The 261,766-nt window shown below is 48.4% G+C and overlaps 2 protein-coding genes across 3 annotated transcripts; both read left to right on the top strand.

Moving 5' to 3' along the window:
• Positions 1 to 11,123: 11,123 nt before the first annotated feature.
• On the top strand, positions 11,124 to 12,679 carry LOC119954456 (Ig-like V-type domain-containing protein FAM187A). The gene has a single exon (XM_038779676.1). The coding sequence runs from the start codon at positions 11,168 to 11,170 to the stop codon at positions 12,413 to 12,415; it is 1,248 nt and encodes a 415-aa protein (XP_038635604.1). The 5' UTR covers positions 11,124 to 11,167; the 3' UTR covers positions 12,416 to 12,679.
• Positions 12,680 to 48,914: 36,235 nt separating this feature from the next.
• Positions 48,915 to 250,864, top strand: LOC119954225 (solute carrier family 15 member 2-like). 2 transcript variants are annotated; one of them, XM_038779284.1, is made up of 22 exons: positions 48,915 to 49,252; positions 109,411 to 109,498; positions 143,837 to 143,889; positions 146,185 to 146,266; positions 148,634 to 148,775; positions 153,335 to 153,421; positions 155,671 to 155,770; positions 164,662 to 164,752; positions 168,133 to 168,210; positions 171,746 to 171,828; positions 176,475 to 176,567; positions 176,991 to 177,158; positions 179,347 to 179,435; positions 186,935 to 187,016; positions 188,988 to 189,104; positions 199,471 to 199,641; positions 204,707 to 204,753; positions 210,143 to 210,277; positions 212,729 to 212,846; positions 233,333 to 233,464; positions 247,246 to 247,353; positions 250,037 to 250,864. In XM_038779284.1, exons 1-22 carry the CDS (start codon positions 49,181 to 49,183, stop codon positions 250,241 to 250,243), a joined length of 2,343 nt encoding a protein of 780 aa, XP_038635212.1. In that variant the 5' UTR covers positions 48,915 to 49,180; the 3' UTR covers positions 250,244 to 250,864. The 2 variants fall into 2 exon arrangements, with proteins under 2 accessions (XP_038635212.1, XP_038635213.1); XM_038779285.1 differs by lacking the exon at positions 48,915 to 49,252 and adding an exon at positions 89,155 to 89,365.
• Positions 250,865 to 261,766: the final 10,902 nt, after the last annotated feature.

Genomic DNA, 261,766 nt, shown 5'->3' with positions numbered 1-261,766 from the left:
GAAGGAAACTCTCTCCACAGGAAATACTATCTTGGTTGGCATGTCTGGTAAAGGAAGACGACTCAATGCGTCTGCGTTTGTGTTATACTTGCCTCCTTTGTACGTGATGTTGCACTGGTAGGCTGACAGTGTGAATGCCCAGTGCTGTAATCTCGCTGAGGCCGTGGGAAAAATACATCTGGCGCCACCAAAAAGGCTCATCAATGACTTGTGTCTGTACATACGGTGAACGTACGCCCAGAAAGATGCTGATGAAACTATTTCACAGTGAAAATGTTGGCTAGACCTTCCTTGTAGAGCTGAGAATATCCCTTCTCAGCTGTTAGCGTGCATGATGCAGATCCAATGGGTTTTTCTGACCCGTCCTCCATCAGATGAGAGAGAACTGCCCTGACACCAGAAGGTGAGGCATCACATGACAGAATGAACTCTCTTTCCTGATCAATGTAAACTAGCAGATTAGCTGATTGTAGCAGTGCTTTCACATCTTTGAAAGTTTCTCCTTGTGCTGGCGCCACTTGCATTTGGTCCCTTTGTGGAGCAACAGACACAGTGGTGCCAACACTGCTGAAAGGTCTAGCAGAAACTTCTAGTAGTCATTCATTAAATCCAGCTCAGATAGATTCTTGGAATTTGGAGCTCCCTTCATTGCTCCAACATTTTCCTCCATGAGACAGACTGTGGTTGTATGACACAGATATTCTGCCCTCTGTACCTGGAAGATGCATTTGGTGCACTTGTTTAGACTGTACAATAAGAATCCCAGCAATTTTCAATTTATAAGACTGTGAGGGAAGACTACTAAACTACAGGAGTGATAACACTGACCAGTAGGCATCTTTTATGTTCAAACGAACTTTAATTTAAACACAGAATCAATCGAATTAGCAAAACCGTAATAACTTTCCAATTCACAGTTAAAACAGTTCTTAAACAAAATTTTTTTAAAAACTCTATATCTATACTCTATATCATTGTATATTCCAATTAAGCAACCAAAAGAGTTCAAATGCCACTTATAAATAAAGTTAACAACCAGGGTTATTTGCGTCTCTGTGCAGACGTTTGGAGAGAGACCTGAAAATTATTCTGTCTTGTCAGACTAAAATCCAATGGCAAACTTCAAAACTCCAGACAGACCTGGCTCCTCCTACTAATTAGATCACTTGTATTCCAAGCTCTCCAGTCTGGTACTGAGATGTCTCACAATAACAATAATAAGTGCTTATTGTCACAAGTAAGCTTCAATGAAGTTACTTGGAAAAGCCCCTAGTTGCCACATTCCCGCGTCTGACCTGCTCAGCTTGGACTAAACACAATCCCTCATAAATTACCTACTCCCCAGCGAACCTACACATAAACAATATTCCATTAACCACCTGTATGTAAACAAATGGTTAAAATCAATGATTAGCTCACCTTTATGATCCCTAACCACAGTTTTAGCAGGCATACTGCCCGTCCAGGGTTTTTAAAACATTACTAGAACAAAATATAATATATAACAATTTCCTACATTTGTCACATGCTTCAGACACAGACTTGCATCTGTAAATTTATTTAACACTTAATGTTGCTGATGCGCTCCTCCTCTTTTCACTGTGTCAGGATATCTTCAAATAAACTTCCACATGTCGTTTGAAAAATCGTCGGACTGGAAAACATCACAAAAAACAGGCAGTTGTATTTGAACAAATCCTTGTGGGTGTTGATAATGACATACTGTTTGAGTTCTCCTCCAAGGAGAGCTGTTGGTAGGCTTGACTCGTGTCAATTTTGGAGAACGTCTTGCCTCCTGCTGAAAACGGATCATCAATAGGTAAGCGCCCAGCTTGGAAACTTGATTCATGATAAGTTTGTAATTTCCACATATACACACAGTTTAAGACCTGGTATAATTGGAGCTGCCCAACGTGAGAACTGAATGGACTCGATAATTCCTAGCCTCTGTAGCCGCTCCAACTCCTCCTCCACTTTGCCTTTCATGACGTACGGCTCTGGGCTTGAAAAAGCAAGGCGTAGCCTGAGGATCCACAAACAAATGCCATGCAATGTACCAAGTTGAACTTTGAAACCATCAAGATTTTTCTGAATAACTGTTTGCTTTACCTCACCCCAGTTCAACTGAATTTTCCTGTGTTAATGTAGGAATCTCTGCGGAATTCTCTTTCAGCGGGATCTTCCACTCCACCAGCAGCACATCCACGATCGCGGGTTTCCTGATTGTGTGGGATGGCCACAATGGGAAACCCCATTGGTCAGCTGCCGGAACGGAGGATTCCAGTGCCAGCGGGGGCTCGCCGTGCCGGAAAATGGGGCTCGCAGGATGCAGAATCCTGCCCCACACATATATATGGTATGATATGTAATTGGTGCCGTAAGGGTTAAAAGCCTGGGTTTGTATGTGACTGTTTTAAAATGTCCCGGTTTAAAAGCCGATACTTTGGCTACAGAGGTGCAATTAAAGCATCATAAAAAATGGGCTAACAAATTTTGTTGATATAAAGGAGGTTCCCTGGGGAGAAGATGATTAGAAATGCTTGTGTTTAAATTTAGTGAGATGATACAGTAAATGGGAGGAGCCAAGGGCTGAAGCAGTCAGGTGTTGAGTTTTTACTTTTGAAATTCAGTTTTAGATTGGGACGTGGACAGACAAACAGCTTCTCTAAAAACAGTGAGTGTTGATCTGTCTGTGAACAGGAGCAGTTTCTCGCAAAATAGTGAGTTAAAGATTTGCCTGTTAATAGAACAGTAACAGTTTCTCAAAGGCTGGCAGGTTAAACAGTAGTAAAGCCTGTTTCCTGACCAGATTTCTCTCCCTCTCCAATAAGTGTTTTAAAGGGAACTTTATTCAAGTGTCCAGCAAGTATTCCTGGGTCTGCTAACTATTTAAATGTAGATTTTGACCTGAGTTGGGTTTTGCTTAAGTGCAGATAAAAGATAGCAGTTAGCAGTGTTTCATTTCATTGTTTTTTTAAATAAATTTAGATTACCCAATTATTTTTTCCAATTAAGGGGCAATATAGCATGGCCAATCCACCTACTCTGCACATTTTTGGGTTGTGGGGGTGAAACCCACGCAGACACGGGGAGAATGTGCAAACTCCACACGGACAGTGACCCAGAGCCGGGATTGAACCTGGGACCTCAGCGCTGTGAGGCGGTTGTGCTAACCACTAGGCCACCGTGCTGCCCGTTCATTTCATTGTTAACCATTGTTTAACTGGTAATTGTAAGCTATTTTCTTTATGATGTTAAAAGTTAGTAATATTATGTTTGTAATAAAGTTTGTTTCAATATACCATATCCCTATTTGTGCGTAGAATCACTCTTGGAGCAAAGTATCCTTTCTTCACAGTTTTACAAATAAAATAAAATATTGGGGTTTCTGTCTAGAGTCACAGCTAAAGTTGGGCTCTAGTCCAGCATTGTAATACTGAGCCAGTCATGCCAGAATAGACTAGGCCCATGCATTATTACTACGAGGAGCCGTGGTCTTGTTTCTTGGCTGTGATGCATAATGTCCACCTCAAACGGCAAGTCATGGCATAATCATGCCACTGTATGTTCGAAGTTTTATCCCTGCCTGCATAGGGCCCCACGTCCTCCTGAAGATCTCCTCACCGATGACAGATGTAGAGGCTCCTGTGTCCATCTCCATCTTAAGTTTCTGTCCCTCAACCTCCACTGCAGCATAAATAGGCTTCGCTTGCACCTCACTCACATTGAGCATGTTGTTCCTGTTCTGTGCTATCCAGGTGATGTGTAGCAGACTGAGGTTTCTTTGAATTTGAAATTCCCTGCCCAGCCTTTAGTACTCTTGCACTTTCTAGCCAAATGCCCCATTTTGTTGCAATTGTGGCACACAGCACCCCTGAACTTTCAATCATTGGCATAGTGTGTGCATCCACACCACTGTATTTGCTTTTTTTTTTTTGCTGGCTCTTTTCTTACTTGATGCACAGCATCTGCCTGCGCCCCACTATGTGGCTTTTGATTATCCTTTGCATTGTTGGCAGCCATCACCAGGCCCTGATAAACTTCTAGAACCTTCTTAAAAGTTTTTAAAAATAAAATTAGTGTACCCAATTATTTTTTCCAATTAAGGGGCAATTTAGCATGGCCAATCCACCTACCCTGCACATCTTTGGGTTGTGGGGCGAAACCCACGAAAACATAGGGAGAATGTGCAAACTCCACACGGACAGTGACCCAGAGCCGGGATCGAACCTGGGACCTCGGTGCCGTGAGGCAGCAGGGCTAGCTCACTGCGCCACCATGCTGCCCTTCTTGAAAGTTAGTGTGGATTCCCCCAACAAACAATGTGTATGCTGTCTTCATTAATGCCACAGACACTCTGTCCCGCAGCATATCCTCTAACATTGCTCCAAACACTCAGTGCTCAGAGAGTTGATGTAGTTCAGCAACAAGAGCAGCTACAGACCGCCCTGCCTTTCGAAAATGACTATGGAACTTAAATGTTGGACAATCACTGAGGGATTAGGATGGTGATGATTCTGAATGAGTGCAACTAACTCTGCAAATGGAATGCCCACACTGTTCTATGGTGTTACTAAATTCCTCATTAGCTCGTATGTCTTTGCCCCACATCCCCTCAGGAGAATTGAAGGCTTTTTAGCCTCGTCTGTAATTTCATTTGTCAGGAAAAAGTGTCCCAGCCTTGTAACATACTCAGTCCAGTTCTTATGAGCTTCCACAAACTCACTGATAGTCTTGAACATAGCCATTGCCGCTGACGACGTTGCAAAGTAGCTACTCACTTTGCAAAACTTTGTCTCACCGTGCTACACCTCAAATCCTTTTGGGCCTTTTAAAATCCTCGTCGCCTGAAAGATGTAACTTTAAAAAAATATATTTTCAGTAAGATTTTTGTGTTTTTTTTTACAGTGTTTACAAAAAGACTATATATTTATAAAGGAATAACTCCCCTCCCTTCCTCCTCAATGTTGAATAATCCTCCTCTCCTCCCCCTCTACAATTTGGATGTGTGATTGGCGTCATATTATGTCTTACATATTTACAGGGTTTTACATATTTACTTGTGTCGACCACAACAAAAGGAATAGCAAAGGTGGGAGAGGGGTGTGATACTTGTGGGGTACCTCGCCTCCGTCTCTGCCCCCCGGTCGTACAAATGGCTGTTCATTTGCCGGTTATATTTGCACTTTTCCATCTTGGGGGCGGGTGGTGGATATAGGGTTAATTCGGCCTTTGCTGGCCCCCTTTCTGTTTGTAGTTTGTAAATGAGTTGGTGTGGGAAGTTATAAGGAACATCTGAATGTCAAAGTCCCAGAAAACAAGTACTGGGAAGGTTGGAAGGGGAAAATCCACCGTCGAGTGAGTTGGTGATTCCTGCAGGAAGAAAGATGGTGGGGGCTGGTCACTGGGTGGGCCCATCTTAAACGGTTCACATTCTTCTAAATGGGTGGGTAGCACAGTAGTTAGCTCTGTTACTTCACAGCGCCTGGGTCCCAGGTTCGATTTCCAGCTTGGGTCACAGTCTGTGCGGAGTCTGTACGTTCTCCCAAATTTGTTGTATTATATTGGGCGGCAAATGCAGAGAAAGTGCGGAGTTGGAACAGGGACGGGGGGAGCTCTGTGTGTAAGGGTGGAGGTGGGCTCTTGTAGGGGGTTGGGGTTGCAGACGCTGGCAACGGCACCGCTCCTGATGGTCCCAGGGAAGTATTAGGTGAGTCCGGTAGTGGTGGCTACATTGAAGCTATGGAGACAGTTGACAGCATTTTAGGCTGGGGGCTGGGTGGGACGCCGATTAGAATCATGGGTTTGAGTCGGGGAGGATGGATGAAAGGTTTCAGGGATGGGAGGGGAGGGGGATAAAGGAAATTAAAGATCTGCTCCTGGGAGGGTGATTTGCAAGCTTGGAGGAGTTGGGTGAGAATTCTGGGCTGGTGCGGGGGGAAAGTTTTTGGTATATGCAGGTCAACCATAGGGCAGCCAAAGCTGCCAGGGATGAGGTGGTGGCGACTGTGAGCGGCAAACGTGCGACCAGGAGAACTGGCCTCCAGTGCAGGAAAAAGGTCAATGACCTACACCGGGCAGTACAAGTGAGTAAAGTGAGTAGACATCCCCCCCCCCCCCCCCCACCCCCGGAGACATTTCCACCCAATGTGAGCATCCACCCCCAACTCTCCATGCGACCCAAACTCTCCCTCCAGTACCTCCCCCTTCAACCCCTCCAATTCTTTCATTACAACCCCCCCACCACCACCACCACTGTGAACCACGCGTATGGCTAACGATGCCCTCTCCATGTCTCCACTGGAAAAGCTTTCCCATAATCACCTTGAGGACCTAGACTGTGGAGGCATGTCAGACATAAGAATCCTCACCTCGCCCTGCTGCTGTGTGAGGTTGTGGAGGGCACAGCAGACCACCACAAAGGGGGTGACCCTCTGGGAGGTGTACTGCAGTGCACCACCAGAACGGTTGAGGCACCGGAACCGCATCTTGAGTCCGATGAACCGCTCAATCACAGCCCAGATGGCCACATGCGCCTCGTTGTACCGGTCTCTGCTTCGGTCTCCAGACTCCGTACTGGCGCCATTCGCCAGGTCCTCACTTATTCCCCAATTGCCAACCAGCCATCCTGGGGTGGTTCTCGAAGAGGCCGAGGATGACAGACTGTTCCAGGATGTAGATGTTTTGGACACACATGCATTATCGTCATCTGGTGGTCGCACACAAGCTGTATGTTGAGGGAGTGGAACCCCTTTCTGTAAACATAGGGCACCCCCAGATGGCCCAGTTAGCGCAGGGCAACAAGTCGCATCTATTAGCCCCTGAACATGGGGCATCCTGGTGATGGTGGAGAAACCTGCTGCCCAGGCATGGTGAGGACATGGCACAGGTGCTGCACTGCCTCCTTGTTGAGGCAGATTCTCCTGCGACAAACACTGTCCGTCATCTGTTCAACAGACCAGTGACGCCTGTACACCCTGGGCTGTCGCGGGACTCTCCCTCTGGGTCCCTCCCTGGCCTGTTGGTCAGTTGGGTCCTCGGGGTGTGGGGCGGGGTCCGTCACATGGGCTGCCGCCTCAAGTGTCTGCAGGCGCTGCTGCTGCCACCATCTCTGGTCTCTTGCCACCCGGACTACTATCAGCACCACTAGGGAACATTCTGGGTCCAAAATCCCTGCCATAACGTTCAGTATCTCAAAGGCATTGGGAGAAGGTGTTAGACTGACAAACACCAGGTGCTCCCACCCCAGGACCCTCTTCACCAGTCCCCCCCCCCCCTCCCCACAACCCAGAACTCCCTGCCCACGCACACCCATCCTCAGCGAACCCCCGTCACTGGATCCCAGACCCTGTATCCCAGACATCAGCTCATAACATCACCTGGACCAGGCGTTGGTCCCATTCAATGGGTGTTTGGATCTCGGCTGCTGCGTGTGTGGTGTTGCCTCCTGCAGTGTTCAGGCACAGTGTCCAGGCATCACGATTTGATTGTGATACAATGCAATGACTCCCACATGGTTCATGGCCCGTCCACCCATGAGAATCCACTTGGGTTTTGTGAAGTGCTCACTTTACCACAATTGGCAATTCCCTATTAGCGGTAGCCTTCAGCTGCACGGCCAGAGGCCTCGGCCATCGGTGGGTGGTGGGTGGGGCGGACAGGCAGGGACAAGTGTTCCCATGGAATGGGTACACATGATCCAGGAGTGGGCATAGTGGTGCCGTGAGCGGTTGCCCCTCTCAGTGCCTCCTCTCCACGTTCCCATGGTGGCCCACCTCTGCGGATGGTCTCCATCCCCAGTCGAGGGTCCCCCACCCCCCCCGCCGAGCACTCGTGTGGCAAGCCCAGCAACTCCCAGCTCTTTGCCTTAAGCAAAGATGGCTACTCACCTCCTCGACTCCCCATAGAAGCCCTTCCACCGGGTTCACGTTTTTAAAAAGGAGTACTAATCGGCGCCAGCGTGATGACTTGCTGGGATGAATGACAGGAGGCTGTTGAATAAGGGGTGGCTCCCGTTAATTGTATGGAAATAGGGCTTAAGTAGTGATAATTGATTTCTCGCCATGCTATGGCGAGATCCCGATTTCGCTTACGGGAATAGCCGGTTGCATTGCAAACTGTTTGGTGCCTGGCGCAGTTCTCGTTTTCTGCCTTTCCCGCTATTCACCTGCCTTCTTTCGCTTGAGGAAGAGCGCAACGAGGCTGGAGAATCATGCCCTTTGTCACTTTTTTGTATCCTGGGATGGCCCGGAAGATCCCCTTGGGTGCCGTTCCGCAGAGTGCACGTTTGTGTGGACCAGTGCTGAATGGCGCCCGGCTGCAGTCTCCCTGGGGAGGCTGGTAGATCCTGGGAGGCCGGTAGTTCCCGGGTAAGCGCATAAGTAGGTTAAAAACCTACTGGCGCGTGCCATTTAGGCATGCCCCTTTTGGGTGGGATTCCAATTCCGACATCTCGCCGGACTTGGGTAGATCCTGCAAGGCGTGAAGACCGCCGGGAAGCCCACGAGAGGCCTCTCCCGCAATCTACCAACCGCGTTTGTGCTCTTTCTTTATTCAATCTATAATTCCATCTTTTCTATTCTTATCCTTTCTTTCTATCTATGTATATATGTATGTCAGCCGTGGCTCAATTGATAGCCTTTTGTGTCTCTGAGTCATAACGTTCTGGATTCATGTCCCACTCTAAGCTTCAGTACAAAAATGGAGGCTTACACTCCAGTGCAGTATGAAGGGAGTGTTGCACTGTTAGAGGTGCCATCTCTCAGAAGAGGCACTAAACTGAGGTTCCCGTCTGCCTGCCAATATTTATCCCTTGGACAACATAGAAAATGTTTTTTCTGGCCATTATAACATTAATTGTTTGTGAATGTTTGCTATGGGCAAATTGCCTATCGTGTTCCCTACATTACAACAATGACTACACTTCAGTAGTATTTTATTCACTGTCCAGTGCTTCGAGATGACCAGCGATGGTAGAAATGCAAGACTTTGTTTTTTCCTTCATGTGTGTATCAATGGATTTATCTGTCTGATTGAATATAAGCTATCCAACTCTTGTTATTCCCAAGTATGTATTCCATCCTACCCCACGGCTCGAATTTCATCTCTGGTCCAGGAAATATGAGTCGGGACAATTTACAACTTTGTCAACCCAAGCCCGTCACTTCTTCCCATATCTGTCATATTTTCAGTGAGTTCAGGCAAGGATTTGGTCTGCCACTTCCCTAGGCAGGCCCCAGGAAGCGGAAGAGGCCGAGTGCCAAGGCAGGCTGGTTAGAAGGCCTACGTCAGAACTCCGGGACATCATCCTTGCTCTCCACATTATTCTCACGCCCCTCACCCACTTCTAAACTGCTCAACCCCTTCATCCCAGGAATCAACCTGCTGAACCTTCTCCGATCCATTTCCAATGCAAGAATACGCTAGATGGAATTTCACCGATGCCCTGTACTCCACCTCCCTTGTAATAAAGCCTATTGAAACTGAAATAACTATGTTTCATAAATGCTAGGTTTTTTAAACTACACGGGCAGCATGGTAGTTAAGTGGATAATACTGTGGCTTCACAGTGCCAGGGTCCCAGGTTCGATTCCCCGCTGGGTCACTGTCTGTGCGGAGTCTGCACGTTCTCCCCGTGTCTGCGTGGGTTTCCTCCGGGTGCTCTGGTTTCCTCCCACAGTTCAAAGGATGTTCAGGTTAGGTGGATTGGCCATGCTAAATTGCCCTTTGTGTCCAAAAAGGTTTGGACGGGTTATTGGGTACGCAGATAGGGTGGAAGTGAGGGCTTAAGTGGGTCGGTGCAGACTCGATGGGCCGAATGGCCTCCTTCTGCACTGTATGTTCTATGTACACCAGATGGCCTGTCAGTCACAGTAGACCAGGAACAGGTGGCTGCTTTTTTCTCCAAGTTAAAGCATCAGGACAATTTATTTCAAAGTTAAAGCATTGTGGACATGCAAGTCACTTCACATCGTGACACGAGAGTTCCCATGCAGTGTTTTATACAGTTTTGAAGTGGAGATGCCGGGGTTGGACTGGGGTGAGCACAGTAAGAAGTCTTACAACACCAGGTTAAAGTCCAACATGTTTGTTTCAAACACTAGTACAGTTTTGAATGCAGAGTAGCACGTTTCCCAACAGAAAAAGTACTCTAATGTATTTCAATACTTACACAGTGTTGGTCAGTGTAATGGTCAGCGTCCTATGATCAATCACTGCAGTAAGGACACATCTAACTTATAAGACAGCATTTAATAGTGATGTGTGTAGTTATAAAAACATTTAACACTTTCCTGACTCCTCAGTAGCCTTTCCCAATATTCATAAACTCTCTAACCTGGTGGGTTTCCCAAAGCCTCCCAAGCCTGCCGAGCCTGGCAGTGTACCATGGAGCATGAAATATACGTTCCCCCTGGGTATATCAATGGCAAACCTGAAGTCACAGGACATGCATGCAGGGTTATGATCCTAACCGAACCTGAACTTTCCACCTAAAGGAAGGTTCCCTTGTGTGGGAGTCTTTGTGAGGGGCAAATTTAAATTTCTGGTTGCACTGCCTGAGTTTTGCTAATTCCTGCACAAATTCCTGACTTTTTTGGGATACAAAAATCCAACTCCATGCCTCATCTACAATTCCATCCACATTCCCTGTGTATATTCTTCCAAACCACAGGTCCTTCTGGTATATCATCTACCCTGCCCATGTAACCTCATCCTATATGTTCCTATGAGAGAAAGTGACCATTTATGTGAGCAGGCAGCCTCTTCCTCTGGAACCTAGGCCTTACCTTGATGACAGTCAAGCAGAAAGAAAACTGGTTGGGAAGTAAGGTGCAACCCATTACAGTACTGGGAACTAATCTGGCATGTTTCTGTTACAAACCTGCACTTTGCCCTGCTTTGGATTGGAGTCATTGCTGGTACAATGGCAGTAGCAGTGCACACTTACACCTGGACCCTGGACCAACTCCAAAAGTCCTCCTGGTTGAGATGTTCTGGAATGTTCCATGTGCATTACAAGTTACATTCACAATGATGGTGTTCTAGAACAGAATGCTTTTTTAAAATCTCTCTAGAACTTAACAATTATCTGTTGAGCTCCACAGGCTGCAGGGAGGCTTGGCAGGTGCCTGCTCTTCCAGGTGCTTGTATTCTCTCACCCACTTAAATGTTGCTCACAGATGTTGTCCTCTCATTTGGGCCATTTCTGTGGCCTGCCCTCATTCATGCTAGCGAGTTTGTGATAGAAGAGAAAGAAGACATCTTCAAGATACAATCCTGCCCCGCTTTCCTAATGTTCCAGAATGCTGCCTACCTGGCTGATATGACCTTTGAACTGCCGTGCCTGTGCAAGCCCGAGGATGTGACCTCGGTTGTTTGGTACTATCAGAAAGATCTGGGCAAAGGCCACACAAAGGTGCTAAGTGATTTCCATGGGACGAAGATTTTGGATGCTTCCCAGTTGCGCGCTGGCTCGGACATTCAGTCCAGGTTCAGAATCCTGATGTTTAGCCTGCTGGTTTTAAATGCACAGCCCCAAGATTCAGGACATTACATGTGTGGCTCTGTGAAGGGAGATTATTTCTATGGTTATGACATTGACGTGCAAAGTTACAAAAATGCACACATAACCTTCAAGGAGAAGGAGGAGAAGCCCATGCCTGATCTGGAGACCAAGACCTACAAGGTCTTCACTTCTTACTGGAATTGGACGATGTGCGATCGGTGTGGGGTGAGGGGGGAGCAGAGACGTATTGGCTTGTGTTACATTCGTAGCCCTTACCTGTACTTCAGGTACAAGAAGATTCTAACCAACGTAGTCTCCTGTGGCTCAGGGGCGGTTCCCCGCAGGTACCAGCACATCTTGAAGAAAAGGAAAACTGAGATCATGGTACGGAGCTGTTTCGTGCCATGCGCGACCCGGTACCCCTCGATAGAAGGCGAGAAGTTCATCTTTGATGTCTTTGGTTTTACGAATGACAAGAATAAGAAAACCCCCCAAGTTCCAGTGCAGACCCATATCCATGCCATAGGGTACCCCTTGATAATTGCCTGTCCAGAAGCCAGGGCGGAACATGCTGTGGCTTGGGACAAGGGACGCCGTCCATTGTACAGGGAGGAGTACATGGTGGGCATGAACCGCAGCATGAGATTGTACATCGATCAAGGCAATCACCTGGTTTTCCGTGCTATTCAGCTCAATGACATCGGGACCTATTACTGCTGGAGGGAAGGCCAGCTGATGGCCGGGATCAGGTTGAGGATCGGCCTTCCGCCCAGGATCCACAGGAATTTCACTGATGAAGAGTCCATCTTTGCGATGCAAACTATTCTCAGCACTTACTTCATATTAACGCTCATATTTATCTTCCTGAAGTGTATGAAATGTTGCAATTATTATTTTGATTGTTTTTAAAATAGGAAGAGGAGGAGGCCGCTCAGCCTCTTGAGCCTGTTCAAGGAAACTGTTCAATGTCACTCTGTTGAATTGTTTGTAATGTATTTATTTTTTAAAAATCCAACATGTGCTTGTCTGGAAACCGAGGTCATTGGACAATGGGCCTTGGGCATTTCAGTTATTTAATGGGAAGGGTTATCTCAGAAACCTGTCTATGTGTTTGGTGTCCTGTCAGGTAAGTGGATGTTATCTAACCTAAGGTGTGTAAGCTTCTGTTAATAGGAAATATATGTCTACGTATTAAAGATTGGCTGTGCAGTGGTTGTCATGGCTATAGAAGTTCGGCTTGGGCTGGAGTGTGCCCTGTTTGCAGCCCATGAAGCACTTTGGAAGTACAGATTTGTTGCAATTTAGGAAACATTGCAGCTTATTCATAATAAACTCCCACATGCAACAATACGAAACTGATCAGATTATCTATTTTTTTTGTGATGTTATTTGAGGGATAAATATTGGCCAGATAGTCCAACTAGGGAAGGGGCTGTACTGGACCTGGTATTGGGGAATGAGCCCGGCCAGTTGGTAGAAGTTTCAGTAGGGGAGCATTCCAGTTGTGGAACAGTGACCACAATTCAGTAAGTTTTAAAGTGCTGGTGGACAAGGATAAGAGCGGTCCGAGGGTGAATGTGCTAAATTGGGGGAAGTCTAATTATAACAATATTAGGCGGGAACTGAAGAACATAGATTGGGGGCGGATGTTTGAGGGTAAATCAATATCTGACACGTGGGAGGCTTTCAAATGTCAGTTGAAAGGAATTCAGGACCGGCATGTTCCCGTGAAGAAGAAGGATAAATATGGCAAATTTCACGATTCTTGGATAACGAGGGATATTGTGGGCCTCGTCAAAAAGAAAAAGGAGGCATTTATCAGGGCTAAAAGGGAACAGACGAACCCTGTGTGGAGTATAAGGAAAGTTGGAAGGAACTTAAGCAAGGAGTCAGGAAGGCTAAAAGGGGTCACGAAACGTCATCGGCAAATAGGGTTAAGGAAAATCCCAAAGCTTTTTACACGTACATAAAAAGCAAGAGGGTAGTCAGGGAAAGGGTTGGCCCACTCTAGGACAGGGAATCTCCTCTGTGTGGAGCCAGAGGAAATGGGCGAGGTACTAAATGAATACTTTGCATCAGTATTCACCAAAGAGAAGGAATTGGTGGATGTTGAGTCAGGAGAAGGGTGTGTAGATAGCCTGGGTCACATTGAGATCCAAAAAGACGAGTTATTGAGCGTCGTGAAAAATATTAAGGGAGATACGTCCCCAGGGCCTGATGGGATCTACCCCAGAATACTGAAGGAGGCAAGAGAGAAATTGCTGAGGCCTTGACAGAAATCTTTGGATCCTCACTGTCTTCAGATGATGTCCCGGAGGACTGGAGAATAGCCAGTGCTGTTCCTTTGTTTAAGAAGGGTAACAAGGATAATCCAGGGAACTACAGGCCGGTGAGCCTTACGTCAGTGGTAGGGAAATTATTGAAGAGAATTCTTCGAGACAGGATCTACTCCCATTTGGAAGCAAGGGGTCATATTAGAGAGAGGCAGCACAGTTTTGTGAAGGGGAGGTCGTGTCTCACTAACTTGATAGAGTTTTTCGAGGAGGTCATAAAGATGATTGATGCAGGTAGGGCAGTGGATGTTGTCTATATGTACTTCAGTCAGGCGTTTGGCAAGGTCCCTCATGGCAGACTGGTACAAAAGGTGAAGTCACACGGGATCAGAGGTGATGGCAAGGTGGATACTGAACTGGCTAGGTCATAGAAGGCAGAGGGTAGCAATGGAAAGGTGCTTTTCTGATTGGAGGGCTGTGACTAATGGTGTTCCGCAGGGATCGGTGCTGGGACCTTTGCTGTTCATAGTATATATAAATGATTTGGAGGAAAATGTAACTGGTCTGATTAGTAAGTTTGCGGATGACACAAAGTGTGGTGGAATTGCAGATACCAATGAGGACTGTTGGTCATTCTGGGTGAGTGTGCTTAACACTCAATTTGGCTCTGTTTCTTTACTTAGCTCTGGAGTCGCCAGGTATCGTTACGACACCGCCACAAGCTTCAAGGTGAAGTTCAAAGCAATAAAACCATACACCAATTAGTAAGTCCAAACAACTGAGTTTATTATAATACAATTATAATAACTACCCATGCAAAAAGGATTAAACTTATTCCTACTGCTAAATAAACTAATACTTATCTCGAAGGAACTGCCGGGTCAGGGAACAAGGCCTCTTACTCTGCTCTGGTCTGCAGACTTCAGGTTGGTATAAGTTAAAAGGGGTCAGGAGTGTCTATCTCTGGTAGCGATCGTTGTGAGGCACTCACTTGCTGGCGGCTGCTGTCCGAACCCTCTCCTCGCTCTCGTTCAAGGTCTTGGCAAAAGCTGGTCGAGGTGCTGGTCCACGGAGGAGTGCTAGTCAAAGAGAGAGGAGGGCTAGAGGGCTGGATCAGAAGACTGAACCATGTGTGGGACCTGTCTTTTATAGGTCCCAGGGGATCCGCGCCCCTTTGGGCGGACTCCCTTACCTGCTTGGAATCGATTGGATCTCTTCCCAATCGATATGTTTGAATCCCCCAATACTGAGGCTGTTCCTTAGCTACTGGGCGGGCCTTCAGGCTCTTTGTTTTCGAACCTTGCTGGTGCCTGAGTGTCTGGTATCCCTTACAATGTTGCAGTTGCTTCCCCAATTGTGTCCATTGTCTCTGGAATCGTTCCATTAACATGCTAATTATCTCGGTGATTGCCTCGTTAGTATGCGGAATGTTCGTTTCGGTGCTGTCTGCTTTCTTAGCAGACAGAATCCACACCTGCTAATGGTAGCCTGCTGGGGCTGCAAACATTGTCCATTTTATCCTGTATGCTTTGCGTTCCTCCATTTTGTATTCAGGGAATGGCCAACTTCGGTGGCTACAGGACTGTCAGAGGATACAGCAGGATTTAGATCGTTTACAGACTTGGGCGGCGAGATGACAGATGGAGTTTAATCCGGACAAATGTGAGGTAACGCATTTTGGAAGGTCTAATACAGGTAGGGAATATACAGTGAATGGTAGAACCCTCAAGAGTATTGACAGTCAGAGAGATCTTGGTGTGCAAGTCCACAGGTCACTGAAAGGGGCAACACAGGTGGAGAAGGTAGTCAAGAAGGCATACGGCATGCTTGCCTTCATTGGCTGGGGCATTGAGTATAAAAATTGGCAAGTCATGTTGTAGCTGTATAGAACCATATGCCATACTTTGAGTATAGTGTTCAATTCTGGTTGCCACACTACCAGAAGGATGTGGAGGCTTTAGAGAGGATGCAGAAATGATTTACCAGGATGTTGCCTGGTATGGAGGGCATTAGCTATGAGGAGAGGTTGAATAAACTCGGTTTGTTCTCACTGGAACGAAGGAGGTTGTGGGGCAACCTGATAGAGATCTACAAAATTATGAGGAGCGTAGACAGAGTGGATAGTCAGAGATTTTTTCCCAGTGTAGAGGGGTCAATTACTCGGGAGCATAGGTTTAAGGTGCGAGAGGCAAGGTTTTGAGGAGATGTACGAGGCAAGTTTTTTACACAGAGGGTAGTGGGAGCCTGGAACCCGCTGCCGGAGGAGGTGGTGGAAGCAGGGACGAGAGTGACGTTTAGGGGCATCTTGACAAATACATGAATAGGATGGGAATAGAGGGATATGGACCCCAGAAGTGTAGAAGATTTTAGTTTAGATGGGCAGCATGGTCGGCGCAGGCTTGGAGGGCCGAAGGGCCTGTTCCTGTGCTGTATGTTTCTTTGTTCTTCTTTGGCCAGGACACCAGGCATAAATCCACCGCTCTATTTCAGAAATATCACCAAGGGATCTTTAATGTCAACCTGCAGTGAGAAGAGATAGGGCTTTGGTTTTCTGCTCCATCCAAAAGATGGCCTCTTTTGATGGTGCAGTACTCCCTCAATAATCCACTGGAGTGGCAGCCTAGATCTTGTGCTCACATCCCTGGATTGGGACTTGAACCCACAAGCTTTTGATTCAGAACAGGTATGTAGTAATTCACTTAATGAGCGAAGATCAGAATATGAATGTACTGGAAAGAAATAAACACTCCAATATTGTGGAGAAATAATGAGCTCTCTATTGTGGATCTTCGAGTGTTCAATAAAGAACTGAGGAACATAAAAAGCCCAGACAGAAAACTTGTAACCGCTATCCTCAGCAGTAAATGAATATGCATGTCAATGGTTTGCAGACTGAATGTGAAGACACATAGAACACAGATGTGTTTTACTTATTCATACATTGCAGCTCCTGGGCACTCTAACCCCGAAGGACTCCTAACTATTTGAGAATAATTGGGGGCGGCACGATAGCATAGTGAATCATAGAATTTACAGTGCAGAAGGAGGCCATTTGGCCCATCGAGCCCTTGGAAAGAGCACCCCATTTAAGCCCATACCTCCAACCGATCCCCGTAACCCAGTAACCCCACCTAACCTTTTTAGTCACTAAGGGCAATTTATCATGGCCAATCCACCTAACCTGCACATCTTTGGACTGTGGGAGGAAACCGGAGCACCTGGAGGAAACCCACGCAGACACGGGGAGAACGTGTAGTCCGCACAGACAGTGACCCAAGCCGGGAATCGAACCTGGCACCCTGGGGCTGTGACACAATTGTGCTAACCACTGTATCACCCTGCTACCATGGTGGTTAGCGCTGTTGCTTCACAGCGTCAGGGACCTAGGTTTGATTCTTGGCTTGGGTCACTGTCTGTGCAGAGTCTGCATGTTCTCTCTGTGTCTGTGTGGGTTTTTTCCAGATGCTCTGGTTTACTTCCACAAGTCCCAAAAGACGTGCTGTTAGGTAATTTAGTAATTTAGACATTCTGAATTATCACTCAGTGTACCCGAACAAGCGCCGGAGTATGGTGACTAGGCGATTTTCACAGTAACTTCATTGCAGTGTTAATGTAAGCCGACTTGTGACACGAATAAAGATTATTAAATGTACAACTTATGTACTGCATGGAAGGGGTTGTGTTTAATTAGCTAATTGACTTGATTTAATACAAAATGCCAAACAAATGTTTTCAATGATTTATATTTCTTGAACTTCTATTGAACTATGTCAGACAATAGCCTGTCGTAGCTCCACCTAAGTGACAATATCCTACAACAACCAACAGTGAAGGTGCCCCGAATGCAGTGAAATCAGCGGAATTCTCCATTCCTGAGGCCAAATGTTGACACTGGGGCAGGATTCGTGAACTTCTATGACTGCAGCCCCTCACTGTGGCAGAGCAGAAAGCACTGGACGTGGTCGGCGGGCTCAAAGAGAGGGCAGCTGAGCTGCGGTTCCCCATGACACCCCCCACCATCTCCACCACAACACCCTCACACCACCCTCACACCATGCACACCACCCCACACCCCCACTCCACCATCACTAACACCACCCCTACTCCCTCCTCCTAAACGCGCCCCCCCCCCATCCAAAATCTCCCCCCCACCCCTCGGCCCGTGGTCTAATCATGCGACTTGGGTGACAGGGGTTATCCCGAGAGGGTGGACAGTCAGAGGGCGGGCTGACCCCAAGGATTAGCTGCTGTCCAGACAGGTTTTAGGCGTCTGCTACGGATGATCCCATCGATTATGAAGATGCAGTCACAAAGCCAGGGACTGCATGAGGGGTTGTCGGTGAGCATCCAGCACCTGCAAGTGCAGTTGGAGGAGTCCAACCGAGTGCAGGAGCAAATGATCGGCCATGGATCAGCATGTCTAAGGTCTGGAACACTTTGTGCAGGCGGTGGCCAAGGCCCAGGACAGGGCAGCCATGTGCCAGAGCCACCTGGATATTGCAGTGAGCATGGCCAGTACACAATGTTACAGGAGTCAGACATCGTCAAACGACGTGGTGCACTAGAGTGCATCGCAGAGCGAGTTGTCATCATTCTTCATCCAATGGACCATACCACTGATACTGCTAACCCGGGCCCACACCCCGTTGTGTGACAGTTAAGTATCGCAGAGGGGGTTGAAGGCAGGGGTGTGACCGGGGTGGGGGGTGGGATGCGATATCTGTACCTGTGGCTTGTCCCCCCCCAGTCGGTGAACCTGGAGGCAATCAGAGAGCCTTGTGCACGTCGACCCTGGCGCTCATGTTAAGCAGCCTCCTGCTCCTGCCTGGGTCCCACGTCCTGGACAACCTCACACCCCCCCATCATCCTCGTCGGACGAGGCCTGGCGCTAATCCTCCTCCTCCAGCATGTTGGCCCTCTGCTGCGCAATGTTGTAGAGGATGCAGCAGGCCACCACAATGCGAGCGACCCACCCAGCGCTATACTGGAGGGCCCTCCAGAGCGGTCCAGGCATCGGAAGCGCATCTTCAGGAGGCCAAAGCACCGCACGAGCATACCCCTGGTCGCTGCAAGGGCGTCGTTGTCGAGGGTCTCAGCTCGGTTTGTGGGCTCCGGATAGGTGTCATGACCGCAGTGGATAACCCCTGTCGCCTAGGAGCCAACCTCCCAGCCGAGATGCTCCTCGAAGAGGCCAGGAACCGTTGAGTGTGCCAAGATGAAGGCGTCGTGCACACTGCCCGGGTATCGGATGTAGACGTGCATGATGCAGATCTCATGGTCACACACCAGCTGCACTTTCACCGAGTGGAATCCCTTTTGTTTTGTGAAGAGTGGCCTGTCATCTGCAAGTGCTCATAGCGCGACATGCATCCTCCCATCACCCACTAGACCCAGGGCATGTTGCCGATGGCGGCGAACATCACAGCTCGGGCATCCTGGTGGGCTCGGTCCACATTGAAATGGATGTATTGTGCCAACTGGGCAGATACATCTGTGTACCGAGCTCTGTGAGATCCTGGACACGTCCGCACTCGGCGCCTGGAATGACCCCGTGGCATAAAGGTCCAGGGCAACTGTCACATGTGTCCTCCCCCATTCCTCCGCCATTCCTCCGCTTTGCCAGGTGCGGCATGATCCAGCAGATATGTCACACAGTCTCCATGCTCAGCCGGAGTATTCGACAGCATGCTCTGTCCAGCAGAACTTTGTATCCGGCACAGGCTGGGCGTCCCTTGCGATCACCTTGTCATTCCTGCCAAACCACCCACGTAGCGCTGCACAGGCTCCCTCACTGAGTTTGCAATTTCTCCCGCGAAACAGCTTCACTAGCGATTCATATTCGTCCAGCTCCGGCTCATCATCCAAACCTTTACTTACTTCATTGCCTTCAGAGTGTTCATAGGATTCATCAATGTACTCATCTTCAGAGTTAGTGTCATCAGCTTCTCCTGTAAAGTATGACATTGCACATGGAAACATGTTCACACAGGAGGTGAACAATTTCAAAGTCCGCAGCGAGTCTTGCTGCAGAACTTTTATTTAACATTCCATGCTGCTGAGCTTCTGGAAAACTGAAGAAATTAAAGAATGAGTCATTTGGTACAGTTTTCGTAACCGTTTCGCAAGTGCTCCGACTGTTATGCTTCGGCTTCATTTTAATGGTCTTAAATGTGACATTTTTTCATTTCCTCCAGTCGTTCTGGCACTTGGTGCATTCGTGATTTCTGGTTCGTCACAGAATGAGAATTCCCGCTCATCAGGACGCGATTCCAGCTGGTGTGCTTTTGTGATGACCTCATTTGTAAAATACTCATTTGACTCAAACATAAACTCCAGAGTGAAGCTCCTCGGCTATGTGCACTTTGAACATTTAACGTTCATATCTTGTAGATGCTTTAATATGGGCTCATCATGCCACTGAGTATATATGCTTTCTTGAAGACTTTTCACCAGAACCCTAGAATTCCCTTTGGCTCTTCCAGCGCCTCATTGGATTTGTCGTCTTTCAATGGGATGGTCTCTTGCTTCTCATTGAGTGAGTTCACCAGCATATCTCGTTGTGCGTAGTAATAATCGTTTGGCCATTTGCTGTCTGGACCATACAGCCGCTCATGACTATTCAGAAGGATTTCTTTACTCGTTTCAGTTGGACGGCTCTGACCCTTTTCTGAAATTGGATCAATAAAGAACTACTCTTATTCTTTTTTTTTAAATTTAGAGTATCCAATTAATATTTTCCAATTAAGGGGCAATTTAGCATGGTCAATCCACCGACCCTGCACATCTTTGGGTTGTGGGGGCAAAATCTACGCAAACACGGGGAGAATGTGAAAACTCCACACGGACAATGACCCAAGGCCGGGATCGAACTTGGGACCTCACCACCGTGCTACCCCAAGAACCGCTCTTATAAAGACATCTTCTTCAGTGCATTAATTGCTCTGATTTGGTCCATTGAAGGACCCAAAAAACATTGTTTTGCAAAGTGATTAGTTCGGCCGCACCTCGAGCATACTTTTCCATATATTGGACACTGCCATTGACTATGTCGGCTGCCACATTTCTAGCATAAGATGGTGGACCCAGTCAGCCACTTAAAATGGCCACCCACACTGAGACCACGTTTCTTATTGACTGTCGTTATAGTGCTGATGGCGCTGGCATCTTCTTCCATCTTGGCGTCAACATGTTTTGAGCTGAGTGTGCTGATCTGCTGTGCAGCCAACTTACTCGCATGACAAATCTTAATTACTTTTTCTAATATCAAATCTTCTTCCCGCAGCAATCTCTCATTGAGCTTGTCATTTGATGTACCATTGTTTATTGCGTTGAGTTGCCACAGACAATAGTTTACCACGCCAGTTGAAGAATCTTCCTTTTTCTGTTTCGTTCCTCGGCTGGTTTTCCTTCGTCTTTTCTGCTGTTTCCTTAAATGTTCAACACACCTGGTATCATGTTGTGTCCTGTTGTCTTGATATTGCAATGATGCTCACAGAACTGCTGATGACTTTATTAATTGATTAATTTATTGTCACATTTACCGAAGAACAGTGAAAAGTATTTTTCTTTGGCCAAGGTGACGTACACAGTACATACACAGAAGACAAAAAGAATAAGCGATAAAGTACATTGACAAATAAGTAATTGGTTACAGTGCGGAACAAAGCCCAAAAAAAACAAATACATAGCAGGAGCAGCATAAGGCGTTGTGAATAGTGTCTTACGGGGAACAGATCAGTCCGAGGGAAACTCGTTGAAGAGTTTAGTAGCTGTGGGGAAGAAGCCTTTCATATGTCTGGATGTACAGGTATCCAGACTTCTGTATCTTCTGGCTGATGGAAGGGTCTGGAAGAGGGAAAAGCCTGGCTGTAAGGGGTCTCTGATAATGCTGTCTGCTTTCCGGACACATAATCAATGGGAGGGTGGCAAGCTTGTGTGATGTGTTAGGCTGAATTCACTACACTCTGCAGTTTCTTGCAATCTTGGGCCATGCGGTTGCCATACCAAGCTGTAATGCAACCGGGTAGGATGCTCTGTATGGCACATCTGTAGAAGTTTGTGAGAATCGATGCAGATATGCCAGATTTCTTTAGCTTCCGTAGGAAGCAGAGATGTTGTTGGGCTTATTTGACTGTTACATCAACATGAGTGGACCAGGACAGACTGTTGGTGATGGTGACCCCCAGACTTAGAATGGTGATTTATTGATTAACACGTGGAAGGATAACATGCAGATAAAATCCCAGTTAGGGGCGTATATATTCGCAAGCACCACCAGTGCCCCTTCCAGAACATCGCTGGCCATTTCATACCTTTTTCCTGGGTCCATCACTGTGTTTGTCACTGTAAAGGTCATACTTTTACTAAACAGTATGGCCATCCCCCTAGCCCTTGCCCCGTAGCACACTTGGTAGGTCTGTCCTATCCAACTCTTTCCTCCCCTCGGTCGGTTCTTCTCCCACAAGTATGTGGCTTGGAGGAAGACTACGTCAGCCGTCAGGCTTTTCAGGTGGGAGAAGACTCTGGATCTCTTCACCAGGCAGTTAATGCCCCTCATGTATCCAGGTGACTGTGGTGATATTCATGTGAATATCATAGATTGATGGTGTGCAACTTCCAACCAGCAGGTGGCAGTGCAGACACACCATGCTGTCTCAAGACCAATGTAATGTTACCAGGGACTCCCATATAAGGGGAGACACACCTGCCATCTTCAGAAGAAGATTGAGAGGGTAATGATACATAGAAGTGAATGGTCGGTGCTACCAAATTTTGGTAGTGTGGTTGCTCCACTGACGGACTTGCTAAAGAAATGTAGCAAATTTAAGTGGCCAGCGGAGTGTCAACAGGCAGCCAAATTATACCAAATCATTCAAAGTGGCTGTTGATGCAAGTGATGTGGGCGTAGGTGCGGTGCTTCTACAGGGCGATGATGAAGGACTAGAGCGGCCTATTGGTTATTTTTCAAGGAAATTGAATTCTCACCAGAAAAAGTATTCAATGATTGAGAAGGAGACTTTGAGTTTGGTGCTGACTTTGCAACATTTTCACATTTATGTGACCAGCAATCCATCTGACACATACTGATCATAATACATTGACGTTTTTGGAGCGATTTTGGAATAACAATGCAAGACTGTTTTGAAGGAGTTTATTGCTAAAGCCATTTCATTTAAAAATAGTACATGTGGCAGGATGAGAAAATATGATAGCCGATGCTTTGTCACGAATGTGATGAACAGAAGCAGGTTCAGTGGAGGAAGGAGAACTAAAATGGACTATAGAACATAGAACATAGAACGATACAGCGCAGTACAGGCCCTTCGGCCCACGATTTTGCACCGACATGGGAAGTCAAAAACTAAAGGCCATCTAACCTAGACTATGCCATTATCATCCATATGCTTATCCAATAAACTTTTAAATGCCCTCAATGTTGGCGAGTTCACTACTGTTGCAGGAAGGGCATTCCACGGCCTCACCACTCTTTGCGTAAAAAACCTACCTCTGACCTCTGTCCTATATCTATTACCCCTCAATTTAAGGCTATGTCCCCTCGTGCTAGCCACCTCCATCCGCGGGAGAAGGCTCTCACTGTCCACCCTATCTAACCCTCTGATCATTTTGTATGCCTCTATTAAGTCACCTCTTAACCTTCTTCTCTCTAACGAAAACAACCTCAAGTCCATCAGCCTTTCCTCATAAGATTTTCCCTCCATACCAGGCAACATCCTGGTAAATCTCCTCTGCACCCGTTCCAAAGCTTCCACGTCCTTCCTATAATGAGGCGACCAGAACTGTACGCAATACTCCAAATGCGGCCGTACCAGAGTTTTGTACAGCTGCAACATGACCTCATGGCTCCGGAACTCAATCCCTCTACCAATAAAGGCCAACACACCATAGGCCTTCTTCACAAACCTATCAACCTGTGTGGCAACTTTCAGGGATCTATGTACATGGACACCGAGATCCCTCTGCTCATCCACACTACCAAGAATTTTACCATTAGCCAAATATTCCGCATTCCTGTTATTCTTTCCAAAGTGAATCACCTCACACTTCTCTACATTAAACTCCATTTGCCACCTCTCAGCCCAGCTCTGCAGCTTATCTATGTCCCTCTGTAACCTGCAACATCCTCCACACTGTCTACAACTCCACCGACTTTAGTGTCGTCTGCAAATTTACTCACCCAACCTTCTGTGCCCTCCTCTAGGTCATTTATACAAATGACAAACAGCAACGGCCCCAGAACAGATCCTTGTGGTACGCCACTTGTAACTGAACTCCATTCTGAATATTTGCCATCAACCACCACCCTCTCTTCTTTCAACTAGCCAATTTCTGATCCACATCTCTAAATCACCCTCAATCCCCAGCCTCCGTATTTTCTGCAATAGCCGACCGTGGGGAACCTTATCAAACGCTTTACTGAAATCCATATACACCACATCAACTGCTCTACCCTCGTCTACCTGTTCAGTCACCTTCTCAAAGAACTCGATAAGGTTTGTGAGGCATGGCCTACCCTTCACAAAACCATGCTGACTATCCCTAATCATATTATTCCTATCTAGATGATTATAAATCGTATCTCTTATAATCCTCTCCAAGACTTTACCCACAACAGACGTGAGGCTCACCGGCCTATAGTTACCGGGGTTATCTCTACTCCCCTTCTTGAACAAAGGGACCACATTTGCTATCCTCCAGTCCTCTGGCACTATTCCTGTAGCCAATGATGACATAAAAATCAAAGCCAAAGGCTCAGCAATCTCTTCCCTGGCTTCCCAGAGAATCCTAGGATAAATCCCATCAGGCCCCGGGGACTTATCTATTTTCACCTTGTCCAGAATTGCCAACACTTCTTCCCTACGCACCTCAATGCCATCTATTCTAATAGCCTGGGTCTCAGCATTCTCCTCCACAACATTATCTTTTTCCTGAGTGAATACTGACGAAAAGTATTCATTTAGTATCTCGCTTATCTCCTCAGCCTCCACATACAACTTCCCACCACTGTCCTTGACTGGCCCTACTCTTACCCTAGTCATTCTTTTATTCCTGACATACCTATAGAACACTTTTGGGTTTTCCTTGATCCTACCTGCCAAAGACTTCTCATGTCCCCTACTTGCTCGTCTTAGCTCTCTCTTTAGATCCTTCCTCGCTTCCTTGTAACTATCAAGCGCCCCAACTGAAACTTCTCGCCTCATCTTCACATAGGCCTCCTTCTTCCTCTTTTTTTTTTTTTTAAATAATTTTTATTGAAAGAGTTTTTCCATACAGATATTTACCCCTACTAATTTTTAAATTATTTACAACACAATCCCTCTAGGCAAATATCCCTCCCTCGCCCGCCCTCTCGCGCGCACCATTCCTCCCCCCCCACCCCCCCCCCCAAGCAACAACTTAACAAACACGGCAGCCTACAGTTTCAGACATGAGCAGCGAGCAGACTTGCCCGCGTTACAGTCGTGCATGTCCCCCCACGACCATTGCTGCCCCCTCCCCCCTCCCCCCCTCCCCTCCAAGCCCCCATCCTGGTTTGACCCTGGACCCCACCACCTTCGACACCGTCCTTGCCACCCCCTACCAGAACCCTTCCAGCACCGGACATGCCCAGAACATATGCACATGGTTCGCTGGGCTTCCCAGACATCTGACACACCTGTCCTCACCCCCAAAGAACCGGCTCATCCTTGTCCCCGTCATGTGAGCTCTATGCAGCACCTTAAATTGAATGAAGCTCAGCCTCCCACACGAGGAGGAAGAATTAACCTTCTCCAGTGCATCCGCCCACGTCCCGTCTTCTATCTGCTCTCCCAGCTCCCCTTCCCACTTGGCTTTCAGCTCCTCCCCTGATGCTTCTTCCGCCTCCTGCATTATCTTGTAGATGTCCGATATCCTCCCCCCTCCGACCCAGACCCCCGAGAGCACCCTATCTCTCGCCCCCTTACTGGGGAGCAGGGGGAACCCCTCCACCTGCCGCCTAGCAAATGCCTTCACTTGTAAATATCTGAACATGTTTCCCGGGGGGAGCTCAAACTTCTCCTCCAGCCCTCCCAGGCTCGCAAACCTCCCCTCTATAAACAGGTCCTTCAGCTGCCGTATACCCACCCTGTACCAGCTCTGAAATCCCCCGTCGATGTTCCCCGGGATGAATCTATGGTTTCCTCTTATTGGCGCCGCCAACAGACCTCCCATTTCCCTCCTGTGTCGCCTCCACTGCCCCCATATCTTGAGGGTGGCCGCCACCACCGGACTCGTGGTGTACCTCGTGGGGGGGAGCGGCCATGGTGCCGTTACTAGGGCCCCCAGGCTTGTGTTGCCACAGGACGCCCTCTCCATTCGTTTCCAAGCTGCCCCCTCCCCTTCCATCATCCACTTGCGCACCATCGACACATTTGCCGCCCAGTAATACCCCGAGAGATTGGGTAGTGCCAGCCCTCCACTGTCCCTACTCCACTCCAAAAAGACCCTCCTCACCCTTGGGGTGCCGTGCGCCCACACGTAGCTCATGATGCTACTCGTCACCTTTTTGAAGAAGGCCCTAGGGAGGAAGATGGGCAAGCACTGAAATAAAAACAAGAACCTTGGGAGGACCGTCATTTTGATTGACTGCACCCTCCCCGCCAGCGACAGCGGTACCATGTCCCACCTCTTAAATTCCTCCTCCATCTGTTCCACCAGCCTGGAAAAGTTCAACTTGTGGAGGGTTCCCCAGTTCCTTGCCACCTGCACCCCTAAGTACCTAAAGCTCTTTCCTGCTCGCTTGAAGGGGAGTCTCCCAATTCCCTCTCCCTGGTCCCCCGGGTGTATCACAAAAACCTCGCTTGTGCCCAAATTTAGTTTGTACCCCGAAAAGTCCCCAAACTCTGCTAATAGTTCCATTATCTCCGGCATTCCCCCTTCTGGGTCTGCACGTACAGCAGTAGATCATCCGCATACAGCGATACCCGATGTTCCTCCCCTCCCCTAGTCAGTCCTCTCCACCCCCCTGAACCCCTCAGTGCCATCGCCAACGGTTCAATCGCCAGTGCGAAAAGTAAGGGGGATAGGGGACATCCCTGCCTGGTCCCTCGGTGGAGCCCGAAATACTCCGACCTCCTCCCGTTTGTCACTACACTCGCCGTCGGGGCCGAGTAGAGCAACTTCACCCACTTAATAAACCCTTCCCCAAACCCAAACCGTTCCAACGTCTCCCACAGGTACTTCCACTCCACCCTATCGAATGCCTTCTCCGCGTCCAGCGCTACCACTATCTCAGCCTCCCCCTCCACTGCCGGCATCATAATTACATTCAGCAATCTCCGCACGTTCGTGTTGAGCTGCCGCCCCTTCACGAACCCCGTCTGGTCCTCATGGATTACCCCTGGCACACAATCCTCTATTCTAGCTGCCAGGATCTTTGCCAGCAACTTGGCATCCACGTTCAGAAGCGAGATAGGCCTGTAGGACCCACACTGCACGGGGTCTTTATCCCGCTTCAATATCAGGGAGATCAGAGCCTGCGACATTGTCGGGGGCAGAACCCCCCCCTCTCGCGCCTCATTAAAGGCTCGTACCAGTACCGGTCCCACCAAGTCCACATTTTTCTTATAGAATTCCACCGGGAACCCATCTGGCCCCGGCGCCTTCCCCGCCTGCATCTGACCTATTCCCTTGACTAGCTCCTCTAGCCCTATTGGCACCCCCAGCCCTTCTACCAGCCCCTCCTGGACCCTTGGGAACCTCAATTTGTTTAGGAAGTCCTCCATTCCCCCTCTCCTCGTCGGCGGCTCAGACCGATACAACTCCTTGTAAAAATCCCTGAAGACCCCGTTCACTTCTTGCCCCTTCTGCACTACCTTCCCGCCCCTCTCCTTCACTCCCCCAATCTCCCTAGCCGCATCTCGTTTGCGAAGCTGGTGTGCCAGCATCCTGCTCGCCTTTTCCCCATACTCATAGACCGCGCCCTGCGCCCTTCGCCACTGCGTCTCTGCCTTCCTGGTGGTCAGCAGGTCGAACTTGGCCTGCAGGCTGCGCCGTTCTCCCAGCAGCCCCTCCTCTGGTGCCTCCGCATATCTCCTATCCACTTCCAATAGCTCCCCCACCAGCCTCTCCCTCTCCTGCCTCTCCTTTCTTTCTCTGTGTGCCCTTATGGAGATCAGCTCTCCCCTGATCACTGCCTTCAGGGCCTCCCAGACCATCCCCACCTGCACCTCACCCGTGTCATTCAAGTCCAGATAGCTCTCAATGCTCTTCCGGACCCTTTTACACACCTCGTCGTCGCTAACAGCCCCACATCCAGCCGCCACAGCGGGCGCTGGTCCCGCGCCTCCCCCATTTCCACATCCACCCAATGTGGTGCATGGTCAGAGATCGCAATGGCCGAGTACTCAGCTTCCCGTACACTCGGGATCAGCCCCCTGCTCAACACGAAGAAACAGAGTACACTCTATGGACGTGGGAGAAAAAGGAATCCTCCCTCGCCCTCGGCCTACCAAACCTCCATGGGTCTACTCCTCCCATCTGCTCCATGTACCCCCTCAGCACGTCTGCCGCTGCCGGCCTCCTATTGGTCCTTGAGCTCGATCTGTCTAGCCCGGGGTCCAGCACTGTGTTAAAGTCCCCCCCCATGATCAAGCCCCCTGCCTCCAGTCCCGGAATGAGGCCCAATAGGCGCCTCATAAAACCCGCGTCATCCCAGTTCGGGGCATATGCGTTGACCATCACCACTTTCTCCCCCTGCAGCTTACCCTTCACCATCACATACCTACCCTCCTTATCCGCCACCACCTCCTCCGCCACGAACGACACCCTCTTTCCCACCAGAATCGCCACCCCCCGGTTCTTTGCGTCCAATCCAGAGTGGAACACCTGTCCCACCCACCCCTTTCTCAGGCGAACCTGGTCCGCTACCTTCAAATGGGTCTCCTGTAACATTGCTACATCAGCCTTCAGTCCCTTCAGGTGTGAGAATACCCTTGATCTCTTGACCGGCCCATTCAGCCCCCTCACGTTCCAAGTAATCAGCCGGGTCGCGGGACGACCCGCCCCCTTCCCCTGCCGATTAGCCATGTCCTGTTCCCTGCTCGCCCCGGGTCGACGCTCCCCTTCTGACCCGCTCCCCATGGCGATGGCCCCCTCCCCCCACCCCTCCAGTCCTCCACTTCCCGTTCCTGGTCTTTCCAGCAGCAACCCGGTGTCCCTCCCTAACCCCCCTCCCCCCCCCCCCCCCCCCCCCCCCCAGGCTAGGACCCCTCCTAGCCGCGATGTACCCTCCATCGTACTCCCGTAAGTCAGCTGGTTTACGCTGACCCGGCTGCTCCTGCCACACTCCGACTCCTCCCGGCTCGGGGGGGGGGGGGGCCTCCCCCCCCTTGCCACTCCTCCCTGGCCCCGCTCCAACGCGGGAAAGGTCGCCATTGCTAGCCACGCCCCGCGCTCCTCCCCTCCCCCCTCCTCTGCCCCGCGCGCGGGAAAACAGAGGAAAGCCCGCGCTTTCGCCCTGCCACACCCCACCCCGCCATCTTCAGTTCCACCCCCGTCCCCATCCATGCCTGTAAAGAACCCCCCCTAGTAGCCCATATCCCCGATCTGCTCTCCCCCCCGTCCCGCCTCCCCAACTTAACATTATAAATAACAGATAAATAACAAATAACAATGTACTTAACAGTCGCCCTCTACCAAACAATATAAATAACCATAAATAACCATGAATAACCACAATAACAATAACTAAGGGAAGTTGGCAAAGGGGGAAAAAAACATCAGAAGAAAAACCAAAGCAAGAGTTCAAGATCCAAACAAAGAAAGAGAAAAAAAAAGGGAAACCGTTCCAATAAGAGTTGCCCAGTTCCGACCCAGCCGAAAAAGAACCGCTTGTTCAACTGAAAGTACCCGAGCGGCTACGGCCGCCAAGTATCCCCTGGGTCTAATTCGAGTCCAGTTTCTCTTCCTGTACAAAGGCCCACGCCTCCTCTGGGGACTCAAAATAGTGGTGTTGGTCCTTGTAGGTGACCCACAAGCGCGCTGGCTGCAGCATTCCGAACCTGATCCGTTTTGCATGTAGCACCGCCTTCGTCCGGTTGTACCGGGCCCGCCGCTTTGCCACCTCCGCACTCCAGTCCTGGTACACCCTCACCGTCGAGTTCTCCCACTTGCTGCTCCTTTCCCTCTTGGCCCACTCCAGCACTCTCTCACGATCGCTGAGTCGCTGGAACCGCACCAGCACCGCCCTCGGGGGCTCATTTGCTCTTGGCTTCCTAGCCATGACCCTGTAGGCCTCTTCCAGCTCCAGGGGCGAAGGGACGGCCCCTGCCCCCATCAGGGTGCTCAGCATTTCTGCTACGTATCCCGGGAGGTCTGACCCCTCCAGGCCTTCTGCCAGGCCCAAGATCCTCAGGTTCTTCCGCCTCATTCGGGTATCCAGCTCCTCAAAACGGCTCTGCCATTTCAGGTGGAGTGCCTCGTGCACCTCTACCTTTCCCACGAGGACCGTGGCCTCCTCCTCCCTCGCAGTCATCTCCTGCTGCAGCTCCCGAATCGACGCCTCTTGGGTCGCCTGGGCTCCCATCAGCCTGGTGGTCGTCGCATTCATTGACTCCAGGAGCTCCACTTTCAGCTCCGTAAAGAAGCGCAGGAGAGCGGCCTGCTGCTCCTCCGCCCATTTCCTCCAGTCCTCGGGTGCGCCACCGGCCGCCATTTTGGTCTTCTTCCCCCGCTTTTTTTGGGGAGCTGCTGTTGCTTTCTTTGCCACCCCACTCCGGGTACCGACCATAAAGTTGGTCTGGTTCTCCTCAGGGAGCCTTCCCCCACCGGGATTTGTCCTTCCAGCGCCGTTGGGGCCCTCCAATCGGCCCGAAAACACCTTTGTAGCAGGAGCAGCCAAACGTGCGACTTAGCTGGTCATAGCCGCAACCGGAAGTCCCCGGCCTCCTTCTTCCTCTTAACAAGAGATTCCACTTCTTTGGTAAACCACGGTTCCCTTGCTCTACCCCTTCCTCCCTGCCTGACTGGTACGTACTTATCAAGAACACGCAATAGCTGTTCCTTGAACAAGCTCCACATATCCAGTGTGCCCAACCCTTGCAGCCTACTTCTCCAACCTACACATCCTAAGTCATGTCTAATGGCATCATAATTGCCCTTCCCCCAGCTATAACTTTTGCCCTGCGGGGTATACTTATCCCTTTCCATCACTAACGTAAAGGTCACCGAATTGTGGTCACTGTCTCCAAAGTGTTCACCTACCTCCAGATCTAACACCTGGCCTGGTTCATTACCCAAAACCAAATCCAAATCCTCGCCTCTTGTTGGCCTGTCAACATATTGTGTCAGGAAACCCTCCTGCACACATTGTACAAAGAACGACCCATCTAATGTACTCGAACTATATCTTTTCCAGTCAATATTTGGAAAGTTAAAGTCTCCCATAACAACTACCCTGTTACTTTCGCTCTTTTCCAGAATCACCTTCGCCATCCTTTCCTCTACATCCCTCGAACTATTAGGTGGCCTATAGAAAACTCCCAACAGGGTGACCTCTCCTTTTCTGTTTCTAACCTCAGCCCATACTACTTCGGAAGAAGAGTCCCCATCTAGCATCCTTTCCGCCACCGTAATACTGTCCTTGACTAGCAGCGCCACACCTCCCCCTCTTTTGCCCCCTTCTCTGAGCTTACTAAAACACCTAAACCCCGGAATCTGCAACAACCATTCCTGTCCCTGCTCTATCCATGTCTCTGAAATGGCAACAACATCGAAGTCCCAGGTACCAACCCATGCTGCCAGTTCCCCTACCTTATTCCGTATACTCCTGGCATTGAAGTAGACACACTTCAAACCACCTACCTGAACACTGGCACCCTCCTGCGAAGTCAAATCTGTGCTCCTGACCTCTATACTCTCAATCTCCCGTACCCCAAAACTACAATCTATGTTATTATAAATTTTTGCATTTTTTTGTTTTGTTAAAAACAAAATATATATTTACTGTCCATATTTCTTAAAGGAAAGTGAAAAGGTAAAAAATGAAATCTTGAAGTTGATGTTTTTTTTCTTGTGGGGAGGTGTCATGTGAGAGTACCTCGAATAAATGGGTGTTTATAAAATAGCTGTAGTGGATGTACTTTTAAGAAATGAATGTTTTACAGTGATGTCAGAGTGTGGATGGAGCTGGGCTGTCTGCTTTTACTTTCACTTTGGGCTGTGTGCTCCATTGTGTTTTTAGTTTTGTTTTGGATTTGTAGAAGCTGCAGCCACAGCAAGATGTGTATGAATCTCTGCAAGCTAAAGAATGCTCATTTGGTCATTTCAAAGTGGTAACTGTTCTCAGTAGAGAAGTTAAACCTGATGTATTTCTGAAAAAGAGTTATTTTTGTCTAACAGATGTTGCAAGGAAAGATTAAGAGTTACTTATAGAGTATTGTATTCTTTGGGGGATTAATTGGTGTTGATAGTTGTTAAGATGTTTACTGTGGGTTTATAAAGTGTTAACTGGTTTCATAAATAAACATTGTTTTAATTTAAAAGTACTTTAACACTCTGTTGCACTACACCTGTAAGGTAGGCCCGTGTGCTCCCCATAACCACAATCTATTAAAAGTTGTGGGTCTGGTGAACACCATGAAACACTTTGAGGTTCTCTAAACCCTGGCCCATAACAATATGGAGAAAAGGCGAGTTATGATGGCAGGCCACATCTAGGGAGATGGAAGTGGGAGGTAGGGAAGTTTAATGAGGCATTTAGGGAATTTTATAAGAAGCTGTACAGGGCCGAGCCGGGAGCCGTGAGGAAGGAGATATGGGGCAAACTTTGGATGAGCTGGAGTTCCCAAGGGAAGAGAGGAGATGGAGGAACCGTGAGGGCTGAGGAAGGTGATGGACAGCATAAGGGGGGGGGGGGCGGCACATGGCGCAGTGGTTAACACTGGGACAGCGGGGCTGAGGACCCATGTTCGAATCCCGGCCTTGGGTTACTGTCTATGTGGAGTTTGCACATTCCCCCCCCGTGTCTGTGTAGGTTTCACCCCCACAACCCAAAGATGTGCACATAGGTGAATTGGCCACGCTAAATTGCCCCTTAATTGGAAAAAAAAAATTGAGTACTCAAAAAAAAAGAAAATGAACAGCAGAAGGGGGATGAAGTCGGGGAAGACCCCGGGCCAGATGGCTACCTGGCAGAGTTCTATAAAGAGTTTGCGATGGAGTTGGCATTGTATTTGCTGAAGATGTTTAGCGAGGCGCTGGAGGAGAGGCAATTCAGGAGACACTGACACAAGTGTCAATCACACTACTTCCAAAGATGGGGAAGGACCTGTTGGAGTGTGGGTTATGTAACTCCATTTCACTGCTAAACATGGATGTGAAAGTATTCGCCAAGTTAATGGCATGGATAATGGAGGGATGCGTTCCGAGGTTGGATGCTGAGGACCAAACGGGTTTCGTAAAGGGCAGGCAGCTCTCCAGTAACATCAGGAGGCTATTAAACGGGAAGTATGTTTCCCAGGGTGTTTATTTGTTGTCACCTGTTTTGATAAATGTTTGTCATAAAATACATTTTTTAAAAAAGGAGGTTATTAAATGAGATTATGACCCCGTCGAAGGAGCGGGTACTGGGTTGGTTGTCTCAATGGATGCGGAGAAGACTTTCGACCGGGTGGAGTGGAGATCCTGGGAAGGTTTGGATTTGGCCTGATGTTTGTGATGTGAGTGGCCCCGCTGACTTGTGTATGGAAACTAATAATCTTTTTTATTTATTGTCACAAGTAGGCTTACATTAACACTGGAATGAAGTTACTGTGAAAAGCCCCTGGTCCCCACTGTCCGGCGCCTGTTCTGGTAGACAGAGGAGAATGCAGTATCTCCAAATTACCTATCAGCACGTCTTTAGGGACTTGTGGGAGGAAACCGGAGCACCCGGAGGAAACTAACACATACACCGGGACAACGTGCAGTCTCCGCATAGATAGTGACCCAAGCCAGGAATCGAACCTGGGACTCTGGAGCTGTGAACCAACAGTGCTAACCACTGTGCTACCATTCTGGCACCAAATGAGATGAGTTCACGGAGTTTTGGGTTGCACAGGGGTAAGAGGCAGGGGTGTCTGCTGTCACCGCTGTTGTTCATGCTGGTGATAAAGCCCTTGGCGATGGCCCTTCGAGGTCAGTAGAATGGCACGGGATCGTGAGGGGGAGTAGGGGACACTGGGTATCGCTGTACGCAGACAACCTGTTGTTGTTCGCGTCGGACCCGCTGGAGAATATGGGGAGAATTATAGACGTTTTGGAGAGGTTTGGGGCCTTCTCTGGAATAAGTTGAATGCCGGAAAGAGTGACATGTTTCCAGCGAATGCGGTGGGGCAGGAGGCCAATCTGGGGGTGCTGCCATTTAGGGTACGCAGAGACAGGTTCAGGTAACTGGGGAACCTGGTGACAGGGGAGTGGTCGACGATGCACAAGTGGAATCTGACAACGTTGGTGAAGGAGCTAAGGGAGGATTTTAAAAGATGGGATACTTTACACCTGACATTGTGAGGAGGTGGTTAAGATGAACATTCTGCCAAGGTTCCTGTTTGTATTCCAGACCCTCCCGATCTTCATCCCAAAGGCCTTTTTTCCGGAAACTGGATGCAGTGAACTCAGAGTTTATATGAGCAGAGAAGGTACCAAAGGTAAAGACGGCTCTGTTACAGAGGCAGAGGCAGAATGGGGGATTAGCGTTACCAAACCTGCTGCATTACTACTGGGTGGTGAACATGGAGAAGGTGAGACGGTGCTGGATTAGAGTGAGTTAGGATAGAGCTGTGTTTTTCAAACTTTTTTCTAAGCGACCCATGTTTACAGAATGGCTGATTATTATGACCCAGGTCACATACACAAAAGATTCTCCATAATTACTGTTAAAAAGTCACACTTTGTTGGCACTTCTGTATTATTGAATGTAAGTTTGTAAATAGAGCTGCTGTTTCACCTTAAACAACAGCTCCACCCTGAAGCATTGCTAAAGGGTGTCAATCAGGATTATTTGATTATTTTAATTCTTCACACCCATTGTTAGTATTTGGAAAATTGCACTGGAACGATTAACAGGCTCAATATTGCACCATTTTAAAAACGCCATGTTTACGCATTTATTATGGGCCAGGGTTTAGAAAACTCCAAAGTATATCATACAGTTCACCTGACCTACAACTGTTCATCAATTTTGGTTACAATGAGCACAAGCTCATGAGAGTTTCTTTTATTTTATTCAACAGAGGCCTTAAGTACTTTTAATCAAAAACAAGCTTTATTCTACGAATTTAGTTAACATTTTTATAAACACACACAGTAAGCATTTTATCAACTACAAACATAAATACCCCAGACAGCTACAGTAATATATGTATCACCCTTAATAAATTCCCCCCTTTAACTGTTCCAATTTAATAATAAGTACCCATAAACCTGTACCCATTTTCAAAGGTCTGACCCAGCAGACAGCACTCAAGACCTGGTATGGATAATCTTGTTTCCTTTCCAAAACAGCAGGTTTGAATTCCTTCCAGAAAGCAATTATCTCTTTTAAGTTATCAAGTAGTCTGGAAACAGCTTTTAAAATGAAGATAGAGAGACCCCCTCTTTTACTGAGTACAGCAGCCAAATGTGAAAACGAAAGCAAAAAAACTCAGAGCCACAAACAAGCCCAAAACCCGAAGCGAAAGTAAAACCAACTCCCAGAGCCACAGCCCAGCCCCACCCACACAGTGACATCACTGAAGCCATGTGATAAGACAAAAACATTTCTTAAAGGGACACTCCCATGACATGTTCAAAACCTAACACGACTTGGATAGGAAATTAAACTCAAAACTTCAACTTCAGAAATAGGAGCCCTAACAGTTGAACAGAAACGGTCAGACAGAATGTCACTGGATGCCTCTCAGTACTGTTTCCGAGGTAATTATGTAACAGACTGAAAGCATGCTAAGAAAAACAAATGCTAGGCACAGCTCAGCCGGCCAATATGCAAAACGTGCAGACACATTCCATTCCATACACCTGCAACGTTTTACCAGCTCCTGTATATACGAGTGTAGTTTAGTTGCCAGCTAATGCCATCTTTTGCGAACAATGCAAGCCCCGATAAAGATAGATGGAAAAGTCCTTGCTGTAGAGGAACCAATTCAGCTGATGGAGTCCATGTAGCCACATGGCAGAGACGGGTGCTTCGGGATGAATACCAATGAAGAGGGGGTGGATACCGACAGGGGACATGATGAAAGAAAGAATCATCCTTGAAGGACAAGAGCACCGGTGTGGAGAGACAATTTGGAAGTGGGAGAAGTTGACTTGGGGCATGTAGGGCTGGAGGAGGCTGAGATAGATAGGTTCTTGATTAATAAGGGGATCAGGGATTATGGGGAGAAGGCAAGAGAATGGGGATGAGAAAAAAATCAACATGATTAAATGGCGGAGCAGACCAGATGGACCAAGTGGCCTATTTCTGTTCCTGTGTCTTATGGTCTATGGTCTTATGCCCAGCTTAACTGAAAGAATGATTAAAGACGCACAGTTTGTTAGTGGCACACTGAACTCAAAAATAATACAGATCCTGATGCTGAACACAGTAGCTGGAAATGCCACCCAAAGATAATTTTACAGGTCTCTGACTGCAAACTGCCCACCTATCCTCTGGCCCAGAGAGGCAAGGAAGTCCAAGACACCGGCTTCTTCATCAGCCTCACATGGTCATACACTGTAACACAGTGAGAATTAATATAAATTTAGAGTACCCAATTGCTTTTTTTTCCAATTAAGGGGCAATTTAGCATGGTCAATCCACCTAACCTGCACATCTTTGGGTTGTGGGGGTGAAACCCACGCAGACACGGGAGAATGTGCAAACTCCACACTGGCAGTGACCCAGGGCCGGGATTCGAACCTGGGTCCGCAGCGTAGTCCCAGTGCTGACCACTGCACCACCTGCCGCCCATTTGGGGATCATTTTGTTGACCTTTTGGCGACTCATGCTACACTATCCGGCGACTCATTGCAACCCAAAAAAATCACTGCTACAGAGAGTCCAGCCTCAGGAACATGGGGAGACACACAGTGAGCCCGGTGGTGCAGTCCACGATTAGGGTGTGGAACCAGTTGACACACTTTAGTATGGTGGGGAGGTCGGTGCTGCTGACACCATTGGGTGGAAATCACGGGTTTAAGTCGGGGAAGCCGGATGGCTAATAGGAAGTGAAGGGAGGTGGGGCTGGTGAGGGTGAGGGATTTGTACCTGGAGGAGAGGTTTGCAGGTCTGGAAGAGCTGCGGGAAAGGGTGGAGCTGCTGAAGGGAAGTGAATTCAGGTATATGCAGATGAGGAACTTTGCACGGAAGGAATGGAGAGGGTTTCCCAAACTGCCGGAGTCCTCTGCTGGAGCGGTTGCTGATCCCAGATGTGGAAGGGGAGGGCAGGATTGGTGATATAGATCAGTGGTGGGGAAGCAAGGCGAGCACACCTACTAAGGATTAAGAATAAATGGGAGAAGGAGCTGGGGAGGAAGATAGGATGGGGAGAGTGGAGTGAGGTGATGTGTAGGGTAAAATCGGCCTCCTCGTTTGTGAGGATGAGTTTGATTCAATTTAAGGTGGTGCACAGTGTGCATATGACTCAGGCGAGGATGAGTGGGTTCTTCCAGGGGGTGGCAGGCGATTGTGAGAAGTGTGGGCGAGGACCAGAAAATCACGCTCATTTGTTCTGGGGCTGTAAGAAGTTGGAGAGATACTGGGAGGCGGTATTCGGACACTATCAAAGATTGTTGGCGGAGAGGTCGGGCCTGATTCAATGGTGGTAATTTTGGGGGTATTTGAAATGCCAGAGCTGATGGAGGGGAGGAGGGCTGATGTCATGGCCATGGCCTCTCTAATTGTCCGGGAAGGATATTGTTGGATTGGCGTTTGGTAACCTGGCTGAGGGATCTCAATGATTTTCTGTGGCTGGAAAAGATGAAGTTCGAGTTAAGGGGATCATCAGAGGGCTTTGAGACATGGTGGGGACTGTTCATATATCACAGATCTATGATCTATGAACAGTCCCTACTGTGTCTCACAGCCCTCCTTCATGACAATGTTTGAGGAACTGTCTATCGGGGGAGCCGTATGCTGGCCTGCCAGCTATGATGGCAGGCCACACCCAGGGAGATTTTGAGGGTACGGACATGTAAGGGGGAGGTAGTGTCAGAGCCACGGAAGATTAATGAGGTGTTTAGGGAATTTTACGAGAAGCTGTACATAGTCCAGTCCCCAAAACATTGCACAACCTGTGAACTGTTGGGGTGTTGACAGTGTTTCTGATTTATGCTTTAGTACCTTTGAATATGTTTGGAATAAAATAATTTAAAAAAAATATGACAGCACATGGCACTAAGTGTGGATCTCAGGATGAGGCAAGAGCAGCAGTGTATACTATCTGCAAGCTGTACTGCAGTAACTCCCTAAGGCTCCTTCAACAGCACCTTCCAAACTCGCGACAACTGCCATTTAAAAGGAGAAGGGCAACAGGTGTATGGAAACACCACCAGCTGCAAGTTCCCCTCCAAGTCACGCCCCATCTTGACTTGGAAGCATATTGCTGTTCCTTCACTTTCGTTGGGTCAAAATCCTGAATCTCCCTCCCTAACAGCATCATGGGTGTATCTACACGACATATCACAGAATCACAAATGATCATGTTGCAGAAGGAGGCCACTTGGCCCATTGTGTCTGCATCAGCTCTCCAAATGAGCATTATGACTTTGTGCCAGTCTCCTGCCTTTTCTCCATATTCTTGCACAATCTTTCAATTCAAATAATCATCTAATGCCCCCTTGAATGCTTTGATTGAACCTGTCTCCACCACCCTTCCAGGCAGTGCATTCCAAACCTGAAATACTGGGAAAAGGATTTTTTTCTCACATCACATATGCTTCCTTTGCAAATCACTTTAAATCTGTGCCTTGTTCTTGATCCTTTTCCAAACAGTAACAAGTCTCCCTATCAGATCTGTTCAATCCCTTCATGATTTTGAACATCCCTATCAAATGTCCTCTCAGCCTTCTCCTCCCGAAGGAGAACAATCCCAACCTCTCCAATCTATCCTCATAACTGAAACTTCTCATCCCAGGAACCATTCTTGTAAATCTCTTTTGCACTCTCTCCAATGCATGACACCCAGAACTCTACACACTATTCCAGCTTAACTGGTGTCTTTTTAAATTCAGCATAACCTCCTTGTTCTCGTACCCCGTGCACCATTAATACAGGCCAATATACCATATTCTTTATTAACTGTTCTCTCCACCTGTCCTGCCACCTTCAATGATTTATGTACATATACACAAAGGTCCCTCTACTCTTGCATCCTTCAGAATCTTACCCGTTATTCTATATTGTATCTCTATGTTCTTCCTATCAATAGGAGGTATTCGGGGAGTTCTGTGGTAGCTGCCACGCTAAAAATATGGAGGCAATTTTGGCAGCACTTTAAGTTAGGGGCAGGGTCAAGGTTGATGCTGAAAGGAGGGAATCATGGGCTGGATTCTCCGCAAGGCAACTCCAAAATCGCGTCCGGCGCCTGGGAGGAGAATCCACATTCACGCATGGAATTGGGATGGGGCCTCTGGCTATGAATATGTGGCCTTTTCACACCAGTTTTTCTGGAGTGAAAGGCCACAGTTTGTACGACGGTATGGGGATATAGTCCCTGAAACGGAGAATCCATCCCCTCGTGTTCGAGCCTGGGAGGATGGAATCAAGGTTTCAGGGATGGGAGGACAGAGGGATGATTGAGATGAAGGACTTGTTTTCGGAAGGGCGGTTCGCAAGTTTGGGAGAAGTGGGGGCGAAGTTTAGGTTCCCATGTGGAGAGGGTTTTAGATATATGCAGGTGAGGGACTTTGTGAAAAAGGTATTTTCGAACTTTCCTGTTGCACCTTCCTCTTCGTTGCTGAAGGAAGCACTGTCGGTATGGGGTTGGAGGGAGGGGTCATCTCGCTTATTAATGGGGAGATTTTGGAAGACGAATAATGTGTCTCTGGAGGGGGACAAGTGGGAGGAGGAGTTGAGGATGGTGTTAGAGGAGGGATTGTGGTGTGAGGTACTGCGGAGGGTGAAATGCATCAGCCTCATGTGCGACGCTGGGATTGATAAAACTAAAGGTTGGACACAGGGTGCATCTGACAAAGTCGAGGATGAACAGGCTGTTTGAGGGGGTAGAGAATATTTGTGAGCGGTGTGGGAAGGGCCCAAGTAATCACGTACATATGTTCTGGTCCTACCCGAAGTTGGAGATATTTTAGAGATTGTACTTCACCACGATGTCGGCAATCATGCATGTGGTATTGGACCCCAGTCTCCTAGGGACCATATTCAGGGTGTCAGACCTGCTGGGTTTGCAGGCGGAAGCAGGGTCAGATATTTTAACCTTCGCCTCACTGATCACTCGCAGTGGGTTTCTGTTGGGGTGGAGGTCAGCTTCTCAACCCTGTGCCTCGATGTGGAGGGATCTTTTTTTAATATAAATTAATGGATGGAGGATTAGCTGGGTCTGGAAACGTTGAGGATATGTGGCTAGGAGGTGATGGCCATACAGGCGGCTGGGCCCGAAGCATATTCCTGGATACCAAATACTGGCCCAAGCCTGGTGTAGGCCTGAACCAAGATATGTGCAACTAATTCTGCTGCGCATGAGGGTTGGGAACCAAAGGATAAAGAGTTAAGTTAATGGATAATCAAGCCACAGACGACCTGAGGAGACTTTTGCTCACCTGACGAGTTGTTATGATCTGGAGTGTGTTGCCTGGAACGGTGGTGGAAGCAGATTCGATTGTAATTTGCAAAAGGTAAATGGGCAGAGAAAGAATTGTTGGATTACAAGGAAAGAGCAGAGGAATGGGATTGGTTAGAACATAGAACATAGAACAGTACAGCACAGAACAGGCCCTTCGGCCCTCAATGTTGTGCCGAGCCATGATCACCCTACTCAAACCCACGTATCCACCCTATACACGTAACCCAACAACCCCCCCTTAACCTTACTTTTATTAGGACACTACGGGCAATTTACCATGGCCAATCCACCTAACCCGCACATCTTTGGACTGTGGGAGGAAACCGGAGCACCCGGAGGAAACCCACGCACACAGGGGGAGGACGTGCAGACTCCACACAGACAGTGACCCAGCCGGGAATCGAACCTGGGACCCTGGAGCTGTGAAGCATTGATGCTAACCACCATGCTACCCTGCTGTCCTTTGAGAATCTCCATGGCCGCATCATAATCACTTTTGTCCTCAATCATTGAGTATACCGCCGTGCCCACGCATGAGTGGAGGATGTGGAGTTTCTGCTCCTTGGTGGGCTTGCCGGCTGCAGTCGTCAGGTAGCTATTAAAACACGCCTGCCAGTGTTTAAAGGTTGCAGACGCATTTGCAGCATGCGGGCTGGTGCGGAGGCAGTCAGGCTTGATGCGAAGCTCCATTTCAAAATTCTAGCTGATTAAATTGATGTACCATCAATTCGACTCAAGACACATTTAGGATCCGAACTGTGGCTTTAATCAGCTAGTTGTTAGCCCGGTGGTCGACTACAGAGAATGGCTGACCGCCGGGAACTCTGGGTACTTATATCCCGCCTCAGAGGCGGGGCCTACTTGCCTCTCGACCATTTGGAGAGCAGTCACATGACTAGTCCCAACCAATCGGACGAGAGGCACATGACCAGCCAGAGCCAATGGGAAGCCAGTGCACTGCACCAATGGCAGTGCTCATATCCATACCACCACAATACTCCACTCCCCTCCCCTGCCTCAGCTGCCGAACCACCTTTCCCGTGGACAGAAGATCACACCTCGGCTGTAGCTCCTTCCTCCTCCCTCCTTGCCAGACCCGCCGTGAAGTCCCCCCCCAAACCTTCCATTTACCTCCAAACTCTCCTCTATCAATCGCTGCTGCTCGTCCCTTGCCTCCCTGTCCATATGTGCCTTAAATTAGATGACCTCGCCCCATCACTACTGCTTTCAATGCTTCCCAAACACTGACAGCAAAACCTCCCCATTCCTATTAAACTCTACATAATCTTCAATCACCTCCCCGGTTTTGATACAAAAATTTGGGTCTGCCAACAGTCCCATATCGAACCTCTACTCCGGCCTCCGAGCTGACCCCTTCTCCATGACGATGTCCACCCAGTGTGGAGCATGGTCCAAAATAACGATTGCAGAATACTGTGCCTTCCTCACCCCAGCTAACAGCGCCTTCCCCATCACAAACAAGTCAATCCTTGAATACACATTGTGTTCTGGCGAAAACAAGGAAGTCAGAAAACACCTCTTAGGCCTGTCCACTTTCTGATTTCAAGTTCCCTCTCAGTATTAACTGGTGCGTATCCAAATTCGGAATGGCAGCCAACATCTTTTTCATAAATCTTACATAGTCCCAATGTGGAATGTATATGTTAACCAGCCTCCCTTCCAATGCATCTGTTACTATTATGTACGTGCCCCCCTGATCAGCTACCACCTTCTCCATTTGAAACCTCATGCTCTTACCCACCAAAATCTTGTAAAAGCATCACATCAGCTTTCAAGCTCTTCAAGTGCCAGAAAACTCTCCCTCCCTTCACCTGTCTCTCCAACCCTCGCATGTTCCACGGTCACCACCCTGACAGAACAAAGAACAAATAAAATTACAGCACAGGAACAGGCCCTTCAGCCCTCCCAGCCTGCGCCGATCCAGATCCTTTATCTAAACCTGTTGCCTATTTTCCAAGGATCTACTTCCCTCTGTTCCCCGCCCGTTCATATATCTGTCCAGATGCATCTTAAATGATACTATCGTGCCCGCCTCCACCACCTCCGCTGGCAAAGCATTCCAGGCACCCACCACCCTCTGCGTAAAAAACTTTCCACGCACCTCTCCCACGACAGGGGGTTGTTCATCCCCCCACGCCCAAGAACTGCATAATCTTTCCCTCAACAAGTTGGGGAGTTTTTTGGAAGGGGGGTAGGGGGCTGACTGTGACTAGGGGTAGGGCTGGGTCCCACTTGCTGGGCAGGTGGAGTAGAGGTAATGGCAGATAGGATAATAGTAAGTACTTGTGACACTAATAACCATTATTATCCTATCTGCCATAACCTCTACTTCATGTGATAACTGTGGGAGGATACTATCACAACCCTTGGTGGCTCATTCATCTTTGACTTTGGCTGGAGCGACCAGTGGGCTCTGTCCGACTCAGAGAGGGAGGGGTCCTCCTCTTCCCCCACCAACTTAGCAAACATCTCCGCAAAGTATTCCATCGGTCTCTGGCTCTCCACCCCCTCAGGCACTCCCACAATGTTTAGATTCCGCCTTCATACCCCATTCTCCACTTTCACCACTTTGGTTCTCAGCCCTTTATTGCTCTCCACCACCCTCCGCAGCTCCTCACCCATCAAGGTGAACTGGTCACTGTGCTGCGACAGTGTCTCCTCAACCCCCTTCAACACATCTCCTTGCTCCCGCACCTCCGTCGATGACTTTGTAAAAGCCTCCTTCATTGGGGCAAGAGTCTTATTCAACCACTCCTTGAGCGAGGTCATCGTCTCTTTTTGATGCTTATCAAAATACTTGGAGAACAGCCACTCAAACTCCCCACCGTCACTTTGGCGAGCTTATCTACCGTAATGGGCGCCGCCCCACCCGACAGACTTTCGTCGCCTCCTTCTTCCCCTGATTCTTCTTCTCGAACTTCGACATCCTACCACTTCTTCACACCTTCCAACACCTAATTGTGTTGTTGTGTGAGTAACAGAAGCCGCTTGGTGTAGGCACTGCTGAAGGATACTCCAGACCTTGAGGTAAGTTTAAAGTATTTATTGAGCGATTAACAAAGTTCCTAAATGAGTTTTACACTCTACTAATCTGACACTAGTAACACAGTATACTCTACTAACTATATGAGCTTGCTCTAGAGCACGTGCTATGGTGTGACGGTGCTGTTAACCACACACGTCTTGCTCTCCAGGTTTCTGCCGGTGGAAGAGGCAGGGCCTGTGTGCCTTGTCCTTTTTATAGCGGTCATGTGGTGCCCTCTTGTGGTGATGCCATCTCTGGGTGTCCTCATTATCCATTGGTTGGTCCTGTTCTGATGACCCATTGGTTACGTGCCTGCATATCATTACATCTCCCCCCTTTTTTTCATATGCCTATCTCATGTGGTAATGGTAGCTATGGTTGACAGTATTAAAGAAAACAACCTGATATGCATGACTTGTATATACGGTGGACATAAGATGGCAAATGTTCATAAGTCCAGTCTCGGGGGTCTCTGTCTTATCCTTGATGACCTCCGGAGAGTTGGCGGAGGGGATGTCGGTGTCTTGATAGGCGTGTGGGAGTCACGACTGGTGGAATCGTGGTTTGTGGTGTCTTGAGGTGGCGCTTCAACAGACGGAAGTGGAGGGGAATTGGTTGTGGGCGTATGATTTTCCGAAGTGCCCTTCGATTTCGTCGAATGATGGTGCCATCAGCCGTTTTTATCACTTAGGATCTGGGCGCGGCCTGCCGAATGATGACAGCTGGGGCAGACCACCCACCATCAGGTGTTTTGATCCTGACAGTGTCTGCTGGGGCTAGTGCGTCCAGATCGGTGGCATGTGCGTCGTAGTCTGTTTATGACTGTCACTAAGCTGTTGCATCTTTTGTAGTACCGGTAGGTGATCTGGGTTGGGCAGGCGTAGGGCTGGAAGTGTTGTCCTCAGGTCCCTGTTCATCAGCAGTTGAGCGGGTGAAATGCCAGTTGATAAGGGAGTGGCCCGGTACACTAGTAGTGCAAGGTGTATGTCGGAGGCGGAGTCCGAGGCTTTGTGGATAAGTTGCTTGACGATGTGCACTTCCTTTTCACTTTGCCATTGGACAGCGGGTAGTGCGGACTGGTGATAACGTGCTCGAAGTTGTAGCTTTTAGCAAACGTGGTCCATTCTTGACTGTGGAAACACGGGCCACTGTCGCTCATGAGAGTATTCAGGATGCCATTCCGTGAGAACGTCTCTTTGCACGCTTTGATGACGGTCTTTGAGGTGAGGTCGGACAGCTTCAGCACCTCAGGATAGTTTGAGAAGTAATCAATGAGTAGGCTATAGTTGTGACCATTCGCGTGGAACAGGTCAATGCCGACCTTGGACCATGGAGAGGTTTCCAGGTCGTGCTGTTGGAGCATCTCCTTGCCCTGTGCTGGTTGGTACCTCTGACAGATTTCGCAGTCCAGGACCATGTCTGTGATGTCCTGGTTGATGCCGGGCCAGTAGACGGCTTGTCGGGTCCGGCGTCTACATTTACCTATGCCCAGGTGTACCTCGTGAATCTGCCTCAGTACCAAGTGCTGGAGAAACAGCGGGATCACTATTCTGTCCATCTTTAGCAGGATTCCGTTGATCAGCGTTAGGTCGTCTTTGACGTTGTAGAATTGAGGGCATTGCCCTTTCGGCCACCCATTGTTGAGTTTGTGGATGACTTGCTGCAACAGGGGGTCTTTGGCCGTCTCTTCTCTGATGAGAACGATTTTTTCGTCTGTTGCAGGGAGGTTGATTGCGCACATTTGTACCTGCGATTCAATGTGCTGGATGATCTCCAATGGCTCACTTGTTGAGGTGACGGAGCTGGACAATGCATCTGCAATGTTAAGCTCTCTGCCAGGCGTGTAGACCAGATTGAAATCGTACCTCCGGAGTTTGAAGACCAGATTATGACATTGTCAACGTAGACACGAACCCCGTCTATTCCTTCCATCGTCTGTTCCATGATGCGGTGGAATATTTCTGATGCCGAGATGATGCCAACCGGCATTCGGTTGTAGCAGAATCTGCAAAAAGGCGTGTTGAAGGTGCAGAGCTTTCTGCTGGATTCTTCGAGTTGAATTTGCCAGAATCCTTGGGATGCGTCCAGTTTTGTGAAGAAGCGCGTGTGTGCCATTTCGCTCGTGATTTCTTCCCTTTTTGGGATTGGGTAATGTTCCCGCATAATGTTTTTGATCAGATCCTTGGGGTTGATAGAGATTCGTAAGCCCCCCGAAGGCTTCTTGACGCACACCATTGAGCTGACCCAGTCGGTTGGTTCAGTGACCTTAGAGATGATGCCTTTCTTTCGTAGGCTTGTGAGTTCTGCTTTCAGTCGATCCCTCAGTGGAGCAAGGACCCTCCAACGTGGGTGGACCACTGGTTTTACGTCAGGCCGCAGTAGAATCTTGTACTCATATGGAAGTGTGCCCATTCCACTGAAAACATCTGGGTATTGGGTCAGTATGTCGTCGATGCTGGCCTGAAGATCCTGATGAGACGGCGTCATGGTGTAGACCCTTTGGATGAAGTTCAGTTGCTTGCAGGCTTGCACACCTAGCAGGGAGGCCCTGTCTGGTTGGACAATCTCGAATCTCAGGCTTGTCTCTATGTGTCGGTTGGACACTGTCTGATGGCATGACCCCAGTGCCGTAATTGCGTTGCCATTGTAGTCCTGGAGTTGGCAAGCAGCTGGAAGGATTTTGGGAGCCTTCTTGACTTTCGTGAAGTCCAACTTCGAGATCAGGTTGGCAGAGACACCTGTGTCCAGTTTGAACTGGATGGGGCATAGGTTGACATCCATCACTGCGTTCCATTCATCCTTGCAGTCAAGGGCAAGAATTGATTGGACTTGTGATGTGTCCAGGGGCATATTCGCACTTCGTGATGATGCCTACTCGGTATGTTTTATCCAGGTAGTCATCGTCTGGATCTGTTGCACTAACTTGATCAGAGTCATGCGTTTGGCGTTGCACACTTCTGATGCGGTTCTGTTTGAACTGTGGTCGCTGACTCCTTAATTGTGGTACAGATCTGCACAGGACTGCATAGTGGTTGAGTTTCCCACATTGGAGACATTGTTTGCCTTTTGCAGGGTATTTTTTTCTAAAGTAGGCGGTTCCACAGTTTGCACACGTCATGACGTCGGCATCATGACGTTCTGTGCGTCGTCGTGCATGCGCGGTGTGGTTCTCGGCCGTTTGCACATGCGCAGTGCGGTTCTCGGCCGATGCGTATTCCCGGTCGTACTGCGTATGCACCGGGCCCCAGGAGGAGCGCGTGAAATGGCTGCCATCAGAGATGTGGAGGCGCTGCATCTGGGAGATGGCCTGAACACTCTCCACCTCGTGGGAGGTTTGTTTTTCACTCTCAGCATTTTTGTATTGTGAGTAGCGATTTTTTGAAATTTCATTTACAGTGCACGTTTCAATAGGAATCTTTAAGGTCATGTGCTTGATTTTTAGCAATTGCTCTCGCAGTGGAGTGGATTCCAAAAACGATTTGGTCTCTGATCATGGAGTTAGTTATGTCACCGAAGTTGCAGGATTATGCTAGCAGTCTAAGGTTAGTGAGATAACTATTGAAGGATTCATCTTTACCTTGCATCCTTTGTTTAAAGATGCAGCGCTCAAATATTTTGTTTGTGTCAACCTCGCAGTGGCTGTCGAATTTTTCCAGCATAATTTGGTATTTCGTTTGTCCTGCTCATCTGTACATTGAAACAAGTTGAAGATCTCAATCGCGTGGTCAGCCGCAGTGGTCAGTAGGAGAGCTATCTTCTGAGTATCAGTCGCGTCATTCAAATCGGATGCTTCTACATATAGTTCGAATTTTTGTTTAAACTAACGCCAGTTAGCACTAAGATTACCAGTGGTCCTGAGTTGACGAGGAGCCTGTACTTTGTCCATTGTGCCTGGATTCGGTAGCTGTTTGTCTGAGTTTGTCTCTGACCTTACTGAGTTGAACTAGGTAGTTTGCGAAGCCACTCCTGTACCATGTGTTGTTAAGTAACATAAGCCGCTACTTGGTGTAGGTATTGCTGAAGGATACTCCAGACCTTGAGGTAAGTTGAACGTATTTATTGAGCAATTAACAAAGCTCCTAAATGATTTCTACACTCTACTAATCTGACTCTAGTAACACAGTATACTCTACTAACTATATGAGCTTGCTGCAGACCACGTGCGGTGGTGTGACGGTGTTGTTAACCACTCACGTCTTGCTCTCTAGGTTTCTGCCAGTGGAAGAGGCAGGGCCTGTGTGCCTTGTCCGTTTTGTCGTGGTCGTGTGGTGCCCTCTTGTGGTGATGCCACCTCTGGCTGCCCTGATTACCATTGGTTGTGTCCTGTTCTGATGACCCATTGGTTAGGTGTCTGCATATCATTACACTAATCATCCAAAATTGGCTGTAAAAAACTGGGTGTATAAGACCAAAAACCAGGAGCTGTAGCAGGAGACACCCAATGTGCGAACTTCACCTACATGTCATCACTGGAAGTCTCTAAAACCTGCATTTCAGTAACGCTTTTCACAGCCGTTAGATGTGGGCAGCACGGTAGCATGGTGGTTAGCATAAATGCTTCACAGCTCCAGGGTCCCAGGTTCAGTTCCCGGCTGGGTCACTGTCTGTGTGGAGTCTGCACGTCCTCCCCGTGTGTGCGTGGGTTTCCTCCGGGTGCTCCGGTTTCCTCCCACAGTCCAAAGATGTGCGGGTTAGGTGGATTGGCCATGCTAAATTGCCCGTAGTGTCCTAAAAAGTAAGGTTAAGGGGGGGTTGTTGGGTTACGGGTATAGGGTGGATACGTGGGTTTGAGTAGGGTGATCATTGCTCGGCACAACATCGGGGGCCGAAGGGCCTGTTCTGTGCTATACTGTTCTATGTTCTATGTCTCAATATGTTTTACAGCCAATGAAGTACTTTTGAGAGTCTAGCCACTGTTAGACTGTAAAATATGCAGCAGCCAATTTGCACATAGTCTCAATATCACAAACAGGCAGTGTGATAATGACCACATAATATGCTTTTGTGATGTCGGTTGAGAGGTAAATATTGGCAGGACAGTGGGGATAGCTACCATGCTCTTTTTCAGAATAGTGCATTGGAATCTTTTAGATTCATCTGCGCATGCAGATAGGGCCTCGGCTTAATGTCCCATCCTGCAGAGGGAATGCAGAGGGTGTTGTGTTGGCCATGGTTTTTGTGCTCAAGACCTGGAGTGGGACTTGACCCAGACCTCTATGACTCAGAGGCACTATAAAGATGAGCTTCAATAGGAGGGCTTGAGTTTGGGGAGAAGATTAAGTTACTGGGAGGATGTGCTCGGATACTGGACGGATGAGCCTCCCTGGGAAGGTTGAAATCTTGGATGCATGAGCTCTGTGAGGAGATTGGGGTACTGGATGGATGGATGGACTTTCTTCTTGTTTTTAAGTGTTTACGCTTCAAATCATTTCAGAGTTATGAAGATACGAAGATATCAGTTATGAAGATAGATTGGAGAAGTTGGGACTCTTTGAGAAAAGAAAGCTGAGAGGAGATTTGATGCAAGTATTCAAAATCATGAAGGGCGTGGACAGAGGAGATGAGGGGAAACACTTCCCATTGGCGGACAGACCATTTCCAGGATTGGTCCTCAGAGGGCCCCAAGTTTAAGGTAATTGATAAAAGAAGCAAAAGTGACACAAGGAAAAACATTTTCAGGCAGCAAGTGGTTAGGGACTGGAATGCTTTGACTGAGAGTGTGGTGGAGGCAGATTCAATCAAAGCATTCGATTTTCAAATAATATTTTTATTGGGATTTTGACATTTAGTAGAAAGATTCTTAGATATAATAAACAAAACAGTGTCATTGGCAAATGCATAAACAAAGAAACTAGGCAACAATTGTTGCAAATACATCTGTACAAATGGTTGTCACTTTGCCTGTGACCAAGGTTCCCGTACTCGCAAACTGTTATTTACATTTGTATTTACAGTCCCTGTCAGAACTCTTGGCTTTCTTTACATGTGATCTCGTTCTTATGGGGGGACTCCTGATAGAACATACAGTCAGAAGGAGGCCATTCAGCCCATCAAGTCTGCAACGACCCACTTAAGCCCTCACTTCCACCCTATCCCCGTAACCCAATAACCCCTCCTAAATTTTTTGGAAACTTACGGCAATTTAGCATGGCCAATCCACCGAACCTGCACATCTTTGGACTGTGGGAGGAACCCGGAGGAAATCCACGTAGACACGGGGAGAATGTGCAGACTCCGCACAGACTGTGACCCAGCAGGGAATCGAACCGGGGACCTTGGCGCTGTGAAGCCACACTGCTATCCATTGTGCTACCGTGCTGCCTTGATCCCCTATCATGTTCTTGAGGGAGGTTAGGACAATCCACCTCCCTGGTTTTCCATGTGTGCGGGAGGAGATCTAATGGCCTGTTTTCCCATCAGTCATCTGCTGTACCTGAGCTCCGTTCTGACCGGGCGGTGCTTCTGCCCCCCCCCCCCCCCCACCCTCCCCGGCACCCAACACCTCATGCCCTTGCTACCCCTCCTTCCTTTATGCTCACCCCTTCCTATTTGCACATCCCTCCCCTCGTTTGTTGCTGGTTGTGAACAGGAGCTTCACCCGTGCGATGAACCCTGTTCCAAACCAAACTGTTCAAATACCTCCATGAAGTACCTCCATTCTACTCAATCAAAGTCTTTCTCAACATCTAGGGAGATGATCACCTCTGGTGTCCTCCTCCAGGATGGGGTCATTATTACACTCAGCAGGCATCTGATGTTCACTGTTAGCTGTCTGCTCTTGACAAACTCGGTCTGATCTTCCGCGATGACTTCTGGCAGGCAGCTCTCCAGGCACCTCACCAGAGCATTTGCCAGAATTTTTGCATTGGTGTTTAAGAGAGAGATAGGCCTATACGATCCATTCTCTGTGATGTCATAGTCCTTTTTGAGGATCAGTGAGATTGAGGCCTGGGCCAGCGTGGGCTACAGGGCCCATTCGACAATGAGTCATTGAACAGCCTCCGTAAGTGCGGAGCCAGTGCTGCTGCAAATTTTTTGTAAAAGTCTACTGGGAACCCATTCGATCCTGCCATTTTTTCTGCATGTATGGAATTAATACGGTCCATGATTTAGCCCAGCCCTAGCGGTGCTTCCAGCCCTTGTTTCCTGTTCTCTCCCCGTTCACCACCTACAGTGCCTCCTAAAACATAGAGGGTGAGACCTCTCCGTTTTGGTTGCAGGTTACATAACTATTGATGGCTTGGGATATCTTCGTGCAGAATTCCCTATCAGTGAGGGTGGCAGTATCCAGCCTCCATGGGGTCCGGCCCTTCCCCAACCTCACGTCCATGTAATGTGGCGGGTGGTCGGAGATTACAGTCGCGGAGTATTCCATCTTTGTTACCCCTGGAAGCACCATTTTTCCCAAGATAAAAAAGTCTATTTGCGAGTAGGCCTTGTGAAAGTGGGAGAAAGAGAAACCTTTATCTCTCGGATGGTTAAATCTCCACGGCTCCACCCCCCTCCATCTGCTCCATGTTTAGCTCTCTAGCTATTCCTGTTGTAGCTCTCGCCCTGGGGTTGGATCTGTCCATTCTCGGTCCAGTATGCAGTTAAAGTCGCCTCCACATGATTAGCTTTTTTGATGAACTCTGCGTTGTTCCAGTTCAGGGCGTGTAAATTTACCAAGACTACTGGGGCCCCTCCCAGGGTCCCGTGGACCATAACGAATCACCACCCTGAGTCCGTCACCGCTCGTCGCTGTGAATGAAACTGTCCTGTTTACAAATATGGCCACCCCCTTATCCTAATATTGAAGCATGCATGAAACGCTTGTCCCACCCAGCCCTTCCTTACGTGCAGTTTGGTCCCTCTCCCTTAGGTGTAGGAAGGCTACGTCTATCCTCGGATTCTTGAGATGGGCGAGGACTCGGGATTTTTTCACTGGCCAGTTGAGGCCTCTCCCCCATATCCTTTGAACCCCTTTGCCCTAAGTGCTGTATCTAACTGCTTCTTAGATTTCATAGAATTTACAGTGCAGAAGGAGGTCATTCAACCCATCGAATCTGCACAGGCCCACTGCAAGAACATCCTACTAAAGCCCACGCTTCCATCCTATCCTCGTTACCCAGTAACCCCATCTAACCTTTTGGACAGTAGGGGGCAAGTTAACATAGCCAATTCACCTAACCTGCACATCCACTGTGCCACTGTGCCGCACTTTCTTGAAAGCATACAACAATGTTTTGGCCCAAACTGCTTTCTGTGGTAACGAATTCCACAGGCCGACCACTCTCTGGATGAAGGAATTCTGTCCATTGCCTCCCTCATGGAGGCTGTTGAGACCTCCACTGTTGCCTTGATGGTTGCTAAGACATCTATTTTCATCTCCTCTCTGTGTCTCTGGCGCTTGGAGGTGATAAAGCACTTCATTTGTTCCATCAGCACCCCGGTCTACACTGGAAAATCAGCAGGGATGTCCCTCGCTGGTCCTGTGCCTCCACATGTGCTTCCCGGTTCCGAGGCAGAGGTGACCTTCCCCTCGTCTCTGCTGGCTTTTTGGCTGGTTTGCTGATTCTTTCTCATCTTAGATGGCTGTGCGGTTGATGGGGATTAATTTGGGGAAGTTTCTATGCCTGTTTATTGCGGTTAAAAGGCCTCAGTCAACGTTCTTAGATGAGAGCCACCTTTCGCGTGACTGCTGTCATGAGAATGTCGCTTTAAGAAATGTTTGGCTGCTCATATTACTGCAGTGGTGTGGATGAAGCTGGGCTGTGTCAGCTTTTTATTTTTGTTTTAGGCTGTTTGCTGCAGGGTGTATTTTAGTTTTGTTTTCATTGTTGGAACTGAAGCCAGACAGAGCAGGTGTACTGTTGATCTCTCTGCCATGAAAAGACTATCTCTTGATCATTTGGTGAATTCAGAATTATAAACGTTCTCAGTAGTGAATGTAAACCTAATGTGCTTCTGTTAAAAGGTGTTTCTTTTGTCTTCTGGATGGTGTTTGGGAAGTTATTAAGGATTACTTAGTGTTGTATTCTTTGGGGGTTGTATTTGAATTGATGGTTGCTAAGATGTTCACTGTATGTTTTAAAAAGGTTAACTTGAGTTCATAGAATAAACATTTTTTTGCTTTAAAAAATACTTTTCAATTTCTGCTGTACCACACCTGTAGAGTGGGCCGTGTGCTCCAATGTCAAATTCGACAATCTATTAAAAGTTGTGGGTCAGGTGAACTCCATGATACACTTTGGGATTTTCTAAACCCTGGCCCATAACACTGCTTAGCTCATGGCCGCCACCGGAAGTCACATCGATGTGAGAAGTTAAACATCAATCAAGGTATTCAAGAGGGAATTAGATCAGTGTTCTTCAAAGTCAGGGGCGCGACACGCGGGTGGGTCGCGGGCGGGTGTCGGGAGGGTCATGGAGCCGTTGTCCGCGGCGCTCCCGAACGTGCAAATCCCCGCGCAGCAGCCGGCTTTTCATAACGCCGGCTGCAAGCGGCCGCGAACATGTTAAAAAAAAATTTGCCTGCATTGCGCATGCACGCTCGACGATCGGCACGCATGCGCATTCCGCGAACATGTTAAAAAAAATTTGGCCGCATTGCACATGCGCGCACGATGATCGGTGCACATGTACAGTGCGGCCGCTATTTTTTAAAGCGGTTGCAGCTTTTTGTTTTACAAGTTCTGTAGTGGTTTTTATTCATTTATCCATTTATTTTATTCATTTAATTTTTTTTTTTTCATTTTTTTTTACAAGTTTGGGGGGGGGTTCATTAATTTGTTTCATTTATTTTACTCATTTTATTTTATTTTTACAAGTTCGGGGGGGGGGGAGGTTTATTTGATAAAATTTGACAGGAAAAAACTTTGGACAGATGGAGACTCCATACTTTCCGACACTGGAAGGCTTCACCTTCATCCAACAGGTTCCATTGAAGGAGCGTGTACGAGGGCCAAAGGGACCCAAAACCATTTCCTCCATTTTTGTCAGCAGCAAACAAGGTAAGAGAAAATGGTGGGTTGCGCAGGTCGGCCAGCGTGGGTCGTGAAGGTCGGCCGGGTTGGGTCCCGAAGGTTGGCCGGTTGGTAAAAATGGGTCCCCGGAAAAAAAGTTTGAAGAACACTGAATTAGATGAAAGGAAACAATGCAGCACGGTAGCATGGTGGTTAGCATAAATGCTTCACAGCTCCAGGGTCCCAGGTTCAGTTCCCGGCTGGGTCACTGTCTGTGCGGAGTCTGCACGTCCTCCCCGTGTGTGCGTGGGTTTCCTCCGGGTGCTCCGGTTTCCTCCTACAGTCCAAAGATGTGCGGGTTATACATAGAACATAGAACATAGAACACTACAGCGCAGTACGGGCCCTTCGGCTCTCGATGTTGCGCCGACCTGTGAAACCATCTGAAGCCTATCTGACCTAAACTATTCCATATTCATCCATATGTCTATCCAGTGACCACTTAAATACCCTTAAAGTTGGCGAGTCTACTACTATTGCAGGCAGGGCGTTCCACACCCCTACTACTCTCTGAGTAAAGAAACTGCCTCTGACATCTGTCCTATATCTCTCACCCCTCAATTTAAAGCTATGTCCCCTCGTGTTGGTCATCACCATCCGAGGAAAAAGACTCTCACTGTCCACCCTATCTAACCCTCTGACTATCTTATATGTCTCTATTAAGTCACCTCTCAGCCTTCTCCTCTCTAACGAAAACAACCTCAATTCCCTGAGCCTTTCCTCGTAAGACCTTCCCTCCATACCAGGCAACATCCTAGTAAATCTCCTCTGAACCCTTTCCAAAGCTTCCACATCCTTCCTAGGTTAGGTGGATTGGCCATGCTAAATTGCCCGTAGTGTCCTAAAAAGTAAGGTTAAGGGGGGGGGTTGTTGGGTTACGGGTATAGGGTGGATACGTGGGTTTGAGTAGGGTGATCATTGCTCGGCACAACATCGAGGGCCGAAGGGCCTGTTCTGTGCTGTACTGTTCTATGTTCTATGTTCTAATGCGAGGGTTAAGGGAGAGAGCTGGTGCAGGTACGATGGGCCGAATGGTCTCCTTCTGCACTGTAACAATTCTATGACCTCCCATATTCCAAAGATGTGCAGGTTAGGTGGATTGACGATGCTAAATTGCCCCATAGTGTCCAAACGTTAGGTGGGGTTACAGGGATGGAGTAAGGGATTGGGCCTAGGTAGAGTGCTCTTTCGGAGGTCGGCGCAGACTCGATAGGCCGAGTGGCCTCCTTCTCTACTGTGGGGATTCTATGATTCTATGTCAGCCAATGCCAAGTGGATTGGCCAATTAACACCCTTATTTTAGCTCTTCCAGCTATCTTGGGAACTTTCCAAATCTTTGCAAAACTCTCTCACATTTAATAAACTTTACATTATTCGTTCATGGTATGGGAGTGACTCTAGAACCACAGAATTATACGCACAAGAAGCAGAAGTAGGCCATTCAGCCCCTTGAGCCTATTTCACCATTGAATAAAATAATGGTTGATCTGATAGTAACCTCAAGTCTACTTTCATGCTCCCCGATAACCTTTCACTCCCTTGCACACCAAGAATCTGCCCACCTCTGCCTTAAAAATGTCTGAAGACTGCTGTCTTTTCAGAAAGAGAGCTCCAAAGACTCACCACCTTCTGAGAGAAAACACTTTGCCTCATCTCATAGTTGCAGCACAGAAGGAGCCCATTCAGCTTGTCATATCCTTGCCAGCTGCCTGCTCACCTCATCCCACTCCCTCTCCTTTTCCCATTGACCCTTGTTGCTCTGCCAATTGACTTCTATCTGTATTTTATCTGTATTACTATTAATAACCACCATATGGGAGTGTGTTCCGTGTATGAGACAAATAACCACACAACCAGTATTTAGTATGATCACAGCTTGTTATTGAACATAGGATTAGTTCTATACTTAATAAATTACACGCTACTACATCTTCGACTATATCTAGTAGTTTAAATAACCTTTACTTAACTTACAAGTGACCGGCTCTTTGCAGGTTAAAGGCCTTTATCTTGTTCCTCACGTATAGTGGCTGCAGGTTGCCTGGTTTGTTTAGGCTGAGTGTCGTCCTTCAGGTGGAGATCGTGGGACCCTGAACTTGGCTGGTCGATGTGCTGCAGATGGATGACAGAAGCCAGACCCCAAAAGAGACAGAAGGTTGGTTGCGTAGTTCCTCTTATCCGCCGATCTTTTTCGCGCTCTTTTGGGCGGTCCCAGGTAGGGATCCAATGAATCGATAGGATTTCAATTACCCTAATCGATTCTGGCCAATTAAGGGCAGGTACCTTGATGGCTGGGCGGGTACTAATCGGTGATGGCCGTTAGTGTCCAAGGCACATAGGCACTCCCAAATAAGGCAAATAGGCACCCCCGAGTCTGCTACCAGTGGTAAGTTTCAATCTGACGTCCATTGTCCTGGGGAGACCTGTGAGTGGCCTCTAGAAGGTGAGAGATTCTGTATAGGTCTGAGTTGTTGTTTGCAATATGCACAAGTTGTGTCCTGTCTGTGTCCCAACCTGACCACAATTCCCATCGTCTTTTGTGGTCTGCCATTTTAGATGGCCACACCCTGCAATTATTTTTTCTCTTCAGACAATTATCATATTCGCTTTTGAAAGCCACAATTAAATCTGCCTCCACTACCCCTCAGGTACCACATTCCAGAGACTAACGACTCACTGCACGGAAAGATTTTTCACTCTTGCTTAATTTTCTAATCACCTTAAATTGACATCTTCAGATTCTGGATCCTGCCATCTGTAATGATTTGTATATTGACTGGGGTGCAAAGAGTTAACAAATTGATGACAATGCTTCTTACCACTAGAGGGAACCACAGAACCGTCATATATATATCATGTGACTTCGGGGATTCTGAAAGTCCCGGGTTTGGAGAGAGCTGGATAAGATAGTGAGGCAAGAGTGAGCAGTTGTACTCGAGAAAGTCTGCTAGTTAGAGATACCATAGTTTAATAGAAAAACCATCTAGTTTAGGAGTGTGATTGAATCTTAGTAGTGTAATAAATTTATAGTTTTGTTTGTTAACAAAGCTTAGTGTTCTGTATTCAACATTACACATCCGAGCCATCCAGGTAAAGCAAAATAGAGAACACAACACCATCTGCAGGGACTGTTTCTCTCAACCTATCCTGTCCAACCCCCGACATGATTTTCAACACCTCAGTCAAATCTCTTTTTAATTTCCTCTTCTCAAAGGAGCACAGATCCAGCTTCTCCAACCTGCCCACCAAATTGTACCCCCTCATCCCTGAAACCATCCTTGTGATTTTTGAGTGCAATCTCATGTCTTCACATCCTACCTAAAGTGTGGTGCTCAGAACTAGACACAATACTGCAGCTGAGGCTGAACGAGTGTTCTGTACTGTTTATCGAAGCGCCTTTGCTTTTCCTGTATGCCCTTATTTATAAAACCCCAAATCCTGTATGCTTTTCGAATTCCTCTCTCAGCTTCTCACCTTCAATGATTTATGCCCCAGGTCCCTCTGCTCCTGCATCACCTTTTGGAATTGTATAATTAGATTGACTCTTTGTTATTCCTACCAAAATGAATCACATCTCTCTTTTCTACATTAAATTTAATTTCTGATTTGTCCACCCTCTTGCCTTCCATACTATCTTCCACACTGTTCATTATATTTCCAAATTTTGTACCATCCACAAATGTTTAAAATTGTGCCCTGTACAGCGAAGTCGAAGGGTGCAATCTAATCTAATGAAAACAGAGTCCATTCTGGGTGGGATTAGCCGGGTCATTCCCAGCTTTACAAACGGCAGGAATGACCCTGGTATCGAACAGCACTCTGTCTTTTTTTAGTGCCCCTCCCCGATGGAACACTGAGTCGCATTGTTAAATGGTGCCTATCTTTCAGTCCTCGGCTCAACCCCCAGACACTCTCACTCACCTATAAGGGAGTCTTTGGCCCCTGCTCCCCCTCACCCAACCTGACAGGGGCAGGACTCCCCCGGGCCTTATGCATAGTGTATGCCAAATGCCAGGCTGGCACCCAGGTGCCTTGAATGTATTCAAAGATTCTGCTTCCACTGCCTTTTGAGGAAGAGAGTTCCAGAGACCCATGACCCTCTCAGAGATAAATTTATCCTCATCTCCGTCTTAAATGAGCGACCCCTTATTTTGAAACAGTGACCCTATTTTAGATTCCCCGACAAGAGGTAACATCCTCTCCACATACACCATGTCAATACTCAGGATTTTTAAAAAGTAAAAATGAATTTACGGAATATGAGCATCGCTGGTCAGGCCAACATTCCAAGTTGCCCTTCAGAAGGTGGTGGTGAGCTTCCTTCTTGAACCCAGTACACCCAGAGTGCTGTTAGGGAGGGAGTTCCAGGAATTTGACCCAGCGACAGTGAAGTAATGCTGATATATTTCCAGGTCAGAATGGTCAGTGACTTGGAGGAGAACCTTCAGGCAGTGGGGTTCCGAGGTACCTGCTACTCTTTTCCTTCTAGATGGTAGTGGTCGGAGCTTGGAAAGTGCTGTCTAAGGAACATTGGTGAGTTACAGCAGTACATCTTAGATGATACACACGGCTGTCCCTGTTCGTCGGTGGTGGAGGGACTGAATGTTTGTGGAAGAGGAAGCAATCATGCAGGCTGATTTGTCCTGGATAGTGTCGAGCTTCTTGAGTGTTGTTGGAACTGAACTCATTCAGGCAGTGGAGAGTATTCCATTACACTTCTGACTTGCGTCTTGTAAATAGTGGGCAGGTTTTGGGGGGTCAGGAGCTGAGTTACTCACTGTAGAATTACTTTTTTTTAACAAACAATTTTTAAAGAGGTATTTTTGGCATAACAAACAACCACAGTACAAAAAACAATAGAGTACAAAGAACAGTAATCAAAAAACAGCCCTGACATCCGTCCCTCCAAGGCCCACCTATTTATTAACCCCCTACTCTATACTACCCTAGCCCCCCCCCCCGGCCTCCTGCTGACGATTAATTTCCCGCGAAGAAGTCAATGAATGGTTGCCACCTCCGGGCGAACCCTGACACCGACCCTCTCAAGGCGAACTTGATCTTTTCCAGGCCGAGAAAGTTCACCATGTCAGTTAACCAGGCCTCCGACTTCAGAGGCCTAGACTCCCTCCAAGCCAGCAATATCTGTCGCCGGGCTACCAAGGAGGCAAAGGCCAGAACATCTCCCTCTCTCTCCTTCTGAACACCCGGGTCCTCCAACATCCCAAAGATCGCTACCCCTGAACTAATTTCCACCCTTGTCTTCAATACCCTGGCCATGACATCCGTGAACCCCTGCCAGTAACCCCTAGGTTTTGGGCATGCCCAGAACATGTGGACATGGTTCGCTGGTCCACCCGCACATCTGACACATTTGTCTTCCACCCTAAAGAATCTACTCATCTGGGTTGCTGTCATGTATGCCTGGTGCACCACTTTAAATTGGATCAAGCTGAGCCTTGTGCATGTAGCGGTCACGTTGACCCTACTCAGCGCCTCCCCCCGTAGACCATCCTCCACCTCACCCCCCAGCTCCTCCTCCCACTTGCATTTCAACTTCTCTATATGCGTCTCCTCCACCCCCATTAATTCTTTGTAGATGTCCGAGACACTCCCTCCCCTCCCCCGCACTATCCCTATCTTGAATCCCTCTTCGTGGCAGGAGTGGGAAGGATGGTACCTGTCTGCGCAGAAAGTCCCACACCTGTAGATATCTGAAATAATTCCCTGCTATCAGCCCGAACTTCTCCTCCAGCGCCCTCAAGCTAGGGAAGCTCCCTTCCAGAAACAGGTCCCCCATCTTCTCAATCCCCAGCCTTTGCATTACCCGATATCCACCATCTAAGCTCCCCGGAGTGAACCGATGATTGTTACATATTGGGGACCAAACCGACACCCTCACTGCACCAACAGATCTCCTCCACTGACCCCAGATCCTCAGGGCCGCCACCACCATGGGGCTGGTGGAATATCTCGCCAGCGGGAATGGCAATGGTGCCGTTATCAGTGCCCCTAAGCTGGTGCCCCTGCATGAGGCTGGTGCCCCTGCATGAGGCCGCTTCCATCCACTCCCAAACCACCCCCATCCCACCACCCCTTTCCTTATCATCGCAATATTGGCCGCCCAGTAATAATTACTAAAATTTGGCAGGGCAAGCCCCCCCCTCCCCCGATTCCTCGCGAGCATCACCTTTTTCACCCGTGGGGACTTAACCGCCCAAACAAAGCCCAAAATGATTTTGTTGATCCTCTTAAAATCAGGAGGCATTGGAACACAAATAAAAATCTCAGCAATATCGTCATCTTAACCGTCTGCATCTTCCCCGCAAGTGACAGCGGAAGCGCATCCCATCTCCGAAACTTGCCCCTCATCTGCTCAACCAGCCGGGACAAGTTCAACTTGTGCAACCGGCCCCAGTCGTGCGCCACTTGTATCCCCAGATATCTAAAATTGTCCCCCACTAACCTAAATGGTAGGTCCTCAGCCGACCCTTCTGGCCTCTTGCCTGGATTACATACATCTCACTCTTCGTCATATTCAGTTTGTATCCCGAAAACTGGCCAAATTCCCCCAGAATTGTCATAATCTCCCTCATCCCTGCCCCTGGATTCTGATAGCGGCAACTGTCCTGGACTGACACACTGCTGCAAAGTGGCCTTTCTTGCCACAAGCTTTGCAGGTCGCGGTGTGGGCCGGGCAGCGTTGGCAGGGGTGCTTCTGCTGACCGCAGAAGTAACAGCGGGGACTCCCAGGGAGCGCGGTGCGGCGAGCAGCGCAGGTGTAATGCGTGGGGCGGCTGCTGGGGGAGCCGGTTGCGGGGTCCACGAGGGGTAGGTCGGGTGGGCCTGGGGGGCCGTTTGCGGGGTCCACGAGGGGTAGGATGGGTGGGCCGAGTGGCTAGCAGAGTAAGATCGCGCACTACGGAAGGCGGCCGTCATGAAAACGCCAGAGTCTTTGTGGCCGCGAGGTCGAGGGCGGCCCCTTCCAGCAGTCGTTGCCGGATGGGGTCCGATGCAATGCCTGTAACAAAGGCATTGCACATGAGTAAATCAGAGTGTTCCTTGGCTGTGAGGGCCCGGCAGTCGCAGTCTCGTACCAGAGGTATAAGGGCCCTCCAGAATTCCTCAATCGACTCACCCGGCTGCTGGACGCGAGTAGAGAGTAGATGTCTCGCAAACAGGGTGTTCGTCGACTCTGCATAGTTCTCCTTGAGCAGTTCCATAGCTCTGGTGTAGTCAGGCGCATCTCGAATTAGCGGAAAGACACTGGAGCTAAGTCTTGAGTACAGAAGTTGTTTTTTTTGAGCCTCCGTCGGGGGAGGGTCCGCTGAAGAGATGTAGGCCTCGAAGAATGCAAGCCAGTGAACGAAGTCTTTCCTGGCGTGATGCGACTGTAGATCCAGCTTCAGACGGTCAGGCTTGATTCTGATGTCCTTGGTGTACGGAAAATCACACAGCAATAAATTGTGGCGCTAACAATTGCCCACAAAGACGAGAGACATGTACAATCGAGACTTTATTGCTGTGTGATGCTATTCCTCTGGCTGCAACTGTAGAATAGGATCTCAGTGACTCACACGCATATTTATACACAAGCTCCCTGTGGGCGGAGCTGGCCGGCAGGGGCTTACCGGAGGAACCTGTATTACAGGTACAGCCATACATCCCCCTACTGCAAGTACACATATCTACAGTGGTTATCACCACACAAGTGCTTTCAGTCCCGACCCCCTGTACAAACACTCCTCCATTCTGACCCACTGGGAATCAACCCCTCTGACCCAGCTCCGCACCTTCTCCACATTCGCCGCCCAGTAATAGTATATCAGGTTCGGAAGGCCCAAACCCCCTGCCTGCCTTTCCCTCTGGAGCAGCACCTTTCTCACTCTGGCCACCTTTCCTCCCCATATGAACAAGGTAATCCTTCCCTCAATCTCCCTGAAAAAAGCCTTTGGGAGGAAAATTAGTAGGCATTGAATAATAAACAGAAATCACTGCAACACATTCATTTTAACCGCCTGTACCCGACCCACCAGTGACAGAGGGAGACCATCCCACCTTGCCAGATCAGCTTTCACTCACTCCACCAAACTAGAGATGTTGTACCTGCGAAGCCCACCCCCCCCCCCCACTCCCAGGCAACCTGCACCCCCAGATACCTAAAGTGAGTCCCTGCCCTACGAAATGGCAGCCCCTCCACCCCTGCCGAGACACCACAAAATACTCCCTCTTGTCTAGATTTAGCTTGGACCCCGAGAAAGACCCAAATACTCGCAGTAGCTCCAATATTCCCCCTATCGACACACTTGGTTCCGACACGTATAACAGCAAGTCGTCGGCATATAAGGACACCCAGTGCTCTATCCCCCCCCACCCCCGCGCTATTCCTTTCCATGCTCTCGAACTTCTTAATGCGATGGCCAATGGCTCAATTTCAAGTGCAAACAGCAGGGGGGACATAGGACATCGCTGCCTAGTCCCACGATGGAGAGAAAAATATCTCGAGCTGATGTTGTTTGTGTGGACACTAGGCCTCGGCTCCTTATATAGTAGCTTTACCCAGTTCACAAATCTTGGTCCTATCCCAAACCGCTCCAGAACTGCCATCAAGTACCCCCATTCTACCTGGTCAAACGCCTTCTCGGTGTCCAATGCCACAACCACCTCTGTTTCCTTCCCCTCCGCCGGTGCCATAACGATGTTCAATACCCTCCGAATGTTCGAAAAGAGCTGCCTCCCTCTCACGAACCCCGTCTGATCCTCACCTATCACCTTTGGGAGGCACTCCTCCAGCCTATCCGCCAGTACCTTCGCCAATACTTTTGCGTCCACATTCAGAAGTGATATGGGCCTATACGACCCACACTCCGTCGGATCCTTATCTTTTTCTAGCAACAGTGAAATCGATGCCTGCCCCAAAGTTTGTGGTAACACCCCTTTCCTATCGCCTCTTCAAACATCCCCACCATCAGGGATGCCAACTTGTCCTTAAATATTTTATAATATTCCACCGGAAACCCATCCGGCCCTCCCACCTTCCCCGACTGCATCCTCCCAGTCGCATCCTTTATCTCCTGCTCCACTATTGCTCCTTCTAATGTAGCCCTGTCCCCCTCCCCTAACCTCGGGTACTCCAACCCATCTAGAAATTCCTGCATCTCACGGTCTCCCCCAGGTGGCTCTGACCTGTCCAACCTCTCATAAAACTCCTCAAAAACCTTGTTTGTCAGACCCGGAGCCACCACCAACTTCCCTGCCCTATCTCTCACCTGAAGAATTTCCCTTGCTGCTGCTTCCCTCCAGAGCTGACCTGTCTTATCTCCATGTTCGTAAACTGCACCCCTTGCTCGTCTCAGTTGGCGCACCGCCTTCCTGGTAGACAGTCGGTTGAAGCTCGCCTGTAGTTCCTTCTTCTTTTCCAGCTTCGCTGGGTCCCCATCTTCTGCATAACTCCTATCTACCTCCAACATCTTGTCTATTACCCTCTGCTGCTCCAACCTCTCCTCTTTGTCCACCCTGGCCTTAAACAAAATGACCTCACCCCTCACCACCGCCTTTAGAGCCTCCCAGACAGCTGCCTTCGACACCTCACCCATACAGTTGAAATCTACATATTCCTTAATCACCTTTTCAAATTTCACACAGCACACTTGGTTCCCCAAAAGCCCCACATCCAATTCCCCCCCCCCCCCATCCATGAGAGGCCATCCAGCACAGACCATGGAGTGGAGGACCGTCCATCGCGAGCCATGGATCAGGGGAGCGTCCAAAGTGAGTCTTGGAGTTGGGGTGGTCCAGAGCGGTCGTCAGAGCAGGGGACCATCCAGCGCGGGCCTTGGAGAATGTCCTGGGAGGGAGGTTTTCTAGTATTCTTCGGGAGGGTTAAAACTAATTTGGCAGGGGAATGGGAACCGGATTTGTAGTCCAGAAAATAAGGTAGCCAATGTTCAGGACGTTAAAGCATGTAGTGAGGCAGTGGGGAAGGTAACACTGACAAAGGAGAGTACTTGCAGGCATGAGTTGGGCACATAGGCTGTCAGGGAAGGACACAAGTGAAATGTGGAACTTGTTCAAGGAACAGGTACTACATGTCCTTGATATGTATGTCCCTGTCAGGCAGGGAAGAGATGGTCGAGTGAGGGAACCATGGTTGACAAGATAGGTTGAATGCCTTGTTAACAGGAAGAAGAATACTTACGTAAGGCTGAGGAAACAAGATTCAGGCAGGGCGCTGGAGGGATACAAGATAGCCAGGAGGGAACTGAAGAAAGGGATTAGGAGACCTAAGAGAGGGCATGAAAAATCTTTGGCACGTAGGATCAAGGAAAACCCCAAGACCTTTTATACATATGTGAGAAATATGAGAATGACTGGAGCGAGGGTAGGTCCGATCAAGGACAGTAGCGGGAGATTGTGTATTGAGTCTGAAGAGATAGGAGAGGTCTTGAACGAGTACTTTTCTTCAGTATTTAAGAATGAGGGGGCCATATTGTTGGAGAGGACAGTGTGAAACAGACTGGTAAGCTCGAGGAGATACTTGTTAGGAAGGAAGATGTGTTGGGCATTTTGAAAACTTAAGGATAGACAAGTCCCCCGGGCCTGACGGGATATATCCAAGGATTCTATGGGAAGCAAGAGATGAAATTGGCAATGATCTTTTCGTCCTCACTGTCAACAGGGGTGGTACCAGGGAATTGGAGAGTGGTGAATGTTGTGCCCCTGTTCAAAAAAGGGAATAGGGATAACCCTGGGAATTGCAGGCCAGTTAGTCTTACTTCGGTGGTAGGCAAAGTAATGGAAAGGGTACTGAGGGATAGGATTTCTGAGCATCTGGAAAGACACTGCTTGATTAGGGATAGTCAGCACGGATTTGTGAGGGGTAGGTCTTGCCTTACAAGTCTTATTGAATTCATTGAGGTGGTGACCAATCACATGGATGACGGTAAAGCAGTGGATGTAGTGCACATGGATTTTAGTAAGGCATTTGATAAGGTTCCCTATGGTAAGCTTGTGCAGAAAGTAAGGAGGCATGGGATAGTGGGAAATTTGGCCAGTTGGATAATGAACCGGCTAACCGATAGAAGTCAGAGAGTGGTGGTGGATGGCAAATATTCAGCCTGGAGCCCAGTTACCAGTGGCGTATCGCAGGGATCAGTTCTGGGTCCTCTGCTGTTTGCGATTTTCATTAATGACTTGGATGAGGGAGTTGAAGGGTGGGTCAGTAAATTTGCAGACGATACGAAGATTGGTGGAGTTGTGGATAGTGAGGAGGGCTGTTGTCGGCTGCAAAGAGACATGGATAGGATGCAGAGCTAGGCTGAGAAGTGGCAGATGGAGTTTAACCCTGACAAGTGTGAGGTTGTCCATTTTGGAAGGACAAATATGAATGCGGAATACAGGGTTAACGGTAGGGTTCTTGTCAATGTGGAGGAGCAGAGAGATCTTGGGGTCTATGTTCATAGATCTTTGAAAGTTGCCATTCAAGTGGATAGAGCTGTGAAGAAAGCCTATGGTGTGCTGGCGTTCGTGAGCAGAGGGATTGAATTTAAGAGCCGTGAGGTGATGATGCAGCTGTACAAAACCTTGGTAAGGCCACATTTGGAGTACTGTGCAGTTCTGGTTTCCTCATTTTAGGATGGATGTGGAAGCTTTGGCAAAGGTGCAAAGGGGATTTACCAGGATGTTGTCTGGAATGGAGAGTAGGTTTTACCAGGAAAGGTTGAGGGTGCTTGGCCTTTTCTCATTAGAACGGAGAAGAACGAGGGCCGGCTTGATAGAGGTTTATAAGATGATTAGGGGAATAGATAGAGTAGACAGACAGAGACTTTTTCCCCGGGTGGAACAAGCCATTACAAGGGGACATAAATTTAAGGTGATTGGTGAAAGATATAGGGGGGATGTCAGAGGTAGGTTCCTTGCCCAGAGAGTAGTAGGGGCATGGAATGAATGGGGCATGGAAGTCGTTGAGTCGGAAACATTAGGGACCTTCTAGCGGCTATTGGATAGGTACATGGATTATGGTAGCTGTGCTCCGAAAGCTAGTGATTCGAAACAAACATTTAAAAAAAAACATTTTATGAAGGCATTTGTGATTTTTTAAACAATTTTGAAAGCAAATATAAAACAGTAAATAACACCCCCCCACCCAACAACCATAATCAGCCAGCATGTCTTACACACACAGTTCTTCAGCCCTCCCTCCTCCTGTCGCTGATCATGCCTCAACTATCGCCGCCCCCACCCCCTCTCCCTCACCCCCCATCGTATCAGTGAACAGCTTAAATTTCCCCGAAGAAGTCAATAACGGCTGCCACCTCCGGATGAACCCTAACATTGATCCTCTGAGGGCAAACTTTATCTTCTCAAGCCTGAGAAACCCAGCCATATCACAAACCCATACTCCTGATTTTGTGGGTTCAAGTCCCTCCACGCCAGTAAGATCCATCTCTGGGCTACCAGGGAGGCAAAGGCCAAAGCGTCAGCCTCTCTCACCCCCTGGAGTCTCGGGTCTTCCGACACTCCAAAAATCGCCACCTCTGGACTCGGCGCCGCCCTTGTCTTTAGTACCGTGGACATGACATCGGCAAATCATTGCCAGAGTCCCCTAAGCTTTGGACATGCCAGAACATGTGGACATGATTCGCAGGCCCTCCCACAGACCACCCACACTTGCCCTCCACCCCTTCAAAAAAACTGCTCATCCGGGCCACTGTCACTTTAACTCTATCAGGTTGAACCTGGCACATGATGAGGACGTGTTGACTCAGAGCATCCTCCCACAGACCTGTCTCTCGTTCCTTGCCCAACTCATCCTTCATCCGGTATTTGCAGGTGAGGGATTTTGCACGGAGGCAGGTCTCGACCTTTTTGCTTCTGCCACCTCTGGGATACAGGACAAGGTAATTTCGAAAGTGGGAGTGGGGGAGGGGAATGTCTCAAAAATTTATAAAGAACTCATGGAGTGGCAGGGAAACCAGTCGTTGGCGCACATAATTAGACCTGAGGCCCGCTACAAAAACATCGCGTACAGCAAGTTCTCTGTGTTCAGCCGCGGTAACCGCTTGATAATTACAGTCATTTGACAAATTATTGTGTTCCCTTAAAAATTCGGCGAGTGTTTCTGTAGGCCGCTGGCGGCGAGTCGTGAACACATGGCGTGCGTAAACTTTGTTAATGGGCCTTACATATACCTTATCGAGTACCGCTATCGCTGCAGTATATGAACCGGCCGAGTTTAGTTGCTTAGAGATTCTGTGGCTCACCCTCGCGTGCAGTAGACTTAACTTCTGTTCCTCTGTCGTTTCGGCTGTGCTCGCTTCTGCCAGGTAGGCCTTAAAGCACCGCAGCCAGTGGGAGAAGATTTATTTTGCCTCTGCATCCTGCGGGTCGAGTTCCAGGCGTCCAGGCTTGAGGGCCGATTCCATGATCGATCTTGACTGTTCTTAAGTAGATTAAATTGATGGAACCATCAATACACCAGACACGTGTTTTCCGATATGAATGTAGGCTTTAATCTACTTACTACAGAGCCAGCCTGTTACCCGTTGATGAACTCTCGGTGAACTGCAGGCTGACTCTGGACAAGGGTATTTATACAGCAGCACAAGGGGGAGGAACATAGAACATAGAACATAGAACAGTACAGCACAGAACAGGCCATTCGGCCCTCAATGTTGTGCCGAGCCATGATCACCCTACTCAAACCCACGTATCCACCCTATACCCATAACCCAACAACCCCCCCCCCCCCCCCCCTTAACCTTAAGTCATGGGCGGGGCCAAGGGTGGAGCCATGTACAAGCTCCTGAGCATTCCCAGAGCTACTCCCCCTAGTGGTCGGATAACGCTACTGCGCTTACAAAGATACAGTGTGAATTACCATGTTACATTCACCACACTCCCCCCTTGGCCCCTTTCCAACAGCACCTTCTTTACTCTTCGAGTTTAACCGCCGATACGAACCCTGAGATCATCATATTGACCCTCTTAAAAAAGGCTTTTGGAATAAAAATAGTGAGACACTGGATTATGAACAAAAATCTCAGGAGAACCGTCATCTTTACGGTCTGTACCCTCCCCGTCAGTGACAATGGGAGCATGTCCCACCTGCAAAGGTCCTCCATCATCTGCTCCGCTAACTGGGCCAAATTTAATTTATGTGGCTGCTCCCACCCCCGTGCCACCTGGACACCCAAGTATCGAAAACTCCCTCCCACCACTTTGAACGGCAGCCCCCCACCTCCCTCACCCCCCCTTGCCTGAACTACAAAGGCCTCACTCTTACCCATATTCAATTTATACCCCGAAAATCATCCAAATTCCCCTCGGATCCGCATAATCTCCCCATCCCTCCCAACGGGTCAGAAAGATACAGGAGTAGGTCGTCCGCATAAAATGAAACCCTATGCTCCACCCCTTGCCAGTCCTTTGACGCTCTCAACGCCACCGCCAGTGGCTCTATAGCCAAGGCAAACAATAATGGAGAGAGTGAACTTCACTGCCTTGTTCCCAGTGTAGCCTAAAATATTCTGAGCTCGCTCGGTTCGTCTGCACGCTTGCCACCAGTACCTGGTACAGCAACCGGACCCAGTCTACAAAACTTTGCCCAAACCCGAACCGCTCCACGACCTCCCACAGGTATTCCCACTCCACCCAGTCAAAGGCCTTCTCCGCATCCATAGTGACCACAATCTCCACCTCCCTACCCTCGGAGGGCATCATAATCACATTTCAGAGCCTCCTGATTGTTAACTACCAACCGTTTACAAACCTGTCTGGTCCTCCTCTATCATTCCTGGCACACAATCCTCTATTTTCGAGGCCAAAACCTTGGCCAGCAATTTGGCGTCCACATTCAAAAGGGAGATTGGTCTGTTTGACCCGCATTGTTCCGGGTTCTTCTCCCGCCTCCGAATCAGGAAAATCGAAGCCTGTGACATCATTGGGGGAAGAACACCTCGCTCTCTATCCTCATTAAATGCCCTTTTCAGCAAGGGCCCCAGCACCCGGAAAACAACTTGTAAAATTCCACTGGGTACCTGTCTTGCCCGACTGCATAGTCTCCAATCCTACCACTACTTCAAACAGCCTGATCAGGGCTCTGGGGTCCTCCACCAGTTCTTCCTCCACCTTTGGAAACTCCATACCTTCCAAAAACCGCCTCATCCCTTCCACCCAGCTGGGGGTTCCGACTCATAAAGCCTACTATAAAACTCCCTGAACACTCTCTGTTCACCCCCGCTGGGTCCAAGATTGTGTTCCCTCACTATCCTTCACTCTCCCTATCTCCCTAGTCACCTCCTGTTTCCTGAGCTGGTGTTCTAACATCCTGCTGGCCTTCTCCCCATATTCATACACCACCCGTCTCACACTTCTCAACTGCTCTACTGCCTTCCTTGTCGATATCAGACCAAACTCCATCTGCAGCTTCTGCCGCTCCTTCAACAGCCCCTCCTCTGGGGCCTCCGAGTACCTCCCGTCTACCTAACCAGCCTATCCATCTCTGCCCGCTCCACCTTCTCCCTATGTGCTCGTATCAAAATAAACTCGCCCCTAACAGTCAATGCCTCCCAAACCGTTGCTGCCAAAACTTCCCCTGTGCCGATTATCTCAACATAATTCTGGATGGCCTCCCTCACCTGTCCACATACCTCCTCCTCTGCTAACAGTCCTACATCTAATCTCCAGTGCGGGTGCTGGCCCCCCTCCTTGCTCACCCGTAAATTCACCCAGTGTAGGATATGGTTCGACATTACGATTGCCAAGTACTCGGTGTCTACCACCCCCGTCAGCAAAGCCCTATCCAAAATGAAAAAAATCTGCGAGTGCACTTTGTGTACATGGGAGAAAAAAGAAAACTCCTTCGATCTCGGCCGTCCAAACCTCCATGGATCCACCCCTCCCATCTGCTCCATAAACCCCTTTAGTTCCGTCGCAGCCGCTGACACCCTCCCTTGCCCTCGAGCTCGACCGATCCAGCCTAGGATAAAAAACAGTGTTAAAGACCCCCACCATGATCAACCGTGCGAGTCCAGATCAGGAATCTTCCCCAACACCCGTCTCATGAACTCCACATCATCCCAGTTTGGTGCATAAATGTTCACTAATACCACCGGCATCCCCTCCAGCTTCCAACTCACCATTACATACCTACCCCCCTCCCCCTGCCCCCAAGTCCGCCACTATGCTTCCCAGTTCAAATGACACCCGCTTATTAATCAGAATCACTACCCCGCTAGTTTTAGAGTCGAGCCCCAAATGAAATGCCTGCCCAACCCACCCATTCCGCAGCCTAATCTGATCCACCACGCTCAGGTATGTCTCTTGTAGCATTGCCACGTCCGACTTTAAACTGTTCAGATGCTGAACACGCGAGCCCTTTTGACCAGCCCATTCACAGCCTTCTCACATTCCATGTGATCAGCCCTCCCGCCCCACCGATCAACTGTAACCCTTCCTAGGCCAACCTCCCGCACTTCTTCAGGCCCACACTCGGGCGGCCACCGTCATCGACCACCGCCCTATCGCCATTCATCAATCCCTCCCCTGTCAGTGGATCTATACCCCCTCCGTCGTAACAAAATAACAATTCCAACCCCCATCAACAAACTTATCACCTGCTCGCCCCCCATTGCGCTTCTGTGAGCTAGCCTGCCCAGCTAGCCTGGCAGCCTCCGCCCATGGCGCCAAGCATCCCACCCCCACTGATTCCCCTCCCCCCCCGCTCCACCAACTTACACATACAAAAATTACAACCCACAACAAACACAAAGAAGAAAAATCAACCCACCATCCCCCATTGAGAACAAAGCAAACCTACAAACAAAACTAAGCAACGGCCCCAAACTTAGTGCAAAAATACTTTGTACAAACCAGAAGAAAAGAAGTTTAACAAAAGTTCTAAAATGTAACCACTCGCTCTAAAGTTCAATGTCCTCCATCTCCTGCCAGTCCCTTGTCTTTGATAAAGTTCATCGCCTCCTCTGGCAATCAAAAATAAAGTTCCTGGTCCTCGTATGTGATCCACAAACGCTCTGGGTGCAACATGCCAAACTTCATCCCTTCTAAAAGAGGGCCAATTTTGCCTTATTGAAGCTGACCCTTCTTTTGGCTAGCTCCGCTCCCAGGTCCTGGTAGACACGCAGCTCACTGCCTTCCCATGTGCAGTGCCTCGTCTGCCTGGCCCACCTCAAAATCTGTTCCTTATCCAGGAACTGGTGCATTCATACTACCATTGCCCTCGGCGGTTCATTTCTCTGCAGCTTGCTCATAAGCATCCTGTGCGCCCTGCCCACTTCCAAGGGCTGAGCAAACGCTCCTTCACCCAGCAACTTCTCAAACATTCGGGTCACATATGCACCGGCATCTGCTCCCTCACTGCCCTCGAGCAGGCCGCCAATCCTCAGATTCTGTCTGCGCGATCTGTTCTCTAGCTTCTCCACTTGTCCTGCAGCCTCCTCTGATGGCCTCTCATCAGCCCCATCTCTGCTGCTATCGCAGCTAGCTGCTCATCATGCTCGCCACTGCCTCCTCCACCTTCTGGATCGCCTGACCCTGGGTTTCTACCCTCAGCTCCATGCGGTCGATCCCCGCCTTCATCGGATCCACCAGGTCCTGGCCAGATATTCCTTCCTCTGCTGAGCAAATTTCTCATGCAGAAAGGCCACAAGTTGATCCGTCGACCACTGGGCCGGCAGACTTTGACCCTGACCCTCCGCCATCTTCCCCTGTGCCGTAGGCTCCTAACCAGTTTTCTACGAACGCATCCTTCTTTTTAGACCACTCCTGGTCCACAAACCCATAAACCGGTAGGATACTCTCTTCTTTCACCTCACCAGAACCTTGTCCTCTCACTCAGTTCCACCGTAAATTGGGGGAAAAGGTCCAAAAAGTCCACCATGAGCAGGAGCCACCAAAAGTCGATTCTGAACAAACCCGTTTTAATGTGGTGTTCTAAGACTTCTTACTGTCCAACATGTCTTGCTGTCTTTCAAACCAGGATATTTAAAAACAAGAAAGGCTTTTTACCCTTACTGTACTAGCTTCATATAATACAATATATCTGAAATTCATATATTCGTGACAGGTGTTATACATCCCTGCCTCATTCATTGGACCCCATGAACTGGCACAGACAAAGTAGCAATAAGAGGTTCATCCCTTTGGTTCCTTCTCATTACTATCCAGTGAACTCTAGTGGGGAATGCATGTCCAGCAAGGAAATGATTGGGATGTCACAGCACAGCACCCTTCACAGCAAACCAATATCTGGACCCACACCTGAAGGGATTTAGGAGAGGTAGCAGAGGATGGGAACTTCAGAGGGACAGTATTTAGTTCCTTCAGGAGAGGTTGGGTGAAATGAATATGGGCGAAATGGAAAGAAAAACATTGAATAAAGCGACATAGGTTGAGTGACAGGAGCTGCTGGTGTGTATGGGGTATACTCTGCAGTCCACAGGATGCAGTCTGTGGGAAGTGTAGTTTCCAGCGGACTTTGTATTTCCTGTGATTGCTTGGAATTTTAAGGAGAGGAACTGGGCAGATACCTTATTGCGCACTGCTTTTCCTAGCCCAGTTGTTAGTGCTAAATCTGATTGGAGGTGGGTATACTGGGCTGGCTGTAACATGATACTGGAAGCAGAACACCAACTGGGTTAAAGCAAAGTAGTTCACCGAGGAGACACGAGAAGGTATTCCAATACTTACCAAGTTCTAAGTAAACGTAAGTGTTTTAAGATATTTACCAAGGTTTATTTTTTCAGTATTGCCAGTTTATGTATGTATATTCAGTGTACCTTACTGTGTGGCTGTTAGCCCTGACAACGTGTCACCTCTCAGTTTAGAAATGAAATATCTTTGACTAAACTCTCATCTATTATTCCAGTATCATAGAATCATATTATCTTGCATTCACTTTGTCAACTTATTATTAGCAATTTCACTTCCTCCTTCTCACTGGAGTCCAGGTTCCCAGGACACTGCCTCTCAGTGGGTTTGAGGTTCCCAGGACACTGCCTTTGACTGGGGTACAGGTTCCCAGCACGCTGCCTCTGACTGGGGTACAGGTTCCCAGGACACTGCCTTTGACTGGGGTACAGGTTCCCAAGGCACTGCCTCTCACAAGGGTCCAGGTTCCCAGGACACTGCCTCTCACTGGGTACAGGTTCCCAGGACACTGCCTCTCACAAGGGTCCAGGTTCCCAGGACACTGCCTCTCAGTGGGGTACAGGTTCCCAGGACACTGCCTCACACAGAAGTCTAGGTTCCCAGTGCACTGCCTCTCACTGGAGTCCAGGTTCCCAGGGCACTGCCACTCATTGGGGTACAGGTTCCCAGGGCACTGCCTGTCATTGGGTTCGAGGTTCCCAGCACGCTGCCTCTGACTGGGGTACAGGTTCCCAGGACACTGCCTCTGACTGAGGTACAGGTTCCCAGGACACTGCCTCTCAGTGGGTACAGGTTCCCAGGACACTGCCTCTCACTGAGGTACAGGTTCCCAAGACAATGCCTCTCAGTGGGTTTGAGGTTCCCAATCCCAGGACACTGCCTCTCATTGGGGTACAGGTTCCCAGGGCACTGCCTCGCACAGGAGTCTAGGTTCCCAGTGCACTGCCTCTCACTGGAGTCCAGGTTCCCAGGGCACTGCCACTCATTGGGGTACAGGTTCCCAGGGCACTGCCTGTCATTGGGTTCGAGGTTCCCAGCACGCTGCCTCTGACTGGGGTACAGGTTCCCAGGGCACTGCCTGTCATTGGGTTCGAGGTTCCCAGCATACTGCCTCTGACTGGGGTACAGGTTCCCAGGACACTGCCTCTGACTGGGGTACAGGTTCCCAGGGCACTGCCTCTCACTGGGTACAGGTTCCCAGGACACTGCCTCTGACTGGGGTACAGGTTCCCAGGGCACTGCCTCTCACTGGGTACAGGTTCCCAGGACACTGCCTCTCACTGGGTACAGGTTCCCAGGGCACTGCCTCTCACTGGGGTACAGGTTCCCAGGACACTGCCTCTCACTGAGGTACAGGTTCCCAGGACACTGCCTCTCACTGGGTACAGGTTCCCAGGACACTGCCTCTCACTGGGTACAGGTTCCCAGGACACTGCCTCTCACTGGGGTACAGGTTCCCAGGACAATGCCTCTCATTGGGGTACAGGTTCCCAGGACACTGCCTCTGACTGGGGTACAGGTTCCCAGGACACTGCCTCTCACTAGGGTACAGGTTCCCAGGGCACTGCCACTCATTGGGGTACAGGTTATCATAGATATCATAGAATTTACAGTGCAGAAGGAGGCCATTCGGCCCATCGAGTCTGCACCGGCTCTTGGAAAGAGCACCCTACCCAAGGTCAACACCTCCACCCTATCCCCATAACCCGGCAACCCCACGCAACACTAAGGGCAGTTTTGGACACAAAGGGCAATTTATCATGGCCAATCCACCTAACTTGCACATCTTTGGACTGTGGGAGGAAACCGGAGCACCCGGAGGAACCCCACGCACACACGGGGAGGATGTGCAGACTCCGCACAGACAGTGACCCAAGCCAGAATCGAACCTGGGACCCTGGAGCTGTGAAGCAATTGTGCTATCCACAAGGCTACCGTGCTGCCCGTAAACGATATATCATCGTTCTGTCTCATAAATAAGAATTTGTAACTCAGATTGAAACATTTTGATGGACATTCTGTCATGAAGATACACTTCAAATACGTTGCCCCAATTAGATTGAGACTGCGCATGCGCATCGACTCGTGATCCACAACGGGGTGGAAATAGAGCATGCTCACTGCTGCCAGTGCCAAATAAAGTTGGCGGCTGCATAGTCCCGTGTGTGAGAAAGCTGCAGCCCCCGCTCATGTCCTCGGCTACCGGTAGGCTATTTTTCATGATTTTCGATTTAGATAACATGTTTACGAAGCGTGTCTAACGACCTGAATGATCCAGCTCTCCCTCGGTCCCTCATTCCCAACTTCTCAGGTTCCCAGGACAATGCCTCTCACTGGTGTCCAGGTTCCCAGGACATTGCCTCTGACTGGGGTACAGGTTCCCAGGACAATGCCTCTCACTGGGGTACAGGTTCCCAGGACACTGCCTCTGACTGGGGTACAGGTTCCCAGGACACTGTCTCTCACTGGGGTACAGGTTCCCAGGACACTGCCTCTGACTGGGGTACAGGTTCCCAGGACACTGCCTCTCACTGGGGTACAGGTTCCCAGGACAATGCCTCTCACTGGGGTACAGGTTCCCAGGACACTGCCTCTCACATGGGTCCAGGTTCCCAGGACACTGCCTCTCACTGGAGTCCAGGTTCCCAGGACACTGCCTCTCACTGGGGTACAGGCTCCCAGGACACTTCCTCTCACTGGGGTACAGGTTCCCAGGACACTGCCTCTCACTGGGGTACAGGTTCCCAGGACACTGCCTCTCACTGGGGTACAGGCTCCCAGGACACTTCCTCTCACTGGGGTACAGGTTCCCAGGACACTGCCTCTCACTGGGGTACAGGTTCCCAGGACACTGCCTCTCAGTGGGTTTGAGGTTCCCAGGACACTGCCTCTCACTGGGGTACAGGTTCCCAGGACACTGCCTCTCACTGGGGTACATGTTCCCAGTGCACTGCCTCTCACTGGGGTACAGGTTCCCAGGACACTGCCTCTCACTGGGGTAGTTTCCCTGGGCACTGCCTCTCACTAGGGTGTGATTAGGTGGATTTACTGGGTTACAGGGTAATGTACCATCAATTGGATGCGAGACACGATGAAGGTCCAAACTTAGGCTTTAATCAGCTAGATGTTAGCCCAGTGATCGACTACAGTGAAAGGTCGACCGCCGGGAACTCTGGGTACTTATACCCCGCCTCGGAGGCGAGGTCTACTTGCCTCTCGACCGACTGGTGAGCAGTCACATGCCTAGTCCCAGCCAATCAGCCGAGAGGCACATGACCAGCCAGAGCCAATGGGAAACCAGTGCTCTGCACCAATGGCAGTGCTCCTATTCATAACATCGCATTCACCCTTTGTGGAGAAAGAAGCCCGGGGGGGGGGGGGGGTGTTGTAAGGGGAAGAGAGAGGGGGGGTGGCGAGGACTGGTGGTATGAGTAGAGACAATCGAGAAGATGGGGGCTGCCCACCGGCTCGTGGCAAAAGTGAACAAAACCGAATACAGTTAGAACATAGAACATAGAACAGTACAGCACAGAACAGACCCTTCGGCCCTCGATGTTGTGCCGAGCGATGATCACCCTACTCAAACCCACGTATCCACCCTATACCCGTAACCCAACCCTTAACCTTACTTTTTTAGGACACTACGGGCAATTTGTGCAAAAAAAATACAATAGAGTCCAATAAAGTCCCATGGTTGCATCAGGTGGACACGATCAGCCTGTCGGGTGCCCATGGTGTTCTGGTTGACCGTCGCAGTGGAGCCGGTGACGTTGGGCCGGTGGTCATCCTTGACTCCTGGAAGCGAGACCGTATCCTGCCGACCGTCGGGATACTCCATGTATGCATACTGCGGGTTGGCGTGGAGTAACTGGACTCGCTCAAACAACGGGTCGGACTTGTGCACCCGCACATGCTTCCGGAGCAAGATGGGCTTGGGGGTGGCCAGCAAGGTCGTGAGAGGGGATCCTGAGGACGACTTCCTGGGGAAAAGAAGAAGACGTTCATGAGGTGTTTGATTAGTGGTAGTACAGAGGAGAGACCGGATTGAATGCAGGGCGTCGGGAATGACTTCTTGCCAACGAGGGATAGGGAGATCTCTGGACCACAGGGCCAGCAGGATGGTCCTCCAGATGGTGCCATTCTCCCGCTCGACCTGACCGTTACCCCGAGGATTATAACTGGTCGTCCTGCTAGAGGCTATGCCCCTGCTGAGCAGGAATTGACGCAGTTCGTCACTCATAAAGGAGGACCCCCGGTCGCTGTGGATGTACGCGGGGTAACCGAACAGGGAGAAAATGGACAGGAGGGCCTTTATGACGGTTGTTGTGGTCATGTCGAGGCAGGGGATGGCGAAAGGGAAGCGGGAGTACTCATAACACTCAGGAAATATGTGTTACGGTTGTTGGAGGGAGGGGACCCTTGAAGTCTATACTGAGACGCTCGACGGGGCAGGACGCCTTGATCAGATGCGCTTGCTCGGGGCGGTAGAAGTGCGGTTTGCACTCTGCGCAGATGTTGCAGTCCCTGGTGACGGCCCTGACTTCCTCAACGGAGTATGGCAGGTTGCAGGTCTTGATAAAGTGGTAAAAACGGGTTACCCCTGGATGGCAGAGGTCCGTGTGGAGGGAGCGGAGGCGGTCAATCTGCACGCTGGCACAGGTACCGCGGGATAGGGCATCGGGAGGCTCGTTGAGCTTCCCAGGACGATACAAGATATCGTAGTTGTACGTGGACAACTCGATCCGCCACCGCAAGATCGTGTGGCCTTTGCGATATCCGCTTTGATGCGGTTAAAGGCCTGACGGGCCTCCATCGACAGGGGAAAAGAGGTGGACTGGATGAGGGGGCGGGCTTTGTTGGCATAGTTGGGGACCCACTGGGCGTAATAGGAGAAGAATCCCAGGCAGCGTTTGGGGTATTTGAGGGTGTTGGGGAGAGGGAGTTCCATCAGGGGGCGCATGTGTTCGGGATCGGGGCCTATCACTCTGTTACGCACTACGTAGCCAAGGATGGCTAGACGGTCGGTATAAACACGCACTTATCCTTATTGTAGGTTAAATTAAGGAGTTTTGCGGTTCGGAGGAATTTTTGAAGGTTGATGTCACGGTCCTGCTGGTCGTGGCCGCAGATGGTGACGTTATCGAGATACGGGAAGGTAGCCCGTAAACCGTACTTGTCGACCATTCGGTCCATTTCCCGTTGGAAGACCGAGACCCCATTTGTGACACCGAATGGAACCCTGAGGAAGTGGTAGAGGCGCCCATCTGCCTCAAACGCGGTGTACTTGCGGTCACTCACCCGGATGGGGAGCTGGTGGTAGGCAGACTTAAGGTCTACCGTGGAAAAAACTTTGTATTTCGCGATCCTGTTAACCAGGTCGGAAATACGGGGGAGAGGATACGCGTCCAGCTGTGTAAACCTGTTGATGGTCTGACTGTAGTCAATGACCATCCGGTTTTTCTCCCCAGTCCGAACTACCAGCACTTGGACTCGCCAGGGACTGTTGCTGGCCTCGATGACTCCTTCCTTAATGAGCCTCTGGACCTCGGACCCAATGAAGGTCCGGTCCTGGGCACTGTATCGTCTGCTCCGAGTGGCGGCAGGTTTACAATCTGGGGTGAGATTAACAGACAAGGAAGGTGGGTCCACTTTGAGGGACACGAGGCTGCAGACAGTAAGGGGGGGAATAGGGCCGCCGAATTGGAAAGTCAAGCTCTGCAGGTTGCACTGGAACTCCAGGCCCAAGAGTGTCAGAGCGCATAGACGGGCGAGGATGAGGAGTTTGTAGTTTTTGAAAACTCTCCCCTGGACCGTGAGGTCCGCTATGCAGCACCCGGTGATTTGGACGGAATGCGAACCCGAGGCTAACTCGATCTTATGTTTGACTGGGTGGATGGGGAACGCGCAGCGTCTTAGCGTGTCGGGGTGGGAGAAACTTTCCGTGCTCCAGTAGGCATTTCGTCTCATGCCCATTGAGCTGGATCGACGTCGTTGTCTTGGCGAGCGTGCGTGGTCCCGACTGGTCGAGCGTGATGGAAGCAAGTTGTGGCGAGAGTTCCAGATCATCCTCGGTGGCAGAGTAATCGCTGGCAGGGCCTTCCGTGTTGGCCCAAGATGGCGCTCCCAGGACCCGTACGTGGAGCCGGGGCCCCAAGATGGCGGCGCCCAGGACCCGCACGTGGAGCTGGGGCCCCAAGATGGCGGCGCCCAGGACCCGCACGTGGCGTCCGGGGCCCAATATGGCGGTGCCCGTGGGACCCTCGTGGCGACTGGGGGCAGGGTCAGCGGCGTCTGCGGGCCAGTCAGGGCAGCCAGGACTGGTTTAGCTGGTTTAGCTCACAAGGCTAAATCGCTGGCTTATAAAGCAGACCAAGCAGGCCAGCAGCACGGTTCGATTCCCGTACCAGCCTCCCCGGACAGGCGCCGGAATGTGGCGACTAGGGGCTTTTCACAGTAACTTCATTGAAGCCTACTCGTGACAATAAGCGATTTTCATTTCATTTCATTTCATTTCATTCAGGAGCAGGCGTAGGGAGGACCGTGGGCCTGTTGCGGGGGCCGGGAGGAGGTCCGGAGATATCGGTGAGGGCCCGGGGGTGGGGGAGGGGGGTGATCCGCGGTCGCTATGCGGAACAGCAGCGACCGACTTGGTCTGGCAGACCACAGCGTAATTGCCCTTCTTCCCGCAGCTCTTACAAAGAGCGGAGCGGGCCGGGCAGCGCGGGTGGGGGTGTTTTGAGAGGCCGCAAAAATAGCAGCGGGGCCCCGCTACCTTGTCGGAACATTCCGCAGCGAAGGCCTGGGGGGCTCGGGGTCAGCGGAGGACGGAGGTGGCGCGTGCCATGAAGTCCAAGGGGTTGCTGCGCGGCCGGGGGCGTATGCGCGGGCGTTCTGGTCAGCGACCTCCAGGGCGGTTGCTAGGGTCTGTGCCTCAGCTACTCTGAGGGCGTCCTTTTCCAGTAATTGCTGGCGGATAGAGGAGGATTGCATGCCGGCAACGTAAGCGTCTCTGACTAAAAGTTCCATGTTCCATGTGCTCTGTCGCAGAAACTTGGGGACAGGCGCAATTTCGCCCCAGAGCCGCGAGGGCCCGGTAAAACACGTCGAGGAACTCACCAGGGAACTGTTGTCTAGTAGCCAGGAGATGCCGTGCATATACTTTGTTGACCGGCTGGAAAAAGTGTCCTCTCAGGAGATCCATAGCTGCGTCATAATCGTGTTCGTCCTCAATCATTGAGTATACCGCCGTGCCCACGCACGAGTGGAGGATGTGGAGTTTCTGCTCCTTGGTGGGCTTGCTGGCCGCAGTCGTCAGGTAACTGTTGAAACACGCCAGCCAATGTTTAAAGGTTGCAGGCACATTCGAAGCATGGGGGCTGATGCGAAGACAGTTAGGCTTGATGCGTAGCTCCAGTTCAAAATTCTAGCTGATTAAATTGATGTACCATAAATTGGACGCGAGACACGATGAAGGTCCAAACTCAGGCTTTAATCAGCTAGATGTTAGCCCGGTGGTCGACTACAGTGAAAGGCCGACCGCCGGGAACTCTGGGTACTTATACCCCGCCTCAGAGGTACTTGCCTTTCGACCAATTGGTGAGCAGTCACATGACTAGTCCCAGCCAATCAGCCGAGAGGCACATGACCAGCCAGAGCCAATGGGAAACCAGTGCTCTGCATCAATGGCAGTGCTCCTATTCATACCACCACACAGGGTTAGGGTGAAGGTGTGGGCACTGCATCTTACTGGAATCCAGGTTCCCTGGGCACTGATTTCAATTGAGGTATAGTCTCGCTGGGCTTTGCCTGTCACTGGGATACAGGTTCCCAGGGCACTACCACTCATCGGGATATAGGTTCCCAAGGCACTGCTTCTCCATAGAATCCAGGTTCTGGCAGGGTACTGGCTCCCACTGGAATCTTGGTTCCCAGAGCACTGCCTCTCACTGGGGTATAGGTTCCCAGGGCAATGCCACTGACTGGAGTCTGGGTTCCCAGGACACTGCCTCTCACTGGAATCCAGGTTCCCAGAGCACCGTCTCCCACTGGGATACAGGTTCGCTGGGCACTGCTTCTCACTGGGATCCAGGTTCACCAGTCCGGGCACTGTTTCTCACTGGCGTCCAGAGCTTTCCTGGGCACTGTCAATCACTGGACTCCATGGTTTTAAGGGCGACTGGCTCCAGACATCAGCATGGTTGCTGCAAATATCAGTATCGATTTGATTGTGTGGAAGGCAGCTACATGGATGAGGTTCTCTTTCCGACAGATTCCTTCATGACACGCATAGCTTCACAGTCTGGGAAGAACAGGATAAAGTTCAGAACAGGGAACTTAGACTAACCTTTCTCTACTGGATAGGCTAAGGCCAGTGGCCAGCTGCTCTTTGCTGAGACCAGCCAACTCGGTGCAGACCAATGATGAAAACCTAGACCATACTGCCCATTTTAACTCTGTACCTGACAGAAGCTAGTATGGTCGTTGAACTCATCTTAACACTTTCCACCAGTAGTTGTAAATGGTGTTACTGATATTCTCAGTGAGGAGGCTGGTTTTGAATAATCATTTAATTTTATGATTTGTTTCCTGTTGTTCCAGTGTGTGTACAAATTCCATTGACTCACCTTTGATCCGGATCCCATGCTTTTCACACAGACGTCTGGTGATCTCAGTCTTAAATACTCCAGCTGACCCTCTGCATAGACAGCCTTTGGTGGAAAAAGTTACAGAGTTCCAGTACCCTTAGTCTGAAACAGTGCTCCCTCATTTCATTCACATGTGGCCTGGTTCTTATTTTGAAATTATGGCTCCTTGTATTGGGCTCACCCACCGGAGCAAATATTTTCCTGTACCTATGTGGGCTGCAAATAACTGGATTGCATTCTCTTGAAGTCAGAAGGTTAAATGATGATTTAACCGAGGAGTTAAAAAAAATAAAGGCATTGGTAATGGTAAATACGGAGGAACAGCCTTTCGGGTGGAGGTAAAGATCTAAGCCGGAATTCTCCGGCTGTTCACTGGCGGTGGGATCCTCTGGTCCCGCTGGCAGCTCACTCCCGCCCGCAGGTTTCCCGGCGGAGTGGGGTGGCTGTGGTGATATGCATCACTGTAAATACACAAGGGGTTAATGTGAATACACTATGACTAAGTAAACACTAGAGGGAGCACCAGAGACATCATGACATGCAGACATACAGCTAATGAACACATAGAATAGGACACGACCAATGGGCAGTCAAGACATCCAGTAGTGATACTACCACAAGGGGGCATTACACAACCCACATATAAGGACAGGGCACGCATGCTCTGTCTCTTTCCACAGGCGACACTTAGAGATTAGGACAGGGGTAGATCACAAGCATCACACCCACCATGTGGCTTAGAGCAGACTGGTTAGTTGGACTGAGTTACTATAACAAGATTAGCAGGAGAGTCAAACTCATAGAGAACTGTGCTAATGGTTCAATAAATCACATTGAACTTACTTCAAAGTCTGGAGTATCTTTTGGTCAAAGCTGTATCGAGTTGCACCCTGTGTTATCCTAGAGTACATAACACATCATGGTACCAGTAGTGCCTGTTGAATCTATATAGTTCAACTCAGCAATATCCGTGACTACCAGCAACAGCACCCAGGCAAGATGATCGAGATTCCGGTTCCTCAGCAGCTCAGGGCAATCTCAGTGCCAACTGGCGTGCATTCAAGCAGAGATTTGAGATTTACATGGTAGCATCCGACCTTGATGGCGTGGCTGATGCTGAGAAGATAGATCTTCTACTCACCATTGCGGGTGAAAGTGCAACATAAATCTTCAACTCCTTCAAGTACACCAAAGGGCAGGACAAGAGAGACTTCCAGACAGTCCTGGACAAGTTTGAAAACTACTGTGAAGTGAACACAACAGAAATCGGTAAAACTGGCGCCTATACTCACCACGAGGCAAAGTTAGGCTTGCAACAGAAGCAAACGGCAATTTTGATTGGCAGCCATCTTGCGCAAGGAGCCGCACATGCGCAGTTCCCGAGAAGATGCGAACCGGCGAAACAGTGTTTTGCGCATGCGCGAGAAGCGAGAAGCGAGAAGCACATGAGGGTGGACAGGAGATACGCGGAGGCTCCGGAGGAGGGTCTATTGAGGGAGCGACGTAACCTTCAGGCCAGGTTCGACTTGCTGACCACCGGAAAGGAGGAAGCTCAGTGGGGGAAGGCACAGGGAGCGGTGTACGAATATGGGGAGAAGGCGAGTAGGATGCTGGCGCATCAGCTTCGTAAGCGTGACGCGGCCAGGGAGATTGGTGGAGTGACGGATAGGGGAGGCAATATGGTGCGAAGGGGGGTGGACATTAATGGGGTCTTCAGGGACTTTTATGGGGAATTGTACCGGTCCGAGCCCCCGGTGGAGACGGGGAGAATGGGGCGCTTTTTGGACAGGCTGTGATTTCCGAAGGTAGAGGAGGGACAGGTGGAGGGGCTGGGGGCGCCGATTGAGCTGGAGGAGCTGGTCAAAGGGATAGGTAGCATGCAGTCGGGGAAGGCGCCGGGGCCGGATGGGTTTCCGGTCGAATTTTACAAAATGTATGCAGACCTGCTGGGCCCCCTGTTGGTTAGGACCTTTAACGAGGCAAGGGAGGGGGGGGGGGGGGGGCTTTGCCCCCGACTATGTCACGGGCGCTGATTTCCTTGATCCTTAGATGGGACAAGGACCCCCTGCAGTGTGGATCATATAGGCCGATCTCATTGTTAAATGTGGATGCCAAGCTGTTGGCGAAGATCTTGGCCACAAGGATAGAGGACTGTGTTCCGGGGGTCATTCATGAGGACCAGACGGGGTTTGGGAAGGGAAGGCAGCTGAACACCAATATACGTAGGCTTCTGAATGTTATCATGATGCCGGCGGTAGAAGGGGAGGCGGAGTTAGTGGTAGCATTAGACGCGGAGAAGGCCTTTGATAGGGTTGAGTGGGGGTACTTGTGGGAGGTGCTGGAAATGTTTGGGTTCGGGGAGGGGTTTGTCAGTTGGGTGAGGCTGTTATATGAGGCCCCAATGGCGAGCGTAGCCACAAATAGGAGGAGATCGGAGTACTTTTGGTTGTACCGGGGGACGAGGCAGGGGTGTCCCCTGTCCCCCGTGCTCTTTGCTTTGGCAATTGAGCCCCTGGCCATGGCGTTGAGGGAGTCAAGGAATTGGAGGGGTCTGGTGCGGGGTGGGGAGGAGCACCGAGTGTCATTATACGCAGATGACTTGTTGCTATATGTGGCGGACCCAGTGGAGGGAATGCCGGAGGTGATGACGATCCTTAGGGAATTTGGGGGCTTTTCTGGGTACAAGCTCAACCTGGGTAAGAGTGAGCTGTTCGTCGTGCACCCGGGGGATCAAGAGGAGGGGATTGGTAGGCTCCCACTGAAAAGGGCAGGGAGGAGCTTTTGGTACCTGGGAGTCCAGGTGGCTAGGAGCTGGGGGGCCCTTCACAAACTTAACCTCACTAGGCTGGTGGAGCAAATGGAGGAGGAGTTTAAAAGATGGGACATGTTGCCGCTGTCGCTGGCGGGCAGGGTGCAGTCCGTCAAGATGACGGTGCACCCAAGGTTTTTGTTCCTGTTCCAGTGCCTCCCCATCCTTATCCCGAAGGCCTTTTTTAGGAGGGTCAATAGGAGTATTATGTGATTTGTATGGGCGCATGGGACTCCGAGGGTAAGAAGGGTGTTTTTGGAGCGGGGCAGGGATGGGTGGGGTGGGGGGGGGGCTGGCGTTGCCCAACCTCTGTGGGTACTATTGGGCTGCCAACGCAGTGATGGTGCGTAAGTGGGTAATTGACGGGGCAGGGACAGCATGGAAGAGGATGGAGATGGTGTCCTGCGTGGACACGAGCCTGGAGGCGCTGGTAACGGTGCCGTTCCCGCTCCCTCCAACGAGGTATACCACAAGCCCGGTGGTGGCGGCTACCCTCAAAATTTGGGGGCAATGGAGACGGCATAGGGGGGAGGTAGGGGGCTCAATTAAGTCCCCGATATGGGGGAACCACCGGTTTGTTCCAGGGAGCATCGATGGTGGGCTTCTTGGCTGGCATAGGGTAGGTATTAGGAGGTTGAGGGACCTGTTTGTGGATGGGAGGTTTGCGAGCCTGGGTGAGTTAGAGGGGAAGTTTGGGCTCCCCCCGGGGAACATGTTTAGGTACATGCAGGTTAGGGCGTTTGCCAGGTGGCAGGTGGAGGGGTTCCCTCTGTTGCCCCCACGTGGGGTGCGGGACAGGGTGCTCTCGGGGGTGTGGGTTGGAAGAGGGAGGATTTTGGACGTGTACCACGTCATGGAGGAGGTGGATGAGGCTTCGGTGGGGGAGCTGAAGGGTAAATGGGAAGAGGAGCTGGGTGAGGAGATTGAGGAGGAGACGTGGGCGGATGCCCTGGAGAGAGTGAATTCCTCCTCTTCCTGTGCGAGGCTTAGCCTCATACAGTTCAAGGCGCTGCACAGGGCCCACATGACCGGGACGAGGATAAGTAGGGTTTTCGGGGGCGAAGACAGGTGTGCTAGGTGCTCGGTGAGCCCAGCGAACCATGCCCATATGTTCTGGGCATGCCCAGCGCTGGGGGAATTTTGGAAGGGGGTAGCAAGGACGGTGTTGAGGGTGGTAGGATCCAGGGTCAAGCCAGGCTGGGGACTCGCAATTTTTGGGGTTGCAGTGGAGCCAGGAGTGCAGGAGGCGAAAGAGGCCGGTGTTCTGGCCTTTGTGTCCCTTGAAGCCCGGTGGAGGATATTGCTTCAATGGAAGGATGCGAGGCTCCCAAGCGTGGAGGCCTGGTTCATTGATATGGCAGGGTTCATCAAATTGGAGAAGGTGAAATTTGCCCTGAGGGGATCAGTACAGGGTTTTTTTGGTGGTGGCAGCCTTTCCTTGACTTCCTGGCAGAACGGTAGGAAAATAGGCCGGCAGCAGCAGCAACCCGGGGGGGCGGGGGTGGGGGCGGAGGGGGTTTAGGGAGAGGAGGAGGAGGGGGGGGGGGGTTTGTTGCGGGGGAAGGGAGAAATGTGTACATGTGTTTATTGAATATGCCGGGTGCTTATCTATTTCTTCTTTTTGTAGGTGCTGGGTAGGGGGGTGGGGGGGGGGGTGGTTTTGGGGGTTATTGTGATATTTCTTTTTGTTGTTGTTAATACGGTTTTGCTGTTGTTATTTTATGTTTTTGATATGTTTGTGAAAATCTTAATAAAAAGTATTTAAAAAAAGAGAAGCCGCGCATGTGCAATTGGGAAAAGAGCGCACAGTGAAGGAAAAGCGATCTGCGCATGCGCAATCCATTCCTACGCTCTACATCACAAGCGCCATGACATCACCCATTTGAAGGGGAAATGTCCGAAAATAGTGAAAAAATATTTTAAAGCCAGAAAACACAATTCTTTTAGCTGGAACGACAGCACAATGCCTGAACTTTGACCAGTAGCTGAAAGTAACCTCCGCAGGACCCTGCAACATGCAGATAGCACCACCCTAAGAGATGATTTAGTCCTTGCAGACTACGACTCAGAAGATGATTTCACCATTGGACGAGGCGACCTCAGTACCAAATCCGAACCGCAACGAGATGTGTTGTACATTACATAGATTACATAGAACAGTACAGCACAGAACAGGCCCTTCGGCCCTCAATGTTGTGCCGAGCCATGATCACCCTACTCAAACCCACGTATCCACCCTATACCCGTAACCCAACAACCCCCCCCCTTAACCTTACTTTTATTAGGACACTACGGGCAATTTAGCATGGCCAATCCACCTAACCCGCACATCTTTGGACTGTGGGAGGAAACCGGAGCACCCGGAGGAAACCCACGCACACAGGGGGAGGACGTGCAGACTCCACACAGACAGTGACCCAGTCTGGAATCGAACCTGGGACCCTGGAGCTGTGAAGCATTTATGCTAACCACCATGCTACCCTGCTGCCCCACATTGAAGCATCCGACACAGTCATGGACGAGCTCTTCGGATTTGAGGATCCTCAGCCCAGCATAGACGACATCCCGACCCATGAGTACAGGATTCTGCTGCAGTCTGACACCAAGAGACAGAGATCGGTACAAGCCCACAGAGAGCAGCGGGACGCCAAGAGAGTGGTCCACGCACCACAAAGAGTCCCCGCCTCCGCATAGAAAGTGATGACAGACCACAGCGAGACCACTGCACTTCTCCACACAAAGAACACAGAAAGACTCCACAGCGAGACCACTGCACGACTCCGTTGAGAGCGCACAGATCGACTCCACAGCAAGACCACTGCATGTCTCCACACAGGGAACGATGCCAGACTCCACAGAGAGAGCGATACAAGCCTCCACAGCGAGCTCATTGACAGACTCCACGATGGAAGCAATGCAAGACTCCAGATCGCAGTCCTTGCATGAACAAGACCATGAAGGTCTAGTAACCTTATTTGAGCAACCAGCAGCAGACGATGCAAGTCTGCCATGCTCAAGTGCACAGCAAGATGACTATGACAGTCTACCATGCTCACATGAACAACAAAAAGACTATGACAGTCCACCCAGATTATTTGTGCCACCAGAAGAAGACTCTGACAGTCTACCCAGCTCATCTAACCGAAAAGAAGACACTGAAGGTCTACCCACTGTATGTGTGACAAGTGACAAAGGCTTCGCAATTCCCATAGAAGATGTGCGACATCTCAGCGAGACTGACAGATCTCAACTAGTATGTACAGAGACACTCGACAATCAAAGTGAGGCTACTAGTGACTCCAGTGACACCACGTTTATTCAAACCTCATCTACTCGAGCCTCTCCACAAGAACCTGAAATGACTCCAGACGAGGAGCATCAATAAACCAAAGGTGATTCAGGTGACCCAGAAAGGGCTCCAGGTCGGAAGGATTGACAAGCCAAAGATGATTCAAGCGAACAGGACATGACTCCAGATAGAGATAGAGACCTATAGAGATTCCAATCAATATTTGGAAAGTTAAAGTCACCCATGACAACTATCCTGAGACCTCCACACCTATCCATAATCTGTTTTGCAATTTCTTCCTCCACATCTCTATTACTATTTGGGGGCCTATAGAAAACTCCTAACAATGTGACCGCTCCTTTCCTATTTCTAACTTCGGCCCGTATTACCTCAGTAGGCAGATCCCCTTCGAACTGCCTTTCTGCAGCCGTTAAACTATCCTTGATTAACAATGCTACTCCTCCACCTCTTTTACCACTTTCTCTACTCTTACTGAAACATCTATACCCTGGAACTTCCAACAACCATTCCTGGCCCTGTTCTAACCATGTCTCCGTAATGGCCACAACATCGTAGACCCAAGTACCAATCCACGCTCCAAGTTCACCTACCTTATTCCGGATGCTCCTTGCATTGAAGTAGACACACTTCAACCCACCTTTCTGTCTGCCGGTACACTCCAGCGACCTTGATACCCTCCTCAGTACCTCACTACTCTCAACACTGGCTTCTGGACTACAGCTCGTTTTCCCATTCCCCTGACAAATTAGTTTAAACCCCGCCTGAAGAGCCGTAGCAAATTTCCCAGGATATTGGTGCCCCTCTGGTTCAGGTGCAAACCGTCCTGTCAGTACAGGTCCCACCTTCCCCAGAATGTGCTCTAATTATCCTCGTAACTGAAACCCTCCCTCCTACACCATCCCTGCAGCCACATGTTTATCTGCACTCTCTCCCTGTTCCTCACCTCACTAGCACGTGGCACCGGCAACAAACCAAAGATGACAACATGGCTTGTCCTGGCTCTCAGCTTCCACCCTAGCTCCCCAAATTCCTGTTTTAAATCCCCGTCCCTTCTCTTACCTATGTCGTTGGTACCGATGTGTACCACGACTTGTGACTGTTCTCCCCTTAAGGATTCTGAAAACACGGTCTGTGACGTCACGGACCCTGGCACCCGGGAGGCAACATACCATCCGTGAGTCTCTTTCGTTGCCACAGAACCGTCTATCTGTCCCTCTAACTATCGAGACCCCGATAACTATTGCTCTCCTGCTCTCCCTCCTGAGCCACAGAGACGGACTCAGTGCTGGAAATCCGTTCACCGTGGCTTACCCCTGGTAGATCATCCCCCTCAACAGTATCCAAAGCGGTATACTTGTTACTGAGGGGAACGACCATAGAGGATCCCTGCACTGACTGCGTCCTCCCAGCCCCTCTCACCATCATCCATCTATCTTGATTCTTCGGAGTAACTACCTCCCTGAAGCTACTATTTATGCCCACCTCTGCCTCCCGAATGATCCGAAGTTCATCCAGCTTGAACTCCAATTCCCTAACACAGTTTCTGAGGAGCTGGAGATGGGTGCACTTCCCACAGGTTTAATCAGCAGGGACACTGACGGTGTCCCTCACCTCAAACATTCTGCAGGAGGAACATTGCACTGCCTTCCCTGCCATCCCCTCTAGATAAAACAAGAAAAAGAAGGAAAGAGCTTACCTGTTATTCACTCAACCCCTTAGGTTAGAGGAGGTGGAAGGGTGGGGGACACTACAAGTGAAATGAAATGAAATGAAAATCGCTTATTGTCACAAGTAGGCTTCAAATGAAGTTACTGTGAAATGCCCCTAGTCGCTACATTCCGGCGCCTGTTCGGGAAGGCTGTTACGTGTAGTGCCTCAGGTTTAGGAATCGCCCAACTTAAATACGGAAGTACTCAATTAGCTGTGAAGTACTTAAGTACTGAGGATGTGAAAGGTGCTAGATAAATACAAAGGGTTGTGCAGCAGTTGGGACAATGAGTTTCCAGTTTTTGTTTGCATGCCGTCTAAGGAAGAAGTGGATTGGATGGTGGATCATTACAGACTGCCCAAACTGCCCAACCCCACTCACTAAGAATGTGTCTATCACTCTTCCTGTCAGATTTCCCCACCAGGTACGGTAGATGGTGGCGGTGGATTCTTGCTGCTTGGCTGCTCCCAGAATGAACCCTGAACAGATGTCTGCACCCGTGCTCGATGGAAGTTTTTAATCGTAGGTTTGGGAAGGATTGACTGTGGTGAGCTGGGATCACCTGGAGAATTGTTTTCTTGAGGAAAGCTTTCTAAGCAGTGGGTGAGTTTGCAGTTTATGCATAGCTGAAATGAGGTTGAACCTGCTTACCGACTGTGGCTCTTATCAACACCCTGATTATTCTTTATTAGAATTTTACAATTCTGTGATTTTAAAACCCCTTAGATTTTGACCCATTCTTAGCACTGGCTCTGCAATCAGGCAAAAAAATCTATTGTCAGTTGTCTCCTTGTCCTGAATCTGTGGAATTTCTTAGCGCTGTAAAGGTAGCCTGTAGAGGCTGTAGAGGTTGGGTCGTTCAGTATATTCAAGGCTGAGATAGACAGATTTTTAATCAGTAAGGGAATCGAGGGTTATGGGGATAAGGCAGGAAAGTTCAGGATTATCACATTAGATCAGTTAAAATCTCATTGAATGGCGGAGTAGACTCGATATGCTGAATGGCCTACTTCAGCTCCTATGCTTTTGGGCTTATGGTCTTGTGGTATTTCACACAGCTGGCCATTCTACATATATATGCCATATTCGAGTGTCGACAAGCTATTTGACTGTAGGTTGCACCACACTGGACTGTTCAAGCCGTCACCCTGGTCTGCTAATGTACATTTTCCAGTCAGTGGCCACTGGGCATTAGTCAGGAGCAGACCCTGGGTAATTCCTCTTTGCTAATTTTACCTGCTGAATTCCTACTCCAAGGGCATATGACGAGCTGTGAGTGAAACTTAGGGGCATCCTTAAGTGTGTAGTTCAGTGCCACAAGAATGAATACATTTACCCATTACTCCCTGGAGTGAGCTCACAAGGTGCTTGTTAAAGGACCGTGGCTTTTCCAGAATTAAAAGTGGCAAACCTTTCCCCTTTTGCCTAACAGACATATTCAGCCCTGACAGATATCCTACTGAAAGAACAGGAACTCCGTTGGAACTTCACCGGAGCACTGTAAAGGTATAGCAGGACACAGATAATTTGGGCTTGATTTGACTGCGTCAAAGTATCTTCAGGCAAGAGCAAGCAATACAGCAGGGTGGTCCACTGGTGTAACATCTTCACTCTGTTGTTTGCCATTTAAGCACTGTTTACTGCACAGTTTGATTGAACAAATTGTTGTAGATTGTTGGTGAGTGCGGTTATTGTACGTTATCTGTAAATGTTGCAGCCTGAGGGGTGGCTATCTATCAGCTTAGATAGATCAACCACAGCATGGCCACTGATATCAGTTGAACTCATTGTAAGTGTGGATGGCAGGTTCAGGGTTCTATTATTACAGCCCCATATGTGATAGAGTTCCAGCTCGCGAGGCCCCATGCTGGGTGCCGTTAGAACTGTATGCTCAATTGCTCGGAATTTGGGTAAAATTCAGTAAAGGCCATTAAATTGGGCAATCTGAATGTGTGCAAGAGTCAAACGGGATGTAGTTGTACCAAGCAAGACGGTAGGGGAACAAGGTGGAGAAATTGGAGCGATGTGAGTGATCTATGGAAAATAGACAACATTGTTGGATATACAAGTTCCGAAAGAAAGACTTGCATTCATGCAGCGCCCCTCTCTACCTCAGAGCATCCAAAAGCACCTTACAGCCAATGGAGTGCTTTAAAAAAATATAACTACATGGTTGTAATATAGGAAATGTGGCGGCCAATTTGTGCACGCCAAGATCCCACAAAAAGCAGTATGATAATGACCAGATCATCTGTCTTAGTGGCATATATTGAAGGCTAGATATTGGACTGAAAACTGGGGAACTCTCCCTTGCTCTTATTCAAAATAGTGCCAGAGGTTTCTGCACACACACACACGTAAAGCAGACTGAGAGCCACTACTGAGTCGCGCCTGACAGCTTGAAGATTCTCTCATTCTATAGAGCTGATCCTGAAATGCCGATGACGTTGTTTCAGTTCAAAGACAGCGGTGAATGTGTTGGTGAATGTGTTTCACCGTGACGGGAGCAGTTCTTGTTGGGAGGTGTGTTAACTTTGGCTTGGTAGATTGTTTGTTTTCCTGTTAGTGAAACCAGTTTCAGAGTAACTGGATGACTGCAGTGTTGTGTCTGGGTGTGTCTAGCACAATAGCAAGGCGCAGTAACTTTCTTAATGTACTGTTCAATCTTTTAAATCACATTACCATTCTTTGTGTCAATAACTTGGATTGGTAAGTTTGAGAGTCCAGCATTGTTATATTATTAGGCTGCTTATCCGGCATCGATTACTGTTTATTACATCTGTTACTTAAGTGAGGGCTTAAGTGGGTCGGTGCAGACTTGATGGGCCGAATGGCCTCCCTCTGCAATGTATGTTCTATGTTCTACTGGATGAGTAGACATTTCCTCCAATTAAATAAATGAGCAAGACTAAAATCATTGTTTTTGGTGCTCATTTCAAACTCCATTCCTCAGATACCCACTCAAATCTCAACCTGACAATAGTCTGTGATTAAGCCGGTCTGTTCAAAACCTTGGTGTCACATTCAATCCCAAAACGAGCCTCCGACCTCAGAATTGTGCCGTCACTAGGACCACTTATTTTGATCAGATCATTTGACATCGGCCCTATCTCAGCCAATCTGCAAGTGAAACCCACATTCGTGCCTTCATTACCCCGAGACTTCACTATTCCTGCCACACTGTGACATTTATTTGTGACTTGAGAGAACATTGGTGTGATTTAATGAACGGGGACTGCTGCGAGCTTCCCGACTCTCGAGCCGGCGAGGCCGTCACCGCTATCAAATGTTTAATTGGTACGCTTAACGAGGGCCCAGGGTTTCACCCCACAAACGATTTTCCAGGGAGGGGAGTAATCAGAAAGCAAGCCATAATTCACGTAGTACAGCATGATCATTTATGGTAGAGGAAATCGTATATGTGAGAGACTTCGTTAGTGGATCCCCAGAATTATTGCCCCTTTCATACAAGGTGGGGTTGCGGGGATGCGGAGGAGGTGTGGGCTTGAGTGGGGTGCTCTTTCCGGGGACCGGTGCAAACTTGATGGGCCAAATACGTCTCCTGCACTGTAAATTCTATGATTCTAGTCATGGAAGGACAGATGGTTCGTAAACAAGTGAACTACTTGAGGAGTGCAGAGACACTCCAGTGGTCAGTGTTGCCATCAAGAAATGTTTCCGAAGGGCAGCACAGTGGCACAGTGGTTAGCATTGCTGCCTCACGCCGCTGAGGTCCCAGGTCCAATCCCAGGTCTGGGTCACTGTCCGTGTGGAGTTTGCACATTCTCCCAGTGTTTGCGTGGGTTTCACCCCCACAACCCAAAGATGTGCAGGGTAGGTGGATTGGCCACACTAAATTGCCCTTTAATTGGAAAAAATGAATTGGGTACTCTAATTTTATTTTTTTTTAAAGAAATGTTTCTGAACCCGTAAACACTGAAGTACCTAATTGACCTGTTATGGACACAGCTGATCTTACCTTGGCAACAGTGATGACCTGCCGGCACCAGAAGATATACCAGTTTATGCAGTCATGTCGATCCTGGGGTAGCAGCCCAGACAACAGAATTGCGCCACTCAACAAGGGTCAGGAAACTCCCACAAAGACTCGATTCATAATTGTCCAACTCCTGTATCAAATGCTTAGCTAGAATTCAGGACTGAGTAAATCAATTATTGGAAGTTGTATACAGGAATTAAAGGGGGAGGGTATGCCGATTGTCTCTTTAAGGGCAACACAGCGGAGTAAGGGTCACCTGGCCAATCGGGAGTGATGAATCACCCCAGGGGAAGGAGTTCTCCTCGGCAGAGGTATTTTAGATCTAGCTGCAAACGTGATGCTGCTACTGAAGATCACTCAATAAATCCCTTTTTGTTAACTAATAAAGTCTCTGAAAGTGAATCATTACAGAAACTCAAACAATTAAAATTGGGAATGCACAAGAGGTCAGAATTGGAGGAGCACATAAATCTCAGAGGGTGGTGGAGGGTTAATGCCAAACAGGGATTTAAAAACTAGGATGACAGTTTTGAAATCAAGATGTTGCTTGACCAGGAGCTAATGTGGGTCAGTAGGCACAGGTGTTATAGGGGAACAGAAATTGCTGTGAGTTAGAACACGGGTGTCAGAATTTTGGATGTCATTAAGTTTACAGAGGGTAGAATGTGGGAAACCAGCCAGGAGTGCATTGAAATAGTTGCAGCGAGAGGCAATAAAAGTACGAATGAAGGTTCCAGCAGCAGGTGAGCTGAGTGAAGTCAGACGATGCTTTACAGATGGAAATAGGCAATGTTAGTGATGATACAAGTAAGAGGTTGGGAGCTCATCTCAGGATCAAAGTTGACAGCAAGGTTGTGAACAGACTGGCTTAATCACGGGCCGTCGCAGTGGGAGGGATGGAGTCAATAGCTAAAGATCGGAATTTGGAGTCCGTAACGCTTCAGTCTTCTCAGTATTTAATTGGAGGATACTTCTGTTCATCCACTACTTGATTTAGGATCAGCAGTCTGATAGTTTGGCAACAGAAAAGGAGTTGGGAGCGGTGTAATGAGGCAGAGCTGGCGATTGACAATTTAAATGTGAAAACTAACACTGCTTTTGGATGATGTCGCTGATGGGCTGCAGGTGGATGAGAAACAGGAGAGGCCAAAGATTGATCCACAGAATTCCAACAGTGCAGAAGGAGGCTATTTGGCCCATCGAGTCTACATTGGCCCTCTGAAAGAGCACCCTACCTAGGCCCACTGCACTGCCCTATCCCTGTAACCCTGTAACCTCACCTAACCTGCACATTTGTAGACATAAAGGGGAAATATTAGCATGGCCAATCCACCTAACCTGCACATCTTTGGATCTTTGGAGGACACCAGAGGTAATGGTGTAAGGAGTGAGAAGCTATAGCAAAAAACATTCATAGGGGTGGTATCAGACCACCCAACTGTAGTGGTAATGTTGGGAATAGCATTGGACAGGAAATCAGAGATGCATGCGGTAAAGGAATATTTGTGATCATGGGTGACTTTAATCTGCACATAGATTGGGTGACTCAAGTTAGTCACAGTACAATATAGGAGGAATTTCTGGAGTGGATACAGGATGGTTTTCTGCTCCAGTATTTTGAGGAACCAACAAGAGAACAGACCATCTTGGTCAGGGTGTTGTGCAATGAGAAAGGATTAGTTGGCAATCTAGTTGTGAGAAAACCCTTAGGGATGAGTGACCATAACATGGTAGAATTCTTTATCAAGGTGAATAGTGAAGTAGTTGATTCTGAGACCAGGGTCCTGAATCTCAATAAAGGTAACTATAAGGTCTGAGGCATGAGCTGGCTATGAAGGACTGGGAAACATTACTGAAAGGAAAGACAATGGACAAACATTCAAGGAACAAATGGGTGAACTCCAAAAATTGTTTATTCCTATTTGGCGCAAGAGTAGAAAGGGAACTATGGCCAAACAATTGCTTTCAAAGGGAATTAGAGATAGTATTAGATTCAAAGTAGAGGCATACAAATTTGCTAGAAAAAGCAATAGACCTGAAGATTGGGAACAGTTTAAAATTAGCAAAAGCAGATCAAGAGATTGATTAAGAAGGGAGAAAACAATTTGAAAGTAAACTAACGGGAAACATAAAAACTGACTGTAAACGTTTCTATAGTTATGTAAAGAGCAAAAGATTGATAAAATCTAATATAGGCCGCTTACAGTCAGAAAAGGGGGATATTCATATCAGGGAACAAAGAAATGGCTGAGGAACTAAGTTCGTACTTTGCTTCTGTCTTCACAAAGGAAGACATGAATAATGTACTGGAAGTTCTGAGAAACACAAGCTTCAGTGAGGAGCTAAAGGAAATTAATATTAGTGAAGAATTAGTTTTGGGGGATTAATGGGATTGAAGATGGACAGATCTCCAGGGCCTGATAATCTTCATCCCAGAGTATCGAGGAAATGGCCCTTAAAATAGTGGATCCATTGGTGGTCATTTTCCAAAATTCTTTGGACTCTGGAATGGTTCCTACAGATTGGAGGGTGGCGAATGTAAACCCGCTATTCAAAAAGGGAGGTAGCGAGAAAACAGGAGACTATAGACCAGTGAGCCTAACATTGGTAGAAAGAGGTTGCTGGAGTCCATGGTCAAGAATTCCATACCACAACATTTGGAAAACAGTGGTGAAACCAGACTAAGTCAGCATGGATTTCCGAAAGGAAAATCATGCATGACAATCAGGGAGGAGGTGGCTTAATGGTATTGTCACTGGAATAGGACACTAGAGACCCAGAGTAATGCTCTGGGGACCCAGATTCAAATCCTGCCACTGCAGATGGTCAAATTTGGATTCAATAGAAATCTGGCATTAAATGTCTACTGACGACCATGAAACCATTGTCCACCCCCCCCCCCCCCCCTCCACCCCCGCCCCAAATCTGGTTCACTAATGTCCTGTTGGGAAGGAAAACTGCAGTCCTTACCTGGTCTGACCTACATGTAACTCCAGACCCACAGCAATGTAGTTGACTCATAACTGCCCCCTCAAGGGGAAGTAGGGAAGCACAATAAATGCTGGCACAACATGCAATGCCCATGTCCCATGAACAAATTAAAATAAAATCTACTAAAATTCTTTGAGGATGTAACTAGTAGAGTTGACCAGGGAGAACCGAAAGATATGGTTTATTTAGACTTTCAGAAGGCTTTCGGCAAGGTCTCACATAGCAGATTACTATGTAAAGTTAAAGCACATGGGATTACGAATAGTGACTTGAGATGAACAGAAAGATGGTTAGCCAACAGGAAGCAAAAATTTTGAATAAATGGGTCTTTTTCTGATTGGCAGGCAGTGACTAGTGAGGTACCGCAGGGATCTGTCCTAAAACCCCAACTATTCACACTACTAAATGTATTATCTCCAAATTTGCAGATGATACAAAGTTGAGTGGGAGGGTGAGCTGTGAGGAGGATACAGAGATGCTCCAATGGGATTTGGGCAGTCTGAGTGAGCGCCTGCGTGGCTGATTTAGTATAATATGGATAAACGTGAGATTATCTGCCTCAGTAGCAAAATTAGGAAGGCAGTTTATTATTTGAATGGGTATAAATTGAGAGAAGTGGATACTCTGAGTCTTTGGTGTCCTCATGCATCAGTCGCTGAAAGTAAGCGTGTAGGTACAGTCAGTTGTAAAGAAGGCAAATGGTATGTTGGTCTTTATGGCAAGAGCATTTGTGTATAGGAATAGAGATGTTTTGCTACATGTTTTGTAGGGCATTGGTGAGGTTACACCTGGAGTATTGTGTGCAGTTTTGGTGTCCTTATCTGAGGAAGGATGTTCTTGCTGTGGAGGGAGTGCGGCGAAGGTTTACCAGACTGATTTCTGGGATGGCGGGTGTAATAATCCACAGGAGGCAGGAGTCCCATCACCACACCAATATTTATTGCCAATAACTAGATACAAGAGCAGCTCCAAACAGTGCTGCTAGCATTCCAGTCAATTTAAGACTGCTCACAAAGCCTACACAGGCGCTTATATGGGCCCCCTCAATGAGCTATCATTGAGGGAGCTCATACTCTAATTGGCCAACCAATAATGCCAATTGGAGGTCATTACAGCGGGACTGTCATATGAGGAGGGACTGTCGGTTAGGATTATATTCATTGGAGTTCAAAAATTCTAAAATTCTACAATTCTTACAAAATTCTAACAGGATTAGACAGGGTAGATTCAGAAAGAATGTTCCCAGTGGCGGGGGAGTCCAGATCTAGGGATCATAGTTTGAGGATAAGGGGTAAACATTTTAGGACTGAGGTGTGGAGAAATTTCTTCACCCAGAGAGTGGTGAACCTGTGGAATTTGCTACCACAGAAAGTAATTGAGGCCAAAACTTTGTGTAATTTCAAGAAGGAATTAGATATAGCTCTTGGGGCTAAAGGGATAAAGAGATATGGGGGGAAGGTGGAGCAGGGTATTGAACTTGATGATCAGCCATGATCATAATAACAGGCTCAGACAGCCGAATGGCCTCCTCCTGTTTCTATGTTCTATATTTCTCTGACAAGGAATATATAGATAAGAATGGAACCAGGTGAGAGCAGTCCCACCCAGCTGAATAACAGTGGAGAGGAGGATGTGTTGTGATATGCAGAAGCAATTGTATATGTAAACATGTTTGACCTCCGACCACTAGATGGCAGGCAAGTTATACCATGTCACACTGTAACCTAGAAGAAGGTCTGTAGGAGATGTCGTCGTGGTTAGTTGTGTTTCATGATTGTTCCAGTTTGTTAGTATTAGTTTCCAACCCACAGTTTGTTATACAATAATACATTTGACTAGATGTTCTTTGGTACACCGACTCAATCACTGTCACAGTACTAGAACATAACAGGTGTGATCAATGAGTCAAAGGTTGCAGGCAGGTTGAGAGTTTACCTTTGTCACAGGTCATTTGTGACTTTAATAAGAGCTGTTTCTGTACTGTGTCAGGAGGCTTAAGGCAGGGAAAGGGAGATTTAACAGAGATGTTAACAGAGATTAGGGGCTGTTTAGCTCACAGGGCTAATCGCTGGCTTTGAAAGCAGACCAAAGCAAGCCAGCAGCGTGGTTCGATTCCCGTAACAGCCTCCTCGAACAGGCGCCGGAATGTGGCGACTAGGGGCTTTTCACAGTAACTTCATTTGAAGCCTACTCGTGACAATAAGCGATTTTCATTTTTCATTTTCATTCAGATGTTCAAGTTGATGAGTTGTTTTGATAGAATTGAATGGGAGAATGTTTCCACTGTCAAGTGGGTCAGATTTAAGGTACTTGGCAAAAGCACTAAAGGAATTTTTTTACATGGCAAGTTGTTGGGATCTGAAATGTGCTGCCTGAAAAGGGGGAGGAAGTAGATTCAATAATAACTTTCAAAACAGAATCGGGCAAATAGCTTAAAGCAAATAATTTCCATGTTATGGAGAATGCAGAGAGGGGTGGGCCAATTTGGATAGCTATATCAAGCAGCTGGGACAGGCACGATAGAGCAACTGACCTCCTATTCTGTATGATGCTATGAGTGAATTTAAAAACATTAAATAAATTTAGAGTACCCAATTATTTTTTTCCAATTAAGGGGCAATTCAGCATGGCCATTTCATCAATCCTTTGGGTTGTGGGAGGTGAGACCCACGCAGGCATGGGGAGAATATGCAAACTCCACACAGACAGTGACCTGGGGCAGGGATCAAACCCAGGTCACCGCCGCTGTGTGGCAGCGTTGCTAACCACGTCTCCAGCATGCCGCCCTACTATCAGTGAAATATAATTTATGCCAGATCTCTAGGCCTTTCTGCTGCAGAGCAGGTTGCACTGCCTTACAGCTGACCTCAACCCTTCCTGTGCCTGAGGTTCCCTGCAGTATAAAACCTGTGGTTGTTTGGAAACACGTGAACTTGCACAATCGTAGATTGGCCCTCCGGAGAGAGAGCAGCTTAACGCAACCCCACCCTGAGCAACATTGTATCTATCTATTGACAATTGACAATCTGGTGGGCAGGGTTAAACAGAAACTATTCTCTCTGTAATTACTCATAGATACAAAATATCATTTCAGTGTTACTCATGTGCATTTTACCCCAGAGGCAGAAAGGGTGGAGCCTGATGAGGTAGAAAGACATGAAAATGCCGCATAAGAATGTCACAATGTCTTTCATAACCTTAAGATGTCGCAAAGCACTTCAAAGCCAATGAAATCTGTTTGAATTACAGTCACTGTTATAGTGTCCGGATCTCAGCAGCTGAGTAAGATCCCACAAGCAGCAATTAAATAAATATGAAGATCATTTGCTTTATGTATTGGATGAGGGATAAATATTGTTGTAAGACATTACTCTGTCCTCCTTTGAAATAGTGCCAGGGATCTATTATTCCCACGTGAGAGGAAAGAGAACACCTCTGTGTGATGTCTCATTTGAAAGATGCCTCTTCTGACAAGTGTCAGCCGAGATTTTGGGCCCGATCTACCGGCCGCGTTATGCTCGAAAGGCTGCGCGGTATGGCACAATGCGGCCGGTAGAGGGAGGAACCTATTCTGGCATGGGCACACCAGGGTGCTAGGCTTGCATTTTCCCGCACTGCAGATCGGGCCCGGGAGTACCCAGCTGTATCTCTTCAGTGTGTACTTAGTGAGAGGTCTTTATCGAACTTCCCCGAGAGGCAGCCACACTGCAGTCACATGACTATGGAAGCCGGAGGCTTTCAAATTCCACATATTTCCCCTTTCATGTTGAACAAATACCCCATCCCCTTTTTCATTGTAAACAAATACACATTTGCATGTACAATCCGCATTGCACATCCCCTATTCTCACGCATTGACAACTGTTTGTTGTACCAGTCACTGCAAATACATTGGACACACAAGGTGGAATATTCTTGTTTCTTTGCAGAGTGGTGCAGTGGGAGGGACAAATGCATGGAAGCCGCAGGCCCCAAGGGTGGCTTCCTTCACTATAGTGTCAAGGGCCTAGTTAAAAATAAAGGGGGCGGGTTTCACCACTCCACACTGGCATGGCAGGCTCTGATTCATTCTCACCACCAGCAACTTAGAGCCCCTTCCCCCAGAATATACCCCCCACCACAGAACCCCCATGCCCCACTGACCCTTTCCCCACATGGAACCCACCCTGCCTCTCCCCTCCTGGAACCCCTCTGTACAGAACACTCCACCTCTCCCCCAAAAGAATAGGCAGCACGGTAGCATTGTGGATAGCACAATCGCTTCACAGCTCCAGGGTCCCAGGTTCGATTCCGGCTTGGGTCACTGTCTGTGCGGAGTTTGCACATCCTCCCCGTGTGTGCGTGGGTTTCCTCCGGGTGCTCCGGTTTCCTCCCACAGTCCAAAGATGTGCGGGTTAGGTGGATTGGCCATGATAAATTGCCCTTAGTGTACAAAATTGCCCTTAGTGTTGGGTGGGGTTACTGAGTTATGGGGATAGGGTGGAGGTGTTGACCTTGGGTAGGGGGTCGGGTGCTCTTGAGCCGGTGCAGACTCGATGGGCCAAATGGCCTCCTTCTGCACTGTAAATGTATGTAAATCTATGTAAATATCCCCACCCACGGAACATCCATTTATGCAACAACCCCCCTGACAGAACATTCCTCGGCACTGCCCCTGCGACTGCACTCAGTACCAGGAGGCATTGCCCTGGCTGTGCCAGGAAGTTGTGCCGGGGGTAGTGCGAGGAATAGTGTCAGGGCAGAGCCAGGGTAGTGACAGGTGGCACGGTAGCACATTGGTTAGCATGTTGCTTCACAGCGCCAGGGTCCCAGGTTCCATTCCTGCTTGGGTCGCTGTCTGTGTGGTGTCTGCATGTTCTCTCCGTGTCTACGTGGATTTCCTCCGGGTGCTGCGGTTTTCTCACACAATTCCCGAACGATGTGCAGTTAGGTGAATTGGACATTCTGAATCCTCCCTTTGTGTACCCGAACAGGCACTAGAATGTGGCGACTAAAGAATTTTCACAGTGACTTTCATTGCAGTGATAATGTAAGCCTACTTGTGACAATAAAGATTATTATTATTAGTACCCGCACATGACCCTCTCCCTTTTGGGGGATGACTCACCTGCACATTTCTGTTGGATTCTGCCCACCCAGTGCATATTGTGGGGCACCTCTCATGATTTACTTTGGTGTGAGTGGACAATATAATGATGTGGGGGACGAACAGGCATAGGGGCCTGATAATGACATTTAAATGTATCCGAATGGGGATCTTGACATCCAACATCAGGATTCCCGTTATCTCATTGGCAGGGGCAGGAAAAATCGGAACTTGGTATCCTGCCGGTGTAAACCATGCTTTGGAACTCCTGTGGGATATTCCTTTCCTACCTCTGATCCCTCTCCCCGAAAATGGGATTGGAAAATACTCCCATAGTCATTAAACTGTGCAGGTCTTTTAATGGAATGTGCGCACGTTGGCATTGTCCGTTTGTCTGGGTGATGTTCTTTGGCAGGAAAGTGTTGTTCCCATGGCCCTTGTTGCCGAGGTAACTGTTATCGTTCCATCGCGGATTTTAGGAGCATGTGGACCTCTGGGATTGATGATAGCTCTGTACCCAATAGAGCTGGTCAGATCCCATCTCTGTGCCCATGCCTGATTGCTGTGAAGGAGCAGCTTTGCTAGTTGAGTGTGTATGCCTCCGGTTATGCCTGTCTATCTGGTTGAGTTCTTAAACTCCTATTTTGATTGGCAATTGTGGAATTTTGGATCATTTGTTCCTCCTGGTACTTTGTGCTGTCCCTGAAATTTGTTTGGTCAGATCTCACACAGCTTGGTTCACAGAGGGCTTCGGTTTATTGTGCGGTGTCATAATATACACACAAGTATATGATGGTGCACAGACAGACTTGATTGACACACAGGATGACCAATTAACACACAGAAAACAGCAGCCAATCACCAGACAGGATGCGGCCACTATAAAGCCAGAGGGCACTAGTTTTCCCACTCTCTTGGGATGCAGCCTCTGAGACAGTCAGAGCCCATGTAGCAACAACACGAACATCCACCATGTGATAGTAAGATAGTCTGGTCAGGTTAGCCTCAGGTCTCCAGTCAACTCAGCATATTGTCAACCCACAGTTCAAGTATGTTTAACAGTTGATAGTTCAATAAAATAGAGTTGCATTTCTCCAAGTGTTGGAAGCCTGTCTCTCTCACTGCTATAAACGCAGTCCTCGCAGACCCAGCATACCCAACACATCATGGTACCAGTGCGTGATGTTAGAGTTTGACGGACCTACCTTGAGATAGTCTGCCTTTGACCAGCGATAAGCCATCCGGTAACATGGACAGCGTCCGCCCTCCCCCGCCGCTCTGCGCGCCGGCACCCTCGGTGCCAACTGGAAGAATTTTAAGCAGAAGTTCCAGCTGTATCTCAAAGCCACCGACCTCGAAGCCGCATCGGATGCCAGAAATATTGCTCTCTTCCTCTCTACGGCCGGGGACCACGCTATCCACATTTTTAACTCCCTCACATTTGCTGAAGGTGAGGACAAGTCCAAGTTCAAAACAGTCCTGCTGAAGTTCGACAGCCACTGTAACATCGAAACCCCACCTAATTAATGGGCACTAAGGGACAATTGATTACGGCCAATCCACCTAACCTGCACATCTTTGGAATGTCGGAGGAAACCAGAGCACCCGGAGGAAACCCACGTGGATGTGCAAACTCCACACAGACAGTCATCCAAGGTCGGAATTGAACCTAGGTCCCTGGCACTGTGAGGCAGCAGTGTTAATCACTGTACCGCTCCTGGAGGGAGAACAATGTCAGGCAGAGGGCAGACCGAGGGCTGGGAAGCTGGAGCCCAAGGGGAATGTGGAACGCTGTAACATAAAGAGGTGGAAGGGATACCACACGTATGAATGGAAGGGGATGCATGCAGACACCCGGATATGAAAGGGGGATGGACGGGTTACTGTGGCATGTGAGGGATGGGTCGTACAGAGACACATGAGGGTGTGGGAAGAGAGAGAGTGGTCAGTCACGATGGCAATGGTGAACTCATTGAAATTCAGAATGCTTGGTGTGGAGCCAACAGGTCAGTATGTGAGAGTAGAGACGGTCCAGGGGAACACAGTCTGGTCTGAGAGAATAGAGACATCCTAAGTATCACAGTCCTGGGAAACAGTGCGCCCAGGTGGGCACTGCCAGTCTGGCAGGGGCACTGCCAGGGTGCCAGGCTGGCAGTGGCTAGATGCACGGGTGGCAGGTTGCCATCGCTGGGGATCAGGCCCGGGGTGCCCTGCCCTTAAGAGAGCTCGAGGACCCACTAATTGGCAAGTTGGGGTGTTGGAGGAGTCCAGAGGCCACAGTGGGGGTCCGGAGATTGGGGTGGCATTTAAATGAAAGTAAGTGTGGCCTCGGCGAGGCTTTCCTCACCAAGGCCCCCAAAAACCTGAGCCCCGTTTAATAGCGGATTTGCTCCCGGCCCCTATTAAACGTGCCAAAAATAGGACTCCGTTTTTTTCCCATTAAATCACGCCCCTAGTCTGTCCCTGCCTCATGCACGTTGGTGAGGTGTTCTCTATCTGGTGACCCTGAGCCTAATCTAGAGCTCTGCCCAACTGTATATCTCTGCGTTGTTACATAGAACATAGAACAGTACAGCACAGAACAGGCCCTTCGGCCCTCAATGTTGTGCCGAGCCATGATCACCCCACTTAAACCCACGTAACCCGCAACCCAACAATCCCCCCATTAACCTTACACTACGGGCAATTTAGCATGGCCAATCCACCTAACCCGCACATCTTTGGACTGTGGGAGGAAACCGGAGCACCCGGAGGAAACCCACGCACACACGGGGAGGACGTGCAGACTCCACACAGACAGTGACCCAGCCGGGAATCGAACCTGGGACCCTGGAGCTGTGAAGCATTGATGCTAACCACCATGCTACCATGCTTACCTTTGTTTAATTCCAGAACGCCAGTGTGGGACTCCACCTTCTCGCCCCCAATCAGAATTTTTAATTCTATCATACTATGATCACTAATCCCTTGAGCATCCATAGCTATGAGATCATAAATTGATCCCTCCTCATTGCACAATACCAAATCCAGAGTAGTCTGCTCCCTGATTGGTTTTGCAACATATTGTTCCAAGAAACAATCCCTAGTAAATGTTGGCCTATGCCCGCATCCCATGAACAAATAATAAAGTTAAAGGGCAGGCAATTTGCTGACCTGCCAGTAACAATGTCCGCTGGTGTCAGGGTTGGAAAGTTCAGCCCAAAGAGTGGTTAGAATCTGGAATGTACTGTTTACGAGTGTGGTGGAGGCAGGTTCAATGGAGCCGTGCAAGAGGGAATTGGATTTCATCTGAAAAAGAAGAATGTGGAGGGCTATGGGGAGAAGGAGGGGAAGTGAGACTTGTTAATTGCTCCTTCTAAGTGCCAGCGTAGAACATGATGAGTTGACTGGCCTCCTTCTGTGCTGTAACCATTTTATGATTCCGTGTACTGGATTTTATGGGGACAAACTTGTCGCCTCTCCACCCTCTCCAGTAGGAATGTTTACCAGTAGCTGAGAAGAAGCCATCCCCACAGCCAACAGGATGTCCTACCCTCGAGAGTGGTAATGGGTGCAATTCTCCCAACTCGTCCCGCGTTGGGTTTGGTGGTGGGTGGGGTGGCGAATCTGTTGGGATGCAAAATGTCGGACACTCACTAGAGTAAAATCCGTTGCAATTCTCCCAATGGCTGATCGCTCTTCCTGCTGGTAGGTGATGCACACACTATTTGCATTAATTTACATCTCTTGAATGCTCATTAAAACATTGCCCAGCCAGCATCCCACCAGGCCTTCCAATCTTGCGTCATGCCCGTGGGATGTCAACGTCAAACCCGATTGCTAACGAAGGGCGTGCATAAGATGGTCCTCAGTTCACCAGAGCATTTGGGGTGAGTGTAACAACTTTGAATCCATAGAATTTCTATGGTACAGAAGGAGGCCATTCAGCCCATCGGATCTGCACCGACTCTCCATAACAACCATCTGCCTATTCCCACTCCCCCGCCCTATCTCCGTAACCCCGCGCATTGATTATGGACAGCACCGTGCTGCTGGACCCATGGACCCTCCTGTATCACAGAGTTAGATCAGTACAGAGCCGGGGTTAGGGAGTTCAGCGGTTGTGCCACGCACCAGGGTCAACTTGGACAGCACTGTGCTGTGGGACTTTTGCAGCCACCACAACAAGGATCCCAAGTTCCACTGTGGGGGGGGGGGGGGGGGGCAGGTGATGGGAGGGAGTAGCCTGATGAAGATAAAGGGGAAATGTGAAAGGCTGGCTGTGTGGGAGAGGGTGGTGGTATGGCGAGGGCTCACAGTGTCAGGCAGAGGGTCAAGGAAGGTGATGAGGATGACGAACAATGGAAGACTGAGGGAAGGGGAGCTAGACCCCAACAAGGCTGCATGAAAAGTTTACAAACAAGGAGGTCAAAGGGACACCACATTGTTTACTTTAAGGGGATGCACAAAGACTCCAGATGTGGTGGATAGAGGTCCAAGTGGTGCATGGACTCCTCATAATTGATGGGCACGGGGGGTGGGGGGAATGTGGTTTCTGGAAGGTGGTAGAATTGAGGAACAGACTTCCTTGAGAGGCTGCTAACATTTTCCCTCTGGGTTGTATGGTCTGGTGAAGACAAGTGGGGCGGAGAGAGTGATCTGTTTGGGCTGGACTGGTATTTAAATATGGCGCCGTGACCACTGAACCTGCTGGCTGAACCAGCTGCCAGCTCACCAGGAGATCCGGAGGGGACGCACTTGTGCATAATTAATGAAGTTCCAAGCGCTGGATCACGCCATTCTGCTGCCGGAGCCACCCACCCCTACACTTAGTCTCAAAATAGGAAATTCTGCCCAACGTGACATCCACGTTGTGGCAAGGTTGGCTATATTTCCATCATGGCACACACCAGAATCTGCTGTTGGTGATTACTGTGTGCTTCAAATGGTGCAGTGAGAAAATGATCCAGTTAACACCCGAGGTTGCACAAGAAGATAAAAAAAAGAATCACACAGACATGTCAAATTTTTAATGTCTTTTCAAAGTCTTGAAACTAAACAGGAATTGGAGGCAATAATTTGTAATGCAGAACCAGCTGTAACTGAAAGATGACTACATAAAGAACAGTTAAATATTACAGGGTGCAGTATATTTCGAAAGGAACGGAAATGAACAATTACATCAGATGTAAGGTGCAGAAACATGCCATCCAGCCAATAAGTCCATGTGATTTTTATGCCGTACATGAACCCCCTCCTGCTCTTTTTCATTTGATCTTATTGATGGGATGAGGTGGGGATTGGCAGTGAAGCGAGCTGCACCAATTAGACACAACATATTGGCGGTAGATAAAAGAGACACAACTCACATTTAGATGGAAATAGAATCCAAATGAATTGATATCAATGATAACAGATCAACATGCTACCAATGACCTAATTAGGGAGGGGATATGGAAGATAAACTGTTTGCAAATTTTGAAATGAGAAAAATACATTGAATAGTAATCAGGGGAGATTTCAATGAATTGGCAAGTTGAGTTAGAGAAAGTGAAAAAGGGAATGTTGGTTTTACAATGTGGGCAAGTCGCCTTTCTTACCCAGTTTGTTAGAACATAGAAATAAACATTTGATGACTGCAACACAACAAGATTTAAAATAATGATAGTAAAATACACAAGTAAAACTAAGACCGATGGATTGAAAAAGAAATAATGAGGGGGTGAGAAAGGAACTCGGAATGGTAAAATGGAAAATAATATTAGCAAGGAGGTGGAACAATGGTGGGAAATATTTTAAAAGGGCTTCAGTAGGGTTCAGGAGAAATATATTGGCTGGAATTCTCCGGCTGTTGGGATTCTGTTCCCGCCAGCAGTGCATCCCCGCCTCCAGGTTTCCCGGTGGCTTCAATGGAAAATCCCATTGACAAGTAGTGGGAAGAGAAAATCCTGCCATCAGCGAATGGCGCGTCACCGAGAAATATGTGGCTGGGGAACCAAAGAGTCCAGCCCATTCTGTTAAAAACCACAAGAAACAAGCCAGCAATAAAACACCATAGAGGAATAAAGAGAATAAAGGTAACACTGAAACAAAGAAAAAGAAAAACCGGGTGCTCCGGTTTCCTCCCACAGTCCAAAGATGTGCGGGTTAGATGGATTGGCCATGGTAAATTGCCCGTAGTGTAAGGTTAATGGGGGGATTGTTGGGTTACGGGTATACGGGTTACGTGGGTTTAAGTAGGGTGATCATTGCTCGGCACAACATCGAGGGCCGAAGGGCCTGTTCTGTGCTGTACTGTTCTATGTTCTATGTTCTATGAATAGACTGTGAACGTTACAAAGGCCTTTCCTGTTGATTCCCTTATTTCCCCTTATTTTATTTTTGCTGTTATTATTTTAATCGATGGATGCTTAATGGACTTTAATCGATCACTTGCCTGCAATACCTAGGTGGCTCTGGGACATGTGGGACATGATTGCCAGTGCGCCTGCACAGAATACCTCAGGCCTTGGACATGCTGATCCATAGCCCCGACCGTCACCACCAATGTTTCCACTATGGACGCCACCCTAGCTGTGTTGGCCTGTTGGCACCACCTCCTGCTCCTGCACATGGTTGGAATCCTCAAACTGCGCCTGCAGATAATGGCTGCTCGCCGATAACCCCTCATGTAGTCCCTGGCTCTGCGACTACATCTCCACTATAGATGGGACTGTCCATTCCAGAAGCCTGAAATCCTTCTGGATGGCAGCTTGTCCCTGGGGTCAGCCTGCTCTCCAACTGTCCGCCCCCTCGGGTGTTTCTACCTCCACCTCCTGTACCGGATCAGCTGTGTGGTGAGCACCAGATAGTGTCCCAGGAGCCACTTCACTAAAGTGCCCACCAAGGTGAGTTTATCTGGAATGGTGGAGGGTATTGGAGATAGCTGTAACAGGAAATCCTCCAACTTGAGCTCTGGGATCTCCTGGGTCTTGGGCGGAGGGCTGGTGTCCAAGCGGCTCTTCCTGTCACTGCTTGGCTCACGGTGTGGATTCTGGCTGTGGCACTGGCTGGGGTGGGGTACGTCAGATGGACCCACCCCATCACCAGCAGGTCCTGAAAGACAAGACGCCTGATTAGACCGTGGACTGGGGGATGGTGGGGGTGGGCATTTGGGTGGCCAGGTGGTGTGGGGGTGAGGGTGGCATGGGGTGGGTTGGGTGGCTTCGGCACATGTGCGAACTTGCTCAGCCCCTTCAGCGCTGGCTGGAGCAGCGCCAACCCCTCTGGCATCCACCTAGTGCGGAGTATTCCCCACTTTCGGGGGCTGTTGACGCTGGAGTGGTTGGCGCCGGTTCTCCTGCTAGCGCGGGGACTTAGTCTCCAAAAGGGACAATCCCGCTGTATATCTCTCAAATTCTTTGCCTGTAGAAGTTATCATTTGTATAGCTCCACTGATCTTTTGTAAACAATTGGGCGCGATTCTCCGCTGCCCACGACGGGTTGGAGAATAGCAGGAGGGCGTCCCTGACATTTTTCACGCCCTCCCGCTATTCTCCCCCCCCCACGGCCGCCCCACGACACGAATCACTGCTCGCCGTTTTTTACGGCGAACAGCAATTCTCCCCAGGCCGATGGGCCGAGTTCCCAGGCCTTTACGGCCGTTTTTACGGCAGCAAACACACCTGCTTGCTGCCGTCATAAAAACGGCCGCAACATGCCCGTTCTGGGCATCCAGGGCCCCGATTGGCACGGCAGTACCACCGATCGTGGGCAGTGCGTCCGTCCTCCCTCCGCCGCCCCGCAGGATCAGTCCGCGGGGCAGCCGAGGGAGATGATGGCCCCGCGCATGCGCGGCTGACATCATCGTGCACGTCAGCCGGCGTGACGCTTGGCGCGCGGACTTATCGACGGTCGCTAAGGCCGCGATGCCGTGGTTCACAGGGCCCCGCTGCTAGCCCCGCCCGGGGGGGGGAGAATCGGGCCCCGGGAGGGGGCGCGATGGCTGCCGTGAAACACAGCCAGTTTCACGGCAACCTTTACGACTCGACGCATTTGAACGTGTGTGCATGTGTGTGTGTATGTATGTGTGTGCATATGTAAATGTTTATGTATACATAGATGCAAAGAAGATAGGAGCAGAAGGAGGCCTTTTGGTCCTTCAAGCCTGCTCCGCCATTCATCACGATCATGGCTGATCATCCAACTCAATAGCCTAATCCTGCTTTCTCCCCAGAGCCTTTGATCCCATTCTCCCCAAGTGCTATATCCAGCCGCCTCTTGAATATATTCAAAGTTATAGCATGTATTTGCTTGTACATGGGCTTGTATTTGCGTGCGTTTATATATTTATGTGTGCATATGTATGTATGTGTGTGCATGTGTGTGTTTGTTTGTATGTATATGTATGTCTGTGTGTGTGTGCGTATGTGTGTATGACTGTGTGCATATGTTTGTGTGTATGCATGCATGTGTACGTATGCGTGTATGTGTGTGTATATATGTATAGTGTGTGTGCACGTATGTATGTGTGTGTGTGTATGTGTATGTCTATATATCTTTTTCTTTGCACAAGTTTTTACACTTCCTCTAACTGCTTTCCTTTTCATTCAGGGTCTGTTATGCTGCACTGATGTGACCATGCCTGATTATGAAACCTTGGATGATCGTGTCTCAGCAGGGAGTGACGATGTGGCGCCAGGTAATCTAAATCCATTCAAATTCACAGCTGGTTACGTGATAAATCCCAGAGTCAGATTTCATAACCATCTCACAACCTTCTACAATTTTATACAAAGTATCCAATAAAATACTGAAAGTCCGAAGCATCATAAAACATCCTGATTCCCTTGCCAAATAAAAACCTCTTGATCACAGCCATGAAAATTTCACTTGTGGCCCAGGAACCAGAAATCTTGGCCGGGATTCTCCCCTACCCGGCCGGGCGGGGGGTCCCGGTGTGTTGGAGTGGCGTGAACCACTCCGGCGTCGGGCCGCCCCAAAGGTGCGGAATTCTCTGCACCTTTAGGGGCCAAGCCCTCACATTGAGGGGCTAGGCCCGCGCCGGAGTGGTCCCCGCTCCGCCGGCTGCCGAGAACGGCCTTTGGCACTACGCCAGCCGGGGCCGAAAGGACTTCGCCGGCCGGCGTAAGTCCGCACATGCGCCGGAGCGTCAGCGGCTGCTGATGTCATCCCGGCGCATGCACAGGGCAGGGGGTCTCTTCCGCCTCTGCCATGGTGCAGACCATGGCGAACGCGGGAGAAAAAGAGTGCCCCTTTTCATGGCCCGCCTGCCCATCGGTGGGCTCCGATCGCAGGCCAGGCCACCGTAGGGACACCCCCCGGGGTCAGACCGCCCTGAGCCCCCCCCCCCCCCCCCAGGACCCCGGCGCCCGCCCGCACCACCAATCCCGCTGGTCAGGTAGGGGTTTTGATTTCCGCCGATGGGAGAGGCTTGTCAGCGGCGGGACTTCGGCCCATCGTGGGCCGGAGAATCGCCGCGGGGGGCCCGCCGACCGGCGCGGCGCGATTCCCGCCCCCACCGCATCTCAGGTGGCGGAGAATTCGGGACACGGTGGGGGCGGGATTGACGCCGGCGCCGGGCGATTCTCCGATCGGCGGGGGGTCGCAGAATCCCGCCCCCTTTCCGGAAAGACTTTCGGAATTCCACTGTCCTTTTCATGAAAATGTGTTTTCTGTTTTCACTCCTGGAAAGCTCTCATATTAAGATTATGTCCCTGGTTTTGGATTTCCCCACCAGGGGCAGTCGTTTCTGTTCACCCCATTGAAGTATGGGCGGCACGGTGGCACAGTGGTTAGCACTGGTGCTTCACAGCGCCAGGGACCTGGGTTCGATTCTCGGTTTGGGTCGCTGTCTGTGCTCCCCGTGTCTGCGTGGGTTTCCTCCGGGTGCTCTGGTTTCCTCCCACAAGTCCTGAAAGACGTGCTTTTTAGGTGAATTGGACATTCTCCCCCAGTTCGGTTGGACACTTTAGTGAAGTGGCTCCTGGGACACTCTCGGGTGTGCACCATAAAGCTGCTCCAGTTCAACAGATGGAGGGAGGTAGGAACCCCCGAGGGGGTGGACAGTCGGAGGGCGGGCCGACCCCAGGGATTAGCTGCTGTCCAGACGGGTTTCAGGCTTCTGGTATGGAGGTCCAATCGATTGTGAAGATGCAGTCACAGAGCGAGGACTGAAAGTAGGAGCATTCACCCAGTTTCACTCATCCAGGCAAGTGAAGACTATTCCATCCCACTCCTGACTTATGCCTTGTAGGTGGAAGACAGGCTTTGGGGAGTCCGGAGGTGAGTTACTCGCCACAGGGTTCCGAGTTTCTGACCTGCTCTGGTGGTCTCAATATTTATATATCCAGTTCAGTTTCTGGTCAGTGGTAACTCCTGGGATGTTGATGATAGGATTCAATAGTGGGAATACTGTTGAATGTTGAATGTGATGTTTGATTCTCTTTTGTTGGAGATGGCCATTGTCTTTTGCTTATGTGGCACAAATGTTACTTGCCACCTATCAACCTGAACTTTGTCCAGGTCTTGCTGAAAGCAGACATATACTACTTCAGTATCTGAGGAGTTGTGAATACAATTATCAACACTTTTGACCTTATGTTGGAGAGAAGGTTATTGACAAAGCAGCTGAAGGTGGTTAGGGAATTTCTGGGAAATTCCGATGTCTCTGGGTGAACCAGTTTACATGTTTCAGCTTGTGCCCTGTGACAGACACTGTGACAGACATAGACATTCCGGCAATGGAGCTCGGCTAGCATCCGGAATAGATTCATCACTGAGGTCTGTAGGAAGGGCTGGAATCAGTGCTGCATTTCCAGCACTCCCTGTGTATCTACTGCTCCCAGCTCACTGTGCAGATAGTAGGCACAGTGCTGTGTGTTCACTGTATAACCTGACATTTTCATGTTCTTTCTGCCAGTGAATAGCAAGCAGGACGTGAACTCCTTCACTTCGTCAGTGAAACACAAGCAACAGGGAGAGGAATATAATGGGTTTCTATGGTTCGCCCACAGCTCAAGTATTCACAAAGATACAAATGAAAGCTGGGAAACAGGTTGTGTACTGTTCGTTTTGTGAAATGTGCAATGTATAGTGGATGTACATACCTGAGCTGGGTGGAGTGAGTATACACATAATGGTTGCCATGGGGTTACTAGGTAATAGATCACTGAACCAGTGAAAGAGTTGGATATATTGTACCATGCATGGGCTAGGGACGTGTTTTTCAACTAGATTTCCCATAGGACAGCTAGCTAGGAAGGGGAGCGGCCACGAGAAAAAGAATTGAAGGGTCAGTACGCTTAAATAAATCACCCATGTAAGCCTACAACAAGAGGGAATGTTCATGAAGACCTCTTAAGTCCTGCTGGAAATATCTGCCTCTTGATTTTTACCATTTATGGTTTTAAGGGAGGATTTGGAACTGGTGGCAATAATGCAGCCATGGATTAGCTGGGAGTGATCAACATAGATCAACTTTTAAGGTGGCATGGTGGCACAGTGGTTGGCACAATGCCAGATACCCGGGTTCAATTCCTGCCTTGGGTGACCGTGTGGAGTTTGCACGTTCTCCCCGTGACTGCATGGATTTCCTCCATGTACTCCGGTTTCCTCCCGCAGTCTAAATATGTGCAGGTTCATAAATTCATGAGATATCGGAGCAGAATTAGACCATTTGGCCTATTATGCCTGCTCCGCATTCAATCATGGTTGATCTCATCTTAGCCTTAATTCCACTGTCCTGCCTGTTCTCCATAACCCTTCAACCCATTACCAATTAAAACTCTGTCTAACTCCTCCTTAAATTTACTCGCTGAGATATTCTCTCCACTGTGACTTTCCACTTTTCAACACGATTACCTCTGAATTCCAGGTAGCTCAGTCGGTGAGGTTTCAGGCTTTATGGATGTCAGGGTGGCACAGTGTTTAGTACTGCTGCCTCACAGCACCAGGTTCGATTCCGACCTTGGGTGATTGCCTGTGTGGAGTTTGCATTTTCTCCCATGTTTACATGAGATTCCTCTGGGTGCTCCAGTTTCCCACCACAGTCCAAAGATGTGCAGGTTATGTGGATTGGCCATGCTAAATTGACTCATAGTGTCCAAATGTTAGGTGGGATTATGGGGTTACGAGGTTGGGGCGGGGCTGTGGGCCTAGGTCGGATGCTCTTTCAGAGGGCCAGTGTACAACTTGATGAGTCGAATGGCCTTCTTCTGCATTGTAGGAATTCTATGGTTCTATCTTCTAAACTTAAATGGTTGCAGGCCCAACCTGTCTAACTTTTCCTCATAAGATAACATCCTTCATCCCAGGAATCAGTCAAGTGAACTTTTCATCTGGTTACTGCTTGCAGCAATGTCCAGGAGATTTGCCTGTGCTTCTTGGAGACTCTAGGGTGAATTCTCCAACTTCCCAGCCATGTGTTCCTGGAGTCTCCGTTCCCGCACCCGGCCAATGGGATTTTCCATTGTGGCCACCCCCACGTGGCCGGGAAACACGTTGGCGGGGATGCACTGCCAGCGGAACGGAGAATCCCGCTGGTGGATAATTCCGGCCTCTATGACCATTCTGTAGGGTTGGAAACCCGAGGCTGAAATAATGACCGGGATTCTCCTTTGCGGGGATGCAGAATTTAGCACTCAGCCAAATCTCCCATTTACTGCAGCGGAACCGGAGAATCCCACTTCCCCATTAACGGATGGAGAATCCCGCTGCTCCGTGAATGGGCGGAGAATCCCGTTTGCCCCATGAACGGATGGAGAATCCCACTGCCCCGTGAATGGACGATGAATCCCGCTGTCCTGTGAATGGGCGGAGAATCCCGTTTGCCCCATGAACGGATGGAGAATCCCACTGCCCCGTGAATGGACGATGAATCCCGCTGTCCTGTGAATGGGCGGAGAATCCCGCGCATCTGCACACTGGGGCCGAGTAATCTTGTCAGGATGCGAAGTGCCATGTTGGTTTCAATCTGCATTGTTCACGTCCTAATCCCAATCACAAACTAAAAATGTTACAAATCAAAAGTCAAACACTTACAGCAGGATTTAAATGGGTCCTAACCAATATTTCCTCTTTATAAAAAAATACGTGGGTGATTTATTTAAGTGCACGGTCCCTTTAATGCTTAATGTGCATCTGCATGTGCTTGGTGACTTAAAAGGAGAAACTTGTCGTGCCTAAATGCACGGGGACTTTATTGCTACTCTGTGATGTTGCAGCTTTGGGGGAAATTTGGTCCTCATCTGTTCTCAGCTAAAACTCCAGAAAGTTTGGGCGACGTTTCGCTTGAGGTCTTTGCTACTTAGACCATTTCAAAACATTCGCAACTATTGTCGAACAAACAGATTTCCTCTGACAACCCATTATTTTCTCCATTGTGTCAGGTGCTACTCATTGGGTAGCATTCTCACCTCTGAGTCTCAAGGAGCTGGATTCTCTGTTCTGGAAACTAAGTCCCCACGCCGGCGTGAAGACAGTGGCGTTTTATGCCAGGAAAACTGGCGCAAAGCAGCCACCGATTCCCTGTTGCCGGGGTGGGGGGGAGGGGGGGGGGTGGTGGTGGGGGGTCTAGCAGCATAGAGCTCCCAGCTCTAGCTGCTGATACGGCTTGGAGAGTTGCTGGCTCCATGGCCACGTATGCGCACGGCAGCGGCCTTTAGCACCCCAGATCACAGTGCCCTCAGCCCCGAATATGTGCCCCCCTGCTCATGGATTGGCCTCCCCCGACTGAGTCCGCAGCCGCCATGCTTTTTTTTTTTAAAATTTAGATTACCCAATTATTTTTTCCAATTAAGGGGCAATTTAGCATGGCCAATCCACCTACTCTGCACATCTTTGGGTTGTGGGGGTGAAACCCACGCAGACACGGGGAGAATGTGCAAACTTCACACGGACAGTGACCCAGAGCTGGGATCGAACCTGGGACCTCAGCGCCGTGAAGCGGTTGTGCTAACCACTAGGCCACCGTGCTGCCCTTGCAGCCGCCATGCTGAGTTCCCGACAGGTGAGACCATGAGAGACCCATGCCATCGGGAACTTGGCCTTTGGGGGTCGGAACATCGCGGGCCGGGCCTCAGCCAACGTTTGGAAGCCGTGGATACAGCCATGGATCTGAAAGCTAGTGATTCCAAATAAACTGTTGGACTTTAACCTGGTGTAAGACTTCTAAATATGGATGGTACAATCGTTTATCAGTTTAACGTGACATTTCAAGTCTGGCAGTACAAAGGATCAATGGGCGCGATTTTCCGTGCTCCACGCCGGGCCGGAGAATCGGCGCAACCGCGCCACACCGCCGGCGCGCGATTCTCCGAGGTGCGGAGAATTGGTGCCATTTGCGCCGGCGCGTTTGGCGTGGAGCCGGTCGCAGGCCGCTGTCTGCGGCCGGGCTGCCGATTCTCCGGCCCAGATGGACCGAGCGGCCGCGCAGAACCGGCAGAGTCCCGCCGGCGCTGTTCACCCCTGGTCGCTACCGGCAGGAACTCTGCGCGAAGGGTCAGGGGGCGGCCTGTGGGTCGGGGAAAAGCGATCCTTCACTGGGAGGTCCTCCGATGGGATCTAGCCTGCGCACGGGGCTCACCGATCGGCGGGCTGGCCTCTCCTCCCCCAGGCCTACTTGTTCTGCTTCCGGCCCCAAAACCCCCACGCCACGTTGCGACGGGGCCGGAGCGTTCTGCGAGTGTACCGCGCATGTGTCGGTTGGCGCTTTGCCACTGCGCATGCGCGGGTTGGCGCCACACCCAGTCTTCGCCAGGATTTAAGGCATAAACCGCTTCAGCGCCGTGCTGGCCCCTCTGTGGGTTGTCCCCGCGCAGGTTTTGCGCCGTCGTGAAACGTGACAGCATTCACGATGGCGCGAACACTTAGTCTCCATTTCGGAGAATCGCGCCCAGGATCTTAATCATTCCACAGATGGTCTAATTAATCAGTTTTCTGTAACTCCATTATTTTAGTTGGTCTCTCATTTTAACACATCTCCTGACTGGACAGTGAACTTTGGGAAACTGACATGAAGCAAATAGTAAGTTCATGGCTTGGCATATGCCCCACTCTGTCATCAGCAAGCCAGCGGACCAACCCTGGTTCAATGACGAATGCCACAGCTGCACCAAGCAGAAGTAAAAATGACCGGTCAACCCGGCGAAGCTTCAACACAGGACGACATGCATGCTAAACCGTGGATGTGACAGACAGAACAATGCAATCCCACAACCAGCAGATCTCTGCCGCCCTGCCACTTACAGTCGTGGATGATGTTGGACAATTAAATTACTAACTGGAGGAGGAGTCTCTGTAAATATCTCCATCGTTAATTATGGCAGAATGGTGGCAATGTCCAGCACATTGGTGCAAAAGCTAAAGCTGAAGCATTTGCAACAATCCTCAGTCAGAAGTACTGAGTGCATGATACATCTCAGTCTCCTCCTGGTGTTCCCTGTCTTCAGACAATTCTATTCCACTTGACATTTAAAAAATGGCTGAACGCACTAGATAGGGTAAAAGCTTTGGGCCCTGACAATATCCCAGACATAGTACTGAGGACTATGCTTCAGAACTAGCTGCACCCTTAGCCAAGCTGTTCCACTACAGTGACAACACTGACATCGACTCAATGATGTGGAAAATTGGCCAGACATGTCCTGTCCACACAATGGAGGACAAATCCAATCTAACCATTATCACCCCATCAATCTACTCTCAATCATCAGTAATGATGGAGTGGGCCATCAAGAATACAAGCAAGCTGCACTTGCACACCAATAACATGCTCACTGATGCTCAGTTTGGTTTTCACCAGGGCCAAACAGCTCCTGGCCTCACTCGAACCTTGTTCCAAACATGAACAAAAACGTTCATTCAGAGGTGAGGTGAGTGACTGTCCTTGACATCAAGGAAGCATGTGACTTTGTGTGACATCAACGAATCCGACCAAAACTGTAATCAAAGGGATTCATGGGGAAAATACTCCACTAGCGACAGTGAACTTTAGCACAAATAAAAATGATTGTGATTGTTGGATGTCAATCATCTTATCCACAGGCAACAAGTTTTGTTGAGTGATTGAGTTTCTCATAGTTCAGCCAGAAAGGAAAAAAAGACAGACTTACATTTCTGTTGTACCTTTCACAATCTCAGAATATCTCAATTGGTATGCAGCAAACTCTCACGAAGAGCAATTTAATAATCCGATAATTTGTTTAGGGTGTTGATTGAGGTATTGGCCACAACACCGGGAAGAATCCTCCCCTTATTTGAAATCGTGCCATGGGATCATTCATATCCACCCAGGAGGACATATGGGGCCTCAGATTAATGCCTCAATTGAAATGTGAACCTCTGACGGTGCAGTTTCCTCAGCGCTACACCGAGGTGTCGGCCTAGATTATGTGCTCATGCTTTTGGAGTGGGCCTTGAACCCACTGGCATTGCATAAATACATAATCCCTCTTCTATTGTTCTGTGTGGTGTTCTGAAACTACCCATACACAGATTGCTGGTCAGTGCAGACAGTGCCTAGTCACTGAAAAAGTGGTGGACACACTTTGAGAGTGCATCTTCAGACACAGTATCTACTGCAGTCAGACCAATTGCAGGCTCTGGATGCCAAGGTAAAGGGCCTGAAAAACAGCTTCTCCCTTTGTCTTTGGATTGAGATGCAACGTAAGTTTAAGTTCTAGTAAACACACATCTTAAAGGGTTGGATAACATTCACAGCCACAATTTACTTATCGGTCAGTACATTGAGAACACTTTATTCTGCAGAGTAAGATAGAGTATGAGAGTAAACTTGCTCAGAATATAAAAGCAGACAGCAAAAGTTTTTACAAATATATAAAGCAAAAAAGAGTGGCTAAGGTAAATATTGGTCCTTTAGAGGATGAGAAGGGAGTTTTAATAATGGGAGGTGAGGAAATGGCTCAGGAACTGAACAGGTTTTTTGGGTTGGTCTTCACAGTGGAAGACACAAATAACATGCCAGTGACTGATAGAAATGAGGTTATGACAGGCGATGACCTTGAGAGGATTGTTATCACTAAGGAGGTAGTGATGGGCAAGCTAATGGGGCTAAAGGTAGACAAGTCTCCTGGCCCTGATGGAATGCATCCCAGAGTGCTAAAAGAGATGGCTAGGGAAATTGCAGATGCACTAGTGATGATTTACCAAAATGCACTAGACTCTGGGGTGGTCCCGGTGGATTGGAAATTAGCAAACGTGACACCACTGTTTAAAAAAGGAGGTAGGCAGAGAGGTAGGTAGTAGGGAAGATGCTGGAATCTTATCATCAAGGAAGAAATAGCGAGGCATCTGGATAGAAATTGTCCCATTGGGCAGACGCAGCATGGGTTCATAAAGGGCAGGTCGTGCCTAACTAATTTAGAACATACATAGAACATAGAACAGTACAGCACAGAAGAGGCCCTTCGGCCCTCGATGTTGTGCCGAACAATGATCACCCCACTTAAACCCACATACCCGTAACCCAACAATCCCCCCATTAACCTTACACTACGGGCAATTTAGCATGGCCAATCCACCTAACCCGCACATCTTTGGACTGTGGGAGGAAACCGGAGCACCCGGAGGAAACCCACGCACACACGGGGAGGACGTGCAGACTCCACACAGACAGTGACTCAGCCGGGAATCGAACTGGAATTTTTTGAGGACATTACCAGTGCAGTAAATAACGGGGAGCCAATAGATGTGGTATATCTGGATTTCCAGAAAGCCTTTGACAAGGTGCCACACAAAAGGTTGCTGCATAAGATAAAGATGCATGGCATTAAGGGTAAAGTAGTAGCATGGATAGAGGATTGGTTAATTAATAGAAAGCAAGGAGTGGGGATTAATGGGTGTTTCTCTGGTTGGCAATCAGTAGCTAGTGGTGTCCCTCAGGGATCCGTGTTGGGCCCACAATTGTTCACAATCTACATAGATGATTTGGAGTTGGGGACCAAGGGCAACGTGTCCACGTTTGCAGATGACACTAAGATGAGTGGTAAAGCAAAAAGTGCAGAGGATACTGGAAGGCTGCAGAGGGATTTGGATAGGTTAAGTGAATGGGATAGGGTCTGGCAAATGGAATACAATGTTGACAAATGTGAGGTTATCCATTTTGGTAGGAATAACAGCAAACGGGATTATTATTTAAACAATAAAATATTAAAGCATGCTACTGTGCAGAGAGACCTGGGTGTGCTAGTGCATGAATCACAGAAAGTTGGTTTACAGGTGCAACAGGTGATTAAGAAGGCAAATTGAATTTTGTCCTTCATTGCTAGAGGAATGGAGTTTAAAACTAGGGAGGTTATGCTGCAATTGTATAAGGTGTTAGTGAGGCCACACCTGGAGTATTGTGTTCAGTTTTGGTCTCCTTACTTGAGAAAGGATGTACTGGCACTGGAGGGTGTGCAGAGGAGATTCACAAGGTTAATCCCAGAGCTGAAGGGGTTGGATTACGAGGAGAGGTTGAGTAGACTGGGACTGTACTCGTTGGAATTTAGAAGGATGAGGGGGGATCTTATCGAAACATTTAAAATTATGAAGGGAATAGATAGGATAGATGCGGGCAGGTTGTTTCCACTGGCGGGTGACAGCAGAACTAGGGGGCATAGCCTCAAAATAAGGGGAAGTAGATTTAGGACTGAGTTTAGGAGGAACTTCTTCACCCAAAGGGTTGTGAATCTATGGAATTCCTTGCCCAGTGAAGCAGTTGAGGCTACTTCATTAAATGTTTTTAAGGTAAAGATAGATAGTTTTTTGAAGAATAAAGGGAATAAGGGTTATGGTGTTCAGGCCAGAAAGTGGAGCTGAGTCCACAAAAGATCAGCCATGATCTCATTGAATGGCGGAGCAGGCTCGAGGGGCCAGATGGCTCCTAGTTCTTATGTTCTTATGTACTGGAGAGTTTCTTTGAGGGGACTCATTAGGGTAGCAGAAAGAAGGAAAGATGAGGAAGGTAGGATACTGTCTACCAATACAAGGGGTGGGATTCTCCGGTTCCCACCCGCGTGCTTCTCGGCAGTGCTCCATTCTCTCTTCTCACTGCCTGTCAACGGGATTTCCCATTGAAAACACCCCACATCGCCGGGAAATCCGCAGGTGGGGATGTGCTGCTGGCTGGAACACAATCCCAATGGCCGGAGGATTCTGGCCAAGGTTTATTAATTCTCTCTGCTAGTTGGGCAGGGGCTGCATTTAGCATCTAATTGAAACAATTCCCTGGTCGTGATGGGTTCACTGTTCCTTCTCACATCCCAGAATTTTAAAAAACTTTCATGGGATGTGGGCATCGTAGGCTGGGCCAGCATTTGATGCCCATCCCTAACTGCCCTCAAACTGTGTGCCTTACTCGACTATTTCAGAGGACAGTTAAGAGTCAACTGTATTGCTTTGGGTCTGGGGTCACATGTAGGCCAAACCAGGTAAGAACGACAGATTTCCTTCCCTGAAGGACATTTGTGAACCAGATAGGTTTTTACGAGAATTGATGACAGTTTCATGGTTGCCATTACTGAGACTAACTTTTTCAGGTGGCATTCATGTCTGTTCTAGACAGCGTGATTCTCCAGTTCCGCTGCAGTGAAGGGGAGATTTGGCTGAGCGCCAACCTCTCCATCCTTACTGGAGGCAGCAGTGGGACAAACTCCCAACCGAGAATCCCGGGTGCCACATTGGTTAGCGCTGCTGCCACACAGCGCCAGGGACCGGGTTCTATTCCAGTCTTGGGTGAATGTGTGGTGTTTGCATACTGTCACTGTGTCTGCGTGGGTTTCCTCTGGGTGCTCCAGTTTCCTCCCACAGTCCAAAGATGTGCAGGTTAGGATGGATTGGTCATGCTAAATTGCCCCTTAGTGTCCAAAGCTGTGCAGGTTAGGTGGGGTTACAGGATTACAGGGGGGGCAGGGAGTGGGTCCAGGTAGGGTGCTCTTTTGGAGGGTCAGTGCAGACTCAATGGCCGAATGGCCTCCTTCTACACTGTAGGTATTCTATGATTTTATGATGTTCCAGATTTATTCATTTAGTTCAAGTTTCACTGGCTGCTGTTGTGGGATTTGAACCCATGTTTTCAGAGCATTTGTCAAGGCCTCTGGACTACTAGTCCAATGACATTACCACAACTCAGCCATCTCTCCCTAAATTTATTCCCTGTCTTCCTCTGTCTCGCCTTGAGCTACCTGTTAATCTTACCCTTCACGGTGCTCCTGTTATAGGGCGTGCAACTTGTTATTTTGGAATTTGCTTGGGTACAGAGCCAAGGGCTTTCATCTCCAGCCCACACACCACCACCCTCAATCAATACATGCAATAGCATCTTTACTCAAGTTTCCTAAAGTTATACTGAAGCCCAGTTGCATTTCATGCCGCTGCCTCGATGTATTTGGGTTCAGCTGTTGTTCCGAGTCCGTCAACACTGAGGGCAGGATCAGTCTCCAAGCAGTCATTTCCCCTGTGACCTCTCTTCTCAAGACCTTTGACACTCCGACCTGCGTCCGACCTCTCTTATGCACCGAAGAGACTTCCTGAAACATCCTATAGGTGAGCAGCATTGTAGCAAGGCAAGTTATTCAGCGAATCAAATAATAATCTTTATTGTCACAAGTAGGCTTACATTGCAATGAAGTTACTGTGAGAAGCCCCTAGTCACCATATTCTTGCGCCTGTTTGGGTACACAGAGAGAGAATTCAGAATGTCCAAATTACCTAACAGCAGGTCTTTTTGGACTTTTGGGAGGAAACCGGAGCACCCGGAGGAAACTCACGCAGACACGCGAAAACTTGCAGACTCCGCACAGTAAACCAAGCTGGGAATCGAACCTGGGACCCTGGTGCTGTGAAGCAACGGTGCTAACCACTGTGCTACCGTGCCACCCGTAGTTATTGTAGTTGGATTTCCTGAGGTGAGAATCTAAATGCTCATAAGATCTGAAGAGCTGCAGAAGAGTTGATCTGGGAAAGCGAATAATCACAGGTCTTGGGGCCGGAACTATCTCAGCCTGTCCTCAAACTATGGTTTTATGAGAGCATGCTGATCATGGCGTACAAATCTACATTCTCTTTATTGAATTATTGGCTGCTTTCAGATCTGTTTTCCTGCAGTAACTACATTTTGGAGAGAGCAGCCAGTTCCATAATCAGATTAACCATGATGGGGGTAAACTGCTACCTGAGGCCAATCTCTGATAACAGAAGATAACAGAACACTGCAGAGTATTCACTGGAGAACATGAGTTATATCCAGCCAGAATTTAGATAAGCTATTCACGACCTGAAAGCCAGAGGCTCAAGACAGTAAATGGACTCTGTACCCTTGGAATCCTAACAGCAAAAGTAAGGGAATAAATTAGCAATTGCAACTTGCCCTACAGGGGGCCAGCATGGCGCTGGAGTGATTCACGCCACTCCAGCGTCCTTATGCGGCACCAAATGGGCACCGTGCAAACCTGCGTATGCGCAGTTGGGGCAGCTCAATCCTGCGCATGCGCAGGGGACTTCTTATGCGTGCCCAATGTGGCGTGGGTGTTCAGGGGTCGGCTGCAGCAGAATGTAGGCCCGTGTGGGGGGGGGGGGGGGGGGGGGGGTGTGGGGGGGAGGCCGGCCTGCTGATCAGTGGGCCCCGATCGCGGGCCATACCCCTTCGGAGGCCCCCCTCCCCTGGTGAAGGTTGATACCAGTTGTTGCCTCTGCTAATGCAGGGGGCAATATATTAAAAATTCTGCGTGCATATAATAAGACAAGAAAATATCAAAGTGAAAATGAGTTAAGGTGCACTGGATCAGGTACACTTGCTGTCATTGACAGTCCCCAAATCCAAACTTATATTTAAATTGGAGTGAAACTTATTGGGTATTTTTGAACACTGCATGTCATGTATGATACTGAATTAATACGAGGATATGTTTGTGAGACCATGGACCTGGAAACTGAACATCAGGAAACCATAAATGGAATGCATATGATCTTATGATCCATGCCTAAGGGTCTTGAACCCAGCATCAAGATAATCTGAATCCTTACTGTGGCATGGGTGTGACTATAACTGGGCTGTGGAATGGGATGGAGCACCAGGCAGAGAGTTCAGGCTGGGGCCTTGACCTCCACTTAAATATGCTATTTGCCATTCGGCCCATCATGTCTGCACTGGCTCCCAAAAGAACTACCCAGCTAGTCCCATTTCCCAGCCCTATCTCCGTAGCCTTCTAAATTCATCACTTTCAAATATGTATCCAGCTCTCTTTTGAAACCTCCTATGGAATCCACCTCCGTCACTCTCCCAGGCAGCACATTCCAAACCCCAACAATATCCTTCTATATCCTGTCAATGGCCCCCGACCGGCATGGCGGGAATCCCGCGAGCTCCCATGAATCATTCCAGTAAATCTCCTCTGCACCCTCTCCAGAGCTTTAACATCCTTCCTTAAATAAGGTGCCCAAAACTGAACAAAATACTCCAAATGTGGTCTTACCAATGATTTGGAGAGATGTATCATCACTTCCTTGCTTTTGTATTGAATGCCTCTATTTATAAACCTAAGGATGCTATAAGCCTTCTTAACAACTGTTTCAACTTGCCTGGCCACCTTCAGAGAATTATGAATTTGAACTTGAATCCTGAAGTCCCTCTGCTCCTGTACTCCCCTCAAAGTTGTACCATTGAGCCTATATTGTCTCCCCATTTTTCTTCTACCAAACTGCATTATCTCACATTTCGCTGCATTGAAGTTCATCTGCCAGGTGCCTGCTCCTTTGGCCAACTTGTCAACGTCCCTTTGAAGTCATTCAGCCTCATCCTCACAATTCACATTCTCCCTAGTTTAGTATCATCTGCAAATTTAGAGATTTTGCCCTCAACACCCACTTCTAAGTCATTTATATAAATCAGAAAAAGCAAGAGTCCCAACACTGAGCCCTGGGGAACACCACTTTCAACTAATCTCCAGTCTGAGAAATACTCATCTATACCTACCCTCTGTTTCCTATCTCTTAGACAATTTCTAATCCATGCCGCCAAGGACCCATCAACACCAAACATTTTTAATTTACTAACAAACCTGCCATGTGGTGGCACTGTATCAAATGCTTTCTGAAAGTCCAAATATACAACATCCATGGCACTACCTTCATCCACTGCCTGTGTCATCTTGTCAAAGACTCAATTAAATTTGTCAGACATGACATGCCCTTGACAAAGCCATGTTGACTGTCTAGTATCAACTTATTTTTCTCTGAGTGTTAGAGCATAGAACATAGAGAAAAACAGCACAGAACAGCCCTTCAGCCCACGATGTTGTGCCGAACTTTTGTCCTAGGTTAACCATAGATTATCATAGACTTTTGGACACTATGGGCAATTTATCATGGCCAGTCCACCCAACCTGCACATCTTTGGACTGTGGGAGGAAACCGGAGCACCCGGAGGAAACCCACGCACACACAGGGAGGATGTGCAGACTCCACACAGACAGTGACCCAAGCCGGAATCGAACCTGGGACCCTGGAGCTGTGAAGCAATTGTGCTATCCACAATGCTACCATGCTGCCCTGAAGAACAAATTCATCTACACTACATTATTCTACCATAATCCATGTACCTATCCAATAGCCGCTTGAAGGTCCCTAATGTTTCCGACTCAAGTACTTCCACAGGCAGTGCATTCCATGCCGCCACTACTCTCTGGGTAAAGAACCTACCTCTGACATCCCCCCTATATCTTCCACCATTCACCTTAAATTTATGTCCCCTTGTAATGGTTTGTTCCACCCGGGGAAAATGTCTCTGACAATCTACTCTATCTATTCCCCTGATCATCTTATAAACCTCTATCAAGTCACCCCTCATCCTTCTCCGTTCTAATGAGAAAAGGCCCAGCACCCTAACCTTTCCTCGTAAGACCTACTCTCCATTCCAGGCAACATCCTGGTAAATCTCCTTTGCACCTTTTCCAAAGTTTCCACGTACTTCCTAAAATGAGATGACCAGAACTGCACACAGTACTCCAAATGTGGTCTTACCAAGGTTTTGTACAGCTGCATCATCACCTCACGGCTCTTAAATTCAATCCCTCTGCTAATGAACGCTAGCACACCATAGGCCTTCTTCACAGCTCTATCCACTTGAATGGCAACTTTCAAAGATCTATGAACATAGACCCCAAGATCTCTCTGCTCCTCTACATTGCCAAGAACCCTTCCAAAATGGACAACCTCACACTTGTCAGGATTAAACTCCATCTGCCACTTCTCAGCCCAGCTCTGCATCCTATCTATGTCTCTTTGCAGACGACAACAGCCCTCCTCACTATCCACAACTCCACCAATCTTCGTATCATCTGCAAATTTACTGACCCACACTTCAACTCCCTCATCCAAGTCATTAATGAAAATCACAAACAGCAGAGAACCCAGAACTGATCCCTGCGGTACGCCACTGGTAACTAGGCTCCAAGCTGAATATTTGTCATCCACCACCACTCTCTGACTTCAATCGGTTAGCCAGTTCATTATCCAACTGGCCAAATTTCCCATTATCCCGTGCCTCCTTACTTTCTGCATAAGCCTACCATGGGGAACCTTATCAAATGCCTTACTAAAATTCATGTACACTACATCCACTGCTTTATCTTCATCCACATGCTTGGTCACCTCCTCAAAGAAGTCAATAAGACTTGTAAGGCAAGACCTACCCCTCACAAATCCGTGCTGACTATCCCTAATCAAGCAGTGTCTTTCCAGATGCTCAGAAGTCCTATCCCTCAGTCCCCTTTCCATTACTTTGCCTACCACTGAAGTAAGACTAACTGGCCTGTAATTCCCAGGGTTATCCCTATTCCCTTTTTTGAACAGGGGCACGACATTCGCCACTCTCCAATCCCCTGGTACCATCCCTGTTGACAGCGAGGATGAAAAGATCATTGCCAACGGCTCTGCAATTTAATCTCTTGCTTCCCATAGAATCCTTGGATATATCCCGTCAGGACTTGTCTATCCTCAAGTTTTTCAAAATGCCCAACACATCTTCCTTCCTAACAAGTATCTCCTCGAGTTTACCAGTCTGTTTCACATTGTCTTCTCCAACAATATGGCCCCTCTCATTTGTAAATACTGAAGAAAAGTACTCGTTCGAGACCTCTCCTATCTCTTCAGACTCAATACACAATCTCCCGCTACTGTCCTTGATCGGACCTACCCTCGCTCTAGTCATTCTCATATTTCTCACATATGTGTAAAAGGCCTTGGAGTTTTCCTTGATCCTACCCACCAAAGATTTTTCATGCCCTCTCTTAGCTCTCCTAATCCCTTTCTTCAGTTCCCTCCTGGCTATCTTGTATCTCTCCAGCACCCTGTCTGAACCTTGTTTCCTCAGCCTTACATAAGTCTCCTTCTTCCTCTTAATAAGACATTCAACCTCTCTTATCAACCATGGTTCCCTCACTCGACCATCTCTTCCCTGCCTGACAGGGACATACATATCAAAGACACGCAGTACCTGTTCCTTGAACAAGTTCCACATTTCACTTGTGTCCTTCCCTGACAGCCTATGTTCCCAACTTATGCACTTCAACTCCTGTCTGACAGCATTGTATTTACCCTTTCCCCAATTGTAAACCTTGCCCTGTTGCACGCACCTATCCCTCTCCATTACTAAAGTGAAAGTCACAGAATTATGGTCACTACCTCCAAAATGCTCCCCCACTAACAAATCTATCACTTGCCCTGGTTCATTACCAAGTACCAAATCCAATATGGCCTCCCCTCTGGTCAGACAATCTACATACTGAGGAAGAAGGAGACTTATGTAAGGCTGAGGAAAGGCTTAGAAAAGCTTCCTGGACACACTGCACAAATAGCACCCCATCCAAACTATTTGATGTAAAGAGTTTCCACTCAATGCTTGGGAAGTTTGTATGTTTGGGAAGTGTATATTTATCTCATCCCATATTATGGCCTCCATCAGTTTTGTCACTATTGATGTCAAGCTGAGAGGTCTGTAGTTTCCTGCATTATCCTTTTCCCCTTTCTAAAAAAAACAGCACTTCATTTGCAATCATCTAATCCCCCGGGACTAATCCTGCATTCAGAGAGGCCTGGAAAATTTCTGTCAACGGTTCTGCAATATGCTCCCTTACCTCTCTCAGCAATCTGTCATGCACCCTGGCAACTACTCTACCTGGAGTGCTGCCAGCCTTTTTAGCACTTTTTCTTTATCTGTCACTATACTGCTTAGTTGCTCAACACCCACATTTTCAACTGAGCCATTGTCACCACCTTCTGATTTGGTAAAGACGGAAGCAAAGTACTCATTTAGTAACACTGCCATGACCTCTACCTCAGTGAACAGTTTACCCTGCTTGCCCCTTATGAGCCCCACTCTATCCTTCACTAATCTTTTACCATTAATATGCTTGGTGAACATATTGCTATTTGTTTTCGTGCAGCCTGCCATACTTTCCTCATGCTTCCTCTTAGCCTTCCTCATACCAGCCTTAGCCTCTCTCCTGCATTTGAGATATTCTTCCTGATTTCTATTGCTATTATTATTCTTGCTAGGGAGTGGATAAAGAGTTAGGAACAGAGTTTACAATAAAGTTTTGCACCAACGACCTCTTCAGGCCTGACCTCTGACCATATCATAGGCCGTCTGCTGGAGTGACATCCCTCCTACATCTGTTTCCGGGTAAGCCATAATGGCGAGTGGGGAATGCAAATACATTCAGATTCCTGTACAAACCCTTAGTCGCCTTAAACCGCTCATCTGCAGTATTCTAACCATAAGTGGAGCTAAAATTGACCCCCCAAGCTTCGACATTAATTTGAACTCCTGATGAGGAACACCCCTAGTGAATCGTAGTGGAAAGGCTGTACTTGGCTTTAATCGCTGCAACTTATTTGCATGCTGCCAAAACTGCGGAAAGGTTGATGAAAAATGGCTGCCAGGTTGTTAGCATTGGTCAACAGGATGCCCAGGCCAGGGTTTCCCAAATTAGTTTAAAATTTTCAAATCCCAGTGAAAGTGAGTAACACTTGCACCAAGATAATAAGAACCAAAAATATTGCAAAGGTTCGACAGGTCTGACAGCATCTGAAAAATGAAATGAAATGAAAATGAAATGCAAAATGAAAATCGCTAATTGTCACAAGTAGGCTTCAAATGAAGTTACTGTGAAAAGCCCCTAGTCGCCACATTCCGGTGCCTGTTCGGGGAGGCTGGTACGGGAGTTGAACCGTGCTGCTGGCCTGCCTTGGTCTGCTTTCAAAGCCAGCGATTTAGCCCAGTGTGCTAAACCAGCCCCTCTGCCCACCATCTGTGGAGAGAGGAGCAGAGTTAATGGCCGGAATTCTGTGGCTGTTGGATTCTCTGTTCCTCCCGGCAGCGCACACCCGCCTGCAGTTTTCCTGATGGTATGGGGTGGTTTCAATGGGAAATTTCATTGACAAGCAGCGGGAGCAGAGAATTGCTTTTCCAGCGAACGGCGCACTGCCGAGAAACACATGGCGGGGGACCAGAGATTCCAACCCATAATATTTGGTCATAGACTTGAAACCTTTAACTTTGTTCCCTTTCGACATTAAAATTTAAAAAAATTCTAAATGTGATACTTTACAAAAATAAATGGTACATTATTAAAGATGTATCATCATTCTTGGGGAGGTCTGGGGGCAATGATCAGTGAGGGTCTGGGCACATGTGGGGGGACAATTGATAACTTACGAAATTTGTTGAGACATTAAGTTATGTGGCAGAATTACTTTCATGGTAATGTTGGTGTTGAAAAGAATCTGGACTAATTAATTGAATGAAGCAGGTGTAAATAGAACACAATAAAATTATCCTTTCGACCATTAGGACACTTCAATAAAGTACTTTTGAAGTGTAAGAATGTGGGGAAATGCCAGGGCCAGTTTTCATCTAGCACAGCGGTTGAAAAGCAGCGATACAATGAATAACCGGATAATTTTATTTGATGGATACATGCTGTCCAGGACAGTCCGCAGACTCTTCAAATAGTGCCATGTGATCTTTTACATCTGCTTAATGTATCACTTGAAGTGATACATTAAGACAGACGGAATTCTCTGGTTGTCAGCTGGCACCAGGATTCTCTGTTCCCATCAGCGGCGCACCCCCCGCCCACGAGTTTCCCAGTGGCATGGGGTTATTTCAATGGGAAATCCAGCGAACTGCGCACCAAATTCTCACTAGCAGCGGTAGCGGGGTGGACTCGCAGCGGAGAATCCCGTCCAGCACCTCCAACAGCACAACAGTCCTTCAGTAAACTGCATTGACGCTTCAACCTGGGACATATGCTCAAGTACCTGGAGAGGGATTTGATCCTTCTGACTCAGAGGAAAGACATGCTGTTAACTAAGTGAAGGCGAGGACAGACACAAATGGGAAGCAGTGACTTCTAGTAGCAAAGTTCTACAACCATTGAATGATGTGCCAATTAACCAGAAATAAAATTGAGACAAACATCTGGTTAGGTTGGATTCCAAGCCATGCAGATAGAAAGCGACATTCAAATGCACCAGGATGTCGTCATGACCATAAAATAATCGTTACTGCAATCCAGCTCATGAGGCTAAATATATTCGGTTATGCGGTTCAAAGCAATCTTTGTTAGGTTCTGTTCTGAGTCATTGTAAAATGTTACCAAAAATGATCTATTACTGGTTATTCACCTCCTTAGGGAGATTAGTTGGGTTGGGTCAGGAAACCCATTAACAGAATATCATGGTTGTCCTCCCACACATAATATTAAATTAGTTTAAGGATTGCCTTTGTGTCCTAGGTTGAGTTCAAGGACTCGTTTGGGGGGGGGGGGGGGGGTGGAGCTGTGGTGATTCAGGATTCAGGCTGCTTGCTTCATCTGGACCTGATAGATGAGGCCCACAAATGCCGTTGTGACGCCTGGAGCATCCCACCCTTCACTCTTACACTGAGTTCCCATCCACCTCAGGTCCAACCCTGGCCGTGTGCACCACACCCACTGTTTGCCTTACAAGGAGTAAGCTCAGCTTTCCTTCCTTACAAGGCAACTAGGAATATTCTCCTAAAATACAACTAGCCCTGTATACAACTGGCCCGTTCGCGCCTGCGGGGTCGCCGTCGCGCCGGTCGGGGGCCGTCGAAAGTGCCCCCCCCCCGACGATTCTCTGCACCTCGACGGGTCGAGTGCCTGCCCAGTCCCGCTGGTATGGGTTACGTATGGTCCTACCCAGTGGGACATTGGAGTTCTGGCTGCGGGAGCCGTCCTGGTGGGTGGGGGGGGGGGGGATCCGACTCCCGGGGGGACCTCCACGGAGGCCAGGCCCGCGATTGGGGTCTACCGATCGGCGGGCGGACTAATTCCGGTGGGGGGGGGCCCTATGTTCTTCTGCGCCAAGGGCTGTCAGGGAGACGGGAACCCACGCACTAGCTGTGGCACGCATGTGCGGACCCGCATGGCTTTCGTGCGCCGGAGCAGCGGATAACACTCCGCCGCCATACTAGCCACCTAGGGATGGGTGGGCCTGGAGGCCCGTTGACACCCGAGTCGCTTGTTCCGGGTTTGACGCCAGCGTCAGCCTTTGGCCGGGATTTTGGAGAATCCCGGCCCATATGCCTGGGGTTAGAGTTGGATAGGCAGAAACCCAGGACATGGGGCTTGGGTTTCTCAAACAATGCGTGCTGCCGTGATGGGATATGTTATTGTTTTTGAGAGGAATCAATCGTTTTGGGGAACCGTGATTGGACATATTCTGAGATTTCTTAGAATGCTGTTTCCTTCAATATGTTTGATGAGAGAATCAAAACAGAATTTAACCAATTAGAGAACTGAGAAGTGAAATATGATAACTACCCATGAGTAAGCAGAAAAAGCTAGTCTCATAAACAGGGAAATCTTTAACAACATACCGATGAGGGGAAGGAGGGTTTACTCCTCACCCAGCAGAAACATGGTAGTGAGGGAGCAGCTGAATCAGAGTGGGAGAGTTACCCGCAGTTCTCCAATCCTGATCCAACCAACTGAAATGTTAGATTTCAGGCACCAAAGGCACTTGCCAAATGCCATTGGGATCCTTGCACAAATATTTGGGTCAAATCCTGTCTGAAATATTAACTCCAGGCCTGAGGTCTTGGGACACCCCCACTCGGGTAAACCTGATGGGAACTGGAGCCAAAGTTAGAGCAGGATTGCGCCTCCAGATCCCACATGGAAGCAATGGACCTCCCTTGCCGCAGACATCACTCCCTATCCTTCCTACTGCCTCATTATCTTCAAACCTAGGACCACTCTCCCTGCTCACCAGATCCTGCCACCCAATTCCCGCTTCTCACCAACTGCCCAGTCATTTTTTTAGTTAAGGGTGGCAGTCTGCGGCGAGTTACTGAATTATTAATTTTGGGCGGAGCTGCTCTTGGATGGGCCAGCCACTTGGTAGACCTCATAAGCATCTGATAGCTAAAATCTAACCCCATTTCGCTGCCTCCCTGTATAGGACTCGGGCTCCTCACAAGGCTTGGCGGAGGCCGCAGTGATTGTAGCAGAGGTATTCCCTCTGGCTGTGTCTCTCTTAATGTCACTGAGCAATACAGATGCTCTTTCCTTGCTTTGGAGAATGGGGCTTATTTATAACACCAACCCCAATTCACAAGCTATTTATTGTTATCATCGATGAAGAGGACAAGTTAGTTAAACAGTAGTGCCATCCTGAGGTGACTTGTGGAACTGAAAAATACAGGTGGAATTTAATGCCCTCCCTTTACCTCGAGGTGTGTGTTTGCTGGTTGGATGGGCATATAGTTGGGTAGGAGGGTGTCAAGTGGGGATCCTGCTGCATTCCCACCTCATCTCCAATTCAATCTGAAACGGGGTGGCTTGTGGATGACCTTCCTGCCCCACAGTCAATGGAGGCCTTTAAGTCGGCAATTAATATCCATGTAAGGGCTTCATGAACAAAGAACAAAGTACAGCACAGGAACAGGCCCTTCGGCTCCAAGACTGCGCCGACCATGCTGCCCGTCTAAACTAAAATCTTCTACACTTCAAAGAACGAAGAAAAGTACAGCGCAGGAACAGGCCCTTTGGCCCTCCTCATCCTGCTATCGCTTGATTTCATCCAGTAGCGGGAGGGACACTCATCATGTGGGAAGCCGGAAAAACCAGTTGGCGTGTTTGCGGGTTTCTGTGGGGATCAGGCACTTTGAGGGACCTGGATCAAGCAAAGGGACCCTAATGAGAGGTACTGTGTGCCCTTTATTCTGATTCCACCCTGCCATCTCCACCCCATCAACCCCATCGCGGCATCACTCACCTGTGCCCATGTCACTTAGCGATCCTTGACTTTGGGTGAGTATATTACCGGCAGGAGGAATATCAGGAAAGTAGGACAAATCTCAAACGCGCAATAAAGAGGGCTAAAAGGGGTCATGAAATATCTTTGGCTATCAGGGTTAAGGAAAATCCCAAAGCCTTTTAATCATATATAAGGAGCAAGAGGGTAACTAGAGAAAGGACTGGCCCAATCAAAGACAAAAGAGGGAATTTATGCGTGGAGTCAGAGGACTCCAACATCAGACTCCCATTTATTGACTACAGCTCCGCCTTCAATACCATAATCCCAGCCAAGCTCATATCAAAGCTCCAAAACCTAGGACTTGGCTCTCCACTCTGCAACTGGATCCTCGAACAACAACACCTCTTCCACAATGGCCTTCAATACCGGGGCCCTGCAAGGCTGCGTACTTAGCACCCTACTCTACTCCCTGTACACACACGACTGCGTGGCAAAACTTGGTTCCAACTCCATCTACAAGTTTGCTGACGATACGACCATAGTGGGCCGGATCTCGAATAACGACGAGTCAGAATACAGGAGGGAGATAGAGAACCTAGTGGGGTGGAGTAACGACAACAATCTCTCCCTCAATGCCAGCAAAACTAAATAGCTGGTCATTGACTTCAGTAAGCAAAGTACTGTACACACCCCTGTCAGCATCAACGGGGCTCAGGTGGAGATGGTTAGCAGTTTCAAATTCCTAGGGGTACACATCTCCAAAAATCTGTCCTGGTCCACCCACGTCGACACTACCACCAAGAAAGCACATCAGCACCTATACTTCCTCAGGAAACTAAAGAAATTCGGCATGTCCATATTAACCCTTACCAACTTTTACAGATTCACCATAGAAAGCACCCTATTGGGCTGCATCACTGCCTGGTATGGCAACTGCTCAGCCCAGAACCGCAAGAAACTTCAGAGAGTCGTGAACACCGCCCAGTCCATCACACGAACCTGCCTCCCATCCATTGACTCCATCTACACCTCCCGCTGCCTGGGGAAAGCGGGCAGCATAATCAAAGATCCCTACCACCCGCTTACTCACTCTTCCAACTTCTTCCATCGGGCAGGAGATACAGAAGTCTGAGAACACGCACAAACAGACTCAAAAGCAGCTTCTTCCCCACTGTCACCAGACTCCTAAATGACCCTCTTATTGACTGACCTCATTAACACTACACCCTGTATGCTTCATCCGATGCCAGTGCTTATGTAGTTGCATTGTATATCTTGTGTTGCCCTATTATGTATTTTCTTTTATTCCCTTCTCTTCCCATGTACTTAATGATCTGTTGAGCTGCTCGCAGAAAAATACTTTTCACTGTACCTCGGTACACGTGACAATAAACAAATCCAATCCAATCCAATCCAAATGGGTGAGATTCTTAATGAGTACTTTGCATCGGTATTCACCAAGGAGAGGGACATGATGGATATTGAGGTTAGGGATGGATGTTTAAATACTCTAGGTCAAGTCGGCATAAGGAAGGGGGAGGTTTTGGGTATTCTAAAAGGCATTAAGGTGGACAAGTCCCCAGGTCCGGATGGGATCTATCCCAGGTTACTGAGGGAAGCGAGGGACAAAATAGCTGGGGCCTTAACAGATATCTTTGCAGCATCCTTGAGCACAGGTGAGGTCCCGGAGGACTGGAGAATTGCTAATGTTGTCCCTTTGTTTAAGAAGGGTAGCAGGGATAATCCAGGGAATTATAGACCTGTGAGCTTGACGTCAGTGGTAGGCAAACTGTTGGAGAAGATACTGAGGGATAGGATCTATTCACATCTGGAAGAAAATAGACTTATCAGTGATAGGCAGCATGGTTTTGTGCAGGGAAGGTCATGTCTTACAAACCTAATAGAATTCTTTGAGGAAGTGACAAAGTTAATTGATGAGGGAAGGGCTGTAGATGTCATATACATGGACTTCAGTAAGGTGTTTGATAACGTTTCCCATGGCAGGTTGATGGAAAAAGTGAAGTTGCATGGGGTTCAGGGTGTACTAGCTAGATGGATAAAGAACTGGCTGGGCAACAGGAGACGGAGAGTAGTGGTGGAAGGGAGTGTCTCAGAATGGAGAAGGGTGACTAATGGTGTTCCACAGGGATCCGTGCTTGGACCACTGTTGTTTGTGATATACATAAATGATCTGGACGAAGGTATAGGTGGTCTGATTAGCAAGTTTGCAGATGATACTAAGATTGGTGGAGTTGGAGATAGCGAGGAGGACTGTCAGAGAATACAGCAAAATATAGATAGATTGGAGAATTGGGCAGAGAAATGGCAGATGGAATTCAATCCAGGCAAATGCGAGGTGATGCATTTTGGAATATCCAATGTAAGAGCAGACTATACGGTCAATGGAAGAGTCCTGGGGAAAATTGATGTACAGAGAGATCTGGGAGTTCAGGTCCATTGTACCCTGCAGGTGGCAATGCAGGTCGATAGAGTGGTCAAGAAGGCATACAGTATGCTTGCCTTCATCGGACGGGGTATTGAGTATAAGAGTTGGCAGGTCATGTTACAGTTGTATAGGACATTGGTTAGGCCACATTTGGAATACTGCATACAGTTCTGGTCACCACATTATCAGAAGGATGTGGATGCCTTGGAGAGGGTGCAGAGGAGGTTCACCAGGATGTTGCCTGGTATGGAGGTGATAGCTTTGAAGAAAGGTTGCGTAGATTAGGATAATTTTCGTTGGAAAGATGGAGGTTGAGGGGAGACCTGATAGAGGTCTCCAAAATTATGAGAGGTATGGACAGGGTGGATAGCAACAAGCTTTTCCCAAGAGTGGGGGTGTCAATTACAAGAGGTCACGATTTCAAGGTGAGAGGAGGAAAGTTTAAGAGAGATGTGCGTGGAAAGTTTTTTACGCAGAGGGTGGTGGGTGCCTGAAACGCTTTGCCAGCGGAGGTGGTAGAGGCGGGCACGATAGCATCATTTAAGATGCAGCTAGTCAGATATATGAACGGGCGGGGAACAGAGGGAAGTAGATCCTTGGAAAATAGGCGACAGGTTTAGATAAAGAATCAGGATCGGCGCAGGCTGGGAGGCCTGTAATTTTCTTTGTTCTTTGTTCTTTGTTGTTCTTGGCAGCAGCCACCACCTCCGTGGTGGTGCTGCTGAGCAGTGCACAGCTGCTAGTCTCTGACTCGTCAGCAGCTCTTGGAGGGCAGGATTGATCCAGTGGGCCTTCCCAAATTCATAGAATCATAGAATCCTTACAGTGCAGAAGGCCTTTCAGCCCATCGAGTCTGCACTGACCCACTGAAAGGACACCCGACCTAGGCCCACTTCCTACCCTAACCCTGTACTTCACCTAACCTCCACATCTTTGGACACTAAGAGGTAATTTAGCATGGCTAATTCACTTAACCTACACATCTTTGGACTGTGGGAGGAAACCAGAGCACCAGGAGGAAACCCATGCAGACACGGGGAGGACACGCAAACTCCACACAGAAAGTCAGCAAAGGCTGAGTTGAACACGGTTTCCTGGCACTGTGAGGCAGCAGTCCTAACCAATGTGCCGCCCTAAAAGTAGGCAGCGTTGCACTTTCACCAGTACTCCAGTCGGCAGATGTGTGAAGCCTGCAGCAGCTGTGATGGTAGCTGACTTATGCTCATTCTGAGATAATGGCAGCCATGGGTTTCCAGCTCCAATCCATGACCCACTTTCCCTCAAAGATCAGGATTTTCCTGTGCCATGAATTTTGGGTTTTTCTGCTGGATCTTTTTATTGGGAGAGTGGGTGTAAGACTGCTTTTGCTACACGTTTCTTAAAATGGGCAGCATGTAACAATGACCATACAATTGCATAATTGGCATGCCTGTACAAACACTCCACCCTAACTTTTGGGAGAAATGCAATGGCAATATAAGATCATAAGAAATAAGAGCAGGACTAGGCCATTTGTCCCCTCAAGCCTGCTAATATGATCATGCTGATCTAATTTGGCCTTAACTCCACTTTCCTGCCCACCCCCATATCCTTGACTCTCTTGTAAATCAAAATATCTAACTCAACCTTCAATATATTCAATGACACAGCCAACACTGCGCTCTGAGGAAGAGAATTCCAAAGACCAACGACCGTCTGGAAGAAGAATTTCCTGCTCATCTGCATCTTAAATGGGAGACCCATTTTTTAAAACTGTGTCCTCTGGTTCTAGATGGAATTTTTTTTTCGTACAATCAAACCCTCAGAACCTTATATGTTCCAAGAAGATTCTTCTCTCATTCTTCTGAGTACAGGCCCAACTTTTCCTCACAAGACAATCCCTTCATTCCAGGAATCTGTCAAGTGAACCTTCTGTGAACGGCTTCCAATACAACTATACTCCTCCTTCACTAACGAGATCAATATTCCACACAGAATTCGCACCAATGTCCTGTCAGTTGTCGCAGGCTTCCTTGCATTTATTATCCATCCCCTTTGCAATAAAGGCCAAAATTCCATTTGCCTTCTGATGTGACCATCAATTCACAAGACACGTGGTTGGGGCTGGAACCTGCAGGCGCCAGGTCCCGGAGGGAAACAGTGTCCTGACGGCCGTCAGGGTATTCGATGAACGCATATTGAGGGTTCGAGTGGAGTAGGAGCACTCTTTCCACGAGTGGTTCAGTTTTGTGGGTCCGGACGTGCTTCCGGAGGAGAACCGGGCCCGGTGTCTTCAACCATGCTGGGAGCGAAACCCCCGTGGTAGTGCCCCTGGAAAAAACAAATAGCCGCTCGTGAGGGGTCTGGTTGGTGGCTGTGCATAGGAGGGACCTAATAGCATGGAGCGCGTCGGGGAGGACTTCCTGCCAATGGGAGGTCGGGAACTTCCTGGACCGGAGGGTCAGTAGGAAGGTCTTCCAGACCGTCGCGTTCTCCCTCTCCACCTGCCCGTTCCCCCTGGGGTTGTAGCTGGTAGTCCTGCTCAAGGCAATGCCCTTGTCGAGCAGGTACTGATGCAGCTCGTCGCTCATAAAGGACGAACCCCTGTCGCTGTGTACATAGCTGGGGAAACCAAACAGGGTGAAGATGCTGTGCAGGGCCCTAATGACTGTGTGGGAGGTCATATCGGGGCACGGGATAGCAAAGGGGAAGCGGGAGAACTCATCTATTACGTTTAGAAAGTACATATTCCGATTGGTCGAGGGGAGTGGCCCTTTGAAATCGATTGCGAGACGTTCAAAGGGCCGGGAGGCCTTTACCAGGTGGGCCCTGTCTGGTCTATAGAAGTGCGGTTTGCACTCCGCACAGATCGGGCAATCCCTGGTGCTGGCTTTTACCTCCTCGGTGGAGAAAGGCAGATTTCGGGCCTTGACGTAGTGGGCGAGCCTGGTGACCCCCGGGTGGCAGAGGTCATTGTGGATAGCTTTCAGCCGGTCGTCTGGCGCGCTGGCGCATGTGCCGCGGGACAGGGCATCTGGGGGCTCGTTGAGCTTCCCCGGTCGGTACATGATATCATACTTGTAGGTGGAGAGTTCGATCCTCCACCGTAGGATCTTATCGTTTTTAATTTTGCCCCTTTGTGAGTTGTCAAACATAAAGGCAACCGATCTTTGGTCGGTACTGAGGGTGAACCTCCTACCTGCGAGGTAGTGCCTCCAGAAACGTATAGCTTCCACAATGGCTTGTGCTTCCTTTTCGACTGAAGAGTGTCGAAGTTCCGAAGTGGAGAGGGTTCGGGAGAAAAGGGAGACTGGTCTCCCTGCCTGATTTAGTGTGGCTGCAAGAGCGACCTCTGAGGCATCGCTCTCTACCTGGAAGGGACGGATTCATCCACCGCCCACATGGCCGCTTTGGCGATGTCCTTCTTGACGCAGGTGAAGGCCTGGTGAGCCTCATCTGATAGAGGAAAGAGTGTGGCCTTAAATAGTGGGCGGGCTTTGTCCGCATACTGAGGGACCCACTGGGCAAAATATGAGAAAAACCCCAGGCACCTTTTGAGGGCCCTGGGACAATGAGGGAGAGGGAGTTGCATACGGTCCGGTTCGGGGCCCAGGACTCCGTTTTCCACGACATAGCCGAGGATGGCTAGCCTGGTCGTGCGGAAAACGCATTTCTCCGTGTTGTACGTGAGGTTGAGTTTCTGGGCAGTCTGGAGAAATTGATGGAGGTTAGCGTCGTGGTCCTGCTGATCATGGCCGCAGATGGTGACGTTATCCAGGTATGGAAACGTGGCCCGCAGCCCGTACTGGTCCACCATTCGGTCCATTGCTCGTTGGAACACCGAGACCCCATTCGTGAAGCCAAAGGGAACCCGGAGGAAATGGAAGAGGCGGCCATCTGCCTCGAATGCCGTGTAGTGGCAGTCCTCCGGGCGAATTGGGAGCTGGTGGTATGCAGACTTCAGATCCACCGTGGAGAGGATGCGGTACTGGGCGATCTGATTCACCATGTCTGCAATCCTGGGAAGCGGGCACGCATCGAGGAGCGTGAACCGATTAATGGTTTGGCTATACTCCACTACCATTCGGAATTTTTCCCCGGTCTTGACGACCACCACCTGAGCTCTCCAGGGGCTATTACTGGCCTCTATGATCCCCTCACGTGGAAGCATATGGACCTCGGTTCTAATAAATGCTCTGTCCTGCAGGCTGTATCGCCTGCTGCGAGTGGCTACGGGTTTGCAGTCCGGCGTGAGATTGGCAAAGAGTGGAGGGGGGTCGATTTTTAGCGTAGCGAGGCTGCAGATAGTGAGTGGGGGCAAGGGCCCGCCGAAGCTGAGTGTGAGGCTTTTGAGGTTGCACTGGAAGTTGAGTCCCAGTAAGAGTGGGGCGCAGAGTTCAGGGAGCACGTATAGCTGAAAGTTAGCGTAGCTAGTGCCCTGGATCGTTAGGGCCGTGGCGGTGCGCCTTTGGCGGTGAACGGAGTGTGAGCCCGAAGCGAGGGAGATAGTTTGCCGTGCAGGGAAAATAGGGAGCGAACAGCGTACCAGATCTGGATGTACGAAGCTCTCGGTGCTCCCGGAGTCAAAGAGGCACGGTGTACTGTACCCATTGATTTTAACGGTCATCATGGAGTTGCGGAGATGCTTTGGACGCGACTGGTCCAACGTGACCGCGCTGAGTTGCGGGTAGTCAGTGGCTTAATCAGCTGTGCTGGAGTGGCCCCGTGATGACTGCCCTCTGAGTTCGTAGTCGTCGAGGTGAGTTTCTGAGTTTGAAGAGGATGGATCCCAAGATGGCTGGCCCCGTGGATCGCACGTGGCGGGCGGTGAGGAAGATGGCGCCCAAGATGGCGGCCCCCATGAGTCGCACATGGCCGGCCGCGTGGAGGAGGGTTGCCAAGATGGCGACCCCCATGAGTCGCACGTGTCGGGTGGGGGCGGAGTCGGAGTACAGGCTGCAGCATTTCCAGGCCTGCGGGCCTGCGAGTTTTGGAAACGAGTGCTCTGGGCTGCGGGAGGGTTAGGAGAGGGGGATTTCTTCACCAGGCAGACCCGGGCATAGTGTCCTTTGCGGCCGCAGCTTCCCGGCGTTGCGGGCCGGGCAGTGCAGCCGTGGGTGCTGGGGCTTTCCGCAAAAATGGCACACTGGGGCTGCGTAGTGGGTGGGTGGCCGCGCGGCGCAGGCCTGGGGCAGTCGTTGGACGGGGCCCAGGATGGGGTCGCTTGGTCCGCGGGGAACGAAGTGAGGCTGCGGTGCGAGACCTCCATGGTGGTAGCCAATTCTACCGTGTCCTCTAAATTCTGGGCCCCTTTTTCAAGTAACCGCTGGCGCACATAATTTGACCTGAGCCCTGCCACGTACACATCTCTGACGGCGAGCTCCATATGCTGTTCGGCTGATACAGCCTGATAATTACAGTCCCGAGCTAAAGTCTTTAAGTCCCGCAGGAATCCATCCAATGACTCCGCGGGGCGCTGGCGGCGGGTCGTAAAAATGTGGCGCGCGTAGACCTCGTTGATGGGCCTCACGTACATTCGATCTAGCATGGCTAGGGCCCCCGTATACGAGGTAGTACTGTTAAGTTGAGTAGATATACGGTGGCTCACCCTTGCGTGCAGTAGACTGAGTTTCTGCTCCTCTGTAGTTTCGGAAGTGCTTGATTCAGCCAGGTAGGCCTTGAAACATCGGAGCCAGTGTTGAAAAATTTCTTTCGCCTCTGCAGACTGCGGGTCGAGTTCTAGTCGATCAGGTTTGAGGGCTGATTCCATAGTCGTTTTCTTCAAGTTTCCTAAGACTATTAAATTGATGTGACCATCAATTCACAAGACACGTGGTTGGAAGTGAACAGTGGTTTTGATAGTCTTATAACAGAGCCTGCCTACGACGAGATGAACTGGCAGGCAGGCTCACGACTGCAAAGCTTTATACTTCCAGTTAGTGGGAGGAGCCATAGGCGGAACCATGGGCGGAACCATGGGCGGAGCCAAGGGTGGAGCCAGTAGAAACTCCTCATCTCCCCCTATGGGCAGAGCCACGCAACTGCTCGTATACCGAATTTACAAGAACACAACACACACAATATAACACAGTGTGAATTACTAGATTGTGATTCACCACACCTTCCACATTACTTATACCAGCATGCTAACCTTTTGTGATTCATTTACCAGGACATCCAGCTCCCTTTGAACTGCAACATACATTTTTGAAATCCAAATATACCACATCTGCTGGTTCTCCTATATCCACCTTATTTGTTACATCCCCAAAGAACTCAAATAAATTTGTTGAACATGATTTTCCATTTACATAACCATTTTGACTCTGCCTGATTGCATTATGAGTTTATAAACGCTCTGCCACTACCTCCTTCACCTGAGGAGGGAGCAGTGCTCCAAAAGCTAGTGTTTGAAACAAACCTGTTGGACTTTAACCTGGTGTTGTAAGACTTCTTACTGTGCTCACCCCAGTCCAACGCCGGTATCTCCACATCATGACTACCTCCTTAATATTGGATTTTATCATTTTGCCAATGACAGATGTTAGCCTATAGATTCCAGTTTCCTGTCTCACCCATTTCCTCCAATAGTGGTGGCAGTTTTACAGTTTGCAGGGGCCTTTTCAGAATCTAGGGAATTTTGGGAGATTCCAACCAATGTAACCTCGAGCAGATACCCTGCATTCCAGCACTGTGCAGGGAACACAACCTTCTGGACTCTCTCTGTTTGCTGTAGAGAATGGTGTCAATCCCCCTCACTGTACTGCCCCTTACTACCACTACCTTCCTTTTTGCTCCCCCTGCTTGAATAGCTTCCTGTACTTTGGTGCCATTGTCAGTCAGCTCATCCACCCTGCTCAGTCCCTTTACCTGCTTCACCCTCAGGCACACCCTTCCTCCAAAACGGAAAACTGTCCCAAAAGGTCTGATCATCATCTGGAACAATTTGGCCGGGATTATCTGACCCGCCGCCGGCTTCTAGGGCACCCGCGGGATCCCCAGGCTGCCCTGACACCTGCTTCCCTATTCTCCGTCACCGATTCTCGGGCGATCACGGGATTCCCGCCACGCCGGTCAGGGGCCATTGACAGCCCCCCCCCCCCCGGCGATTCTCTGGGCCCTGGGTCCCGTCGGCGTGGGTTACTCAGATCCCACACGGCGGGGCCTGGAAGGTGAGTGTGCGGGAGGCGTCCTGGAAAGGGTGGGGCGGGGGGATCCAACCTCGAGGGGGGAGTCCCCACAATGGTCTGGCCTGCGATCGGGGCTTACCGCTCGACAGGTGGGCTGGGTTCGTGGGGGCGTATTTTACTCCGCACCGGGCCCCTGTCTGGCTCCGCCATATTGCCCGGGGGCCGGCGCAGAAAAGGGAACCCCGCGCATGCGTGGAATTACGCCGGCCGTTCCGCGCATGCGCGGGTACGCGCGGGCTGTTCTGCACCGGCTGGAGCTGCGGGGGACCACTCCGGCGCCAACCTAGCCCTCGAGGAAGGGGAGCATTCCCCATTATCGGGGACCGTTGATAGTGGAGTGGTTAGCGGCGCTTTTCACGCCGGCATGGGGACATAGCCCCATTATTGGAGAATCCCCCCAATGTGTCCGGATATTTCCATAGAATCATAGAATTTATCATAGAATTTACAGCGCAGAAGGAGGCCACTCGGCCCATCGAGTCTGCACCGGTTCTTGGAAAGAGCACCCTACCCGTGGTCAACACCTCCACCCTATCCCCATAACCCAGTAACCCCACCCAACACTACCCCACCCAACCCCACCCACCCCTCCCTGATATTGCGCAGTGCCTGCAGTTCAGCTTCCTGATTAATCATTCTGATCCGGAATTCCTCCAGCTGCTTGGACTCTCTACAGACATGTTTGATCCGGATTGCCTTGGCATCCAGAAATATCCACATTCCACAGCTGCAACACAACACCGTTATTACTTATATTATCTAGTTAATTTGGTTACTTTCTGAAATAACTTTGAATAATTCCAGTTAATACTATAGTATATTGTGCTTATTAAAACTTAGTACTATCTACAACTAAAAGTTATACATTTCTTAATAACACAGTCCCACCACCAGAAGCACCCCTAACACTCCGGCTCTGCTCTGGGTCTCACTCCTTCTCACCCCATTTTATCTCCCAGCTCCATTCTCACCCTTTTTCACACTCATTGACCTCTCTTGCTCTTACCTTGATCTCGCTCGTTCTTGCGCTCTTTTATCGCCAGGCTCCACTCCTTTATTTCCCCGGTTTCACTCTTCTATCACCTTGGTCCATTCATTTATGCCCCCCGGTTCCACTCCTTTATCTCCTCGCTCCCACTCCTGTATCTCCCGGTTCCTGTCCTTTATCTCCTCGCTCCCACTCCTGTATCTCCCGGTTCCTCTCCTTTATCTCCTGGTTCCTCTCCTTTATCTCCTCGCTACCACTCCTGTATCTCCCGGTTCCTCTCCTTTATCTCCTGGTTCCTCTCCTTTATCTCCTCGCTACCACTCCTGTATCTCCCCTTTCCACTCCTTTATCTCCTCAGTTCGACTCTTGTATCTCCCGATTCCATTCCTTTATCTCCCCCTTTCCACTCCTGTATCTCCCAGTTCCACTCCTTTATCTGTCCCTTTCCACTCCTTTATCTCCTCGGTTCATTCCTTTATCTCCTCGGTTCGACTCCTTTATCTCCCGGTTCCACTCCTTTATCTCCCTGGTTCCACTCCTTTATCTCCTCGGTTCCACTCCTTTATCTCCTCAGTTCGACTCCTTTATCTCCCGGTTCCACTCCTTTATCTCCCCAGTTCCACTCCTTTATCTACCCCTTTCCACTCCTTTATCTCCCGATTCCACTCCTTTATCTCCTCAGTTCGACTCCTTTATCTCCCGGTTCCACTCCTTTATCTCCCCGGTTCCACTCCTTTATCTACCCCTTTCCACTCCTTTATCTCCCGGTTCCACTCCTTTATCTCCCCGGTTCCACTCCTTTATCTAACCCTTTCCACTCCTTTATCTCCCTGGTTCCACTCCTTTATCTCCCGGTTCTACTCCTTTATCTCCCGGTTCCACTCCTTTATCTCCCTGGTTCCACTCCTTTATCTCCTTGTTTCATTCCTTTATCTCCTCGGTTCGACTCCTTTATCTCCCTGGCTTCACGCTGGAAGATCCCACCAGCATGAAAGGCCAGTGCGTTCCTGCCAATTTCTTCTATTGATGCCATAATCTCTTCACTAACAAAACTATGATGTAAAGTTCAGTACACACGGTAATATCTTGCTGTCCTGAAACCCAGCAGTGACTTTGTGTCTCTTGTTTCAGCTTCAAAGCCGGAGTCACCCAAAGTGAGTGGACAAGCCTGGGGCCGACTGCTGGTGAGTCTGGGCTATGTGCTGGGGTGGGCTGAGCGCTGGCGAGCTGGCCTTTTGCTGCCCAAACTGCCCGGCATAACCGGACTCTGTAGATGAGGTTAAATGCATTAAAGTTAAGTGGAATAAAACACAAAATGTTGGAAAAACTCCGCAGGTCTGGCGGCATCTGTGGAGAGAGAAACAGAGTTAACGTTTCTAGTCCGATATAACTTTTCTGAGTGTGATTATTGTGAATTTGATCTTCACCTTTGGGGATGATTCACCTTTGCCAGCAAAGTTTCACAATAGAGGGAAGCTCCAGTTTAACAATTTGTAATTGTTTATTTTTAAAACTCCCCTGGCCAGGGAGCTGACAGTAGATTATAACTGTTCTCAAAAACGCTTTGAAGCACATGATCATCTTACATGTTTGAGTACAGCCAGACTATTTGACCATGGAAGCCTTCAGAGCTGAGCCAAATCTGTCTCCATGTAACATTTACATAGGATAATGGTCTGGATCAGGCACACTGGGTCACAGTCCAGCCGATAGTGAGGCCATACCTGACACCTTTCCTAGAGCCGTGGCTGACACTCAAGTCTGGGATTGAAGTCAGGTTGGACTATGATGCCCCACCACAGCTGAACACTTGTCTGGGTCAGGGGCTTGCAGTCTGTGACTCCAGAGCTGACAGCTTCTCACCTTTTCTAGTTTGAGCGTATGAACATGAAAATGCCGAAAAAAAAGTTAAGAAAAGTCTTTACTGTGCGGATAAGACTGATCATTATTGTTGTTATTTACAGTTTTGAAGAATTATTGAACAAAATACATGATCATAGAATCTCTACTGGGCAGAAGGAGACCATTTGGCCTATCAAGTCTGCACCAACCCTTCGAAAGACCATCTTACCTAGGCCCAATACCCTGCCCTATCCTTGTAACCCTACCCAACCTTTGGACACTTAGGGGCAATTTAGCATGGCCAATCCACTTAACCTGCACATCTTTGGACTGTGGGAAGAAACCGGAGTACCCGGAGGAAACCCACACAGACATGGGGAGAATATGCAAACTCCACACAGTCACCCGAGGTCACAATCGAACCCGGGCCCCTAGCACTGTGAGGCAGAGGGGTAACCACTGAGCCACTGTGCCATCATGCTCCAAATAAATCTCTCTGAATGGTATAGCCACACCATGGTCACAGAGAATGCCTTTGATTTGAGAATGGGCTTTATGGTTGCAGTCATTATTGTTTTTGCAGTAGTTGAGATGATAAATTATTTGAATGTGCTGTTCGAAGCTTTTTAGGTCTCATGGTGCAGAGACTCATAGACCTGCTTCTGAGCCAGTGCTGTCTAAACGGCAGGACTTAATGGCCAAGGAAGATGTGTTCATAGCAGCCAAACGGGTTGATTATCAACTTATAAATCCTTCCAGCACAGGCCAATAGGAAGCGGTAAGAGTGGGAGAAGTTCCTGGTCAGCCAAGTGATGGAAAGAAATTGGGACCTCTAACCAAACTGCAACATACTTGTAAAAGTGCAGGTTGCCACAGCAACTCGGACTCTGTGTGAACTGTAACATATTGGAAGCTTTTCATTAAACTCACAAGAGTCCATAGCTGAAAAATGGTCTTAATTCTACGAATCTCATGTTAAAGTTTGTTTTAAAGACGACTTTACTGTCAAAATTATGGTTTAAAAAGTAAAAATTCAAAGTAGGATCTATTTCAGTTTCTATTTCTCTTAATGATACACAAATTCAATATTTAATAAAATGTGCAAATTATGCATTCCACCAGAGTCACTTGGCAATATGCGAAGAATTTGGTGTAAAAATGACAAATTTTCTTCTTGTGGCTCTCAATTGCTTTTTATTTCAGATAAATTTTGAAAATAGGTCTGTTGACCAAAGGTTTGATATTGGGATGGTGTGCTGGCAGAGGACACCTGCTCATAATCGATCTCCACTTCAGTCAGGATTCAGTGTCTTCACGACAGCAGGAGAGAAAATTATGAAATAAAGATGGCAACTAAAGACCCCAGTTTAGAACAAAGAACAATACAGGAACAGGCCCTTCGGCCCTCCAAGCCTGTACTGGTCACGATACCACCCTTGGCCAAAACCCTCAGCCCTTGCTAGTGCAGTATCCCTCTATACTCACCATATCCATGTATTTGGAAGAAGAAAGAACAATACAGCACAGGAACAGGCTCTTCCGCCCTCCAAGCCCGCACCGGTCAAAAGGAATAGGCCTGGTCCAATTAAGCTGGTGGATCCAGACTCCGATTTAATTGTTGATTTTTTTTCTTGCAGAAAGTCTTCAACTTGTCTAATGCTGCTATCTTCACTGTGGTCACTGAATTCTTTGAGAAATTTACTTACTTTGGGGTGCGAGGTAAAGGAGAATTTTCATAAATATCTTGGGTTAAGTGTTGTTACCTACATATTCCAGAGGTCATAGATTGTTCCTTAAAGGTCCTTTGCAAGGGTTAAGAGAGTTTGACTATTCAGGGGTGGGAAGGCTTTTAAATAAATATCCAGAAATCAGTGGGTCATTGCCTAAACGTCATACCCTACAGTCAATGTCTCAGACTCCTCCATCACAAACTGTACCACCCGCAGGATCAACCCACCAGAGGTGGATGCACAGTGTTATACAGGACTCCTCCAAATTTACCCCATGAAACCTCATGACATGGGCATGGATATCGGCTGGTCATCACCCAGCATCTTCACTTAGCTGATAAATCACTGCTCCTCCACGTTGAATACCACTTTAGAGAAACACTGAGGGTAGCACAGGCACAGAATGTACTCTGGGTGGGACCTTCAGTGTGCATCACTATAGGTGATTAGTGACTGACTTGGCAGAGTCCTAAAGGGCAGATTTGGCAGACTGGGTCTGTGACAGGTGGTGAGAAAGTCAACATGAATCAATCTACATGACCTCCTGCTCACCAGTCATTCTATCACAGATAGATCACTTCTCAGCCTTCAGAGTGGTTAGCATTGTTGCTTCACAGCGCCAGGGTCCCAGATTCAATTCCCAGCTTGGGTCACTGGCTGTGCGGAGTCTGCACATTGTCCCTAAGTCTGCGTGGGTTTCCTCCGGGTGCTCTGGTTTCTTCCCACAAGTCCCGAAAGACGTGCTGTTAGGTAATTTGGACATTTTGAATTCTCCCTCAGTGTATACTCGAACAGGCGCCAGAGTGTGGTGACCAGGGGATTTTCACAGTAACTTCATTGCAGTGTTAATGTAAACCTACTTGCGACAATAATAAAAAGATTATTATTATTAAGATTATTACATCTGGCCATGACAGTATTGGTTGAAGTGACCACAGCATAATCTTTGTGGAGATGAAGTTCTGTCTTTGCACTGAGGATATGTTGAGCCAGGAATCTTCATTCCTTGCGAAGCTGGAGAATTTGGCCCCGCCGGTCACTGGCGGCCACATTCTCTACTCTCGCCGTTTGTCAGTGGGATTTCCCATTGAAACCACCCTCCCACTGCCGGGAAACCCGCAGGCCGGGATTTGTTGCCGGCGGGATGAGAGAATCCAGGTACCAGCAACCGGCTGGAGAAACTGGCCCATTGTGCCAAATGTGGCAAATGGGATAGATTCACATCATATTTACCAGCTCACACCTGGACATTGAGACAGCCGGCCAAAATCGGTAACCTCATGGTTGGGCATATCTCATCCATTTCTGGTTCAAGGAGGAATGTAGGAGAGCAGTGCAGGATTGGCACCACCTTTAATTAAAAATGAGGTGCCAATCTGGAGAAGCTATAACACAGGGTTGTGTCTTAACAATGAAAGCAGCAATGCTATAAACAGAGCAAAGAAAACCACAATCAATAGATCAGACCAAAGCTCTGCAACCCCGCCACATCCAGTCGTGAAAGATGGTGGTCACTTAAACAGCGAACTGGAGGAGGGACTCTACAAATACCCCATCCTCAACGATGAGAGTCCAGCTTGTCAGTGCAAAAGAAGAGGCTGAAGCACTCAGAACCATTTTCAACCAGTAGTGCCAAATGGATGATCCATCTTGGCTTCATTCTGAGGTCCCCAGCATCACAGACATCCATTGTGGCTATTTCCAGTCAATACACTTGATATCAATGCAATATCAAGAAACATCTGAAGTCTTTGAATATTCTGGTGTGGGAGGATCATTTATCGTATTCTGGAGTTAGAAATTCATTCACTTACTATTTTATGTTGACATGGCGATTACAGGTGGCACTATGGCACTGCTGCCTCACAGCGCCAGGGATCCGGTGTAATTCCAGCCTTGGGTGACTGTGTGGAGTTTGCACGTTCTCCCCGTGTCTGCGTGGGTTTCCTCCGGGTGTTCCGGTTTCCTTCCACAGTCCAAAAATGTGCAGGTTAGGTGCATTGGCCATGATAAATTTCCCAGTTAAGTATCAAAAGATGTGTAGGTTAGGGGGGAGGGTTACGAGGATAGGTTGGGGGATTGGGCCTAGGTCGGGTGCTCTTTCAGCGGGTCGGTGCAGTCTCAATGGGCTAAATGGCCTCCTTTTACATTGTAGGAATTCTGTGATTCATTGAATATCCTGAGGTCAGGTGTCTGCCGTGGTTATTGAAGCCACAACTTTCTGACTCCATGCCAAGAGCTAACAACTGGGTCAGAGCAGCAGATTAATGACTTCACTTCACAAGACGATTTTGTTCAGTCAAATCTGTAACCAATATCCATGAACACTCATTGCTACCTGTTTGTTTTATTTCAGCTATCCTGGTGTTATATTTTACGAATGCACTTATCCTATCTGAGAGAAAAGCCACATCCCTCTACCATGTCTTCGTCTTCCTTTCCACATCCTTCACCATTGTGGGCGCTTTCCTCTCGGATTTCTGTTTTGGACGATACAGGTTTGAGTCAACAATTTACTGAACAACTACCCGAACGGAACTCAGACAGATTTTAAGTTCATTCACTGTCTTTTACAGAAGATTAGGAAATTATTTAATTAAGACGTTGAAGATGGCTCAGTGGTTATCACTGCTGCCTCACATAGCCAGGGTCCCGGGTTTGATTCCAGCCTTGGATGGCTCTCTATGTGGAGTCTGCATATCCTCCTCGTGTTGCCTGGGTTTCTTCTGGATGCTCCAGTTTCCTCCTACATCCAAAGATGCTGCAGTTAGGTGGGGTTATGGGGATAGGGCGACGGAGTGGGCTTGGGTGTGGTGCTCTTTCAAAGGGTCAGTGCAGGTTCAATGGGTTGAATGGCCTCCTTCTGTACTGTAGGGATTCTATGATTCTATGATTCCATGACTATAGGAGTTAATAGGGTGGCTAGTGAGAAGCTACTCCTTCTGATAGAATGGGATCAATACTTAAAATGAGAGCGAGGCCATTCAGAGTTGATGCCAGAAAGTACCAGGGTCTTGAATGGTATTTGAAATCGGGGAAAAAAAATTCATTCATTTATGGGATGTGGGGGTCACTGGTTAGGCCAGCATTATTGTCCATCCCTAGTTGCCCTTCAGAAGGTGGTGGTGAGTTGCCTTCTTGAACTGCTGCAGATCCTGAGGTGTATGTGCTGTGTACCCACTGTGCTGCTCGGGTGGAAGTTCCAAGATTTTGACCCAGCGACAGTGAAGAGCAGCGATATATTTCCAAGTCAGGGTGGTGAGTGACTTAGGAGAACCTCCAGGTAGTGGTGTTCCCAGGTGTCTGTTCTTATCCTTGGTAGTAGGTTTGGAAGATGTAGCCTAAGGAACATTGATGAGTCCCTGCAGTGCATCTGTTGAGGCTCGGGAATCAACTGTAAATTTCAAAACTGAGATCGACAGATGTTTTTTAAGACAAAGAGTTAAGATACAGGTCAACGATGATCTAATTGATTGGTAGAACAAACTCAAGGGGCTGAATGGCCTCCACCTATATATATGTTCTTACTTGAAGTGTGGCATTGAATGTAACTTAGTTCATAGATTCACAGGATCATAGAATCCCTACAGTGCCGAATGAGGCCATTGGGCTCATCAAGTCTTCACTGACCCTTTGAAAGACCATCCTAATCAGCCCCAATCACCCGCCTTATTCCCGAAACCCTTAGTGGCAATTTAGCATGGCCAATCCACATAAGCTGTACATCTTTGGACTGCGGAAGAAAAATGGAGCACCCGGAGGAAACCCATGCAGTCACGGGAGAAGATGCAAACTCAACACTGAATGTTGCTTACAATGCTGGGAGTCACTCCAAGAAACCGTCATGGGGCCATCATAGGTTTCTAAGGAAAAAATAGCTAGGTGGTCATGTGGCTTTGCAGGATCTAGACTTACCTTTGAGAATAGGTCCTCAGGCAGATGATGTCAGTAGACTGCCAGCTCATGTCTGTGGCAGAGAGTGGCACATGACATCAGCTAGCCTTCCAGCTGTTCAATCAGGTTATGGTGGGGTGTCACAGAAACGTTTGATACAATAATCCTACAATTCTTTCCTGCTCTATCCACTGCTGGATCACTTCCAGCCCCCCCCCCCTCCCCCCCCCCACGCTTGAAGCCCAGAAAGTGGTAGATGTGTAGACAACAGCGACAGAGGCACTTTCCACTTTCACCACCCAGGAGGGTAAGTGGCATTGCAGATTAGCCACACAGGGAACAAAGCCACCTAGAGCTCCTGCCACTGGTACCACATAGAACCTGCCCTCAATGCTGATTCTTGTGTCTTTTTTCAGTGCCTCTTTAAAGTCGTAGAGAATATACAACATAGAACATAGAAGAGTACAGCACAGTACAGACCCTTCAGCCCACGATGTTGTGCCGACCATTTATCCTAATCGAAGATCAACCTATCCTACACCCCTTTTACTGCTGTCCATGTGCCTGTCTAAGAGTTGCTTAAATGTCCCTAATGACTCTGACCCCACCACCTCTGCTGGCAGTGCATTCCACACACCCACCACTCTCTGTGTGAACCTACCTCTGACATCTCCCCTATACCTTCCTCCAATCACCTTAAACTCATGTCCCCTCATAACAGCCACTTCAACCCTGGGGAAAAGTCTCTGGCTATCCACTCTATCCATACCTCTCATCACCTTGTACACCTCTATCAAGTCACCTCTCTGCCTTCTTCGCTCCAATGAGAAAAGCCATAACTCCCTCAACCTTTCTTCACAAGACATACCCTCCAGTCCAGGCAGGATCCTGGTAAATCTCCTCTGTACCCTCTCCAAAACATCCACATCCTTCCTATAAGGAGGCAACCAGAACTGGACACAATATTCCAAGTGTGGTCTAACCAGAGTTTTATAAAGCTTCAGCAAAACCTCGCGGCTCTTAAACACAATCCCCCTGTTAATGAAAGCCAACACACCATACGCCTTCTTAACAACCATATCAACCTGGGTGGCAACTTTGACGGATCTATGTACGTGGACCCCAAGATCCCTCTGTTCCTCCACACTTCCAAGAATCCTTTCTTTAACCCGGTATTCAGCATTCAAATTCGACCTTCCAAAATGAATCACTTCACATTCATCAAGGTTGAACTCCATCTGCCACTTCTCAGCCCAGCTCTGCATCCTGTCAATGTCCTGTTGTAACTTGCAACAACCCTCAACACTATCTACAACTCCCCCAACCTTTGTGTCATCTGCAAACCTACTAACCCACCCTTCCACTTCCTCATCCAAGTCATTTATAAAAACCACAAAGAGCAGAGGTCCCAGCACAGATCTTTGCGGGACACCACTGGTCACCGACCTCCAGGCGGAATACTTTCCATCCACTACCACTCGCTGTCTTCTTTCGGCCAGCCAATTCTGTATCCAGACAGCCAAATTTCCCTGTATCCCAAGCCCCCTAACTTTCTGAATGAGCCTACCATGGGGAACCTTATCAAATGCCTTACTGAAATCCATGTACACCACATCCACTGCCCGATCTTCATCAATGTGTCTCGTCACTTCCTCAAAGAATTCAATGAGGCTTCTGAGGCATGACCTGCCCCTCATAAAGCCATGCTGACTATTTTTAATCAAACTATATTTTTCTCAATAATCATAAATCCGATCTCTCAGAATCCTTTCCAATACTTTGCTCAGCACAGACGTAAGGGTCTGTAATTCCCAGGGATTTCCCTATTCCCTTTCCTAAACAGGGGAACAACATTCACCTCCCTCCAATCATCTGGTAGTCCAGTGGAGAGTGAGGACTCAAAGATTATCGCCAACGGCGCAGCAATCTCCTCCCTCGCTTCCCATAGTAATCTTGGGTATATCCCGTCAGGCCCAGGGTACTTATTTATCCTGATGCTTTTCAAAATTTCCAGCACATCCTCCTTCTTAAAATCAACCTGTTTGAGTCTATTAACCTGGTCTACACTGTTCTCATGGGCAACAAGGTCCCTCTCCCTAGTGAATACTGAAGCAAAGTATTAATTTGGGCCTCCCCAACTCCTCAGACTCTAGGCACAAGTTCCCTCCACCATCCCTGATCGGCCCTACTCTCACTCTGATCATCCTCTTATTTCTCACATAAGTAAAGAACGCCTTGGGGTTTTCCCTAATCCTTCCTGCCTGGGCTTTTTCATGAGCTCTTATAGCTCTCCTCAGCCCATTTTTGAGTTCCTTCCTGACTACCTTGCAACCGTCTAGAGCGGAGTCAGACCCTTGCTTCCTCAACCTTACGTAAGCTTCCTTCTCCCTCTTGACTAGAGGCTCCACTTCTCTTGTCATCCAAGGCTCCTTCACCTAACCATTCCTTCCTCGTCTCAGTGGGACAAAACTATTCAGCACTCGCAGCAAGTGCTCCTTAAACAATCCCCACTTTACTGGTGTGCATTTCCCCAAGAACAATTGTTCCCACTTTATGCTCCTCAGCTCCCGTCTAATAGCAATATAATTTCCCCTGCCCTGGAACATGGATTCACCAAGGTAATCCTGGGGTGCAGCTCGAAAGACTTGAGATACTGGGTCAAACTGGGATAGTTCCATTCACAGTAGAGAAGACTAAAGGGAGATTTAGTTGCCATGTTTACTATTTTGAAAACTTTGATGAACTAAATAAGGGAAAGCTGTTTGCATTGGTCGGGATGTTGGTAATCAGTTAACTCAGTGTTAAGATAATTAGCTTTAAAAAAGGGGCAGAGAAAAGGAGAATTTTTCACTGGAGAATATTTCACAGGAGTATTTTTTATGCTGTTCAATTTAAAATTGAAAAGGAGAGATTTTCAGAGTCGAGGGTGTGGGACTAATGGGACAATTCTTTGAAACAGACTGAATCGATACTTTGGGCCGAATAGCCTCCTTCTGTGTTATAGGGTCTTATTATTCTATTTACATCACAGGGCCAGCTGGATCTGGATAGGATAAATGGATCACTGGGCATTTAAGTAATGCTGGGCAATCTCCAGATGCTGTTATTGAATTGATTCTGAGACACTAAATCTAACGCTTGTCTTCTCAATCTTGATTTACAGGACTATCCTCATGCTTTCTATAGTGTACCTGGCTGGCTCCATTGTTCTGTCAGTGACTGCTCTCCCAACACTAACAGGTCAATCTGGGTGAGTACAGAGACTTTCCTTGCATATGTCTGCGCAAGTGAAAGTGACCAGCACTGACCCTGCATTTCATGTCATTGCCCCCCCCCCACCCTTTCCCATCCACCCCCAGGACTCAATTCTCACTCTCCTCACCTCACATTCTTAAGGTAGCTTTGCTATCCCGCTAAAACCATTAATACAATTTTGAAAGGGGTTTACTGCCAGGCATCCGTATCGTCACCTGTGTTTGAGGCTTTCTGGTCCTTTTGATTTGGAAATTTGGTTTCTAAGTGCCTCAGTTACCTACTTTGCAAGAGTACAGGGCAGCGCAGTCTCCGATCAATTCCACCTACCTAGAGGTAAATGTCAAATTGGGTTTTTGGGACGCAGAGGAGCAGAAATGAACTTTCAGGGGCTGTAGAACATCACCCAACCTTTTGCACGTCCCGCCACCCACACACCCAAGTGATTGCCTCCTCCCCCACCACCTCCTCCCATGCCCCATACTGGTGATAGTTTTGGCCTAATTATTTGTGCTGAATGGCAGCTGTGTTGCACCTAACCAATATAAGGGAGATTAAAGTCTTATAAAGGCAAGGACCATTTGTAATGGGAACAAGTCACCAAACAACAATTAAAATCTCCCTGCCCGTGAGACTTCCTTGTGCCTTGGGAGTAATATCAAGGGTGAAAAGGGTCATTGGGTCATGGGTCCGCTCCTTATGTTATTTGCTTAAATGTATGGCGGGAACCACATGTCTTGAATACATCCTTGACTTCAATTTGGGTTCAAAATAGCAATGGGGCAGTGGGGAAAGGGGTCAGATAATGTTTCTGTGTGGTCCCTCCCATCCCACACAACACCTTAAGTTACCTCAGATCAGGCATGACAGGGCAGCTTTTCCCCAGCAGGCCGCTGCCTACTTTACATAAAAGATCCATGCCTGATGGTGTCATCGACATTGCAACCCCATTTTAACATAGAATGGCAGAAATCCTGCACAGGGCCAAATCGCACAGCAGGACTTGATGGGAGACAGCGGAGAGGCCTTGGTGAGTATTAATGTTGGGGACAATTCTCCGAGCCCCGCGCTGGGATTCTCTGTGGTGGGGCGAATCGGCCGGCGCCGGCTGTGGGCCGCTGGAATCGGTGGGGCCGCCGATTCTCCGGCCCGGATGGGCCTAGCGGCCGTGTGGATAAGATAGAGTCCTGCCGGCGCCGTTCACCCCTGGTCGCTGCCGGCGGGAACTCTGCACGAAGGGCCAGGGGGTGGCCTGTGGGCGGGGGGGGGGGGGGGGGGGGGGGGGGGGGGGGCTCCTTCACCGGGGGATCCTCCGATGGCGCTTAGCCCGCGATCGAGGCCTACCGATTGGCCGGCCGGCCTCTCGCCCGCCCGGGCCTACTTTCTGACATGGCCGGCCCATGAACACCAACGCCATGTTGAGTCGGGGCCGGCGCGTTAAAGAATTCCCCGCGCATGCGCAGGTTGGCGTGGCGCCTGTCTGGCGCCGGGAAAGGAGACTGCAGCAGTGTAAACCGCTCCAGCGCCATGCTGGCCCCCTGTGGAGGCCAGAATCTGTCGTACCCGGGCCAGGTTCATGCCATCTTGAAACACGACGGCGTGAACAATTGGGTTCCATTTGGGAGAATCGCCCCGTTATCTTTCTGTGAAATCCTTATACAGCACAGGAGTCTTTGAACTCCCTCGCCCGGCTTTGCCTCTCCTTCAAATTGTTGGGATCTTTAATCAAACCCCAAACCTTCCCAATGCTAACTCCATGACAGGAGACAGCATCCGGTAGCCTAGCGCTCCCGACCCACTCCCTCTCCTGCTGGCCACACTGACACTCCTCCTGTCCTTGTTGGGATACAGTGCTGTTTTAGACGGACCCTCGTGTTAAAACAGGGGCTGGTTTAGCTCACTGGGCTAAATCGCTGGCTTTTAAAGCAGACCAAGCAGGCCAGCAGCATGGTTCAATTCCCGTACCAACCTCCCCGGACAGGCACCGGAATGTGGCGACTAGGGGCTTTTCACAGTAACTTAATTGAAGCATACTCGTGACAATAAGCGATTTTCATTTAATTTCAAATAGCCCAGTCTTCGTGCTGAACTCTCCATAGGGAAGCAAGGGGTGGTTTCTCTATCTTCCCCACTTCCTGCTGTGGGTTTAAAATTGAACTCATGACCTACTGTGCTGCCCATCCGCTTCACCGCATGTACACCACCTATACTCGGTAAGGACTGACTGGACTTTCTTTCTGATTGTAGAGTTGGTGCCTACATTGGACTGTTCTTCCTTTCCCTGGGATCCGGTGGGATCAGATCCTGCATGTCACCGTTTGGTGCTGACCAGCTCAATAGAAAAGAGGTGAGGACTCTTTGACCCCGTGTTAATTAGAGTTTGGAATGGCAAAGATACTTTGAAGTGGAAGCTCTACAAACACATGAGGGAGAAAATAGAAGGACATACTGTTTTTTTAAAAAATAATTTTTATTGAAATTTTTACAAAATACAAAATACAAAATATAAACATCTTAACTCTATTAACAAACAACCGCGGTAACACCCCATGAACAATACCCCCCCCCAGCTTCAAGAGCAACTTCAAACAAAAGGAAAGAACAAAAACAAAAAACAAAAAAAAACAAAAGAGCACCCAGACAACGAAGAGATAGCACCCCCCCCAAACCCATGTGCACAGTTCTCCCTCCCCTCAATCCTTCCCCCCCCCCCCCCCACCCTCCCTCCCCCACCCTCCCGGGTTGCCGCTGCTGTCGGCCTATTTCCCTACCATTCCGCCAGGAAGTCCAGAAAAGGCTGCCACCGCCTGAAAAACCCTTGTACTGATCCCCTCAGGGCAAATTTCACCCTCTCCAATTTAATGAACCCCGCCATATCCGAGATCCAGGCCTCCACGCTTGGGGGCCTCGCATCCTTCCATTGGAGCAAGATCCTCCGCCGGGCTACTAGGGACGCAAAGGCCAGAACACCGGCCTCTATCGCCTCCTGCACTCCCGGCTCCACTGCAACCCCAAAAATTGCGAGTCCCCAGCCTGGCTTGACCCTAGATCCCACCACCCTCGACACCGTCCTTGCTACCCCCTTCAGAAGGACGTACTGAATGGGTTAGATGAATGGAAGTAGAAGGAGGTTTGTGTGGGGCATAAACACCAACAAGGACCAGTTGGGTCAAATAGTCCGTTTCTCCACTGTAAATCATATCTAATTCTGTGCAATGGATCCCATGCTGTATGAACCCTTCAAATTTGTGGGACTATTGTTAAAGTAAGGAAAGGCGAAAGTAATACAACCACCTCATCCCATTGCCGAGAAACATTATAATATGTTTAGCATAAATTACTTTTGAAGAAGGCATTAATTAGACAGAAGCAGGGGCAAAATGAATCACAGTGTCACTGACTTACTGGATCCCTTCAAGAAAGAACTAAAACTGTTACAGTTAAGGATGAAGATTATGGGTGGGATTCTCCATTGGCTGACTCCGAAATCAGGAAACGCGATTGGATGGACAATCGGTTCCAAAACCGAAATCATGACAGGCACCAATTTGATGTCAAATTGCAATTCTCCGTCATCTTGACAACGGCATCAATTAGGTCCAGAACGCACGTACACTAAACACCATTTGCATATACTTAGCGGGCCCGACCCGGTATTCCCCGTGGCCTCCGCGATTCTCCGTCACCAATGGGCCATGTTCCTGAAGGCGTGGTTCACCTGTACTTTTAAAAATCGTGAAACCAACATTGTGGCTGATGAGGGAGAGAGCGGAGGTAGAACACAGAGAAGCGCAACCGTCGGCGGCCGGGCTAGACACTGTCCGGGGTGGTGGGGGTTATGCCAAGGTTGGTGGGGAGGGGAGGGGTAACAGCGGAACGGGCCGTGGGGCTTGGGTGACCCCCATGGGACTGAGGCGGTGCCCAGCATGAACCACCATAGCCACGGCCTGCAAGGCAGCCACCTTACTGCGCACCCCACTGTTCACCCACCTTGGAACCTGGTCTTGCAGAGTGACACCGGCTGTATGGGTGCCCCCACCCTCCCAACTCTGTAGCAAACCCTCCACCATAACCCCTCGCCCCTCCCTCCCCCCGCCTGGCCACCACCAACCAGCGGAGCATCAGACGGCCTGCTCAAGGGCATCACCCAATGTAGCCCCTACGGGGGGGTGCCGGGCGGGGGCTGCGGAACATACCACTGGCATGGGCAGTGCCAACCAACATTACCCCTAGCTGTAGGAACATGGGCCAGGGCCAGAGGCCCCCACGCTGCCAGGCAACAACAGGGCCAGGGGCCCACAGTGCTAACTGGCACCAGCATGTAGCCTGGTGGACTTGGTTGGGCATGGGGGTACGCGCCATGCTCACAGGTCAGCCTTTCACCCTATGCAAATAATGGACATTGGAATTCAATCAGCAAAGGTGGCTTTCCTGCTAGTCGTTGCAGCCTGCAAGATGCCCTGCGGCTGCACGTGCTGGAGCTGCTCCAGGAGGAGGAGGAAGCTGCAGCAGCGGACCGTGCAGTAGAGGAACAGGATGCAGCTGTCCAGAATGGAGAGCTGGCTGCCCATCAGGGCGGCAGAGCAGGGAGACAGTGCGACATATCTGCTTGATCATGGCACACCTGGCACCATGTGGGTCTGGAGGAAGACATCCGCTCCCGGTGGCCATCAAGGTGATGGTCACCCTAAACATTTATGCAATGGGGTCCTTCAGGCGCCGAATGGGCACCTGTCCAGGATCCCACAGACCTCTGTGCACAGTTACATCTGCGCCGTCACGGAGGCCCTATATGCCCAGTTGGCTCAACACATCCATTTCAACGTGAACTGAGCCCATCAGGATGCCCAAGCAGCAGGGTTTGCCGCCATCACCGACATGCCCTGGTCCAGAGTGTGGTGATATGGCTGTGTACAGTTCTGTATATAGTTGGTGATGCGACCTCCAACAAGTTGGTGGAGATAGAGGTCTATCATGTGACTTGAGATACCTACCAGTGAGTAGTAAGACATACATGAGGATAGTCGCATTAGAAGTAGCGCCAGGAGCATTCACTGAATTAATTTATTTGTTATTGTCTGTAATCAGAATTTGTTAGTTATCTTTCTACGTGTTAATATTGTTAATAAATCATCTTACAATGTTCTGCTTGCATCTGTACTACGGCCATAATGCAGAACATAACATGGTACCAGGTGTATTGAACAATTAAAGATAACAACGGAGAAGACGGGACGAAGCAGGTTGAAGGAACAAGAAAGAAAATTCTTCAGCCTACCTGGTAAACCGTGCGTAACTGAAACTCAATGCAAGAAAAGATTGTGAATTTCGAGATGGAAGATTTGAAGGCACCTCACCAGCTTCAAATCACCGATAATGCAACTGAGAATTGGCGTGCTTTTAAGCAGCATTTCGGATGCTAGATTGCAGCCCTTGGCCTGAAGGCACAGCCTGAGGAGGGGCGTATTGTGTTACTGCTCATGGCAGTAGGTCCTCAAGCATTAGAAATTTACAATACCTTCGTCTTCGATAGCGAAGAGGAAAGCAAGAGCTACGATGAAGTAATAAATGCAGTAATAGAGTACATTGATCGGCATATATTTTGTATGCATACCCAAAATGTAGAGCTTCAATAGGAAACCCCAATTAATATTTGTCATGCAAGTGAACTAACTGCACAGCAGATCATTACACTCAACCTATAGAATTTTGGCGCCAATCTGGAAGAAGACGCCAGCGCCATCAGCACTATGACACAGTAAAATAAGAGATGTGGGGCGAAATTCTCCGACCCCACGCAGGGTCGGAGTATTCGCCCGGGACTGCCGAAAATCCCGCCCCCGCCGTGGCAGAAATTCTCCGCCACCCGGGAATTGGCGGGGGCGGGAATCACGCCACGTCGAGCGGCGAGCCCCCTGCGACGATTCTCCGGCCCGCGATGGGCCGAAGTCCCGCCGCTGGGAGGCCTCTCCCGCTGCCGAGGTTTGAACCACCTCTGGTGGCGGCAGGATCGGCGGCGCGAGCGGGCCACCGGGGTCCTGGGGGGGGGGGCGCGGGGCGGTCGGACCCCGGGGGGGTGCCCCCGTGGTGGCCAGGCCCGCAATCGGGGCGTGGGCAGGCCAGTGCCGTGGGGGCACTCTTTCTCTTCCGCTGCCGCTACGGCCGCCGCCATGACGGAGGCAGAAGAGAATCCCCCAGCGCCCATGCGCCGGTGGTGACGTCAGCGGCAGCTGTCGCTGACGTCACCACCGGCGCATGTGCGAACCGGCGAAGGCCTTTCGCCCAGCCCCGGAGCCGGGCAGCAGGCCTGAAAGGCCGCTGGTGCCGGTTTTCGAGCCAGTCGGCGTGGTGCCAACCGCTCCGGCGCGGGCCTAGCCCCCAAAGGTGCGGAGAATTCCCGACGCCGGAGTGGTTGGTGCCACTCCCCTACACCGGGACCCCCGCTCCGCCGGGTAGGGGATAATGCCGCCCGTGGTCTCAATGCAGGCGGCCAATTTAAGCAGCCGTCAGGATTCGCCATTTAATTCCAGCGATGTGGCAATCGACATGGGCCACAGCAATGTCCAGCATTTGGGAAGATGTGTTCATTTGCAAAGCAATGTTTGTCATGTCCTGCAGTGGACCAAACGGGTACAGTCAACGTAATTGATGGTGGTGGTGGTGTCTATTGAAGACCTATTTTTCATTGACCTGCTTTTGTTTAAGGACTCGCTAATTTCAAATATGCAGAGCGAAGAAGTCTTACTGACCAGTTATGGTAATCGTGTTGGTGATGCTGATACCGTCAAGGCAGATGACGATTCCAGTGATGCTGAATGCCATAATGGTCAAATGTAACCTCGACACAGAAGCGTGGACCAACCTTCTTAGTTTGTCTGATTTGAACAGGCTGTGAGTTAAGCTGAAAATCATCAATCAAACAAGACTACTGAAATATTACAATGGGCATGATATTGAGAGGCTGGGAGCATGTGAACTCAAAGCAAGGGTACACAACAGACGTCACATCATACCATTTTCCATTGTGGACTTGGAGCGTGAGTCCACCATAGGAGCAAACACCTGTGAGGCCCTGAACCTAGTTGAGTGGTTGTACATTCCAGACAGCACAGTGACAGAAAATCATTGCGACTGGCAACGAGATATAATGGCGCTGTTATCCGATGAGATACAAGCGAAAGTTAACATGGAAGATGACAAACCAGATGAAAAGTTGGAGGATCCACCTTGTTGGCAGGGATGTGTATGTGGGGGATAGAATGTGTATATGCGGCTCCAGCTTGTCAGCCTTTGGGTGACAATCCTGACCCCGGTGAATCCGACACCGTTTCTCATTGGAATCGATTGTGTTCCACGTGTTGCTGGTGCTAGCCGCTCCACAGTAGCTGAACGGTCCAGGTGCGGTACTAGTTTTGCTGTCGCGGAATTCCATGAATCCTGCGCCGGCGTCAACACTTATGGCTGGATTCTCCGATCGCCGACGGCAAAATTGGGTTCAGTAATCGGCCGGAGAATCTATTTTTACGCTGGAATCGGTAACGGTGACATTTTTCCGATGCTCCGCCCCCTTAAAAACAGCATACTCGGGGAGTACGCTGCACGCCGCCGAGACGGCCTCAGGACGTCACTTGAAGCCCTCCCCCGATGCTCTGCCCCCAATGGGCCGAGTCCCCGATGACGTGTCCTCACAACTTGCTGGCGGATCGTGGCCAGAGCAGCCAGAGTCGGGGGTTGGGGGAGTCGTTTCGCTGGCAGGAGTGGCTTTGGCGAGGGCTGGGGGGACTGGTGGGGAGTGGTCCGGGGGTGGCGAGCGGGTTACAGGGGGGCGGTTTTTGGCAGACTGGGTCCGCTCGCGGCCGGAGCCATGTTGTACACCGCGGCCGCTGCAGGCTGCCGCCATGCGCATGCACGGCCACGGACCCAGCCATTCTGTGGCCGTATCCACAGGTAAAGCCGGAGACATAGCCGCAGAATCAGAGAATTCAGCTCTTAGTCTCAGTAACGGAGAATCCAGCTGATTTAGGAATAGATAGGCTGTGGGATACTGCAGTATCCTCCGCTTGCCCAGCAGCGCGCACACACCTGCGGGTTTCACACTGGCATGTTGTGGCCACAATGCAAAACCCTATTGTCCGGCTGCCGGAACAGCGAATCTCGCTGCCATCGGGGGCGTGCCATGCTGGAAAATGGGGATGGTGGGATGGAGAATCCCACTGCCAGTGGGGGCGTGCCATACTGCAAAACCCTATTGTCCGGCTGCCGGAACAGCGAATCTCGCTGCCATCGGGGGCGTGCCATGCTGGAAAACGGGGATGGCGGGATGGTGAATCTCGCTGCCGGCGGGGGCGTGCCATGCTGGAAAACGGGATGGCGGGACGGAGAATCCCACCCAGGGACTGCGAGGAATTCCAACCTGGACTAATTTTGATTGTCTAAAGGTGTTGCTGGGAAAGTTCCATATTTCCTTCCGTAACTGGCCTTTCCCATGAGATCATGTGGTTTTGTGTGGAGTGGGAAATGGGGATTGTCAGTAAGTCATTGCAGTTGTGCTCGACTTTTCCGTCATTTTTCATATATCTGTGAGATTCTACAAACAACAATGAGATGAATCTTGAGGGAGGAATGTTGGAGAACCCCCAGCTCTTTGTCAAATCACAGCACAGGATCCTGAACAGGTAAAGTCTTTTCAGGCGAGCGACATAAATGCAAATTCCGTTTTATTACTGCACCATGATACATGCGATGGCAAAATGAAAAGCAAGACCTTGGATGTGGCTGAAAACATTTCCACCATTGATAGTGAGTGCAGATTTCTATAAGGACCAATAACTCGTCTCAAGTCCAATTGAAGTTACAACCCAGAATGAAGTGGATTACTCACACCAGTAAACTGAATTACTCCTTGGAGTGAATCTGGTGAAAAGGTGACCAGGTTTTTAATAAGTAGTAGATGCAACAATCATTGTACCTTTTAATGGAAAAGTAGATGAGTTTTTGAATTGAGGAAGATGCAGGGTTATGGGTGCGAGGCGAGGAGGAGGTGGGGATTTCCCTCGCACTGAGCTGGCTGACACACAGCAAGAGTACCCCCTCCCTCCCCAGTTCCTTTTGCCTCCCCGGTTGTCCCGAAGATCGTTGCCAGGCCTCATTTTGTCCCCACTCCCAGTCACCTCCCATTCTCCAAACACCGCCCCCTCCAGGATCCATCTTAGGACCATTTCAGGTGTAACAGATATACCTAATTGTCATCTTCTTTGTGTGTGAGCTATCTGTGAACATGGAGCAGGTGCCTTCAGCTCATTAACCTGAATTAAATGAGTCTGTGGGTCTAGCCTTAAGCTGACCAGTATGGGGCTCCTTCCCACCTATCCATTCAGGCTTATAACCTTGCACCGTCATCGACTTCACTCCATTGCATAGATATTTTAACATCTAGAGCAGGAGTTCTCAACCTTTTTTAACCCATGGACCCCTTTTCCTCTTAATTGTTTTTTGTGGACCCCCATAGCCATTCCACAGAAAAAAAAGCTTCTTATATGCGTGGTAAACTAATCCTAAAGTCTACCTTACCGTGAGGGTTGGAAACGGATTAGCGGTATTTTCGTACGTTGCCAAACTTATTCTAATATAGAAAAGTAATGAAAAAAACTTTTTACTGACTAAATTGAATTAAATTACTCTAAAAATAACCAATTCATATCAAATATACACAGTTTCTAGTGATTACTGTGTTAAATCATTCATTAAACTTGTCAAGGAGAAACGTGGCATAAGCGTCAGGTCAACCGTGGGTATTTAATAAGCTGCTTCTGTCATTAAAGGTCTTCCGGGCTGTTCTTAGGGGACAATAGCCCGGGCAATCTTCAACAACAACTGTCATTAAAGCACAATCTACTTGATTCTCAGTAATAACAATTGTTCTGAAGTAGAATTGCTCTATGGACCACTAAAATATCACCGTGGACCACCAATTCGGTATTTTTTTTGTGTGGACCCCCAGTAATGTTACATGGACCCCCAGGGTTGAGAACCACTGATCTAGAGCAATGTTATAACTTGTTCCTATCTTCATTGATGTACAGAGAGATCTGGGAGTTCAGGTCCATTGTACCCTGAAGGTGGCAACGCAGGACGATAGAGTGGTCAAGAAGGCATACAGCATGCTTGCCTTCATCGGACGGGGTATTGAGTACAAGAGTCGGCAGGTCATGTTACAGTTGTATCGGACTTTGGTTAGGCCACATTTGGAATACTGCGTGCAGTTCTGGTCGCCACATTACCAGAAGGATGTGGATGCTTTGGAGAGGGTGCAGAGGAGGTTCACCAGGATGTTGCCTGGTATGGAGGGTGCTAGCTATGAAGAAAGGTTGAGTAGATTAGGATTGTTTTCATTGGAAAGACAGAGGTTGAGGGGAGTCCTGATTGAGGTCCACAAAATTATGCGAGGTATGGACAGGGTGGATAGCAACAAGCTTTTTCCAAGAGTGGGGGTGTCAATTACAAAGGGTCATGATTTCAAGGTGAGAGGGGGAAAGTTTAAGGGAGATGTGCGTGGAAAGTTTTTTACGCAGAGGGTGGTGGGTGCCTGGAATGCTTTGCCAGCGGAGGTGGTAGAGGCGGGCACAATAGCATCATTTAAGATGCATCTGGACAGATATATGAACGGGTGGGGAACAGAGAGAAGTAGACCTTGGAAAATAGGCAACAGGTTTAGATAAAGGATCTGGATCGGCGCAGGCTGGGAGGGCCGAAGGGCCTGTTCCTGTGCTGTAATTTCCTTTGTTCTTTGTTCATTTATTTAATGCAGTTAATATACCCAGGAGATTTACAATAAATGGTTGTATCCCTCCAACCACATATTAGCTTTTCTACCAATGTTTATGTAGCCTTAATATTGCCCTGGCAGACTCTAGGAGGAATAAAGAGCTCTTATGGTTTGAAATGAAGTACCCCCATCACTCCAAGCTGCATGATATGTGATAATTGCAGCAACCCACGAAAATATGCGCCCACTGATCGCATCAGTGATGTGTTAAAGAAAGAAGGACTTGCATTTATACTTTCAGGACATCTGAAGTTCTTTACAGCCAATTAGGTACTTTCATCTAACTGGTGGCTTCAAATAAATTCACCAAATGAACAAGGATAAAAAGGGGAAGTTTAAATATCAGTGCAAGTAATTGGGGCAGAATGAGCTCGGCCGTGCTGTTACTAACTGGGCTTCCTTATTCCCTGCAGGAGAAAGGCTTTCGGATATACTTTTCGTTCTTCTACTTTTCTATGAACCTGGCAGCTTTGTTTGCAGGGATCTTCATCCCGATTCTGAGAGGTAAGGAAGCCATCTACCATGTGGTAGCGTCCCATTTAAGGGAAGTGAGCTCCACTGGCCACGTGACCACTTGGGGCCAATCCACGCAGGAATGCACGTACCCCGACCAATGGGGAGTTTGCGCAGGCACGAGGGGTTAGGACGCCGGGCATTGCGGACCAGGGAGCTGGATGTAAAGACCTGTTAGATAGTGTTCAGTGCTTGTTATGTAACTCCCTTTGTTAAATTTTGGAAGCCAGCATTGTATGTCTTGATCTTTCACACAGTAGGGTGGTGAAGTGATGGCAAAATCAGTGTCTGTCAGTGATTTATGATCTATCCCACTGTCTGCCAATGATATTTGATATGTCTCAGTATCTGTCAGTGATTTCTGATCTGTCCCTGTTTCTGTCAGTGATATTTGTTTTGTCCCAGTGTCTGTCAGTGAATGATGATCTGTCCCAGTGATTGTCAGTGATTTCTGATCTGTCCCACTGTCAGTCAGTGATTTTGATCTGTCCCAGTGTCTGTCGGTGATTTCTGATCTGTCTCAGTGTCTGTCAGTGATATTTGATCTATCGCACTGTCAGTCTGTGAGTTCTGATCTGTCCCAGTGCTTGTCAGTGATTTCTGATCTGTCCCACTGTCTATCAGTGATATTTGATTTTTCCCTGTGTCTGTCAGTGATATCTGATCCGTCCCTGTGTCTGTCAGTGATTTCTGATCTGCCAAACTGTCTGTCAGTGATATTCGGTCTGTCCCAGTGTCTGTCAGTGATTTCTGATCTGTCTCAGTGTCTGTTAGTGATATTTGATTTGTGGCTATGGGTATCAGTTTCAGCACCCAATGCTGGCATATTTTGTCATGGGCGGAATGGGAATATCTGTAGAGCCTTCCCCGCGGATGCGATGATGGCCGCAGGTGGCGGGCTGGACAATCCCGGCCCATGTGTCTGACTGTGACAGGCAGTAGTCTGGTATGAACTTTTCAAGAGTAATGCTGGGTGAGACTCTTTAAGTACATCGCTGATCTTGGGGCAGCAGGGTAGCATGGTGGTTAGCATACATGCTTCACAGCTCCAGGGTCCCAGGTTCGATTCCCGGCTGGGTCACTGTCTGTGTGGAGTCTGCACGTCCTCCCCCTGTGTGCGTGGGTTTCCTCCGGGTGCTCCGGTTTCCTCCCACAGTCCAAAGATGTGCGGGTTAGGTGGATTGGCCATGCTAAATTGCCCGTAGTGTCCTAAAAAAAGTAAGGTTAAGGGGGGGGTTGTTGGGTTACGGGTATAGGGTGGATGCGTGGGTTTGAGTAGGGTGATCATGGCTCAGCACAACATTGAGGGCCGAAGGGCCTGTTCTGTGCTGTATGGTTCTATCTGTTTTCATTCCATTCTGTCATTTCCAGATTGTAATTCCTAAGCTGAATTTTGTTTATTGTGATGTAAAAGCAAATTACTGCAGGATTCTGAAACAAAAACAGAAAACGCTGGACAATCTTCGCGGGTCTGACAGCATCTGTGGAGAGTGAACAGAGCTAACGTTTGAGAGGCTTAGACAGAGCAAACATGGAGAGAATGTTTTCACGAGTAGGACAAACTAGAACCCGAGGGTACAGCTCAAGACTGAAAGGACGATTCTTTAAAACTGAGATGAGGAGGAATTTCTTCAGCCAGAGGGTGGTGAATCTGTGGAACTCATTCCCGCAGAAGGCTGCGGTGTCTATGTCACTGAGTGTCTTTAAGACAGTGATGGATAGATTCTTGATTAATAAGGGGATCAGGGGTTATGGAGAGAAGGCAGGAGAATAGGGATGAGAAAAATATCAGACATGATTGATGGGATGAATGGCCTAATTCTGCTCCTAAGTCTTATTGTCTTTTGGTCTGGATGAAACTGTCAAAAGCTAGCATCCAGACTCGACACGTGAGCATTGTTTATTCTAAGTTTGGACCGATGCAATCTACCATGTGACCTGCAGAGGGCAGTATTATTTGCAGTTATTGCAACATCTGACCAATTGGTGTCTGGCAATCGTGTACTGATAGCTGATCAATGTGAGGTTCTGCTGACCATTACAACTGCATTCTGACCAGAAAATACTGGAATACTCAATAGGTCTGGCAGTATCTGTGAAGATCTGGTTGATGACCTTTCTTCACAAGTGAAGAAAGATAGAAAGGTAATAGACTTTGAGGGAGTGGGAATGGACAGGAGGAATGTGATAGGTTGGGGGAGAGGGGCAGGAAAGTTTAAATAAAAGATTTCATGATGCAACTGCCAAATAGAGTGGTGATTGGTATTGTGTCTCTCATAGTGGTTCATACTGCTGCGTCACAGCGCCAGGGACATGGGGTGGGATTCTCCCCTACCTGGCGGGGTGGGGGGTCCCGGCGGAGCCTTGAATGTCCGTGGCACCAACCACTCCGGCGTCGGGCCTCCACAAAAGGTGCGGAATTCTCCGCACCCTTAGGGGCCAAGCCCTCACATTGAGGGGCTAGGCCCGTTCCGGAGTGGTTGGCGCCACGCCGACTGCCGCCAAAACCGGCGGCAGCGGCCTTTGACACCCGCCGCCCGGCGCCGGGGCTGGCCGAAAGGCATTCGCCGGTTCGCGCATCACCACTGGCGCATGCGCGCTGGGGGATTCTCTTCCGCCTCCGCCATGGTGGAGGCCGTGGCGGCGGCGGAAGAAAAAGAGTCCGCCACGGCACTGGCCCACCCGCCGATCGGTGGGCCCCAATTGCGGGCCTGGCCATCGTGGGGGCACCCCCCGGGGTCCGATCGCCCCGCATCTCCCCCCAGGACCCCGGGGGCCCGCTCGTGCCGCCACCACCAGAGGTGGTTCAAACCACGGCGGTGGGAGAGGCCGTGGCGGAGAATTCCGGCCACGGCGGGTGCAGGATTTTCGCCGGTCCCGGGCGATTCTCCGACCCTGCGGGGGGTCAGAGAATTTCGCCCATGGGTTCAATTCCGACCTTGGGTGACTGTCTGTGTGGAGTTTACACATTCTTCCTGTGTCTGCGGGGGTTTCCTCCACGTGTTCCGGTTTCCTCCCACAGTCCAACGATGTGCAGGTTAAGTGGATTGAATATGCTAAATTGTCCCGAGGTGGGGTTACAGGGATAGGGTGGGGGATTGGACATAGGTAGGGTGCTCTTTCAGAGGGTTGGTGCAGACTCAATGGGCCGAATGGCCTCCTTTTGCACTGGGGAGATTCTATGATTCCTGTTTTTATTTCAGACTTCCCGCACGTGCAGTATTTGCTTTTGTAAAGTCTGATCAATGAGCCCTACTGTCTGACTAGTAAGTACCAATGTCTGCCTGCCGTAGAGTATTACAGACACTGGAGTGTGTAGTGAAAGTGAGTAGTTACTGTTATAATGAACAATGCTCTGTCTTTGCACACAGAGGATGTCCAGTGTTTTAATGCAGACTGCTACATTCTGGCATTTGGAGTGCCGGCAATCACCATGTTAGTGGCTTTTGGTAAGTTTATTTTTTGTGTGACCTTGCTTCTAGTAATCTCAATGCTGAACACATACAGCTGGTTTGCTAAGGTACGCCAGTGTTTCAATGTACACCACTTACTCACAGGGAAGGGTTCCCTTTCATTTTATTCTTGCTTCTAAGGAAGCACAGTAAGAAGTCTTACAACACCAGGTTAAAGTCCAACAGGTTTGTTTCAAACACGAGCTTTCGGAGCACGGCTCCTTCTTCAGGTGAATGGAAAGGCTTGTTCCAGAAATGTTTATATAGACACAGTGTCTATATAAACATTTCTGGAACAAGCCTTTCCATTCACCTGAAGAAGGAGCCGTGCTCCGAAAGCTCGTGTTTGAAACAAACCTGTTGGACTTTAACCTGGTGTTGTAAGACTTCTTACTGTGCTCACCCCAGTCCAACGCCGGCATCTCCACATCATGTCTAAGGAAGCAGTGATTGGACACTGTTGTGTTCGATTCCCGATTGCTTCCTTTTGCTTCCTGCGATCTTTTAATATTCAGTCCTAATAAAAGAGTTCCATTGAAATGTTAACTTGATGCTCATTGACCCCCATGTATCTCTGGCACTTTCTGTTATAATTTCAGCTTCTCTATTTTTACAATCACTTTAGTTTCTGCCCGTTGTGTTCTGGGTCAGATTAGACCCAACCTCTAGTCACGCATGTGAGGGTCATAAACCACACATTAGGGAATAGTAGCCTTCCAACCAAGGCTGACGACTCCCTTCTACCCATTATACTGTCAGGTGGGGGGTGGCTAGCCATATCCAGTGGACATACATGACCCCAAAACATGACAACACAGTATGAGGGAAGTGGTGATCCAGTCACTAGGACTGTCTGCAGAGGAGCTTCAACACAACCCGGAACACTATGCTTAGCCAGTGATCCGAGTACCCAACTGGGTGCCCACCCAATACTTCGAGACCTTCACTCATTGGGTCTATCTGGATTGGCACCAAGACCAACACTGCTCGGGTGATGACCGCAGTGGAGAGCTTGGTGCATACGTCAACAGCATGAATGGAGGTGTCCAATGCATAGCGCGCGGTAGCGTGACCCAGTATCTGGTGGACCTTGATGAAGTATGCGGATCGTGTCCCAATCTCAGGTGGGCATAGGCGAGGTGCTGTGGACCCCGTTCCGGTAGTTCCAGGTGGTCATTGCAGGGGGCTCCACAGCATGTCCCAGTCACTGAGGATCATCGCCGAGGACATCAACATTGTGCTGCAGACATTGGAGAGCTGCCAGGGCTGGCACAGCCAGATGATGCAGGGGCAGCCAGGGTTCATTCCAGCTGCCCCTTTCCCCGAGTTGAACCCCCGGGCACTATGGGCACCAAATAGGAGGAGGGGGCGATGGGTGCCAAACAGCTCCCCCGCGATCTACCCCCCGACAACGGCATGTCTTGGAGTCAGCACCTGGAACAGGGTGGCATGGTGGAGCATGTTCCGCCGACAAGTGCGCCAGGACCACCCGGCTCCAGGGCCCTTAGAGGATGACCGCTAGGGGCATCGAAGGCCATGGGGTGCGATTGGCAGCAGGCTGCCTCTTCCTCTGATGTGCATCCCGGGAATTACACCTAGGCACAGTGGTAGAGCACGGAAGGCCAAATACGTTGAGGAGCACCATTGCTCAGCTCTCAGTGGGTTATCATCACCCCTTGCCCCCGACAGGGATCCGCTGACAGTGCTGACACACTCCCACCACCCTGGAGTGTGGTTACACAGACCCTTGAAGGTGGGTCAGGGTCAGGGGGAAGGGAGATGGGAATGGGGATAAGGGGAGGGGGAAGGCTGAGGGATGGGGCGGGGCGGTGGGAAGGCGGGTGGTGGGGAAAGGGAATGACGGACAAGGACACGTCCTATGTGAAGTGGGCGAGGATGAGGGTGTCTCTAATACTTTGGGCTTGCCAGACCCTCACTGTCGTCACCTGTCCCCCAGCCAACAGCTGGTGCTACAGGTCCTCCCCGGGCTCGTGATCCAGTCCCTCCTGGTCCGACGCCTCCTCCTACTCCTCCTCGGAGGTGGCCATATGTTCCTCCCCCTCCACCTCCAACATGTTATCTCACTGCTGTGCAAGATTGTGGAGGATACAGCAGACAACCACAAAGCGGGCGATCCTCTGGAGGGTGTATTGCAGTGCACCACCAGAACAATGGAATCGTATCTTGAGGAGTCCAATGCACCGCTTAATGATGATGTGGAGATGCCGGCGTTGGACTGGGGTGAGCACAGTAAGAAGTCTTACAACACCAGGTTAAAGTCCAACAGGTTTGTTTCAAACACGAGCTTTCGGAGCATTCACCTGAAGAAGGAGCCGTGCTCCGAAAGCTCGTGTTTGAAACAAACCTGTTGGACTTTAACCTGGTGTTGTAAGACTTCTTACTCCGCTTAATGATAGCCTGGGTGGCCACATGGGCCTCATTGTTACGGGTCCCTGCATCGATCACCAGCTTTTGACTTTGTCTATATACATGTTTCTGGAACATACCTCTTCATTCACCTGAGGAAGGAGCTGTGCTCCGAAAGCTAGAGATTCGAAACAAACCTGTTGGACTTTAACCTGGTGTTGTAAGACTTCTTACTGTGCTCACCCCAGTCCAATGCCAGCATCTCCACATCATGGTTAGCAATTGAGGCATACATTACAAAAGCAGGGGGGTCAGTATAGAACTTTTGTGAGGCCGCAGCTGGAGTACTGTGTGCAATTCTAGTCGCTACATTATAGAAAGGATGCAATTGCACTGGAGGGGGTGCAGAGGCGATTCACCAGAATGCTGCCTGGGCTGGAACATTTAAGTTATGAAGAGAGGTTGGATAGGATTGGGTTGTTTTCATCGAAGCAGAAAAAACCAGGGATGACCTGATTGAGGTGTACAGGATTATGAAAGTCATGGACAGGGTGGATAGGGAGCAGTTACTCCCCTTATTTGAAGAGTCAGTTACGAGAGGACACAAGTTCAAGGGTTAGGGGGAATGTGAGGGAAAACCTTTTTATCCAGAGGGCGGTGACGGTCTAGAATTCACTGCCTGGGAGGGTGGTAGAGGCAGATTGTCTTGCATCCTTTAAAACGTATCTGGATCAGCACTTGGTCATAACATTCAAGGCTACAGGCCAAGAGCTGGTCAATGGGATTAAGTTGGTAGGTCAGGGGTGGGATTCTCCATCTCTCCAGACCCGTTATCTGATGCGATGTGCCCCACCAACAGTGGGATCCCCTGTCCTGGCAGCCGGACAATGGGGTTGCCCATTGTGGCCACCGCCACGCCGTTGGGAAATCTGCGGGCGTGAGTGCGCTGCCGGTGAAGCGGAGGATCCCGCCGATGGAGAATCCCGCCCCAGGTGTTTTTTACGTGTCGGTGCAGAGTCTATGGGCCGAAGGGCTTCTTCTGCGCTGTGTGATTTTGTGATGCTGATTCTGTGATTCTGTCAGGTTGAAATAAAGAACTTGTGTCATTGAACTGAGTGACTGAGATTAATCCTCCATGCCTGAGCTACTGTGTCATGTTTTTCAGTGATTTTTGCAGTGGGAACTCCTACGTACAAAATTTACCCGGCAACAGGAAACCTATTCGGCAAACTGTTGAATGCCACAGGGGTAAGTCACAAACCAGTTGGTGCATCATTCTCTGTGTGGTGAACGTGTGGTGACTCCCTGAGCGAAGGTTGATCGAATCTGCATAGTCCAGGTCCTCTGGGTTGTTTGGCATTGCCCTGGTAAGAGTTGCCAAGGATAATCTGAGACAGTGAAGGTCGAAACTGTTAAACTTTTCTCCTGCTAACATTGTCCAGATCTCATCATTGCAGAAGAGTGCACTGAGGACACAGGCCTGGTAGACTCACAGTTTGCTATTCTCAGTCAGGTTGCTTTTGTGTCAAATGCTCTAACTCAGTTTGGATGTCACAACTGCAGGGATACATATGTTGACAGATTGCTTGCGATTGTGGTGCTTAAATACGTAAAGCTATCAACAGCTTCCAGCGTCACATTGCCAATGCTGATAGATGGTGCTGTGGCAACATCCTGGACCATGGCATTTTCTTCCTGGTCAAACCAAGTCCATTACAAACTGAATGAGTCTATTGATTTGCCGCTGAAGGTGTTCCACAGTGTGGAAATTCAATGCGGCAGCATCAGTGTAAGTATAAAGCAACACCCTGATTATGATTTAGCGCACTTTTGGTCTAGGATCTCAGGTGGGCTGGGTTGAGCAGCTTTTCATCAGTTCTAGTATGTAGAAGACCTGAAGGCATATGACAGCGGCAAAGAGAAGAATACACCAAAGACTGTTGGAGCAAGAGCACAACCCTGTTTGACCTCACACTGGATGTAATATAAAACAGGGGCAGAGAAAGCACGATGAACACAAAGCAAACAGCAGCTCACACTTATATTGACGATGCTTAAGGTAAAATCTGCCTTTCCCTTCTACTGTATTCCAGTGCCCTGTCAGGGTTTACAATTCCATTCGCAAAGTGGCACGGTTTGTTCCAAATGAAGGTGTTATTTAGACAAAGCTCGTGCCAGCAGCAAAGCAGGTCGTCCCCATCCATTATTTTTTGTTCCCTGGTCTGAAGGTCCAGGCCTCATGGTCCACACCGACTCTTGTGTTGAAATACCCCAGAAGGTAAAGATATCCTGACTTTAGGATTCTACTGATAGCAGTAGCTCCTCATAGAACTACTTCAGTGAAGGAGCATAGTCGTGGAGCATAGATACTCATGAGGTTAAGTGCCCCTGTTTGAGATGATAGGCAAATGGGGAACATTTGTAGGGAGAGGTTCTAGAATTAAAAGTAGCAAGTTCCTTCTAGTGAAGCCAACAGCTTTCTCACATTTCCTCTGAACTCTCCACTGCCAGGTGAACATGCAATGCTTTCTGTCAACGAACTATTCTTTGTGAGTCGACAAGAGATGTAGAGAAGCTATGTCAATGTTCAGCCTGTCGAGTTCAATGTTGATCAAAGCTGTCACTGCGCACATTATTGACCAGCTACAAGTAGTTTGCCAGTCCCGTCCACATTGTCCTGAGGTTCCAGCTTGAGAGTTGCAGAGTTGGCATGTTGGTATCCTCTTTCCTTTCATTTGTTTTGCTTGTCTGGTTGTTGCGATGGATCCATCCACTTACTGAGCAGTTTCTAAACCCCAAGCAACATTGAAGCTGATGAACTGTCAGCGTCTCTATGCCAATCGAGTTGGGCTTATCACCTACAAATGCTATCTCCTGTGTTGTGTTTGCACTCTGCTGTGATACTGAGTGTTCATCTCCAGGGTGCAAGCTTGGGGTACCCAAACACCAGTGTCCCCCTCTCAAACTTCCCAGCTGTGTCAAAGGAATGCAAAACACTATATTTGGCACCAGTTTGGTTGCAGGAGTTGACAGGAAGATATTGGGTGGGATTCTCCATTCCTGACACAAAGTGTTGACTCTGGGGCAAGATTCGTGGATTTCCACAACAGCACCCGGACCGACTCAGCGACCGTTGAGGGGCTAGCATTAGCGTCATGCGGAACACAATCGATTCCAGTGAGAAACGGTGTCGGATTCGCCGGGTCCGTGAATAACACTCAGGCGGCTGCCAAGTTGCAGTCGCATATTCACACTGCACTCCCCACGCACACTCATCCCAGCCAACAAAATGGCCTTGGTGACCTGTTGCCCTAAGTTCACAGTGGGCGTGCACAGCTGCATGGTTGCCTTGCAAGCTACGGCAATAGTGTTCCGTGCCCATCCACCCCGACCCCACAGCCCACCTCCTGGTCATCCCTCATCAATACCCCCTGGCCAGCGGCACGACTGACAGCAAACGAAGGCGATGTTAGACACTTTCCATTCTCCCCTCCTCGGCATGATTCATGATTCATGATTTTAAAAGCACAAGTGAACCACGCCGCCTGCAATTCACCCCAGTGGAGGCGGAGAATCATGGAGACCCCAGAGAATATTGGGTCAGGCCCGCACATGAAATGCCAACGGCGTTTAATGTATGTGCGTTCTGGAACACATTGATGCCGCTTTCGAGGCAATGGAGAATTGAGATTTGGCTTGAAAACCAGCGGCTGCCACGGTTTTGGAGTAAAAAAAAATTCTCCACCAAATCACGTTTCCCATCAGCCGACGGAGAATCCCGCTGACATATTCAGACCGCCTTTGGGTCCTACTCCATATTTTGTGTCAGGGTTTGCTCCCTAAGTCTTGAACTCTGCCATGGTATTGTTACGGGCCAGGATTTAGAGAACCCCATAGTGTATCATGGAGTTCACCTGACCCACAACTTTGAATAGATTGTGGTATGGGGCGTACACGGCCCACTCTACAGGTGTGGTACAGCAGAAATGGAAAAGTATTTTTTAAAGCAAAGCAATGTTTATTCTAAGAACTCAAGTTAACCTTTTTAAAACATACAGTGAACATCTTAGCAACCATTAATTCAAATACAAACCCCAAAGAAAACAACACTAAGTAATCCTTTAAGCTTTCCTTTTAACATCCATAAGACTTAAAAACACCTTTTTACAGAAAATCATCAGGCTTAACTTCACTACTGAGAACAGTTACCACGTTGAAATCAGCAAATGGACATTCACAAGCTTGCAGAGATTCACACACATCCTGCTGTGATTGCAGCTCCTCCAAAACTAAAATGAAACCAAATCCACCCTGCAGCAAAAAGCCTAAAGTGAAAGTAAAAATCTGACAGACAGCCCAGCTCCACCCACTCTCTGACATCACTGCAGTAATAAATATCCTTTTCTTAAAGGCACTCTCACTACAGATATTTATATACATACCCATTCATAAACACCCATTTCTGAAAGGTACTCTCACATGACAGTATCCATAAGACAGTGGACTATTCAGCAATAGCTGCGAGCTTCGTCCATGAGTGCTGGGCCGTGTCCACATGCTGGTGGGCCTGTACATTGTATCTGGATCAAACCTCCTCCGAATTTCTCTGAAGCTTTAGTCTGGAGCTGCAAAAGATCTGATTCTGTGTCGCCATGAGGAGGCACAACTGAGACTTGCGAATGAAGAGGTTGTGTAATAACAGGGCGGGACTTGCACTATTACTATCACATGGTATAGATGGAAAATGAGTAGCCAAGTAGCACATAAAAATGGAAAATATGGTAACTTTCTTCCCCCACACACTAGATGCATCACATTGACCTGTTGGATGCAGAGGTGTTTGATGGGGACAGTGCAGAGCGAGCTTTATTCTGTATCTAACCTTGTGCTGTACCTGTCCTGGGAGTATTTGATGGGGACAATGTCAAGGGAGCTTTACTCTGTATCTAACCCCGTGCAGTACCTGTCCTGGGAGTGTTTGATGGGGACAATGTCGAGGGAGCTTTACTCTGTATCTAACCTTGTGCTGTCCCTGTCCTGATAACATTTGATGGGGACAGTGCAGAGCGAGCTTTACTCTGTATCTAACCTTGTGCTGTACCTGTCCTGGAAGTGTTTGATGGGGACAATGTTGAGCGAGCTTTACTCTGTATCTAACCTTGTGCTGTCCCTGTCCTGGAAGTATTTGATGGAGACAGTGTAGAGGGAGCTTTACTCTGTATCTAACCCTGTGTTGTATCTATCCTGATAACATTTGATGGGGACAGTGCAGAGTGAGCTTTACTCTGTATCTAACCTTGTGCTGTACCTGTCCTGGAAGTGTTTGATGGGGACAATATAGAGCGAGCTTTAGTCTGTATCTAACCCTGTGTTGTATCTATCCTGATAACATTTGATGGGGACAGTGCAGAGCGAGCTTTATTCTGTATCTAACCTTGTGCTGTACCTGTCCTGGGAGTATTTGATGGGGACAAAGTCGAGCGAGCTTTACTCTGTATCTAACCTTGTGCTGTACCTGTCCTGGGAGTATTTGATGGAGACAGTGTAGAGGGAGCTTTACTCTGTATCTAACCTTGTGCTGTACCTGTCCTGGGAGTGTTTGATGGGGACAATGTCGAGCGAGCTTTACTCTTATCTAACCGTGTGCTGTACCTGTCCTGGGAGTGTTTGATGGGATAGTGCTTTACTATGTATCTGGCCCATGAATTAGCTAACCATATTCTATGCCAATTACTATTGATAAGCATTAAAAACATGTTGATAAATATTGTGCGAATCATGCCTATTACATCACTGAATATGACAGGCACCCATAGTGAAATGGGGTGAAGTTGCAGCTGGTATTGTGCCTGACTCTATCGGGTAGATAACTCTGTCCTATTTGTGTTGAACAGAGTGCCATCGTAAACAAGATCAAATGGTACATGAGTAAAAAGAAAGCTGGAGCGAAGGAGCATTGGCTGGATTGGGCTGACGAGAAATATGAGGTAGGTAACTCAGTTATCCCGGTTGCCATGACAGTACCATACACAGAAATGGATTGAATAATATGCTTGAGATTCTTGGCTCGAAATAGACAGATTTCTGCTGAGGTGGAGGGACTGAACGATAGTTTGCTGCTGTGATTTCTCTCTTCAGACTCAACAGCCTTTTCTCCATCTCAGATATATTTGCACATGATAATCAAAATATTCTTTCAAAACAATATAATTGTTTTAATGCCCCGATGATTTTTCTCCAGTGTATTGTTCACAGCAGAGAGCTGGAGAATAGACTTGAATATTTGGAGACTCCAGGGAATCCTGATGGATTCACAACTCTGGACCCCACCCTGATTCCCTGTCACAGAATAACAGGTAGAAATAATTTGTAAGTGTTGTATATGTTACTTGTCTTTCCATGTGTTTCAGCCAGAGATCATTACCGATGGAAAGCGGCTGTACAGTGTGTTGGCATTATACCCACTGCTGCCCATGTATTGGGCACTTTATGAGCAGCAGGGCTCACGATGGACACTTCAAGCCCAAGAGATGGACAGGAATGTGGGATCCATCAAGCTGAAACCTGACCAGCTACAGGTATATCCCCTGCTCAGATCCTCCAGCAGTGACTGAGCCCAGCCAAGCTGCTGGCTTAACTGATTCTAGGGGCAGAAACAAATGTAATAACAACTTAAGGCGAAGGCAAGGTCCTCAAACTCAACGGGTCTTCTCTCACATCCTGGATGTCACCGAGTGAGTTACAGACTGTGGCTCATACAATAGTACGGGAAAGGGGCAGGGGCCATGTGGAGTGTGAGGAACAATGGGATTTGTATTAGATTGCTCTAGCAAAGAACATGAACTCATAATCACATGGAGAGAACCTGGATAATAAAACCATAGAATGATTACAGTATAGAGTAAGACTATTTGACCTGTTGTGGCTTTGCAGGTTCCCCACAAGAGCAATTTGCGCCTCCCCCCCTTCCCCATAGCCCTGTAATTTATTTCTCTTTAGGTACTTATTCAATTCCCTGTTGAAAGGTGCAGTTGAATCTGCCTCCACCGCACTCTCAGGCAGCGCATTCCAGATCCTAACCACTCGCTGTGTGAAAAAGGTTTACTCATGTTACCATTGGTTCTTTTGCCCTCCCCTTATATTCTTCAGCCAATGGGAACAGTTTCTCCCGAACAACTCTGTCTAACCCGCTCATGATTCTGAACATCTCTGTCAAATCTTCTCTTAGACTTCTCTTGCAGAAGGAGAAAAGCCCGAGCTTCTTCAAACTTTTTGTGCCACTGAAGTCTCTTATCCCTGCAAATATTCTTGTAAATCTTTCCTGCAGCCCCCGAAAACCTTCACAATATTCCTGAAGTGTGGTGCCCAGAATTGGGCAATGATACAATTCAGGGCGAACCAGTGTTTCATGAAGGTTCCTTATAACTTCCTTGCTCTCTGTCTCTATAAAGCCCAGGATCCTGTGTCTATGATCTCACCCTGTCCTGCCACCTTCATTGATTTGATAACAGATATCTGTTGCTGCACCCCATTTATAATTGTGACCTTCATTTTTCCTCACCTTTTTGGTACTAAAATGAATCACCATACACCACTCTGTATTAAGTTACATTTACCACCTGTTTGCCCATAATAATAATTGTTTATTGTCACAAGTAGGCTTCAATGAAGTTACTGTGAAAAACCCCTAGTCGCCACATTCCAGCGCCTGTTCGAGGAGGCCGGGATGGGAATTGAACCCGCACTGCTGGCCTTGTTCTGCCTTACAAGCCAGTTGTTTATCCTACTGTGCTAAACCAGCCCCTCCAGCCAGTCTATGTCCTCTTGAAGTATATAACTATCCTCCTCACAGTTCACAACACTTCCAAGTTATTGCACCTGTAAATTTTGAAATAGTGCACTGTACGCCCAAATCTAAGCCATTAATATCGACCAACAAAAGAAATGGTCCCAGTACTGATCCCTGGGGAACCCCACTCTATATACCTTCCTGCGCTCTGTTCCTGTCACTCAGCCAACTTTGTATCCATATTGCCATTGTCCCTTTTATTCCATGGGCTTCACATTTGCCGATGATGTCACACTTTATCAACATCTTATGGAGGTCCACATACATGGGGTGCATTTCAGCGAACTCAAGTTAAAGTTCGGTGACCTCTCCCTCACCTCACCCCCCCCCCCCCCCCCCCCCATCTCTACCTGGAAAGCCCCCTCTGGGCCTGACCACTGGCACTGCCAGCCTGGCACCCTGGCTGTGCCCCTTCCACCCTGGAAGTGCCAGGGTTGCACTGCTAGATGTCCTTGAGCCACTGTCTGGGTGCCTGGCTGGCAGTGGCAAGGTGCCCAGGGAGTGGTAGGTAATCAAATTTAATTCTGGCCAGCCCTTTTAATACATTCTCTCGATCAATGTTTAGCCCATCACTCTTGGATTCCTTTAGGCCTGTCACATCTACGTGTGGGTCTCCAGCACTACTCCCTCAGGCTTGCTCTCTCTTCAGAGTCACAGAGAGAGGGATATATGAACTTGAGGGTTGGTATGGAAAGGTAAAGCATGATTCCCAGGATCAGCAGAGAGAGAGAGTCAAGACCTCACAGTCACAGGCAGTGAGGAATTATCTTCTAGTTAACAGGACAAGGACTATAAGCCCCAGAGTTAGCAGTGCTGAAAACTCCATTATTCTGGAAAGGTTCAAGGTCTCACAGTCAGCAGGGATATTATTCTAACTCTTGCCTTTCATGCATTGAAATGAATCCAATCTATTCCAGAGTCTGAACGTCTTATTCGTGTTGTTGCTGTTGCCGCTATTTGAAGGGTTCGTCTATCCTCAGCTTGAGAAAAGAAAGCTCCTGATTCAGTAAGAACATCCATCTATGCTTCGTCTTACCCAGCCCTTCAAAATATCTCAGAGAATGTCCCTTAATTAACGTATCTTAGAGAATACGGGCAGCAGGGTAGCACAATGGTTAGCACTGTTGCCTCATAGCATCAGGGACACAGGTTGGATTCTGACTCTGGATGACTGTGAGGAGTTTGCAGGTTCTCCCGATGTCTGGATGTGTTTTCTCTGGGTGCTCCAGTTTCCTCCCACAGTCCAAATAACAGACTCAGGGGGCTGAATGGCTCACCCCTAATTCATATCTTTGTGCATTTTTGTGGTGGTTCGAGGCAATACCAGGGAGATGTTGTAATGAAGAACAAAGTGTTTATTGGCAACTAACAAGATTAACTTATATACAGCACAGTGTTTCTATACAGGTCTGAAAACTCTGCCTCCCCGCTTAACCCTAACCAGAACCCCGCTCCCTGGGACCTGCATTTTTCCATCATTGGTTGGGATTCAAATGCTCCCACACAATAACCCCGAGCCAGTCACGTGGACCACAAGGACATGCCTCTTAAAGGAGCCACACTCCACATCCCTCTCCCCTTAAGTCCCTCAATTAATGTATGTGCAAACAACCTGCATACAAATATTATGTACAATATAGGACTGAGGAATACAAGGGGAAAGAGTCCAATCAATCAGATTTCCTGGGGTTTGAGGATCATCTTAATCCCCCAGCTAGCTCCTCCAACTCAGAGATAGCAACGCTGTCACTCTTAGCAGATTGTTTTGGAGGTCAACCAATTCTGCAGGGTTATTCCCTTCTGTAGCTTGTGTCTGGATCATTGATGGGGCCTCCTCAAGATTTTTGGATCCCCTTTCTTCTGGCTCTACCACAGGAGCATGGGTGTCACCTGACGGGTCCAACTGTTCCGAGATTGGCGTTGTGGTTACCTGGTTCTGCCATCCAAACTTGGGAAGACCAGGTCAAACAGGTCCTTCACCAATGGCCTGTCAATAATTCTGCTGGTGTGATGCCTATAGCAGCAGGAGAAGTCATGTTGTAGGACAAAAGAAAGTTGGCCAACCTAAGACGTAGCGGTCGGTGGGCTGCTTCTTCATATCTGCTTTGAAAATTTGCACATCTCTTTCCACTAACACTTTTGAGACAGGGTGATAGGGAGCTGTTTGGTATGGTGAATGCCATTCATTCTAACAAAAATCCTCACCAGTGAAGAGGGTGCCCTTGTCGGACACTATCACTGTAGGGAGGCCAAGCATAACAAACACACACGCCGCAAGGCCTCCACTGTGTCTGCCGAGGTCATTGTTCACTTCTCTTGAACCTCCAACCACTTTGAATGTGCGTAACCAAAACGATGAACATCTTGTCCATGAAAGGACCAATGATATCCATATGTAGCCTTGTCCAAGGGTCTCTGTGCTACTCCCAAGGGTGGAGGTTGGATGCAGCGGACAGTGTCTGTTGTGTCTATCAGGGACGCACTGGTGCACCATGCTTTCAATGTCCTTTGCCTATACCAGGCCACCCAATATGGCTACTCACGAACATTTTCATTATTGTCTGGCCCAGATGGTCACTATGTAATTTTTCCAACAAGGGCTCTCGAGTCGGGTTGGCAAGGTATAATTGCACCCTCAAACGTGAGTTTGCCCTTATGAGTGAGATACGGTCTTAATTGGTCAGATTTTCTGAGTTGTCACCCAGTTAAAATCATGTGTTTCACTTTGGACAGGACTGGGTCCGGTTATATCCAGTTCCTTATGTGGCCAGTTGAAACTGGCAAGGTGTCCAAGACATTCAATACTAAGACAATGTTTTGATGTAACGGCATGACTGCGAGGTACTTCGGAAGTGGAAACCGTCTCAATGCATCTGTGTACCTGGCTTATGCTGAAAGATATAGCCATAGGCCACCAGCAACAAAGCCCACCATTGTACTCTGGCAGAGGCAATTGACGGTATTGGCTTATCCTCATGAAGAGGCCAAGCCTGGGCTTGTGGCCCGTTATGACTACATAACCCAGGGAACTACAGGCCGGTGAGCCTTACGTCAGCGGTAGGGAAATTACTGGAGAGAATTCTTCGAGACAGGATTTACTCCCATTTGGAAGCAAATGGACGTATGAATGAGAGGCAGCACGGTTTTGTGAAGGGGAGGTCGTGTCTCACTAACTTGATAGTTTTTCGAGGAGGTCAGAAAGATGATTGATACAGGTAGGGCAGTGGATGTTGTCTATATGGACTTCAATAAGGGCTTTGACAATGTCCCTCATGGCAGACTGGTATAAAAGGTGAAGTCACACGGGATCAGGGGTGAGCTGGCAAGATGGATACAGAACTGGCTAGGTCATAGAGGGCGGACAGTAGAAATGGAAGGGTGTTTTTCTGATTGGAGGGCTGACTAGTGGTATTCCGCAGGGATCAGTGCTGGGACCTTTGCTGTTTGTAGTATATACAAATGATTTGGAGGAAAATGTAACCGGTCTGATTAGTAAGTTTGCAGACGACACAAAGATTGGTGGAATTGTTGTTTAATGTCCCGTTCTCAAACCCGAGTCTTTTTCTGGATGACTCAGGCTTCATTCTGAGTAGCATCTTCAGGATTGTAATTCAGACACGCTTTCCGGCTGTCGTAGGTGGCATAGGTTATTAGGATACGGATCCATGTGGATCGGGGGCGTGGGTCAAATTGAGCTCTATTTAACTGCCTGAATACACCAACAAATTGATTCCAGAGCTGGCCAGTGTAGGTCGTCGGATTTTCCCCCGTGTTTCTGTTGGCAGTTATTTAAACTAGTTACTGGGCCCTCCCAATTATACCCCATAACAATCAGAATGGCCGTCTTCATTTATAGCCCTGGTAGGTCACCACAGGTCACTGACCAGAACCCCGCACCCCAAGCCCCGCACTGATCTCTCATTAGTCAGGATGTACGCACTCCCAGATGATAGATCCTTGGACAGACCTAAACCACAGTCCACACCCTGTACCCCAGGCTCCAGACCGCAAGGAGCTGCACCTCCACAGTTTTGTATGGATGACAGGAGCAAAGATCTGGGAATGTCATGAAAGACTGAAGCTGGTTTATCTCATTTATGATCCTGGAACAGGGGCCCAATGGTGACTCGTTCTTAAATAATGGAACCAAGCGTGAAATCCCCATTAACAGTAGCCCTGAAGGGAACAGGTATTATCTGTAATCCCTTGATTAGATTCCAGCCTGTAACCAGGATATGTAATTCCAGGTGTTACACCAGCCTGTGATTATAAACCCCTGGCATAAATAACCCAATCAGATATCAGCCTGTAACTAAATCCTGGGTATGTTACTCTATGTTTAAACTACACAAACTCCTTGAGTGAAGCAAGTTTGTAAACCTCCCTTGCTCTGATGTTTAAATCTCTGATGGTTAATTCACTAGAACCGTAGAATCCTGACAATGCTGAAAGAGGCCATTCAGCTCATCAAGTCTGTACTGACCTCCTGAAAGAACACTCTAGCTCGGCCCAATCCCCTCTCCTATCCTTGTAACCTGACCTAACCTTTGGATACATGGGGGCAATTTAGCATGGCCAGTCTGTGGTAAACCACTGTTGCACTTATATTAGGTGATGTGTGGTAGGACCTGTACTACAGGTACGACGGTAGTCCCTGCCTGCTGGCTCCGCCCAGTAGGCGGGGTATAAATATGTGTGTCCTCCGTGCAGCAGCCATTTCGCCAGCTGCTGTGGGAGGCCACATATCTTAGAGCAATAAAGCCTCAGTTGTATTCAACTCTCGTCTTTGTGCAATTGATCGTGCATCAATTTATTGCTCTAAGATTTTCAGAAGATGGACCTCCGTATCAAGCCAGATCGCCTGCAGCTGGATCCGCAATCAAGCGCGCCAAAAAGGACTTTCAGCACTGGCTAGCTTGTTTCGAGGCGTACATCAACTCGGAGCCAAGCCCTGTTCTGGAGGCTCAGAAAATACAGATACTGTACTCGAGGTTGAGCTCCAACGTCTTTCCACTGATCCAGGACGCGCCAGACTACGCCGAAGCCATGACGCTACTTAAAGAAGACGAACACGCTCTTCGCCAGGCACGTGCTCGCCACTCGCTCTCAACTCCCTGGTGAGTCCATAGAAGACTTCTGGCGGGCCCTAATCCCACTAGTCCGGGACTGTGACTGTCAGGCCGTTACAGCCACTGAACATTCTAACCTCCTTATGCGGGCCGTTTTTTTTACGGGGATTGGGTCGGACCTCATACGCCAGCAACGTTTAGAAGGGGCCACGCTCGATCTCGCAGTGCTGTCTATGATGGTCGCCTCGAGCAATGTTCAGGCCTACAACCTCAGCAGCGCAGCCCACTCCTGCTACGCATCGAGAACCCCACAGACGGCCGCCCCAGCGGGGGCCTTACCCAGCCAATACGCCTGCGCCATGCGCCAGCCAGTGAAACCCGGGGGTCCCTGATGTTACTTTTGCGGCCAGCAGAAACACCCCCGCCAACGTTGCCCGGCCCGCGCTGCCCTTTGTAAGGCTTGCGGTAAGAAGGGGCACTTCGCCGCGGTGTTCCAGGCCCGCGCAGTCACCGCTATCGCCCCCACCTCCCTCGTTTACGGTCAATGGGCACCGCCATCTTCTCCCCCTCAGACCATTGGCGGCCAGTGGGCGCCGCCATATTCTCCCCCTCAGACCAAGCGCGTCCAGTGGGTGCCACTATCTTCCCCTCCACGCAACACGTGCGCCCATGGGCGCCGCCATCTTTTTCAATCCCCGCCACGTGCGGCCCATGGGCGCCGCCATTTTGTCCTCCCCAAGATCTACAGGCGCCACCATCTTGTCTCCCCCATGGCACATGGGCACCACCAGCGTTCCAGGACTCATGCCCCCCCTGGGCACCCCATCATCCGACACCAGCAACGACCAACCACGACTTGCCTCTGTGACCATCGACCAGTCTCGTCCGCAAAACCTGGTCACCGCATCGACCAGTGTTAAGATCGACAGACATGTGACCTCTTGCCTGCTGGACTCCGGGAGCACCGGAAGCTTCATCCACCCAGATACGGTAAGGCGCTGCTCCCTCGCAGTACACCCCGCCAATCAAAGAATCTCCCTGGCCTCCGGATCCTATTCCATGGCGATCCAGGGGTACTGTACGGTCACACTCACGGTCCAGGGCATAGAATTCAGCGACTTCCGCCTCTACATCCTCCCTAATCTCTGCGCTGCCCTATTATTTCACCTAAACTTCCAGTGTGATCTCCAGAGCCTAACTCTGAAATTCAGTGGGCCCCTGCCACCCCTTTCTGTGTGTTGCCTCGCGGCCCTAAAGGCCGACCCACCTTCCCTCTTCGCAAATCTAATCCCGGATTGCAAACACGTCGCCACTAAGAGCAGACGGAACAGCACACAGGCCTGACCTTGATCAGGTCCGATGTCCAGCGGCTGCTTCGGGAAGGCATCATCGAGGCCAGCAACAGCCCCCTGGAGAGCCCAAGTGGTAGCAGTTAAAACTGGGGAGAAACACAGAATGGTCGTGGACTACAGCCAGACCATCAATTGGTACACGCAGCTCGACATGTACCCCCTCTCACGCATATCTGATATGGTCAGTCAGATTTCACAGTACCGGGTCTTCTCAACGGTAGACTCAAATCCGCCTGCCACCAGCTTCCCATCCGTAAAGCGGACCATCCATACACGGCCTTCGAGGCAGATGGTCGCCTCTATCACTTCCTCAGGGTTCCCTTCGGCGTCACCAACGGGAGATGGACTGAATGGTCGACCGGTACGGTTTGCGGGCCACCTTTCCATACCTAGACAACGTCACCATCTGCAGCCATGATCAGCAGGACCACGATGCCAACCATGCCAATTTCTTCACACCGCCACTCTCCTAAACCTCACCTACAACAAGGAGAAGTGCGTGTTTAGCACAAACCGCTTAGCTATCCTAGGCTATGTTGTCCAGAACGGAGTTCTGGGGCCCGATCCCGACCGCATGCGCCCCCTCATGGAGCACCCCCTCCCCCACTGCCCCAAGGCCCTCAAAAGCTGCCTGGGGTTCTTTTCATACTATGCCCTGTGGGTCCCAAACTATGCAGACAAGGCCCGCCCACTCATACAGTCCACCCATTTTCTCCTGACGGCTGAGGCTCAACAGGGCCGTATCAGAGCCGATATCGCCAAGGCCGGGATGCGTGCAGTAGATGAGGCGCTGCCCTTTCGAGTGGAAAGCGACGCATCAGATGTTGCCCTAGCCGCCACCCTCAATCAGGCAGGTAGAAGTGGCATTCTTTTCCCGCACCCTTCATGCCTCACAAACAGAAGAAAATTTATTTCCAAATGTAGTCAGCCTGCATCTATAGTGTCTGGGCAATCTGTTCAGAAGGTTACTTTGAAATGCGGCAAACCAAAAAATAGCAACAATGCCATATATTTAGGTCGAACCTTAAATGCATTCAAACAATCCAAAGTAATTAACAAAAACATTATCAAACCAAATATTACTGAGCCATATAAGGAGATATTGGGAATTATCGCCAAAAGCTTGATGAAAGAAGCAGCACGGTAGCATGGTGGTTAGCATAAATGCTTCACAGCTCCAGGGTCCCAGGTTCGATTCCCGGCTGGGTCACTGTCTGTGTGGAGTCTGCACGTCCTCCCCCTGTGTGCGTGGGTTTCCTCCGGGTGCTCCGGTTTCCTCCCACAGTCCAAAGATGTGCGGGTTAGGTGGATTGGCCATGCTAAATTGCCCGTAGTGTCCTAATAAATGTAAGGTTAAGGGGGGGATTGTTGGGTTACGGGTATAGGGTGGATATGTGGGTTTGAGTAGGGTGATCATGGCTCGGCACAACATTGAGGGCCGAAGGGCCTGTTCTGTGCTGTACTGTTCTATGTTCTATGTTCTATGTTCTATCAAGGCCCCGGACCAGTTAAATCTCTAAGTGGTCCACTGGACTTCAAAAGATTTTTTTTTTCTCACAAAAATTGTATATGTAAAATTCAGTTGTTGTATATAATTCTCCACCACCTCCGCCGGACTCAATTTTAACAGGGGGTGAATGTGGTAAACCACTGTTGCACCTATATTAGGTGATGTATGGTAGGACCTGTACTATAGGTACGACGGTAGTCCCTGCCTGCCCAGTAGGAGGGGTATAAATATGTGTGTCCTCCGTGCAGCAGCCATTTCGCCAGCTGCTGTGGGAGGCCACACATTTTAGAGCAATAAAGCCTCAGTTGTATTCAACTCCCGTCTTTGTGCAATTGATCGTGCATCATAGTCCGCCTAACGTGCACATCTTTGAACTGTAGGAGGAAACCAGAGCACCAGGAAGAAACTCACGCAGTCATCCAAGGTCAGAATTGAACACGGGTCCCTGGCACTGTGAGGCAGAGGCACTAATAACTGTGCCATCGTGTCGCCTATATCTCTCTCTCTCTAATGATGATGAATTCATTCTCTCTCTCATTCTGATGATTAACTCAAATTTACTGCTACCCTACAGGCCGGTCACACGGATGTCTATAGGAATGCTGGGAGCTGCTGTTGCATTCTGCATCACTGGGATTGTCCAGATACAGATTCAGGTGAGAAAATGCTTCATTCAGTTGGAAGCTACAGATTGTTTTATAGCTTTCATTTAATCATTTGTTTTTAATATAATTTTTATTGGAATTTTTTACAGAAAATATAAAACGTAACGACAAACAATGAAATGCAACAAAATAACCCATAATAACTGTAACACCCCCAGACCGTATCGACGCATGTATCCCATCCCCCACCCCCCCAACCCAATGAACAACAGAAGAACTTAAAAATAAATTTAAATTAAATAAACAAACATAGTCATCGTCCGCCCCCCCCCCCCCACCTTTTCCCTCCCCCTTCCCCCCCCCCCCCCCCACCCCCCCCCCCCCCCCCCCCCCCCCCCCCCCCCCCCCCCCCCGGGTTGCTGCTGCTAATGTCCCCGTACCCTATCGTTGAGCCAGAAAGTCGAGAAAAGGTTGCCACCGCCTAAAGAACCCTTGTACATTTTGAAAGAATGTTTGTTCATGGTTGATTTTATTACTGATTGAGGAAGGTGGCATCTGGTGGCTCAGATTGGCTGAAACTACATTTAGCCTTAAATACAATTGTTAGAGGCACATTCACCCTGAGCTGTACCTGCCCTACGAGTATTTGATGGAGACAGTGTAGAGGGAGTTTTACTCTGTATCTAACTCCGTGCTGTACCTGTCCTGGGAGTGTTTGATGGAGACAGGGTAGAGGGAGTTTTACTCTGTATCTAACTCCGTGCTGTACCTGTCCTGGGAGTGTTTGATGGAGACAGTATGAAGAATCCTACAGTGCAGGAGGAGGCCATTCGCCCATCGGGATTTCCCCAACCTGTCGAAAGAGCGCCCTACCTAGATCTATTTCCCCCATCCTATCTCCGTAACCCCACCTAACCTGGACATCTTTGGAAACTAAGGGGCAATTTTTGTCATGGCCACGCCATCTAACCTGCACAACTTTGGAGTGTAGTAAGAAACACGAGCTCCCGAAGGAAGCCCACGTAGACACAGGGAGAACGTGCAAATTCCATAGTCACCCAAGGCGAGAATCAAATCAGGCCCCTGGCACTGTGAGGCAGCAGCGATAATCACTGTGCCATTGTGTAGTGAAGCTTTACACCGTATCTAACCCCATCCTGTACCTGTCCTGGGAGTGTTTGATGGGCCACTGCAGAAGGAGCTAAACTTGATTTCTAGCCCACAGCATTCTGTATCTGCTCTGGGAATGTTTGATGGATACAGTGTCGAGAGATCTTTACTCTGTATATAACCCCCGAGCTGTACCTGTCGTTGGAGTGTTTGATGGAGACATTGTCGAGGAAGCTTTACTTTGTATTTAACCCCGTGCTGTACGGTAGCACAAGTGGATAGCACTGTGTCTGCACAGCGCCAAGGCCCCAGGTTCGATTCCCCGCTGGGTCACTGTCTGTGTGGAGTCTGCACGTTCTCCCCGTGTCTGCGTGGGTTTCCTCCGTGTGCTCCGGTTTCCTCCCACAGTCCAAAGACGTGCGGGTTAGGCGGATTGGCCATGCTAAATTATTCTTAATGTCCAAAAAGGTTAGGAGGGGTTATTGAGTTACGGGGATAGGGTGGAAGTGAGGGCTTAAGTGGGTCAGTGCAGGCTCAATGGGCCGAATGGCTTCCTTCTGCACTATATGTTCTATGTTCTAAGTACCATCCTGGGAGTGTTTGATCTGGTCAGCATAGAGGGAGCTTTACTCTGTATCTAGCCTCATGCTATTCCTCTGCTGGGTGTGTTTGATGGAGACAGTGTAGAGGGATCTTTAAGCTGCATCTAGCATACCCCCAACTCTACCCTTAAACAAACGTCGTGCCATGAACAGCCGCTGAAGGCTATTTAATTCCAAGCCTCATTGTGCTGGTGGTTGCAGTGGGGAAGGTGATAAATGTGGGCAGAACTAAACATCTCTTGGCCGATAATGTAGAAACTTCAAACTCTCCTGGATATTCTGGTGTTTGACAAGGACATTTTTTTCACAGAAGTGGCAGGTTACGCCTCCATCGGATGGCATGACTGAATTGAAAATATTTAATGGAGCATCGTGCCAATTTAACATTGATTTCTTGGAGCATCACATTGTAACAGACCCACACACGGTAAGAATGGATTCTGTTGCAGCTACTTGTTTACTGACAATATCAAAGAACAAAAGAACAAAGAAAAGAACAGCACAGGAACAGGCCCTTCAGCCCTCCAACCCTGTGCCGACCATGCTGCCCGTCTAAACTAAAATCTTCTACACTTCTGGGGTCCGTATCCCTCTATTCCCATTCTATTCATGTATTTGTAAAGATGCCCCTTACATGTCACTATCGTCCCTGCTTCCACCACCTCCTCCAGCAGCGAGTTCCAGGCACCCACTACCCTCTGTGTAAAAAAACTTTCCTCGTACATATCCTCTAAACCTTGCCCCTCGCACCTTAAACTTGTGCCCCCTAGTAATTGACCCCTTGTAGTACCCTCAATAACGATTCAAGAGAGCAGAACGGTAAAGAAGGGTTTAATAAGCTAAGAACTAGCCTGATGCCGAGACGGGTGCTTACTGGTGCCGCCTACAGGGCGGCCCCTTATATACAGCTCCCTGGTGGATGGAGCCGGAGGCGGAGTCCCCCAGGGTTCAAAGCCGGGTCTTAAAGGGGACATCACCTTACATAATGATAAGGGTACAGTAATACAGTAACCATGCATCACATTCACCACCTGTTTAAAAAAAACACAAAGTCCTGCGGGGGTGAAGTGGGATCACAAGTCTATTCGTTTCGGTGGCCGGATCGTCGTCGTCGGCCTTCTCAGTTCAGGTGGTGGTGCGGTGGACATGGACATCTTTGTTGAGGGTACATCCGGGAGCACGATGGTCGGAGCTTTGGTCCGGGTCGGGGTAGGGGGTCGGGGCGCAGGGGGCATAGCTGGGGCTGGGGGTAGTGGTGCCGGCGCCGAATCTGGAAGGGGGGGGGCTCGGAGGCGCGTGCGGTCGGTGTCCACCGACTGAGAGGGGGACCGGGGGCGGGGGGGCGTAAGTGGGTGCCAGGTCCCGCAAGGGAACCATGAGAGGGGGGGCGTCTGTGATGGGGAACTAGCGGGTGCCAGAACCCGGAGGGAAACCGTGTCTTGCCTGCCGTCGGGGTGCTCGACGTAAGCGTATTGGGGGTTTGCATGTAGTAGTCGGATCCTCTCGACCAGGGGGTCCGTTTTATGGCTCCTCGCGTGCCTCAAGAGAAGAACAGGTCCCGGAGTCGTCAGCCAAGGTGGAAGCGAGACCCCGGAGATGGACTTCCTGGGGAAGACAAACAAGCAATTGTGAGGGGTCTCATTCGTGGCTGTGCAGAGGAGCAACCTAATAGAGTGTAGGGCATCGGGTAGGACCTCCTGCCAGCGGGTGTTTGGGAGACTTCTCGTAGGGCCAGAAGGACAGCCCTCCAAACTATCGTGTTCTCCCTCTCCACCTGCCCGTTTCCCTGCGGGTTATAACTGGTCGTTCTGCTCGAGGCGATGCCCTTGCTGAGCAGATACTGACGCAGCTCTTAGCTCATGAACGATGTACCCCGGTCGCTGTGGATATAAGCGGGGAAACCAAATAGGGTGAAGATGCTGTGCAGTGCCTTTGTAACGGTGGCCGAGGTCATGTCGGGACAGGGGACGGCAAATGGGAAGTGGGAGAACTCGTCGATGACGGTTAGGAAGTAAGTATTGTGGTTGGTGGACGGGAAGGGGCTTTTGAAGTCCACGCTTAGTCGCTCAAAAGGCCCTGAGGCCTTTACCAGGCGAGCCTTGTCTGGCCGGTAGAAGTGCGGTTTGCACTCCGTGCAGATCTGGCAAGCCCTGGTCATGGCCTTGACCTCCTTGGTGGAGTAAGGTAGGTTGCGGGACTTGATAAAGTGGGCGAGTCGGGTAACCCCCGGGTGACAGAGGTCATTGTGGATGGCCTGCGCGTTGGCGCATGTGCCGCGGGACAAGGCACCAGGGGGCTCGTTGAGCTCCCCTGGGCAATACTTGATATCGTACGTGCAGGTGGAGAATTCGATCCTCCACCTCAAGATTTTATCATTCTTAATTTTGCCCCGTTGTGCGTTAGCAAACATGAAGGCTACCGACCATTGATCGATAATGAGGGTGAACCTCCTACCGGCTAGGTAGTGCCTCCAGTGCCGCACGGCCTCCACAATGGCTCCGTTTCGACTGCAGAGTGCCGAATCTCGGAGGCGGTGAGGGTCCAGGAGAAGAAAGCTACTGGCCTGCCTGCCTGGTTGAGGGTAGCAGCCAGGGCAATGTCTGACTCATCGCTCTCTACCTGGAAAGGGATGGTTTTGTCCACCGCGTGCGTAGTGGCCTTGATGATGTGGGCCTTGATATGGCTGAAGGCCGTCAGGGGAAAAGTTGTGGTCTTTATGAATGGGTGGGCTTTGTCCGCATATTTGAGGACCTACTGGGCGTAATAAGAGAAAAGCCCCAAGCACCGTTTGAGGGCCTTGAGACTACGGGTTCCTTAAGGGGCCGCATGCGGTCGGGATCGGGACCTAGGACCCCGTTTTCCACGACGTTGCCGAGGATGACTAGTCGGGTTGTGTGGAAAACGCACTTTTCCTTGTTACAGGTCAGGTTGAAGGCTTGGGTGGTCTGGAGGAACTTTTCAAGGTTCGCCTCATGGTCCTGCTGATCATGGCCGCAGGTGGTGATATTGTCCAAGTACGGGTATGTAGCCCGCAAGTCGTACTGGTCCACCATTTGGTCCATTGCCATCTGGAAGACGGAGACCCCATTTGTGACGCAGAAGGAGACCCGAAGGAAGTGGAAGAGCCGGCCGACTGCTTCAAAAGCAGTATGGGGGCGGTCTTTCGGTCAGATAGGGAGCTGGTGATAGGCGGATATGAGATCGACAATGGAAAATACCTGGTATTGGGTGATCTGATTGACCATTTCTGCTATGCGAGGAAGGGGGTACGCATCGAGCTGCGTGAAGTGGTTTATGGTCTGGCTATAGTCAATGACCATCAGTTTCTTTTCCCTAGACCGTACTACCACCACTCGTGCTCTTCAGGGGCTGTTGCTAGCCTTGATGTCTCCCTCTGCCAGCAAACGCTGGACCTCTGACTTGATAAAAGTCATGTCTTGGGCACTGTACCGCCGGCTCCTGGTGGCGACAGGCTTACAGTCGGGAGTGAGGTTCGCGAATAGAGAGGGAGGTGCGACTTCAGTGTTGCAAGGCTGCATACTGTGTGGGGGGTTAGGGGTCTGCCGAACTTCAGTGTCAGGCTTCGGTGACTGCATTGGGAATCCAGTCCGAGCAGCTGGGGGGCGCAGAGGTGAGGGAGGATATAAAGTTTGAAACGAGCGTATTCGGTGCCCTGGATCGTGAGATCTGCAATACAATACCCCGTGATTTGGACCAAGTGGGACCCGGAGGCGAGGTCTATGGTTTGGGACTTGGGATGGGTGCGCAAGGAGCAGCGTCTTACCATTTCTGAGTGGATAAAGCTCTCCGTGCTCCCGGAGTCGAAGAGACAGGGAGTGTCGCGCCCGTTGACTTGGACCTGCAACAAGGAATTCTGCAGGTGCTTTGGCTGCGTTTGGTCAAGTGTAATCGCTCCAAGTTGCGGGTAGTCCGAGTCCTCAGCTGAGTCGGATTCACAAAATGGCCGCCTCCGTCAGTCGCACATATCGGGTCGAGAAGATGGCCACCACCAAGATGGTCACTCCCATGACTCGCAAGAGGCCGATGACGCGTCAGAAGGGGGTGTGGCCGGTCGGTGCGCAGCCACGTTGTGAGGCCTGCGGGCCTGTGAGGTTGATTTTCGGGCCTGATCTTTTTTCTGGATCTTGGGCCTGGCCAGGCAGACCCTCGCGAAATGTCCCTTCTTCCCGCAGTCACTGCAGATGGCGGAGCGGGCTGGCCAGCGTGGACGTGGGTGCTGGCCCTGCCCACAGAAATAGCACAGTGTGCCTCGGCCTGGGCGGGTCGCCGTGCAGCGCAGGCCCATAGCGTGGCCGAGTCTGGGGAAGTCCAAGGAGGGCTCGCAGAGTCCGCGGGGTACGTGCCTAGATTGTGGCGAGCCATTTCCAGCGAGGTAACGAGCGTTACCATGTCCTGGAGGTCTTTTGCCCCATTTTCGAGGAGACGCTGCCGGATGTAGGTCGAACGGATGCCGGACACGAAAGTGTCTCTGATGTGAAGGTTCATATGGACTTCCGCCGTCACATCCTGATGATTGCAGTTCCTGGCGAGCGCGGTGAGTGTTTCTACGAATTTGTCTCGCGTTTCCCCTGAGCGCTGCCGGCAGGTAGACAGCAGATGCCGGGCATGTACCTCGTTTATGGGCTTGACGAACGGTTTGCGTAGGATCCCGACCGCTTCGTCATAAGTAGTCACCTTCTCGATCTAGGCAGAGATTCTGTGACTCACCCGGGCGTGGAGTAAGCGCAGCCTGCATGGCCCTCGGATGTCGGTCTCTGAGGAGTCCAGGTAGGCCTCGAAGCAGCGGAGCCAGTACTTTAAAATTTCAGCAGCCTCCGGTGTCCGTGCTTCCAGGTTGAGTTTCTCTGGTTTGAGACCTCCGTCCATTCTAACCTAGTTTAGCTTATTACATTGTAGTACTCTCGATAACGATGCAAGATAGTAGAACGGTAAAGAAGGCTTTAATAAGCTAAGAACTAGCCTGATGCCGAGACGGGTGCTCACTGGTGCCACCTACAGGGCGGCCCCTTATATACTGCTCCCTGGTGGGTGAGCCGGAGGCGGAGTCCCCCAGGGTTCCAAGCTCGGTCTTAAAGAGGACATCACCTTACATGATGATAAGGATACAGTAATATAGTAACCATTCATCACACCCCTCTATCCTGGGGAAAAAAACCTCTGACTATCCACCCTGCCTATGCCCCTCATAATTTTGTCGCCCTCTATCAGGTCACCCCTCAACCTCCGTCGTTCCAGTGAGAACAAACCGAGTTTATTCAACCGCTCCTCATAGCTAATGCCCTCCATACCAGGCAACATCCTGGCAAATCTCTTCTGCACCCTCTCTAAAGCCTCCACATCCTTCTGGTAGTGTGGCGACCAGAATTGAACACTATACTCCAAATGTGGCCTAACTAAGGTTCTATTCTGCATTAAACCTTCCAAAATGCATTACCTCACATTTGTCCGGATTAAACTCAATCTGCCATCTTGATACCCAAGTCTCCAAATGGTCTAAATCCTGCTGTATCCTCTGACAGTCTTCATCGCTATCCGCAATTCCACCAACCTTTGTGGCGTCCGCAAAGTTACTAATCAGACCAGTTACATTTTCCTCCAAATCATTTATATATACTACGAACAGCAAAGTCCCAGCACTGATCCCTGCCGAACACCACTAGTCACAGCCCTCCAATTAGAAAAGCACCCTTCCATTGCTACTCTCTGCCTTCTATAGAACATAGAACATAGAACAGTACAGCACAGAACAGGCCCTTCAGCCCTCGATGTTGTGCCGAGCAATGATCACCCTACTCAACCCCACGTATCCACCCTATACCCGTAATCCAACAACCCCCCCCCCCCCTTAACCTTACTTTTTAGGACACTACGGACAATTTATCATGGCCAATCCACCTAACCCGCACATCTTTGGACTGTGGGAGGAAACCGGAGCACCCGGAGGAAACCCACGCACACACGGGGAGGACGTGCAGACTCCGCACAGACAGTGACCCAGCCGGGAACCGAACCTGGGACCCTGGAGCTGTGAAGCATTTATGCTAACCACCATGCTACCGTGCTGCCCCTATGACCTAGCCACTTCTGTATCCACCTTGCCAGCTCACCCCTGATCCCGTGTGACTTCACCTTTTGTACCAGTCTACCATGAGGGACCTTGTCAAAGGCCTTACTGAAGTCCACGTAGACAAAATCCACTACCCTACCTGCATCAATCATCTTTGTGACCTCTTCGAAAATCTCTATCAAGTTAGTGAGACACGACCTCCCCTTCACAAAACCATGCTGTCTCTCGCTAATACGTCTATTTGCTCCCAAATGGGAGTAGATCCTGTCTCGAAGAATTCTTTCCAGTAATTTCTCTACCACGGACATAAGGTTCACCGGCCTGTAGTTCCCTGGATTATCCTTGCTACCCTTCTTAAACAAAGGGACAACATTGGCTATTCTCCAGTCCTCCGGGACATCACCTGAAGACAGTGAGGATCCAAAGCTTTCTGTCAAGGCCTCAGCAATTTCCTCTCTAGCCTCCTTCAGTATTCTGGGGTAGATCCCATCAGGCCCTGGGGACTTATCTACGTTAATATCTTTCAAGACGCCCAACACCTCGTCTTTTTGGATCTCAATGTGACCCAGGCTATCTACACACCCTTCTCCAGACTCAACATCCACCAATTCCTTCTCTTTGCTGAATACTGATGCAAAGTATTAATTTAGTATCTCGTCCATTTCCTCTGCCTCCACACATAGATTCCCTTGCCTATCCTTCAGTGGGCCAACCCTTTCCTTGGCTACCCTCTTGCTTTTTATGTACGTGTAGAAAGCCTTGGGATTTTCCTTAACCCAATTTGCAAATGACTTTTCGTGACCCCCTTCTAGCCCTCCTGACTCCTTGCTTAAGTTCCTTCCTACTTTCCTCATATTCCACACAGGCTTTGTCTGTTCCCAGCCTTCTAGCCCTGACAAATGCCTCCTTTTTCTTTTTGACGGGTCCTACAATATCTCTCGTTATCCAAGGTTCCCGAAACTTGCCGTATTTATTCTTCTTCCGCACAGGAACATGCCGGTCCTGAATTCCTTTCAACTGACATTTGAAAGCCTCCCACATGTCAGATGTTGATTTACCCTCAAACATCCGCCCCCAATTTAGGTTCTTCAGTTCCTGCCTAATAGAGGGAACAGGGCTAAATCGCTGGCTTTGAAAGCAGACCAAGGCAGGCCAGCAGCACGGTTCAATTCCCGTAACAGCCTCCCCGAACAGGCGCCGGAATGTGGTGACTAGGGGCTTTTCACAGTAACTTCATTTGAAGCCTACTTGTGACAATAAGCGATTTTCATTTCATTTCATTTTCATTTCAATATTGTTATAATTAACCTTCCCCCAATTTAGCACATTCACCCTAGGACCACTCTTATCCTTGTCCACCAGCACTTTAAAACTTACTGAATTGTGGTCACTGTTCCTGAAATGCTCTCCTACTGAAACTTCTACCAACTGGCCGGGCTCATTCCCCAATACCAGGTCCAGTACAGCCCCTTCCCTAGTTGGACTATCTACATATTGTTTTAAGAAGCCATCCTGGATGCTCCGTACAAACTCTGCACCGTCTAAGCCCCTAGCACTGAGTGAGTCCCAGTCAATAGGGCAGCACGGTAGCATTGTGAATAGCACAATCGCTTCACAGTTCCAGGGTCCCAGGTTCGATTCCGGCTTGGGTCACTGTCTGTGCGGAGTCTGCACATTCTCCCCGTGTGTGCGTGGGTTTCCTCCGGGTGCTCCGGTTTCCTCCCACAGTCACAAAGATGTGCAGGTTAGGTGGATTGGCCATGATAAATTGCCCTTAGTGTCCAAAATTGTCCTTAGTGTTGGGTGGGGTTACTGGGTTATGGCGATAGGGTGGAGGTGTTGACCTTAGGTAGGGTGCTCTTTACAAGAGCCGGTGCAGACTCGATGGGCCGAATGGCCTCCTTCTGCACTGTAAATTCTATGATTCTAATATTGGGAAAGTTAAAGTCTCCCATCACAACAACCCTGTTGCTTTTACTCCTTTCCAAAATCTGTCTACCTATCTGGTCCTCTATCTCCCGCTGGCTGTTGGGAGGCCTGTAGTAAACCCCCAACATTGTGACTTCTTATTCCTGATCTCTACCCAAATAGCCTCGCTGCCTTCTGAGGTGCCTTTTGAGGAGAGGGATGGGGGTGGGAGCACAGAAAGCCTGGAATCCCCCCCAGTAGGGGAGAATGCCTTGTAATAGTCTCCTCTCCATGAAGCAGGCCCTGAGGCTTGCTGGGTGAAGGCCTCAGTCTAGGCTTAGGCCTTTAATGGGCCTTCAGTCCTGATCGTCAGACAGTTTCAGCTCATTTAAGGTACTTTTCTGGATTCCTCACACCATTGGGCTCCAATTTGATGACCTCCTGGGAGTCAGGGGTGTGCTCTCTGTGAGTAATCACTGAGTCTTAACTCTGGACAGTGGCTTGGGGCTTTGCCAGGTAAAGCGGTGCAGGCAGGAGTCCTGTTCACTCTGAACACTGTCCCAAAGGGGAGAGTCCCCATGCAACCTATCTACGCTGTCTTGACTCCCAGTCTTATCTTCTTTATGTCAATAGGTTGGAGAAAAAATAATTTGGAAATAAAACTCTTTACCCATAGTACACATTGCTCAATAAAGTAACACCTCCAACAGAAAGAGAAACCAATGTCCAATTTGCCAAATTATCTTAATAACCTTTGCACTGGGACCAGAAATGTCCAACAACGCTGTGTACTGACAACACTGCCTTCTAGTGACTGGTGGGAAATATCCATCAGTAAATTACATTGACTTGTTTCTGCACAATAAAATCTATTCAACTCCACGAGCACCTTTTCATCTCACCCGATCAATGTATCCTTCCATTCCTAATTTCTCGCTCATATACTTAGCTGATTTCCCTTAAATGTGTTTATAATAATTGCCACAACCATCCTATGTGGTAGCAAGTTCCATATTCTAAACGGTCTTATTGGTAAAGAAGTTTTTTCTGAATTTCCTCCTTGATTTATTAGTTTTTGGCTTCTAGTTTTCGACAATTTCCCACTAGAAGCATCTTGTGTATGCTGTTCTCTACCCTATTGAACCCTGACATAATTTCAAAGACTCCATCAAGTCACACACCAATATTCTGTTTTCTCAGGAAAGAGCCCAGTCTGTTCAGTCTATAAGTTGTAATATCCCTCATGGAACTTATGGGGTGGGAATTATTTTCTTCCCCATGGTCCTTGCGGAGTACCAGCTCCCACGCTTGGGGCGGTCGATCTCTGTTAACCATTGTATAAAAGGTCGACCAATAAGGTATCGAGTAGAACAGGGATCTACCGTGCAGTGTACATTTTGTGTTGTAAATAAAACTATGGGTGGGATTCTTCGGCTGTGCCTGCCTGCCGACCAGAAATTCCTGCCCGAGGTCAATGGACCTGTACATGGTCCATGTCCCGCCTGTGGCAATCTTGTAGCAGGCGGGGGGTGGGGAGAATCCAGCCCCATGTTTCTTTGTTTTACTCAGTGTGGACTCACAGTGTCCTTATTAAATAAGTGATAAGATAGGCTGAGAAATGTAAGCAGGAAGGAAAACTGACAATTGTTTTCAGCGAGACTTCAAAGCCCACACTCTATCCATTAAGAGCCATGGCCTGCACCTTTAGGTGAGGCCAAGATTGACAGGAGGCAGGTTAACGCTTTGTATCCCGACCCATCCAAAGCTTCAATGGTCAATATTTACAGATATAACTCAGACGAACAATTAACTCCTGCGTATAACAACAAGATCTGGTCTGCACTTTGGAATTGTTTAATCAGCTTGCTCCAGAAATATGTTCTGTAGCGAACATTGTTTCATTGTCTTGTGCTGTTGGACAAGAGATATCGCCTATGCAAACCTCACTTCTGTGGCCATTTTGTATGATGTCCCTGGACAGGGAATGTCAAATGGCTGACCACCATTGAGCGATCCTACTCTCTATGCATCTTGTGTCCACATTTGTTCTTTCCTGCAAGAGCTTCTGGGTTGAGTTCAGGTCAGATATCTGGACTGATGTTGCCCTCCCTTACATGAGGGTGTCGCGGCCAATTGTAGCTGCTCCTTCCAACTTACCAAGGTAACCTGGCCCTTTACGGATTGGAGGACAATAGTTCGCAATGATGATGGCGAACTTGAAGGTCATGGATTCAAGTCACACATGGCGGTTTGTGAAATTGAGTTCAATAAATGTAGTGTTTTGTGGTCGACACCAAAAAGAAAATGATCGCAAAAGTTGTTGGATTAAAAGAGTCATCTGATCACTGATGCTGTGGCCTATGTGTTAGTCTAGTCCCACAGCGTGTGACTTTATTGCACTTTCACAGGGAATAGTTGAAATGAAATGAATGAAAATCGCTTATTGTCATGAGTAGGCTTCAATGAAGTTACTGTGAAAAGCCCCTAGTCGCCACATTCCGGTGCCTGTCCGGGGAGGCTGGTACGGGAATTGAACCGTGCTGCTGGCCTGCTTGGTCTGCTTTAAAAGCCAGCGATTTAGCCTGGTGAGCTAAACCAGCCTGAGGTTTATAACCAGGTATATAACCTGAGGGACTCGGTCACATCCTGAGAACAAAAGGGAACAATCCTGCGTGCAGTGTTCTCTGGTTCGGTATCATTCCTTTGGTTACCACCACAGCCAGCATTTAGCTGACTGTGCACAGAAAAAGATCTCGACCTGCTTCCCAGATTGCCTCCAATAACTTTTTCTTTTTAGTTTTCCGCCAGTTACCTTGTGCCTGTCGACACATTCACACTTCACATCATCCCAGTAAATTGTACAGTGCCTCAGCTGCCATTGAATAGAACCGTCACGATGGACTCAAAGACCAGAAGTACATTCTTCATGGTGCAAGACTTCAAAACCAGGCAACTTAATGTCAAACAGGTGAGCAGGAAGAAATAACAGGTAAAGGTGGTGTGGCATTTTGTTATTATATCGCAGGATCTGGTCATCAATGGCTAGGCCAGTATTTATACCTGTTGATCAGGTGGTGGTGATTGTTGTCTTCTTGTAATGATATAAGGCCTTGGGTTTATTTGTTGTATAAGACACGAGGCACCAATCACTCATCAAGGATTGGGTTAACACACTGTAGGTTCAGTCATTTAGACTATGCACATGGAAACAGTCTTTTTAAAATAAAAATAAAAATTTAAGAGTACCCAATTACTCTTTTTCAAATTTAGGGGCAATTTAGCGTGGCCAATCCACCGAACCTACACATCTTTGGGTTGTGGGAGTTAAACCCACGCAGACATGGGGAGAATGTGCAAACGCCACACGGACAGTGACCCAGGCCAGGATTCGAACCCGGGTCCTCAGTGCCGTAGGCTACAGTGCTAACCACTGTGCCATGTGCAGCCCTTGGAAACACTCTTAAATTGTTGTAATGCTTGGAGACATTAGGAGCTGTTGTCTCTATTGCTTAATGCAAACGTGAAGCTAAAAGTGGCACACACAATATGTACTAGTAGTATTTGCAGTAAACTGCTACAGTCCATGTGTTACATGGTGCAGTTACGGAGGGAGTTCAGGATTTTGAGCCAGCAGCAGTAAAGGAACAGCAATATATTTCCAAGTCAGGATGGTGTGTGATTTGGAGGGAAATTTGCAGGTGGTCGTGTTCCCATACATCTGCAGCCCTTTCTCCACCTCACAGCTTTGGCAGGTGCTGTCAAAGGAGCCTTGGTGGGTTATTGCAGTGCATTGCTGCCACTGTGCATCGTGGTGGAGGGAGTGAATGTGGATGGGGTATCAATCAAGTGGGCTGCTTTATCCTGGATGGCGTTGTGCTTCTTCAGTGCTGTTGGAGTTGCACTCATCCAGGCAGGTAGAGAGATTTCCATCGCACCCCTGACTTGTGCCTTGTAGATGGTGGGCACACTTGGGGTAGTCAGGAAGTGAGTTTGAAATGAGTTACTCATAGTAAAATTCCCAGCCACTGACCTGCTCTTATAGTATTTAAATGGCTAGTCTAGTTCAGTTTCTGGTCAATAGTAACCTGCAGGATGTTGGTAAGAGGGCGTTCAGTGATGATAGTGCCTTCATGTCAATAGATAGCAGTTTCACCTTACCTCTTGAGTGGGTTTGGCAGAACCCAAACTAAGCATCAGTGAGCAGGGTATTGCTGTGGAAGTACTGTTTGACAGCTCTGTGATGACACCTTCCATCATTTTGCTAATGATCAAGAGTAGGCTGATGGGGTGGTAATTGGCTGGACTGGATTTGTCCTGCTTTTTGTGGATGGGATATTTCCCACATTGACGGGTAGATGTCAGTGTTGTAGCAGTACTGGAACAGCTTGGCTAGGGACGCAGTTAGTTCTGGAGCAAAGTCTTCAGTACTATTGCTGCAATGTTGTCAGGGCTGTAGCCTTTGCAGTATCCACTGTCTACAGCTGTTTCTTGATATCATGTGGGGTGAATAATTTCTGCAGGAAGGAGCTTTATCATGTTTCTAACCCCATGCTGTACCTGTTCTGGGAGTGTTTAATGGGCGCGGTGTTCTTTAGAATGGATTGCGCAGTGTTCCAGAAAGACCACAGTATAACTTTTACTTAAACAAAGCTATGGGGTGGGATTCTCTCAGCTCAACGCCGGGCCGGAGAATCCCCGCGACCGGCGCGAATCGCGCCACGCCTCCCCAACGGCGGCACACGATGCTCCCAACGGCGGCACACGATGCTCCGCTCTGCGTCCCGCCAGTACCGTCAACACCTACTCTCAGCCGGTGGGAACTTGGCGTGAAACGGTCGGGGGGGGGCCTGTGGGGGGGGGGATCAGACCTCGGCGGGGGGGGGAGGGGCGGCTTCGATGTGGTCTGGCCCTCAATCGGGGCCCACCGATCGGCGGGCCAGCCTCTCTGACTGGGGGCCTCCTTTCTTCCGCGCCAGCCCCTGTAACCCTGCGGCATGTTGCGTCAGGGCCAGCGCGTTGAAGAAAGCCACTGCGCATGTGCGGATCCCGTGGCGCCCAGTTGACGCCGGGATCAGCAGCTGGAGCGGCGTGAACCGCTCCAGTGCCATGCTGGCCCCCTGTAGGGGCCGGCACTGCTGATCCTGAGGCATTTCCGACGGCGTCAACACTTAGCCTCAGGATCACAGAATCATGCCCATGAATTTATTTACACTACTAAACTCAGTTTCGACATTTAGTCCTTTTAGATTACAGAATTGATTAATAACATCGAACTACACTCGCCTATTGCTAATCTCACTCACTGGCATATCTATAATCCAACCTTCTCACACTAACTGCTCTGATGACCTTACTCCAGCTGTCTCCTGCTTACTCCTCCCCTAAGGTCTAGCATCACTGCTTATAGTAGTATCTGAAGCTCCCTCTAGTGACTATTTATGGTACTACATTAACCCTTGCAATGCTGATAGTTGGGATAATACCACAATGGGGACAGTGTAGAGCAGTGTTTTTCAAATCTTTTTTCTGGGGACCTATAGTGAGCCTTACTTCTGTTGTGGGAAAAGTCTTGGAAAGATTTATAAGAGATAGGATGTATAATCATCTGGAAAGGAATAATTTGATTAGAGATAGTCAACATGGTTTTGTGAAGGGCAGGTTATGCCTCACAAACTTCATTGAGTTCTTCGAGAAGGTGACCAAACAGGTGGATGAGGGTAAAGCAGTTGATGTGGTGTATATGGATTTCAGTAAAGCGTTTGATAAGGTTCCCCACGGTAGGCTATTGCAGAAAATACAGAGGCATGGAATTCAGGGTGATTTAGCAGATTGGATCAGAAATTGGCTAGCTGATAGAAGACAAAGGGTGTTGGTTGATGGTAAATGTTCTGACTGGTGTCCAGTTACTAGTGGTGTACCACAAGGATCTGTTTTGGGGTCGCTGCTGTTTGTGATTTTTATAAATGACCTGGAGGAGGGCGTAGAAGGATGGGTGAGTAAATTTGCAGATGACACTAAAGTCGGTGGAGTTGTGGACAGTGCAGAAGGATGTTACAAGTTACAGAGGGACATAGATAAGCTGCAGAGCTGGGCTGACAGGTGGCAAATGGAGTTTAATGCAGGAAAGTGCGAGGTGATTCATTTTGGAAGGAATAACAGGAAGACAGAGTACTGGGCTAATGGTAAGATTCTTGGTAGTGTGGACGAGCAGAGAGATCTCGGTGTCCATGTCCATAGATCCCTGAAAGTTGCCACCCAGGTTGAGAGGGTTGTTAAGAAGGTGTACAGTGTGTTAGCTTTTATTGGTAGAGGAATTGAGTTTCGGACCCATGAGGTCATGTTGCAATTGTACAAAACTCTGGTGCGGCCGCATTTGGAGTATTGCATGCAGTTCTGGTCGCCACATTATAGGAAGGATGTGGAAGCATTGGAAAGGGTACAGAAGAGATTTACAAGGATGTTGCCTGGTATGGAGGGAAGATCATATGAGGAAAGGCTGAAGGACTTGAGGCTGTTTTCGTTAGAGAGAAGAAAGTTAAGAGGTGACTTAATTGTGGCATACAAGATGATCAGAGGATTAGATAGGGTGGACATTGAGAGCCTTTTTCCTTGGATGGTGATGTCCAGCATGAGGGGACATAGCTTTAAATTGAGAGTAGATAGATACAGGACAGATGTCAGAGGTAGATTCTTTACTCAGAGAGTAGTAAGGGCGTGGAATGCCCTGCCTGCAACAGGAGTGGACTCGCCAACACTAAACGCATTCAAATGGTCATTGGATAGGCATATGGACGATAAGGGAATAGTGTAGAGGGACTTTAGAGGGGTTTCACAGGACGGCGCAATATCGAGGGCCGAAGGGCCTATACTGTGCTGTAATGTTCTATGTCTATGTCTATATTTTTGCCCACCGGCCGACCTTTGGAACTCATGCCAGCCTTCGTGACCTACCATTTTTTGCTTACCTTTAATGCAACAGGTGAGCCCACTTGGTTCCGCACGATCTCACTTGCTTTGTCATTCAATGTTACATTTCTGTATGGGTTGTTCATTAGAGTCCTGGAGCTCACACCAGCACTGCTTTGCCCTGCCTGCACTCTCTTGTGAAGCTCTCTCCAGCAGATTCAGTTGTGAGATCCGGGCCTGTTTGTGTCTCTGGCCTACTCTTCCTTAATCCGAAAAAAATCCAACTTCAGTTCTTCACGCAGTCCTGCTGATTGCTTGCTGGCAACTACAAAATGCAGGAAGCTCTCCTCAGAAATTTTGCACCCAGAGTACGTGACATCAGTGAACTGGGCATGTGACCTGCTCTCTGCTGCCGCTTCTGGCAGGAAGACTAATTGATATTTTAAAAGATTCTGCTCCTGGAACAGCGTGCTGACGTACTGAGGAGGCGGCTTGCCGTGCTGGGCTCCGGGCCTGCTACATCCGGCTGAGGGGGCATGCATGTGTGGGATGGCCGGCATTTTTAAAAGCCAGTCACGGCTGCTGGGCACTTCTTTACTCTGTATCTGACCCCATGCTGTACCTGCCCTGGGAATGTTTGATGTGAAGAGATAGATGTGAGAATACAACTTGTACATACTTATGTCAAAAGTTATTATTATTAAAACCAATTAAGAATTACAGCTTATACAGGAGAATTATAGATGGTAACTGAAGCTAATTATATCATAGCAAAAATGTTTGAAATATATGCAATTTTTAAATCCCACCGTAGTCAGCATCTTTTGGGTTAAATAAACAAATATTAATTAAAGTTAGTTATAAATCAGAGGAACATATGAATTAGGAGCAGAAGTAGGCAATTCAGCCCTTCATGGGCTTTGATAATGGCAATCCATTATAATTTCCCTTCAATTGGAATTGTTTTTGTCTCAAATATAAGGAATCCTGAACTAGGCCAGGACTGAATCTATGTTCAAAGTAGGCTGACTTAAGTGTCTGAGCGAAAATTCACTAATTGAAGGAAAACTTCACCAGAGATCAGTTTGGAGTTATGCTAATGCTTGTGTTTATTGTTACTCTTGCAGGTTCCCGACAACCAATTGAAGATTTTGGATAATTCAGCCCTTGTCCGGTATGTTGTTTTCTGAACTTGTGTGCGCGCGTGTGTGTTCATATGTGTGCGTGCACGTGCACGCATGTTTATCTGAACGTGCGCATGTGTACACGCAGGTGTATATGTATGTGTTTATACCACTGAAGCTCATGGGCCTCTGATAGTTTACTCAGTCTGGGGGGACATCTACAACCCTTGGGTGGGGAAAAGGCAGTTATTTTTTTTACAGGATATGGGCATTGCTGACGAGGCCAACTTTTTTATTGCCAATCCCTAACTGCCCTTGAGAAGGTGGTGGTGAGCTGCCTTCTTGAGCTGCTGCAATCCAAGTGATGTGGGTCACACAGTGCTGTTAGGAAGAGAGTGCCAGGATTTTGATCTAGTGACAGTGAAGGATATACAGTGGCATTTCCCATTCTGTGCATTATGGGCTGCAGTAGTTATTCCCATTGGCCGCAATGGCAGGTTATCGCACCATATTGGACACTTTTGAACTAATTGAATATGCATGCATGGGAAACACGGTGGACCGCTGACAGGCAGCCTTGCCCCCGGTGCCACTTTTAAAATGCACCATGCCCACCTAGATCACTTAATATAGCTTAGGACTGCTGCATAGCAAAAGCCAAGAAGACTACTGTCCGAGGTTCAATGACATCTCTCTGGACTGCTTATTGGACACAAGCCTGACACAATGGCCTCTATCCATTCTCAGGCTGCAGGTCCACCAACTTTAACACTCTGCCTTGGGAAGCGGTGCCAAGGGCAGTCAGTACCAACTCGGCACACAAGAGGGGTCCATCACTCAGTGCAGGAAGAGGATGAATGACTTCTTCCTTGCTGCCAGGGTTAAATCCATCATTTCTTTACTGTTAACTCACAAACTCACCAGCCCATCACACATTCACTGACATCTTGCACATTGCCTGCTCAAGGGGCATCACCACGCACTCTCACACACCTCCACATTCCCATCAGGCTCATGGTCTCTCACATCCGCATCTTCATGATGTCCTTGGTTCCACTCATCACACACACATGGCAGGCATCCTTAACACATGCCTTGCCATCGCTTCTGCTCACACACGCTCCATCTGTCTTTTTGCAGGATAAGCTCACACACAATAAGAGGGAGAGGTCGCAGACCGGGGGTGGAGTGGGTGACATTTGGATCCTCGCTCCCTTTGAGGAGTGTACCATCACCCTGGCTGGGAAGGACGTGGAGTCTGGCTGTGACAATGGGGAAGTGGGTGGCGCACACCCAAGTGAGGATCTTCCACTAGGTGATCCCACAGACACCGGTACTGTGAAGGCTGTGTCATCTTTACAAGTCCTCTCCCATGCCCTATTTTGCTCTTCTCTCTTTGGAAAGTGCCCCAGCGCACTCATAAGCCAGGCCCTCAGCTCCCGTTCCTCGGAGGAGGAACCTGAGGACAGAACCTTTGTCACAGCGCTCACCCGCACCCTGCACAAGCGCAGAGACCCACACCGCGATGGAGCCTAAATCTAGAGCAGGGTCAGGTTCATAATCTGGTGAGCACCACACTCAATCTGGTCCATGCAGAGGCAGGATCATCAGAGGTCACTGGCATTTGGAGGACTGCTGGAGGCCACTATCCTGCTGAATCCCGGTGAGATGATGAGCCTCTGGACTCGGTCATAAGTCAGTTGCTGGAACTGTGGGATGATTAGGAAGGGATGTCAGCAAACCTCAGGTTGCAAGAAATAATGGAGGAATCTTTATTATAATAATCTTTATTATTGTCACAAGTAGGCTTACATTAACACTGCAATGAAGTTACTGTGAAAAGTCCCAAGTCACCACACTGCAGTGCCGGTTCGGGTACAAGAAAGGAGAATTCAGAATGTCCAATTCACCGAACAAAAACGCCTTTCGCGACTTGTGGGAGGAAACCGGAGCACCTGGAGGAAACTCACGCAGACATGGGGAGAATGTGCAGACTCCGCACAGAGAGTGACCCAAGCAGGAATCGAACTGTGACCCTGGTGCTGTGAAATGACAGTGCTAACCACTGTGCTACCGTGCCGGTAGGAGCACAGTGGTGGCACAGGTGTTAACCACACGCTTATAATATTCACCAATGTACATAGAATACAGCACATTTCACATCGATTTTTGTTTCTTGCCTCCTTGATCATGAGCTGTGTTGCTGGTAAACAGATGTGCCACCATGGTTCCTTTTCCCACTTATCCCAGATGTAGCGGAGGGACGATTAGGTGGCAGGGGGAGAGGTGGGGTGGCAGAGAGGAGTGAGGTGGCACAGAGGGTGGTGTGGGTGGCAGGGATACAGGGCTGAGGCTTGTCATGATCCTGCCACTGGGACGATTGTAACCAGTATGTGAGCTCTGTCACTTTACCCAGTGGCTCCTGACTCCCTTCTTGCTCTGGGGAATTTCAAAGCTGTGACCAAGGGATTAATATAAAATGATCGATTAGTGCCATTTATTGGTTTTAATGTTGCTTGAGTGACCTTCGCTGGTAGCATTCCTGATTTCTTTCATTGTGAACAAAGGGCTCTTGACCTGTCTCAGCTGTGCATATGTCCTTATCGGGAATACTCCTATATCTGGGGTGGTGGCCCTAGTGGAATGCACGAATAATCCAAGAGGTCCTCCAGGAATACACCAGCTGGGTTCATCCTCATTTACATTGTTTGAACAAAGAACAAAAAACAAAGAAAAGTACAGCACAGGAACAGATCCTTCGGTCCTCCAAGCCCGTGCCAACAATGCTACCCATCTAAACAAAAATCTTTTACACTTCTGGGGTCCGTATCCCTCTATTCCCATCCTATTCATGTATTTGTCAAGATGCCCCTTAAACGTCACTATCGTCCCTGCTTCCACCACCTCCTTCCGCAGCGAGTTCCAGGACCCACTACCCTCTGTGTAAAAAACTTACATCGTGCTGCTCAATCGCTTCATGTTGTAAGATGGTGGTGCTGAGGTCACTGGCAGAGGTGCTTGCCCTTTGTCTGTACAAGGATGGAAATCCCTCCCAAAGTCCTGGTGCATGAGCAGCACTCCATGACCCCTCAATCCTTTGTTGCTCGTTATGCTTTCCCTTAAGTTGCTCTGTTTTAATTACCTTTGCTGAAGAGTCGCCAGGTATAGGGCCTCACGGTAGCATGGTGGTTAGCATCAATGCTTCACAGCTCCAGGGTCCCAGGTTCGATTCCCGGCTGGGTCACTGTCTGTGTGGAGTCTGCACGTCCTCCCCGTGTGTGCGTGGGTTTCCTCCGGGTGCTCCGGTTTCCTCCCACAGTCCAAAGATGTGCGGGTTAGGTGGATTGGCCATGCTAAATTGCCCGTAGTGTAAGGTTAATGGGGGGATTGTTGGGTTACGGGTATATGGGTTACGTGGGTTTAAGTAGGGTGATCATTGCTCGGCACAACATCGAGGGCTGAAGGGCCTGTTCTGTGCTGTACTGTTCTATGTTCTATGTTCTATGTATCGATCTGATACCACCACAGGGTTCAAAGCCAAGTACTGATCAATGACTCGGTACACCAGTTAGTAAGTTTGAAATCAATACACGTTTATTTACACACACAGTCAATTATTACTCATGCATGAACTCTACTCGCTAAACTACAACTGCTATTAAAAGCCTATACTTAGCTTCGAGTGGGCCACTCAGTCAGAGGAACAATGGCCGTTGTCCGGTTCTGATACTGCTGGCTTTGAACTGGTACGGAATAGTAGCTAAGAGCACCTAGCTCGTAGCGTGCGTTGACCTTAGACTTACTTGGCTGGTGCTTGGCGGGCCTCTTGTTGCTGACAGCCAAAGCCAAGGTGGGGGTTCTGCCAAGAGCTTCCAAGAGAGCGAACTGAACTTGGGGACTCTGTTTTATATCCCCAGGGGTTTCGCGGCCTTCTGGGCAGACCCCGGACTTGGTCCCAATTAATTGGACCATGTCCCAATTGTTCGAAAACTATCAGAGCCCCATGAACATGACACCCCCTGAGACATACACGCAGATAATATTTGGGCCTGATTGAGACAGGATTGCTATACCCTCCCTGGACTGGAACAAGGAGAGTTTTGACAAGATAAGCAACATATAATGAAATACATCCTCAGTTCATCACCTTCCCATTCTGGCTCCAGGTCACAGATACAATTCTGTTGGAGACTCTCACCCTATTCAGGTGCATAAGATGTCCACTGCCCCCACCATCACCCCAATCATGTGTGTGAGGCTTACTTTGACCTGCAGCCTCTTGTTAAACCTCTGGTCATTCACCCGGTTGTCATGTCGAAGTCCTTGCCCTGAAGCCCTTTTGGCCACATACCCCATTCCCAGTTTGAGGGTTTTGCCCTGCAGCTGACCCGAGGGGACGACCGTCTTACCGCTGATGTGTTAGGCAGGGCCTTGCTCAGTAACCCCCACTCCCCCTACTGCGATGTGTTGCCGGAGTAAGGCCTTGTGCTGAACCTGAGGTGCTACATGTGCGGCGTGATGCACGGTAGGCGCATGAACTTTGAAGTCCTGAATAAGCTACATGCCGCCAGGTGATTCTGACGAGCACCCATTTTAATGACGATGCATAACTTTAAAATTATTCTGAAGATGGTCTCAATGTTACGCAGTGGGAATAGTACCCTGCCGTTGGCAGCTTTATGGCACAATCACAAACTGGTTTGTAAAACCGATTTTCGCACTCGTGACATTTCACGCTCCCACTCACCATGGCACCTTCCAAGTCAGGGTGGTAGAGGAGAAATTCCAGGTGGAGGTGTCCTCATGCATCTTGCTGCCCTTGTCCTTCTGGGTTTTGAAAAATGTGTTCATGGGATATGGGTGTCGCCGGCTGCGCCAGCATTTATTGCTCATCCGGGGGGGGGGGGGGGGGGGGGGGGGTCCTTTCCTAAAGCACATCAGTGAACCAGATGGGTTTTTACAACAATGGTCACCATTTGATTTTTTTTAAAAATCTGGATTTTTATTGTATTCAAATTTCACCATCCACCATGATGGGATTCGAACACAGATCCCCAGAGTGTTATCCTTGGTCTCTGGATTATTAGCTCAGCGACAATACCACTATGCCACTGCCTCACCGTTTTGAAGTGGCTGCAATGTTGGTTGCATGAAATATTGTATAAAGTCTCCAGTTTCCAGTTCAGACTCAGGGCAGGATTCGCCAGTCCCCCAGCTGCTTGTTTCTCAGTGGTGCGCTCTTCGCTGGCATGGAGTGTTTGATTGGTGCCAGCTGTCCACAGGGATTATGATGGTTCAGCCCAAGGGCAGATATGGCTAATTAAAGTACCTCCAATATGTCCAATACTGTGTGTAGCTCGTTAATGACCTTTTGATTTCGACCAGAAGGATTGGCTGGTTTATAAGGTATTGCACATTAACAGAATGTATCATCTGCAGGATCTTTCCTGTGTTGGAAACACCAGATAACAGCAGCAACAGGACTGTCAGATTGGAGTGCAAACAAAACGCTGTTAATGACCTTCCTGTGATGCCATTTGTCCCATCACTCTACACACCTATAGAACTTGGCAGGTGAGAAATACTTAACTGGGGAGTGAGTCCTAGCAGATTTTTCAATTGTGACTTCTCCATAAAACCACTCAGCACTGGAAGGTATTTTCACCCTTCTGTGTAAACTTTCCCTGTCCTCAAATCCAGGGCCCTTTGCCCATCATTGGCATTTCCTGTGACCTAGTTTCTCTGTTTTCTACCATCCTTCTTGCATTCCCGTTCTCTATCCTGCAAGTTTTGTGTTTTCTGCTCATTCAGATAATTTTGGGGAGTGTTTAGTAATTTTCCTGTAATGCCAGTAAGTTTGAAAGTTGTTTCATGTTTCCTCAAGTGAGGTATCTCTCAATTAACACTTTCCAATGAGTTAATTAGTCTCTCATTGCTTTAGATGTTCTTCCTGTTGGTCTCTGCTCCTTACTGGCAATAATCTGAAATGCAGTCACATTGTGCTCATGGACTCCCATTAGTTTTCTGTTAGAATGTTAGAATCCTGGCAATTTATAGGAAGTTGACTGCCCCGAGAGGTGCCTGTTCACATTGGGGCCAGGATGCCTCCTAAACTGATTCTTTTACTTCCTTAACCTGAATGTGATTGGATCATTTCCAATGGTTAACCATACCCCTTCTTTCACATGTAACGTCTGTATCTGTGTTTCCATGTCTTGGTATGTATGTTTGCAGAATATATTTCTCTATATATTTCCCCATGCAAATGTCTTTCTCTACTAATGTGTATTGCTGATTGAGTAAGTGTATTTCTCTGAGTATCTGTATGTCTCTGTGATGTGACCATCATATCACAAGACACATGGTTGGAAGTGAACAGTGGTTTTAATAATCTCACAACAGAGCCTGCCTGTGACAAGATGAACTGGCAGGCAGGCTCAGACTGCCAAGCTTTATACAATCAGTTGGTGGGAGGAGCCATGGGCGGAGCCAAGGGTGGAGCCCAGTACAAACTCCCGTACACTCCCAGTACATCTCTCCCTAGGGGCAGAGCTGCGCAACTGCTCGTGTGCCGAGCTTACACAGACATAGTACATCATATGTAATAACAGTGTGAATTACGCTACTGTGATTCACCACATTCTGCAAATAAATAGAAACAAGAACATGATTGAAAGATATTGTGGGGGGAGATCCTCCGGCTGTTCACACTGGTGGGATCTTCCAGTCCAGCCGGTGGCATAACCCCGCCGTGGGTTTCCCCGTAGTGTGGGACTAGAAGATAATGCCTGTGGTAAATGTATTATGGCAGCCATTCACCACTGTATTGCATTGTACTATGTGGTTGCCCTTGTGGGCTTCACCTATGGACCATTGTATTGTATTACACCGCATTGTATCATGTTGGTGCCCTTGTGGGCTCCACCCCTGGCTCCGCCCCTTTGGGGGAGGTATATAGAGCTGCTGCCCTGTAGGCGGCTCTCAGTGCAGAGCAGTCGCAGGCAGGCACAGTTCTAGCTGATTAAAGCCACTGTTCACTTCAACTCTCCGTCTTGAGTGAATTGATGGTCGCATCAAAGCCGTTGGTTTCCCCGTAGTGTGGGACCAGAAGATAATGCCACCGGCCAAAGACCTCCCACTGCCATGAAACACTCCACAGAGAGGCCAGAGAATCTCGCCCTCTGTTTGTATACCTGCTTTTCAGCTGGCCTCTGTTGGTAGCACCCTTGCACCTGAGTTAAAAGCTTGTGATGTTCTATTACAGAGTTCAGTTCATAACATTACTGACACACTACACTTATAAATAGAGAAATATGGATATGCTCCTGGGCTCCATTAATTCCACCAGGTCACTTCCTAACTATTCCAAACCAGCCTCCCTTTTCCTGACAGAGCCCTGGAGAACCCATGCTGCAATTTTTACAGGCTTCCAATTTCATGATGGGAAAGCCTGCTTTAATATGGTTATGATTGGCTTCTTGATGGGGTGGGCGCTCACCGTTTAAAAGCTGCCGCTATAATATTGAATTGGGGATGTATTCCCCCCTTTCCAACTCATCATGAATGTGGGGTAGGGTGTTAATGTTGAGGCCCATGTTAACATTTAAGAATGGGTTCAGAGAAGTGGATGATGGGATCAGGGAGAGCACATAGGACTCGGGTTACAATTCACAAGGTGGAGAACTACAGCACAGACCAATTGGGCAAAGCAGCTTGTTTCTGTGCTGCACTTTTTATGTAATTCTATACAATACAGGAAACCCTGAGGTATTCAGATTGACAAAACACACACACACGTGCACACACACCAGAATGTCCAAACACATATAAACACGGATAATATACACACACACGGTTATGCAGAAACAACTAACAGATTTGATACAAACCATACACATGTAACAATGCACTCACAACCTTGTTCTCTCTGAATGGATACTACTTCTGTAAAGTGAAGCCTTGAACCTTCTTCAGACCAATATGATTCTTCTGATGTAGCTTTGTCTTATGTGTTCTTTCCCTCAGTTGTACTCTACAGTTGTCAGGAGCTGGGTCTAAATTTAGACAGGTTGAAGGAGAGATCGACCTGAAGGATGGCGGTGTTTATACAATTGCTCTGTATCAAACTAATCACACCGAGAATGTAAGTATAGGAGGGCAGTGAGCACAACTCTCATCTAATATGCTAGGCTACATCAACAATGAACATCTTTGGTCTATCTCGGTTTCCTCCTTCATGTGAAAGATTCTTCAGAAATACAACTCTTTTTAAGCCCAAACAAGCCCAATACTTGAATACTGACCCATATTTGGGTAAGCTATTCTAACAGCTCTCACAGTCCCCGGCAGGAAATAAGGACAGGTCAATAGTTCACAGGCATTTTTCACCTTTGTTGTCCAATATCAGTAATGATCTTTCTCATTTCCCACGGGACCTTGCCTTCCCTAAATTATCTCTACTGTTGTAGTTATTGTTCCTTTAATCCAAAGTATCTTTCAAAGGGGAACTGGATATTTGAAGAAGAGAAGAATTAATTGTAAGTAACGGAATGGAACTAGGTGAAGAGCTGAAGGCTGTCACCTAAATGACCTCCTTCTCTGCTGTAAATATCTTATAAACACTCTTCTTTCAAAGTTGTAAATACCGTGTCCTACATCCCCTTAATCCTGCCTACTTCACAAAATAAACAAACATTATTTTACCCTGTGGTGACCCACCATAACTGTGTCTGTCATTGTTTTTAAAAAGGATTGAAAATCCTACTTTGCTATGGACAAGTCCTATAACAATGGGTTTGAACACTTGATTAACACCATACAGTTCAGAGACCCATGGCTGTATATTTATTTGCTTTTTTTAGTAGATAAATACAATCTAATGAGGAACAGCAATCAATATCCGATTGCCGCTCTACTCAAACGTTCCACTTTTTCGACTATGCTCCACATTTCTTGCTGGGTTTTCCGTGTCCGACTTTCCCAGAAATGCAGAGGACAGCATCCTTCCCAAAGCCACAACGGATTGCAGTAGAATTAGGGGAAGACAGGTGTCGCTGCTTATTCCAGCACCAGCTGATGAATGGCAAGTTTAAAGGTCCAGTTTGAATTTGTGAATGAATTCATGTTAGTGAGAGGTTTGGTGGCTGCGGCATGTGGGGATATGGTAGGTGGGTCAGATGGCAGGTATGTGTGGTGACAGGTGGGTGAGATGGGTGGGAACGGGTCAGGTTAGTTGGGTTGGGTCAGGAGGGCTGATCAGCTGCTCTCAGAGGTTGAAGGGGTCATCGTGAGGGCGAGGTGGTTAGTCAGGGCAGGGTTCAGGTGATTGGTCATGTGGTCAGGCGGGGTGGTTGGAAGAATAGTTGGGAACGGTAGTCCAGGGGCACATGGCAGGGGGTGTAGCCATCTAAGATGGCCACCTGCAAAGGACCATGGGAATTATGGCCAACCCAGGACTCAGACAGATAGAGTCTATGTGTATCTGAAACACACATAACCAGGCCTGATCGGAACCCCCGCTCGTTTGCATTTCAATGGCCCATTTTCCCAGGACAATTGGACTCCAATCAAGCAACCGGTACAGCCACCAACTAATCGGCGCCACTCCCTTTATTCAGAAAGCCCAACTACCAAGGCCAATGGCTGCACCCGCTCCTTTATTGGTCGAAATCGAAGACAGTGATCAGAACCCTGTCGAACTATTGGGTCCAAGGTTAAGGAATACCCCAAAGAGCGCAAAATCCCAGAGGGATGAAAGAGGACACAGCCCTGTGTTTTGTCTCTTGGATCCGGCCTGTGCCAACCCAATTGTAGCAGGAACAGCCAGCCAAGTTCAAGACCAACGATCACTACCCGACGGGTGAGCCCAGCGGAGACAGAGCCACTTCCTTCGAACCAGCCAAGTGAAATCCAGATAAAGGCTTATCCATTTGCACAGTGCCGGTCGCCCTGAAGTTAAGTATAGGTTATTGTAGCTGATAGATGTAGTTTAACTCGTAGGAGATATTGCATGTCGAGGTAACTCTTGTGTATGTAAATAAACCATCTTTTGAACTAACTAACTGGTTGTGTGGTCCTTTGATCGATATAAGGGAAGGCTTGTGGTTCACCAACATCATTAAATATTAGGATCAGTATTGGCGACGCTGTTGGGATCGAAACAGTCAACATTATTGGCGACTCTGGTGGGACAAACACCAACATTATTGGCGACCCAGGCGGGACTCGATTAGAAGTGACTTTGTCACTCCAAGAGAACCCACAAACTTTGAATCCAATTGCGAGGAAGAGAAAGAACCACAAGTGCAAGTCCCATATCGACCAAATAACCGAATTCCGGAAGTGTGTACTAACTCGCATGCGTACCTAACAGGAAGAGTAAGGTAAAATCGTTAGAATTGTGTACAACTATCGAGGGATTGTGACCCGGAAAATAGTTTAAGCCATTCCCGCTGTTCAAATCGCCGCCTTATTCCCCTGTCCCAAATTAAAAGTAGAGAAAGAGATAAGAGAAGTAATGGCCACTAAAGCAATGGAAAGATTGATAAATCCACAGGAACCCGAGGTCGCAGCGACCAACAGAGCAGAGCAATGCCCCATATGGGAGGAAGAGTTAAGGAAATACTTAAAGGGGAAAGGATGGCCCCTTTGGTCGAATTTTTGCGCTAATGATGAATCAGGTCCTGGAAAGATAGGACAGACTTGGTGGGAGAACCTCAGCGAGGTCCACAAGAGAAATGTAGGGAAAGTCAGAAAGCCGATGGCAATGGTGTCCTGTTGGCACAGTTGTGAGGCACAGAGGAGATTGTGAAGACAGTTAATTGAGAAGGAAGAAAAGAACGAGGGAAACAGTAACGAAAGCGAGAAGATAATTGAGCAACTCCGGGAACAGTTCACAGCTAAGGATAAGGAAATGGCCAATGTAAAACGTACACATCAATCTTGTCTAGTTCACCTTAGTAGCTTCTAGATCCAGTGCGATAAAGCCTAGCATACCACAGCACGCAGACCTGGTAAGAGAAGAAACAGAACAACAGGTCGCCCAGCTAACTCGCAAATGCGCAGATTTAAAAGCAGCTTTGAGAGCGCTCCACAGCTCCACTAAGGAACAGAGGCAGAGTACTGTTGACCATGCTAAATGCCGATAGAAGATAGAAAAGTTACAGTCGCTACTCTCAGTACAGAATGGCTTCAGGTACACTTTCGGGAAGGATTTCGATGAGGAAGATGCTTCCGATTGACAAGAGTTAAACAAAAGCATCCAAAGATATGTAGAGGACACGGGAAATCAAAATCGAGCCCCCCACGCCCCAAAAAGAAAAGCACCCGCATCACCGACTGCACAGGCAGCACACGCCCCCACTCACAGTTCGATCCCCATGAATCCGGTTACAACACAACACAAGTCATCGGATCAGGGTGAGCCTGATATCATTTACACCACCCCACTCTCCATACCAATTAAGAGTAGCTTGCATGAAAATTAGTCCATTCCAGCTGACCGCAGACCCGCACAGCTTCTTTGAGGAGGTGCGCCAACAAAACGTTATGTACGGCCTAGATGAGAGAGAGGAAGTAAAGCTAATAGTTATGAGCCTTAGCCAGTCTGTATGATCAGCTTTGCCAGAACCCCAAAATGTAGCAGGAGGAACTCTACAGGAAATGAAAACAGCCATAGAACATAGAACAGTACAGCACAGAACAGGCCCTTCGGCCCTCGATGTTGTGCCGAGCAATGATCACCCTACTTAAACCCACGTAACCCGTACACCCCATTAACCTTACACTACGGGCAATTTAGCATGGCCAATCCACCTAACCCGCACATCTTTGGACTGTGGGAGGAAACCGGAGCACCCGGAGGAAACCCACGCACACACAGGGAGGACGTGCAGACTCCACACAGACAGTGACCCAGCCGGGAATCGAACCTGGGACCTTGGAGCTGTGAAGCATTGATGCTAACCACCATGCTACCGTGAGGCCCATTAGAAGCCATATTAGATGCCATCGGGTATAACAAAGGAGATCCAGTCAAGGGTTTAAATCACTGCAGGCTAAAGAAGGGAGAACATCCTACCACATTTGCTGGTCGTCTATGGATTCATTTCATGTCAGTCTATGGACAATTGAATCGCGCATACCTAAATGAGGAGGACACCACTAAATGGTCCCGCACCTTAGTCTCGCATGCCACAGACGCAGGTCAAAAGGCTTGTGTAAACTATGACCCCGCAGACCACACACACAGTGAGGTTTGGGTATTGACTTTCTAGAGCATGGGAACAAACCCTACTGCGGCAGACAGATCAGGACGATACAGATGCAAACATGCACCCAGTCAGGATTAGCCAGGACCCAGCATGGATAAATGGGGGTAGACAGGAGGGACAGCACCTCAAAGCACAGGCACCACGAGGTTGTTAGAATTGTGGCCACATGGGACATTACGCCCGCGATTGCCAACAAAACCCCCCGAACCAGCACCAAAACCAACAGCCAAACCCCCTACCTAGGAACAATGTTAGGCCCATGCATAATGTTAGCGCCCATTCAGACGATTAAGGGTTTAATTTCCTAGATTGACGGTGTTCGGACTCCCCAACTTGGGTCTGTGACACACGCTGAGACAAATCAGCCGACCAGTAGTTACAGGCACAGTCTGGGGACATACAGTCGATTTCCTTTGGGACACAGGAGGATCCCGCAACACTTTGAACTCCTCCACCACGTTTCAACGGGACAAATGGCCCACCATAGACACCATCACCCTGAGTGGATTCACCGGCCACATACAATAAGGATATGTCACAGCTCCCATACCCATTCAGAGAGGGAACATTAGCACCAGACACCCCGTTGTCTTAGTTGACCTACCCCAAACAGCAGAGCACATTTTAGGCATTGATTTTATGAGCTCTCATAACCTCATAATCTAGGGGCTGGTTTAGCTCACTAGGCTAAATCGCTGGCTTTTAAAGCAGACCAAGCAGGCCGGCAGCACGGTTCGATTTCCGTACCAGCCTCCCCGGACAGGCGACGGAATGTGGCGACTAGGGGCTTTTCACAGTAACTGCATTGAAACCTACTCATGACAATAAGCTATTTTCATTTCATTTTGTTTGACCCAGTAAACAAAGGTAGCTGGTGAATGGCCAAAACAGCTAGGGCTCCTGCTACGCTCACAGTAGGGGATTATGAAAACAGGATTTGCTCAGTTAGGGACTATTGGTTTAATCCGCAAGCAAGTAGTGCAGACTAGACGATTAGAGAGGTCCTCATAAAACACAAAGCTTTGTTTGCACAACACAAACATGATTGTGGGACGATCCCAGGTACAATAAAGATTTCAGGTCCCGATCGAAAGCCGCAGCAAGCCGAGGGTGAGATTTTGAAGGTTTTTATCAGTTTGTTAGACCAAGGAGTTATTCGACCCATAGCATCCACAAATAATGCCCCAATTTGGCCCGTAAAAAAGCCCGATGGTTCATGGCGACTAATGATCGACTATCAATAACTTAATAAGGTAACCCCTTTAGCAGTCCCCACTGTTGCCATGAGTCCCGAGACCATGCTCAAACAGGAAGTACAGGCAAAATATTTCACAGTGCTGGACATCAGCAATGGCTTTAGGTCTATCCCGTTAGACAAGGCCTGCCAGTATAAGTTTGCATTTACGTTTCAAGAGCAGCAGTACACGTCGACATGCCTCCCACAAGGATTCCATAACTCCCCCTCCATTTTTCACTGACAATTGGCCAACAGAATTTCTAAATTTTCCCGACCCGAATGCCTAATACAATATTACTAGGCCTGTACTGCGATCATTCGGATGTAAGGTAAACCCAAAAAAGGCCCTGATTTTAAAGGAAAAGGTTCTTTATTTAGGCACCATCATCACCCACGGGAAGAGAGAAATTGAGCAAAAATGGATCGAGTCTATCGTTAAGTTGCCCCTGCCCCAAAATGTCACTGCACTCCGGTCATTCCTAGGTTTGGTAGGACATTGCAGAAATCAGAGAGATGGTTTTGCCACCAAAGCAGCCCCAGAGCTCCTTAAAAAGGATGTCCCATGGGAATGGATTCCGCATCACACAGACGCCATTGATGATTTAAAATGCACCCTCGGCACAGCCCCTGCTTTACAGTTCCAGACCCAGACTTGCCCTATGCCATAGAAAAAGCAACCACCGACCGAACCCTATCAGCAGTACTCTTGCAGAAACGACATGATCACTTAGGACCCGTAGCCTATGCCTCAAGAGTATTAGACCCCATAGAGCAAGGATTCTCAGCTTGTGAATGGCACTTTCTTGCAGTCTTTTGGGCAGTACAGTACTTTGCATACATCACAGGCCTTAACCCAGTCACGTTCTTGACCTAGTACACCCCCACTCAATTATTACTAGACGGTAGATTAAAGGACGGTTCAGTCAGCCAAATCAGAGCAGCTCGCTGGCCACTACTGTTACAAGGCAGGGGCATTACGGTAAAACGTGCCAAGACCCACACATTGCTGGCCGATAATCTCCAATATGCAGGGATCCCACATGAGTGCCAGATCATAGCAGTCCAGCACCACACAGGACCCTTTATCCCAAAGTCACTACACCCACGAGCAGGCAGTAAGACACAGGATTCCCAAACCACAGAGAATGCTTAAAAAATTTATGTAGACAGTTCTTCCACAATCAAAAATGGAGTTAGAATTACTGGGTGTGGAATTTACGTGGAAGATGCGAAGGGAGGCCTACTAGAAGAGATCTCTTTAAAATTGCCCGGCCACCTAGGTTCACAAGCAGCAGAACTCGCAGCCATAGCCTGTGTAATTCAGCATCCCGACTCTTTTCCAACCCCCGCAGACATACACTCGGTCAGTCTGTATGTGTGCAACAGCTTAACAGAATTCCTGCCCCTGTGGGAATCTCAAGATTTTGTTTCAGCCGATGGAAAACCCCTACCCTCTGCCCCGTTGTTAAAACACATTCTCAAGACAGCCTCAGACCGCACATACGGTATTATTAAACTAAGAAGTAATCATTGCTCATCCCCACCCGGTAATGTAAAGGAGGATCACGCCATGGTCACTTTTGGCAGCCACACGAAGGCGAACAGATACACTCAGTCCAGGTTTCCCAGACCAATATTGAGGATCTATCTAAAGCCCAAAAAGCAGATGACACTCGCAAACAGGTTTTAGACGGCAACTTCCCAGCCCCCTATGATATATGGAAGGACTCACTGACTGTACAGATCGGCATAGTTTTAAAAAAACTGAATTTATGTGGTCCCCACCCAGGACAGAAACCAGCTCATTTACCAATTTCATGACTCACACGGACATCCGAGGATAGTTCATAGAATTTACAGTGCAGAAGGAGGCCATTCGGCCCATCGAGTCTGCACCGGCTCTTGGATAGAAAATACCATTGCCCATTTAAGACCTTTGTGTTGGTGGCCCGATTTAAAAAGCAATGTAACCCATTATATCGAGAATTTCCTTATTATGCTCAGAACAATTCCGAAAGTTACTCAAAGATGCAAAATGTTTTAACAATTTTTGGGATCAGGTAGAAATTCCATGCAGCATATCACCCCCAATCCAGTGGCATTGTCGAGAGAATAAATCGAACTTTAAAAGCGACCATTAGGAAGATGGTACAACAGAACAATATTACGTGGGACACGGTCGTCCCATTTGCTCTCATGCTTATTCGGAACACCGTTTCCAGTTCCATAGGTTTCGCCCCCCACACTTTCATGACCGGACGGCCCATGAAGGGTATTGAATATTTATTAGGCCTCGATTTGGCAAGCCCTGCAGTAACCGCCCTCGCCCACGAAAAAGCAGCACAACAGGTTACAGATAACATTAAAGCGGCACAACTCACTGCAGCTGTCCGAATAGGTGCTAGAAAGTAGTTGAGTAAAGCCTGCTTTGACAAAACCGTCCACCCGTAGAGTACACAGTCGGTCAGCAAGTAACGGTTTCACTTTACAACCCCAGTTATTTCCTCTCCCCCAAATTTGCAGGACCCTACTCAATTTCCGACAAAGTGAGCCCCTCCGTGTACAAGATAACGTACCCCAGCGGTAAAACTGGTGGGTTCCACATCAACCAACTCAAAGTCTACGGAACCCAATGAAGCCACTCCCACCACATCTCTCTGGCATTCGGAGACGATTCCGCCCCGCCCATCGACAACCTAGTCTGAATCCTACGCCAACCCTCCCCCAGCCATGCCGGCATTTATCCCTTGTCCACGCCCACAGACCCGAACCTGTCTCTGCACACATGTACAGACTTCCCCCTTGAACTTGACTCCGATGACAGTGAGAGCCTCCCGGATTTGATTACTATCCCGGAACACTGGCGTGCTCTCTCTGCCACCAGTCACCCCAGCCCCCGGAACCTGGTCTTAGATATCTTTGATCCCCTATATGCCCTCCCACCGCCACAGCCACCGCCCGACCACAGTAACTTGCCCTCTACTCCCACTGCCCCTACGCCTTACGACAAACAAGCCCCTCTTTAGCACCACGACAACTCTTACAGACTGGTAAGGTACGACGATTCGTACCATCCGACGGCCCACGAGGCCAAGGCACAGAAACTGCAGACACGAGTCTGGCAACCAGTAGATGGTGATGATTCAGATACTGACTCTCATTTCGGTAATGCTTTTACAACACTGTTTGGTACAGACCCTGAGATGTCCAGATGATGAGAAAGAGACACCGCCTAAGTATTAAGGTGTCCAAGTTCTGATGGAGCCTGCCCGCCTTTTTCCTTCTTTTTTTATCTATATAGTTTTAGCTCATGTCGCCCGACACACAATTACTCTTCTGATTCGAGGGTACGATACCCAATGTCTGTTAAAGGCACAAGTTTGTTGAGAAACAGATCACTGTTCTCCCAGTCTTTATGACAAGTTTCCACACGACTACAAACTCTTACCGTCCACCCAGGGAGGGAGTAACGGCACTGATCCCCGTCCTACTCAGGGATTCCACCCATTCTTATCCCACAGCGGCCCACACGCACCTCATGTTCCCATAACTTCATACGCTCTGGAATGGTTCTCTACACTCTGCATTGTCTTTGGCAGGCCTTAGTTTCACCTTCTCTACTCTCTCTTTGGTTGTGGTATAAAGAATGCATTTTGCCATGTTCCATATGCTCACCCCTTCTTTCCTTTACCTTCCACGACCCCCTGGTCGCTCCCCACCTGCTATTTACACATATGACACAATTGGTTGCTATACACGCTGCTACATAAGAACATAGGAACTAGGAGCAGGAGTAGGCCATCTGGCCCCTCGAGCCTGCTCCGCCATTCAATGAGATCATGGCTGATCTTTTGTGGACTCAGCTCCATTTCCCGGCCCGAACACCATAACCCTTAATCCCTTTATTCTTCAAAAAACTATCTATCTTTACCTTTAAAACATTTCATGAAGGAGCCTCAACTGCTTCACTGGGCAAGGAATTCCATAGATTCACAACCCTTTTGGTGAAGAAGTTCCTCCTAAACTCAGTCCTAAATCTACTTCCCCTTATTTTGAGGCTATGTCCCCTAGTTCTGCTATCACCCGCCAGTGGAAACAACCTGCCTGCATCTATCCTATCTATTCCCTTCATAATTTTAAATGTTTCTATAAGATCCCCCCTCATCCTTCTAAATTCCAACGAGTACAGTCCCGGTCTACTCAACCTCTCCTCATAATCCAACCCCTTCAGCTCTGGGATTAACCTAGTGAATCTCCTCTGCACACCCTCCAGCGCCAGTACATCCTTTCTCAGGTAAGGAGACCAAAACTGAACACAATACTCCAGGTGTGGCCTCACTAACACCTTATGCAATTGCAACATAACCTCCCTAGTCTTAAACTCCATCCCTCTAGCAATGAAGGACAAAATTCCATTTGCCTTCTTAATCGCCTGTTGCACCTGTAAACCAACTTTCTGTGACTCATGCACTCATGCGAACTACCTCTGAACCCTGGGATGAAACTGGAAAAAACTGGCCGCCCTGAAATTCGGCTGGTTAAGATAAGCCCCGACCTCCCATGGTTGTGATTCAAGAAAAGACTGGTCGAAGAAATTGTCCGACCACTCCACGCATCGACCACAAGCTGCGAGAGTCCCTGTACTTTAAAAATTTGCATTTCTTGTCTCTCAAAATGGTGTTTCAAAAAAAAAAAATGAGGGAGTCACATATGGTGACAATCATAACAGGTAATTGGAGTAAGGAGAGAAAGACTAATAAAACGAGATATTAACCGAAGATAATAACAGATATTATGCTTGCATCCCCAGGATTACACGGATAACAGAAAACACAGGATGAAACAAGGACTGCTGACATGCGTTTGGATCATCGCTGGACTTCTGCAACTGCGCGCGCAACGGACCTTTGTTACACACCCCACACCAGCCCCGAACACTATCACACAACAGGCCACCACCAGCCTGGGCACTACATCACACATAAAGACAGACATCGAAACCCCCACCTAGTGCGAAAACATTGCCAAATATAGAGGCCCTTCTAATAATTGCAATAATCTGCAGTGTCATTCAGAAACTTTGACTCCGTAAATTGCGAGCAAAAGCCTCCCACTCCCCGATATACAGTCTGAGCCCCCTTCTTTGGAATTCAACAAAATTACCAATTGCTGCTAAGAATAAACCATGTATCTCTTTAACTTTATTAGGATTAGGTAGAAATGTGGTGCTGCTGTTTAAAATTTTGTACTGTATATAAGTTCTTTGATATTCACCAGCAGCATGAGAGTAGTGTTAGCTAGAGATCAACTGTGCAGATAAATTAAATGTTTTATAGAGACCTGATTATAGTAACTGTTAGAGATGAATTAATTTTTAAATGTATTAATGAAATATTAGGTAAATGCCCCAAACTGTAAGATAGAGTAGAGTAGAACCTTGCCTTGACCAAGGGTGACCGGTCCACCAAGGATGAACAGGGATTGATCATGTGATCCACCATGCTTCGCGTTCAGGATCAAGAGGACAGGATGTAGCCATCTAAGATGGCCACCTGCAAAGGACCATGGGAATTATGGCCAACCCAGGACTCAGACAGATACAGAGTCTATGTGTATCTGAAACACACGTAACCAGGCCTGATCGAAACCCCCGCTCGTTTGCATTTCAATGGCCCAATTTCCCAGGACAATAGAACTCCAATCAAGCAACCGATACAGCCACAAACTGATCGGCGCCACTCCCTGGCTCAGAAAGCCCAACTACCAAGGTCATTGACCGCTAAGGACCAACCCAGCTACCAAGGCACCCGCCCCTTTATTGGCTGAAATCGAAGACAGTGATCAGAGCCCTGTCGAACTATTGGGTCCAAGGTGAAGGACCGCCCCAAAGAGCGAGAAATCCCAGAGGGATGAAAGAGGACACAGCCATGTGTTCTGTCTCTTTTGGATCCGGCCTGTGCCAACCCAATTGTAGCAGGAACAGCCAGCCCAGTTCAAGACCAATGATCGCTACCTGACGGATGAGCCCAGCAGAAACAGAGCCACTTCCTTCGAACCAGTCAATTGAAATCCAGATAAAGGCCTTATCCATTTGCACAGTGCCGGTCGCCCTGAAGTTAAGTATAGGTTATTGTAGCTGATAGGTGTCATTTAAATCAGAGTAGATATTGTGTTTGCATGTCGAGGTAACTCTTGTGTATGTAAATAAACCAGCTTTTGAACTAACTAACTGGTTGTCTGGCCATCCAAGAGGATGGCGCCGGAGCGAGGCGACTCTCTGCAAGCTCTCCCCAACAGATCCACTTTTAACTTTATTTATACTCGTTCTAACCTTTTAAAAATTAATTCTAAAGCTAACATTATTACTAACCTCTCTCTTTTACATTGTATATATTGTGTTGCCCTATTATGTATTCTCATGTATTTTCTTGAATTCTGTTTAATTCCCTTTTCTTCCCATGTACTGAATGACCTGTTGAGCTGCTTGCAGAAAAATACTTTTCACTGTACCTCGGTACACGTGAGAATAAACAAATCTAATCCAATCCAATCCAATTTGATCGATATAAGGGAAGGCTTGTGGTCCATCAACATTAAATATTAGCAACAGTATTGGCGACGCTGTTGGGATCGAAACAGTCAACATTATTGGCGACTCTGGTGGGACAAACACCAACAGGGGGTAACAGTCAGTGTGGATGATTAGGGTGGGGAGAGGGGGTCAGTTAGGTACCCAACAGTTGGACTAGGATTTGTATGTCTAACAGTTCCTGGGTAACTACTGAGGTAGATACTGTGGAACTGTCTGAAGTCTCTGACTTTACATTGACAGAGGATCCCGGGAGCAGAAGACTTGGCCTTCGGAAGTTGAAAACTCCTGAGTGATTCCCATGAAAATCTATGCATCAGGAGTTCTGTGGGATCCTGATGCCCATCTTGGGCTGTATCTTGAGTCTCCAATGATTCAGAGACCTGATGATCCGGGTCATTGGCACTGAAACCAGCCATTCAAGCCAACTACTCTACACTGATGTTTATACTCCACATAAATCTTCTCCCACACTTTTTCATCTTACCCAAATGTAAATCCTTCTTTTTAGACCACAAAGGAGTCAATCGAATTGGTACAAAAGAAATATTGATTCCTTGTAACGTGAAGGTATTTACAATAAACATCAGATCCCAGCCGGGTCTGTCCTGTCGGTTCCATCCTTGGCCGACTTTATACTGAACTTATCCATAAATGGTCTAGGGTTTCTCCACCCCCTCAGCAGGAAAGCTGGTATTCAGCAAGATTCATGGGGATAGTGATTGCTCCCATCCTGTACGTCTCGTTTGGGCTATAAAATCTCTGTCCGAAGACTCTATTGACGACTGTAGAGTAGGAAGGTGCCGGACTCTCTTTGCACTTCGGATGAGCGACAAATTCTTGCCTTGCCAGTGGTGTCCACATCCCATGACCGAATAAAAGAAACGAAGCATCCTATTATCGCTGGCTGGCTCCTGGCCTGTACAATATTGATCCCCTGCTGCAGTGATGGCACCATATTATTTTCGCTCCTGATCCACTTGGAGTCATAAAAATAGCCCAAATTGTACTGAGTGGAATGTCTTTGATGTGCACTTTGCTCAGTGGGCAGTTAAAATGACACTCGGGTCCTCTGTCGGCCCCCAGGCCATGTGTCCTTTAGCTGAAGAGCCATTGGCGGTAGAATGGACTGACGTGATGAATTCACCACCTCCATTTCAACATCACTAAAAACTAGAAATGAGCTTCAGACTGATCCGCCTCAGCAATGGTGAACATTCAACAGATCTTCTTGATTACTGCGCAACGTTGCTCTTATTCAAACCCACAAACATGCTCTTTCCAGCCAGATTAACTCTGTACAAATGGAACTTTCTAGGGTATATGTTTCAGGACAAGGTTGAGCAGTATTATGTTACTCATTTACTCTCTGATTGTAGTTCCAATGTGTGTGGAAAGCAGTCCCATCAGCTGTGAACGATTCATCTCCAACTCCCTGTGGCGTGTGCATCCTTCCAACTACAAAAAGATAAAACCAAATGCACTCTCTCAGGCAGAAAATTAAAGACTTCCCAGATGACAGAGCAAGTAAGCAAATAAATAGGATCCTTTGTCTGAACAAAAACTGTGAAACAAGCAGAGCAGCTTTCTGTTCAATGCATTTCAATGTACACAGATCATTGATGGTGATCAATTGGGCTTGTCTGGGCTAGATCTAATTGCTTGACACAATTTTAAAATTAATTTGGGAAACATGACTGATGTGAGGGATGAGTATATTCAAACACATTCTCATCAATCACTCTCATCCCTGGGCATCTTGAAAAGTGACTACCTAGCTACTCAATCTTTTATTTGCAGTGGTCGTCACCTCCCTCCCATCATTATTCATGGAATATAATAGCAGAGGCAATGAGGCAAACAGTATTTGAACAGAGAGGGAGGTTAGGGCTAACTGCACTCTGTGCTTATTTAGATAGAAGCCTCCAGCTGTGTTGGGGTGTTATCAATTATTGGAACACAAGTGACCAGGACGCATATAAACATTTCCCAGTTCTGTCTAAATCTTCACATAGTTGCTGCTCTCTGAGTGGTGGAATAGCACTAGGCGTGTGGGACTTGAGAGACAGGGAGAAATGGATTGAAAAAAGTCAAGATAAAAGCGGTCAAGCCTTCTGTGTTGTGCTTCTCTCTGTTTGTTGAAAGAATTATCAATCCCAGGAGTGTAGATAGAATCCATGGAATCCCTATAGTGCAGAAGGAGACTATTCGACCAATTGAATCTGCACCGGCCCTCCAAAAGAATACCCTATCTAGATACACTCCGCTAACCCTATCCCCTTAACATCACCTAACCTGCACATATTTGGATTGTAAGAGGAAACCCATGCAGACATGGGGAGAACGTGCAAATTCCACACAGTCACCCAAGGCCGGAATTCAATCCAGGCCCCTGGTGCTGTGAGGAAGCAGTGCTGACCACTGGGCCACCATGCCGCACATGTGCATTTAGCAATGGCTAAAAATAGGAGGTGATTTGATGCTCATCTTCCCATAACAAAACTTGAAACCAATTAATTTGCATGTTTATTGTGTCTTTCATTTCCCCTGGGGGCCAGTGCGAAGCAGATATTATGGGCCAATTCAAGAGGGTCGAAGCATCTCATAACAATATAAGAAAAAGGGGTACCATGTGGCCTCCAGCACCTGCTTTGCCATTCAATACGATCATGGATGGTCTACTGCATCAACTTCTCTTTCCCACTGCTCCTCAAAACCCTTATCTCCATGAGTTACCAATAATCTACCTATCCCAACCTTGTTTATACTCAACATGGAGAATCTACAACCCTCTGAGTGAACACATTTGTCCCCGTCTGAGTCCTAAATAATCAGCCCCTTATCCGAGCTTTGTCCTCGTATTTTTCATTCCCCAGCCGGGGAAACAACATCTCAGTATCTACCCATCACGCCCCTTCAGAATCTTGTATTTTTCAATAAGATCACCTCTCACTCTTCTAAACTCCAGGGACTCTAAGCTCAATTTACTCAGCCTCTCATCATAGAACAACCTTTTCATTCCAGGCACCATTCTAATTAATCTTCACTATACTGGGCCTGATCGATCTAACCAAATTGCAGCTAAGTCCCATTTCAAGCGCATTTAGCCGGATGTTTCCTGGCACTCGTAGCGCTGAGAAACACCACGCTATCTAACAGGACTTTGTTGCAATCCAGGGCCTCAGCGGGGAACGCCCCAGCAAGGCCAAGCGTAGTCCCGTTTCCTGCACTGAGGAACTCTGCTTGCTAGAACTCCTGTAGTGCCAAAGATCAGGATGCCTGACACAATCCCCAGACTCCCCCCAAAGCTTCAACTCACGTATAAGGCGATCTTCAGGCCCCCGCACCCAGCTCACATGGACAGCACATCTCTGGGCCTGATCCCAGCACGGGACAAATTCAGCCTGGCAGTGTCGCACCAGTGCCACCTGGGCACCTTGTAATGCCAAAGTGGCACCCAGGTGGCAATGTCAGGGTACCAGCGTGCCTCTGATCCCCTGGGCATCCCCCAAGTGCCATTCCATTTATGCCAGCACTGGATGATGCTCGCCCAAGGTCTTTGTGATGAAATGGTTAGATCCTAGGGCCTCAGTAGTTCAGAGGAGTACATATTAGAGTGAGACTAGCTGTCTCACTGTAATATGCAGATTTGCCAAATACTGATCCCGCCCACAATGAGTGGGATTCAGATCGTGACATCTCGCGGGATCACCCAAAAGGGGGCACAGAACAGCTGTGCCCACTGTCTCAATACAACTGCATCCTTCACTGGAGGCCAAAACTGCACACAGTAAGGCATGGTTTTACCAAAGCCCTGTAACAAGACTCCTAATTCTTCTTCAAATATTATCTGTGGTCTTTTGTATGGCCCGTCCACCCTGCCGTCGGGGAACCTGCCAAGGGGGGAGGGAGTCACCTTTGGTGGGACTGGAAGATCTATTCTGTAGGAAAGGACAGGAAATCCCATCCACAGGGTTTCAGCAAAATGCCTCCCTATTCAGCAATCTTTACGTTCTGTCCTACCGTGTGACAGATTATATAGGCATTGACAGAGACTGATAGCTTCAACAAGAGTCATCTAGATTCTCATTAACTGGAACACATAGCTTTAGCACCAGAGAATTGGCCTTCTCCTCACCCCTTGTGCTATCTCCAGCACTGCAGCATTAGGTTCCCTCTCACAATGTACGGTTGCTGTGATTGTTACCTCCACTGCAGCACTGTAGCCAGAGCAGTGAAATCTGGAGTCTCTACAAGTGGGGCGGGCAGTGATTCAGGTTGCTTCCAGGCTGGGTGGGTAGACAACTATGGGGCTGGATTCTCCGAAATCGCATTTGGCGATTGGCCAGAGAACCGCAGTTCCCGACCAAATCGGGGGCGGTGCCGCTTTCGCGATGCTCCGCCCCCTCCAAAGTATGCCGCGCCACATATCGACGGCCTCAGGCAATGCCCCCCCCCGATGCTCCACCCCCGACCGGCCGAGTTCCCGACGCCATTGATCGAATGTGGTCTCACTCGTCAGGAACTCGGCGTGGCGGCTGCAGACTCATTCCAGCACCTCCACGGTTGGGGAAGGGCCGCTCCGCGGGCAGGGGAGAGTCTTATTAGGAGCTGGTGGCACTGTGCAGGGGTGGTCCGGGGCGCGCGAGCCAGCCAAGCGGGGGGGGTGGGGGGGGGGGGGGGGGGCACTATTTCATGGGTCGGGTCCGCAGGCAGCATTCTCTGCTGCAGGCCACTGCTGTGCACATCGGCAATTCTCCGGGCCGTATCAGCAGTTAGAGCCGGGTGCTCTACGCTGCCTGTCTGCTAGCCCCCAGCAAAACGGGGAATCGGTGGTCATTTTACCACCGTTCCCATGCCGCCGTGGGGACATAGTCCCAGAATCAGAGAATCCAGCCCCTGGTATTTCAAACTCAAAACCTCAATTAATGCACACTTTGACACCTTGAGGGAACTTTCTGAATGGCACTTGAGTCCCACACAGTGTCAGGAACTCAGCAGCTCTACTGAGGTGAGCAAAATGTCAAGAAGCCAGCCAGTGGCTTAAACAACAGGTTAGATTTGAAAATAATCTCTCAAAATCAGGAAATTTATGTTCAGAGGTGTGGAGAGTCCTGCCATTGTAGGCAGACTCTTGCAGCCTGCTTCCACTGAACGTGCTGAATATTAAGAGAATCCTAATAATAATAATCTTTATTCTCACAAGTAGGGTGACAATAAGAACATAAGACCATAAGACATAGGAGCAGAATTAGGCCACTCGGCCCATCGAGTCTGCTCCGCCATTCAATCATGGCTGGTAACACTGCAATGAAGTTACTGTGAAAAGCCTCTAGTTGCCACATTCCGGCACCTGTTTGAATACACAGAGGGAGAATTCAGAATGTCCAATTCACCTAACAAGCTCATCTTTAAGGCCTGATGGGAGTAAACCCACTGTTGCCCCATTGTCCTCATCATCCTCTTGTACCCTATTGGATATTCAGAATCTCAGTTACTGAAATTTCTTGACTATATATTTTCATAATTTCATTATGGTAAGAAGAAGCATGCATTTCAGAGGGAACAGTTGATAAATCATTGAATAGATACAAGAACTTGCAATGCAATTAACTCTAAACTATCCTTTGAAATGGCCAGCAAGCCAGTCAGTTCAGGGAAAATCAGGGATGGGCAATAAATGCTGGCACAGTCAGCGTTGCCCACATACCATGAATAAATTATAAAACCATTGGTTAAGGACTGCACAGCGGTAAAAGTAAATAACTTAAGCTTTATTGTTAGTCTGTGCCAAGCCACCTTGTTTTTATTAATGCTGGCAGCTGACACTGACAAAAGTGCTTTTCTGGGCCAGGCTTTCAGCTCACGATTGACTGATGTCCAATCATGGCAGCAATCAATGCATTGTTCAGGTGCTGCTCATGGGTTTGGAAGATCCCCTAGTCAGCAACACTGAAATTTGATGGAGGGAACAGAAAAACATTTATTGTTTAAGTTAGAATTCATGTTATTACTTGCCATTAATTTTCTAGAGGGGCCTCACGGTAGCATGGTGGTTAGCATCAATGCTTCACAGCTCCAGGGTCCCAGGTTCGATTCCCGGCTGGGTCACTGTCTGTGTGGAGTCTGCACGTCCTCCCCGTGTGTGCGTGGGTTTCCTCCGGGTGCTCCGGTTTCCTCCCACAGTCCAAAGATGTGCGGGTTAGGTGGATTGGCTATGCTAAATTGCCCGTAGTGTAAGGTTAATGGGGGGATTGTTGGGTTACGGGTATACGGGTTACGTGGGTTTAAGTAGGGTGATCATTGCTCGGCACAACATCGAGGGCCGAAGGGCCTGTTCTGTGCTGTACTGTTCTATGTTCTATCTGCTATTTTTAAATTTCTGTTCGTGCGTAATGCTAGTGTTGCACTTTAGAGTCGCTAATATGATGCTGAGGCTCTTTTTATGATATGATGCTATGTCCCAACAGCGTCGCCAATACTGTGGGTGTTTCTATTTCTCTTACTGAACCACAAGGCTTGCCCATATATTGGTCAAATGACCACACAACCAGTTAGTCAGTTCAAGTTCAAAGATGGTTTATTTACACACAAGGGTTACTTCGACATGCAAGCACAATATACTACAAGTTAACTACACCTATCAACTACAATAACCTATACTTAACTTCAGGCGACCAGCATTGTGCAAGGCCTTTATCTTGATCACGTAGCTGGTTTGAAGAAGTGGCTCTGTCTCTGCTGGGCTCATCAATCAGGTAGCGATCGTTGGTCTTGAACTTGGCTGGCTGTCTGGTCGTTATGCTGCAGTTGGGCTGGCACAGGCTGGATTCAAAGGAGGCTGGCACAGGCTGGGTCCAAAAGAGACTGAACACATGGCTGTGTCCCTTTTTATCTTTCTGAGTTTCACGCTCTTTGGGGTGGTCCTTAATCTTGGACCCAATAATTCAACAGGCTTTGATCACTGCCTTCGATTTTGGCCAATAAAGGGGCGGGTGCCTTGGTGGCTGGGCAGGTCCTTAGTGGTCATTGACCTTGGCGATTGGGCTCTCTGAGTAAAGGGAGTGGCGCCGATCAGTCTGTGGCTGTATCGGTTTCTTGATTGGAGTCCTATTGTTCCGGGGAAATGGGCCATTAGAATGAAAACGAACGGGGGTTTCGACCACGTCTAGCTGCCTGCGTTTCAGATACACAGAAGCTCTGTATCTGTCGAGTCCTGGGTTGGCCACAATTCCCATGGTCCTTTGCAGGTGGCCATCTCAGATGGCTACACTAGTTAAAATTCTGTGAACTTCCACCTTCTGTCCTTTTCCGTGTTATATGTTAACTTGACTCAGTCAAGTGCACTCTCACCTCTGAGCACATCTTTTCTCATTGCTTTCTCCGTGGCAATACTGTAGCTAATCATAGAATCATAGACACCTTACAGTGCAGAAGGAGGCCATTTGGTCCATTGAGTCCACACCAACTCTCTGAAAAACTACCCTACCCAGGCCCACTCCCCCGTAACCCCACCTAACCTTTGAACAGTAAGTGAAAATTTACCATGGTCAATCTACCTAACCTGTACATCTTTGGACTGTGGAAGAAAACCAAAGCGCCCAGAGGAAAGCCACGCAGACACAGGGAGAATGTGCAAACTCCATACAGACAGTCACTCAAGTCAGAATCGAACCCGGGTCTCTGGCGCTGTGAGGCAGTAATGCTAACCACTGTGCCACCATGCCGCCCTCAGAGTCAACTTGCCAACCAATCAGCACATTTTCTCCTGGTGCATAAGTTGTGATTGTTCAAAATTTGGAATTCTCGCACTTGTCCTGATGAGTGCAAGAACAAAAGCTTCAGCAGCATGTCTCTTTTTTCAGCAATACTTCTGTTTTACAAGGTGCAGATATGGAATTATCCCGATCAGAATATGGAAGTTGAGGAAGACTTGCATTGGATTTGTGTAGAGTGGCATTTTAGGGTTCCGAATGATAACATTCACATAAATTGAATTTATTTTCCTGAATTTCTTCCGAATTTGTGAAATTCCTGACTGTCAACAAGAATTGTATTTTGAGTGGCATAATGATAGTCACTGACTAGGGTGGGATGGGGGGTGGGGGGTGAAGACTGCACTGGCTCCACCTTGTTCAAAACTCAAATCAAGGTCAAAGGAGACATCTTGTTGCACAGTCTGAGTGGGTGTGAAGTATGGAGTCCATGGTAAGGGATTAAAGTGGGTGGTGGCTGGAAATGATGACTTTGGTCTTCTCAGTAAAAGCTCAAAGAAACCACATTGAATTAGGTTAGAGTTAAAGCACAGAACCAGATCATTATTCCCAACTGGTCCATGAAAATATGGTCACCCTACATAGGTGTATCTTTTTTTACATCTCCCGTGGGATGTGGGCGTAATTGGTAAAGGCAGCATTTGTTGCCCATTCCTAGATGCCCCTGAGCTAAGTGTTAGCATTGGTGGCTTTTCTCTGTTCTCAGTAATTTTCATGTATTTGTGTTCTCGGAGTAATGAATTTTCTCCTTGACAGATCACTATGCAACTGAACATTGACCATTGGCCAAAGACTGTCTCTGTGCTATGGCAGATTCCTCAGTACATCATAATCTCAGTGTCTGAGATACTGTTTTCAGTGACTGGACTACACCTGGCTTACACTCAGGTAATGACAAGACCAAAAGATATCATTTACAATGATGCAATATACCTTGATTTTGATCATATAGGTCAGCCAAAGTAGTCAATTATTAAATAAATAAGACAAGAAGCGAGAATATTCCCATTATTTTAATCTTGCGTTGAAAGTTCTTCTATTGCCATGAAGAATTTGGAACCTCCAGATTTTCATAGAATCCCTACAAAGTAGAAGATGTCCATCAAGCCCATCAAGTCCGCACTGACCCTCTGAAAGAGCACACTACCCAGATCCTCTCCGCTGCCCACCCCACCCTATATCCTTAATCCCACCTGCACATTCCTGGACACCAAGGAGCAATTTATCATGGCCAATCCACCTACCTGCGCATCTTTGGACTGTGAGAGGAAACCGGAATCACCCACACAAGTGCGGGGAGAATGTGCAAACTCCACATAGGCAGTCACCCAGGGCCGGAATTGAACCTGTGTTCCTGGCGCTGTGAAGCAGCAGTGCTAGCCACTGTACCACCGTGCTGCCATTTCTTCCCAGACACAGGAACGGCAGGAAGCTGTTCCACCATTCATTAGATCACAGCTGATCTCTATCTTGATTCCATTTGCCCACCTTGTTCTGTAACCTTGGTCTCCATCAGCAGAGTGAAACAATGTTATAATTATGCCAGATCAATGGCATTTCAGAAGAATAATCCACTTTTGACTTTGGAATTGAGTCAGCCAGTTAAGTGGTAGGATGGGTCATGATATTGTCCTAACCAGATTGGCTGGAGGCCTGAACTGAAGCCTGGCTGCCCCAATTAATCAAGACTTTCTCCCACTGGTGTTTGCATATAAACCTGAGGCAAAAAGACTTTTAAAATAAGCAGAACCAAAGAAAGCTCAAAAAACGCAGCAGGTCTAGAAGCATCCATAGGCAGGGAAAACAAGAGTTAATATTTGAAGTCTGCGTGATCCTTCTTCACAACTAAAGAGAGGGAAAAATGTGATTTTATTTCAGCGGACATGGAACAGCTGGAACAGCGATTAGTGGGAGGTGGGAGAGATTGCAATAAGCAGCTGGTTTCTGAGAGTCAAGGTTGATTGTAACTCCCTTTTTTGAGATAAGAGGAATGTTCTCAGGATTTTTGAGCAATTCCATCACTGCATGTGTAGTTAGTGTTAGGGTTAAGGTCTGGGATTGGAGAGAAATACGTTTTAATTCATTAAAAAAAGATAGATATTCCCATATTCCAGAAGTTATTAGAGTCTGCTGCAGGGATGTGTGGCGTAGAGCTCGGTTTATTTCAGGTCGAGTGGGAAACCATGTTATGTTCTGAAACTTTGAAAGTCATTTTCAATCTGTTTATATTTTCAATCTGTTTATATTTTCACAATTAAAGTACTTTCCACTAGTTTGAGGTGAAAACAGACATTTCCAATTACCTCAGGCAATATCCACGGGGAAATGTAAGGAGTAACATTAGCGAGCTGCATTTGCCTAATAAGTTGCAAACCTCAGGTTAGATCCAGCCAAAACACTTGAGCAACCTCCTCTTTCATACACATTGCCTGTTCTCTCAGTGATAGCAACACAAGAAAATTAGCCTTTTTGACAGAGTTAGTTGGGTAACGTGCAAGAGAGCAGTCATTTCTTCATATTCTTCTCTTGAAGAATAGTTTAAAGTAGGGAAAGAATTTGCAGACCAACTAACAGTCTGACAACCATGTTGTGAACCCCCCTCCATAAGTCAAAACCCTTTTTAGAACAGCTGAAATGTTGGTAGGATTTAAATACATCGATACTCAAACAATACATAACCAATATATTGGTGTTGCATGTGCTGTGGATAAAGGGGAACTGGTGGATGTATCAAACTTAGATATCCAGAATGCATTTGACAAGGTACCACCTCAAAGGTTATTACAGAAAATAAAAGCTCATAGTGTATGGGGTAAAATATTGGCATGTATAGAAGATTGGCTCGCCACAAGAAACAGAAATTTAACATAAATGGGTCTTTTTCTGATTGACAGGATGTGGCAAATGATGTGCCACAGGGATCAGTGTTGGGCCTCAACTTTTTACAATTTATATAAATGACTTGGAGGAAGAGACTGAAAGTAAGGTTGCTAAATGTGCTGACGACACAAAGATAGGTAGGAAAGTAAAGTGCCAAGGGAACATAAGGAGGGTAAAATGGGACATAGAGAGGTTAAGTGAGTGGGCAAAATCCGGCAAATGGAGAATAATTTGGACAAATGTGAAATTTTGACGGGAAGAGTAAAAAAGAAGCATATTATCCAAATGGTGAGAGATTGCAGAGCTTTGAGATAAAGAGGGATCTGAGTGCCCCAGTGAATGAATCACAAAAGACTAGTATACAGGCTCAGGAATTGACTAGAAAAGCTCATAGAATGTTATTGTTTATTGTGACAGGAATTATTTGCAAAAGCAGGGAGATGATACTTCAGTTGTATAGGGCATTGCTGAGACCACGGGCGAAATTCTCCGACCCCACGCAGGGTCGGAGAATCGGCCAGCAGCTGCGTTAATCCGCTCCCGCAGGGTTTTTAATTCTCTGACCGGCCAAAAACCGGCGCTGTGCAAATCCCGCCGGCAGCCTCTGAAAACAGCTGGCGCCGGCGGGATTTCATTATATTTTTGTTTCCACAAATCTCCGGCCCGGATGGGCCGAAGTCCCGCCGACGTGGCCACGGGTCACGTCGGCGAAAATCACAGTAGCTTTAAAACGGCGTCAACCATTGATGATGGTTGACGCCGTTCAGTGTCGGGGGGGAGGGGGGGGGGTTGCGGCATCGGTGGGGGGGGGGGGGGGGTTGCGGCATCGGGGGGGTTGCGGCATCGGGGGGGGTTGCGGCAGATCGGGGGGGGGGGGGGTTGCAGCATCGGGGGGGTTGCGGCATCGGGGGGGGTTGCGGCATCGGGGGGGTTGCGGCATCGGGGGGGGTTGCGGCATCGGGGGGGGTTGCGGCATCGGGGGTGGGTTGCGGCGTGCAGAGAGGGGGGGCGACGGATGCCCGGGGCCAACGCACCGTCGCCCCCCCCCTCTGTACGCCGCTGCCCCCTACCCCAACCACCCCCCCCTCACTACCCCTACCTCCCTCCAACGCCCCTACCCCCCTCCCCACCACCCCTACCCCCCTCCCCACCACCCCTACCCCTCCCCACCACCCCTACCCCCCTCCCCACCACCCCTACCCCCTCCCCACTACCCCTACCCCCCTCCAACCGCCACCCCCCCATCTCTCGCAACGCCGCACCCCCCACCCCTCAACGCCGCAACCCCCCCTCATCGCCGCAACCCCCCCCTCTCAACGCCGGGTCCCCCCCCTCTCAACGCCGGGTCCCTCCCCTCAACGCCGGTACCCACACCCCGTCCCCCTCCCTCTGAAGGCTGGTACCCACACCCCCCCCTCCCTCTGAAGGCCGGTACCCACACCCCCCTTCTCTCCTCCTCCCCCCTTCCTTCCTCCTCCCCCCTCCTTCCTCCTCCCACCCTTCCTTCCTCCTCCCCCCCTTCCTTCCTCCTCCCCCCTTCCTTCCTCCCCCCCCCCTTCCTCCTCCCCCCTTCCTTCCTCCTCCCCCCTTCCTTCCTCCGTTAGTGGGGGGGGGGTGTGCGGCGTTAGTGGGGGGGGGTGCGGCGTTGGAGGGGGGTATGGGTGGTGAAGGGGGTAGGGGTGGTGAGGGGAGGGGGTTGGGGTAGAGGCAGCTGCGTGCAGAGGGGGGGGCGACGGTGCGTTGGCCCCGGGCATCCGTCGCCCCCCTCCTCTGCACGCCGCTGCCCCTAACCCAACCCCCCCCTCACCACCCCTACCCCCTTCACCACCCCTACCCCCCTCCAACGCCGCCCCCCCCTCCAACGCCGCCCCCCTCTCTCAACTCAACGCCGCAAACCCCCCCCCAACTCAACGCCACGCCGCAAACCCCCCCCCTCCTCTCAACTCAACGCTGCAAACCCCCCAACGCCGGGTCTGTCTCTCTCCTCCTCCCCCCCCCCCCCCCAATGCCGGTCTGTCTCTCTCCTCCTCCTCCCCCCCAATGCCGGTCTGTCTCTCTCTCTCCCCCCCCCCCCCCAAACTGCCGGTCTGTCTCTCTCCTCCTCCTCCCCCCCCCCAATGCCGGTCTGTCTCTCTCTCTCCCCCCCCCCCCCCAAAATGCCGGTCTGTCTCTCTCCTCCTCCCCCCCCCCAATGCCGGTCTGTCTCTCTCTCCCCCCCCCCCCCCCCCAAAATGCCGGTCTGTCTCTCTCCTCCTCCCCCCCCCCCCCAATGCCGGTCTGTCTCTCTCTCTCCCCCCCCCCCCCCCCCAAAATGCCGGTCTGTCTCTCTCCTCCTCCCCCCCCCCAAACGCCGGGTCAGTCTCTCTCCTCCTCCCCCCCCCCCCCCAAAAAACGCCGGGTCTCACCACTTCCACAGCTGGTGAAACTGACGCGTATCGCGTCAGTCCGCTGCTGGCCCCTCCGGGAACGGAGAATAGCCGCCTAAAAGAAGGCCCCCACGCCGGAGTCATCTACACCAATTTTGCTCGCCGGAAATCGGCGTTACGACGGTCTGCAGAGAATTTCGCCCCACATCTGGAATGTAGTGTACAGTAGGGACGGTGGTGGGTTAGTGGTGTTGTCACTGAACTAGTAATCCAGAGACCAAGGGGAATTCCCTGGGACCTGGGTTCAAATCCTACCATGGCAAAAATTTGAATTCAATAAAAATATGGAATTAAAGTCTAATTATGATCATGAATTGATTGTCATAAAAACCCACCTGGTTCACTAACATCCTTTAGGGAAGGAAATCTGCATGGTGTGATGAATGCACAAATTATTATATGCTGGCAACACACTTCCACCCGGGAGTGGTGTGGCTTCAATGAAAAATCCTATCGACAAACGTCAGGAAGAGAGAATCCTGCCATCAGTGAATGGCATGCCGCTGAGAAACACGTGGCTTGGGGAACCGGAGAATCCTTCACTATATTTCATATTTGTGGCATTAACATTGCTAACATCACTATGCTATTAAAAAAACCTGGGTTTAAAATACATGTGGGCAGCATGTCTACTAAAACTGGAATTAAAGTGTCATAAAAGGTGAGGTATTTATTGATATTAACCATTTACTTATTTACAAAGAGATGACTAATGCAATATTGTTTTGATTGCTAGAGATTCCCTGGAGAGTAGATAATTTATTAGTGATTGTATTTAGTCCTAGCTAAGCAGGTGGTGGGGCATCTTAGTGGGATGCAGGTGATGTAATTAATGGATGCACAATTATTATATGCTGGCAACACACTTCCACCCGGGAGTGGTGTGGCTTCAATGAAAAATCCTATCGACAAACGTCAGGACGAGAGAATTCTGCCATCAGTGAATGGCGTGCCGCTGAGAAACACGTGGCTTGGGGAACCAGAGAATCCTTCACTATATTTCATATTTGTGGCATTAACATTGCTAACATCACTATGCTATTAAAGAGGAGCCAGGTCTGTCTGTCGTTTGCAGTTTTGCCAAATGCTGTTAGGATGAGCAGAAGGTTCTGACAAGACAGAAGGATTTTCAGGTTGTTCCTGAAAGGGTCTCTCTCTTCAACGGTTTGCACACAGAAGCAAATTACATGTTTTGTTAACTTTATTCATAAGTGGCGTTTGAACTGTATTGGATTGCTTAATTAGAATTAGTGGCAGGTATAGATAGGGAATAAAAGAGCGAGATTCTCCATTCCACCACACCCATTTTCTTGTGCAGCATTACCCCGGTGTCAGCGGGATCCTCCATCCCAGCAGCCAGCCAATGGGGTTTCCCATTGTGGGCACACCCACGCCATCAGGAAATCTGCAAGCGCGAGTGCGCTGCCGGTGGGATTGAGGACCTCGCCAATGAAGAATCCAGTCCAAAAAGTTTCCCTTTATTTAATAACTGTTTAACTGTTAATTGTAAAAGTATTTCTTTGATGTTAATGTGGTTAATTCTGTGTTTAAACTAAAGTTTGTTTTAACCTAAAAGACACCCAGTGTTTAGCACTGCTGCCTCACAGCGCCAGGGACCTGGGTTTAATTCTAGCCTTGGGTGACTGTGTAGAGTTTGCATGTTCTCCCCATGTCCCCGTAGGTTTCCTTTGGGTTCTCTAGTTTCCTCCCACAGCCTAAAGATGTGCAAGTTAGGCGGTTGCTAAAATGCTCCTCAGAGTTAAAGGTTAGGTGGCACTACAGGGTTACAGTGACAGGGTAGGGGTGGGTAGGGTGCTCTTTCAGAATGTCCATGCAGACTTGATGGGCCGAAAAGCCTCCTTTTGCACTGGAGACATTTTATTATATACCCATTGGCCAAAGTCATCACTCCTGGGGTGAAGCACCCTTTCCTCACAGTTTTACAAATTAAAAATTGTTTGGAGTTACCCATCCGGTATCCTATGAAAAGCTGTGGTCTGGTCCTGTATCCTAACACTGGTCTGACTGACATGTAACTCCAGACCCACAGCAATGATGTAGCTGACTCTTAAATGTCAACTGAGTAGCCTAGGAAACCACTCAGTTCAAGGGCAATCACGGATGGGTAATACACGCTGTCCCAGCCAGCAACGCCCACATTCCCTGAATTAATTTTTTTAAAGTACCAGTCTCCTTAACTAATGAAAGATGTAAATGTGTTAGAAACAGTTCAGAGAAGGAGTACTACACTAATACCAAGAATAAGCAAGCTGTTTGATGAGGAAAGGTTGGAGCGATTTGGTTGTATCGACTAGATTCAGAAGAGTAATTGCCAACTTCATCAAACCTTAAGGGGCATCGACATCGTGGATGTGAGGGGATGTTTCCCTTTCTCAGGGAATCTGGAACTAGGGGTCACTGTTTAAAAATAAGAGAGTCACCCATTTAAGATGGAGATGAGGAGAATTTTTTTTCTCCCAGAATGTTGAGAGTCTCTGGAATGTTCTTATTAGAGTAAAATACATTGAGACGGTGGGGTTTATGAGTAATATACACAGAGAGGGTGGGGTTATTAGAGTAATATACACTGAGAGGGTGAGGTTATTAGAGTAATATACACTGAGAGGGTGAGGTTATTAGAGTAATATACACTGAGAGGGCAGAGTTATTAGAGTAATATACACTGAGAGGGTGGGGTTATTAGAGTAATATACACTGAGAGGGTGAGGTTATTAGAGTAATATACACTGAGAGGGCAGGGTTATTAGAGTAATATACACTGAGAGGGTGAGGTTATTAGAGTAATACACACTGAGAGGGCAGGGTTATTAGAGTAATATACACTGAGAGGGCAGGGTTATTAGAGTAATATACACTGAGAGGGAGGGGTTATTAGAGTAATATACACTGAGAGGGTGAGGTTATTAGAGTAATACACACTGAGAGGGCAGGGTTATTAGAGTAATATACACTGAGAGGGCAGGGTTATTAGAGTAATATACACTGAGAGGGCAGGGTTATTAGAGTAATATACACTGAGCAGGTAGGGTTATTAGAGTAATATACACTGAGAGGGCAGGGTTATTAGAGTAATATACACTGAGCAGGTAGGGTTATTAGAGTAATATACAGTGAGAGGGTGGGGTTATTAGAGTAATATACACTGAGAGGGTGAGGTTATTAGAGTAATATACACTGAGAGGGCAGAGTTATTAGAGTAATATACACTGAGAGGGTGGGGTTATTAGAGTAATATACACTGAGAGGGCAGGGTTATTAGAGTAATATACACTGAGAGGGTGGGGTTATTAGAGTAATATACACTGAGAGGACAGGGTTATTAGAATAATATACACAGAGGGCGGGGTTATTAGAGTAATATACACTGAGAGCGTGGGGTTATTAGAGTAACATATACTGAGAGGGCAGGGTTATTAGAGTAATACACACTGAGAGGGTGGGGTTATTAGAGTAATATACACTGAGAGGCAGGGTTATTAGAGTAATATACACTGAGAGGGTGGGGTTATTAGAGTAATATACACTGAGAGGGCAGGGTTATTAGAGTAATATACACTGAGAGGGTGGGGTTATTAGAGTAATATACACTGAGAGGGCAGGGTTATTAGAGTAATATACACTGAGAGGGTGGGGTTATTAGAGTAATATACACTGAGAGGGCAGGGTTATTAGAGTAATATACACTGAGAGGGCAGTGTTATTAGAGTAATATACACTGAGAGGGCAGGGTTATCAGTAATATACACTGGGAGGGTGGGGTTATTAGAGTAATATACACTGAGAGGACAGGGTTATTAGAATAATATACACAGAGGGCGGGGTTATTAGAGTAATATACACTGAGAGCGTGGGGTTATTAGAGTAACATACACTGAGAGGGCAGGGTTATTAGAGTAATACACACTGAGAGGGTGGGGTTATTAGACTAATATACACTGAAAGGGTGGGGTTATTAGAGTAATATACACTGAGAGGGCAAGGTTATTAGAGTAATATACACTGAGAGGGTGGGGTTATTAGAGTAATATACACTGAGTGGGTGGGGTTATTAGACTAATATACACTGAGAGGGCAGGGCTATTAGACTAATATACACTGAGAGGGCAGGGTTATTAGAGTAATATTCACTGAGAGGGAGGGGAGATTAGAGTAATATACACTGAGAGGGCAGGGTTATTAGAGTAATATACACTGAGAGGGCAAGGTTATTAGAGTAATATACACTGAGAGGGTGGGGTTATTAGAGTAATATACACTGAGTGGGTGGGGTTATTAGAGTAATATACACTGAGAGGCTGTGGTTATTAGTAATATACACTGAGAGGGTGGAGTTATTAGGGTAATATACACTGAGAGGGTGGGATTATTAGAGTAATATACACTGAGAGGGTGGGGTTATGCGAGTAATACACACTGAGAGGGCAGGGTTATTAGAGTAATATACACTGAGAGGGTGGGGCTATGCGAGTAATATACACTGTGAGGGCAGGGTTATTAGAGTAATATACACTGAGAGGGCAGGGTTATTAGAGTAATATACACTGAGAGGGTGGGGTTATGCGAGTAATATACACTGAGAGGGCAGGGTTATTAGAGTAATATACCCTGTGAATGTGGGGTTATTAGAGTAATATACACTGAGAGGGCAGGGTTATTAGAGTAATATACACTGAGAGGGCAGGATTATTAGAGTAATATACCCTGTGAGGGTGGGGTTATTAGGGTAATATACACTGAGAGGGAGGGGTTATTAGAGTAATATAGACTGAGAGGGAGGGGTTATTAGAGTAATATACACTGAGAGGGCAGGGTTATTAGAGTAATATACACTGAGAGGGCGGGGTTATTAGAGTAATATACACTGAGAGGGAGGGGTTATTCGAGTAATATACACTGAGATGGAGGGGTTATTAGAGTAATATACACTGAGAGGGAGGGGTTATTAGAGTAATATACACTGAGAGGGAGGGGTTATTAGAGTAATATACACTGAGAGGGCAGTGTTATTAGAGTAATATACAGTGAGAGGGTGGGGTTATTTGAGTGACATACACTGAGCGGGCAGGTTTATTAGAGTAATATACAGTGAGAGGGCGGGGTTATTAGAGTAATATACACTGAGCAGGTAGGGTTATTAGAGTAATATACACTGAGAGGGCAGGGTTATTAGAGTAATATACACTGAGCAGGTAGGGTTATTAGAGTAATATACAGTGAGAGGGTGGGGTTATTAGAGTAATATACACTGAGAGGGTGAGGTTATTAGAGTAATATACACTGAGAGGGCAGGGTTATTAGAGTAATATACACTGAGAGGGCGGGGTTATTAGAGTAATATACACTGAGAGGGCAGGGTTATTAGAGTAATATACACTGAGAGGGCAGGGTTATTAGAGTAATACACACTGAGAGGGTGGGGTTATTAGACTAATATACACTGAGTGGGTGGGGTTATTAGAGTAATACACACTGTGAGGGCAGGGTTATTAGAGTAATATACACTGAGAGGGCAGGGTTATTAGAGTAATATACACTGAGAGGGTGGGGTTATGCGAGTAATATACACTGAGAGGGCAGGGCTATTAGAGTAATATACCCTGTGAATGTGGGGTTATTAGAGTAATATACACTGAGAGGGCAGGGTTATTAGAGTAATATACACTGAGAGGGCAGGATTATTAGAGTAATATACCCTGTGAGGGTGGGGTTATTAGGGTAATATACACTGAGAGGGAGGGGTTATTAGAGTAATATAGACTGAGAGGGAGGGGTTATTAGAGTAATATACACTGAGAGGGCAGGGTTATTAGAGTAATATACACTGAGAGGGCGGGGTTATTAGAGTAATATACACTGAGAGGGAGGGGTTATTCGAGTAATATACACTGAGATGGAGGGGTTATTAGAGTAATATACACTGAGAGGGAGGGGGTATTAGAGTAATATACACTGAGAGGGTGGGGTTATTAGAGTAATATACACTGAGAGGGCAGTGTTATTAGAGTAATATACAGTGAGAGGGTGGGGTTATTTGAGTGATATACACTGAGCGGGCAGGTTTATTAGAGTAATATACAGTGAGAGGGCGGGGTTATCAGAGTAATATACACTGAGAGTGTGAGGTTATTAGAGTAATATACAGTGAGAGGGCAGGGTTATTAGTGTAATATACACTGAGAGGGCAGTGTTATTAGAGTAATATACAGTGAGAGGGTGGGGTTATTTGAGTGATATACACTGAGCGGGCAGGTTTATTAGAGTAATATACAGTGAGAGGGCGGGGTTATCAGAGTAATATACACTGAGAGGGTGGGGTTATGCGAGTAATATACACTGAGAGTGTGAGGTTATTAGAGTAATATACAGTGAGAGGGCGGGGTTATCAGAGTAATATACACTGAGAGGGTGGGGTTATGCGAGTAATATACACTGAGTGTGTGAGGTTATTAGAGTAATATACAGTGAGAGGGTGGGGTTATTAGTGTAATATACACTGAGAGGGCAGGGTTATTAGAGTAATATACACTGAGAGGGTGGGGTTATGCGAGTAATATACACTGAGAGGGCAGGGTTATTAGAGTAATATACACTGAGAGGGTGGGGTTATGCGAGTAATATACACTGAGAGGGCAGGGTTATTAGAGTAATATACACTGAGCGGGTAGGGTTATTAGAGTAATATACAGTGAGAGGGCGGGGTTATCAGAGTAATATACACTGAGCGGGTAGGGTTATTAGAGTAATATACAGTGAGAGGGCGGGGTTATCAGAGTAATGTACACTGAGAGTGTGAGGTTATTAGAATGATATGGCCGCCAGGGTGAGGTTTATTAGAGTAATATATACTGGGATGGTGGGGCTATTAGAGGAATATATATCCTGAGGTTGGGGTAATTAGAGTAATACACCTTCAGAGCGGGGTATGTAGGGTAATATACACTGAATGGGTAGGGTTGTTAGAGTAATATACAGCCTGAGGGCGTTGGTCATTAGCATAATATACACCCTCTGTTTGGAGTTATTAGAATAATATACACCCTGAGGGTGTGGTTATTAGATTAATACACACTAAGAGGGTGGGGTTCTTAGGGTCATATACACTGAGAGGATGGGGCTATGAGTGTAATATACACTGAGAGGGTGGGGCTATGAGTGTAATATACACTGAGAGGATGGGGCTATGAGTGTAATATACACACAGAGGATGGGGCTATGAGTGTAATATACACAGAGGATGTGGCTATGAGTGTAATATACACTGAGAGGGTGGGGCTATGAGTGTAATATACACTGAGAGGATGGGGCTATGAGTGTAATATACACTGAGAGGGTGGGGCTATGAGTGTAATATACACTGAGAGGATGGGGCTATGAGTGTAATATACACTGAGAGGATGGGGCTATGAGTGTAATATACACTGAGAGGGTGGGGCTATGAGTGTAATATACACTGAGAGGATGGGGCTATGAGTGTAATATACACTGAGAGGATGGGGCTATGAGTGTAATATACACTGAGAGGATGGGGCTATGAGTGTAATATACACTGAGAGGATGGGGCTATGAGTGTAATATACACTGAAAGGGTGGGGCTATGAGTGTAATATACACTGAGAGGGTGGGGCTATGAGTGTAATATACACTGAGAGGATGGGGCTATGAGTGTAATATACACTGAGAGGGTGGGGCTATGAGTGTAATATACACTGAGAGGATGGGGCTATGAGTGTAATATACACTGAGAGGTTAGGCGTTACTAGATTAATATACACCCCTGAGGGTCAGCTTATTCGAGTAATAGACATCCTGAGGGTAGGGTTATTAGAGTGATATACACTGAAATAATGGGGTTATTGGAGTAATAAATACATCAAGTGTAGAATTATTAAAGTAATATATACCCAGAGGTTGGGGGAGGTGTTAGATTACCACATAGTGGAAGAATCACTTAGATTTATTGCCCTTGCCATCCTTTTGACTGGGTTGATAATTGAAATTGAGTTTTAATGTAATTAAGAAGAAGTAGAAATCCAATACATCCAATGTATGGATTGTGGTTTAAGGATGGAATTGACATTTGTGTGAGCTGGAGTATTGTGTTCAGTTCTAGGCGTCACACTGTAGGAAAGATTTGAATGCATTGGAGTGACGTAGAGGTTTACAAGAATGTTCCCAGGGTTGAGAAACTTCAGTTATGAGAATAGACTGGAGAGGTTGGAACTGTTCCCCTTGGTGAGGAGATTTGATAGAGGCACTGAAAGTCAAGAGGGGACTGGACAGAGTCGACAGGGAGAAGATGTTCCCAATCAAGAACGAGAGAGCACAGATTTAATGTGATTTACAACAGAAACAAACATGATGTGAGAACTATTTTTTTCACACAACGAGTGGTTTCGGGTCTGGAATGCATTGTCTGGAAGTGTGGTGGAGGCAGGTTCAGTCCATGCTCTCAAGCGGGCATTGGATGATTATTTGAATAGAAACAATGTACAGGCCTACAGGGAAAAGGCAAGGGTACAACACTAAGCCATGATGCTCGTTTGGAGGGCCAGTGCAGACATGATGGGCCGAATCACCTCCTTCTGCGCCGTAACAGTTCTGTGATTCTTTAAGTCTGTGACCCACCATGATGTCACCAATTCCTTTGCTGCAGTACAGTCATCCTTATCACTTATAATGCAGAGTTATTGTGGTCAATCAGCAAAGAAATTATCAGGTATAGGGCTACTACAATGATTTAATGCCCAATATCTCATAGTGGTCCATAAACTCCTATTGGAGTGGGCAGTTCAAAGTGGCTCAAGGAACAGTGGGTGTATATCTGGGGGGAAATAATGAGGGTAAATGAGGACGAGTAGGTGGTATCGGTCTATCGAAACGGAATTATTTGATGACCTTTCGATCTAATCCTACTCATGTTAAAAATGAAAGAATTTGATAGGCTGGTACAGAAAAGCCATTTCCTCTGGTGGGTGAATCAAGTACAAGAGGACATCACCTTGAAACAAGAGAAAGGTCATTCAGGAGTGAAATCAGGAAATATTTTTTACAGAATGGGTAGTGGAGATCTGGAACTCTCCCCTCCAAAATCCTGTGGATGTTGGGTGTCAAGTGGAGCTTTTGCAAGTGAGATTTTTCTTGTGTCTGGTATGAAGTGATCGGATGCAAAGGTAGATAAATGGAGTTGAGATGTAGATTGGCCACGACCTGATTCAATGGCAGAGCAGGATCGAGGGGCTGAATTCCTCCTCCTGTTCCTCGCTTCCCTCCAGATGAACTTACAACTTTGTAGAAAGGGATGATTGTCACTGGTGACAGATGACTTGTCGATTTACGTTTCAGGCTCCCTCCTCCATGAGATCTGTGGTGATGGCTGTTTGGCTCCTTACCATTGGCATCGGAAATCTCATCGTCGTGGTGATCGCAGAGAGCGCACTAATAGCTGACCAGGTATGTGGTCCACTGCAGTGCAGTGATATGGGGAGAGGAATCAATCCCAAACCGATCTGAGACAGGCCACTAAAACAATGGGCATTTGGGCCCTAAGCACAAGGCGAGCAGAGAAACGTCACAGAGTCGTGAACACAGCCCAGTCCATCACACGAACCTGCCTCTCATCCATTTACTCCATCTACACGTCTCGCTGACTGGGGAAAGCGGGCAGCATAATCAAAGACCTCTCCCACCCGGTGGATAAGATGGGGGGGGGAGATGGATACATATAAAGAAAGACAAGAGAGAAAGAAATATTAAAAAACAGTTAAAATGAAATGGGTTGAAAACAAATGGGTCGAGGTGTGGTAGAGCTAATAATCTGAAGTTGTTGAATTCGATGTTGAGACTGGAAGGCTGTAGTGTGCCTAACCGGAAGATGAGATGATGTTCCTCCAGTTTGCGTTGAGCTTCACTGGAACATTGTAGCAGGCCAAGGATAGCCATGTGGGCATGGGAGCAGGGTCTTGTGTTAAAATGGCAAGCAATGGGAAGGTCAGGGTCCTGAATGCGCACAGACTACAGGTGCTCAGCAAAGCTATCACCCAGTCTGCGTTTGGCCTCTCCGATATAGAGGAAACCACATTGGGAGCAGCGAATGCAGTAGACCAAATTGGAAGAGGTGCAAATGAAACGCTGCTTAACCTGGAATGTGTGTTTTGGGCCTGGGATGTTAAGCATGAAAGAGGTAAAGGGGCAGGTGTACACCTTCTGCGATTGCATGGAAAGATCCCATAGGTGATGAGAGAGGTGTCGGGTATGATGGAGGAGTGGACTAGATTATCGCAGAGGGAATGGTCCCTGCGGAATTCTGACAGAGGGAGTGAAGGGAAGATATGTTTCGTGGTGGCATCACGCTGGTGTTGGCGAATATGGTGGAGGATTATGTTTTGCATACGGAGGCTGGTGAGGTGAAATGTGAGAACGAGGTGGACTCTATCCTTGTTCTGGGAGGGAGGGAGGGGAGGGGGCTAGGGTAGTTGTGCAGGAGATGGACCGCACACTGTTGAGAGCCCTGTCAACAACCGTAGGTGGAAAATCACGGTTAAGGAAGAAGGAACACATTTTCAAAGCACCATTTTGGAAAGTGGCATCATCGGAACAAATGCGACGGAGGCGAAGGAGCTGAGAGAAAGGGATGGAGTCGTTACAGGGTGTAGGGTGCAAAGAACTGTAGTCCAGATAGCTGTGGGAGTCAGTGGGCTTGTAGTGAACATTAGTAAAAAGTCTATTGCCGGAAATGGAGACAGAAGGATGAAGGAAGGGAAGGGAAGTGTCTGAGATGGACCAGGTGAAAGTGATGGAGGGGTGGAAACTGGAAACAAAGTTGATAAATTTTTGAAGGTCCAGACGAGAGCATGAAGCGGCACCAAAATAATCAGCAATGTAACGGTAAAGGAGTTGTGGGAGGGGACCCGGGTAGACCTGGAATAAGGAATGTTCCACATACCCATAAAATGGCAAGCGTAGCTCAGACCCATGTGGGTGCCCATTGCTACACCTTTGATTTGGAGAAAATGAAGGGCAATTAAGAATGGACAATAAATTCTGGTCCTGTCAGTGATGCCCTAAACAAAAAAAAAGAGATGATTTCAGACTCACTCTGGCTGATTTAAAGATTATTGAGTCATTCACACCGCTGCAGCCATGTTCTTTGGGTGGCTCCATAATTGCTGACCTCCGCTGCAACCTTCTTCCAAGCTGTCTGTCTGGCAGGTCTCATCTTCCCATCTGCCGCCATGGCGACCACCTACGGTCCGCGATGGGCCGAAGTCCCGCCGCTGTCAGGCCTCTCCTACCGACGTGGTTTAAACCACCTCTGTGCCGGCGGGATTGGCGGTGCGAGCGGGTCCCCAGGATCCTGGGTGGGGGACGCGGGGCATTCGGACCCCGGGGGTGCCCCCACGGTGGCCTGGCCCGCGATCGGGGCCCACCGATCGGCGGACGGGCCTGTGCCGTGGGGGCACTTTTTTTCTTCCGCTGCCGCCACGGCCTCCACCATGGCGGAGGCAGAAGAGACCCCCCCTCCACCACGCATGTGCTGGTGGTGACGTCAGCGGCCGCTGATGCTCCGGCGCATGCGCGGACTCACGCCGACCAGCGAAGGCCTTTCGGCCAGCCCTAACGCCGGCCGGCGTAGCGCCAAAGGCCATTGGCGCCAGTCGGCGGAGCGGGAGCCATTCCGGCGCGGGCCTAGCCCCTAAAGGTGCGGAGAATTCCGCACCTTTGGGGAGGCCCAACGCCGGAGTGGTTGGCGCCACTCCGCTACACCGGGACCCCCCGGGTAGGGGAGAATTTCGACTGTGCGGACAGTCAGTGGACATTGATGTTTATTGCTCTGAGTGCAACGCATGTGAACTGATAGGTAAATCCTAGATATTACTTGTAAAGTGGGGGATAATGTGAGTTGTCTGAGGTATTTTTATATGTGATAAATATATTCCTTTAACCCGGGACTTCTTTTAACCTTGAAGCTTTGGTTTGGCTCTCGGTACTATTATTTCTCTGTAATGTTCACCAGGAATTATTCTTTCTAATGTTTGATCATAGAGTTGGAGAATGGAGCATACAGTATTTTGCACAAGGCACATGTTTGTAAGAGTCACTAATGTGTGTTATTTTCTTTTTCTCCTGGGAACAGGCAGTGGAGTTCTTTATCTTCTCTTTGCTCATGGGGCTGATTACATTGATTTTCGTCGTCTCAGCAAGATTTTATAAATACCACCCGATTGATACCAGGCACAATTTTCTCAGTAAGTCTGACCAGGAGAAAGAATCTGATGGACTGAACTCAGAGTTAAAGACAGCTCCGTCTTACACAGGTGAAGAGAACAAAACCAATAGGTAGCTCTTCAGAAACCAAATGGGCCACTTGTCCAGAGGGTACCAAATCAAAAGGACATTGAGCAGAAGCACCAAGGGTGTGGGTATGTGTGTGTTCATATTGTCCGCATGTCTGTCTATGCGTATGTGTTTGTGCATGTACATTATTTTACATTCCCATTAAGTTAATTTAAAGCACTTATTTTAAACCATTTGTAGACTTCTGACAGCTCGCATGTTTGATATCAATGGATATGTTGAAATGTGATGATACGGAATATAGGCAGGAACCAACTCTGTCTCAACACACCTCGAGCAGACTCTAACAAGGCTCTAGATGAAAGTATGATCTGCAGTGGAGGTGCAACCTCTGCAGTCTGACTTAGTTTGGGATGAACAATAAACTCAACATGTGCAATAAGGTAGAAGTCACAGGATATTCAAAATTACCTCATTTCCTTTTGACAAACCCTTGCAAAGGAAAAAGAAACATCCCCAGACAAACTGCTCTGTGATCTCATGAATACCTTCTCTACCTTCCCACTCTCAGAGATTGGTGCCTGGAGGAAACTGCCTTGAGACATTTCAATCAGGGCGTCACTTTCTCAGAGCACGTTACTGTCAGAGCCAGCTGGACCCCCCCCCCCCACCCCCCCACACACTCAATTCAATAAACTCAAAGGTACATGTTTCCATATTGATATTTGAGTCTGTCTAACCCAGCAACTCTGAACTATTGCTCCCAAAATTCTCCCCAACTCAGGTTCCCTCGCATCATGTCTGGGTTTGTTATAGATTCATCCATAAAGATCTATTGCCCTAATTAACCAACAACTTCAGTATTATCGTGCCATACAAGCAGGGTGATAGAAAGTGAACTAGATGGACCTTGGTCATTTATTGTCCATCAATTCATTATGTGGCTTGACTTCAATTCAGAGTGCTCCCTTAAGTCTCTCAACCAAGGGCTTTTCTACACAATTATCCATTTCAGAATGGCTAGCTATGTTTGGATGACTGGTCCATCGGAAGCCCCACTTAGAACATAGAACATAGAACATAGAACGATACAGCGCAGTACAGGCCCTTCGGCCCTCGATGTTGCACCGACCTGGAAAAAACTAAAGGCCATCTAACCTACACTATGCCCTTATCATCCATATGCTTATCCAATAAACTTTTAAATGCCCTCAATGTTGGCGAGTTCACTACTGTTGCAGGTAGGGCATTCCACAGCCTCACCACTCTTTGCGTAAAAAACCCACCTCTGACCTCTGTCCTATATCTATTACCCCTCAATTTAAGGCTATGTCCCCTCATGCTAGCCACCTCCATCCGCGGGAGAAGGCTCTCGCTGTCCACCCTATCTAACCCTCTGATCATTTTGTATGCTGTCCTGTTGGTGCTCACCATTTAACAGGACCTGCACTTCATTGCCAATCACAGGGCATCCCATTGGGATGTAAACAAGATTAAACACTACTTAATGCTCTCTTTCATTTCTCAACGGAAACGTTCCCAACTGCTCAGACTGACTTACAGTCCTCTGGAAACTGCAACTTCTTTCACTAGAGGTCACATGTCACAGAAAGTCTCCAGTCTTGTTGCATCAATTATTCTCAATATGTCACAATACACATCCATTTATGAGGCCAGGAGAGCTCAGCTGGAGGCTGGATGGACCATCTTGGCATACCAAGTGTGCGGTTTTATGGGCAGTTTCAATAGGCCTGGAGCATGTCCAAGCATGATGTGGGCAGAACAACCACTCTCAGTTCAGGCAAAATGGGCAATATGTAAGCAAGCAACTTGGAACCTATTCCTTTTCTCTCAGTCAAGACGTGATCATTGGTCACTAAAACATGTCCTGATACTATCGCCTCAACTTGTGATAGGGTAAAAGGGCAACAGAGGCCTTTGGTAATCTGCCATCCACTCAACTGGAAGAGCCTTACTGAAATGGCCCAGAAGATATTGAAAACACAGGGCTATTGGACAATTAACAAAACACGCATCAATGCAACGCACAGGCCCAGCACATTAAACAAGGTTCCCAGTTGTGTATTAAAGATTTTGTGTGTGATTGGCTCTGGGTGTGTGTGAGTCTATGTACATGTTGTGTATGAGTGAGTATGTTACTCACTCCCTGTGAGTGCATATGTGTGAGAGCTGTAATGTATGTGAGTATATCTTGTGTATTTGTGTGTGTGCGTGACTATCTTTGCGTTTGGTTGTGTATATGTTTCTGTGTATGTGAGTATATGCGTGAATATGCCTGTGTATGTGTGTGAGAGATGTGTGTGTGACTTTGTCTCTATGTATAACAAGAATAGCCTCTGTAACCGAGTTCCTGTCAGTCTGACACTGGTCTCTGAATGTATCATGTGAATGATGTTGTCACTGGCCAGATCATGTGTACATCTTGCTGTTTGGACTAATATTTAATCATAAAGTGATCAAAAAGAGTGATGTGCAATAATGGAGATCAAGTCAAGTGTTATGCGATTGCTTTGTCAGCACTGATCTGATTATTCTCTGGAGATTAATAACCTCGCACTCAGTTGTGGGCCTCTCCATAGTTACCAGGGGATTTTAAATTGAACACAGCCAACATGTATTTCAGGGAATTTTATTCCAAGTGCCTCAGGCAGAAAGCATTCTGTCAGCCAAATGCCTCACTCAGCTTCTGACAGCCAACGACTGATGTCTTGTAACTGATGCTGACCATTTTATGGAAGTGGCAGAGGAAATGAGAGTATGACATGGGCCAACGAGGAAACGTTGCTTTTGTGAGGGCCACAAATAATGCAGCATGAGTTTCTGGAGTCAAACAGAAAGTAACTTTATTTCCAACAATATTTTCACGACACCAATAGTTCACTACTGGTTCACTCTCTAGCCATTACCATACTGGCCAGCTCTATTCATACAGCTGAAAGGTTAATGATTGCCCCGCCCCCTTCCCCTCATCGAGGGAGCTCATAGTCCCCAAGATACATAGGGTAACCAATTAACCCAGCCAATAGGATCTGGGCAGGTTATAACCATTACCTTAACTCTATTGCCAAGTTGCAATGTTTTCTGTAATTTAGAAGGAATATTTAACCCAGTCAAGACTGAATGGGCCAGGGTTCTCTAGAAAAGAGATGACTTAAAGGTGATATGGTATAGGAATGAAAAATATGCTTCTACTTGTGGGAGTTCAAAATTAGGGCCATAAATAGAAGATAGTCTTAAATTAATCCATTTGGCAATTCAAGAGAAACCTCTTTACCCAGTGTGATGAAAATTGATACCCTATGGAGTAACTGAGAAGTTAGTATAGATGCATTGAAGGAGAAACTAGTTAAGTACATCATAGAATAAGGAATTGAAGCTTATGCCTAAAGGTTGGATGAAGAAATGTTGGAAGAAACTTGTGTGGTGCCTAATCCCAGCACAGACCAGGTGGAGAACAGCCTGATTCTATGTTGTAAAATTTATTGTAATTCCATATTTCATAGAATCCCTACAGTGAAGAAGAAGGCCATTCGGTCCATCGACCGGACTTCTGAAAGGGCCTACCCTACCTAGGCCCATGCCTCCACCATATGACCATAACTCCATCTAACCTATTCAACACTAAGGGGCAATTTAGCATGGCCAAACCATCTAACCTGCAAATCTTTGGATTGTGGGAGGAAACCGGAACATCTGGAGGAAACCCACGCAGACACTGGAGAAAGTGCAAACGCCACACAGACAGTCACACAAGGTCGGAATTGAACCCGGATCCCAGCGCAGTGAGGCAGCAGTGCTGACCATTGTGCCGCCCAAAACCACTTAAACCCTTTCACATTCTCCCAGAATTCCGGTTTGTTGAAATTGAGGAATGTTACAAGCGAAAGAGGAAAATGGGACAATACGGGAAATATGTAAAACAGGTTGGAGGCTTGCGGGGATAACTGGTGCTGTAACATTTCTAAACCAGTGTCCACACTATGGACGGGAAGTTCCAGTTTTTCCCTCCACCTCCGCGGCATGTTTTCCAGTGGTGGAGACGGCTCGCCATTGGCTGCAGAGGAGATCTTCCGGTCCCACAATGTCTACAATGTTTCCCATGGCTCTCCTGGCTTGTCACCAGGAAACCTGCCATTGGGCGGGGTTGCGGATGGGGGTGGGGTTGGGGGGGGGAGGGGGGGGGAGGCACCTTTGTTGGGGGTGAAGATCCCGTTGGCAGGTTGGCCAGGAAATCTGGCCCCGTGAATCTAAACAGATGCTGACTGATCTGTTGTGAATTGTAATTGAAGTTCATTGGCATTAAGAGGGAGATGGAAGACACCACAGCCTGTGTATTTATTGAATGGGAGCTGCTCTATCTTCTGGCCTCACAGCGCCAGGATCCGGGTTCAATTCCGGCCTTGGGTGATTGTGTGGAGTTTGCAGGTTCTCTCCGTGTCTGCGTGGGTTTTCTCCGGCTGCTCTGGTTTCCTCCCACAGTCCAAAGATGTGCAGGTTAGGTGACTTGGCCATGCTAAATTGCCCCTTAGTGTCGAAAAGTTTAGGTGGGTTATGGGCTCACAGGAAAATCCTATTGCTATTTTACAAAGTACTCCTATGATTGCACTCTCCTGAATATTGGGGATGGTTGGTGAGGGACCTGCCACATAATTTAGTGCTAATTTTAGTTTCAATCTACAGGTTAGATTGTCTAGAATATTATGTCCACGGTTGTGGACTAAGCTTGAAAAGAACTTTCATTTGAAGTCAATTAAGTATCTTTGAAGTGTTGTCACATTGGAATGTAAGGGCAGCACAGTTGCCTGATGCTATAACCAACCTGGTATTTAGGGAAAAAAATTGTATTATCTTATGGTTGTGTTAAGATCCTTAGATGGATTGGCCATGCTAAATTGCAGGTTAGGTGGGTTACAGGGGTGGGGTGGGGGAGTGGGCCTGTGTAGGGTGCTCTTTCGGAGGGTTGGTGCAGATCCGATAGGCTGAATGGCCTCTTTCTGTACTGTAGGGATTCCATGGAACACGTGCAAGCAATGTTGAAAAATAGCCCAAGAGTGAGCACTTCAAACCAAATTGTATCTAAATGCTGAAACTCTGGAGCAAAGTTGTGTTTATTTTATGTTTTATGTTGGTGACAGCTTGCTGCTATCTTCAGCCAAATATCATCAAAAATAACTTTCTTCAGTACTTCCTGAAACTGTTTACAACTACAAGAGAATGTTCCGTGTGTATTGCTCATTATGTATTTTTCAATCAATATCATTAAAACAGATTAACCGGGCCATTTATCTCATTGCTTTTCTTATGGCCGCTTATTGTGAATTGATTGCGATGATTTGTGACATTACAGCAGTGAGTGCATTCCAAAACAATCTCATTGATTGTGTAGTACTTTAGGATGCCCTGATGATCTGAAAGATGGTGCAGAAATGCAAATTCATTCTTTAGAGCAAGAAAACTAAACACTGAAGGAATATTTTTTCTCTCCCTCTTCACTAGTTTTTACCTTTCGACATTTGATCTTCCAATCCGCATGAGACTGGATGTCAGCTTCAAGACCCGCTTGCTGTGGCTGAAGCTCAGTTGGGAGATCTAGAGACCTGAAGCCACTGGCAGAGCTGTCCCAACTGGTTGCAAGGCCTGTAGAGGCAAATCTGAGTGAAGAACCTTCTAAGTTTTGATCTCCACATACTGATCTGCTTGAAGATGTTGATGACTTGACTTCACGATTTTGGCATGTGGTCAGATCCTTCCTGAGGTCCTTTGCAGTAAATCCATCAAGCTTTCATAGGGTAGATCTTTACTTTCAGTTGTTTGTTTTCACCACTGTCTTAATAGGGCTATTGGCATAATCATAGAATCGTAGAAGTGGAGAAGGAGGCCGTTCAGCCCATCGGGATGGACCGACCCTCTGAAAGATCACCCTACACAAATTCATTCCCTGCCCTCTCCCCGCAATCCCACCTAGGGGCAACTTAGCATGGCCAATCCACCTAACCTGCTTGTTTTTGGATTGTGGGTGGAAACCGGAGCACCCAGAAGAAACCCCCGCAGACACGGGGAGAAAGTGCAAACTCCAATCACCTGAGGTCGGAATTGAACCCGGGGCCCTGGCACTGTGAGGAAGCAGTGCTAACCACTGTGCCGCCAATCCTGCTTCTTCTCTGGTTTTCTTCCAGCCATGTCTCAATGTTAGCCACCATCTAATTTTTCTTCTTCCTCTTCTGTTTTTTCCCTCCATTTCTCCTTCAATTGTTGCCAGGGCAAGACTGTCAGGTCCTTGTTGCCAAAACCGTTCTTGGCTTTCTGTCTCTAACTGTACTGAACAACCATTTTTATAGATTATTCGGGATTCTGTGATCCTGAGGCTAAGTGTTGATGCTGTCGTAAACGCCCTAGCTTTTTTCTCGTCGGTGTCAACATGGCCTCTGGAGCAGCAATTCTGACCCCTACAGGGGGCCAGCACGGCACTGGAGCGACCCACGCAGCTCCAGCTGCCGATCCCGGCATTAGATGGGCGCCGCGGGGTCCGCACATGTACGGTGGCTCCGCGCCGGCCCCGACGCAACAAGGCATAGGGCTACAGGGACTGGCGCGGAACAAAAGTGGCCCCGAGCCTGCCGATCGGTAGGCTCCGATCGCGGGCCAGGCCACAGCGGAGGCCCAGCCCCGGGGTCAGAGCGCCCGCCCCCCACTAGACCGCCCCCGGATGCATCCACGCCGAGGTCCTGCCAGGTAAGAGCAGGTGTGAACAGCGCCGGCGGGACTCAGCTTTATTTGCATGGCCGCTCGGCCCGTCTCGGGCCTAGAATCACCGGGGGGGGGGGGGGGGGGCCCGTAGAGCGGCCCCCGACCGACGCCATACCGACCGCCGAGAATTGGTGGACTGGCGTCGGGGTGGCGTGGCGCGATTCGTGCCCGTCCTGGTGATTCCCTGGCCCGGCCCCTGGGTGAGAGAATCCCGCCCAGAATCTCTGCAGTGCAGAGGGAGTTTGAAAGTGCACCCTGTCTGGGCCCTCTCTCCCACCATATCCATGTAACCCTGTAACCCCACATAAACTGCACACCTTTGGACTGTGGGAGGAAACCGGAGCACCCAGAGGAAATCCGCTCAGACACGGGAGAAAATGCAAACGCTGCACAGACAGTCACCCGAGGCCGGAATTGAACCCTGGTCCTTGGTGCTGTGAGGTAGCAATGTTAAGCACTTTGCCGCCGCACTGCGCCTAATTTTGAGAAGAGTTTTAAGTCTTGAACATCTACTCATGATTGAACCCACTCATTTATCTTTCTGTCCGTCCAGCAGCTTCTGAGCACCCTCCACTATTACCCACATTTCAAAAGCTCTTATCCACCTTGTTATCTTACTGGGTTCAGTAATATGCATCGTTACTAGTTGCTGTATATCCAGAGGTCTGATGGTGTGATCCTGAAGAAACCACGATCTTCAACTTAAAGCAAACTAATTTATTAAGTAACAATTAATTATAAGATTATTATTATAATTAATTATTATTAATTATAATTATTTGTGTTTAAACAAAGGAGATTACAAGGGGATGAGAGAAGAACTAGCTAAGGTAGACTGGGAGCTAAGACTTTATGGTGGAACAGTTGAGGAACAGTGGAGAACCTTCCAAGCGATTTTTCACAGTGCTCAGCAAAAGTTTATACCAACAAAAAGGAAGGACGGTAGAAAGAGGGAAAATCGACCGTGGATATCTAAGGAAATAAGGGAGAGTATCAAATTGAAGGAAAAAGCATATAAAGTGGCAAAGATTGCTGGGAGATTAGAGGACTGGGAAATCTTTAGGGGGCAACAGAAAGCTACTAAAAAAGCTATAAAGAAGAGTAAGATAGAGTATGAGAGTAAACTTGCTCAGAATATAAAAACAGACAGTAAAAGTTTTTACAAATATATAAGACAAAAAAGAGTGGCTAAGGTAAATATTGGTCCTTTAGAGGATGAGAAGGGAGTTTTAATAATGGGAAATGAGGAAATGGCTGAGGAACTGAACAGGTTTTTTGGGTCGGTCTTCACAGTGGAAGACACAAATAACATGCCAGCGACTGATAGAAATGAGGCTATGACAGGTGAGGACCTTGAGAGGATTGTTATCACTAAGGAGGGAGTGATGGGCAAGCTAATGGGGCTAAAGGTAGACAAGTCTCCTGGCCCTGATGGAATGCATCCCAGAGTGCTAAAAGAGATGGCTAGGGAAATTGCAGATGCACTAGTGATAATTTACCGAAATTCACTAGACTCTGGGGTGGTCCCGGTGGATTGGAAATTAGCAAACGTGACGCCACTGTTTAAAAAAGGAGGTAGGCAGAAAGCAGGAAATTATAGGCCAGTGAGTTTAACTTCGGTAATAGGGAAGATGCTGGAATCTATCATCAAGGAAGAAATTGCGAGGCATCTGGATAGAAATTGTCCCATTGGGCAGACGCAGCATGGGTTCGTTAAAGGCAGGTCATGCCTAACTAATTTAGTGGAATTTTTTGAGGACATTACCAGTGCAGTAGATAATGGGGAGCCGATGGATGTGGTATATCTGGATTTCCAGAAAGCCTTTGACAAGGTGCCACACAAAAGGTTGCTGCATAAGATAAAGATGCATGGCATTAAGGGTAAAGTAGTAGCATGGATAGAGGATTGGTTAATTAATAGAAAGCAAAGAGTTGGGATAAATGGGTGTTTCTCTGGTTGGCAATCAGTAGCTAGTGGTGTCCCTCAGGGATCCGTGTTGGGCCCACAATTGTTCACAATTTACATTGATGATTTGGAGTTGGGGACCAAGGGCAATGTGTCCAAGTTTGCAGATGACACTAAGATGAGTGGTAAAGCGAAAAGTGCAGAGGATACTGGAAGTCTGCAGAGGGATTTGGATAGGTTAAGTGAATGGGCTCGGGTCTGGCAGATGGAATACAATGTTGACAAATGTGAGGTTATCCATTTTGGTAGGAATAACAGCAAACGGGATTATTATTTAAACGATAAAATATTAAAGCATGCCGCTGTTCAGAGAGACTTGGGTGTGCTAGTGCATGAGTCACAGAAGGTTGGTTTACAAGTGCAACAGGTGATTAAGAAGGCAAATGGAATTTTGTCCTTCATTGCTAGAGGGATGGAGTTTAAGACTAGGGAGGTTATGTTGCAATTGTATAAGGTGTTAGTGCGGCCACACCTGGAGTATTGTGTTCAGTTTTGGTCTCCTTACTTGAGAAAGGACGTACTGGCACTGGAGGGTGTGCAGAGGAGATTCACTAGGTTAATCCCAGAGCTGAAGGGGTTGGATTATGAGGAGAGGTTGAGTAGACTGGGACTGTACTCGTTGGAATTTAGAAGGATGAGGGGGGATCTTATAGAAACATTTAAATTATGAAGGGAATAGATAGGATAGATGCGGGCAGGTTGTTTCCACTGGCGGGTGACAGCAGAACTAGGGGGCATAGCCTCAAAATAAGGGGAAGTAGATTTAGGACTGAGTTTAGGAGGAACTTCTTCACCCAAAGGGTTGTGAATCTATGGAATTCCTTGCCCAGTGAAGCAGTTGAGGCTCCTTCATTACATGTTTTTAAGGTAAAGATAGATAGTTTTTTGAAGAATAAAGGGATTAAGGGTTATGGTGTTCGGGCCGGAAAGTGGAGCTGAGTCCACAAAAGATCAGCCATGATCTAATTGAATGGCGGAGCAGGCTCGAGGGGCCAGATGGCCTACTCCTGCTCCTAGTTCTTATGTTCTTATGTTCTTATAATTGAGTTCGACACTCTACAGAACTATCACAAGTAATTAAGTAATTAAACATTAATATATTAGCTGATTCAAAACTACATGTGCTAACTATGCTGTGATCTATCATACATTACTGCTGTTTAGTCATTCCTGCGTTGAAAGAGACCAAGATCCTCTGGGAGCTGATATTTATAGTGGGACCTAGTGGTGCCCTCTAATGGTAGTGTTACAGCTAGATGTTATAATGAACCCTTTAGTTATCTACATGTATACATATCATTACACTCATTTCATCTCAGAGTCCAATCCTCGGATCCAAAGAGAGCAACACTCCACACTAGTGACAGGACTGTATATTTTTTGGCGTCATGCTGATGATTTTGATTTCCAGATGCTACTTAAGTTATTGGCCACGCTTCTTTTTGTAGAAAATCTTTCTTCAGTTCTCTGCCTGAAGACAGGTCTGACCTACAGCACCACAATGTCCACCACAGAGAGTGAGAGTGTGTGTGAGAGAGAGAGAGGTAAGAGCGAGGTGGGAGTATATGTGTGTGAGAGACAGAGAGGCGGGGGAGCGTGTGAGAAAAATGAGTGTGTGAGAGAAAAGTGAGTGTGTGTGTGTGAAAAATGAGAGGTGCAAGTGTGTGTGTGAGAGAAATTGTTCTGCTTTACTTTTTTGAAATTGGATTGGATTTGTTTATTTATGTGTACCAAGGTACAGTGAAAAGTATTTTTCTGCGAGCAGCTCAAACACCATTTAGTACATGAAAATAAAAGAAAATTTAAAAAAAATATGTAATAGGGCAATGCAAGGTCCACAATGTAAATACATAGGCAACAGCATCGGGTGAAGCATACAGGAGTGGAGTATTAATCAGGTCAGTCCATAAGAGGGTCAACATAAATTTAACATAAGTCTGTTGCGGCTATTTCCTTAAATTCCAAAACCTTGCCTATGTGCCAAAGACATGTTGGTTAGGTGGATTGGTCATGCTAAATTTCCCCTTAGTGTCCAAAAGGTTAGGTTAGGTTACTGGATTACAGAGATGGGGTGGAGGTGTGGGCTTAAATGGGGTGCTCTTTCCAACAGCCTGTGCAGATTCAATGGGCCAAATGTCCTCCTTCTTCACTGCAAATTCTATGGTTCGATAATTCCAGAACTAATTCATATGCACCCAGAATAGTCTTTTTTACTTCATCATAATCCTTAGACACCCCTTCTAACATGGAAGCATAAACCTCCTGTGCCCACCCCATCAGTTTATGTTACATGGGTAATGTCCGTTTTTCCTTTGGCCACTCTATTGAGTTGCCATTTTCCCAAATGCCATGAAGAATGCCTCTACATCCTTTTCCTCAAATTTCAGGAGGGCGCGTAAAAACTTAAGCATATCCCCACTGGGTTCTGTTCTAGGCTCTTCTGTTCTCTTTTAACTTCTGGAGCTTTAAACTGGAACTCCCTCTCTTTTGCTTTTTCCTCTAATTCAAACCTCTTCATTTCCCTCTCATGCTCAGAAGCTTTCAGGATGACAAATCAGGAATAGAGAGTCCAGTGGGAAACTAAGTCTGTACCAAACAAAGTTCTCCATCATTAAGAAGGAATTCTTAGCACTGCTACTAGTGCATCAGCATTTTGGAGTTTGTGTCCGACATGGTAATAAGCAATGCCTAGTCTATACCGATCATAATGTGCTTGAAAAAGTTTGAAACTTGGAATGCAAGATTTATCCGTCGGCAACCTTTCAACATAAACATTTTGCATTTACTGGAAAAGCAACATTATTATGGATGCATTGTCATGAGTTTAAGTGTTGA

The sequence above is a fragment of the Scyliorhinus canicula genome, chromosome 19 (assembly GCF_902713615.1).
Source record: "Scyliorhinus canicula chromosome 19, sScyCan1.1, whole genome shotgun sequence".
In the NCBI taxonomy this organism is placed as follows: Eukaryota; Metazoa; Chordata; class Chondrichthyes; order Carcharhiniformes; family Scyliorhinidae; genus Scyliorhinus; species Scyliorhinus canicula.
This window is presented reverse-complemented; position numbering and strand designations above follow the sequence as displayed.

Excerpts from the sequence above, each read along its gene's own strand:
- LOC119954225 (XM_038779284.1), top strand. The coding sequence starts at position 49,181 with ATGAGGGGAAACACTTCCCATTGGCGGACAGACCATTTCCAGGATTGG. Across the intron at positions 164,753-168,132 it reads CTTCATCCCGATTCTGAGAG|AGGATGTCCAGTGTTTTAAT; the intron begins GTAAGGAAGCCA and ends CTTTGCACACAG. Across the intron at positions 210,278-212,728 it reads ACACCTATAGAACTTGGCAG|TTGTACTCTACAGTTGTCAG; the intron begins GTGAGAAATACT and ends TCTTTCCCTCAG.
- LOC119954456 (XM_038779676.1), top strand. The coding sequence starts at position 11,168 with ATGTTGCTCACAGATGTTGTCCTCTCATTTGGGCCATTTCTGTGGCCT.